Source organism: Haematobia irritans, chromosome 2 (assembly GCF_050003625.1).
Source record: "Haematobia irritans isolate KBUSLIRL chromosome 2, ASM5000362v1, whole genome shotgun sequence".
NCBI classification, from domain to species: domain Eukaryota; kingdom Metazoa; phylum Arthropoda; class Insecta; order Diptera; family Muscidae; genus Haematobia; species Haematobia irritans.
The window spans coordinates 229,815,745-230,059,855 of record NC_134398.1 but is presented as its reverse complement, the minus strand read 5'-3'; the positions used below and the strand labels follow the sequence as shown (position 1 = coordinate 230,059,855).

Here is a 244,111-nt window from a genome sequence, read left to right as displayed (position 1 = left end):
TCTGGGTCATGGTGGAATTCGGAGACGATCTAGCGATGGCCGTCCATCTGTCTGTGGAAATCACGCCAACATCCGAACGAAACAAACAATCGACGGTAAAAGTGATCGGACCACTGTTAGGTATAGGCCCCAGGGAGCCACCGTGGTGCAATGATTAGCATGTCCGCCTTGCATACACAAGGTCGTGGGTTCGATTCCTGCTTCGACTGAACACCAAAAAGTTTTTCAGCGGTGGATTATCCACCTCAGTAATGCTGGTGACATTTCTGAGGGTTTCAAAGCTTTTCTAAGTGGTTTTACTGCAATGTGGAACGCCGTTCGGACTCGGCTATAAAAAGGAGGTCCCTTGTCATTGATCTTAACATGGAATCGGGCAGCACTCAGTGATAAGAGAGAAGTTCACCAATGTGGTATCACAATGGACTGAATAGTCTAAGTGAGCCGGATACATCGGGCTGCCACCTAACCTAACCTAACCTAGGCCCCACATAAACTTACCCCAGGTTTGTCTTGCGGAGCCTCTTGGAAGAGCAAATTTCGTCCAATCCGCTTGAAATTTGGTGCGTGATATCAGTATATGCCAGTCATGCAAAAATTAGTCCATATATAGCCCTCATATAAACCGATACCCAGATTTGATACCGGAGCTTCCAGGAGGTGAAAACAAAATTGTCCATATCGGTTAATAATTATATGTAGCCCTCATATCGATGCCCTCATTCCAGAGTACGCTAAGTCGACTTAGCATGTTTTGATGGAGTTCGCTGTTTTTTATTCGGATTGATTTGAATTGCATCCTGTCTACAGTGGTGTAAGTCATTTTTAGCAATGTTCTGTTATCACTATTTTGAGTTCGTAAATACTAAAAAAAATTATAAAAAATATGATTTGAAGACCGAAAATAAGGGAATTTCTATCTTCTATGGGTTTTGAGAAATTTCAAAAAACAAAACTTGTTTCTTGTTTCCTGTAAAATTAACTTTTTAGACTTAGCGCATTTTGGAATGTAGACATCGATATGTACCGAGTCCAAATTTGACTTCTGGAGCTTCATGGAGGAACAATTTGCATACGATCTGGTTGAAATTTAACTGTTGAATTACCCTTGGTTCATATCGATTCAGAAGTATTTATAGTTTTGTGTATATAATAACTGAATAGTTTCATATAGCTGTTTTGTCTAAAGGGTGATACGGTAAAAATTTGGTCAATATAAACTTGACTTATTTCTTTCAATTTAGCATTTAAAAAACCTGAACACCCCTCATTTTGAAGGTGTGTGTGTGTAGAATGTTACTCCTATTTTGATTTTGGAATTCACTCTTCAGTTGTTAAAATGCCGTCCAAGCAAGAAGAGCAGCGTATCAAAATTTTGCTCGCGCATCGCGAAAATCCGAGCTACTCGCACGCAAAGCTGGCAAAATCGCTAAAAGTTGCCAAATCAACCGTTACAAATGTAAATAAAGTGTTTGGGGAACGTTTGTCGACAGCCAGGAAGTCTGGATCGGGGGGAAATCGAAAACCGATTTCCGCCCGAAACCCTAACCTCTCCGAGATGCCGCAAATTAGCTGGGTGTTAGAGGTGTGCACGTGAGTAATAGTTTACTCAAGCTCACGGACACTCACGACGGAAAAATCTTACTCACGCACACTCACGCACGATATTGTTTGGTATGACTCACGCTCACGCACACTCACGAAAAGAAAATTTGTACTCACGCACGATAATGATGCCGGAGGTTGTACACGACGATGCTGACGAAGTTTGACTGCGTGGTAATGGACGACGAAACCTACGTCAAAGCCGACTACAAGCAGCTTCCGGGACAGGAGTTTTATACGGCAAAAGGAAGGGGAAAGGTAGCAGATATTTCAAGCACATAAAACTGTCAAAGTTCGCAAAGAAATATCTGGTTTGGCAAGCCATCTGTACCTGTGGCTTGAAAAGCAGCATTTTCATAGCTTACGGGACTGTCAACCAAGAAATTTACGTGAAAGAGTGTTTGAATAAACTGCTGCCTTTCCTGAAGAAACACGGTTGTTCCGTACTGTTTTGGCCGGATTTGGCATCCTGCCATTACGGTAAAAAGGCCATGGAGTGGTACGCCGCCAACAACGTGCAGGTGGTTCCCAAGGACAAGAACCCTCCCAACACACCAGAGCTCCGCCCATTGAGAAATACTGGGCTATTGTCAAGCGGAACCTAAAGAAGACCAAAAAAAAAAAACTGCTAAGGACGAGCAGCAGTTCAAGGCAAACTGGATTTCTGCGGCGAAGAAGGTGGACAAGGTGGCTGTACAAAATCTGATGGCAGGTGTCAAGCGTGAGGATCGGCAATTCGGATTTGGAAAAGCGAAAGCCTAACTGAATATTTTTCCTGAATTTTATACTAATTGAACTAAAAAAAGAAATTTAATTTGATTTTTTAAATAAACGATTTCACCGATTTACACGCGTTTTCCCTTGACCAAATTTTGACCGTATCACCCTTTAACATAGACGTAGAAGACAATGTCAAGAAGTTTTAAGATACCTTGCCATCGGCAAGTGTTACTACTACCCAATTTATTCGATTGTGTATTGCAGTCTTCAGCAGAATATTCTACGCAATCCATGGCGGAGGGTACATAAGTTTCGGCCTGCCTGAACTTACGTATATACTTGTTTTTCTCTGTGTATGCAAGCATTCATATATTGGTGGTGCAAGTCAATCAGCAAATGCATATCAAGATAACAATTATGAGTAAATAAACTCAAAAGAACATTGCTATTGTTGCATTCCATTTATCGTTACCATAATATTCAATTAGACTTATTATCATACACCACACAATGGAAGTAGGCAAACAAATAAATGCATTTGTATCGAAAAATTAGAAAAACAATCAAATCCAATGGATAACAAAAATCGTTGACATCAAAGTATTCAGCTGGTGTTGCAAAAATATAATAAATCTACAATATATTTTCTCGATTAAAAAACAATGTGGCAGTTACTACAGTGAATTGCATGCACCCTTCTTTAAAAATTTATTGAAAGTTCACCAAGTAGGTGAAATCAATTCACATTAAAGGTGGGTATTAAATTCGAGTTTAGCCGCTAAAATCGCTAGAGTGAAAACTAAATCAGTAAAAACAAGCAAGGAAAGTCGGGCGGGGCCGACTATATTATACCCTGCACCACTTTGTCGATCTAAATTTTCGATACCATATCACATCCGTCAAATGTGTTGGGGGATATATATAAAGGTTTGTCCCAAATACATACATTTAAATATCACTCGATCTGGACAGAATTTTATAGACTTCTACAAAATCTATAGGCTCAAAATTTAAGTCGGCTAATGCACTAGGGTGGAACACAATTTTAGTAAAAAACATGTAAGGAAAGTCTAAAGTCGGGCGGGGCCGACTACATTATACCCTGCACCACTTTGTAGATCTAAATTTTCGATACCATATCATATCCGTCAAATGTGTTGGGTGTTATATATAAAGGTTTGTCCCAAATACATACATTTAAATATGATTCGATTTGGACAGAATTTGATAGACTTTTACAAAATCTATAGTCTCAAATTTTAAGTTGTCTAATGCACTAGGGTGGAACGCAATTTTAGTAAAAAAAATATGCGAAACATTTAAATCTGAAGCAAGTTTAAGGAAACTTCACAAAAGTTTATTTATGATTTATCGCTCGATATATATGTATTAGAAGTTTAGGAAAATTAGTGTCATTTTTAAAACTTTTCGACTAAGCAGTGGCGATTTAACAAGGAAAATGTTGGTATTTTGACCATTTTTGTCGAAATCAGAAAAACATATATATGGGAGCTATATCTAAATCTGAACCGATTTCAACCAAATTTGGCACGCATAGCTAATTCTACTCCCTGTGCATAATTTCAACTAAATCGGAGCAAAAAATTGGCCTCTGTGGTCATATGAGTGTAAATCAGGCGAAAGCTATATATGGGAGCTATATCTAAATCTGAACCGATTTCAACCAAATTTGGTACGCATAGCTACAATGCTAAATCTACTCCCTGGGCAAAATTTCAACTAAATCGGAGTAAAAAATTGGCCTCTGTGGTCATATGAGTGTAAATCGGGCGAAAGCTATATATGGGAGCTATATCTAAATCTGAACCGATTTCAACCAAATTTGGCACGCATAGTTACAATGCTAATTCTACCCCCTCTGCAAAATTTCAATTAAATCGGAGTAAAAGATTGGCCACTGTGGTCATATGAGTGTAAATCGGGCGAACGATATATATGGGAGTTATATCTAAATCTGAACCGATTTCAACCAAATTTGGCACACTTGACTACACTATTAATTGTACTCCTAGTGCAAATTTTCAACCAAATTGGGGTAAAACTCTGGCTTCTGGGACCGTATTAGTCCATTTCGTGCGAAAGATATATATGGGAGCTATATCTAAATCTGAACCGATTGCAGTAAAATTTGGCACACTTGACTATAGTACTAATTGTTCTTCTTGTGCAAAATTTTAAGCAAATTAGGGTAAAACTCTGGTTTCTGGGCCCATATAAGTCCATATGAGTCGAAATATATATATGGCAGCTATATCTAAATCTGAACGGATTTCTTCCACAATCAATAGGGTTTTATTCTGAGCCAAAACACATACTTGTGCCAAATTTGAAGTCGATTGGACTAAAACTGCGACCTAGACTTTGATTACAAAAATGTGTTCACGGACAGACGGACATGGCTATATCGACTCAGGAGCCCACCCTGAGCATTTTTGCCAAAGACACCATGTGTCTATCTCGTCTCCTTCTGGGTGTTGCAAACATATGCACTAACTTATAATACCCGGTTCCACAGTGTGGCGCAGGGTGTAAAAAGGCATAAAATTATACATATTTGTTGCAAATTTTATTAGAACTTGATGGGGAATAGCACAAAGCAAATTTTCACAAAATTTGTATTCCTTAAAGTGGATTAATTAAGAAAAGTAATCGTGAAAAATGGCGATTTTAGCGGCTAAATTCGAACTTAGTACTCACCTTAAAGGTGGGTATTAAGTTCCAGTTTGGCCGCTAAAATCTCCATTTTTTACTTTTCTTTAATAATCCATTTTAAAGAATATAAACTTCCAATTAAACGTCAAATCCCATCTCTGGTCGGTGCACATTCGTCAGATATATACCAGTATTGCGACTGTTCCTTAATTTCCTGTATATACTAATAGATGTTGTGTAATGTGCTTAAACTGCGTTAAACACTTTTATTATATGGCCTAACCTTTGGTTTTCATTATATTCAAGTCGCTTTTAGATAGTCTTTTTAGTTTCTTTCAATCAAACTAAAGGTCATTCAGAAGAAATTGGGTTAGAAAAATAACCGACAAAGTGACTGATTCCAAGCTAAGCAAATTTATCTTAAGATTTTAATTCCGCTTTATGTACACGTAATTACGACCTTACATAATAGAATTTTTGTGAACTTCGTTAAGATTTCATAGCAGAGATGTTTTGGTAATTTAGCCAAAAATCATGTCTTTGAGATAAAAATGCATACATGTGGTTTATACCAAAATATACTATACATTCACGCGGGTCGGTTTGTATAGGGAAATATTTTTTCAAAATTTAGTGTGTAAGCTAAGGTATCCAAAACTGACACCGATTAATCGTTTTGACTTATACAAACCGAAAATGGATAGTGAAAGAATTGGCATTTTCGGTTAATCGCGAAAACCGGGTTTTAGCCATCGGCTAACCGATTTTCTGTATTTCAATGCAATTTTCATCTACTCGCAAAAAATTAATTCTTTCCTCCCAAACGAAATTTTAGACAAACAAAGTTTGTTTCTCATTTGCTTTTCGTTGAAACGAAGTGTATTTGGAAGAAAAGTATATACTTTTTGTGATAAACGTTTATTATTTTCCAGGATGTAAAAAACAATTTCACAAAGACTAACTCAAAAAAATTTTTTTTTTGGCTAATTGCATTTTCCCTCATATCTTTCTCACTTCCACGAAGTTTTTTAGTTCTTAGCACCTTTTTCTGTAATACAAACAATGTAGAAGAAATTATACGATTTTATAAATTTTAATTTTTTTTTTACCTTTCGCTGGATGGAGAATCGAAATTTGTAAGTCAACACACTATCCACTGAGCTATGTAGCCGTTATTGTCATCAATAGACAATTACCCATATAAGTTATATTTATATAGCATAGCTTGCGGCGCCCACGAGCCGATTAAAAAAATTTTGTAACAAACGAATTTTTTGGTGATAAAAGTGTATACTTTTCGAAGCAATTCAAAAAACTCTAACAAAAGAAATACGTTTTCGGTACACGTTTTCCAAACGTTATTTTTTTTCTTTGCGTGTACTTTGTCATATGTTTCATGTTTCGAATGTCGAACTTTACGTAAAGATGTACTGAAGATGAGAAACAACTGACAACTTACAACATTATTTTACTAAGTAGCACATAATAATCTATTACTACTCCACTCTTTCTATAACATTTTCATACAAAATATCATAGAAAATATCACTTGGATAGGGAGCACCTTTAAGGTATATAGATTTTCTATCACACTGGAAATACAGCAAGAAGTCATCCTTAGTTTGTTCGGTTTATTACAATGTTTTTTAGAACAAAATGGGCGTTTATAACTCATTTTCACTAATTTCTATTTTTTCGGTTTACACCGGTTTTGAGAAAAATGAACCCAGTATAAAAAATGGGATTTTCGGATAAACCAAATCCGACTTAAAAAAAAAACGGTTTTTTTTTGACACCCAACCCTGTCTAGTGACGATAAGTGAACCATTTTTTCGGGACGATCTAATACAATAACCTTACTTTTTTCTAATCCATAGGAAAAATTCTGCTAAAACACAGTACTCGATGTCTGTTGTTATATATTTGGTCTAGGAAATAACAATCCGTATATTTTTTAGGTTTTAAAAAGATACCCAAAAAGATGTTCAAGGACCAAAAATATTTTTATACCCTAAACAACATAGTGGCCAGGGTATAATAACTTCGATCTGCCAAAAATGTACCTACCAGAAATATTGATTTTAGATCAAATAAAAAATATATCAATCGACTCAGAATTACCTCCTGAGTCGATCTAGCCCTTGGTGTCCGTCCGTTCGTCTATCCATGTGTTTGTTGTTCGCAGGATTCCGGTCGCAATTATTAACCGATTTTGATGAAATTTGGTATGTAGCGCTTTTTTGGCACAAGGACGAACGTTATTGAGTTTGGAAAAAAATCGGATCCAATTTAGATATAGCTCCCATATATATGTATTGCCCGATTTCGATAAATGGAGTCAGATTGCGCTCATTTACTAACCGAACGGCGTTAAAATCGTCACAAAGTAATCGAATTGACTACCCTTTCAGTGTGCCAAATTTCATCGAAATCGGTTCAGATTTAAATATATCTCCCATATAACAGGTGGGCTCATAAGTCCCCGGTCTGACACATAGATGGCGTCACTAGTATTAAATGCATATTATTTTTATACAGTATTAATCTTCAAATGATTCGTGTCAAAATTTGACGTCTGTAAGTCAATTAGTTTGTGAGATAGAGCGTCTTTTGTGAAGCAACTTTTGTTATTGTGAAAAAATGGAAAAAAGGAATTTCGTGCTTTGATAAAATACTGTTTTCTGAAGGGAAACAATACGGTGGAAGCAAAAACTTGGCTTGATAATGAGTTTCCGGACTCTGCCCCAGGGAAACCAACAATAATTGATTGGTATGCAAAATTCAAGCGTGGTGAAATGAGCACGGAGGACGGTGAACGCAGTGGACGCCCGAAAGAGGTGGTTACCGACGAAAACATAAAAAAAATCCACAAAATGATTTTGAATGACCGTAAAATGAAGTTGATCGAAATAGCAGAGGCCTTAAAGAAATCAAAGGAACGTGTTGCTCATATCATTCATCACTATTTGGATATACGGAAGCTCTGTGCAAAATGGGTGCCGCGTGAGCTCACATTTGACCAAAAACAACAACGTGTTGATGATTCTGAGCGGTGTTTGCAGCTGTTAACTCGTAATACACCCGAGTTTTTCCGTCGATATGTGACAATGGATGAAACATGGCTCCATCACTACACTCCTGAGTCCAATCGACAGTCGGCTGAGTGGACAGCGACCGACGAACCGTCTACGAAGCGTGGAAAGACTCAAAAGTCCGCTGGCAAAGTAATAGCCTCTGTTTTTTGGGATGCGCATGGAATAATTTTTATCGATTATCTCGATAAAAATTATTCCATGCGTTTTTCTTTGTTAGATCGGGGACTTATCAGCCAACCTGTTATGTATCGCCCGATTTTTCCAAATTTGACCACAAGTCCCTTATTTATCAACCGATCTGACTCAAAGTTGGCCAAATCAAATTTTTTATAGCACATATTTAGATATAGCTCTCATATATATGTATTAACCGAGTTTGCCAAATTCTATAGTATAGTATATATTCTATAGTACTAACTATATGTGCCAAAAATCATGGAAATCGGTTCAGATTTAGATTCCAAATATATGCATCGCCCGATTTTCCTAAACGTGGTCATAATTTATTAACCGATCTTACTGAAATTTAGCACAAAGTAACTTTCTGTGCAAAATATCATCCGAATCGGTTAAGATCTAGATGTACCTCTCATATATATTGAATTTATTAATTTTTTGAATTTATTAATTTTCGACTTTATTTATTAATCGATCATACTCAAATTTAGCATAAGGTAACCTTCTGTGGTATCAACCACACCTGGAAAATTTCATCCAAATCGGTTCAGATGTAGATATAGCTCCTATATATGTGCACCGCTCGATTTTCTCAAATTTTGGCCATAAGACACTTATTTATTAACTAATGTTACTCCTAATATCAGACATTTCTGTTCAGATTGTGATACAACTCCCTTGAACATGTACCCCTTAATGTTCTTAAATGTGGAAATGTGGTTTACACTCCAAACCTATACCAATAATACCCCACAAATGGTAATGTTTACTAATTCAGTAGGGGTGGTTTAGGGTATGATATAGTCGGCCCCGTCCGACTTTCTACTTTACTCACTTGTTTTTTTTTTTTTTTTTGTAAATTCGAGACCTAAAAGTTCCTTATTGCGATCAAAATACATTTTTTCTGTTATGCTTTAATTTGAGAAATATTCAGATTCATATATTAGCTGTTTAATGTAGTCGAGTATAAAAATAGCAGACAATGTTTACTATTTCAGAAAACAGCGACTGCATTCTCGCTTTCTGCAGACATTTTACTGTTCTAGCAGATTTTTCTGCAGTTTCTACTAAAAAATTTCTTTGGGTGTTGTTTTCGTTTTTTTTTTTTGTTTGATATCAATATAGTGTTAATTTTTATTCTACCCCGTCACAATTGAATAAGGGCGTATACTCGTATTTGCAAAACTGCACTATACCTATCTTAAGGTAACTATGGATCAGGAGTTGAACTTGTACTTGATTTTCCGTAGTTTACATAGTTTAAAAGTCGTTGAACATCAAAAACACACTAGGATATTTTCGATAATATGAAATAGGTGAAAGACGAAGTTATTTTTAAACTTTGTTCACTTGGTTGGTGTATCCACCTTTCAGAAACTGGCACATTAATCACAAGAACCCAAACACTATCGACAAAGCGACAGCTTTACTACATCATACGTTCAATGCCATTTGCTAAATGAAATTAAAAAATTGTAGTTTTGCTTTTGCAATTTGAAACGTCACTTTAAGAATTCGTTGTTGTTTTTATTATTTTTACATCTAAATAAAATCTGTAAAAATAATTTCTTAAACAATATAGATACATAATTTTACATACAGATACACAAAATACAATAGATAGATTTAACATTTAGATATGTGGATTCATTAAAAAAAAAAAACATAATCTTAAAGCAGAAGGGTTTCTCTAGAGATTATAAACTCTAATTTCGAAAAAGCCATGGTAAACTTCTAATGTGTATGCGTATACACAATAGAGAATAGAAGTAGTAATAGATAGGTTTCCTTTAGACACTTAATGGGTGGGGTGGGGATGCATATGATTTTTTTCTATAGAAAATTGACTGATTTCTTTATTTTATTTGAATAAGGTAAAGTAACTTAGATGTTGTTTTTTAAAGCTAAAATTATAATTATATATTTATCTCACTTTTTTTTAGGTTTTTCCTTTTTTGCCAATAACTTAATTAGATCAAAACCAAATCTTTGTATTGTAGTATAGAACTAAATTCCTCATTGATTTTTTTTTGTTCTTTTCAAATGTTAACAATAACAAAATATATAGATATTTAATTAAATAAACAATTGTTATTAGATGTAATTATGTATGTATATATATGCATTAAAGGGTTAGATTTTTTTATCACTAATAGTTTGTTTTTATTGCATCCTTCCAGTTTTTTTTTAGCAAGAAAAAATGATGGAAGACATTTCTTTCTTTTCTTCTTTTTGTGTGGTTCTTTTGTTTTTGCCACATTACAAAAATTACAGCTTAATTAAATATGGCTTTAGAAAAATATAAATCCGTTTTTTGCTTATACGATGTTTTCCTCTGACTGTATTTTTTTGTTTGTATAATTTTCTAAAATTTAAAAATCTTTATCCCATCCGGTGATATCATCTGGTGGTGGGCCCTCTGGATCGGGTGGATAGTCATCGAAATTGGTTGTGTCCGTTACACTTCGTACAGTGGGTTTAATGGGCGGCTCAAGAGTACGATTTTGTAAGCCCCACCAATAGAAACCATCGAACCATCTGAAAAGAAAAAATAAATAAGTAATTTTCGTAAATATTGAGCAATTAAATAATTAAAATTCGTAATAATTTGAAAATAATATTAAATTGAGTAATAATAATTAAAAAACCTACGCTACTGGTTTAGAGTATTTAAGATTTTTTTTTAACGAATGAGCTTATTTTGGCCAGAGTTAGTTGTTACATAGATATATAAATATGGATATATCTAAATCTGAACCGATATGACCAACATTTTAATTAAATTTAATACGACATCTATTAAGTTTTTGTATAGATGCGATGCTCATTTATAGTTTTAGTAGTTTTTTCACAATGTTTGGCATTACACCAAAATATATGTGCGCCTAAAAGTATGCACATATTTCAAAAGATTTTTTTTTTATCTGTACGTTACAAAGAGTAACTTTTGTGGAAATCGAGGGAAAGTAGACACGCATTATAAAAGATCCGAGGGAGTTTCAGCGATATTTCCTGTCAGTCAACGAAACATAGATCCCTTGATACACAGAGGAAACAAAAAAAATCGGTAGATGAGCTTCAGAGAGGTGAAGACGGTTTTAAAAAAGGTGATGGACACCTTTTCTGTGTTGTTGTTGTAACAGTTTTTTACGGGAAGTCTCTATCCCCTGATGCTATGGGCGGTAGTCGAGCTCCGAGAACAGGATTAACTTTGTTTCCTTTCACCGCTTCAGCTACACTATCCTCATGTATCCTGTTCAGACCTTTCTGCCTGATCTAGAGGATCTCTTTTGTAACGCTGGATCTCGTAATCTAGAAGTTGATCAATCCTGGGTAGCGGTTGACTATCCACATGATGGTGACTTGGATGGCTATTGCGATAGCAACCCAGGAGACTCGCTTTCACAACATGTAATTGTGTCTATGCCCAGGGATGGTCTTGAAATCCGCATAAAGGTGATCCAAGTGCTGCCGGCAAGAGACTTAAAGACCTTGTTTCTACCGCGGAGCTTATCACAAATTGCAGTGGTATGGACAGACGACTTGAATAGCCCAATTCTGAATATTCCCTAGGGAATGTGTTCCCTGGGAATTCATTTTCCCCGGGAATAAAAGCCTCCTATTCTAAACAGTAGGGGAAGGGAATAACATGGGAGAAATAATTCAGAGTATTTCGAAGTCATCTGTTTTACTTCAACTGTTTCATTTTAATAAATTTTTAATATTAAAATTTTGAATTGAAATTGTATTAAATTGATGTAAAAGTTGAGTTAAACGCGAAAAACGCCAAAAATGTTTAGTGCCGTGTTTATGGTAGTAGCTGAGGAGAGGCGTATCAACGTAACAAGGTCTAAAGGATAAAAAGGAGAAAGCTACGCGATGCCATTAACCCATTTGGGTTGCCTGAAACGTTGTAACTACATACTTGTAAATGAAGAGGTTGTTACTTAGTTCATGGGATTTATGGACTGAATGGTCTAGTCTCACTTAGACCATTCAGTCCATTGTGATAATATTGTGACACAATATTATAGGGTAAATAATCCAGCCTTCAAATACCTGTTGGATGTATTAGCAGCCCACATTCCACCTCAACGCAAGTCTTTTGGATTATCTCCACTAGTAAGATTAGGTGCTACGCTTCTTTGTAGAAGGTGGCTACCAAAAAGGGCATAGGAAAAGATCGAGACATATCTGTGGCCCAGAGTAGCCTGAGCAAAGTTCATAAAGAAGTCATAAATATATTTAAAGAACACCTATGCCCGAATTGGATATATTTCATCAAAACGGAAGAAGAAAACTAGTAAATTTCTTCAGCTTTTTACGCCACGCGGGACACATGTTCGCATTATTGATCCTTTAAGAAACAAGTTTAAATGTAAAACCTTTATTTTCTACATAAAAAAATTTTAAATATGTACAGATCTGTGACCATGAGATGAGCATTCGGCAGTTGGATGCATCCCATCATCATTTTTAATTTAAGGTTTTACCGGAAATTACAGAAAAATGATGCATTTTGGTTACAACTCCTTTGATTTTTTTGGGGGAATTATTCCCAAAAAATGTAATCGTTTTTCCCTTTTTATTGTCATTTGTAATACCAATTTTTCCCCAAGGGAAAAATTTCCCATTTTCGAAGTTGGTTTAGAATAAGGGAAAAGGGAATAAAGAAAAATTCCACAGGGAGATTTTGTTTAGAATGGGGGAACAGGGAATAGGGAAAAATTCCCAGGGAGTTGTTATTGAGAATTGGGCTAGAAAAGGCTGTCGAAAGTGACCCTTAGAATCTTGGGGTAATTTATAGTGGGAATTATTTCGCCATCGACTCAGACATTCAACTGTCTGTGTACTTCTGTCGTCCATGAAGTGAAAAATGTGGTATCCAATGCTTGGTTCCTGCTCGTTGGGACGTATTTCCGATGGCCTGGAAGATCCTGGCATGGTTGACCGTACCGAATGCCTTCGATAGGTCTAGCGCCACGAGGACCGTCCTAAGACATGGCTTGGGTTGATTAAGTCCTCTATTAATCTATGTTGTCATCCACATCGTTCTACTACGATAACGTTGATAGCTCTAATCACAATACAAATAAGATTTGGCAGCATAATTTGCAATTCGTTTATGAAAATTTTAATTCTATTAGGTATTGCGATTTATCCTAGTATCTCATCTAGAACCTTTCATCAAATCTGTAAACCTTAACTCATACTTACTTATGCTTTTGTATTTCGCTAATACCACCACGTTGATAGCCCAAACGTTCAGCAGGATTATCACGACACAGCTTCTTGATTAAATTGCGGGCATTGCTTGTAATATTGCGGGGGAATTCTATGGCATCAATGCCTTTTAGAATAATGTTATAGGTACGCATAGGATCTGATCCAGTAAATGGTGGAGTGCCTGAAATTATTTGAAAAACAAAAACATTAATTAACAGCCCCAAAAATATGAATCGCCGCATACATACCTGTCAGCAGTTCAAACATCAAAACACCTAAAGACCAATAATCTGCACTAATGTCGTGGCCACGATTCAATATAACTTCAGGCGCCACATATTCCGGAGTGCCACAGAAGGTCCATGTCTTACGACCTGATTGTAATTTTTTGGCAAATCCAAAATCGACCAGTTTCACATAACCTTTTTCATCCAAAAGAAGATTTTCCGGTTTCAAATCTCGATAGATAATATTTCGCGAGTGCAGATAATCAAAGGCCTCCACAACACAGGCGGTATAAAAACGTGTGGTTGAATCATCAAAATTGCCTTTATCACGCAAAATAGTCCATAACTCTCCACCGAGACAAGATTCCATGAGCATATACAAATATTTCTTATCCTTAAATGTTTTGAAGAGCTTAACGATAAATTGACAATTAGCTTCGCCCATGATTTCCTTTTCGGACATAATGTGCTGTTGTTGGCGTGTTTCCACAATTTGAGCCTTTTTCATTTGTTTCAAGGCGAAAGAGCGACCAGATTCACCATTGATTTGTACCAATTCAACGCGACCAAAACCTCCCACACCCAACGTGGCAATGACTCGTAGGTCGGTGAGATTGATATCACGGAACTCTTCGTTGATCCTGGAAATGGAGTAGGAGTGAAAGAAGGACTTAATAACAAAGTACTCTTAAATGAAAAGTTACGCGATACTTACTTTCTCCTTTCCAGAGTTCCTTCATCATCGTAACGATGTTTAATTTCGTCTAAATTCGATATCAATTGGTTGAATGTTTCACGGTCAATAACCAAACAGGTCACACCATCGGGAGAATCACAAATGATATTGGCTGTGCGCAAATCATCTCTGTAATTAAAAAGAAAAATTGTAATGTTAATTAAGTTGTTCAGGGGAAACCAAGCGTGAAATCTATATGCAAGGCAAAAATTTTGAAAAATTCTTGATTTTTTTGGGGATGAAGTTTGCAAGTAATCTATGATATTTACTCATTGGAAAAGACTCCACATGTTTTACATTTAAGCACACTAATGGTGGCACATATGTTGCACGTTTTACCTGATGCAGTGAATAACTTCACCTGGGATTTAGTACTATGGATGTAACCATCACCCTCTAATATTTCCTTTCTCAGGGGACTTAACTACCCAGTTATGGTTTTCACTAAGTGTCTTCTCGATTCCTACAAATGTTATAGTGATTGATCCGAACATGTGACGAATGGTTTCAACCGAGAAATTACCAAACATTCCGAGTTTACAGGGGAAAAACAATATCGAGTCAATGCATGCGTGTTCCTTTTAACTCAATATAACATTTTAGTTGAGGCCGAGGTTCGGGTGTAATTTATAGCGGCTTTATAGGCGCTGGTCGCCAAAGATGAAACTCCGTTCGATAAGGGATCAACCTACTCTGATATATGAGCAGAGTGATTTTTGCAGGCAAATAATTGAGTAAGGGTGAATCATAGTGAACTTCTCTCTTCTGTTCTTATATGTTCAGTTCGATGACAAGGAACCTCCTTTTTAGTGTCGAATTCGAACGGCGTTTTACATTACAGTGAAACCACTTAGAGAAGCTTCCTCAGAACTGTTATCGACATTGTCTGGAGGGAAAATCTCTGAAAAACTTTGTGTTCGATCGAAACTGTTATTGGACCCATGACCCTTTGTATTTAAGACGGCCCCCAATAACATAGAGACATTCTTTGGCTTCAGAACTGCAACAGAAACTTCCCCTATATTTTTCTGGATACTGTCTATGAAAAGACTTAACCACATGTTTTGGAAGCAGTAAGGATCAAAGAGAATTCAGTGGTGCAGAAGGGCCTGTGTTACAAGCCACGGTTGCCACCGTTCGTAGAATTCAACAAAAAATGATAGATTTTTTACTGTTTGGTAGATTGGTAGAATTCCTGATGATTTGGTAAATTTTACAAACTATCCCTCTCCCACTAAACTTTCTACAAAATTTTCTTTCCAAAAAAATTTTCTATAGAAATAAAATTTTAAAAAATTTTTAAAGAAATAAAATTCTGACAAAATTTTCCAAGAAATAAAATTTTGACAAAATTTTCTATAGAAATAAAACTCTGACAAATTTTTGTATAGAAATAAAATTTTGCAAAACAAGACTTTTTGGTTTGGTAAAATTTTCTTGAAAATTTGGTAGATTATTTTTGACCCGAGTGGCGACCGTGGTTACAATCCACAGATATGCCTTCGGCGAGCCACAGCAAAATGAGCCCCAAAACCCAAATGAAACATGAATATAAGCTCCATGAAAATGAACTCCAACTAAATGTAACTACGGGCATTTTCGATATGCAAAAAATATGCTGATTTTTCCCTCGTTGTATTTTCGCCCAAATTATAGTCCAAAGTTAATGTTAATTCATAATATTGTGAGGGATACAGGATACAAAACCTATGACAGTGACCTTCATATTTTGCAATCAATTTCGAGGATGTTGCACTTTTTTCCCAACCAAATCGCCATAAAGCATGAAAATCGACCCAAAATAAAATTAGGGCTCATTTTCTCTTTTGATTAAAAAGCCTGTGTGAAAATGAACCCTAGGTTAGGTTAGGTGGCAGCCCGATGTATCAGGCTCACTTAGACTATTCAGTCCATTGTGATACCACATTGGTGAACCTCTCTCTTATCACTGAGTGCTGCCCGATTCCATGTTAAGCTCAATGACAAGGGACCTCCTATTTATAGCCGAGTCCGAACGGCGTTCCACATTGCAGTGAAACCACTTAGAGAAGTTTTGAAACCCTCAGAAATGTCACCAGCATTTCTGAGGTGGGATAATCCGCCGCTGAAAAACTTTTTGGGGCTCGGTCGAAGCAGGAATCGAACCCACGACTTTGTGTATACAAGGCAGGCATGCTAACCATTGCACCACGGTGGCTCCCAAATGAACCCTAACTGCAACTGAGTACGAATCCCTATGGAATCACGTTAGCACACATTGGAATCTGTCCATAGGAGAAAGTCTTAAACCAAACCATGCAAAAACCAAATCAGCTATTCAGTTGCCACCATTGTCAAATTTCAGATATAGGCCCCAATTGCAAACGAATCACAATCTCAAAAAGGAAATTTGGGGTTAATTTTCATTTTAAAAGTTATTCATAGTGAAAACAGACCCCAGAATTAAAATGAAGTTACTCCCCAAAGATCATACACAATTGGTGATGTTGTTTTACGCATACTTTCGTTCTTCATTTAGGTTTTGGGGCAAACTTTGATGGGGCCTACGCCAAGATCGGTCAATAACCCATAGCGATCTGCTTGTTTTTCTGCCGTTTTGACATCATTTTGACAATTCTCTATACACTCAAGTCCTTTGGCTTTGTCTTTTTATTCTCTATAGGAACGTTACATGTACCAAGGTTTTCGTCTCCACGGGAAAATTTTCTGTATCAAGGACTTCGGTTTGAAGACTAACTCATTTGTAAAATTGCCGGAATGAAGACCGTGCTAACCTAACCTAACCTAACGTAAGACCGTGATATGTAGGTTAGGTTAAAGTGGTAGCCCGATTAAGTTTCAGGCTCACTTAGACTATTCAGTTCATTGTGATACCACATTTAACTAAAAGTACCTATTACATATAGGCACTTCTAGTTTAAGTTAACGTTTTCCAGGTCCGCCAGTAATCTAAAGCTATATGCCCCTAAAATTCGCTTACGCCTTACACAAAATCAACTCACACAAGAGGTGTTTAATTGATTCCTTTTCCTCCGCATCAAGACAGCTCATACAGTAGTCATTATACTTCGCGCCTATAGTTTTTGCAAAATCGCCTATCAGGCAGCGACCCGTTATAGCAGATATCATATGTGATATCTGACGTCTTGAGAACACTAGCATATCTAGTGTACGGTTCAAGTTTAAATGGGACCATATTTGCTTGGTGTCGTTACAAACCTTGCAATTCTCCCATCGAACATTTGTAATCATGACAGCCATCTTACGCAGTAAGAGCTTGCAGGTAGCCAAAGACATACCAACAGAGTATCACGGACTCGAATTCCCACTTTTTACATTTCCCTCTTTAATTTATCTCCTACTTTCTCCCGATATTCCTTCGTCTCGTACCATTGGGAAAGAATTTCCACCTCTCTCTGAGAGTGAAATGAAAGAGCATGAATCTATACGATGGTTTCACCCATGTCGTTATAGCAAAAAAGGCGATAGCTCTAAAGATCTTGGTGACTTCTGAGGTATGCCTTAAAGGACCATATTGAGGATACCAACAGTCTAAAAGTATATTTTATTTTATCACTCCAATTACTATCTTTTTTATTGCCAATTATTTCCAAGGAATTTCTTATCACTTGGCTTAACTGTGAGTTTTTTGATAGATTATTGCCTCGAATTTCAATCATCTACTTACCCTTGCAAAGCCTTCTCACCGAAAAAGTCTCCCTTGGTGAGGATACGTATGAACTTCTCTTCCTGGGTATCGGGTTGTTTGATTGTGACTCTAACCTGTCCCTTGGAGATTATGAAGAATGTATCACCACGAGCTCCTTGGCGTACAATATAGTCACCCTGTTGATAATGTGTTTCCTCCAAGACATCGGAAATTTTAATAAGAGTGTCTTCCTGTAGATTTTTAAATATGGGCACACTGGAATGATAATGTAAACAACAACAAAAATTAGTATACAGGAAATTATATAATGCTCTGTTACAGGAACTTTCAATAATAAATAAATATGAAGTGATAAAAAAAAAAAAAAACACAACAAAACTGAATGTAATTGGCCCCTAGCGTAGTTTGGGGCTCAAACATGTCTTCCATCGAAAAAGACAGATTTTAGGTCTACACAAAAAAAAACTAACCAGATGCCGCCAAAAAAGAAAAATTATCTCATCAGACTGGTGGTTAGTGTTGTCTATTGGAAATTCACAATTCGTGAAAATACATCCTTCAACAGTCAACGAACTTTTGTTTGCTGATGATTTCTGGATTTCAAGACCAAACAGTATCGCGGCAACCACTCTGTTATTTGTCTGTCTGTCTGTCTGTCTGCCCATTTGTCTACTTATGATGACGATCAAAGTCTCATCGCAAACTCTGTCCCGGCAAACATCAACATAAGTAGGAAGTCAGTCAGTCAGTCATCCACATCGCCATCATCTCTGTTATCACCTTCGTAGTAATGACGGTGATGGAGATTCACGTCATCATCATGATTTCTGTCATCACTGTGCTGTGCTGGCGGCTGCACAGTTTTATTTGCCATTAGGTCTAATGCGGTTTTTCTATAGCAGTCAATGATGTTGTGGCTGGGCATTCAAACACATCAAGCATGCGCGACTTTTATGTGTGTGCAGAAATGAAATGAGAGAAAGTTTTATTTGTAAAATAAAATTAAAAAACATTTTTCAACAACACGAAGCTCTATATATATGAGTGATATGACTGTTTGTTAGAGATCTCTTACCATCGTCCTACAATTCATCAAAACAAACATGCTCATGGCAAGACCGCAACCACCAACACCATTGTCTGGCCACCACCTTCAGTTTGGTACTCTATGACTGTGCCGAAATCACGAAACTATCAGACCATCAATTTATGTACTATACCACTACTCGTTCATCATCATTGAAATTATTACAAATCATTCAATCGAATTATACGAATTCGTGGCGTTTTTCCAGCAATTGTTATGCTTTATCAGTAAACATTTGGACGTACATTATTTGCACTATTTATTGACCGTATGGCACAGTGGCTTCAAACCATTATACTCTAAGGCCTATTGCCGTAATAGTCTCAACAGAAAAAAATCATAGCTTGCAAATTGTTACGAATTAAATTAATTAAATAATAATAAACTTAAGACGAATATTATTTAAATTAGCACACTGAAAAAAAAGCATACCCAAAGATTTTGTCTTTACTTTAAAAAATTTGGTATTGATTCCGAGCCAAAGAAGCGGAGAATACAAGTAAGGACACTTTTAAGACACAATTTTCTTTTAAAATTGGCTTTTGTGTACTTGCTTCTAGAAAGCAAATTTTAATTTTTCGCTTTTTCAGCTTTTTTTCTTCATATGCTATCAAAGTCCTTTAAAACCAAGTTAACGACGACTTTATTTTCCAAATTAAGACTCGACTTCTAGTAGAAATTATGCTGTGTTTCAAGTAAAAAACGTCCTTAAAAAAAAAGTGTTGAAAAACATGTCCTATATTTGAACGATTTTTTGTTTTGTAGTCAAGATGCACAAAGACAACAAATTTAAAGACAATTTCATTAAATTTAAAGATTTTTTCTAAATTATTAAAGTCAAGTTGACCTTAGCCCAAACATTTTTTCTTTCATGTTATGATATCCATTTTTAAATCAAACCAATTAATTATAAGGACAATACGACTTCATTGAAAAGTTTATCGACCTTTGGTCAAGGAAAAAAACTTTATACTAGAGAAATGTGTCTTCTATGCTAAGCAAAATTTGCATTCGTATTTTAAAGACATGAAATCTTTGACCTCACGACAATATTTTTGTCAGTGCACTATCCGGAAGGCATATGCTTTATCATAATTCAATTGTCGCTTCTATTGACTTCTTCAGCCTCTATAAAATTAAGATTACAGATTTCATTTATCGAATTTTCATTCTCCTTTTTACGATATGTTAAAAAATAAAAAAAAAATATTTTCTAAATTTCAAAAAAAAAAAAACTTTAAAAAAAAGATGCACAATTCTCAAAATAAGTCTTAGCCTATATTTTCAATCATTTTTATCTTTAATCCAAAGATTCAATATCTTAATTAATTTAAAAATTTAATGAACTAAAATTTTTTTTTTGTTATTCGTCCAAAATTTAAAAGGAAAAATATTTTTAAATTTAATATAAGGTCATACGGTTTCGATATATCGAAGAATGGTGAAAATTTCTAACCAACTATGTGCGCTACTCCTGGACTGACCCTTTTGTTTATGTTATGATATTCGGTCATTCCCAAAACAAAAACAAAAATATTTACTTAATATCATTTATCTACAAATATCATTGATTTTTAGAGAGGTAGTTCGAAAAATACTCAGTCCACAAAATAGAGCAAGCCCTTTGAAAAAACAGACGTTTTAGTTTTGTCATCATCTTGTTCCATTAATTGCACTGTGAAAAAATATTGATTTAATTCAAAAAATTATGCATGACAAATTTCTTTATAATATGAAATTTTAATTAAAAGAAAGTTTATGGTCTTTGCTTCAAAAATTTGTTTCACTAAATTTCGGGACACGAATCTTGAAAATTTGCATCCCTCCGTTAAAGTCGTCCTAAGGAAAAATTTCCTTAAAATAACGAAAAACATTTTTAAATTAAATAATTTAGATTTAAGATAAATTTTAAATTAAAATTTTTAATTTAAATTTAAGATAAAAACCCTTCAAATATAGGCTAAGACTTCCCAGAAAAAAAATTGGAAGTTCTTCTATAGGCACAACTTTAAAAGCACTTACAAAAATGTCCTCCCAAAGATGTTCTTTATTTTTACTGCACAGGAAGTTCATTTGAGTCAATTTTTTATAACTCGCTTTTTTCATATTTTTAATGGGAAATTTAAAATTTTATTGTTTCAAATCAGATTAAAAATTAATAAAATAGTGCAAATTATTTAAATTTTGCCGAAAAATGCTAAATCCTTTCTAGAAAAATTGCGAATTTTTTGGAAATATTTGATGTCAAACGTTCCAGACAAGCATTGTAATGCATTGAAAATTATAAAAAAAAGTAATTATTTATTCATCAAAATATCACAAAATTTCTTTATTTACATCCAAATCACTGGATTCGCATCACACCTTAAAAAGTGATGCAAATTCAGTGCAACGGCTGTTGAAATGGTGGACATCCGTTCTATGACAAGCCATGTTAAAGGGTGATACGGTCAAAATTTGGTCAATATAAACTTGACGTATTTCTTTCAATTTTGCATTTAAAAAACCTGAACATTTTGAAGGTGTGTGTGTGTAGAATGTTGCTCCTATTTTGATTTTGGAATTCACTCTTCAGTTGTCAAAATGCCGTCCAAGCAAGAAGAGCAGCGTATCAAAATTTTGCTCGCGCATCGCGAAAATTCGAGCTACTCGCACGCAAAGCTGGCAAAATCGCTAAAAGTTGTCAAATCAACCGTTACAAATGTAATTAAAGTGTTTGGGGAACGTTTGTCGACAGCCAGGAAGTCTGGATCGGGGGGAAATCGAAAACCGGAAGCCGCTGAGACGACAAAGAGAGTTGGCGGTAGTTTCAAGCGAAACCCTAGCCTCTCTCTCCGAGATGCCGCAAATAAGCTGGGTATATCGTCTACAACCGTGCATCGAGCCAAAAAAACGAGCCGGACTATCGACTTACAAGAAGGTAGTGACTTCAAATCGCGATGATAAACAAAATACGACGGCCAAAGCGCGATCCCGGAAGCTGTACACGACGATGCTGACGAAGTTTGACTGCGTGGTAATGGACGACGAAATCTACGTCAAAGCCGACTACAAGCAGCTTCCGCGACAGGAGTTTTATACGGCAAAAGGAAGGGGAAAGGTAGCAGATATTTTCAAGCTCATAAAACTGTCAAAGTTCGCAAAGAAATATCTGGTTTGGCAAGCCATCTGTACCGGTGGCTTGAAAAGCAGCATTTTCATAGCTTCCGGGACTGTTACGTGAAAGAGTGTTTGAATAAACGTCTGCTGCCTTTCCTGAAGAAACACGGTTGTTCCGTACTGTTTTGGCCGGATTTGGCATTTTGCCATTACGGTAAAAAGGCCATGGAGTGGTACGCCGCCAACATCGTGCAGGTGGTTCCCAAGGACAAGAACCCTCCCAACACGCCAGAACTCCGCCCAATTGAGAAATACTGGGCTATTGTCAAGCGGAACCTAAAGAAGACCAAAAAAACTACTAAGGACGAGCAGCAGTTCAAGGCAAACAGGCTTTCTGCGGTGGACAAGGTGGCTGTACAAAACCTGATGGCAGGTGTCAAGCGTGAGGCCCGGCAATTCGGATTTGGAAAAGCGAAAGCCTAACTGAATATTTTTCCTGAATTTTATACTAATTGAACTTGAAAAAGAAATTTAATTTGATTTTTTAAATAAACGATTTCACCGATTTGCACGCGTTTTCCCTTGACCAAATTTTGACCGTATCACCCTTTAAAAGCATCGCTTCGCGCCAATTTTGCACATCTTCCGGATCCAAAAAGAAAATTTTCACTGCTGGGTAATTTTGAGGATTTTGAACCTTTGGTTTAAAGTTTTTTTTTTTTTTTTGGAATTAAGAAAACATTTTTTTTAATTTGAAGTATCTGTTATAAATTGCATTCACATTATCCCAGCAAAAAACAACTTTTAAAAGCACTTCCAGAAGAGGTACTCCAAGTGATGTTCTTTATTTTAACTACACAGTAAGTTCTTTTCATTCAATTTTTTATAACATTCTTTTTTCACATTTTTAATGGGTAATTTTAACTTTTTTGTTTCAAATTGGTTGAAAACAGTTTAAGAATTCATAAAATGGTACAAATTATTTAAATTTTGTCGAAAAAAAATGCTAAATCCAATTTGAAAAAATTTTGAATTTTTGAAAATATTTGAGGTCAAATGTTTCAGACAAGCGTTTTAATGGATTCTAAATCCATTAAAAATTATAAAAATTATTTATTTGACAAAATATCACAGAATTTTTTAATTTACTTCCAAAACATAGAATTCGGATCACACCTAAAGAAGTGATGCAAATTCAGTGCACCGGCTGTTGAAATGGAGGACTTCCGTCCTATGACAAGTCCATGTTAAATTCATGGCTTCTGCCTCTTCCGGATCCAAAAAGAACATTTTCATTACTTTTTTGGCGACGTTTTTTTGCTGGGATGTGATAGCTTTATTAATATATCGCAAAAAGAGAATGAAATATCGATAAACCTATCTCATTTTCATTTTATTCATCTTAGAGTTAAAGTTAGATAAGTCCCGAAAAATGTCTTTATTTTAAAGCAGCCGCATCTTTGGAACGGACAATACCAAATTCCTTAAAGAAAGGTCAAAATCTTTGGATCCATGTAAACTTTTTCGAGTGTGGATACACTTGCCCCAATGATGCTCCAACTAGCCAACTATGCTTTTTCGATGCCAAAAAATTGACAGCGTTGGCCTCTTTAGTCGACGGATATATGGTCCCGTCGAATAAGTTTGGAAACAAATCGATATTGCACGAGGTCAATTTAGGACAATACGTTGCATTGGACCGCATTGACATTGGGCGGGAGGTGTGAGCCAGTGAACTAGTATATCCTCGAACACTGGCCTTTTCACCTTATTTATTATTATATATAGACCTGACCCTCCTTAAGGTATGACATTGTTGTCTGGCTTCATAACTTCATCATGTTTTAATAAAGAAAAAAAAAATGATTCAATTCTCACTTTTTATTTGTCTCGCTTCCTTGGAACAAAAAACCCAACCGGCAAAACAAACATTTTTTCTATTTGTGATGCAAAATGCAAACGCATGCTCAGCGGACAAATTATTAAAGCCTCAAGGCATGCGTCGCCAAAGACGATGGAAACGATGTGGTAGTACCACCACCAGCTCCATCGCCATCTCCAGTTATGTTTTTATGGCCATGCGTAATTTATATAAACATTGATTTCACTTTTGTAGGCTATTTCCAGTTCCATAACCCTCCTACCATCTGAATACCATTGCCATCTTTTAAGCCAAGAGTGGTTTGTCTCCAACGAAATTGAAATGCGGATAAAGCTAAAGAGTCATGTCTAACTCTTTACCACTTTGGTGCTGGTGGAGGTGCCATTTGAGGAGATATTAGGTAGCGTGTTAATGTCCACCATTTATGGTTTTTAAGGGGGTTTTGATGTGGTTCAAAGCAAACAACGACCGGCTGAAAATTTTGCAAAAAACAACAGTGCGTTTTGGATGCGTATTTTTGAGGGGTGGGGAAGAGTTAGGCGGGGCAATATTTACTAGCAAATTGCAGCAGCAGAGACCAGAAAAGTTAATGTGACTACTTAAAAGTACATTGTACTGGTCTGGCCCCCACTCAGTAATTGGCCATTTGCGGTGGTGTCGATGTGGTGATGGCAATGGAGGTTTTATTATGCTTCTTTTGGTATTGGTGGTCGTTGAGGTCATTTCGTTGGTTTTCCAAAGTCTCAGTAAAATTAAAAATTCATTTTTTTTTGTATATATATAAAAGAAAACGAATTTATGATTAGGTTTACAAAACCCAAGAGGGAGTCGTTATGCGTTTATATGGATGGCAAGAAATTCCGCAATTACCCTCAACAATGGTGTGAATGGTCTCCGGAAATCGAAAGTGCTGAGAATTGTGATTTGGGTTTTCTTTGTACTAAGGTGTCGTGAAGTTTCTCTGGCAATTATTTCAAAAAAATATATAAATTAAATTAAAACTGGTCAGGGAGGAAGGAAAATGCAATTCCATAACCAGTTAATCTGCATTACTGACTTTAATTCCATTAGATAGCAAGTATAATTTGTATGGGATAATCGAGAAGAATTAAGTCGTGGTGGTTATTTGTTCCCAAAAATTGTGTTGTAATCGTTAGGGACCTGACGATTGAGAAAAAGTGATTCCATATTAAATCCCATCGTCGCCAAAAAAGTAATGAAAATGTTCTTTTTGAATCCGGAAGTGGTGCAAAATTGACGCAGAAGCGATGAATTTAACATGGGCTTGTCATAAGACGGAAGTCCTCCATTTCAACAGCCGTTGCAATGAATGTGCATCACTTCTTTAGGTGTGATCCGAATTCAATGTTTTGGATGTAAATTAAAAAAAATCTGTGATATTTTGTCAAATAAATAGTTTTTATAATTTTTTATAATTTTTAATGGATTCTAACGCTTGTCGGAAACGTTTGACTTCAACTATTTTCAAAAATTCACAATTTTTTCAGTTTATATTTAGCATTTTTTTCGACAAAATTAAAATGATTTGTACCATTTTATGAATTCTTACTCCGTTTTAACGTATTTGAAAGAAAAAAAGTTAAAATTTCTTATTAAAAGTATGAAAAACCCAAGTTATAAAAAATTGAATTAAAAGAACTTCCTGGGTAGTTAAAATAAAGAACATCATTGGGAGTGCATCTTCTGGAAGTGCTTTTAAAGTTGTGCCTTTGGAAGAACTTCCAATTTTTTTTGCTGGGATATAATAGGTGTGTTTTTGTGTACTGAATAAAACATTTACGATAACGTTGCTATCCTGAAACAGATCATTGCAGCAGTGCAAAACTCGTCCTTATTGCCTTCATGGCACAAGGTAGAGGTACACTTGTTGTAATGCGTCCATTTCCTCTCCTATTATTTGCTTGGCTTGATTATGTGTCTTGTTAGGTATGAGACCGCCCAGCTTTTATTCCCTAAATCACATTAATATCGGAGACGAAATAAACGACCTTTTAGCATTCGACTGGAACTGGGATAGAATCCAGGATCCACTGTCATGTACATTTATATAATTCCCGTAGCCCAAAAATGTTCCAATACTACATTAGCGCATCTACTAACCATATTTTTTCTTTAGCAGTTTTGGTTATAAATTAGAAAACCTGGAGCATCAAGCTGCGCTGTTTAACAGCTTATTTTCTGGATGTGGTGGAATCAGGCAGATGACAAACCATAGGGAGTCGAGTAGATGTGTGTATGATCCTCCTCCCTTTTGGACGTTATAGGATTATGTGAAAGCTGCGATGTAACGTACTTCAGGCGAAAACGCTGCAGATTCCTGAGATTCAAGCGTTAGGAAACAGTCTGCCATATTCTGCCAGCCTGCCGGATAAGCAGTCATAACTATGTGCAGGCTGTACATCTCCCCGCAAAGGATGGGACGTCTCCATCGAAAATTACGTCTACTGCCCTGATCATCTGAGAAAACCTGACCTAATATGGTGACGGTGGTGAATTTCAATAACCAAATACCTCATCTAAATTGACGAGATTCCTACTGTTCCTATCTACAATGTAGCGAAATTACAGCCAGGGGAAGGGGTTTGGAACAATTTAGTGGGGAAAGAAGACCCTGTTGATTTGTCAATGGAGAGTGTCTGAGAAAACTTGACCTCATATTCTCCAAAGGCCCCAGAGTAGTCGTCTTGGACGTAGCGGTTCATTGGGAGACTGACGAGCCGCTTGGGGTGTGATACGAGGTAAAGATAGCGTATTACTCAATGTCTGGTTTTGTGACAAAGGTGCTTGGAAAGGGGAACGGTGGTGAATTTCAATAACCACATACCTCATCATCTAAATTAGTGATTCACAAGAATGGATTGGCGAGATTCCTACTGTTCCTATCTACAATTTTGCGAAACGACAGTCATGGGAACGGGCTTGGAACAATTTAGTGGGGAAAGAAGACCCTGTTGAGCTTTGACTCTTCGATTTGTCCATGGAATCTATCATCTATTCATCGGGTATAATGAATGATTTTAGGTGAATCGATAATAGTTCATGCAGGTGAGGCGCTATTCTGGGTCTCAGAACTGCGATAGGGCGTCTCCACAATACACCCTGAATATTGTCTCCACGTGTAGACAACATCCTTCCTGTGCAAATACATAATTTCATTTTGTCATAACAGAGCCTCATTAGTTGATCTTGCAATAACCATCCGAATTAGACAGGATCAATATTCACAGGCTAGAGCGCGAGGTCCATCGTTATAAGGGAATCTCTGGGTTAAGCAACATATCAAATATGTCTTATCAGGGTTCAAGAGGATCAGATTCAAGGTTTATGCTGTTGTTGGAATCTAATCCTGCTCAAAAGTACTAAATGAACGTAACCTGTTTTGTGTCCAACTTGAGACTAACGTGCAAAACCTACTGCACTCTAGACACAGGCCCAGCAGAATTTTGCCCAAACAAGAGGGAGCGCCAAGCTAAATCAAAATGGTCACAAATTGGCGCCTTCATCCTCTTTCTCACATACGTGAAGAGAACAACCTCTTGAAAGTCCCACGAAACCTCCATCGATACGCACTCTCAATGGTGGTAGCAATGGTGGAAGTTTCCTCAAGGAAGGGATTTCCAATCTCAATAAATACCAAATGAATTTGGAGCAAATACGAGCCATTGAAAGGGAAACGGCGGATAGAAATATTCTGAAGACCATCAAGAATTTGAATGGCTATAAACATTCAAATAGCCATTCAAATTCTATCAGACCCACCAGAGGGAGCGAGCGCCAAGCTAAATCAATATGGTCACAAATTGGCGCCTTCATCCTCTTTCTTCCTAGTCGCAGAGTTCCTCAGCACACTAACCACTGAGATGTAATACTGAGAATATGTTCAACAGGCTCTAGGGACCCATCTCATTTCGTTTTTACCAAAAAGCGGTGTAGGGTAGCAATAACATTTCCTAGCACTTACCTTTTCAAGAAGTCCGTGTATTCTGCTTGGCGTATAAGACCAGTACGCATCATAATAGTCTGGAAACATTGACGCTCAATGGCCCAAAGTTTACATTCTGTGATGGCGGTTATGGTGGCTGTCCGTTGACAGTTGTATAAAATGGCCAATTCACCCAAGACTTTGGCACCCGACAAAGTCGATAAGTATTTGCCTTCACGTGAGACTTCCACGCGTCCATCTGAAAAGAAATGGGGAAAATGCAACACACATGAGAAATCGATCGGAATAGAAGGAGAGAAACCAAAAAACGTCTTCAATTAAAACATATCGAAAAACCACAAAGGCATTGTAATCTTACCCTCATCATTGTTAGTATCTTTGGCTGTATCTATGGTCTCGATATCCTGATCTCTAAGATTACCTGTCCGCCGTTTTCGAGCGTAGGTATGTATGGGAACTATCAATCTAGGCCTTGGAATGGCGAATTGATCATGGAATTTTTGAGAATTTCGACTACTATTGGAATTGCTGGTATTTGATGAATGACCTGACGACGTTGATGAGTCACTCGCTTGACGAATATGCTGATTGGTGGTTTTTGGTGGAGATCCCTCCACACTAAGCTCATCGAATTGTTGTGACATCAATTCGAGGCTTTTGCGATTTTGAAGATCTGATTTAATATCCAAAGATATTTTACGACTTCTGGGTATTGTGGGTGGTGGTATGGGTTTGATAGTGGCTTTAGCCTTAGTGGCATAGCTGTGATGCGATTGTTGCATACCCTGAGTCTGGTAAAGGTTTGACGAAGGGAACCTTACCGATTTGGAACGATTTATTGTAGCTAAAGATTTTGATTTCATTACCGGTGTTGCTATAGGTGTACAAGCAGGAGGCGAAGGAGTTTTGGAAGCCTTTCCTGGAGTTGCATAAAATCTTAATGTACTACTATCACAGTTGTTTTTATTAGGTTTGCTGCTGCTGTTATCTACCCCATTGGGAGTGGGTGGCTGTAGTGTAGTGGGCAGTGCGGAGTTAGCTTCTAGGTCCATTGTTGGTAGTAACTTCTCCCTTACAGGTTGTGGCTGTTTTGATATCACAGTTTGTAATTCTTCGTTACCATGTTTCAGGTTTGGTTTAACCCAGGACTTATTCATTTCGGGTCGACTACTACATACCATAGTTTGAGATCTTTTCAAGGACGGAGGTTTTATGGAAATCTGTTGGCGAGGTCTGGTTTGTCGCTTAGCAACATTCAATTCTGAAACTTTTTCATTATCACCTTCTTGTTCTTCTTCAGGATCGACCCAATCATTCCAACTTGGGGTAATTCTTGCAGGTTTAGGCCTTAAAGCTACAGTTTTATAGCCATTCAAATTCTTGATGGTCTTCACAATATTTCTATCCGCCGTTTCCCTTTCAATGGCTCGTATTTGCTCCAAATTCATTTGGTATTTATTGAGATTGGAAATGCCTTCCTTGAGGAAACTTCCACCATTGCTACCACCATTGAGAGTGCGTATCGATGGTGTTAGAGGTTTCGTGGGACCTTCAAGAGGTCGTTCTCTTCTCGTATGTGAGAAAGAGGATGAAGGCGCCAATTTGTGACCATTTTGATTTAGCTTGGCGCTCCCTCTGGTTTGGGCAAAATTCTGCTGGGCCTGATACCAATTGGCCTCATACAACTCAACCATGGCATTATTGCGATCCAGTGATAGACTGGCATCCACTGCCTTGCCTGGATAACGTTCAATTTTCATTGTGTCTGGGTTTTTTCTTCTTTCTTCGTGCTGATGGGCTAGGCTCCTCAAGTTTTAGTGATCATCATCAATGTAGATTTCTGCAATTGATGGCTACTATTACGAAATTCCACAATCGCACATAGAAAGGAGTCTCTCTCGCACTCTTGCTGAATTGCGCCTGCCGACACTTTTGTTATTAATTTGGAATCGTTTGTTTATGTTTTCGTAATATTCAACCATTTATTGGTGCATTCTTCATATAGCCAGAGGTAGTGGAGGGGTTTTGGCGATGAGGTTTCTTCACATCAGCTTACACAAAAGACACATTTGGAGGTGGCAGTATGCCGACTGGCTAACTGATGGACTGCTGATTATTCACTCATTCAATTACTTCACTTCTTCGGTTCACAATACAATTCAATTCCACATTTGATTTTGTTTTATTGTGGAAAGAGGCGGCAAAGTAAAAAAAGACAACCTAGACAAAAAAGCTTCCATATGTTAGATAGCTGACTGGCTATGGTGATGGGTTTGCGTAATCGTAGAGAAGAAAACATTCGTTTGCTGCATACCAAAAGGCCAATTATATTTTATCGAACAACTAGAGTTGGTGTTGGGGTGCAGGTGGTAGGTATGCCATAGGAAAATTGTAAATTGTAACTCCTAACTAACTTGAATAAGGTTTGAAAATAAAAACAATTTCAAATAGCCACCTAGGTGTAATCGACCGAATATCGAAAAGTTTTTCAGCGGTGTTTTATTCCCTCTTAGTAATGCTGGTGACATTTCGGAGTGAACCATTTACTAAGAAGAATCAGGCACCATTCATGAATAAGAGAGAAGTTCTCCACTTGTTCTATCACAATGAAGTGATACTGAATGTAACTTAACCTAAATATCCTTTACGCAGGAACATTTCATAATAATTAGACTTGTAACTAAAGGTCTTGACATGATTTAAAAAATTTGATATTGGTCCTAAGCCCAATACAAAGGAGATACTTAGAAAAAACAATTCAACTTTAAACCTTTCATGTCATCTCTCTGATCGAGCGTTAACCTCAAGGCTGAGGAAGGGGAGAGGTACAACTGCAAAAAGGGGTGAGCAGAAGTTCAGTATAAGTGAAATGGACGACTCTCTAAAATTGAAAAAATTCCAACAAATGACGTTTTTTATATTTTAGCTCAAGTTAGTAAATTAAGTGCAGATTCCCTTAATGCCATGTTGCATCTACTGTTTCTATTAAAATATATGGCCTCAACTGATTCAAATCAGATATTGACCCAAATCACCAGAATATTTATTATTTGAACTCGTTGTTTTCAAATAGAAGACGGCTTTATATAACAGCAATTCTCTTAAGGAGATGTATATGAACTACAAGCAGATGAGTTAAAAAGCAAAAAACTACACCCAGAGAAGGAATATGATCACCTCAAACATGTTTCAAGAGCACCATGTTACTTTTTCACAGCGACCATGTAGCATTTTTGTCGCAAACATATTTTTTTCTCGTCAAACATAACATGCTTTCCGAAATCAGATACATAATTTCCAAGAAAAGGATATGGTTTCGACAAACATGCTACATGTTTTCCGTGAAAAAGTAACATTTTGATTCTGTAACATTGTTGCGGTGATCATATTCCTTCTCTGCGTGTATCTTGGTATGTCTCATGAACTCTATAAGGATGGTGACCGTTAGATTTCCTCGAATGCCTGGCAACTTTTTTTAGGTGATCATATTCCTTCCCTGCACAGAAAAAAATGCTTTTCATATTGAATTACAAAAGTAATTGATCCAACTAATTTTTTTTATTGAAATGTCTTCAATCACGAAAATGATATTAAGATTCAATAATTGAGCATAAAAACAAGTAAGGAAAGTCTAAAGTCGGGCGGTGCCGACTATATTATACCCTGCACCACTTTGTAGATCTAAATTTTCGATACCATATCACATCCGTCAAATGTGTTGGGTGCTATAAGGTTTGTCCCAAATACATACATTTAAATATCACTCGATCTGGAAGAATTTGATAGACTTCTACAAAATCTATAGACAGGCGGACATCGCTAAATCGACTCAAGAGCCCACCCTGAGCATTTTTGCCAAAGACACCATGTGTCTATCTCGTCTCCTTCTGGGTGTTGCAAACATATGCACTAACTTATAATACCCTGTTCCACAGTGTGGAGCAGGGTATAAATACTTGAATAAAAAATTATTTGATTTTATTAGCAAATTTCAATTAGTTTTTTATACCCTGCGCCACACTGTGGAACAGAGTTCACCAATGTGGTATCACAATGGACTGAATAGTCTAAGTGAGCCTGATACATCGGGCTGCCACCTAACCTAACCTAACCTAACCTAACCTACTCTAATTTTCCTAAACTTCTAATACATATATATCGAGCGATAAATCATAAATAAACTTTTGCGAAGTTTCCTTAAAATTGCTTCAGATTTAAATGTTTCCCATATTTTTTTACTAACATTGTGTTCAACCCTAGCGACTTAAATTTTGAGTCTATAGATTTGTAGAAGTCTATCAAATTCTGTCCAGATCGAGTGATATTTAAATGTATGTATTTGGGACAAACCTTTATATATAGTCCACATTTGACGGATGTGATATGGTATAAAATTTAGATCTGCAAAGTGGTGCAGGGTATAATATAGTCGGCCCCGCCCGATTTTAGACTTTCCTTACTTGTTTTAACTGACTTAGTCTTTTGATTTTGATTACAAAATTAATTGTATCAATTAATTTTTTAATTAAAAATTTTCAACATTTCATCATTGGGTTAATTGACTTAATGTTTTTAGTTTGTTTAAAAATTTTATTGGCTCGTAATTGAGAAAAAATTTCAGCTTCAACCAATTTTGTTATTGGAATTATTGTGGTGATAATTTTTTCCTGTGTGGGCATACAATGGTAATGTCGTGCAATCTTCTATGGCATCCCTAAATACTTTTGGTTTGGTATTAAGTGCTGATTGCACTGTCTATCTTTCTTTGGAACTTTTAATGTTGTTTCTGTTTCATGGTAATTATTATTACAACATTTAATGGCAACAACGCATCATCAGTATTGAATAAAATGCAAAACTACGAAAAAAAAACAAAAACCAAACAGAAAACTATAGAAATAATAACAAATAAATTTAAACGACTATAGAAGTTGGGTGTGTTCCACTAAGAGGTGCTGCTGATTTTGGAATTCTCAATGACTTAGGCCCCATTGCAAAGATATGCGAAAGTAATGACATGACAATGACGTCTTTATGGTGAGAATGTAAATCCCACACGTCCAACAATGATATGGACGGACAAATAGACTCTGTTATGGTAGTTGGTGGTGGGTGCTATATAAAATTTTTGGTTGTTTAAATTCACAACGCTTCAACGCTCTAAATCATTTGAAATCTATGAAAAATTTATGAACTGTTCATATCTACGTATGAATGCCTTAAGTACGTAACACTTGTTACGTTATCGCAATTTTTTTATTTTGAATTTTTTACGGACTACTTTTGAATGTTCGTTTTTTATTTTTAATGATTATGTTCAATATGTGATGATAAAAAAAAAGATACATAGGCGGACAGACGGACGCACCTACAGAGATATTGAAGTTTGTTTTTTTTTTTTGCGAAGTTAATATCTCTATTGAATGCTTCCTGAAATCAAAACTCAATAAAGTGGTAAGTAATTGAAATGATGGTATGTATGTATTTGCCTGTATGTGTTTTGTAAACGGCATACTTAAGCAAAATTAAAAATAAATAAATTATGAAGAGAGCTTGAAAATTCAGTATCAATTAGAGTTGTAATTGTTGTTGCAAAGTGTGAATTTGATTGTTAATTAAATGAAGTAGCTATTGAGGAGTGATTGCAAGATGTATGGCCAAAACATTAGGTGTGTTTTAGTCTTTTTCTTAATATACAAAAAAATGGGCGACACGTATAAATCAAGTACACCCGGCAATGAAAGAAGAGCTTTCTTTGGAAACGATTAGAGTTAGTCGTTCCATTACTTATCTTAAATTCGATTTTATTTACTATTTAAGAGAATGACACTTTATGGCAAGGTGGAATTTAGTTTGTCTGGAACTTCATTTCAGAGGTAATTATTTTTTCTTTGGATATAAAATCCAAATTCTGATATAGCAGCATAAAGGACATTGTCATAAGAGATGACTGTTTGCCCTTCTTTTGCATCGTGACAGCTGGTTTACTAATCATTGTATTTCAACTTAAGCTTGTTTTCAAACTCCCATGTCAGACAATGGCCTACTATTGAAGATATTAGGAGTGAAACTGATGTCTTGAGATCAATTTTAAATCAAGTACACCCGGCAAATTTATGTAAAAAAAAGGTTTTTGGTGACCAAATCGCCTTCTCTGGCATTACGAGGGTGTCCTTTTATTTGGCAGGATTGACAACGAGGTTATATGTACGTGGCCAGAACGTTTTGACATCAGAGAATGAAGCCGACGCATTTTTGTCGGCGGCGGCTGACATTAATTGTTTGCCTCCGGCGTCGGCGGCTTGACGGCTAAGCCGATATATATTTGTCTATTCGGCGGCGGACAATTATCCATTATAAAATCATTTTGAAGTTATCCGAATGGTAATGAGATTAATTGTACAACCAATCTTACAATTACATTTCATTCAAATTTTCTGAGCTAAATTTTTGCAAAATTATTATAGCAACTTGATACTGACTGATTTTGGGTGGAAAGTTAAACGCTTTGACAAAATATATACAAACATTATTAACATTTTTTCTGATTTAAGTTAATATTTTTATTTTTTTTTTTAGATTTTTACTCTCTTTTTGTATTTTCCTGGTTGTTATCGTTTAAAATAGAAAACATTTCTTTTTATCAAATTAAAAAGATTTACATCTAGGCGGTTAATGATGATTTACACAATCACCACTTCCATTGATTTATTGGGGACGACCACGACCGAATCCACCACGGAATTCAACTTCACCAGCGCCAGGGCCAACATCACCCTTCTTGTCAGCACCACCAGGAGGAGCACGTCTGTAAGCAGAACGATCTTCACCAGTTTTGCTGGCACCAGCCGAACGCTGTCCAGAAGCAGCTGGGCGGGGACGTACTGTCTCGGGTCTGGTGGGGCGTTTCAATATGGCAGGAACAATTTCGGGTGGCAAATGCAAGTAACTGCGCAAGAATTCAATGCCCTCATTGGTCAAGTACACTCAAAAAAAAGTTTACTTGGATCCAAAGAGTTTGACCTTCCATTGAGGATTTTGGTATTGATTCCGAGCCAAAGATGTGGCTTCTTTAAAATAAAGACATTTTTTAGGGACCTCCCTGACTTGAAATCTAGGATCGATAAAATTAAAATTGGATATAGATCTCATTCATCGAATTTTTATTCTCTGTTTGCGATATATTAATAAAGGTATTCATTTACAAACAAATTCCAGTTTCAAAATCCAAATTATGCCAAGTACTTCAAAGTAAAAACTGTTTTCTTAATGCTAAAAAAAAACTTTAAACCAAAGATGCAAATCCTTAAAATAAGTCTTAGCCTATATTTGAAGCATTTTGATCTTAAATTTAAAAATGCAATATGTCAGTTGAGTTAAAGACGATGTCTTTAAATTAAAAATGTTTTTCTTTATTTTAAGGAACATTTGCCTTACTTCAAAAATCTACAACTTCAACAAAGGGACGAAAAATTTCAAGATTTGTGTCCTAAATTTAATGAAAAAAAATTTTTGAAGCAAGGCTTATAAACTTTCTTTTAATCGAATTGTTCCTTGACCAACCCACGGGAATGAAGGGACTGCAATGTTTTGATGACATGCAAGTTGGGGATGCTCTCGAGTTCAGGATGCTTGGGAGCATGGGTATCCTTTTTGGCTACGATAACACCCTCTTTGAAGAGGTATTCGTAAATAGCGACACGATGAGCCTTTGGCATAAACATCTTAGCGTCTTCTGTGGAGCAGTCACCGGAAAGGTGTTGTAAGCCAGGACGTTTTTCTCGAATTTGTACATTTAATTGATCCAAAAGGTTGCAATAGTACTCTGAATTTATTGTTTTACCCTTTTGCAGATAGTCACTCAATAAAATACTTTTGAAGTCCCAAAAACCCGTTGCCATAACCTTACCAGCCGATTGAATTGTTTTTGCCTTTTTTGGGGCACTTCCTCCAGCTTCAGTCCATTGTTTGGATTGTTCTTTTGTCTCTGGAGTATAGTGGTGGATCCATGTCTCATCAACAGTTATGAAACGACGCTTAAAATACATTTTATTTCGCTTAAAACGATCCAAACAAGATTGAGAAATGTTCATTCTTATGCGTTTTTGATCGACTGTTAACAAATGCGGCACCCATCTTGCAGAAAGCTTTTTCATCTGTAGTTCTTTATGCAAAATAATGGACTCGATCATTTGAGATGCCCATGATATTAGCAATTTCACGCAATTTTATTCGTCGATCATTTAATACCATATCATGCACTTTGGCTACAATTTCTGTTGTTGTTGCTGTTTTTGGACGTCCAGTAAGTGGTTCATCTTCAATGCTTGTACGACCACGTTTAAATTCAGCAACCCAATTTTTTACTGTTGCATATGAAGGAGCACTTTCACCTAACACATTCACCATATCATTATGAATTTCTTGTCCCGATAAACCTTTTTCATGTAAATATTTAATGACAGCACGCACTTCTAATTTTGCGTATGCGTGTTTTTTGAACACCTGTTTCTATATGAAGGAGTTGTCAGATCGAAACAAAATTTAACATGTGTTTATAACAGAGATGGAAGTTTCCAAAATACTTAAATGTTTTCTGTTTATACCGCGCTTTTTGTGCTAGGCTAAGAAGTTTCCGAACTGCCCTCGTACTTCTAGCTAAAAAACGTTACGTTTAGAACTATACAGTTCCATGTCGTTTAGAGACATCAAAATTTTACTCTGCCTGTGAACTCCATGTTTCACTATTGGGAAAAAGTAGTTGAAATTTCGTTCCAATAAATAGTTTCGCCAGATTATAGTCTACTTCTATAATATGCCCGTAAAGTTTATCATTTATATAGACTAAGAATAAGATGATCTCCTATGAACTCTATATGTATGACCCGATTTTGGTAAATGTATAAATAATAAGTGACTAAGTGCATAAATCTGTGGGCGTTATTGAGAGCATCATATAGTAGACTACATCGCCCAACTTGTAAAGACTAAATGATGAGTTCAAAAAAAAAATCGACATCTGTTTCGTATAATAAGGACAGATACGTAAGTAATTCCGGAATATGAATGTGTTAAAAGGTTATTTGAAAGTTTTACATATTTTAGGTGATTTTTAATTAATTTATTTCAAAATGAGTTTTATTTTCAGTTTTAATATTGAGAGATATTTAAATCCATACGAATAATGTTAACTGTAATATATTAAGAACCTACTTTTAAATTGTTTGCAATTAAAAAAAAAATTGTGTCCAGTTGACTTTTATTTTCAGTTTTTGCGTTTTTGAAAATGGATTAATTGATATAACCATAATTGAAAGTTTACTTCAACCTCAAAAAAAGAAAATCTGTAGTCTTTATTAATATAAACTGCTATAATTGTAATTTGATAGTGGTATAATTGTGGTATCACAATGGACTGAATAGTCTAAGTGAGCCTGAAATATCGGGCTGCCACTATACCTAACCTTTCCTGAAGATCATGCAACAAAAATACTTATATTGAAATTTATCCATGTATGACATGATGATTCCGGAATGTTTAATAATAATTTTTGACAAAATTCTATTCTTTGCTTCTGCATCCGTTTTTGTATTACCAGTCTGTATTTGTGTATTTGAAACCTGTTTAATTTAATACACAAAGTTTCTACAACAAAATTAGTCATAATTTCGATTGTATTGCAAATCTCCTAATCTGCCCCCAAAGGAATGTGCATAGATTTGACCACAACGCAAATACAAGTTTCACAATTCATGAAATGTTTGTTTTTTATTTTTTATTTTTTAGCAATGGCATCAAAAAAATTTATATTCTCATATTGTAATAAAAGCCATGTTATAGGATAACTACTTGATTTGAATAAATCAAAAACCGCAATCAAAACACAAACACAAATAACTTGGTTTTCTTTTTTGGAAACACTCATGACTAATTCATTTTGATTTAATTATTAAGACAAGAAAATAAAATGCACACTCTTTACGCTTGAATGATATACATTTGTGTTGTCAAACACGATCCTCCGGTAATGTGTGCGAAATGGGTTCTGTCAATTGGGTAATCGACTTTCGATATTGTTTCTAATCGACCATTCCTGATGTATAAAATCGACTTTTGATATTGGGCAAAATCGATTAATGGGCATTAAACTTAAAAGTCAACTGTAATATAAAATCCAGTTCTACATATTATTACAATTATCTTCGTGCTTTCTTGGTCAATAAGCCGATGGAATTGGTATTATTAAGTTATTGAAAAGAAAACGCAAACCTAGCTATAAATATTTCATGGCCAGCTAGGGCTAATTTCCATAGCCTTCGACATAGATCTAGCGGGGGAAATGACTCGTGGTTCTATACGTTAATTTCTAATGGAAATAATATACGAGAATTAATTTTTGCGAATTGAATCATTTCTACCATCATATTGTCAGCTTAACTTGTTAGATATCCAAACAACGATTTATTGGCTAGAAGGTGTCTTGCACTCTGCAGTCTGAGAGTGTTTGAATTTATTCGATTTTTAATTTAATTAGATTGCAATAATAAAATGGAAAAGGAAGCGCTATCACTAATGACTCTCAACTGTAATCGGATTGTGGTAACAGTTTGCGATGGCAAGTTATCGTAGAAATTCTTAACATTGTATTCTAAATTGCATGTTAGTTTGGTTCTCAAGTCGTCTTCGAGGAAAAAGAAGGAAAATGAGAGCTAAGTGGCGTAAGAAGCGTATGCGTAGGTTGAAGCGTAAGCGCAGAAAGATGCGTGCAAGGTCTAAATAAGATGTGACTCTGGAAATGACTATACCACCTTCCTTGTATGAGGTACAACAACCTTTTTTAGCAGCTTCAAGCCATCAATTTTTTTGGGATCTATTCCTTTCACGCTTTTTGGTGTGTTGGTCTATGCCAAAGTTTAGCAACAACTTGGCAAAATTTTCTATGAAAATTTGTGAAAATGTTTGAAGAATAAAGATTTGAAATCTTTGGATTCCTTACTTGAAGTGAAAAAAAGAAGAAGTCAAATCGAAAGTCTGGCTTATAGGGGGGCTACATGGACCGATATGAACAAATTTTTGAATGGTTATAAGAGCACATATACTGCATGGTAGTATCAAGGTATATACTTGCATCGTACACCTGATCGGTGGCTATATGTAGGTTAGGTTAGGTGGCAGCCCGATGTATCAGGCTCACTTAGACTATTCAGTCCATTGTGATGCCACATTGGTGAACTTCTCTCTTATCACTGAGTGCTGGCTATATGTAATTTGCGTGATTTCAAAAGACTGACGGAGGAAGGATGTAACTGGGTTGACTCACCATTGGATTTCACCACGGGATCTGAGACACGGTTGCCACACTTGGTAGAATTCTAATGGAAGTTTTTTACTGTTTGGTAGATTGGTAGAATTTCTGATCATTTGGTATATTCTGAAAAATATTACTCTCCAAGGTACTTCACAAATTTTTTATATTTTTATTTTTCTATAGAAATTAAATTTTGTATAGAAATAAAATTTGTAAAAAATGTCTATATAAATAAAATTATGACAAAATTTTCAATGAAAATAAAGTTTTGACACAATTTTCTATAGAAATAAAATTTTGACAAAATTTTTGATTGAAATAAAATTGTTACAAAATTTTTGATTGATATAAAATTTTTTTTCTATAGAAATAAAATTTTGACAAAATTTTCTATAGAAATAAAATTTTAGCAATAAAATTTTGACAAAATTTTCTATAGAAATAAAATTTTGACAAAATTTTCTATAGAAATAAAATTTTGACAAAATTTTCTATAGAAATAAAATTTTGATAAATTTTTCTATACAAATAAAATTAAAAAAAAAAATTTTTCTATAGAAATAAAATTTTGACAAAAATTTCTAAAGAAAGAAGATTTTGACAAAGTTTTCTATAGAAATAAAACGTTGACAAATTTGTTTATAGAAATAAAATTTTGACAAAATTTTCTATAGAAATACAATTTTTACAAAATTTTCTATATAAATAAAATTTTGACAAAGTTTTCTATAGAAATAAAATTTTGACAAAATTTTCTATAGAAATAAAAGTTTGACAAAGTTTTCTATAGAAATAAAATGTTGACAAATTTCTTTATAGAAATAAAATTTTGACAAAATTTTCTATAGAAATAAAATGTTGACAAAATTTCCTATAGAAATAAAATTTTTACAAAATTTTCTATAGAAATAAAATTCTGATAAATTTTTCTATACAAATAAAATTTTGACAAAATTTTCTATAGAAATAAAATTTTGACAAAAATTTCTATAGAAAGAAGATTTTGACAAAGTTTTCTATAGAAATAAAACGTTGACAAATTTCTTAATAGAAATAAAATTTTTACAAAATTTTCTATAGAAATAAAATTTTTACAAAATTTTCTATAGAAATAAAATTTTTACAAAAATTTCTATAGAAATAAAATTTTGACAAAGTTTTCTATAGAAATAAAAGTTTGACAAAGTTTTCTATAGAAATAAAACGTTGACAAATTTGTTTATAGAAATAAAATTTTGACAAAATTTTCTATAGAAATAAAATTTTGACAAAATTTTCTATAGAAATAAAATGTTGACAAAATTGCCTATAGAAATAAAATTTTTACAAAATTTTCTATAGAAATAAAATAGAAAAAAAAATTTCTATAGAAAGAAGATTTTGACAAAGTTTTCTATAGAAATAAAACGTTGACAAATTTCTTAATAGAAATAAAATTTTGACAAAATTTTCTATAGAAATAAAATATTTACAAAATTTTCGATAGAAATAAAATTTTTACAAAAATTTCTATAGAAATAAAATTTTGACAAAGTTTTCTATAGAAATAATATGACAAAGTTTTCTATAGAAATAAGACGTTGACAAATTTCTTTATAGAAATAAAATGTTGACAAAATTTTCTATAGAAATAAAATTTTGACAAAATTTTCTATAGAAATAAAATTTTGACAAAAATTTCTATAGAAAGAAGATTTTGACAAAGTTTTCTATAGAAATAAAACGTTGACAAATTTCTTAGTAGAAATAAAATTTTGACAAAATTTTCTATAGAAATAAAATTTTTACAAAATTTTCTATAGAAATAAAATTTTTACAAAAATTTCTATAGAAATAAAATTTTGACAAAGTTTTCTATAGAAATAAAAGTTTGACAAAGTTTTCTATAGAAATAAGACGTTGAAAAATTTCTTTACAGAAATAAAATTTTGACAAAATTTTCTATAGAAATAAAATTTTGACAAAATTTTCTATAGAAATAAAATTTTGACAAAATTTTCAATGGAAATAAAATTTTGACAAAATTTGTTATAGAAATAAAATTTGAATAAAATTTCCTTTGGAAATAAAATCTTGATACAATTTTTTATAGATATAAAATTTGGATAACATTTTGTATAGAAATAAAATTAGGATAAAATTTCCTTTAGAAATAAAATTGTGACAAAATTTTCTATAGAAATAAAATTTTGATAAAATTTTTTATAGATACATATAAAATTTGGATAATATTTTCTGTAGAAATAAACATTTGACAAAAATACAATTTTGACAAATTTTTTTAAGAAGTAAAAGTTTGCAAAAACAAGACTTTTTTATTTTGTAGTTTTTTGGTAAAATTTTCTTCAAAATTTGGTAGATTGTTGTTGACTCGAGTGGCAATTGAGTCAACAATAATCTGAGACCAATATTTCGATGCGTACAAACGGAATGACATAACTAGTAAATCCCCCATCCTATGGTGGTGGATGTAAAAATATTTTAGCATGGAAGGATGTACGGGAATGGACCGAAATATCAGAAGATTATTTTCGTAAGGTCGTTCGCATCAGTAATACTTCATCTCAGGTATCCTGTACATGGTTAAATATATTATAGAAAAAATATGGTTCCACACTGAAAAAATATTGTCGTGAAGCTAAATATTTAATGTCCTTAAAATACGAATGCAAATTTTGCTTAGAAGACGCATTCACTGTTCATATGTCAAAAAACTTTACAATGAAGTCGTTTGTCCTTTACGTAAAAGAAAATTTTGTTGAGCTAAGAAAATTTTCAGAATTATTAAAGTTATGTTAATAATTTTGAAAATTTTCTTAAAATTAATGCAATCGTATTTAAATTTGTTGAATTTTTGTATCTTGACTACAAAGTAAAAAGCGTTCAAAAATAAGAGATTGGTTAAAAGGCCACTTTATTTTAAAGATATTTTTTATTTGAAACAACTCAAACTCAAACTTAAAAGGGAATTGTGTCTTAAAGGTATCCTTACTTCAATTATTCGCTTCTTTGGTTCGGAATCAATACCAAAATCATTAGTGTACAGAAAAAATTTTTGGAACCGGACATGTTTTTTTTTTCAGTGCATATATGAGCAAATAATATTATAAATAAGTGAGTGTTAGACAATAGAATTATTTGTGACTGTTATAAATTTTCAATTTAAAAAAACAAAAAAATTACTTCTAATTTAATAACCCTTTCAAGAAAAATTAAAAAAAGAACAACAGCTGTGTTGAAATAATTGATAACCTATGGACAGACAAACTGATTGGGAGAACCGGCCAACAAAATAAAGAGACCAACAGAATAGAGTTGAACTGACAAGGTCAACCAGTCTATAAAGACAAATGATTGGCAGACCAAAGTGGAAGGGAGGAGAACCAAAGTAGATTTTACACTAAATACAATTCAAGCGGACATTAATGGAATTAAAGCATTGACATACACATACTTAAATTAAATACCCCCCAACTGCCATAACAATTAAATACAAAGTACATCTCTCTCTCTCTTATTCGGATCGTTCGTTCCGTAAGTATTAAGCAAATGGATCTTGGCAAGAATTATCAGCATGTATCATGATAGTATGTTCCATTGGTGGTGGAGTATTGTACAAGTATGTGATCTTTAGTATTTCGCATGTATTTGAAAGGGAAATGTGCAAAATGGAAACCTGTTCAAGTGGTCCAACATTTGCACCACACTGCTTACTGAGTTGGAAAGATCATTTGCGGTGATCAGTGCCCCCGCATTGAGGTAGCCAAAGTATGGTAATTTTCATGCTGTTGTTAACGGTTCTTTATTTTCAGGTATTTCTCTTTAGTTTTGTTTTTTTTTTGTTATAGCCAATAACCCATACGATTTGTAATAGAATGCTAAGGAGAGGCAAGAGGATCCATATTACATTATTCTTGCATAAATTAGTTCGCAAAGTTTAAAAGACCATTTGCTTCTATTGCATAAGCATTTAGTAGTCTTCCGGGGCAAGTTTACATAACGAGAGGTTATTGAAATCTCTTAGAGAATACAATGTTGAATATGAAAGTTTAGATGAGTTTGGTAGTTGGGATATGTTTTATTATTAACGGGAAGAGAGCTAGGCGATACATTTCGAGCATTTTTTTAGAAGGCCAAACACCCATAGAAATAATCATGAACGGCGTGCACGTTTCAAAACAATCCGTTCATGAAAGTGAATTAGCACACATGTGGTGTCAAACAGAGGACAGACGGTGTTAATCTGACAACGATAAAATAACATCATGCATTGTCAAAACGGCAATCAGCGTCCAAGATCAGAAAACGCAATTGTTACGAATTTAAAAAAAAAAAATCCGTGACACGAACCTGGATTGTCTGCTCCATACGCGTTAACATTCAGCTTAGCACATTGCACCACCGACCGAGTTACCATAAGAATGTCTGACGAATATTTCAAGACTTTTCATGGCAAATGAAAAAACGAAAACCATTCATGAAATTTCCAACACACGTTACGTTACGATTTTCGTGATCATTTCCGTTTAATCTTGTTGCCGTCTGTTCACGATTTTCGATTTTGTCCCATCAGTCTTGAAGATTTAGAACTTATGTTAGGTTAGGTTAGGTGGCAGCCCTATGTATCAGGCTCACTTAGACTATTCAGCCCATTGTGATACCACATTGTTGTACTTCTCTCGTATCACTGAGTGCTGCCCGATTCCATGTTAAGCTCAATGACAAGGAACCTCCTTTTTATAACCGAGTCCGAACGGCGTTCCACATTGCAGTGAAACCACCCTCAGAAATGTCACCAGCATTACTGAGATGGGATAATCCACCGCTGAAAAACTTTTTGGTGTTCGGTCGAAGCAGGAGTCGAACCCACGACCTTGTGTATGCAAGGCGGGCATGCTAACCATTGCACCACGGTGGCTCCCAAGATTTAGAACTTAAGCGAATCATTTTAATTTCCCTCAACGATGGTCGGATTATACTTCAGTTGGTTCTGATAATCTCAATATCCTCATGGAGGGTCGAAACATACGAAATTCGTTTATAGAAATTCTTTGGGACGAATGGAGAGCGGAAAACTAGAGTAACTTGTGTTGGAGAGCGTAAGATAAAATGCTGGACTGAAATTATGATTATTTCAAACAAACAAAAAATGAAGTACAGCTTAGTTCAATTTTGCCAGAAGTTGGTGCGCAACATTGTGTTTCCAAACAAAATCTATAGTACACAGACAAAAAAAAAAAACAGTTGTAAAATTGACTTATATTTATTCCAAAACAAAATTATTTTCTTTTATTTTATTTTTAAAATGTTTGTAAGGAATTTTTCCCAGTCCAACGAATTTTTCTTTTTCCCAGAAATTGGTGCGCAATATTGTGTTTCCAAACGAACTCTATAGTACACAGACAAAAAAGAAAAACAGTTGTAAAATTGACTTATATTTATTCAAAAAAAAAAAAAATATTTTCTTTTAGTTTATTTACTTATTTAAATATATTTATTTAAATCTTGTAAGTAATTTTTCCCAGTCCAATGAATTTTTCTTTATTCCAAAACTATGTCTCAAATAACTAAATGCAGTAAAATTTCAATGACATACAAATAACTTCAATGCTAACTAAATTTTTAGTTAAGGAAGAATTTTGTTAATGGTAGTTGAAAATATAAAAAATTAATTTTTCCCATAACACAGTTTACTTTTTTCTATGTAAGTGTAGGCAAACACTAAAAACTAGGACGCTAAAGCCAATTTAACTTTATTTGAGTTTATATAAATTATTATGTTTTGTTAAAATTTTCCTTTATTTCAATAAATTTTTTTGTTTAAGTTAGTTAAATAAACTAAAATAGTGGGAAAAATTGTACACAAATTAAGTATAAAGATTTAGTAAATTCGTATTTCCCAATTTTTTAACACAAATGCTCTCATATTGAACTTCTTATGCACGCAAAGAAAAACAACGTTTGGAAAACGTGTACCGAAAACGTTTTTCTTTTGCTAGAGTTTTTTGAATTGCTTCGAAAATTTTAAACTTTTATCGCCACAAAAATTCGTTTGTTACAAAGTTTTTATTTTTTCAATAAAAAAAGTTATTTTTGAAACAACAACACAGTCCATTTCGTTTATATCAAACACTGTTCTTTTCTCACTTTAGGTCTTTAATAAGACACATTTTACAGTTCAAAATTTAATATACTACAATGTAATGTTGAACATTTTTTTGGAATCTTCCAAACATATCTGGAATATATGTAAAAAACAAACTTTGGTCGAAGCAGGGATCGAACCCACGACCCTTGGCATGCAAGTCGGACGTAGCAACCACTGCTCCACGGTGCCAAACTAAATGTTTGTTTCTGTTAAATAAACTTTGTTTATTCGGTTCGTGGGCGCCGCAAGCTATGCTATATAAATTTAACTTATATGGATATTTATCTATTGATGATCATAACAGGTACATAGCTCAATGGTTAGTGTGTTGGCTTACAAAGTGCATGGTCCGCGGTTCGATTCTCCGTCCAGGCGAAAGGTAAAAGAATTTTAAAAATTTATAAAATCGTATAATTTCTTCTACATTGTTGGTATTACAGGAAAAGGTGTTAAGAACTAAAAAACCTTGTGGATGTGAGAAAGATGTGAGGGAAAATGCAATTAGCAAGAAAACAATGTTTTTTTTTGAGTTTGTCTTTATGAAATTGTTTTTACATCCTGGAAAAGAATAAACGTTTATCACAAAAAGTATATACTTTTCTTCACTTCCTTACAGCGAAAAGCAAATGAAAAACGAACTTTGTTTGTCTAAAATTTCGTTTGGGAGGAAAGAATTATTTTTTTGCGTGTGGTACTGAAGACATTTTTGGAATTTCGGACTCCTATTTTCTCCTTCAAACTGCTAAAATATTCTTTAACAGTTCTGTAATATCGGAGTTTGTAATACATTTTAGTTAAAATTTCTAAAATAAACCTACATTATTCTTATTCTTTTTTTGAGTGTAGTGATTAGCTTGTTTGGTATAATATATCATTTCGTCTACGACTTATTCAGTTTTTATTATTTTATTTTCTATCATTCTTTGCACATCAATTCAGATTTTTCTCACAATCTATAATTTCATAATTAATAAAAAGAAATCGAATAGAATTCGGAACAAAAATACAATGCCAACTAATAAGCCTCTAAGCATGAAAGTATTTCTTTCAATTCATTAGAAAATCAGAGAAATTTAATGCTATGATTAAATTGGCATTTTTGAAGAAACAAAAATCTCATATGACTGACCGGGGCGTATAGATTTCATTCGTTTGGCTGATGCCCATAATCAAAATCGATAAAATTTTGAATGAAATCAATTTTGATTTCATTGTAGCCGTTTGTGTTTTTTGTGTATGGAAATTTGTATGCAAATGTCACTTGGCCTAAAGTTGTTTTAATGAAATCAAAAGCGATGGACGGATGGATGGTTCAGGTTTGCCACCGAAGAGTTACACCATGCCGGTTAAAACCTGACGCCACCAGCATGGTTCATGGTAAACTTGGTTTGATACAAGTAGGTAGTGCGTGTTTTTTTGGGGGATTTCCGAATGCATTAAAAAAAAAACATTGGAGAAATGATGATCAAACAAGTGGTTTGGACGGTTTTTGGATTTTATGTTAAGAAGTTTTGATTTATATATCTTAATAGAGAAGATATTTATCATCGAATATTTGCTGAGATTTACTTGGTGTAGGATATTCAATTGAATGGCTAATGTTTTAGTCATATTGATTTAATGGATATTTAGACATTGAATTGAAGTCAAAAACATTTTATGATTAGACATAAATAATGTAAGGATAACCACAAAATCCAAGTATACACTTAAAAATTTTGTACTTTCAAATAGAGAATTAAATAATTATAAAATAGATGAAGAGAGAATAAACTAAATGAAAGCTTGGATTAAATTTGTATCAAATTGAAATATAATTTAATTAAATTATTTTAGATGTAGTAAAAAGAAATTCATCATATTTTCGAAACATGCCGTTGTATAAGTCTGAACGGGCCCCGCTAGGAGACGCTAGAAAGGTGTTATTTTGTATTAAATAAACTTTCCTGAAACTTAATTTGTTAATTCAGAAAAGAAAAAATTCGCTTTATTATTAGTTGTATTAAAGTTTTTCTCGGGCTCCTCGTTTCGCCAATGACTGTCGTTATTTGACTTTGTTGTAAGTGATTCACTTTGATAGTCGACAACCGATTCAGAAATGGCTCAATTTTGTTGTGAACAATGATTCTCAGATGGGAATTTGGTTCATGAGGTTACATTTTGCTTCCCTTCCTATTCAGACTTATTCAAATGGTTCTAAATAGTTTTTGTGCAATCGATGCAGTTCTTATAGAATAGTCGGACTCGACTATATCCACAATTTGACATTTTCGTCAATAGGCCTCCCAGTGCGCAGTCCACCTTGACGTCGAAATTACCGGAACGGGGTCGACGAAAGCAAAATTGCACGGGATTGAACGTTAAAACTCTCAGAATCATAAACGCATTTTTTTCACTTTTAGCCTCCTGACATATCGAAGAAAATTGTAAAATAAAAAAATAAATCTTAGGTTATGTTTGAAGTTATTTTCTATATAATCTAAAGACTCTATTAAATTAATAATTATTTCTTTAAATAAAACATGATTTGCTGTATTTCCAAGACATATATCTTCAACGGATGGACGTTATTTCCAAAGATTAGTATACTGAATTTACCCTACGGGAAATGGTTCAATCCTAGCACTGGTATAGGACTAGTCCATGGTGTGTATGGACCAGTTCCAGTTCTGGTCAAAACCTATAGAAGGGACGGGCCTCTTTAACATGGGTTTGTTGTTGACGGGTTAAGTTTTTTCAGCTTAGGACACCACTTGGGCTCATTCCAGAGGACCCGTCCTGCACGCTCACAAAAAATCGCTTCTGTAACAAATACTCCCAAACATATTTTGCTTCAAGCATATACATTTTTGGGTATTGCCCAAACATTTATATGTTTGATCTCTTCCAATATATAATATGTTTGAAAGCATATTGGTCTAAACAATATATGTTTGGGTAGTCTAAGTTCCAAACATTTTTTATTTTTGCATCCAAATTCAATAATGTTGTCTTCCAAAAACAATATGTTATTATGTGAACATATAATATGTTTGGAAGCATTTTGCACCCAAAAATATTATATGCTTAACAAAAATTCTCCCAAACAATATTGTGCTCAAAATTTTATTTATTTATTTATATATTTACAATCATAATGAATTAAGAAAATAAACAGGTAATATAGGTGCTAACAACATAGGTTTTCGACCTGATTGCTCAAAATTTTGTTTCTGACCAATTGTATATTCCCCCACATCTTTTTCACTTCCACGAGATTTTTTAGTTCTTAGCACCTTTTTCTGTAATACAAACATTGTAGAAGAAATTATCCAATTGTATGATTTATTTTAATTTTACCTTTTGCCGGACGGGGATTCGAACAGCGGACCACACAGTTTGTAAGGATCAAAGAAGTAGCTGATCAATTGCCCAAGGAAAAATAAAATGTTAATTTTGTAATAACAAGCAACAACCACCAACTTAATTCAATATCGCTCCCTGTTAAATAGCGCTCCAAGCTACTAAACACATATATGTTTATAGGCTATTTCTAAATTAATATATGTTTGCATCCAAGCATATTATATTTAAAAACATTTTATGTCCCAAACATAATATGTTCTAACATATTAACATATATGTCCCAAACATGTTATGCTAGTTTATGAACATTATATGCTTGCACTCAAAAATATTGTGTTTAAAAATTTGTGTTCCAAACATATAATGTTTATAGCCAAACATATGAAAAACGGTCTTTTTCATCCGTGTGGCACAGTTTAGTTTAGTTTATTTATTTATTATAATAAACTTTTTTATACGGACACTAGCAGCTAGAGGCTAGGGGCCTAAATTATATTTTGTATTAACGTATTTTCTTTACGAGTAAATAAACCTTTGTGAAGAACGATGAAACGAGTGTCTCCAATCTGATTTATATGATTTTAAAGAAAATTTAACGTCAAGAGAGAACTACGTTTGTCTACATTTTCATTCCTCAGAAAAAAAAAACTCTTCTTTCAGTGTAATCTTTCATATAACAGTTTTTCCAGTGTACTTGTCGGTATATTGCAACTAGCTATAAATAGTACAACGTTCAGTTGTACGAATATACACAATTTTACTTATTTGCAATGCAGGTCATAATACTTTATTGACATACGAAGTTCAGCAGACATTCACACGGAGCACTACCCTAAATTAGTGGATAGATTAAAATTTAATGATTTTGGTTTTATGATATCATGCTGGGAAAAATAATGATCCAAGGTTTTGCTTGGTTAACCTTAAGTCATTTGGAGGGATTTCTTCTTGAGAATGACTAATAAGATGGAGGAGAAGGAGAAGAAGACAATAAATAAATTGAATATCTCAGTTACTGTAAAAACGAACACGGTGTGTAAACCCTCATCATCACCAACTTTATTGGGGATGCCCTTCAAATACCTCAATTTATGCACTAGAAGACCAACAACTCCACCATATGAAGTACAACTGACATCGAGTCAAATGTCTGTCCAACTAATCTATCTGTGGCTTTGAGAGACTTAATTAAGGAGTTATTTCACACCGCACTCGCTGACGGCTGACTTTAATGGCCCCATAGACCTTCGGCTATGTTTTATCATTTTTAACTGGGCAAAATACAAAATGAAGAAGCAAAAATGTATTGACAAAATGTAAACTAAATAATAGTAAAAAAAAATAGTGGCTAAAATGTCTTCATTTAACCTTTTCATAAACTATTTGTGAACTTAAAACAAACATTCGACAAACTCACACATGAACACAAATTCATACATCCCCACACTCATGTCGATCGATGTTTGTTTTGTATGGAAATATCAAAGTTTAAACGAAACAGATTAACAACAAAAGCAACAACTAAAACAAGATAGATAGACATACAGTGGAGAGTTAAAAAAAAAAACAAACTCTAGCATAAACCCCAAATACACGTGCTCTGATTACGAAGGCCTCCGCCCCCTCCTTACTCTATGGAGTATTAGTTCTTTCTCATTATATACTTCATTTCAGGTTTTGTTTTGACAATCAGTTTTAATTTGTTGCTTGACAGTGTTGCCAATCACATGAGAAAAGATAATAAATGATCAATAAGAGAAGAAGAAATAAAAAGCCGGTTTGGTATTGTCCGAAACGTGTTAAGTACTAATTATTGCAATAATTTAAACACAATTCTAACTAACTGGTTTTATTCAATCCAATACATTTCAGTTGATTTAAATATTGGTAATACTTCAAATTATTTAATTATTGCGTATAGATACACTAACACGATTGAAGACTTTTGTTTAAAAACCCGATTATTTATGATAAAGATAAAGTTAGAAATTGGTGATGGAAGTTCAAGTGTTATTTGATGTCTTCAGAATTTGGGGTTATAAATAAAATTAGCAAAATGAAAATAATTAAAAAAATAAGTTTTGGGGGATGGTTGAAGACTGGATTAAGTGTTTTGTTGGAATTTGCAATTTAAAATGTATCTTCACGCGTATATATTTGGCGTTTTATGTAAACAAATTTTTTTGCTGTTGAAATAAATCGAAACCGGTTCCAAAGATATTGTTTTTCCACTAATGATTTTAGTATTGATTCCGAACCAAATAAGATGAAGCAAATAAAGGTACATCTTGGAACCTAAGTTTTAATTTATTCGTTTTATAAACAAATTCATAAACGTGTTAACTGACAATTAAAATTCCAAATTCAAACTCGACATCAAGCACAAAAATTATGCAATGTCTCAAGAAAAGAGCGTTCTTAAAATAAAGTCTTAAACGACATTTCCCATTACTGAATCCGTTTTAGCTTTATTTAAGTCACTAGAGTAGGCTCACTTAGACTATTCAGTCCATTCTGATACCGCATTGGTGAACTTCTCACTTATCACTGAGTGCTGCCCGATTCCATGTTAAGCTCAATGACAAGGGACCTCCTTTTTATAGCCGAATCCGAACGGCGTTCCACATTGCAGTGAAACCACTTAGAGAAGCTTTGAAACCCTCAGAAATGTCACCAGCATTACTGAGGTGGGACAAACCACCGCTGAAAAACTTTTTTGTGTTCGGTCGAAGTAGGAATCGATGGCGGGCATGCTAACCACGGTGGCTTCCTACTATATCACTAATTTATTTCCAATTTTTAAGGATAAATTGATCACAATTTTACAGCATTTTCTTTTCTATATTGAAAAGTTTATCGACTTCGGATCAAGGAGAAAAACTTGGTATCGCAGAATTGCGTTATCAACAACTATAACCAAAATATGTCCATTAGTACACCCAGAAAAAAGGGGCTCTAATGCCAACTGAACTTTATTTTAGTTTATGAAGATTACTTGATTTTAGTTAAATTTTGCACAATATGAGTAAATGTTCCTTATTTGAATAATTTTTTGCTAACTTTAATATAAATAAAAGTTCTTACTAGTCAGCGCATAAATTGTTGACATGTACTGAATTCTTGCTGAGTAGTAAGAACTTTTATTTATATTCCAACAGTAAGAAATACGCTGATGAAAAATACGATGTGGGTCATTAAATGACCCCAAAATAATATAAGGGTTAATAAATTGAGTGAAAATGGTTACATTTTTAATTTAAAACACCAATTAGCAGTTTATTGAAATAAAAAAATGTTTCCAATTAAAAATATAATTGCAAATTTAGTTCGAAAATAATTAGTTTCATACTAATTATCATTCGTTGGTTCATTAAATGTTGACTCAAATCTAAAGAAAAATCCAACTATAATTATAATCGGATAATTCATAAGAAATCATAAATAAATACACAATAATACAATAAATCATTAAAAGCCTCAATTAAAAAAATTAATTAAGTTTTTCGGCCAATACCAATTAAACTTTTAATTGAACCAAAATAGAATATTAATTGAAAATGCCGGTAGAAATCGATTAATTTGCATATTTTTTTATTTCTAATTAATTTTGTGATTGATATTATCGTCTTCGTGATGGAAGAAATTTCAATTAAAATTTTGCTTGGATCGATTAATTTCTGTGCATGCAAAGCAAAAGTCGCATTCGTACTTTAAGGGCAAGAGATATTTATCATTTATTTATTTTTCTCAGTGCTAGAAGAAACAATAATAGTTTAGGTATCGCCAATGTTTAAATATCAAGTGATTGTCATTTACTAATGATATATCAGCTTGGATAAGCTTCAGAACAAGATAATACACGTTTTCTATAATCCAAAAATATTAAGGAAATCTGATTAGTATTGTAAAAATTGTACTATTATTTGAAATATAATCTAGCCGAGTGCAAACATATCATTATGGACATGTTTTACTGTGATTTACATTACAAGTTGATAAATTACTACTTCCTAAACCCTTAACAATATTTTATTGAATTTCCTACATTTAATTTCGCACGTTTAGTTTACTAGCTGATAAGGAATATACAAACTCAAATTATTGTTACACTTGTCTTGTATACTCCAGATTTATTTGAAAATTGTAAAATGTAGTAAAAATAAAAAATGCTTTGTTTTTTTTTTCTCTATCAATTTATAGTTAAATGACTCTAGCTGATAAATGATATATATTCCAATATCCAATTTGTTCTTTTGTTATTAGTACAAATTTATAATTTTATAATGTTTATTGTCTTTCTGTTGAATGGTTTTTACTAATGACGCGTGTCAATATGACCAATAACGACGAGCATAGCCTCTTATCACATAACGTGAAAGCGTGAATATTTTTTTGTATTTTTTATTTTCAAAATTCTTTTGTTACATAAACAAAGAATTTAAAATAATTATAACGTGTAACTTTATTGCTTGTTTGGGTGCTCTTTGTGATTATGGTGTGTTAAAGACACCCATATAGTAGGCAATAAATGTTTGACAATAATATCACATCATCATTTTTGCACATATATACAAAATCAAGTTATTTTTTACAAAACCATTATAAAAGAAGAAATAAAAAACACAATAACATACTCTGTAAAATCCATCCGTCCCTCACCTTTTCTAGCTGGTTGGTTTTCACGACAATTCTCATACGAAATAATTTGGCGTAGCATGAATTTTTGTCTTTTAACGGACTTATGCTTCTATGTCAATATATTTTTTGGATTTTTATTCCAATGACCCATGATATATAATATAACCGGTCATTGAATGTGCAAAAATAAACTCATTGGAAGATAATTGTATGTACTTTAGGGTATATGCAACCATAAAACCATAAATATTAAATACTATATGCAATGTAGTTTCAAAATCTCCAATATTACTACACCTCTCACAAAATTGTATGACACTTATTCACCCCCACCTCAACCTAAGATAACAAACATCGATTTTTTTGTTGTACCAAAAACACTCCCAAAAATCATTCGAAATGTTTGAAAGGTTTTTCTTGCAATCGTGCCTAGCGTGGTATTTTTCAGAGACTATACAAAGAGTTTTTTTTGGCATAATGTCGCTTGTTTGTCTGTCAGATGACAACGATTAATGCAATTTTCGACCAACGACCTAAAGACAAAAACCGGAATTCAAAATAAAAACAAAAAAAGTATACAGAATTTTTAAATTTTCCTCATGCTCATTATCGGCATCCAAAAAATTAAAGAGAGTGAGAGCTGATGAGCAGATTTTTAACAACAAAATTAAATTTCCTTCATGCACATTATCAGCATTCAAAGAATTAAAGAGAGTGAGAGCTGACGAGGAGACAAAATAACAACATTAGATGGGAAAATAATCGATAAATCTGTGTGATTGTTCTTAGTATTGTTGCTGTTATTGATTGTGGCTATAGTGCTTATAGACAATAACAACAACAAAGCCAATCATCGGAATACAGTTTTAATTGAGAGAAAATCCATAGGAGTTTACAGCCATAATTGTGTTTATGAGTATGGCTTACGAAAGCAGGCATGTAAGTGTAATCTGATATCCATTGTTTCGATGAACTGCTGCAACATAGGTGGCTTAAATGAAATCGGAGAATGTTTGAAAAAAAAATTAAACATGTAACGAGAACAAGGTTTAGAAACACAGATTGCTTAGACCCTACGTGCATTAAAATTGTTGGCCAAATGCAATGGAACGCTTGTCATAAACATGAGCTCACTTTCACTTTTTTTCTTTGCATATTAAGCTAATCCGTTTCTGCTATGAGCCCTGTTCCGTTTCGTTTCTTTTTGTATGCGGTTTTGCACAAGAATCAATTTCCATACATGCGCTGGAAACGATCAACAATGGTTTAAATACATTGGAAATGAAAATAACAAAACCAGAATGTAGGCAAGAATAGTTTTGTAACCAAAATGTACATATGAAGTACATGAACAGTATTTGGGAAGAGAATTGTGACGAGATACAGATTGAAAACAACAACAAAAGAAATATTGAATTTTTTTCTTTAAAACCAATTTCCCATCGAAGTTTTGATAATGATTTTTAAAATTTTCCTAGATATGATATATTGAAGTTTATTGCCAAAATTTTGTTATATTTATTAATATTATTCTATCTAATTGACCTAAATTTTTTAGCTATGGCCGTTTATATTTTGATATAAAATGTCTGAAGTAGCATTACATATGCACTTTTTAAGAACATTGAAAAATACACGAGTCTTTTAAAAATTCCTCAAATATTTGTCAATATTTGTTCACTCTGGCTATTTTTCGTTCGTGCTTTCTGGCCAAAAAATTACTCCAGTGAAATATTCTAGCAAACGTTTTAAGGTAATTAGATAATGGGTTAAATTTGTTATTCATATTCGTAAATGTAAATAAATACATATAATATTCATTCAACCATTTTACAAAAAACAAAAAAAAAATAGAAATTCCGCAATAGAAATACGTTTACAAATGGCTTGTAGAAATTAAATAAAAGATATTCCGTGTACAAATACCTCAAACTGAAAATACTTCAAACCAAAAATAATAATATGCTCTTGAAACATGTTTGGGCTGATCATATTCCTTCTCTGAATAGCTTCATTTCACGGAACAGATAACTTCTGTAATATTGTTGACAATTTGAAAACAAAGTTTGTCAAAGAAACAGCGCTGAGATGGAGGTGGGAACCACTTTGGACAAGGTTTTGAGTTTTCCATGACATCAAAATCAACACTAACATTGGGAGGTTAATTTCGAGGGTGGTCGAATAACAACTTATTCTACCACAGTGATGAAATATCACCAGCATTACTGAGGGGGGATAACCCATCGCCAAAAATTTTACGGCGAAACTGGGGTTGAACCCACGACCCTATGTATGCAAGGCGGGCTTGCTAACCATTGCACCACTGTGACTAAGATATGTTGCACCGACCTTTATATTCTTTTGATCGCCTGTACAACTTTTATTTTGAAATACAAGTCAAAGCAATTTGTACACTATGAATATTTCACTAAAGCCAATTTAACTCATTGAATTAATATATTTTGAGAAATTTTCGTTTACTCTAATATTTTTTGCGAACGTTAGTTAAATGAACTAAAAAATTCGTACTAAATTCGTACTTCTCATTTTTTTTTTGAATTTGTAAATTTTACTGCATATTTGCCCATCTTGAAGTTCGTATGGTACACCGAAAAAAAGTGAACTGTTTTATAGGAAGAATGAACTACCACGCAAGAAAATTGAACTAAATTTTACCCCACATTTTGAGATTTCCACAAAGCGTTGTTAAAACCAGGAAATTTTAATGCCCTGTTGTACTTTTTAACTGCAGTTCACGAAATTACATCATCTCATAGAAGAAAAAATTAACTAAAAGTAAAGAAGAAAATCATTGGCGCCAAATGATGATCATTTTAACTATTTTTGGGAATCGTACGATATTGATTGATATTGAACTTATGTGTACGGTCATTGAACTTTATACTCACATTTAGTTCATAAAATTTTTGAGACACACTTAAAAAAAAGTAAGATTGAAAATTTGACACCATGTCTGAAATCACGTGGGATTTCAGACATGGTGTCAAAGAGAAAGATGCTCAGTATGCTTTGACATTTCATCATGAATAGACTTACGATCTGCCACAACGTCGAATTTTCAGTGAATGGGCCCTAGAAAAGTTGGCAGAAAATCCGCTTTTTTATCGACAAATTTTGTTCAGCGATGAGGCTCATTTCTGGTTGAATGGCTACGTAAATAAGCAAAATTGCCGCATTTGGAGTGAAGAGCAACCAGAAGCCGTTCAAGAACTGCCCATGCATCCCGAAAAATGCACTGTTTGGTGTGGTTTGTACGCTGGTGGAATCATTGGACCGTATTTTTTCAAAGATGCTGTTGGACGCAACGTTACGGTGAATGGCGATCGCTATCGTTCGATGCTAACAAACTTTTTGTTGCCAAAAGTGGAAGAACTGAACTTGGTTGACATGTGGTTTCAACAAGATGGCGCTACATGCCACACAGCTCGCGATTCTATGGCCATTTTGAGGGAAAACTTCGGAGAACAATTCATCTCAAGAAATGGACCGGTAAGTTGGCCACCAAGATCATGCGATTTGACGCCTTTAGACTATTTTTTGTGGGGCTACGTCAAGTCTAAAGTCTACAGAAATAAGCCAGCAACTATTCCAGCTTTGGAAGACAACATTTCCGAAGAAATTCGGGCTATTCCGGCCGAAATGCTCGAAAAAGTTGCCCAAAATTGGACTTTCCGAATGGACCACCTAAGACGCAGCCGCGGTCAACATTTAAATGAAATTATCTTCAAAAAATAAATGTCATGGACCAATCTAACGTTTCAAATAAAGAACCGATGAGATTTTGCAAATTTTATGCGTTTTTTTTTTTAAAAAGTTATCAAGCTCTTAACAAATCACCCTTTAGAAGCAAATAATTTTTTTCCAATAAAAATAAGTTAAATTTTGCGTTAGTTTAACCACGGAATTTTTTTCTGTGTACATTCTTGCTATTTTGAACTGTAATCTTTTCCTTCAAACTATACAATTTTCTTTAACAAGTGGACAAAACTCTGTGTATTAAATTGTCTTGAATTTGTCGAAAAATATTTACTTATATTTGTGATACCGGCGTGATGTCAGCGGTTGTAATACTGTTTAGTTAAAATTTTCTAAAAATAATCTAAATTTTCTAAAATTAACCAACAGTTTTCTTCCTAGTGGGTTTACTGTTTTTTTCAGTGTATTTACTTCTACGGAGGCCTATTTTGAACCAATCCTTGGACTGGTACGGGTATAGATCCTGGAGTATAAACACACTGAAAAAGATATTTATGTAATATTAAAGATTTCACAACCTAAATTTTAGGATGCGCAATTTACAAAATTTCTTTAAAATCATGAAATTTTAATGGAACAAATTTCTATAAAATAATGAAATTTTAATTAAACTAAAGTTTATAATCTTTACTTCAAAGATTTTTTTCATTAAATTTAGGGCACAAATTTTGGAATATTGCGAACCACACCATTAAAATTAAAAACTAAGGCAAATTTTCTTTAAAGCAAATACATCCATTTTTGATTTAAAAAATTGTCTTCAAATTAACTGAAATATTGAATCTTTGGATTTAAGATAAAAACGCTTCAAATATAAGCTAAGACTTATTTTGAGGATTTAGCTTTTTTGGTTTAAAGTTTCTATGGAATTAAGAAAACATCTTTTACTTTGAAGTATCCGTTACAATTTGGATTTTTAAACTGGCATTTTTTTGTAAGTGAATAACTTTATTAATATACCGCGAAAAGAGAAAGAAAATTCGATAAAAGAGATCTGTATCGTAATTTTAATTTTATTGATACTAGATTTAAAGCCGAAGAGGTCGCTAAAAAATGTCTTTATTTTAAAGAAGCCGCATCTTTGGCTCTGTATCAAAAACCAAAATCTTTAAAAGAAGGTCAAAATTTTTGGATCCGAGAAAATTTTTTTGTTGAGTGCACTTGTCCCAGTTCCAGTGCCAGTATAAACCTACAGAAGCTCCAGTCGCTTTACAAGAAAGGAAAAAGTTTTGCAATATATAGAATGAAATGTAAACTCAATCAAAAGTTTGATCAAAGATGATGACCTTAAGAGTTTGATATTGATTCCAAGTCTAATTGGTTTTCTTTGGAAGGTTTAACACTAATTGTATTTTAGTAAATATGTAATTCCAATAAGAGTTTTATATGAAGATTTTTATATTGAGATTAACTGGATCGTCGCTTACAATCTTGTGTTAGATCTGTCAGTGGCAAAATGTTTACATTTTAATTTAAATTTTGGTCCCATAAACTTCATCATGCTTGTTATGGTAATGACAAATTCACAATTTCAGTGTCATTTGATGGCATTGCCAATAGTTCTTCATGGCCATTATTAAAATTAGGTGACCCTATTATTATTACGATAATATCATAATTTAATAACCGAGTGCTGTGTTTGCGAACCCTGAGTGTTGTAGTGAACGATGTGCGTGTTTGTTGAGTTCCTACTTTACATCGGCGTGTTGTGATGTGATTATGCATAACGATGAACAAAGGAAGAAGAGAAGACATAATATACACCTCTATAACAGCAACAACAACAAGGCAAGTAACAGCTGTTGCATGATCCAAACTCATAATGCATAAAGTCAACATGGAGTATCACAATAAGACTGCAAATAACAACACAACACCACCAGCACAAACCGACCAACAAACGAATGACGATGGCTGATTGGGTGCAGAATTACAGAATTTTGAAATCAGGAAATTTTATACTAAAAAAAATTATATGTATAGTGAATCAGCTGCTGTAGCAGCAGACAAATAGGTAGGCAGACAGGCTGCTTGGGACAGGTACACAATCTACGAATGCATTTCTTCTTCACAAAAATAGAGCACATAATTATACAAACATACTTTGAAGTAGCATGCAAACGATAACAAAAGATTATGTGTCGTGACGCTTGTTTTCCCAAAGGAAGCTAGCACACGAATCCCAAGATAGCAGGAAGAGATACAATCACCACCAACCTCATAGCCATAATAACAATTGTATCACTCTTCTATTTTTGTTCTATTCACTTTTCTTGGTTTGTTGTTTTTTTGTTGTTGTTGTTCAAACGAGTACTAGTCTTTATGAACTGACATTTGTTATCATTAAAACAAATTTGTTTTTTTTTTCTTTAAATTATTTTCAATGAGAATCGCACATTTAATTCAATAATTTTTCTTTATTGTTGTTTAGTTTTTGTTTTATTGTTGTAATGAAAGCAAATAAAAACTGGCACACGCGAGTCGTCGTCGCGGAGATATTAAAACACAATCACACACAATTTTATTTTTTTATTTTTATTAAGAAGAGGGACCATAAACAACAATACTTTGATTTTCATATGAACACTAATTTGTTGTTGTTGTTGCTGTGGTTAATGATTTTGTTTTTTTCTGTTTCTTCATTTATTTACTTATGATTGATTCTCTTCTTTTGTTTTTTCTTTCTTCCACAACATTTTCAAAGAGCTATTGCATGTGTGTGTGTGTTTTGTTGCTATTATAGTTATTTCAGCTATTGTTTCGGATGAAGAACACAAAGCAAGAGAGGCACAAAGACAAGATCGAAAATTAAAAGGGAATATTATTGCCATAAATATAAAGGCCGTTCTTCGTCTTAAACTCCTCACACAAAACGCGAAGCCATACACTTTTGTTTTTTAAAACTCGTCGAAAACTCACTGTCCATCGATTTTGTGGGGGACAGCTCGCGCTAAAACGTTGCTCTCCGCGTAATGATCAAAACACGACTGAACGAACCAACAATGGCTGATCACAGCAAACTCATCTGGAAGTGGTAAAGCAACATACACTCTTTTTCAAATTTCATATGGGCAACACACACAAACACAAACGCATGTCCATTATTGTTGGATATCGAAGACCCAAGACATGATCTAAAATAATAACAACAATAATAGTAGCAAGAAAATACAATAGCAACAATGCAAAAACTCAATGTTTGGCGCTTGATGTTTTGTTGGGGGAACAACACATAAAGAGAAGAGAGTGAAAGAGAATATATACTCTCACAAATACCTTTGAATGGAAATAGTGTTGCCAATCGTATAGTAGATTTAATTTCCGGTACTTGAGCATATGTACTTGTAGTGGTAATGAATTTGAATTGTGATTTCAATTGAATTAGAGGCATTACTAAAATTCAAATAGAATAAACACACAGGAAAAAAGGTAAACATTTTTAAATTAATTGTGTTAATACAAATAATATTTGGAAATAAATATATTCGAATATTTAACGCATTTTAATATGACAATAGAACTCATTGAAATTAAAATCGATGTTTGTACAATTTAAATTAAAATTCCATACAAATTGGTTTTCAGCATAAAAATGACTCTTCTTATGGGTACTATTAACAACTTGAAAAGGCCCAAGAAAAACAAATTAAGAATAATAAATTAAAATATATTTATTTATTAGCAATTTTAAAGGCAAGGAATACAGATTTTTTTTGTGATTCAATCACGAAATTAATTTGTGCAATTAGATTTTTAATTGACATACTATCAATCAATCAAAATGATACTATCAATCACAGTTTTCATTGGGCATAAAAAAACTTTATTAAAAAAATTAATTGGTTTCATTAGAAAATTTCAATTCATTTTTCAATTGATTCAATTAAAAATGTAATTGATGTTGCTTGCAAAACTCACTAATTATTTACAGGTCTCTATTGGCTTTGTATTACAGAATTTTTGAATAATAAATAATAATTAAAAAATAGAAAGGTCAAATAAAAAGTTGTGAATTGTTTGCCAAATGTGACTATATATTTCATGGCAGACTGGGAGTTTAAGGTGGAATATGTGTCAGTATAGATCAACGCTTCTTTGCGTATTTTGTTTTTTTTTTATTTTGTTTTTCACATGAAATCGGAAATAGCGAATTATGAAGAGCTGTGCTAAATTAATCTACTTAGTGCTTTAATGAATGGCTTCTAGCCTATGTAAAGGCCGTGTAATAAATTGTTGATTTATTTTTCAACAAAGTCTTCTATTAACTCGATCTACTTGGCTAAACGAAGCTTTTATTTTTTAACGGATTGGATGTCTTGCAAAATATTACTCAAACATTTGTTGTTGACCTTTTCATTGGACTGCATGAGACTAATCAAGAAGAATATGGAGGATGGGTTAACAGTTTGAAGACGAATTCGATTAGTCTAACTGCGGTGAGGCTCTGGACCTCATCAGGTTTTATAAAACCTAAGAGAATTGCCAGTGTCATTAAGCGGAAGCGAGCTAAGAGGTCATCAGAAATCAATGAAATCCCAGATGTCATCCTGAAAAAGACTGGAAAGGAAACGCACGAATTCCTGACCACCCTATATAATCATTGCATCAACAATGCCTATTTATCCTTGGCTTGGAAGAAAGCCATGGTTATACCTATAAGGAAACCAGGATCCGACGCCCAACAAGTATCCAGCTACATGCCCATCTCGCTGCTGCCCTCTTTTGGCAAGCTCTTCGAGCATTTTATACATGGAATGATCCAAGATGCTGCCGGGGAGCCACCGTGTTGCAACGGTTAGCATGCCCGCCTTGCATACACAAGGTCGTGGGTTCGATTCCTGCTTCGACCGAACAGCGGTGGATTATCCCACCTCAGTAATGCTGGTGACATTTCAGAGGGTTTCAAAGCTTCTCTAAGTGGTTTCACTGCAATGTGGAACGCCGTTCGGACTCGGCTATATAAAGGAGGTCCCTTGTCATTGAGCTTAACATGGAATCGGGCAGCACTCAGTGATAAGAGAGAAGTTCACCAATGTGGTATCACAATGGACTGAATAGTCTAAGTAAGCCTGATAAATCGGGCTGCCACCTAACCTAACCTAACCTAAGATGCTGCCGAGAACCGAAATTTGCTAAGGTTTGCCAATTTAGATTCAGACCCAGCCTATCCACCGATCATGCCTTGGTGACGTTTTCGGATTATATCGTAAACGCCTTCAACCAAAGACATGGGGCCATTGCTGTTGCCTTAGATTTCTCTAAGGCATTTGATTCAGTATGGCAAAACGGAATCATCTTCAAAATGAGATCCCTCGGATATGGTGATGGCATTTGCAGCATTGTGGCAAGTTTCCTGGCCAACAGGACGTTTGCTGTCAACGTGGGCGACAGTACTTCCAGCTGGAGAATAATAGTAGCCGGTGTACCTCAAGGATCTATCCTAGGACCTATGCTTTACAATATTTTCATGTCAGACATTCCTGAACCACCGCACCCTCAAAAAAAATCGCTTCTTTAACATATGTTCCAAACATATTTTGCAGGAAGCACATATATTATTGCATACTGCCGAAACATTAATATGTTTGTTTTATGTGAACATATTATATGTTTGGAAGCATTTTGAACCAAAAATATTATATGCTTGGAAGAATTTTTCCCAAACACGATTGTGCTCATTCCCTAACATACTCGTAATTTTCACTTCCACGAAATTTTTTAGTTATTGGCACCTTTCTCTGTAATACAAATAATGTTGAAGAAATTATTCACTTTTATAATTTTTTTAAATTTTACCTTTCGCCTGCACGGAGAATCGAACCGAGGACCATACAGTTTGTAAGCCAACACACTATCCACTGGGCTACGTAGCTGTTATAGTCACCAGTAGATAATTATCGTTTTAAGTTACATTTATATAGCATAGTTTGCAGCGCCCACGAGCCCATGCAAACATAACATTATTTAACAGAAACATACATTTGTTTGCCACGTGGAGCAGTGGTTAACATGTCTGCCTTGCATGCAAAGGGTCGTGGGTTCAATCCCTGCTCCGACCGAACATTTTTTTTTTTTTTTTTTTTTTTAATTTACACATTTATATTTATACTATATTAATTTTTTTAAATGAAACATCGAAATGTGCGTTATTAAAGATTTATAGTCAGTAACAGTGCTTGATATAAACGAAATTGAATGATTTTTGGATAAAATATTATTTTTTATTTCAAAAATAACAATCTTGTAATAAAAAACTGTTTTTGTACAAAACTTTAAAATTTGGAAGGAATTCAAAAACTAACAAAAGAAGAACGTGGAGTCGAGTATAAACATACATACATAATTTTATAATATAAACATAAATTTATTTAGGAGTGAACAGTTTTTTACTAGCATTTAACACCATCGCTCTAAAATTCCTTTTATTTTTCTTTAATAATTCATTTTAAAGAAAATAAACTTTTTAAATTGTTTTAGCTGTAAAAGTCGAACTTAATGCCCCCTTTTATATTTGATGGTGTCCGTCAACTCCTCGTGGACTACTTTTTAATAAAGAGAAACTAAACTTTGTTTTTTTACATTTTACTGTGTAATTTTTCACTATTTCCTCCTTATTTCATTTTACCGTCCTAACTCTAAAAAGAGTATAGTGCCCTTTCGTTATTTTTATGAAGACCCCTGATTTATTTTAACGAACCAAGAAAAAAATAATGCCAAAATGATAAACAAACCACATGTCCACACATACATAAAATGCTGCTCTCAAGGCGAAAACATAAGCTGTTTGTTTTTCAAATGTCTATTCTCTTGGTTCAGAATGTATATTCTCTTTATTCAAATTAAATAATATTTAGACTTAAACATATCAAATTTTTGGCCTTATCATAAAACAGTTTTCCGAAACAACATACAAGCGGTTTCACAGAAATTGTTCTCTTTTGACTCTTTTGCTGTGTTATATTGATATCTTTCGTCAACTCTCCCGGTTTCCATCTCTATTTCTCTCTATACTCTCTCTGTCGCTTTGAATAAAATATCACAGCATATGTATGTTTAGTTGAAATTTGTAAATTTATATATGTTTGTATTCACACATATGATTTTTATGAAACATTCATGCCCCAAACATAATATATTCTAACATATTAACATAGATGTCTCAAACATTTAGTGTTAGTTTAGGAAAATTACATGTTCGCACTTAAATATATTGTGGTTTAAAATCGTGCCCGAAACACATTTTGTTTATATCGGAACATATGAAAAACATATTTTTCTAACAGTGCGCCTGGTGACCTCCTCCTTGTCTATGCTGACGATGTATTAACAAAATTTTCCGGAAAAAAGGTCGTAGATACTGAAAGAAGACTCAACGAGTACTTGGGTACTCTGGAAAACTTCTTCAGCAAATGGGGCTTAAAACTCAATGTGAACAAATGTACTTCAGTCGTCTTTGTTGGCAAAGTTACTCATCCATCTTACCGGCGATTCACCCCTTCCCTATCAATGAGCGGAGAGGCCATTCAGCAGAAGCGGGAGATGAAATATCTGGGTGTCTTATTTGACAGCGGATTAACATTTGCCAAACACGTGGACTATATTATACAGAAAGCCAAAAGGATCTTTTACGGCTACCATGGCATTCCGAAGATACTTGGAGGATTCCCTACAGAAGTAAAATTGCTTCTGTTCAATCAGATCATTAGGCCTATTCTTGGTTATGCATTCCCTTCGTGGTTCTTCATAACCTCTTCCAGAATGGAGAAGATCCGTATCTGGGAAAGGAAAATTTTATCATCCTGCCTTGGCCTCTACTACAGAAGAAGACCGGATGGTACAAATAGAAATCCCAGCAACGCCCTTATTTACGAGAAAGCCAACACATTGAAAATTGATGCTCTTCTCATGGAAAAAGAGTTGCAATAACTTAAGGAATCGCCTAGTACTCGATACCCTTTCAACTTAAACGTCTAGGAACATCATTCCCAACACGTACTTCTCAGCAGCATATCTACCCCTCCTCAAAGACGGTGGATATCTCTATGACAATGACGGCAAGATGTTATTCTACCACAGAAGACTCAATTCCCTAAACTTAGAAGACACAGTCTACAACACTGCCCAGTAAAGTGGACTCAAGAAATTTGTAAATATTTATGTATATATTCTAGTTCTTTAAGTATTTAGATTTTATTTTTTTTAACATTTGAGTTTAGCCCTTTTTAGCTTGTCAATCTTTTTGGGGCATTTTTGCCTTAACTTTTATATTTATATTGTGATTCACTCGCTCATAGTCTAACTATGGCGACTTTCTATGCTTTAAATCTTTGTGTGCTTTTGACAATTATTCGAAAGTAAGTTTATTTACAGTTTAGCCTTTAGAGTAGACCGTCTCTAGTAGTGAAGTATAGATTGTTTAATGACATTATAATGGTCAATAAAAGACAAATAAGACTGTGGTGAGGGGGGATATTTGAGCCGATGCGTTATTATTGTGAAATAGCGCCCTTTTCTTTGTCACGTGGTCCGTGTTTTCTTCAATTAGACGTGCATTTTGGCATAGAACAGTTCGATATCCTTTTACCGTTCTCCATGCACTCGATATGGATTACATTTTGTGAAATGGCGAAAATTGTGGTCAACACCTTCATGACCAGCGGCGCCGAGTCGTGCCGCCGATTTCAGTCGCCGACCATCCATCTTTTGCCAGTCGACGCCTCCGCCGAATATGTCGACTCAAATTTAGCCGCCAATTAAACAAAAATATTGATTACAATCAGAAAAATGTGTCAATAATTGCTGTATTGTGAAACTTCCACTCACAATAAATCAATATCAAGCTGCTTAATCATTTTGCAAAAATATAGCTCAGAAAATTTGATTAAAATTTAAATTTGGTTGTAAGATTGGTTGTACAAGTAATCTCATTACCATTCGAATAACTTCAAATTGATTTTATAATGGATAATTGTCCGCCGCCGAATGGACAAATTTAGCCGTCAAGCCGCCGCCGGCACAAAAATTTTGTGTTAGCTTCCGCCGACAAAAATGGATCGGCTTCATTCTCTGTTCATGACCGATGACAGTTTTTGCCTTTTCATTACTCGTTTTATGTCACCGTTTATTCTGATGGGAATTTAAAATTCTACAAAAATATTAGCATACTTTTAGGCTCTACAAAAAACCATAGACCAATTCAAATGCTTAACACGAGAAACCCTATCTTGTGATTTGTAATATTAATGTAGACATTTTTTAAGGGCAACTCTCTTATATGTCAATAATGCAGTTTCGCCATGTGTTGCTTATAAGGAGAAAATGGTAATAATCGATAATACCGTCGAGAAATTCACATAATCTAAAGTTTTGACATGGTTACCAATAATTTCACTATACTAGACTTAAATTGTAAATATTTCACTTACCTTCCATAACATAGACAATGCTGCCAACATCGCCTTCCTTAATGATAAGACTCTTGGCGGCATATTTCACCGGATACATGCAGTCGACAATCTCACGAATTTGAGTAATGTCGAGATTCTTCATAAAGTCATTATCCAAAATGGCAGATTTGATAAGTTCACGGGATCTGAAACCAATGCAATACAAAATTTTTTATTAATAAACAGAATATGATAATAAAATCCAGAAACTTTTTTTCAGAAATAAGTAAAATATATTAAATGGCTCAATTACTTGGCTGATTTGGGTATTTTCATGAGCTTATCTTCAGCCTCCACTAAATCGACAAGCGGCTCAGCACTACAACCTTGACGTTTAATCCTTTTATACTCGGAAGGCAATACCCTGGTGGATTCCATGCCTATATAGCAATTAAGGTCATCACATTCGGTTTTATGATGCTGTAAAAAGACCTGTGTCAAAGGTCTAACCACTTGGCGGAATTTATCGATTTCGTTTTGTAGCTCAACAATGAGGTCATCTTTGGTATGGCACTCCTGCTGGAGGCGAGCAATGCTTTGGCAAAAGAAACGATTGCGTTCCTGACACTCGCTCAAGGCGGTTTCTTTTTCACGCAATGCCAATTGCAAATGTTCAATCAGTTCTATTAACTCTTGTAACTGCGAGGCAGTCGATTGATGTGGGTGATGGGAGGATGGATGTGGAAGATTTCCTACTTCTTCTGTCACAACTCCTCCCACGCCATCACAGCGTTCCAAATGTCTGTGGCCAGCTGTTCCAACCAAGGATGGCGGCTCATGATGATGATGTGTAGCACATTTGTGAGATTCTCTTAGGACTTTCTTAAGTGATTGCACCTCATTGTCTTTGTCATCCAAGGCCAAGCGGGTATAGTGCAATTCATGACGTAAATTATCCACCACCTCCTCTAGTCGATGGCATTCCTTGGAATAATTGATGTGGCGTTTTTGACTCATAATGAATGTCAATTTGTCCTTGTTGGCTTTGGCTATAACGCTTGAGATAGCTCTTCGGTTATGGCCAACTTGTGACTAAAGGTGGTCGCTCATATCAAACAAAATCGAAAGTCAGACACTAGCACCATACAATTGAGTGGTTGCATGTACGTGTTATGATGTTGGACACGATCGATGATGACACTATTCGCACGTCCAATGTTTTGACATTATTTCGTTTTTTTTTTGTTGCCGCTTCTTTTATTTTGATTTGCAAGTCTTTTGCTGTGTGTGACACACTTGAGTGGAGGGTCTTGTCACCTATATAGGGGTCTCTCACCACCTCTCTTTCTATACCCCAAAGTCCCCTAAGCACTATTCAAAATACTGTAGAAAATATTTTTGTGATTTTAGTTTCTGTTTCTTATCTTTCATCTCTCTCCTTCAGAGAATGATCGCATAATGCTTTATTCGACGAAAATTGTCAGCACCGAGGGCAATGCCATCGCTCGCATAAAGTGTAACAAACAAATTGTAAACAATTGCCGAGTTCACTTTGCCAATTAATGACAATCAACTTCAATAAACAACAAAACGTCAACAATAGCAGCAAAGCAACACTTTAGCGTCGTAAATGTCAGACATCTGCTAGTGTGCTGTGCGCATGTGCTCTCTATTCGGTATAACCGGCCAGTCATACGGTCGATTAAAGAATCGTGAATGTTGAACCTAACCTATTTCAGTTGAAGAAATTGATTATTTCGGGTGAAAATTTCTGATCTAGCTAGCAAAACCGGTGAACCGGTTATCTGGTTTTCGGGAAAATCCCATTTTCGAAGGACCGTTAGAACCGTTTTTTTAAGGCCACAACAACCGGCTTTCGTTATTTATATTTTCATTGCAAAATTGTCAATTTAATAACAAATTTAGGCAAATATATTTGGGTATTTGAATAAACTGCAATGAAAAAACCTCTTAGTAGGTGCAACGAAAATTGTGGTTTGTGAAAAAAATTATGGCCAACTTTTTATTAAATTATTATTATAGAATTATATAGAATTATAGAATTATTTTGACAATAAAAAGTTTGTGATAATAAAAGTAGATTTTCCTTTCAATATGAAGTGTTTTAATGAAAACCACCGCCATAAATGGTTCAACATCCCACCGGTTTTAGACAAAATCTGCTTTTATAAACCGAGAAAACCCGATATTCGAAAAAAACGGTTTTTGATCACTCAGGCATATATATTGATAAATGAAGTCAATTGCCTCCATACATAGCTTCAAAACACATTCGAAATATATGAAAAATATCTCTTACGAGGGTGGTCCATCAAATTGAATTGTTCATGCAACAATCCTGTATCAAAAGATTGTTGCATGAACAATTTATTACTACGTTCTATATCTTCAGGTTCAACTAAGTTCGGTGGGGAAAAACGTGGCAAGTTCGTGGGTCTATTTCGTAGGAACATTTCAATGCACTGGAAATTAGAAAGGAAATCAAGGCTACTTAACCTATGACGAATAATTGACCCACTTAGAAGCTTATTGTAGAAAATTAGATTTCTTTTGGATAGGTTAAGTTAGGTTAGGTGGCAGCCCGATGTGTCAGGCTCACTTAGACTATTCAGTCCATTGTGATACCACATTGGTTAACTTCTCTGGGAGCCACCGTGGTGCAATGGTTAGCATGCCCGCCTTGCATGGACAAGGTCGTGGGTTCGATTCCTGCTTCGACCGAACACCAAAAAGTTTTTCAGCGGTGGATTATCCCACCTCAGTAATGCTGGTGTCATTTCTGAGGGTTTCAAAGCTTCTCTAAGTGGTTTCACTGCAATGTGGAACGTCGAACTCGGCTATAAAATGGAGGTTCCTTGTCATTGATCTAACATGGAATCGGGCAGCACTCAGTGATAAGAGAGAAGTTCCTTTTGGGTAAAAAAGTGATCTTTCAAATTGGAAACGCAACGGCTCATATACTGAAAGAAGATTTTTCTTTTGTCAGGAACGACATTTTAGACCAGCAAAGATTTCTTTTGACGCTAAGTTTTTTTTAATTTAGGAGCAAATAAAATTTTTTAAGACAATGGTAGAATCGTTTGTTATCAATTCGGATATATTTGCTCTTAAAGAAAATACTTGACATTAAAGGGGAGTTTCGTTTGTCTAAAATTTCGTTCCGGAAGAAAGTATTTTTTTTGGGTGTAGCTCACTCCTCTTCTACCAAATTTAATAAGTCACTCACTGAATACTAATATCGCACAAATGAGGTAGATATCACCTTCACAGAGGCCTATTTTTAAAGCACCGAGATAATTTTCAGAAAGAAGGGGAGAATTTGCTGGGAAACTACACAAAAAAAAAATAAATCTTTTCTACGAAACAAAAGATTATTTCAACGAAGTTTATTCGTAAAATTGTCTTTTTAGAGATAAATAAATCTTACTTTAAGGTACACAAAAGAAAAAAAAAACATGAGGCTTAACATAACATCATTTGGAAGAAATGCCGAATCCTTAGTTCCTACACCCAGAGAAGGAATATGATCACCTCAAACATGTTTTAAGAGCAAAATGTTATTTTTGGGTGGTGACCATGTAACATGGTTTTCGCAACCATATTATTTTCTCGGAAATCATGTATCTGATTTCGGCAAGCAGGTTATATTAGACGAGAAAATAACATTTTAGTGACAAACATGTAACATGGTCACCCTACAAAAGTAACATTTTGCTCTTGAAACATGTTTGAGGTGATCATATTCCTTCTCTGCGTGTAAATTGGGCAAAAGAGCAAATATGGAAGAGAGTATTGGATCCAATCCCATTTTTCAAACTAGCCCAAATTTTTGGAGCAAAGAAATTTGCCTCGTTTTAATGGATGCAGAATTCGAGAATAGACTAAAAATAGAAAGTCGACTTTTTGTAATTGACTTTGAGGTATAACATAGAATTTTCGCCATCTATAACGATTTGACGAGCATTAAAAATGAATCTTTTTATGTGCTTTCATTGAAAATAGCATACGTTATCTGCCCAATAATCATATAAATCGATAAAGTGATACAAAAAAATCGAAAAAGTCAAAAATTAAAAAAAAAAAACATTCTAACGTAAAGAAAGTAAAGGATCCCAGGACGGAATTATATCAATGACCAAAAATGGATTCCATATTTAATTCAATAGCAGTGATCTTCTGCTTGTAGCCAAGTCGGAACCGAGAGAGAGTGTGATAGAAAAGTTTCAAAAGCTGGGCAATTTTTTGTAAAGTGATTAGGCCTTTAAACTTTATTTGTTTTGGATTATCCTAGAATTATTTCTCAATCACGTGATGCTATACGAAAATTCCACAGTACACAGAAATATATAAATGTTTTCTTCAAACATGAAATTAATTGATCCAATTAAATGAAGTTTTTTTAATCTAAAAAATGATAGTAACAGGTTGGCTGATAAGTCTCCGGTCTGACTCATAGATGGCGTCGCTAGCATTAAATGCATATTATTTTTATATAGTACCAACCTTCAAATGATTCGCGTCAAAATTTGACGTCTGTAAGTCAATTAGTTTGTGAGATAGAGCGTCTTTTGTGAAGCAACTTTTGTTATTGTGAAAAAAATGGAAAAAAGGAATTTCGTGTTTTGATAAAATACTGTTTTCTGAAGGGAAAAAATACGGTGGAAGCAAAAACTTGGCTTGATAATGAGTTTCCGGACTTTGCCCCAGGGAAATCAACAATAATTGATTTATTATGCAAAATTCAAGCATGGTGAAATGATCACGGAGGACGGTGAACGCAGTGGACGCCCGAAAGAGGTGGTTACCGACGAAAACATCAAAAAAAATCCACAAAATGATTTTGAATGACCGAGATAGCAGAGGCCTTAAAGATATCAAAGGAACGTGTTGGTCATATCATTCATCAATATTTGGATATGCGGTAGCTCTTTGCAAAATGGGTGCCGCGCGAGCTCACATTTGACAAAAAACAACAACGTGTTGATGATTCTGAGTGGTGTTTGCAGCTGTTAACTCGTAATACACCCGAGTTTTTCCGTCGATATGTGACAATGGATGAAACATGGCTCCATCGCTACACTCCTGAGTCCAATCGACAGTCGGTTGAGTGGACAGCGACCCGTGAACCGTCTCCAAAGCGTGGAAAGACTCAAAAGTCCGCTGGCAAAGTAATGGCCTCTGTTTTTTGGGATGCGCATGGATTTATTTTTATCGATTATCTTGAGAAGGGAAAAACATCAACAGTGACTATTATATGGCGTTATTGGAGCGTTTGAAATCGCGGCAAAACGTCCCCATATGAAGAAGAAAAAAGTGTTGTTCCACCAAGACAACGCACCGTGCCACGAGTCATTGAGAACGTATTCTCCAGATCTGGCCCCCAGCGACTTTTTCTTGTTCTCAGACCTCAAAAGGATGCTCGCATGGAAAAAATTTGGCTGCAATGAAGAGGTGATCGCCGAAACTGAGGCCTATTTTGAGGCAAAACCGAAGGAGTACTACCAAAATGGTCTCAAAAAATTGGAAGGTCGTTATAATCGTTGTATCGCTCTTGAAGGGAACTATGTTGAATAATAAAAACGAATTTTGACAAAAAAATGTGTTTTTCTTTGTTAGACCGGGGACTTATCAGCCAACCTGTTATCAACAACGTCAACTTCAAAATTAATTGATGCAATTAAATAATTAATTGATAAATTAATGTTTGTATTAACTAAGAATTTATTTGAATCAAGTACAATTTAAATAGAGAATTTTCAAAATTCAATTTAAATTTTAATTGCAAATATTTAGATAATAATTTTTTTGTGTATGGTTACAAAATTCTATGGTTTTCTTATGCTGCCTCAATTCCTAAAATCTCATTGCTATCAATGGAGACATATTGGTCCCAATTGATCTTTTTCGTTTACTCGGATCATAACTACAAGTTTTAGTAGCTACTCTAATTCGAATGGACATAGATTACTACCATAAATGGATATTAATAACAAACAATGACGCCACAATAATTATATCCCTTTGGATATATGTCCAGGTCAATATATTTATGCAGTGTCGCCCAAGGCATGGAATCATTCCGCAAAACCAGTCGTCAACAAATTTTGAATAGAGCTAAAGCAAAAAACTACGCCAAGCTGCTGTAGCTGTGAAATAGACTGACTTGGAGAGCACATTTCAGTGCATTGCATCGCATCAGTTATTCACAGATCAGTGAATTCAATCAACGCAAGCCATACAGCGGCAACAGCAGCAGCGCTAACAGCCCCCTCAATGTCACTGGCGACGCGTCAGTGCCTGAGGAGGTCTCGCATGTCCATAGTACGATGTACGAGCTAATCTCGTGTATTGTAATTAAAAAGCTTCATTTACGCCTATCACAATTACAATCAAGCTGACTACAGACAGATGGAGCAGAGCTAATCCGCACTGCACCAAGAGCTACACAGCTGATCGATCGATCGATCGATCAATGGATGTTCAATACTAAAGATGTTGTCTACTTGTTTTTTTTATAATTATTAGTTTTTGGACTTGCAAATTAATTCACAACACCTGTCTGTAGAGCAATTTGTATGTCCGTCTGTCGGTTTGCATTTAGCTTTTGGCAAATTGAAGAACTCAATTTGTTTAACAATTTTTTTTTTTGCTGCATATTCTACTTTTCCGATGGGAAATTTTTCATATCTGCATTGCGTTTAGTTTTTCGTTTTGTTATTTTGGTGAAATTATTAACAAACTGCCAACATTAGTTGAAATTTTCATTAATCGCATGCATTCAACTGCCACAAAATCACATCACATTGCATTTGTATCAGCGGGTGGTTAAGGCGGTAACGGCGCTGTATGGCGGGCGGCCATTGGACGCGCTTTACTCTCACTGGGAATGGAACGTATAGCGAGCGAATATATTTGTGCGTCACCACATTCACAAGCTAGCCCAAAAACACCATTTCAACATTTGCGTATTTTGAAATGCAAAAATGAAAAGGCCTTGATTGAATTGATGAGACGCTTATATGGCGGTTTAAGGGCGCATTCGTTAATTGAATGCAGGTAGAATCAAATAACCGATAGTATCCCCCTCTTCACAATGCATGAGTTGGAGAGTGCGAGAATATACTATAAAGAAGCAAATACCGATCGAGCGATTTGGATAAAACGAGGTACCGCGTCCGTCAAATTTTATTCGATAAGTGTAAGCAACGAATGCGAACGCTCAACTGGTGCACTGTTGACTTCCAACACGGCCAGCTACATAGCACAAACAAACATTCATTGAGAAACATAGGTGGTGGTGGTGGTGGTGGTAGCAAGCATTACCAGCCCCACATCACCCACCGCACCCTATCACCACCGAGTAAACATTTAACAGGAGGAACGTGAGCAGAAAACATCATAAAAATTTGTTTGTTTAAAATATCAATTGCGTGTTGTACTCACCATAGTGGCTCATGATCACCAACAATGGATGGCTACACATACTTGGAACAGTGTCTTAAATCCACTTGATCCCAAGAAATAAGTCTTTAGAATTGAGTATTTAAGACAAGGGAAGTAATTTTGATGTTATGGTTAACTAGCCCGAATTGTTTACCGATAATCAAATTAAACGTTTTTCAGTGTATATTGTACTACGATTTTTATTTTTGCCTTGCACAGAAAAAATATATTTTTTTTTGTCTTCAATCACGAAATTAATAGATCCAATTAATTTTTAATTGGAATTTCTTTAATCACTGGTATGCTGGTATCAATAACCAACGTCAAATAAAAAATTAATTGATACATGTAATTTTTATGAATGATTTTTGTTTTAATTTAAAAAAAAAAAATTGTGAATTAATTAAATAATCTAATATTTTTTAAAATTCAATAATAATTTTGAATTAAATTTGTTGCTATGTAGATTTTGCACAGAATGATACATGATTAGCGAAGAGCCATAGGAAGTTTTCGTTGATATAACGAAGCAGAATAACACCTTCAATAATGAGTTAACGAATCTTTTCGATTACACAACAAAACATTTGCAATAAAAAATTACAATTTTCTTTAATATTAGGAACTAATTCGTTATTTTAACGAAAATTAATTTCTGTAATGAAAACTTTTTTAAATTTTATTGTCCAAAAGCAAAAACAAGTAAGGAAAAACAAGTAAGGAAAGTCTAAAGTCGGGCGGGACCGACTATATTATACCCTGCACCACTTTGTAGATCAAAATTTTCGATACCATATCACATCCGTCAAATGTGTTGGGTGCTATATATAAAGGTTTGTCCCAAATACATACAATTTAAATATCACTCGATTTGGACAGAATTGGATAGACTTTTACAAAATCTATAGACTCAAAATTTAAGTCGGCTAATGCACTAGGGTGGAACACAATTTTAGTAAAAATATATGGGAAACATTTAAATCTGAAGCAATTTTAAGGAAACTTCGCAAAAGTTTATTTATGATTTATCGCTCGATATATATGTATTGGAAGTTTAGAAAAATTAGAGTCATTCTTACAACTTTTCGACTAAGCAGTGGCGATTTAACAAGGAAAATGTTGGTATTTTGACCATTTTTGTCGAAATCAGAAAAACATATATATAGGAGCTATATCTAAATCTGAATCGATTTCAACCAAATTTGGCACACATAGCTACAATGCTAAATCTACTCCCTGTGCAAAATTTCAACCAAATTGGGCCAAAACTCTGGCTTTTAGGACCATATTAGTCCATATCGGGCGAAAGATATATATGGGAGCTATATCTAAATCTCAAACGATTTCAATCAAATTTTGCACACTTGACTATCCAAGTGCAAAATTTCAACCAAATTCGGCCAAAAATGTGGCTTCTGGGACCATATAAGTCCATATCGGGCGAAAGATATTTATGGGAGCTATATCTAAATCTGAACCGATTTCAATCAAATTTTGCACACTTGACTATGCGACTAAGTGTTATGTTTGTACAAAGTTTCAAGCAAATCGGTATAAAACTCTGGCTGCTGGGTCCATATTAGTCCATATCGGGCGAAAGATATATATGGGAGCCATATCTAAATCTGAACCGATTTCTTCCAAAATCAATAGGATTCTATTCTGACCCAAATTAGGAACATGTGCCAAATTTGAAGGCGATTGGACTTAAATTGCGAACTAGACTTTGATCACAAAAATGTGTTCACAGACAGGCGGACGGACGGACGGACGGACGGACGGACAGACGGACGGACGGACAGACGGACGTGGTTATATCGACTCAGGGACCCACCCTGAGCATTATTGCCAAAGACACCATGTGTCTATCTCGTCTCCTTCTGGGTGTTACAAACATATGCACTAACTTATAATACCCTGTTCCACAGTGTGGCGCAGGGTATAAATATGGGAAACATTTTAATCTGAACCAATTTTGAGGCAACTACGCAAAAGTGTATTTATGATTTATCGGTCGATAGATATGTATTAGAAATAAAGGACAATTTGAGTCACTTTAACAAGTTTTCGACTTAGCGGTGGCGATTTTATAAGGAAAATGTGGGTATTTCGGTCATTTTTGCCCAAATCGGAAAAGCATATATATGGAAGCTATATAGAAATCGGAACAGATTTCAACCAAATTTGACATGCGTACTTAGTATTTTAATTCTACTCCTTGTGCAAAATTTTACGTAAATCGGACTACAACTTTGAACTCTGTGGTCATATGACGGAAAATCGGGCGAAAGATATATATGGGAGCTATATCTAAATCTGAAACGATTTCAATAAAATTTAACACACTTGACTACACTACTAATTGTACTCCTAGTGCAAAATTTCAACCAAATTTGGATAAAACTCTGGCTTCTGGGGCCATATAAGTCTATATCGGGCGAAAGATGTAAAGGGTGATTTGTTAAGAGCTTGATAACTTTTTTTAAAAAAAAACGCATAAAATTTGCAAAATCTCATCGGTTCTTTATTTGAAACGTTAGATTGGTCCATGACATTTACTTTTTGAAGATAATTTCATTTAAATGTTGACCGCGGCTGCGTCTTAGGTGGTCCATTCGGAAAGTCCAATTTTGGGCAACTTTTTCGAGCATTTCGGCCGGAATAGCCCGAATTTCTTCGGAAATGTTGTCTTCCAAAGCTGGAATAGTTGCTGGCTTATTTCTGTAGACTTTAGACTTGACGTAGCCCCACAAAAAATAGTCTAAAGGCGTCAAATCGCATGATCTTGGTGGCCAACTTACCGGTCCATTTCTTGAGATGAATTGTTCTCCGAAGTTTTCCCTCAAAATGGCCATAGAATCGCGAGCTGTGTGGCATGTAGCGCCATCTTGTTGAAACCACATGTCAACCAAGTTCAGTTCTTCCATTTTTGGCAACAAAAAGTTTGTTAGCATCGAACGATAGCGATCGCCATTCACCGTAACGTTGCGTCCAACAGCATCTTTGAAAAAATACGGTCCAATGATTCCACCAGCGTACAAACCATACCAAACAGTGCATTTTTCGGGATGCATGGGCAGTTCTTGAACGGCTTCTGGTTGCTCTTCACTCCAAATGCGGCAATTTTGCTTATTTACGTAGCCATTCAACCAGAAATGAGCCTCATCGCTGAACAAAATTTGTCGATAAAAAAGCGGATTTTCTGCCAACTTTTCTAGGGCCCATTCACTGAAAATTCGACGTTGTGGCTCGTTAGTAAGTCTATTCATGATGAAATGTCAAAGCATACTGAGCATCTTTCTCTTTGACACCATGTCTGAAATCCCACGTGATCTGTCAAATACTAATGCATGAAAATCCTCTTCTCAAAAGAATCACCCTTTATATGAGAGCTATATCTCAATCAGAACCGATTTCAATCAAATTTGGCACACCTGACTATAGTACTTATTGTTCTACTGGTGCAAAATTTCAAGCAAATTAGGGTAAAACTCTGGCTTCTGGGGCCATATAAGTCCATATCGGGCGAAATATATCTAAATCTGAACCGATTTCAATCAAATTTTGCACACTTGACTATACGACCAAGTGTTATGTTTGTGCAAAATTTCAAGCAAATCAGGGTAAAACTCTGGCTTCTGGGTCCATATAAGTGCATATCGGGCGAAAGATATATATGGGAGTTATATCTAAATCTGAACCGATTTCTTCCAAAATCAATAGGGTTATATTCTGACCCAAAACAGGAACTTGTGCCAAATTTGAAGGCGATTGGACTTAAACTGCGATCTAGACTTTGATAACAAAAAATGTGTTCACAGACAGACGGACGGACATGGCTAGATCGACTCAGGGACCCACCCTGAGCATTATTGCCAAATACACCATGTGTCTATCTCGTCTCCTTCTGGGTGTTACAAACATATGCACTAACTTATAATACCCTGTTCCACAGTGTGGCGTAGGGTATAAAAAATGTCGGTAATCATCAAATTTTAGAATCAGTTTAGATTTGTTCGAATTGGCTATCTTTGGCTCGAATTATGACCTCGAAATGAACAACGAAGCCATCACACGCTGGACGAAAGTGGCTCTGCGGAATTTTAGTCAAGCGTCGTTTTGAGATAACCGCCCATTTGGTAATTTTTAGTGCTAATCTTATTCTCCAAAATGGTCCAATGGCCTGGACCATTTTGGAGAATAATACGGTAGAAATGATGCGAGGAACCTGAATTTTAAGCCATTCTTACTTGACACGTGCTGAATTCAAAGGTGCCTATGTCCTCTTGGAACATAGGCAGTGGCCGAAATTTTTGTACGCTTAGGGCTTCAATAAAAGTTTCCCGATAATACTCGGCATTTTTTACCCCTCTCGAGATGAATAGGAGGGGGAAGTGACTATCGGTCGTTACGGCGGCCCACACCATAAACAACGGCGGCACTTGAGTTCTGGTGGCCAAACGAAGGTGTAAATTTTCAGCTGACCTCTTTGACAAGTAAACCCGATTATTTTATTTATTAAAAAGCTACACAATTTGGAATGGCTTCCCATCGGAGTATCGGCAATTGGACACTTTCGTGCAAGAGAATCAACTTTTGGCTCTTTCCGGCCAATCTCACCAAACATTTTTTCTGCAGTGGATTATCTCAGTAACCGCTATCTTTAATGCCGTTCGGATTCAGTTATAACAATATCATTGAGCTAAACTTAGAATCGGGCAGCACTCAGTGATAAGAGAGAAGTTCATCAGTGTGAAAGATCGCCCTGCCAGTATCACAATAACGAGCAATGGTACGAGAAACGAAAAATTTATTCACATTTAAATGCCTGAGGATTCTAACGATTAGCACTTGTGGTTTCCGTACAAATCTAAAGCAATAATAATATCACATCTGAATTCCATCATAAGGCCGGTACTCTGTTCGGTTTTCGCGTTGAAACTCCATACAAAAAAATGCGAAAAACTAGCGAAATTTTTTTTTCGAGTTGAAAAACTGACGTTTATAGCAAGGCGTCATTTGCAATGTGAATTAAAAAATAATTTACTTATTAAAAGTATATGTGTGGGTTTATAACGCAAAAACGGATCATATTTTTGTTCCGAAAATATACAAAAGGATCAAAGCAGTAGCAGATTAATTGCCCAAGGAAAAATAAAATGTTAATTTTGGAATATCACTTAATTCAATATCGCTCCCTGTTAAATAGCGCTCCCTGTTACCTAAATAAACACCGCTTTCTATCTGCGAAATAATGGTTTCTATAAATTATTTTTTCGCAAGAATGAACATAGTACCGGCTTATAAATAACTTTAGACCATTATGCGATGGATCAAATCAAGTTGATCATCTATAAACAAATTTGCGGATCTGGTGAGATGCGGTCAAATCAAATTATATTCTCCAAGTTTTGGATTAAACATCCAAAGTAAACCTCCTATACAAAAAAGTAAACTTTACGTATACATTTACTATATAAATGATTTACATAAAATATGTACAATACGGGCTCGTTTATTTAAACTGCAATTGCATTTCTTTTTATTGTTTTCACGGACTTTATTTAATTAATAGAGTTCTTTTTTGTTTTTTTTCAGTAATTTGTTTTAAATTTGTTTTTTTTGTTCTATGATCACCATTTTATGATGACCTTAGTGCATGTAATGACATAATGACTTATTTATTAGCCTATCATTACAAATTTGTATGTATTTATTGTATTTTAATGCAATATATAATAATATTTTTTTTAAGTTATGCATGAAACAACTTAAAAAAATTATTCCCACTTAAAGCACCGTGCAACATAATGTGTTTGCATTTATTTGTCAGTGGTTGTTAGCACGAAAGAGGTCTGTGAAAAACAATCGAGATATAAATAAAAAAGCTAAAAAATTGAATAATTTAGTTTGAATTGCTCATTTTGTTTTGGAGAAAGATAAACAAGTAAATTGGCAACTTAGTTGCCAGTTTCTTTCAGCTACCTGTCAACTTCAAGTCAAGTTGCTCTTTCTCCCCATGAAATTGTGTTGCTGCAAAATTCTCAATTTCGAATAAAGTCAAGCTTTTCCGAAAACAAATTTTGAAAGCTTTTGTCTTATGGGTAAAAAGCTTTTAGTGAATTGATGGAGTTTTAAAATATTGAAAAAAAAAAACAAACGTACGCTGTAAGCTATAAACTTAGCCAAGATACAAACCATCAAAATGTCAGGTAAGGTAAATACTTCAATTTCAATAAGTTAAGTTTTTATAAAGTTGTTGACAAAAGTAATACAAATACAATCTTATGTATTTGTATTTGTAGTAATACAAATACAATATTATGTATTTGTATTACATGTATCCACAAACAATTTCCATTGAGGATTCAACTTTTCCAATATTTATTTACATATTTTTAAGGTTTATCGATGGACTTCAATAAAATCGTTGGCCTCCCAGCAAAAAATTTATAATTTTTAATGAACATTCAAAAGTTCTCTTCTAGAAATGGACTTAAGTCACTTTGCAAGAAGTTTTTTGAGGTGATTTATAAAAATCCTTCGTTTTATGCAATTTTCGCAATAAATTAAAATTTTCTCAATTTCACTGTATATAAAATACAGTAATGGAAATTTCTAAAAATAAAATTTAAATGTGTACCGATAATTTTCTTGACAGACGTGGAATTACAACGTCTTTACGTAGAGATAAAAGTCGAACAAATTAAGAAACAAACATTTTTTTTAAGTTTTTCCTTATTTTTTAAAAATGAAATCCGAAATACTGAAATAGCATCACATTCGCAGAATTAATGCAAAATCAATACAAAGGTAGCTTAAAAGGATAGCTTCCTTCCTATGATAAGAATATGCAAAATTCATTGCTTCTGAGGTAATTTAATACCACTTCCGGATCCAAAAAGAATATTTTCATTACTTTTTGGCTGCACTCTTATTTGTTGGGCTATTCAATTGAAAGTTGTATTTAAATCCCTTAGAATATTTTTTTCTCATCGAAAAGAAAGGCATGTGATAATTTCCTTAATTTGTATCCACGTTCTGTCGGTAGTCAAGCGTTTTATTTAATTTCACAGCCATGTGATATGATGACGCGATAATTGCATTTTAATGTGCGAAATTGTAATGCAAGACACATGTTTTTTTTTTTGTTATTTGTATTCCATGATTTACCTGGATTGAATGTAAATTTATGACGAGTGCTTAACTAATTTTCTAATTAGTTGTAACTTTAGCCCTTATGTTAAATGTGTTAACACATTTAGAACTATTTTGCCGTAGAGACGTTGTTTCACTGAGTTTTCCAAAATGTCAGCTAATCATAAAAAGATCTTGTCTTTTTGACGATTTTTGGTTAATAGTCGATCAGTCGATTTTGAATAGCATCAAAGTTCGATTAGTAGATTTCACTCGGTTTTCTACATGTAATTACATCGGACATCGGTTTCTACTGTAATTATTTTATTTTGCCAAAAAGGCTTAGAATGAATAACAAGTATATACGGCCGTAAGTTCGGCCAAGCGGAATCTTATGTACCCTCCACCATGGATTGCGTAGAAACTTCTAGGAAAGACTGTCATCCACAACCGAATTAGTTACTTGGGTTGTGGTAATACTAACCGATGGCAAGGTATCTTAAAACTTCTTAACATCGCCTTCTAAACTGTAAATTGGTCCGATAATAAATACCCAGCAAAAAAAACGTAGCCAAAAAAGTAGTGAAAATGTTCTTTTTGGATCCGGAAGTGGTGTAAAATTGACGCAGAAGCGATGAATTTAACATGGGGTTGTCATAGGACAGATGTCCACCATTTCAACAGCCGTTGCCCTGAAGTTGCATCACTTCTTAAGGCTTGTTGCGAATCCAGTGTTTTTGATGTGAATTAAGCAATTTTTTGATATTTTGACGAATAAATAATTTTTAAAATTTTTTTATGATTTTTAACTTTTATGATTTGTTTGGAACGTTTGACATCAAATATTTAAAAATAAAATCGAAATTTTTCTAGAAAGGATTTAGCATTTTTTTCGGCAAAATTTAAATAATGTGCACTATTTTATTAATTCTTAATCTGTTTTTAACCTATTTGAAACAATAAAATTTTAAATTTCCCATTAAAAATATGAAAAAAGCGAGTTATATAAAAATTGACTTAAATGAAATTCCTGTTCAGTTAAAATAAAGAACATCTTTGGGAGGACATTTTTGGAAGTGCTTCTAAAGTTGTGCCTTTAGAAGAACTTCCAAATTTGTTTGCTGGGTATGTATATAATTCAGTTCTTGATCGGTATATATAGGGGAGTCTATAAATAATTACGAACCGATATAAACTGTTGCGTGGCAATTAGAGAGCCTGAAGTGAAATAAGGGGGTCAATTTATATGGGGGCTGTATAAAATTATGAACCGATTTGGGCCAACTTTTGCAGGGTATTAGAATCCATATGATAACACAACATACAAAATTTCAACCCGATCGGATGAAATTTGCTCCTCCAAGAGGCTCCCGAGGGGATCCGTTTATATGGGGGCTATATATAATTATGAACCTATTTGGACCAATTTTTGTATGGGTATTAGATCCTATATATCAACACCAAATTTCAACCGGATCGGATGAAATTTGCTTCTCTAATAGGCTCCGCAAGCCAAATCTGGGGGTCCGTTTATATGGGAGCTATACGTAAAAGGGGTCCGATATGGCCCATTTGCAATACCATCCGACCTACATCAATAATAACTACTTATGCCAAGTTTAAAGTCGATAGCTTGTTTCGTTCGGAAGTTAGCGTGATTTCCACAGACGAACGGACAGCCGGACAGACGGACGGACATATCGATTCAGAGTTTCACCAAGATCCAGAATAGATACATTTTATGGGATCTTAGACCAATATTTCGATGTGTTCCAAACGGAATGACAAACATTTGTTTTTATACCCTCCACCATCCTATGGTTAGGTTAGGTTAGGTGGCAGCCCGATGTATTAGGCTCACTTAGACTATTCAGTCCATTGTGATACCACATTGGTGAACTTCTCTCTTATCACTGAGTGCTGCCCGATTCCATGTTAAGCTCAATGACAAGGGACCTCCTTTTTATAGCCGAGTCCGAACGGCGTTCCACATTGCAGTGAAACCACTTAGAGAAGCTTTGAAACCCTCAGAAATGTCACCAGCATTACTGAGGTGGGATAATCCACCGCTGAAAAACTTTTTGGTGTTCGGTCGAAGCAGGAATCGAACCCACGACCTTGTGTATGCATGGCGGGTATGCTAACCATTGCACCACGGTGGCTCGCACCATCCTATGGTGGAGGGTATAAAAACAAATGGATTAAAAAATTTGGTTTTTTTAGCAACTGGCCACTTAGGCGAAAAGTCGATGTGGGGTCAGCGACAACCACGAGAAAATTCTGTCAGTCCCCGCCTACATATCCGCTAGTCTTGTATTGTTCCAGGACGAACTAATTCCAATGAACGATTCACCAAACGAACACAGTTTATCTTGCTATTTAATATCTCATTCCATTATTGTCTGCAGATTATCTCGATCATCGTTACCGTTAAGAATTTCCACAAAGTGGCACAATTATTAAAAAAAAAGTGTCACACTTATTAATAAAGAAAAAACTACAAATTAAATGCATTTAATGCATTCAGTTTTTCTAAAATGAATTGTGAAATTACTTGTTTCAAATGAGATGTCAATTATCCTTTTTTATTTTATTTTATTTTATTATTTATTTTTTTTTATTTTATCTCGATTTAATCGAAAGTTACAATTACACTTGACAATTCATGGCAGTGTGCCGTTTACCTACTATAACAAATTTCGTTGCATTGTTTTGGGCGGTACATGTATCCGCTTGAGATAGGAAATATAGTATTTTCATAGTAAACTCGATTATTTCCTTATCATATCCGTAGTTTTCCAAATATTTTACAATACACAAACGAATTAAAACGTGGCACAAGGTGACAAAAAGGTGGCATATATAAATGAAAAAGGAAAGTGGCACAAAAGTATAAACGCTTGAAAAGGGTGGCAAATTTGCCATTAAAGTGGGACATTGCTAACACAACAAAATCAGGGACAAAGATCTGGTTAGATAGAAAACAAATGTAAATTTTTTTGAATTTCGTAGACGGTAATAAATTGGACGATTTATTAAAAAATTAAAAAAAAAGTAATTCGGTTTAAAATGCATCGAATGCAAAATATTTTTTGTAAAATTTTATATTTCTTCAACAACAGTTGACTTTGTCTAAAGGAACTAAATTGAAAGAAGGAACGATATAAAGACCCTAGTTCTTCTGTTAGAATGGAATGAAAAATATCGAATAGTTTGGCATACGAACGAACGATAAATCCAAATCACTACGGTGAACGAATTTTGTCTACGCCTAATTTCCACTAGAGTAATTCAATAAGGATCAACTAAACCTCTCTAATTGATTGTCATTGGACAACTAGGAACTTTAATTGTCATGCCACAACTTTCTTATTTCATAACGTTAATAGGAATTTGGCAAGTTTTATTAGATGAAAATGAGGTTACCAATATTGTCCATGCCTTGGTGGACTCCACAATTCATCTTCCAATTGGTATTGGTTCATTATATACTGTTTGCAGACCTTGTTACCACCATGTAATGCACTATGTTCATGCACTGCACGCATGTGCTGTATCTGTCAGATATTTAAATATGTATATCGTAGCATGTCATATGGAACAAGTCGATATGCAACTGTTTTGCAATAGTGGAAAATTACTATTGCTATGCCTAAGCCAAATGGCCAAGAGTTTCCTGGAAAAATCACTCATATTAAAAACGTAAAGTCTAAATATATATTTAACTAATAAAAAATTGTATAGAAAAAATCGAAGCTTTTCAAGGAGTTTTATACACAGAAAGACTTCAGATATTGAGGAAGACAATTGTTGTACGATCCTCTTTGAAATCTAAAAATACTTATATGAAAACTTTTGTTCCATACTGTACGAAATTCCATAGGATTGAATTTCCTTCACACATTTATTGTAATGACTTGAAAAATAAAATGATTTTTTCAAATTCGGAAGCAAGTTTTGATATTCAGAGGCTGTCTGCCAACATACACGATCATACATGGCATTTCCAAATGTTCGCAACATACATATCTCAATATGCAAAGCCAAAAGATTCGACAGAAGAGATATGATAACTAAAGTGCCATAAGATGTTTTTTTTTTTGGGGCCAAATTGCCTAGTTGGCTGCCGCTAACAGCCACATTGGCAATGGGAGGAAACTTACTTTGCAAAACTGCCAATGGTGCCGTGATTCCTTTTGGATTGATGGGTTTACATGTGCTCGTTCGTATGAGTCATGTAAGAGAATGTAAACGGACGTTGTTGCATTCACTCAAAAAACGAAACCATGGATAAATTTGTGAGTAATCTAGTTTATTTAACTCTGGAAAAGCTGGAAAACCATTTGTGGTAAACAAATAACAAATGGAGATGTTAATGGAAATGAAGTATTTATCATTAGACTTGTTATTTTAAATAGAAAACATCAGTTAAATGAAATTATTGGAGCAATCGTTTGACATCAAATATTTAAAAATAAAATCGAAATTTTTCTAGAAAGGATTTAGCATTTTTTTCGGCAAAATTTAAATAATGTGCACTATTTTATTAATTCTTAATCTGTTTTTAACCTATTTGAAACAATAAAATTTTAAATTTCCCATTAAAAATATGAAAAAAGCGAGTTATATAAAAATTGACTTAAATGAAATTCCTGTTCAGTTAAAATAAAGAACATCTTTGGGAGGACATTTTTGGAAGTGCTTCTAAAGTTGTGCCTTTAGAAGAACTTCCAAATTTGTTTGCTGGGTATGTATATAATTCAGTTCTTGATCGGTATATATAGGGGAGTCTATAAATAATTACGAACCGATATAAACTGTTGCGTGGCAATTAGAGAGCCTGAAGTGAAATAAGGGGGTCAATTTATATGGGGGCTGTATAAAATTATGAACCGATTTGGGCCAACTTTTGCAGGGTATTAGAATCCATATGATAACACAACATACAAAATTTCAACCCGATCGGATGAAATTTGCTCCTCCAAGAGGCTCCCGAGGGGATCCGTTTATATGGGGGCTATATATAATTATGAACCTATTTGGACCAATTTTTGTATGGGTATTAGATCCTATATATCAACACCAAATTTCAACCGGATCGGATGAAATTTGCTTCTCTAATAGGCTCCGCAAGCCAAATCTGGGGGTCCGTTTATATGGGAGCTATACGTAAAAGGGGTCCGATATGGCCCATTTGCAATACCATCCGACCTACATCAATAATAACTACTTATGCCAAGTTTAAAGTCGATAGCTTGTTTCGTTCGGAAGTTAGCGTGATTTCCACAGACGAACGGACAGCCGGACAGACGGACGGACATATCGATTCAGAGTTTCACCAAGATCCAGAATAGATACATTTTATGGGATCTTAGACCAATATTTCGATGTGTTCCAAACGGAATGACAAACATTTGTTTTTATACCCTCCACCATCCTATGGTTAGGTTAGGTTGATGTATTAGGCTCACTTAGACTATTCAGTCCATTGTGATACCACATTGGTGAACTTCTCTCTTATCACTGAGTGCTGCCCGATTCCATGTTAAGCTCAATGACAAGGGACCTCCTTTTTATAGCCGAGTCCGAACGGCGTTCCACATTGCAGTGAAACCACTTAGAGAAGCTTTGAAACCCTCAGAAATGTCACCAGCATTACTGAGGTGGGATAATCCACCGCTGAAAAACTTTTTGGTGTTCGGTCGAAGCAGGAATCGAACCCACGACCTTGTGTATGCATGGCGGGTATGCTAACCATTGCACCACGGTGGCTCGCACCATCCTATGGTGGAGGGTATAAAAACAAATGGATTAAAAAATTTGGTTTTTTTAGCAACTGGCCACTTAGGCGAAAAGTCGATGTGGGGTCAGCGACAACCACGAGAAAATTCTGTCAGTCCCCGCCTACATATCCGCTAGTCTTGTATTGTTCCAGGACGAACTAATTCCAATGAACGATTCACCAAACGAACACAGTTTATCTTGCTATTTAATATCTCATTCCATTATTGTCTGCAGATTATCTCGATCATCGTTACCGTTAAGAATTTCCACAAAGTGGCACAATTATTAAAAAAAAAGTGTCACACTTATTAATAAAGAAAAAACTACAAATTAAATGCATTTAATGCATTCAGTTTTTCTAAAATGAATTGTGAAATTACTTGTTTCAAATGAGATGTCAATTATCCTTTTTTATTTTATTTTATTTTATTTTATTATTTATTTTTTTTATTTTATCTCGATTTAATCGAAAGTTACAATTACACTTGACAATTCATGGCAGTGTGCCGTTTACCTACTATAACAAATTTCGTTGCATTGTTTTGGGCGGTACATGTATCCGCTTGAGATAGGAAATATAGTATTTTCATAGTAAACTCGATTATTTCCTTATCATATCCGTAGTTTTCCAAATATTTTACAATACACAAACGAATTAAAACGTGGCACAAGGTGACAAAAAGGTGGCATATATAAATGAAAAAGGAAAGTGGCACAAAAGTATAAACGCTTGAAAAGGGTGGCAAATTTGCCATTAAAGTGGGACATTGCTAACACAACAAAATCAGGGACAAAGATCTGGTTAGATAGAAAACAAATGTAAATTTTTTTGAATTTCGTAGACGGTAATAAATTGGACGATTTATTAAAAAATTAAAAAAAAAAGTAATTCGGTTTAAAATGCATCGAATGCAAAATATTTTTTGTAAAATTTTATATTTCTTCAACAACAGTTGACTTTGTCTAAAGGAACTAAATTGAAAGAAGGAACGATATAAAGACCCTAGTTCTTCTGTTAGAATGGAATGAAAAATATCGAATAGTTTGGCATACGAACGAACGATAAATCCAAATCACTACGGTGAACGAATTTTGTCTACGCCTAATTTCCACTAGAGTAATTCAATAAGGATCAACTAAACCTCTCTAATTGATTGTCATTGGACAACTAGGAACTTTAATTGTCATGCCACAACTTTCTTATTTCATAACGTTAATAGGAATTTGGCAAGTTTTATTAGATGAAAATGAGGTTACCAATATTGTCCATGCCTTGGTGGACTCCACAATTCATCTTCCAATTGGTATTGGTTCATTATATACTGTTTGCAGACCTTGTTACCACCATGTAATGCACTATGTTCATGCACTGCACGCATGTGCTGTATCTGTCAGATATTTAAATATGTATATCGTAGCATGTCATATGGAACAAGTCGATATGCAACTGTTTTGCAATAGTGGAAAATTACTATTGCTATGCCTAAGCCAAATGGCCAAGAGTTTCCTGGAAAAATCACTCATATTAAAAACGTAAAGTCTAAATATATATTTAACTAATAAAAAATTGTATAGAAAAAATCGAAGCTTTTCAAGGAGTTTTATACACAGAAAGACTTCAGATATTGAGGAAGACAATTGTTGTACGATCCTCTTTGAAATCTAAAAATACTTATATGAAAACTTTTGTTCCATACTGTACGAAATTCCATAGGATTGAATTTCCTTCACACATTTATTGTAATGACTTGAAAAATAAAATGATTTTTTCAAATTCGGAAGCAAGTTTTGATATTCAGAGGCTGTCTGCCAACATACACGATCATACATGGCATTTCCAAATGTTCGCAACATACATATCTCAATATGCAAAGCCAAAAGATTCGACAGAAGAGATATGATAACTAAAGTGCCATAAGATGTTTTTTTTTTTGGGGCCAAATTGCCTAGTTGGCTGCCGCTAACAGCCACATTGGCAATGGGAGGAAACTTACTTTGCAAAACTGCCAATGGTGCCGTGATTCCTTTTGGATTGATGGGTTTACATGTGCTCGTTCGTATGAGTCATGTAAGAGAATGTAAACGGACGTTGTTGCATTCACTCAAAAAACGAAACCATGGATAAATTTGTGAGTAATCTAGTTTATTTAACTCTGGAAAAGCTGGAAAACCATTTGTGGTAAACAAATAACAAATGGAGATGTTAATGGAAATGAAGTATTTATCATTAGACTTGTTATTTTAAATAGAAAACATCAGTTAAATGAAATTATTGGAGCAATCGATCACTCGGTGTGATTAAAGTCTACGTCAATTGTTTATTTAGTTTTTGATTTGAATGACAGACTGGAAGTTGTATATTTAGAGATTGTGATGTCAAGGCTCATGTCCTACACAAGCTACAGTTCATATTGTTAATGGTCACTATCGATCATAACGGTAATGATCTTTTACTTTTTCTGCATGTTTTTGAAATTCGGGATAGTTACATATATGTGAAAGCGGTATAACAGTGTAAATAGATCCTCCGATTCGGTTAAGCAATACAGGTTATGATACAAGATGATTGCTTTGTATTTGGCTGTGAATCATAACCGTCCAATGTTGGCGAGCACAAACACCTTAAAATTAATAAAATGTTTGTGTATCACACCATACATCGTTATAATGATACTGGTAGTGTTACCAAACGCCATTGCAATGCCAATGCAAAAGTTTTTCATATCGTGCAAAAATTGATGTTCACATTTAGTATGAGTGAGTGAAATTATATTCACGCTCACATTTATTGGAACAAAAATGTTTACCCACGCACGAATAACTTTTATAGACGCACGGCAGTTTGAAATGACAAAATATCAAAAATAGAATATGCTTCGTCAGCCAAGGTTAGGTTAGATGTAACATAGTGTTATTTTTTAAGGTTCACTTAGTCTATTCAATCACGGTTGCCAGATTTTTTTCGAGAGAGATCCGCAAAATTTCGAAAGTATATTCCCAAAAACTCCAACTCAAATATTTTTCCCCATAAAAATCCCCCAAAAAATTTCATATAATTGCTTTATGTATATAAATTTAATTCTATAAAATACAATCTCATATTATCTTCTTCAATAGGTAAGGACTTCAACAAGTCTGTCAGGTGAAATCGATAGGTGTTTTTCAATTAAACTTTGCCGAGTTATCTTTTTTTTCAGAAAATGTATACAAAGTTATACTTTATTTTATTGAAAACATTTGGAACAAAATTGGCATAGTTTTATATATAAACAAGCAAGGTTTTAGTTTTCAGTGTACATTATTTGGAGAAAAATGGCCTACCACTTCGGCACAAAGTAATACTATGTTAACAAACTATTAATAGTCAGACATTGTGATTGAAGGTGGAAATTTACCCAGAAAAACCCTCAAACTACGACTTTATCCCCATCCAATTCTAGATCCCCAAAGTGAACAAAAATACCCCCAACTACGAGGGAAAATCCTAATCTGACAACACTGTATAGCGAAAAGATTACCTAATCACTGTAGTGTTTTTCAGGCTTAAATATTAGCAATATAGAGGTGGCGAATTGGCTGAGAAGTAATGTTCCACAAATTGTTGGCATTAATATATACTCAGACAGTCAACCTGCAATAAAATCCTTGGAATCTGTGTTCCTTTACTCGAAAACGGCCATCGAGTGCCTCAACTCTCTCAACGAGATGGCTGAGCAGTACAATATTCACCCAATATGGGTGCCTGGCTATAGGAACATACACGCAAAGAAAAAAAACGTTTGGAAAACGTGTACCGAAAACTTTTATCACCAAAAAAATTCGTTTGTTACAAAATTTTTATTTTTTCAATAAAAAAAGTTATTTTTGAAACAACAACACAGTCCATTTCGTTTATATTAAACACTGTTCTTTTCTGACTTTAGGTCTTTAATAAGACACATTTTACAGTTCAACATTTAATATACTACAATGTAATGGTGAAATTTTTTTCGGAATCTTCCGAACATATCTGGAATATATGTAAAAAAAAACTTTGGTCGAAGCAGGGTTCGAACCCACGACCCTTGGCATGCAAGTCGGACGTAGCAACCACTGCTCCACGGTGACAAACTAAATGTTTGTTTAATAAACTTTGTTTATTCGGTTCGTGGGCGCCGCAAGCTATGCTATATAAATATAACTTATATGGATATTTATCTATTGATGACCATAACAGGTACATAGCCCAGTGGTTAGTGTGTTGGCTTACAAAGTGCATGGTCCGCGGTTCGATTCTCCGTCCAGTCGAAAGGTAAAAAAATTTAAAAATTTATAAAATCGTATAATTTCTTCTACATTGTTGGTATTAGAGGAAAAGGTGTTAAGAACTAAAAAACCTCGTGGATGTGAGAAAGATGTGAGGGAAAATGCAATTAGCAAGAAAACAATGTTTTTTTTTTAAGTTTATGAAATTGTTTTTACATCCTGGAAAAGAATAAACGTTTATCACAAAAAGTATATACTTTTCTTCCAAATACACTTCCTTAAAGCGAAAAGCAAATGAGAAACGAACTTTGTTTGTCTAAAATTTCGTTTGGGAGGATTATTTTTTTGCGTGTACCGTGGAACTGTCAAGCATATGAGTTAGCAAGGCTAGGAACTACCTTACATATTCCAGGGGAACTAGAATCTGTTGGTATGCCCCTGGCTACCTGCAAGTTCATGCTGCGAGAAGGCCGTTATGATGGCAAATGTTCGATGGGAGAATTGCAAGGGTTGTAACGACACCAAGCAAATATGGCCCCATTTAAACTTGAACCGCACACTAGATATCCTAGTGTTCTCAAGACGTCGGATATCACTTATGATATCTGCTATAACGGGTCGCTGCCTGATAGGCGAATTTGCAAAAACTATTGGTGCGAAGTATAATGATTATTGTATGAGCTGTCATGATACGGAGGAAAAGGAATCAATTAAACAACTCTTGTGTGAGTGTCCCGCATTTTGTGTAAGGCGTAAGCAAATTTTTAGGGCATATAGCTTTAGATTACTGGCGGACCTGGAAAACGTTAACTTAAGCAGTCTGTTAATGTTTTTGGAACAATCTGGTTGGTTCAACAAAGGAAAATAAGGAAGGAAGGTTCAGTGGTTAAAACTAGAAGTGCCCATATGTAATAGGTACTTTTAGTTAAATGTGGTATCACAATGGACTGAATAGTCTAAGTGAGCCTGAAACTTAATCGGGCTGCCACTTTAACCTAACCTAACACTGTATTCAGTCCATTATGGTATTTCTAACCTGTGTTGTCTGCACCAGAGACAACGCTCGGTAAACAAAAAACAAGTTTGGCATTTAAGTGTGATTGCACTCAACAAAAAAGTATTGAAAAAAGTACTATAGTACTGAATTTTAACCAATTTGTGTGATTGCTTTACTATGTTACGGTGTTTTCGAGAGACCAACACTCATACTAACAAACACCGACTGTTGTCGGTTGCATTGGATATTGGTGGTTGAAATTGTTTACCAATTGGTGTTTTAAGATTGCAAATATTGGTGTTTACTAATTACACTGGTCGGTTGCGGTAGATCGCAGCCGTTCACTGGTCTGCACTATACTCGATAACAGTCGCCTTAGCACATTGCACTACCGGCGAAGTTTCCATAACAACGTCCAACGATTATTTTAAGACTTTTCTTGGCCAAATCATGAAGGCCCGTGGACGACATCGTGTACGCCTATGGATGAAATCGTGAACATTCCGTTTTGATTTTTTTGTGAAAATTTCCGTTTCATTTTGTCACCCTCTGTTCATGATTGTGGAACGCAATTTTTTCTATTAGTTTTTTTTTTACAACCAAGTCCGAACACAATTATGTTAGAGAAAATTAAAAAAAAAAAAAAAAACAGAAATGGCACCAGCATTACTGAGAGGGATTAATCCACCCTGAACAAATGCTTAATGTTCGATCGAAACTAGGATTAAACCCACGACCCCTTGTAAGTAACCTAACATAAATCCAAAAAAAGCATGATTAGTATAAGAGCAAAAATTAAATCATGATTTTTTCGTGAGAAAATTTTATTCGCACACATTCACGAACGGATTTAATTTTGCACTACATCTCACGCACGTTCAATAGAGTTGCGTTGAATTCTGTGTTACGATTCACGCGTGTTACGCACACACACATCTATTCTGAAGTTTAGATTACTCTTATTGAATAAATAAAAAATATCTTTGCACCGAAAAAATACGCTAGTTTGAATTTGTAACATTTCGCGTCAGCTTCTTTGCATTTTATAACATTTTAGACCGATTTTTTTGCTTATTAAAGATTTTCTACAGCAGTGTCTATGAATTCAAATCCCTGGTGGAGGGTATTCGAACTTCGATCTGGTGTCATTTGCACTTTTTTCTACGAATTTTGCAACTTTATGTCCATGTGATAATTTTTGCAAGCTGATCTTGTCTTGTGATTGTTACCCATTTGGGAAGCTTGACTATTTTTATCGGCTACAAATAAATTGACATCTTGCACACTTGCGATTAATTACCAATGAATCCAAAACAAGTGAAACAAGCCCAATTGGGGTTTCGGGTGTTACGCAGACTTTTATGTTGAGCTCACGCAGAAAATCTTTAATTTGGTCTAAGCATGTCTATGGGAGAAATAGCCACTCAAGACATGTAGAAATGCGTGCACATGTTTTAGACCTCCCCATGGGCCAAAAGCGTAAGCAATTTGTCCACTAAGGTGTCTAGAGGCTGCGATGGTGGGAATTACCAGTATTAGTAGTTTTTACACCAAGTTAATTTCCAAGAAAAACACCTGTAATTCGGTACAACAACAACCACAACAATGGAAAAGGAAAATTTCACATCTATTTTAAGCCATTTACTTCAAAGAAAGAGATTATCACCATTATATCCCAATGTCTTGATAATAGCGATTAAGCATTGCAACAGTGTACGATTTATGCTCCTGGGCCCCCTTTGACCACATGAATGGTCAGATATCACGTAACTACACACAAAAAAATTTTTTTCTGATTCAATCACGAAATTAATTGATCCAATTAATTTTTTAATTGAAATGTCTTCAATCACGAAAATGATAGTATCAATCAGAGTTTTAATTGGGCATAGAAAAAATTCTTGATTAAAAAATTAATTGATTTCATTACCAAATTTCAATTAATTTTTTAATTGATTCAATTAAAAATTTAATTGATGTTGATTGCAAAACTCAATTAATTTAGTAATTAAAAGAGGTAACTATTTTCAATTACATTTTGAATTGGCTTAGAATTTTTATACGGATTAACAATTGATTGTTTGAAAAAAAAAAATTTAATTAAAAATTTAAAAAAAATGTTCATCACTTTTTTAACTGACTTAGTCTTCCGAATTTGATTAAAAAGTTACTTGTATCAATTAATTTTTTAATTAAAAATTTTAAAATTTTCAATCATTGACTTAATTAACTTAATGTTTCTATCATTATTAAAAAGTTAATTGTATCAATTAATTTATTAATTGAAAAAATTTTCAACTTCAATTAACTTTTTAATTGGAAATATTTTGGTGATATTTTTTTCTGTGTAAATTGGTAAGACATGCCATTCCATTAGCCGGAAAATATGCCGGTGACTACTTAGAATTTTTCTCCATGGCTTTAGTGTGCCTATGCTGGAAGTAAATGGCTTAGCCATTAGAAGACCATCTACAAACCTGCCGTTGATCATGCGCCGTAACAACAAAAAAAAAAATGCGGAAATTTGCTATGCATGGACTGCCGTTTAGTTGTAAAGTTGTTACTGTTTTTTTATTATGTTCGCGTTTTGAGGTTCCGTTCTATTCCATTTTACAATTTTGTTACAATTTTGCCCATAACCCCTTAGGGGAACTCCAATACTAGTTTTCAAGGCGTTAGGAATATTATTTTTTGTTTTGTTTAAGAATAAAAACTTCCATTATGGCTGCATTGGAAAGACTGCCGGTGTATATCGTATATATGCAGTAAAACGTAACAACAATTAATTAACATTTTCTTTATGATACCTGGACATGGTGCATGATATGGCACTTACAAGATATAATATATCGACGATATGCATTTATTTAATAATAGGTGTGTTTTTGTAAAAACGCATACATTTCGTAGCGGAAATTTAGTGGAAAATGCATCTGACGGACAGATGCTCCACTTAATCATAAGTTTTAAATTCTTTACTCTCTTGTCTCTTACTGAAAAATAAGCTGGAAGTGTTCCAAAGATTTTGCCTTTACACTGATGATTTTGGTTGTATTTAATTCGATTTGACACAAAAAAAAATATCACCAAAATATTTCCAACAAAAAAGTTGATTGAAGTTGAATAATTTTTCAATTAATAAGTTAATTGATACAATTAACCTTTTAATCAAGATAGAAACATTAAGTTAATGAAGTCAATAATTTATAATTTTTAATTAAAAAATTTATTGATAAATTAATTTTTTAATCGGGAGACTATGTCAGTTAAAACAAGTAAGGAACGTCTAAAGTCGGGCGGGGCCGACTATATTATACCCTGCACCACTTTGTGGATCTAAATTTTCGATATCATATCATATCCGTCAAATGTGTTGGGGGTTACATATAAAGGTTTGTCCTAAATACATACATTTAGATATCACTCGATCTGGACAGAATTTGATAGACTTCTACAAAATCTATAGACTCAAAATTTAAGTCAGCTAATGCACTAGGTTAGGTTAGGTGGCAGCCCGATGTATCAGGCTCACTTACACTATTCAGTCCATTGTGATACCACATTGGTGAACTTCTCTCTTATCACTGAGTGCTGCCCGATTCCATGTTAAGCTCAATGACAAGGGACCTCCTTTTATAGCCGAGTCCGAACGGCGTTCCACATTGCAGTGAAACCACTTAGAGAAGCTTTGAAACCCTCAGAAATGTCACCAGCATTACTGAGGTGGGACAATCCACCGCTGAAAAATTTTTTGGTGTTCGGTCGAAGCAGGAATCGAAACCACGACCTCGTGTATGCAAGGCGGGCATGCTAACCATTGCACCACGGTGTCTCCCGGTGCACTAGGGTGGAACACAATGTTAGTAAAAAACAAGTAAGGAAAGTCTAAAGTCGGGCGGGGCCGACTATATTATACCCTGCACCACTTTGTAGATCTAAATTTTCGATACCATATCACATCCGTCAAATGTGTTGGGTGCTGAATATATAGGGGTTTGTCCCAAATACATACATTTAAATATCACTGAATCTGGACAGAATTTGATAGACTTCTACAAAATCTATAGACTCAAAATTTAAGTCGGCTAATGCACTAGGGTGGAACACAATGTTAGTAAACAAATATGGGAAACATTTAAGTCTGTAGCAATTTTAAGGAAACTTCGCAAAAGTTTATTTATGATTTATCGCTCGATATATATGTATCAGAAGTTCAGGAAAATTAGAGTCATTTTTACAACTTTTCGACTAAGCAGTGGCGATTTTACATGGAAAATGTTGGTATTTTGACCATTTTTGTCGAAATCAGAAAAACATATATATGGCAGCTATATCTAAATCTGAACCGATTTCAACCAAATTTGGCACGCATAGCTACAATGCTAAGTCTACTCCCTGTGCAAAATGTCAACTAAATCGGAGTTAAAAATTGGCCTCTGTGGTCATATGAGTGTAAATCGGGCGAAAGCTATATATGGGAGATATATCTAAATCTGAACCGATTTCAACCAAATTTGGCACGCATAGCTACAATGCTAATTCTACCCCTGTGCAAAATTTCAACTAAATCGGAGTTAAAAATTGGCCTCTGTGGTCATATGAGTGTAAATCGGGCGAACGATATATATGGGAGCTATATCTAAATCTGAAACGATTTCAAACAAATTTGGTACGCATAGCTACAATGCTAATTCTACTTCCTGTGCAAAATTTCAACTAAATCGGAGCAAAAAATTGGCCTCTGTGGTCATATGAGTGTAAATCGGGCGAAAGCTATATATGGAAGCTGTATCTAAATCTGAACCGATTTCAAACAAATTTGGCACGCATAGCTACAATGCTAATTCTACCCCTGTGCAAAATTCCAACTAAATCGGTGTTAAAAATTGACCTCTGTGGTCATATGAGTGTAAATCGGGCGAAAGCTATATATGGAAGCTGTATCTAAATCTGAACCGATTTCAAACAAATTTGGCACGCATAGCTACAATGCTAATTCTACCCCTGTGCAAAATTTCAACTAAATCGGTGTTAAAAATTGGCCTCTGTGGTCATATGACTGTAAATCGGGCGAAAGCTATATATGGAAGCTGTATCTAAATCTGAACCGATTTCAAACAAATTTGGCACGCAAAGCTACAATGCTAATTCTACTTCCTGTGCAAAATTTCAATTAAATCGGAGTAAAAGATTGACCACTGTGGTCATATGAGTGTAAATCGGGCTAACGATATATATGGGAGTTATATCTAAATCTGAACCGATTTCATTAAAATTTGGCACACTTGACTACACCACTAATTGTTCTTCTTGTGCAAAATGTTAAGCAAATTAGGGTAAAATTCTGGCTTCTGGGCCCATATCAGTCCATATATGGGAGCTATATCTAAATCTGAACCGATTTCTTCCAAAATCAATAGGGTTCTATTCTGAGCCAAAACACATACATGTGCCAAATTTGAAGTCGATTGGACTAAAACTGCGACCTAGACTTTGATTACAAAAATGTGTTCACGGACAGACGGACATGGCTAGATCGACTCAGGGACCCACCCTGAGCATTTTTGCCAAATACACCATGTGTCTATCTCGTCTCCTTCTGGGTGTTGCAAACATATGCACTAACTTATAATACCCTGTTCCACAGTTTTTAATCAAGTATTTTTTTATGCCCAATTAAAACTGTTATTGATACTATCATTTTCGTGATTGAAGTGTTCAATTAAAAACTTAATTTGATCAATTAATTTCGTCATTAAATCAGAAAAATTTTTATTGTAAGTACTTAATGGAATTATTATGTTTTGAGAAAGCTTAAAAAATTCATGTCTCCCACAAAATAGTTGGGAATTTCTAAGAATTTGTAAATTTTACCAATAATGCGCTCATCGTATGGTACTGAAGACATTTTTACAATTTTTTTTTCAAACTCTTTGAGTGCAGTGAGACAAATTTGACCCTTCGGTTTATGAAAAAGAAAGCGACCTACATTTTAGCACACGAAATTTGTACAATATCAAGGAAGAAAATATAAAGAAAGTTCATAGCTTAAAACATTTTTTTTTAAATTTTTTGACTCGAATCTTTGCATACCCTCCGTTAAAGTTGTATGGTGTGAGAAAAATTTAGTAGACAAAATCATAATTTTTTAGAAAAAATTTAGATTCTTTTCCGAGAATTTCATAGAATGTTCAAATTGATTGACCTCGCCGTGCAAAATGACTTGAATACCCCAAAAATATCCCAGTTTCAATTTCATTCTGATATATTTTTTTTCGTTACATGTGCTCTCAACAAATTTGAAGGACTTCAGATGGTAACAAAAATGTTGGTCGACATAATGGTGCAGGACAGGGATGGAAAATACAATTTTTAAGAAAGTACAAAAAAGGTATTTTTTGAGCGGAAAGGTACTTTTTACAAAAATTTCACTGGAAAATTATTGTCAAGAGACTAAAATTTAAAGAAAATAAAATTTTGACAAAATTTTCTATATAAATAAAATTTTGACAAAATTTTCTATAGAAATAAAATTTTGCAAAAAAATTCTGTAGAAAAAAAAAATGTTGCAAAATTTTTTCTATAGAAATAAAATTTTGCAAAAATTTCCTATAGAAATAAAATTTTTACAAAATTTTCAATTGAAATAAAATTTTGACAACATTTTCTACCGAAATAAAAAATCGATAATATAGAATCGCATTCTTTTTTCGACTAAAACATTCTTGAAGATCAATAAAATCCTGTTTTTGACTATGTCTTTACAAAATCGAGATTTTCTTCCCACATGAACATGTCTGTTTTGCCATATTTGTAAAAGACTATTAGCAAATAAGGTTGATAAAGACTTTCTCAAAATATTTTGTCAAAGATATTTTACACAAAAGGTACTAAATCATTCGCGGGGGTACTACGGTACTGACCGGGATGAAAAAGTATTGAAAAAAGTACTATAGTACTGCATTTTCCATCCCTGGTGCAGGACCGCCCGACTTTAGTCTTTCATTACTGATAGAACTTACCCACTAAAAAATACTAACTAAATTAGTCGACATTTAAATTTCTTGGAATATGTTGTCAATATTGTATTTTCTGACAAACTAATTCGATTGAAATGACCATTTTTTTAATTTAATTTTTTTTTTATTTCAGTGTAGAAAAAACGCATCCAATATAGCATTGATTGCAATAGAATCAGAAAAAGATAAATTTAACCCATTCTGTTATTCTAATGTATTGAACATTTCGTATTAAGAAAAAATAGCTAAATATGTCAACTCTAGACTGGTCGATATCTTTCAGTCTAAAGGCCTTTGCCCAAATAAATTTGACAAATATAATTTTTCTCTGTTTGCTGTGAGCTACTCTTGTAGTTTAGTCAATGCATGGTTTTAAGCTGAAACCAGAATAATAATAATTGTCCATTTTGCAATAATTTCAAACGAACAATAGAAGAATGAATGGAAGATAAAATTCATTAGAATGATAAACCTCATTTTCATTTTCTAATTTAAAATCTATGTGACGTTGCAATCAATTTCATCAATATGCTCAGCAGTTTGCTAAACCAGTTTCGGGATGTATACATGATCTCCTTTATCTCACTATGTCATTTTCAACTTCCTGGTTGTATAATATTAAAACATTTGTTTAAATTTCCAAAAAAAATGTAAACTATTTTGCTCACAAATTATAGTTGTAAAATGTCGCTACTTCCAAAATCACGACATAGCCCAGTCGGTGGCTAAAATGTAAATCTCAATTCATTAGAATTTTACAAATGCATGCATCCGAATATGGTATTGCATCACTGTATGATTGTGATATTGGTATCCAAAATAATTCAGGGGTTACTTACCCGCAAGGAAACATGGTCCTTATATGAATACAATACAGAAGCCCTACCAAATATGGAGCAATGCATTCGAAATCTGGTAATCTGAATTCTTGTCACGTTCACACGCATTGCAGAAAAACGGAGACAAATTGAAATATTTGTAAGATATAATTAGAGCTCCTAAGGAGGAAATTTAAGTGTTCCAATTTGTATTTTGTTAACAAACGAAAATTATTTATGAAAAGAAAAATAAAATTGTGAAAAGAGAAAACTATTTTTTATTTAATTAAAAAAAAAATTAATAAAGTCCCCTCATAAAGATTGCACATGAGTGTGAGATATATGATCAACCACATTATTTTTCTTTAGGATTTATGCCTCCTAATGGTCGTTGTTATTTATATGCTATAATTTATGTTTGCTTCGAAACGGGTTAATAAATGTAAAAAAACATAATTTTCAAATAAAACTTTGTATATTGTTGTTTGGTCCATACCATACCATAATGCAGTCATAAAATTGCTAACCGCCTATAGGTGGACAGTGGGATTGTCTGATATCAAAAATTAGATAAGAGCTTTTTTAAAATTTTACTCATGTGCGAGACTCTTAAAGTTAAAAAAAAAAAAACACAATAAAACAAATTGTTACGACTTAATTAAATATCCATATGCAATTAATTGCAATTACAGGTAAGTAGCAGACATGCAATTTCCGCTTTCATTTTGTGATAGAACCAAACGATTATATGTTAAACGAATTTCGATTTAATTTGACGAATTATACTGGTCGGTACTTAAGTATTTAAATGTTTTATATTTTTAGAAAATTAATTGTAGTATTTATACTGAAAAAAATATTGTCGTGAATTTTTGTTTCAATTAAAAAATTTGTTGATTCAATAAAATTTTTAATTGAAAATTTTTTCAAACTCAATTAAAATTTTAATTGGAAAATTTTTCGTGAAATTTTTTTCTGTGTACTTAAAAGTAATTGGAAAACCAAAAACATTTAATCAAAAATGAAAAATCCTCAAACTAAGTCTTAGCCTATATTTGAAGCGTTTTTATATCAATCTAAAGTTTCAATATACACTGAAAAAACAGTGAACCCACCAGGAAGAAAAATTTTGGTTAATTTTAGAAAATTTTGAATATTTTTAGAAAATTTTAACTAAACAGTATAACAAACGCTGGCATCACGCCGATGTCATAAAAATAAGTAAATATTTTTCGACAAATTCAAGAAAATTTATTAGACATAATTAAGTTTTTTCACTTGTTAAAGAAAATTTTGTAGTTTGAAGGAAAAAATTGGAGTTCAAAATTGCAAGAATGTCTTTAGTGACATATGAAGTTCATAATGAACGCATTTGTAGTAAAATTTACAAATTTAAAGAAATATTGAACTATTTTGTAGAAGACACGAATTTAGTTAATCTTTATCCTTCATTTGTGTATATTTTTTTCCTCGGTTTTAGTTAATTTAACTAACGTACACAAAAAATTATTAGAGTAGAGGAAACTTTCTCCAAACATAATAATTCCATGAACTAAAATAAAGTTAAATTGGCTTTAGTGAAATAGAGAGTTCACTTTTTTTTTGAGTGTATCAGTTAATTTAACGACTTCTTTAAATCTTTCTTTAAATCAAAAATGATTTTATTTACTGTAAGGAAATTTTGTCTTAGTTCGAAGACATTCGACTTTAACGGAGGGACGCCAATTCCCAATTATCGTGTCCCAAATTTAATGAAAACAAATTTCGAAACAGCGATTATAAACTTTCTTTTATATAAAATTTCTTTATATTGAAAGAAATTTGTACTTAATATTGTGTAATTGCGTGTGCTAAGATTTAGGTTGCATAATCTTTCATATTAGGTCAATATATTTTTTTATTGTACAATTACCATTTTACAATTTAATTAAACAATTTTCAACGATAAATTTTTTGAATGTTAAAAAAATAGATTAATGGTGTATAAAAGTCGATGTTTTTTGGATTATGAAATCACAAAAATTGGATACCAAAAAATCGTTCATCGCAATTTGTTACAAACGCTTTCCTCTTATTTGTATTCGTTTAGCTGTTTTTTTTTGTCCCACTGTTTAAAGTTAGTCTGCCGATATTTACGATAACTCAAATTATATTTTACGTAAATAGGCAAAAACACTAATAATTATAATCGTAATACACAAATAAATAGGCTGAGCGAACAAGCAAAGGCGTTCACTTCGACTATTCTAATAAAACACAAAATAATCTGAATTAAAATTAAAAACAAAAAACGGCTTGGCAATACCAATACTAAAACTACATTAAAACCTTCAATATAAATATTAATAAATTACTTCCTAAACTATCTTTAGTTGCAAATAAATTATGATAAAAAAATGCGTGCGTGGACATATGCAAAAAATTGAATTAATTTTTTTATCAACTTTTTGAATGACTCATTTAATAGTGTTTAATGAGGAATGCATAAATATTTATAACAATTAATTAAAATTATATCTTAATCATAATATTTCATAAATGTTGATATACCATTGGGAGTATATGGATTTGGGTTAAGAAGAAACCTAAAGGAAAAACGTATATACACTTAAAAATGTGAATCTTCCAGGTCCCAGAATCCAATTTAAGTTTACATATTTTAGTTCATGGTAATTATTATGTATTAGTTAAAATTTCCCAATTAAAAATGGATTCTTCAATTTTATATCTTTTTTGAATGTTAGTTAAATGTACTAAAAAATATAAAGAAATTTATACACTAAAAAAAGTTTACTTGGATGCAAAGATTTTGACTTTCCCTTAAGGATTTTATTGTTGATTCCGAGCCAAAGATGCGACTCCCCCGACATCTCCCGTACAACAATATACCGCCGCAGCATCTCACACCCAATATTGTTGTTCCAGTTCCGGATAGTGCATCGTTTTTACAATTTAATTGCAACGGGCCCCGGGGTAAGATTAGCGAGATCGTGGACTTTATGTATCGGAAAAGGATAAGTGTCGTGGCGATCCAGGAAACTAAGCTGAATTCCACCTGCAGCCTACGCCATTGTGATGGATACAATGTGCTTCGAAAGGATCGCACGAGAAGTGGAGGTGGTGGCCTGGCTTTCATATTACACCGTTCCGTGCAGTATAGACCTATCCCGCTTGTGCCAGACACTAGTGACCCGTATATGGAATGTATGGGGGTAGCAGTCAAGTCTGGGGCTGCCGACATAGAGCTATACAATGTGTATATACCGCCGGTTGGTAGCTGTGCTCCAGGTTATAGTCCAAACATTGAGTGGCTGTTGTGCGGGCATAACCGATTGGTTCTAGGAGACTTTAATGCCCACCATGAACTTTGGCATTCTCCCCTAGGTAATGACCAGAGAGGCATAGCTTTGGCAGAGCAGATAGATGACTCCACATTTTGCACGGTGAACGAAGAGGCCTCCACGAGGATTATGGGTGGCAGTTCGCCAGATTTATCTTTAGCGTCGCCTGGTCTGATAAATGACCTCTCCTGGCAACCCGTCACCATCAACCGACCCTCCGATTTCATAACCTCTGAACGCCGGACGTTTATTAATCAAAAGAAAGCCAACTGGGAAGGCTTCAGAGAATACACCGATCGCCGCTTCAGTGAGTTCCCGTCCCCCTCTCATGTTTATGTTACCCAGAGGGCGTTCCGGGACATCATCAACGCAGCAGCCGCTCGTTCATACCCGCTGGTCGAATTGCCCAAGTGAGGCCCAACTGTGACTGATCCGAAGAGATGCGCCAAATACTTCAACCGACAGTTTGTCGAGCATCCCGAGAGCGATAGAGCGAAAAGGAGAGCCACACGTCGCATACGTGGTCTCCGAGCCGACGACACACCACAATTTACTGCAGCCGAAGTTACCAGTATCATCAACAGCGCGAAACCATCTGAGGCGCTCGGCTCCGACGGAATTTCAATGCTAATGTTGAAGCATCTGGGAATACTGGGAGTTGAGTACCTGACCAGACTCCTCAATTTGTCCTTAGAATCACTCATTATACCCGATGTCTGGAAGATGGGAAGGGTGATTCCACTACTGAAACCAGGCAAAGATTCGAGTAAAGGTGAATCGTACAGACCGATATCCCTTCTTTCGCCAGTAGCCAAGACACTTGAGGCACTACTCCTCCCTAGTCTTGTGGAGAATTTTCCAGCTGCCCACCATCAACAGGGATTCCGTAAGGTACACAGTACGACGACAACCTTACATGCCATTTCGACACATATCAATAAGGGACTTAATCAGTCCAGGCCGTGTCATAGGACGGTCCTCGTGGCGCTTGACCTATCGAAAGCATTCGATACGGTCAACCATGCCACATTATTTGAGGACATCGAGAATACGTCCCTACCGGCAGGAGTGAAATGTTGGGTGCTGAATTATATGTGTGGAAGACAGTCGTACGTGGAATTCAGGTAGAAAAAGTCAAAACCCCGTAGAGTTAAACAGGGAGTTCCCCAGGGTGGGTTGATATCTCCGGCACTGTTTAACCTCTACCTGTCCTCGATTCCACGCCCACCTGACGGCGTTGAGATTGTATTATATGCAGATGACTGTACAATCTTGGCATCTGGGCCCAATGCTGATGACATGTGCGATCGTTTAAATGTCTACTTAGTTAATCTTACCAGTTATTTCACTGCGAGAAACTTGAGGATATCCCCCACCGGGCGAAAGATATATATGGGAGCTATATCTAAATCTGAACCGATTCCAAAATCAATAGGGTTCTATTCTGACCCAAAGCAGGAACTTGTGCGAAATTTGAAGGCGATTGGACTTAAACTGCGACCTAGACTTTGATAACAAAAATGTGTTCACAGACAGACGAACGGACATGGCTAGATAGACTCAGGGACCCACCCTGAGCATTATTGCCAAAGACACCATGTGTCTATCTCGTCTGCTTCTGGGTGTTGCAAACATATGCACTAACGTATAATACCCTGTTCCACAGTGTGGCGCAGGGTATAAAAATCCAAACTATAACGGATGCTTCAAAGTACAAAATGTTTTCTTAACGGAGGGACGCAAATTTCCAATATTTGTGTTTTAAATTTAATAAAAAAAATTGTTGAAGCAAAGATTTTAGCAGAAAATGATTAAAGTCAAGACGCCTTCTTAAAACATAATAATTCGACGCAATTCACAATTAAATTTAGGATTTCCGTACTTGTATCATAGTGCAAAAGTAAACGCATTAACCACAACTTAAAATTCGTCTTCAAGTATAAATTATGCAATTTTTCAAGTGTAATGAAACAAATTTTGAAGTCGAATCACTTAACTCTAACGACAAACTGCCATCGGTGAAAAGTTTATTTACCTTGAGGTCAGCAAAAAAAATCGTTGTATCCGAGAAATGTGTCCCTTATACTACACAAAAAATGACATTCCTGTTTTTGGGGCATAAAGTGCTTTGTGCTTATCATAATATTTTTTACAGTGTACATTTCATGTCCTATAAAAATGTAACAATTACCCTAGCTTAGTAAAAATCAACTTAATCTTGATTCAAATTTTAGAAAAATAGACGTAAATTTGTGAAAATGTTGGCGATCGTTGTTGGCCATCTTGGGAAAAGAAAAATGTAGCACATAGCCCCCAAGTGACAAGGAAAATCTTTGTCCAATTGGCTTAAACCAATTGCTATGCAATAGAAGGCAGCATTCACCTCATTGTAGCAACGTAGCAAGCCTTTAATAAATTTACGTTGTCTGTAGCTTCGCTAATCCCCAATGATTTACGCGAGATCATAAACACTTTACTTGGACAACGAAATTAATCTTAAGACAATATAAACTCCTCAACCAAAAAAATAGGCACACCATGGATCCAATCCATGGGATACCGGCAGAATACGCAACACCAGTTAATGGCTAAGTCAGTTTCCAGTAAAAATTTGGTCTAATCCTGGGATGGCGTTTAGGATTTTCAATTCGTATTTTATGTATCTTGATCTGGTTAAATATTTATGAAAAATCTATTCATTTGGTTATACATTATTCATATTTTTGTATCCGTAGATTGAATTAGAAAATCTGGTTGCAAGTGTTATACGAAAATACTTGAGGGTAAATACAAAATGGACTAAGTGCATATTTTTATAATGCTCACGAGAAATACATCAAGAAATTAAATAGACCACCATACAGGGAATAGACGGTGCATTCTGTTTTTATGTTAAAGATCATTTGTCAATATTTTAAAGGAAATCATATAGAATTCGTTCATTCCACATCAGATTTAGGAAGTCTGATAGACTTCCTGAATTCGCTAATCCACTAATTCAACAATGACTAATTCAACAATGACTTCAAATGAACATTGATCAAGGCAATAGAGAGGTCATATCCCAATCTTAGTTCATATGGCGGATTATGGCGCACAAAATGAATTCACCTACCAAGTTTCATCATTTTATATTACTTAGTGTCTTTTGCTTTTCATCTCTTGGAGTTATTTATATCATAGATTTACAGATATAGTGCATATGTGTCCACATATTTTATTGCATTGCCAATATGTTGTTTCTTGATGGAAGTGATATATGAATGTATATCGATACTCGAGGGAAACTCCTGTGGAGGTGTGGTTTTGTTGAATGGACTTTTAGTGACCAAATGTAATATAAAATTATAATTTGTAGCAATATATCGTTAGATTTTGTTGTTAACCTTTTCTGTGGAAATTTATTGATGAAATAAAAAAAAAACTAACATGCTGAGTTGTTGGTCATTGTGCGTTGGTAATATTTCTTCTTATTCTAGAAAACTATGTGAAATGAGGAAAGAATTATGCCAAGGGAACTTCGTAAGGTAAACAATTAAAAATTTAATTTTTGGAAAAATTAATTAATGGAATAAAATTTCCAAATATTGAAGACGCATTTTCGCAGATTGATATGTGAATTTTTTATATTTTTATACCCTCCACCATAGGATGGGAGGTATATTAACTTTGTCATTCCGTTTGTAACACATCGAAATATTGCTCTAAGACCCCATAAAGTATATATATATTCTTGGTCGTGGTGAAATTCTGAGTCGATCTAAGCATGTCCGTCCGTCCGTCTGTTGAAATCACGCTAACTTTCGAACGAAACAAGCTATCGACCATATCGGTCCACTTTTACGTATAGCCCCTATATAAACGGACCCTCAGATTTGGCTTGCAGAGCCTCTAAGAGAAGCATATTTCATACGATCCGGCTGAAATTTGGTGTTGGTATATAGTCTCTAACAACCATGCAAAAATTTGTCCACGTCGGTTCATAATTATATATATAGCCCCATATAAACCGATCCCCAGATTTGGCTGCCGGAGCCTCAAAAAGAAGCAAATTTCATTCGATCCGGCTGAAATTTCGTACATGATGTTGGTATATGGTCTCTAACAACCACGCAAAAATTGGTCCACATCGGTTCATAATTATATGTAGCCCCCATATAAACCGATCCCCAGATTTGGCTTGCGGAGCCTATAAGAGAAGAAAATTTCATCCGATCCGGCTGAAATTTGGAACATGGTGTTAGTATATGGTCTGTAACAACTTTGCCAGAATTGGTCCATATCGGTCCATAATTATATATAGCCCCCATATAAACCGTTCTCCAGATTTGAGCTACGGAGCCTCTTGGAGGAGCAAAATTCATCCGATCCGGTTCAAATTTGGAACGTGGTGTTAGTATATGGCCGCTAACAACCATACCAAATTTGGTCCATATTGGTCTATAGTTATATATAGCCGATCTCCAATCACACAAAAATTGGTTCATATGGGGTCATAATCATGGTTGCCACTCGAGCCAAAAATAATCTACCAAAATTTTTATTTCTATACACTCTTAGAAAAATATGTTTTTCATATGTTCCGATATAAACAAAATGTGTTTCGGGCACAATTTTTAAACACAATTTATTTAAGTGCAACCATGTAATGTTCCTAAACTAACACTAAATGTTTGGGACATCTATGTTAATATGTTAGAATATATTATGTTTGGGGCATGAATGTTTCATAAAAATCATATGTGTGAATGCAAACATATATGAATTTACAAATTTCAACTAAACATACATATGTTGTGATATTTTATTCAAAGCGACAGAGAGAGAGAGTATAGACAAAGAAATAGAGATGGAAACCGGGAGAGTTGACGAAAGATATCAACATAACACACCGAAAGAATCAAAAGAGAACGATTTCTGTGAAACCGCTTGCATGTTGTTTCGGAAAACTGTTTTATGATAAGGCCAAAAATTTGATATGCTTAAGTCTAAATATTATTTAATTTGAATAAAGAGAATGGACATTCGGAACCAAGAGAATAGACATTTGAAAAACAAACAGCATACGTTTTCGCCTTGAGAGCAGCATTTTATGTATGTGTGGACATGTGTTTTGTTTATCATTTTGGCATTATGGGCACAATTTTTTTCTTGGTTCGTTAAAAGAAATCAGTGGTCTTCATAAAAATAACAAAAAGGGCACTATACTCTTTTTAGAGTTGGGACAGTAAAATGAAATAAGGAGGAAATAGTGAAAAATTACGCAGTAAAATGTATAAAAACAAAGTTTAGTTCCTCTTTATTAATAAGTAGTCCACGAGGAGTTGACGGACACCTTCAAATATAAAAGCGGGCATTATATCAAGCACTGTTACTGACTATAAATCTTTAATAACCCACATTTCGAAGTTTCATAATAAAAATTTAATATAGTATAAATATAAATGTGTAAATTAAAAAAAAAAAACAAAAAAAAAATGTTCGGTCGGACCAGGGATTGAACCCACGACCCTTGGCATGCAAGGCAGACATGCTAACCACTGCTCCACGTGGCAAACAAATGTATGTTTCTGTTAAATAATGTTATGTTTGCATGGCCTCGTGGGCGCTGCAAACTATGCTATATAAATGTAACTTATAACGATAATTATCTGCTGGTGACCATAACAGCTACGTAGCCCAGTGGATAGTGTGTTGGTTTACAAACAGTATGGTCCTCGGTTCGATTCTCCGTGCAGGCGAAAGGTAAAATTTAAAAAATTTATAAAAGTGAATAATTTCTTCAACATTATTTGTATTACAGAAAAAGGTGCCAAGAACTAAAAATTTCGTGGAAGTGAAAATTACGATAATGTTAGGGAATGAGCACAATCGTCTTTGGGAAAAATTCTTCCAAGCATATAATATTTTTGGGCTCAAAATGCTTCCAAACATATAATATGTTCACATAAAACAAACATATTAATGTTTCGGAAGTATCCAATAATATATGTTCTTCCTGCAAAATATGTTTGGAACATATGTTAAAGAAGCGATTTTTTTTGAGGGTGTAGAAAATTTTGTAAAAATTTTATTTCTATAGAAAATTTTGTTAAAATTTTATTTCTATAGAAAAGTTTGTTAAAATTTCATTTCTATAGAACATTTTGTCAAAATTTTATTTCTATAGAAAATGTTGTCAAAATTGTATTTCTACACTGTTAGAAAAATATGTTTTTCATATGTTCCGATATAAACAAAATGTGTTTCGGGCACAATTTTAAAACACAATATATTTAAGTGCAAACATGTAATGTTCCCAAACTAACACTAAATGTTTGGGACATCTATGTTAATATGTTAGAATATATTATGTTTGGGGCATGAATGTTTCATAAAAATCATATGTGTGAATGCAAACATATATAAATTTACAAATTTCGACTAAACATACATATGTTGTGATATTTTATTCAAAGCGACAGAGAGAGTATAGAGAAAGAAATAGAGATGGAAACCGGGAGAGTTGACGAAAGATATCAACATAACACAGCGAAAGAATAAAAAGAGAACAATTTTTGTGAAACCGCTTGTATGTTGTTTCGGAAAACTATTTTATGATAAGGCCAAAAAGTCTAAATATTATTTAATTTGAATAAAGAGAATGGACATTCGGAACCAAGAGAATAGACATTTGAAAAACAAACAGCATATGTTTTAGTCTTGAGAGCAGCATTTTATGTATGTGTCGACATGTGTTTTGTTTATCATTTTGGCATTATGGGCACAATTTTTTTCTTGATTCGTTAAAAGAAATCAGGGGTCTTCATAAAAATAAGGAAAGGGCACTATACTCTTTTTAGAGTTGGGACACTAAAATGAAATAAGGAGGAAATAGTGAAAAATTACACATTAAAATGTATAAAAACAAAGTTTAGTTCCTCATTACTAATAAGTAGTCCACGAGGAATTGACGGACACCTTCAAATATAAAAGCGGGCATTAAGTTCGAGTTTTGCAGCTAAAACAATTTAAAAATTTTATTTTCTTTAAAATGAATTATTAAAGAAAAATAAAAGGCATTTTAGAGCGATGGTGTTAAATGCTAGTAAAAAACTGTTCACGCTTAAATAAATTTATGTTTATATTATAAAATTATTTATGTATGTTTATACTCGACTCCACGTTCTTCCTTTGTTAGAGTTTTTTAATTCCTTCCAAATTTTAAAGTTTTGTACCAAAAACAGTTTTTTGTTACAAAATTGTTATTTTTGCAATAAAAAAATAATATTTTATCCAAAAACCAGTCAATTTCGTTTATATCAAGCACTGTTACTGACTATAAATCTTTAATAACCCACATTTCGAAGTTTCATTATAAAAATTTAATATAGTATAAATATAAATGTGTAAATTAAAAATAAAAAAAAGTGTTCGGTCGGAGCAGGGATTGAACCCACGACCCTTTGCATGCAAGGCACACATGCTAACCACTGCTCCACGTGGCAAACAAATTTATGTTTCTGTTAAATAATGTTATGTTTGCATGGGCTCGTGGGCGCTGCAAACTATGCTATATAAATGTAACTTATAACGATAATTATCTACTGGTGACTCTAACAGCTACGTAGCCCAGTGGATAGTGTGTTGGCTTACAAACTGTATGGTCCTCGGTTCGATTCTCCGTGCAGGCGAAAGGTAAAATTTAAAAAATTTATAAAAGTGAATTATTTCTTCATCATTATTTGTATTACAGAAAAAGGTGCCAAGACCTAAAATATTTCGTTGAAGTGAAAATTACGAGTATGTTAGGGAATGAGCACAATCGTCTTTGCGAAAAATTCTTCCAAGCATATAATATTTTTGGGCTCAAAATGCTTCCAAACATATAATATGTTCACATAAAACAAACATATTAATGTTTCGGCAGTATCCAATAATATATGTGCTTCCTGCAAAATATGTTTGGAACATATGTTAAAGAAGCGATTTTTTTTGAGGGTGTATAGAAAATGTTGTCAGAACTTTATTTCTATAGAAAATTTTGTCAAAATTTTATTTCTATAGAAAATTTTATCAACATTTTATTTCTATAAAAAATTTTGTCAAAATTTTATTTCTATAGAAAATTTTCTCAAACTGAATTATATACATATTTAATCGGTCTTTTTTAATTTAATATATATCACGTATGGACTCACTTACAATTTAGAAGACGGTGTTAGGAGGTTACCGCAACCCAAGTAATTCGATTGTGAATGACAGTGTTAAGAAGAAGTTTCTACGCAATCCATGGTGGAGGGTACATAAGCTTCGGCCTGGCCGAATTTACGGCCGTATATGCTTGTTATATTTTAAAAATCGGATAGTCGATTATGAAAATTTGGACATGACCCGATATTAGTTGATTTCGAAAAATATCAAAAGTTGATATTGATTCTCGTTTTTTACATCTCGAACATAATACATCTTGACATAAAAAGTTAATTAGGCGGGCTCGCCCAATAGATTTCGAAAAATACCTAAAGTTAATTAGTCAGATTTTAAAATTACTAAACAAGTAATAGTGGTTAAAAAGTCACTCGAATTTTCACGACGAATTTTCTTAACTCAAATTTCTAAACTAAAAATTCTTGCGATTCTTAGAGTCTTAGAGTTATTTAACTAAAATTTCGTTATTTTTCCATTAATTTGTTCTTAACATTGTGTAAATTGCGTGTCCTAAAATTTAGGTAGCAAAATCTTTCATATTAGGTTGGGCATAGTGGCAGCCCGATATATCAGGCTCGCTTACACTAATAGAAAAAATTGCGTTTCACAATCGCGAACGGACGTTGTCAAAATGAAACGGACACGTTCACAAAAAATCAAAACGGAATGTTCACGATTTCGTCCACGGGCGTTCATGATTTCATGAATGGCCATCGTTTTTCTTTGGCCATGAAAAGTCTTCAAATAACCATTAGCCGTTGTTATGGCAACTCTGCTGTTGGGGCAACTGTTAACGCGTATCGTGCAGGCAATACAGGTTCGAGACACGGTAGCGGAAGTCTTTTTTTAATTTTGTTTATAAATTCGTAACCACTACGTTTTCAGATCATTAATGCTGGTTGTTGTTTTGACAACGTATGGTGTCATTTTTACGTTGTCAAATTGACCCTATCTGTTCTCAGTTCGACAACACATTAACTTTCATGAACGAATCGTTTAGAAATGACCACGCCGTTCATGATTTTTTCTATAGGTGTAGACTATTCAGTCCATTGTGATACCACAATGGTGAACTTGTCTCTTATCACTGAGTGCTCGATTTTATATTAAACTCAGTGTAACCAGATCTCAAAAATTGTTGCTGCTAAATCAGCATTGAAGCCTTCGTTCATCAAAATGTGATAATAAATGAGAATATCGCCATTTTATGAAGAATATGGTAATACATATATATGAGATCTAAATCTGGAAAAATTTTGCAAACTTTTTGAAGTTGTAGTAGGTTTACAAAATTGAATGAGAATCGATTAAAAAATACGCCAATTGTCGGGCAGATTTAAGTAAGAAATTTTGCCATATCCCAGGACCATTGGATTTGAATTACGGCCTATATTTTCAACACAAAAATACATGGACAGATATACAGACGGACATCGCTATTTTTCTTCTCAGTTGATTGATATACTAAATTGTCGGTGTCAAGCTGATCCTCTCTGAATTAAGGACCTTATTACTCTAACAAGTACTAACATATTTGTAATTTTGTGGATCGAATAATGCTAAAAAAGCTAAATTTATAATTGAAAAAAAAGCTAAAAAATGCAAAAAATAAATGCTAAATTTAGCTGCAAAAATGTAAAAATGGCCACACTGGTAAAGCTCAATGACAAGGCACCTCCTTTTTATAGCCGGATCGGAACGGCGTTCCACATTGCGGTGAAACCACTTGGGATAATTTTTTAAACCCATGAACTTAAATGGGGTCATAACAGGTTGGCTGATAAGTCCCCGGTCTGACACATAGATGGCGTCGTTAGTATTAAATGCATATTATTTTTATATAGTACCAACCTTCAAATAATTCGTGTCAAAATTTGACGTCTGTAAGTCAATTAGTTTGTGAGATAGAGCGTCTTTTGTGAAGCAACTTTTGTTATTGTGAAAAAATGGAAAAAAAGCAATTTCGTGTTTTGATAAAATACTGTTTTCTGAAGGAAAAAATACAGCGGAAGCAAAAACTTGGCTTGATAATGAGTTTCCGGACTGTGCCCCAGGGAAATCAACAATAATTGATTCGTATGCAAAATTCAAGCCTGGTGAAATGAGCACGGGGGACGGTGAACGCAGTGGACGCCCGAAAGAGGTGGTTACCGACGAAAACATCAAAAAAATCCATAAAATGATTTTGAATGACCGTAAAATGAAGTTGATCGAGATAGCAGAGGCCTTAAAGATATCAAAGGAACGTGTCGGTCATATTATTCATCAATATTTGGATATGCGGAAGCTCTGTGCAAAATGGGTGCCGCGCGAGCTCACATTTGACCAAAAACAACAACGTGTTGATGATTCTGAGCGGTGTTTGCAACTGTTAACTCGTAATACACCCGAGTTTTTCCGTCGATATGTGACAATTCACTACACTCCTGAGTCCAATCGACAGTCGGCTGAGTGGACAGCGACCGGTGAACCGTCTCCGAAGCGTGGAAAGACTCAAAAGTCCGCTGGCAAAGTAATTGCCTCTGTTTTTTGGGATGCGTATGGAATAATTTTTATCGATTATCTCGAGAAGGGAAAACCCATCAACAGTGACTATTATATGGCGTTATTGGAGCGTTTGAAGGTCGAAACCGCGGCAAAACGGCCCCATATGAAGAAGAAAAAAGTGTTGTTCCACCAAGACAACGCACCGTGCCACAATTCATTGAGAACGATGGCAAAAATTCATGATTTGGGCTTCGAATTGCTTCCCCACCCACCGTATTAGCCAGATCTGGCCCCCAGCGACTTTTTCTTGTTCTCAGACCTCAAAAGGATGCTCGCAGGGAAAAAATTTGGCTGCAATGGAGAGGCGATCGCTGAAACTGAGGCCTATTTTGAGGCAAAACCGAAGGAGTACTGCCAAAATGGTATCAAAAAATTGGAAGGTCGTTATAATCATTGTATCGCTCTTGAAGGGAACTATGTTAAATAATAAAAACGAATTTTCACAAAAAAATGTGTTTTTCTTTGTTAGACCGGGGACTTATCAGCCAACCTGTTATGTGTATTTAAACTAATTAAATTAAATATTGAGCCTTTTTTCAATTTTAACATTGATAAACCATGTTTTGAAATTCCTAAAGAAAAAAAAGAACAACTTGAAGAAAATTTTGCCAATATTAAAAAAATCTTTGCGATATAATAAAAATTTATCTTCTTGGAAAATAAAACCAACTTGTTTTCTGAAAACTATTTAAGAAAATCTGTCTTACCATATGGCTTTGAACTTGCATTAGCCCACTTTGTCATTCTATTGTATTGAGGTATCCATATCTTTTCTATATATTTTTTTCGTATTGCTTCACAATCTAAGATTACCCATGATCGTTGTCGACATGACAGCTAGCCTATTATGGGAGATAGGGGTTTCTCAGGGATTAATTATATGTGCAACTTTCAACAAACACTATAAAAAAATATTTTATTTTTGGTTTCCTCACAAACAAACAAAAAACATGAGCCTCATTTAACTCACTTAGTTTTGGTTTTAGAGTTTTGCCAATATTAATGTATGCCCGTCAATCAAATGGTAATTGAGCAGTTTTTTCTTGTTATATTTGGCTACTTGTCGTCGTTCATAATTCATTTTGTGAAGTTAATTTGTCATTTTGTGCAGAGTTATTTGTATTGAAGTACGCGACGGGAAAGTGACAAACAGTTGACAGAAATGTATTATTAAATTCTTTATACGAAAACATTTAAATCTAAATTACCGTCAGTTATTTGAACAAAGCAGAAGTTTTAACTGAAGTTGGGCAAACGAAAAATGGTAAAAAAATCTTTATCGGGATCGAAATCAATACCACACTGAAAACAAAAGCATGCCCGTTTCCAAAGATTTTGTCTTTACTTTAAAAATTTTGGTATTGATTCCGAGCCAAAAAACGGAGAATACAAGTAAGTATACTTTTAAGACACAATTCTCTTTTAAATTTGGGTTTTGTGTACTTGCTTGACCAAATTTTGACCGTATCACCCTGTAAAGGGTGATACGCAGAAAGCCAGTTTGCCTTGAACTGCTGCTCGTCCTTAGCAGTTTTTTGGTCTTCTTTAGGTTCCGCTTGACAATAGCCCAGTATTTCTCAATTGGGCGGAGCTCTGGCGTGTTGGGAGGGTTCTTGTCCTTGGGAACCACCTGCACGTTGTTGGCGGCGTACCACTCCATGGCCTTTTTACAGTAATGGCAAGATTCCAAATCCGACCAAAACAGTACGGAACAACCGTGTTTCTTCAGGAAAGGCAGCAGACGTTTATTCGAACACTCTTTCACGTAAATTTCTTGGTTGACAGTCCCGGAAGCTATGAAAATGCTGCTTTCCAAGCCGCAGGTACAGATGGCTTGCCAAACCAGATATTTCTTTGCGAACTTTGACAGTTTTATGTGCTTGAAAATATCTGCTACCTTTCCCCTTCCTTTTGCCGTATAAAACTCCTGTCCCGGAAGCTGCTTGTAGTCGGCTTTGACGTAGGTTTCGTCGTCCATTACCACACAGTCAAACTTCGTCAGCATCGTCGGGGATCGCGCTTTGGCCGTCGTATTTTGTTTATCGCGATTTGGAGTCACTACCTTCGATAGTGCAAGTCGATAGTCCGGCTCGTTTTTTGGCTCGATGTACGGTTGTAGACGATACACCCAGCTTATTTGCGGCATCTCGGAGAGAGAGGTTAGGGTTTCGCTTGAAACTACCAGCAACTCTCTTTGTCGTCTCAGCGGCTTCCGGTTTTCGATTTCCCCCCGATCCAGACTTCCTGGCTGTCGACAAACGTGATTTGGCAACTTTTAGCGATTTTGCCAGCTTTGCCTGCGAGTATTGTCGGATTGTCGCGATGCACGAGCAAAATTTTGATACGCTGCTCTTCTTGCTTGGACGGCATTTTGACAACTGAAGAGTGAATTCCAAAATCAAAATAGGAGCAACATTCTACACACATACACCTTCAAAATGAGGGGTGTTCAGGTTTCTTAAATGCAAAATTGAAAGAAATACGTCAAGTTTATATTGACCAAATTTTGACCGTATCACCCTTAATGTTTCAAGTAAAAAACATCTTTAAAATAAAGTGTTGAAAAAACATGTCCTATATTTGAATGATTTGTTGCTTTGTAGTCCAGATGCAAAAAGACAACAAATTTAAAGACAATTTCATTAATTTTAAAGAATTTTTCTGAATTATTAAAGTCAAGTTGACCTTAGCCCAAACATTTTTTCTTTCATATTATGATACCCATTTTTAAGTGAAATCACTTAATTATAAGGATAATACGACTTCATTGAAAAGTTTATCGACTTTTGGACAAGGAAAAAAGCTTTATGCGTCTTCTATGCAAAGCAAAATTTGCATTCGTATTTTAAAGACATGAAATCTTTGACCTCATGAAAATATTTTTTTAAGTGCAAAATCCATAAGAGAAGGTCTTTGGATTCAAGTAAACCTTTTTTGACTGTAAATATTGTATAAAATTATACATTTGCGAAGTGGTTCTTCACGTTCCTGTTTCCAAGCTGGGTCCGGCTTTGAATCCCCTCTTCACCGATATGGTCAAATCTTTGCCTAGTATAGGCAGGGCAGTGACAAAGAAAGGGTGTCAAGGTATCATAATCCTCTAAACTCGCCCCACATGCACCATCCTCTGCGGCTGTTATTCAGCACAGATGAGCTCTCAATTTTAGGTTCTCAATCATTATTCCGATCAGTGTTGACAGGTTAGGGGGTTTTTCCCTTAATTTAGGGACTCTTTCACGTTTAAGACGATTTTTAGCGGTAAAAAATATCTTAGACCTTATAAAGTGGAGCAAAATTTTGAACAATTCTGGCATGAATTTGGAGAAAAAAAACCATGCGGCAAGTCAACCCAAGTTCTTATATATAAGCAAGTATGCATTATTTTCATTTCCCTATCCTTCCTGCCTGTTGTCCCACGGTCCTCCTGCCTGTTGTCCCATTCTCTGTTGTCTGGGTCACCTAGTAATATTTTCATCGTCCTTCCTATCTTTACATTGGTCCACATCGCTTTATGTGTCTCCCTTGCCCATTCATTCGTTGCCTTTATGGGCTTTGCGTTCTCTACGTTCACTTCCCTGTGTGTCCTAGCTCTTATCGGTAGATCGTTTACCTTTACGTTTCCTCTTATTCAAGCGTGTCCCATCACACATATACGCTATATGTATCCTTTGATCATTCTTTTGTATTTTAATACGCGCTCGAACCATAAGGTCTGCTATTGCCTTCAGTGTCCTCCGGCAATCAGTGAAAATGTTCACGTTTCGTAGCCTCGTGTTATTTCCGATGCAATTAACACATTCCGTTCTACTTGCAGGATTGTTTTGTGGTCCAGTAATCGGAATAGTATTTTGGTGTCTGGGTCTTCCAAATATACGCCCAGTCCCGTCCTCTCGCCCATCTTCGATACGTCGGTGCATCAGTTATTTACCTTTGGTATGTGTTGTGGGGTCCCATTCTCCCATGACCATCTTATTGGCGTCAGAATGCCACACTCGGCAACTATGGCCACTTTAGGTATACGATCATGGATTGTTACGGCATCCGCCATTAAACCCACCGTACTTGGTTCTAACATTTTTTAGTTCTTATCAAATGAATGACACGCAACCTTCTATAAGAGAATAAGGGCCAGTTTCTCAATGTCTTGTTATTATTTATCGTGTCGATAAAACAGCTGATCCCATACAAAAATTTTACTAACCGGAGGTCTATCCTCCGCTTAAAATTAATCGGAAGATGAGAAACTGGCCATAACTATTTTAGACCCCTTTCAACTTTTCATACACATGAAAAATTTTATAAATTTTGAAACTACTATGCAATAATGCCCCATTTTTTTCTTCTGAATGTTGTATTTAATTTATTTACACCAAGTGTAAAATATATCCTTAGGTTATGTCTCGGCATATACTCCTTAGATATAGAAAAACAAAACATGATTAAATAACTTGTAGAAATGCAGAAAAAACTATATTTCTATTAAGGATCAGCAACTCGAAAAGTGTCAATAGAAACGCACTTTTCAATTTTCCCAAACCCATTTATGCAAATCCATTAAACAGTTGGCGTTCTTTTGAAATGGCAATTTTCTCCCTAAAGCAAAATAAATCGCAATAGACTGCATGCAATTTATTTATCCACGTGTTGGAGACAAGTATATGGGCATTAAATCATTTTATTTTCTGGGTTTTTATTTACAAACGGCATCCAATTATTGTGATTATTACTGAACTTTTTTGTGGTATTTTGAATTCATCTGTCAATCGATCTGTCTTGGGAGCTATATATCCGCCATACGTCTTTTGGCTGGACCATTTGTCTGCCAATCTATTATAAATAAAAATATTGATTTTTCAAAAACCAAAAAAAAAAACTGAAATTGCTTAGCAATCGCTTTTCCGCAAATGTCGCACACAATCACGACGCTGACTGTTCTGTCACTAAGCTCAGTATTTTTAATTGCTGTGATTTTTTTTCCAACGTATGTCTGGCCTGTTCAACGCCTTCTGTCTGGCTGCGATGACGACGCGTCGTTGCAACCGAAAAGAAATCTCAATTTGCAAAGTGTCATAGTTGTGACAAACATGTAAATCAGACAAACGTTCGCAATCAAATGGGATTGAGTTGATTTGAGAGGCGACATAGTTTACCCAATGGGCAGTAAAGCAGATATTGACTGCAACACTGCCATCTGTCGTCTTGAACACACAATGTGTGATAACTAAACATGGAAATTTTGACAGATCGAAATTATGTCGCATACAAAAAATGACAATCGACAGACTTAAAACATCGAATATGACCAAATAATGTCTGACATTAAATGCTTTGTTTTTTAGGCAAAACCACACACCAAACGGTTATTAGGGATGCCATTGGGGAAAGTATGGTTACCTATTCGAACCAAAATCTTAATTCCTAGAGAAAAACTCATTTAATATGGAAAAAGAATCGATTTTACAAATAACGCTACTTCGACTAATTATGAAAATGCATTGATGTCTCAATACTCCCGACTAAGTAGTTTTGAAATATTTATGCTAAAAACTCGAATACTACACAGAAAAAAATATCGCCAAAATTTTTCTAATTAAAATTTTAATTGAATTTTAAAAAATATTCAATTAAAAGTTTGATTCGACAATTTTTTTTAATTGAAACAAACATCAATCACAAAATTAATTGTATCAATTAATTTTTTAATTGGATCAATTATATTTTATAATTGACTTTGGTGATTGATACTACCATTTCCGTGATAAAAGAGTTGAGTTTTAAAAAATATTCACAAACTGTTTCTGTATGTCGAACGAGCTATCGATCGACTGAAATGCACAGAAACAGCTGATGTTTCATTATAAATTCAGCTGTTTGTCTCCATTTCAATCGATCGATAGAGCTCGTTCGACATACAGAAACAGGCTGTCAATTAGAAATTTAATTGATTCAACAAATTCTTTAATTGAAACAAAAATTAGTAGCATCAATTATTTTTTTTAATTGATACTATCATTTCTGTGATTGAAGAAATTTCAATTAAAAAATAATTGATTCAATTAATTTCGTGATTGAAAACAAAAAATATTCTTTTCTGTATAAGACCCTATTTGAAGTCGGTCATAAGGATAGGTGTCATATCATTGAGATTAAGATAAAGTCTAGATTCACAAAACTTGAAAACTAAGACCCTTAAACAAGGGGGTGAAATGGTAGTTTGGACCAAACTCTACCCTAAGTAGTTTCAGCGTATTGTGAAAAGCCGTTCGGACTTGGCTATCAAAAGGAGGTCATTGAGCTAAATATAGAATCGGGCAGTTCTCATTGATAGACAGAAGTTCACCACTTTTGGTTTCACAACGGAGTGAATAGTCTAAGTGAACCTAAACAACTAGGACCCTACTTAACCTTAGACCCTACTTTGAACTCGTCCATAAGGATAGGTGTCATATCATTGAGGTTAAGATAAAGTTCGAATGCACACATTTTTGTAATTAAAAAAAATAATTTAGTTTAAAAATTAGTAATTGACAACAAAAAAAAACTAAATCCCTATGAAGAGGACGTGAAACTAGAGTACATTTGTCCTATAATGATCTAAACTATTTCCTAACTATTTCCGCGTTTAAAGTTTGGGATCCCAACCACTATCGTTTTTTATTGGGACCCATTAAAATTTTCGATATGACATTCCTACCCATTATGCCTTTTTATAAAGGGAGGTGGAACCCATTACGCACCTTCTTATTGACAGCTGTGTTAATAAAGCTATAGGGGGCATTAGAATTTTCTAATGAACCACACTTCCAGACAGTGTTACGATTGGAGTGTGGCTGATTTGACATGACACACCATCTGGATAGGACGATAAGTCGCACGCTTTTGCACTTTTGCGGAATTTGAGACTTTTCCAAGTAAATCATTTGCTGACAGACAGGGTGTGTGAACGCCTACGCCAAAAATGTTGCCAACTCTTTTTTTTTGTGGTGAATTTTATATAAATATTTTCCTAATCGTTGCAGAGAAACTCAGACAGACATACAGGCAGACAGACAGACAGAATATAGATAGGCATATATTTGGATGGGCCTTTTTTCTGATGTTGGTGCTATGGCTCGGTTGGCAATTTGGCCTGGGGCAAAACAATTAATGGCGTCAATTAAAAATCGATCATTTACGTTTTGCTATGTGGTTGCCTAATTTTATGTACATATGGTCGGGCTTCAATGGTTTCTTCTTGTCATTGACATTAGGAGGTATTGACTTTTTTATTGGTTGAATTATAATTCAGAGATATGTTTAACCCTGGAAAGTCATCCTTATTTTTTGTACACTAACGTCATCCTTCGTCATTTTGACTACGGCCTATTTCAAGACGCTATATTTTACATCATGAGCAAAAATGAGAACCAAAATTGATTTTATTTTCTTATTGAATTAGTTTTCAATTAGTATAAAACAAAAATGCATAAAATAGTTGAATTAATATAACTTAAATTTATAATTTTCCAATCGACTAAAATGCATTTCAAATGGAAAAATTAAATTAGCGTCGTCATTTTGACGAAGGATGACTGTCTAGGGTTAACAGAAGCATAAGCGTAAAGGGAATTTGTTATCTAATTGAATTGTCATCAATTATGGTTGGAAATAGTATGGATACAGATTTGTATTGAAACATCACAGATATTCAACATTTTGCGAAGGATTATGAAGCAGACGAACTTTTGAAATGCCTATTGCCTCAGCTGCATAGCTTACAAATAAGAGATCGTGGATATTGTATCACTTTATCCCTTATCGAAACCTCATCCTTTATCAATGTGGAACCACATAGAAACTGGTTAGCCATCTAAGGAAGGGAATTTGGGGCGTCTTCGGATGCCATTTCGATTCGTCTTTGTCTCTGGTACACAGCAAGATCCGGCTACTTTTAGGAAGCATCTTAGAAACTCCGATAAATTCCGAAACAGTGTCAAACACTGCTCTGAAATTGTCTCACTTTTGCATTTATAGTACGGAGTGAGGAAACGAGAAACCCATCGAGCCGACAACTTCCTCATGGCCATGCTTATCATCTCAACTGAAATTTTCAGTCAAATCAGCTGTGTGTGCAAATGACAGTCTAGATGAAGTATTTATCGAGTCATTCCCGTCTACTTGTAGTACCAGATCAACGATGATTTATAGGATGATTTACCAATGTCCGTCTGTCTGTAGTTAATAATAGTGCGACCCGATCAAAGTTTGATACAGATATTCTTGCTTTCTGTAGAAAATTTGTTGAAACTAGATTTCTGAGTTAATCGAGTCCTTACTTCTTCCTTCTTGTCCGTCCATCTGTCTATTTGGGACAATTTTTATTCGATGAAATTTGGATATGGAGAGCTTACTCGCCTCACCCGATATCTAGAAAAATGATTCTATTGACCCTATTGAAAATATCACCCATATCAGATTTAGATACAGTTCTCTTGTCTCTATGTACTTAATCCTATTTTTATAAACAATGCCCTTTCACTGTATCCTTTTATTTGTAGTTTTTATACCCTGCTCCACACTGTGGAACAGGGTATTATAAGTTAGTGCATATGTTTGCAACACCCAGAAGGAGACGAGATAGACACATGGTGTCTTTGGCAAAAATGCTCAGGGTAGGCTCCTGAGTCGATATAGCGATGTCCGTCTGTCCGTGAACACATTTTTGTAATCAAAGTCTAGGTCGCAGTTTTAGTCCAATCGACTTCAAATTTGGCACAAGTATGTGTTTTGGCTCAGAATAGATCCCTATTGATTTTGGAAGAAATCGGTTAAGATTTAGATATAGCTCCCATATATATCTTTCGCCCGATATGGACTAATACGGTCCCAAAAGCCAGAGTTTTACCCCAATTTGGTTTTGCACAGAGAGTAGAATTAGCATTGTAGGTTAGGTTAGGTTAGGTTATGTGGCAGCCCGATGTATTAGGCTCACTTAGACTATTCAGTCCATTGTGATACCACAGTGGTGAACTTCTCTCTAGCATTGTAGCTATACGTGCCAAATTTGGTTGAAATCGGTTCAGATTTAGATATAGCTCCCATATATTGCATTCGCCCGATTTACACTCATATGACCACAGAGGCCAATTTTTTGCTCCGATTTAGTTGAAATTTTGCACAGGGAGTAGAATTAGCATTGTAACTATGCGTGCTAAATTTGGTTGAAATCGGTTCAGATTTAGATATAGCTCCCATATATAGCTTTCGGCCGATATGGACTAATACGGTCCCAGAAGCCAGAGTTTTATCCCAATTTGGTTGAAATTTTGCACAGGGAGTAGAATTAGCATTGTAGCTATGCGTGCCAAATTTGGTTGAAATCGGTTCAGATTTAGATATAGCTCCCATATATAGCTTCCGCCCCATTTACACTCATATGACCACAGAGGCCAATTTTTTGCTCCAATTTAGTTGAAATTTTGCACAGACAGTAGAATTAGCATTGTAGCTATGCGTGCCAAATTTGGTTGAAATCGGTTCAGATTTAGATATATCTCCCATATATAGCTTTCGTCCGATTTACACTCATATGACCACAGAGGCCAATTTTTAACTCCGATTTAGTTGAAATTTTGCACAGGGAGTAGAATTAGCATTGGTGCTATGCGTGCCAAATTTGGTTGTAATCGGTTGAGATTTAGATATAGCTCCCATACATATGTTTTTCTGATTTCGACAAAAATGGTCAAAATACCAACATTTTCCTTGTAAAATCGCCACTGCTTAGTCGAAAAGTTGTAAAAATGACTCTAATTTTCCTAAACTTCTAATACATATATATCGAGCGATAAATCATAAATAAACTTTTGCGAAGTTTCCTTAAACTTGCTTCAGATTTAAATGTTTCCAATATTTTTTACTAACATTGTGTTCCACACTAGTGCATTAGCCGACTTAAATTTTGAGTCTAAAGATTTTGTAGAAGTCTATCATATTCTGTCCAGATCGAGTGATATTTAAATGTATGTATTTGGGACAAACCTTTATATATAGCCCCCAACACGTTTGACGAATGTGATATTGTATCGAAAATTTAGATCTACTAAGTGGTGCAGGGTATAATATAGTCGGCCCCGCCCGACTTTAGACTTTCCTTACTTGTTTTTTTTTTTAAATATATTATCGGAATTCCATAAAAATTTCCCATTTTTATACCCTCCACCATAGGATGGGGGGTATATTAGCTTTGTCATTCCGTTTGTAACACATCGAAATATTGATCTAAGACCCCATGAAGTATATATATTCTGGGTCGTGGTGAAAATCTGAGTCGATCTGAGCATGTCCGTCCGTCCGTCCGTTTGTTGAAATCACGCTAACTTCCGAACGAAATAAGATATCGACTTGAAACTTGGCACAAGTAGTTGTTATTGATGTAGGTCGGATGGTATTGTAAATGGGCCATATCGGTCCACTTTTACGTATAGCCCTCATATAAACAAATTTGGCTTGCGAGGCCTCTAAGAGAAGCAAATTTCATCCGATCCGGCTGAAATGTGGTACATGGTGTTAGTATATGGTCTCTAACAACCATGCAAAAATTGGTTCACATCGGTCGATAATTATATATAGCCCCCATATAAACCGATCCCCTGATTTGGCTTGCGGAGCCTCTAAGAGAAGCAAATTTCATCCGATCCGGCTGAAATTTGGTACATGGTGTTAGTATATGGTTTCTAAAACCATGCAAAAATTGGTACACATCGGTTCATAATTATATATAGCCCCCATATAAACCGATCCCCCGATTTGGCTTGCAGAGCCTCTAAGAGCAACAAATTTCATCCGATCCGGCTGAAATTTTGTACATGATGTTAATATATGGTCTCTAATGACCATGCAAAAATTGGTCCATAAATATATATAGCCCCCTTATAAACCGATCACCAGATTTGACCTCCGGAGCACCTTGGCAGAGCAAAATTCTTCCCATTCGGTTGAAATTGGTACGAGATGTTAGTATATGGTATCCAACAACCATGCAGAAATTGTTTCCTATCAGTCCATAATTATATATAGCTCCCATATAAACCGATCGCCAGATTTGACCTCCAGTGCCTTTTGGAAAAGCAAAATTCATCCGATCTGGTTGAAATTTGGTACATGGTGGTAGTATATGATATTTAACAACCATAACCATATCAGTCCATAATCATTCATAGCCCCCATATAAACCGATACTGAGATTTGGTTTAGGAGCCTCTTGGAGGAGCAAATTTCATCCGAGTGAGTTCAAATTTGTGGATGACAGTCTTTCGTAGAAGTTTCTAGGCAATCCATGGTGGAGGGTACATAAGATTCGGCCTTGCGAACTTACGGCCGTATATACTTGTTTCAACCTGTGATACTGTTGTGCCACATATTTGTAATAGATATTGTACACTTTGATTCTGGCAAAAATTTTGTTCAAAAACGTTTTTTTCCAAATATCTCGGCTATTTGATAAAATTTTAAAAAACAAATTGCAGCAAAAAATCGGCACAAACCTAGCACAATTCAGCACAACTTTCAAATTTTCGAAATTCGAAAATGGCAATTCTACTTTCTTGGACATTCATTTTATTCAAAATCACTTCTTTTATAACTGGATTTACCAATTTTCTTTGCATACTTTCAGGGGACATTCGTTTTCGCTTGAGAACATTATCAGAATTAGGAAAAGACCTCATAGATATTGTTTGGGATGCGATTTCTAGTTTATATGTTAAGACATCGAAAACATACGTAGTCTTAAGGTAATTTGAAATTACAAATTAAAAAATATATTCGCTTCGAAAGAGTTTTACAAAAAATGTGACACAAAACTGTACAAAATATGGCATTTAGTTCCACAAAAATGTCATTGCTGGAAAAGAGTAATACATTTTCCACTAAAGGCCGGTATTATGTTCATATTTCGAGTTGAAAATCACATTATTTTCGCGATTACTTTTTCTGAAATAATTAAAATTATTCATGAAAAGAAAAATATTCCTATTAAATCTTGACGAAATCTCGACAAAGAAAAAGGTGTTAATCAATTGTCTGCTTTAAATTATGCTATTTTAATAAAATAACTGCGAAATTTTCAAAGCGAAAAGGGAACATAGTACCTGCTTTAAAGTGACACCAAGGTAACATTAGGAAGAAGTTTTCACAAAAAAATGGTATTAGACTAATAAACATGATTATTTATCATGGCATATATCACACATCCTGGATCAGAACGAATTTCGACTTCAAAATAAAAATAAATAAAATAATACGAAAAATGTGACACAACGGCAACACTGATTGCACATAATGTTCAAATTTCAAAGTTTTCAGAAAGAAAATACTACACATGTATTTTCCACTTTCAGATTTCGGATTATATCCAAAATAGATGACCTTGAACTCTTTTCGCAACAATGAATAGAAATGAACGAAGAGAAGAATGACAGCACAGCTGGCTATAGCCACTTATTAAGAAATTTGGGTCGATATAAAAACAAGGCCCCCGCATTTAAAGGCTCTAAGGGCCCTATCTCTTGTTGTGTAAATCAAACACACAAAAATACATAAAATGGACTTTCTACTCACTTGTCATCTTTATCGTATTTCGGGAACGTTACATTATTCAGCAACACCGATGATTCACTTTGCGGTTCTGCTGATATACCCTGAGCACGTTGTCGCTGAAACGATTGACCAGACTTGCGAATACTACCCCCAGCAGCTGCTGTTGCACCACCACCACTTCCACTACCACTACTTGAGACTCCACCGCAGGGTGTTGTGGCTCCACTACGTGAAAAGGGAAAAACACTCTGAAATTTATCCAGATGGGATTTGAGTTCGGCAATTTCATTGTCCTTGTATTGGAGGGCCCTTTGCATTTCCTGAATTTTCAAATCCTTGGCCTGTATGCATTGTATCAGACGCTCCTCTTGAGCTGTGGCCGGCACATAGGCTGTGTTATTGTTGCTGTTGTGTACATTGAAACCACCGCCTGCGGTAGGATCCATGACACCGCCCGACGCATTAACGGGGCTCGATGTGGCATTAGGCGTTGAGATACACAGACCCTGCATTTGGGCAGCCAAAAGTTTCTGTTGCGTACAATAGTCTGGTTGTGTGGTGGTGGTATATACCGCTCCCACGGGAGTACCACCGGCGGTGGGCTGTAGTATTATGGGTCCTCCTGATGGACTGGTCGCGTAGAGTCCTTGTGTTTGGGCATTAAACTGTTGCAGATGCTGATAGCGTTGCTGTAGATTCAGCTCCTGTTGATGCAAATAATTGCGGGTTTGTAAATTGGGATCAGCGTTGAGTTGTGGCGCCCCCGCGGGCACTGTACCGTAGATGAGGGTATGCGTTAGTACGTCTGCGGTATTGAGAGGCAATGATAGACGTATGGCACCGGTGCTATTATCGATTAGAGTACCGCCAAGCGCTTGCAAATTATTGTTGTTCACGAGACCCAAATCGGGTTGGAACTGGATGTTGGCATTCGGTTCTTGCTGCATTTTAGCTGATATTGATGATGCTGCTGATGACGATTCTGCTGCCTCGGTTGAGTTGACGACTATGCCGTTGGCAATGACTATGTTGGCGTTGTCGGTGTGCTCGCTGCTCGATGTTGCAGCGTCACTCTGTGGTTGATGATCTAGACGATCTTTGTTGCTAACGTCGTTGCTTTGACGCAATTCAATGTTTTCTCCTACTGCTGTCGCTGTCGCAGCTGATCTAGCGTCTGAACTGAAGTCTTCTTTTTGTTTATTTTTTGCAGCGTCTTCGTTGGCTGCCTTTGGTGGGAAAATTTCCGCTTTGCTCAAAGAGGTGGTAGCCAAAGAAGATTGTTTTTCCAAAATATTTATGTTGGACGACGACGACGTGGGTGTTGTTTGATTTCCTTCGGATTTTCCCTCTATTCGTGATATTGCTGCCGTTGAATTTGTTGTTGTTGTTGCTGCTACCGTTTGTTGTTGGGCATTCGACAATAACAATAATGACTTTGATGAATTGTCGATGTGCGATGGACTGATTCTTTGATCTCCTCCTAATTCTAAATTATATGCGTTATTTCTATGGACGAAATGATCGCCACTTATGGCTGCTAATGCTTCCTTGGGCCCAGAGCCTAATTGAGGAACATTGAGGTGGGGAGGAGGAGGATCCAAGGCATTAATTGAGGCACCATCCGTTGGTCCAAATGTGGCAACAGATCTGTACGTGGATATTGAAAACTTGGATGATGGCTGTTTGGATGAGCGGAAGCTTTTTTGGTTTTGTTGTTCGTATTGCTGTTGTTGTTGTGCTAGTGTTGCTATTGTTGTTGTTGTAGTTTGGGTACTAGGACTTTGGGTAATGACACTACTGGCATTTGAATTTGGACTAGGTTTATTAACATCATATGGGGTATAAAGTGAATGCTGCTGCGTTTGCGGGGAAGTAGCATTATTCGCTCTATGGTTGTTATCTGTTGAGGCTGGCCTCTCTCTGGCGAAGCACAGCCGATCAAAACAAATGCGCATGCAAGCGATTTTGACGATTAACCGCAAAAACGTTTATCGCCAATACTTCCACAAAAGCCCTGAAACGAAAAAAAGAAATAGAAGTTGCAAAGTTAGAGTTTAGAATTTTATGAGATTTGTTCTATTCAAAGTAGTTAATTGAAAAATAACATAGATATAGCGATTGCTGTGGGCAACCAGAAGCAATCAAATAATTCGTTTCCCCCAAATGAAATTTTCTTTAAAGGTTATAACGTGGTTTTGTCGTAGGCGGTGATAGACCAGTAGTTGTCCAGGATTACCTTTAAGGACCCACAAACCCTAAAATTAAAACAAACGATTTATGCCTTAATAGGTTGAACAGTACCGGTTTTATTGATGGTTGTTTTATCGTATATACGTACAATAGTAATTCGTTTTATAAGCTTAGAATTCAAGGTTGTCGTGGATATTCGTTGCTGAGGCTCATTGTTGATTTGACGACCGTGAAGACGAGCTATGTTCGTTGATTTTGGTTTTATCGTTGTCGATTCGTTTAGGTTGTTAGACGTTGTCGGCCACCGTCCGGTGATTCGGGTTTGTTGTTAACGATCTGTTCGGTTGTCGTTAACGATCTTTTGAATCAGCGTTCTTGGACGATGCTTCGGTCCTGGTAAGTCGGGATTGTCGTAGATGATTCGGAGTCGATGACTATTCGGTTGTTGATTAGGTTTTTGATGGTTCGTGATGGTCGATGACGATTCGCTGTCGTTGACTGTTTGGTTTGTCGGGGTTTCATCACGTTTCAGAAGTTCAAAATCGTCGATTAACCCGATTAATTCGTCGAGCGTTTGGAAGTCGCCTCTTCTTATGTTATGGCGATGCTTCAGCCTTAAAAGCCGAAGCAATTAGTGCGGAAGCAAGCGAATGCGTATGGGAGTGAACTCCTTTTGATTAGACGGATCTATGCCAAATGACTTGTCCGTCTATTGGAATTCTGCCTACTCACTAAAAGGGCTGCCCTTATAAGTGGGGGTAACAATGAAGTGAATGAGAATTATGTCCATATCGACCACAAAATAATAAAAAAATATTGGAGCCAGAAATCACATAGCCATGTAACTGGCATAATGGGCTAAAGTAGTAGGCACAGTGACTCACAGCAAGTATACGTAGAGGTGTAAAACGATTATTACACTGATCGCAATAAGTAATAGTACGTATATTTGAGTATCATGTGGTAGGTAGTGGGAAATAGTATGTACGGGCGAATATATTTCGAACCGTTACAAGGTTTCCTTTTTGTCCTAAATGAAAACCGTTTGATATATCAAGAGGGAATCTTTTATTTTAAACGGATGACTTTTAGCAAAACTGGAAACAGTATAGCGTAGAAAAATATATATTTGTTTGCCTCTAAACATATTTTTTTGGGGGGAATAGAAGATAAATTTTCATAGGAAGCAAACAACATTTTCAACAAAGCCGAAATTTCTGTGGGCGAAAGACTTCTTCTCGGTTTCCAGATCAAGGGGTATTCATTTCATTTGAAATATCTTTTTCATCGTGGCTTGTGGGATTTTTTGCCTAAAAATACGTAAAATATTCACAGACATTTCACCCAATATTTGATAATTTTCATTTTAGGGTTAAAATCGTCAAGTGGATATTTTCACATTTTGCATTCAATACTTTTAACTGACGATGAGACGTCATTTCTGCACCCAAAGAAAAAATACTTTCCTCCGGAATGAAATTTTAGACAAACGAAATTCCCCTTTCTTATAAAGTATTTTCTTTTAGGGCAAATAGACCCGAATGTGTGATAAGCGATTCAATCATTGTCTCTGATATTCTTTATTTGCTGTGAAAGAAAACATTTTAACGTAAAAAGCAAACTATGCTTGTCCAAAATTTCGTTCCTGAGAAAAGAAAACTCTTTTTTCTGTAAGGTAATATTGTCTATATATTGTTTATAATGGTAATAATTGTAATATTGTCTACACGCAAAGAAAAAAAAACGTTTGGAAAACGTGTACCGAAAACGTTTTTCTTTTGTTAGGGTTTTTTGAATTGCTTCGAAAATTTTAAACTTTTATCACAAAAAAAAAATCGTTTGTTACAAAATTTTTATTTTTTCAATAAAAAAAGTTATTTTGGAAACAACAACACAGTCCATTTCGTTTATATCAAACACTGTTCTTTTCTGACTTTAGGTCTTTAATAAGACACATTTTACAGTTCAAAATTTAATATACTACAATGTAATGTTGAACATTTCGGAATCTTCAGAACATATCTGGAATATATGTTAAAAAAAAAAAAAACAAAAATAAAAAAACTTTGGTCGAAGCAGGGATCGAACCCACGACCCTTGGCATGCAAGTCGGACGTAGCAACCACTGCTCCACGGTGTCAAACAAAATGTTTGTTTCTGTTAAATAAACTTTGTTTATTTGGTTCGTGGGCGCCGCAAGCTATGCTATATAAATATAACTTATATGGATATTTATAAACGTTTATCACAAAAAGCATATACTTTTCTTCCAAATACACTTCCTTACAGCGAAAAGCAAATGAGAAACGAACTTTATTTGTCTAAAATTTCGTTTGGGAGGAAAGAATTATTTTTTTGCCTGTATATTTTTAGTTGGAATGTAGCTTTGCAAAAAGAAAGAATAAAAATGGAAATTTTCCATATACCTTGAGAAATGTCATGGAGAGATCCCTCCACATGATTTGGAAATGGACGAGGAAGAATGATGAAGGCGTAAATACTGCAAGGGATGTAATTAAGTTGGATTTTAGGCTCAATATTAAAAGTGGAAGCTAATGGCCTTCTACTCATCCTAGAGAAAAGTTTAAGGCCGACACACATGCTACTTTTCTTTGTGACTCCATCTTATGCGGCATTCACATTATAAGTTTATCTGGACGGAATGGAATATCGATTATGCCGTCGAACATAACTTATAGTGTGACCAACACCTGGGATATAGACTGAACCATAGATTACTTGAAATACGTCACTTCTTTATTGCCTGAATCCCATGATCATTATTTACTATTGCTAATGTCAGTATTAATAAAATCGGATTAGCATTTGTTTTATAGTCAAAAATTATAATTCTCAACCAAATTTCCTTATTGCCACTAAATTCCTAAAACCAAATAAAAATTATCTCATAATCTCCACAAAAATATCATGTGAAAAAAAGTGTGCAGTATAATCCTTAATTATTCGTGTTCGACATTTTAAATGACTCTAAATGTGTCAAAATGTGCAGTCATAAATTGACTTGCTTTATTCAGCGGCACTGAGTGTAATGACTCTTTCCAATGAACTTGATGTAATTTCTGGCCCAGACAAGTGTGATTGGAATTAAAAATTCAAAGGCGGTATAATCAAATGAAATGAAAACGTGGATATAAAATTTATTGAGCGAAAAACGACCAAGTAATAAAAATGTCAATATTTTTTTTTTGGTTTATTATATGATAATATATGTTACATAATTCCCACGAATACCCCAGAGAGAAAGAACAAGGACGCCATCTCTAATGTCAATGAATTCGGCCCGATTATATCTATGGGACTTCCTTCTTATACACCCTCAAAAAAATCGCTTCTGTAACATATACTCCAAACACATTTTGTTTCAAGCATATATATTTTCAGGATTGGTCCAAACAAAATATTGTTTGTATTGTTCAAACATATTATGTTTCACCTTAAGGTGAGTACTATGTTCGGGGTTTTCACCAAAACACTAAAAGAACAAATATATTTATGAAGACGATTATATTTTGATCAAGTCTTTTCAAATAATGGATTGAAAAGATCCAAGGAATTGGTTGCATATAATTTTATATTTCTAAACAAATTAATAAAAAAAAAACAAGTAAGGAAAGTCTAAAGTCGGGCGAGGCCGACTATATTATACCCTGCACCACTTTGTAGATCTAAATTTTCGATACCATATCACATCCGTCAAATGTGTTGGGGCTATATATAAAGGTTTGTCCCAAATACATAAATTTAAATATCACTCGATCTGGACAGAATTTGATAGACTTCTACAAAATCTATAGACTCAAAATTTAAGTCGGCTAATGCACTAGAGCGGAACACAATGTTAGTAAAAAAATATGAGAAACATTTAAATCTGAAGCAATTTTAAGGAAAATTCGCAAACGTTTATTTATGATTTATCGCTCGATATATATGCATAAAAAGTTTAGGAAAATTAGAGTCATTTTTACAACTTTTCGACTAAGCAGTGGCGATTTTACAAGGAAAATGTTGGTATTTTGACCATTTTTGTCGAAATCAGAAAAACATATATATGGGAGCTATATCTAAATCTGAACCGATTTCATTCAAATTTGGCACACATGACTATATTACTAATTGTACTCCTAGTGCAAAATTTCAACCAAATTGGACCAAAACTCTGGCTTCTGGGGCCATATAAGTCCCTATCGGGCGAAAAATATATATGGAAGCTATATCTAAATCTGAACCGATTTCAATCAAATTTGGCACACATGCCTATACTACCAATTGTACTCCTTGTGCAAAATTTCAAGCTAATCGGGATAAAACTCTGGTTTCTGGGTCCATATAAGTGCATATCGGGCGAAAGATATATATGGGAGCTATATCTAAATCTGAATCGATTTCAACCAAATTTGGCACGCATAGCTACAATGCTAAATCTACTCCCTGTGCAAAATGTCAACCACATTGGGCCAAAACTCTGGCTTTTAGGACCATATTAGTCCATATCGAGCGAAAGATATATATGGGAGCTATATCTAAATCTGAACCGATTTCAATCAAATTTTGCACCCTTGACTATACTACTAATTGTACACCTAGTGCAAAATTTCAACCAAATTCGGCCAAAAATCTTGCTTCTGGGGCCATATATGTCCATATCGGGCGAAAGATATATATGGGAGCTATATCTAAATCTGAACCGATTTCAATCAAATTTTGCACACTTGACTATACGACTAAGTGTTATGTTTGTGCAAAATTTCAAGCAAATCGGTATAAAACTCTGGCTGCTGGATCCATATTAGTGCATATCGGGCGAAAGATATATAATATAATATAATATATAAAAAGAACATGTGCCAAATTTGAAGGCGATTGGACTTAAATTGCGACCTAGACTTTGATCACAAAAATGTGTTCACAGACAGACGGACGGACGGACATGGTCATATCGACTCAGGGACCCACCCTGAGCATTATTGCCAAAGACACCATGTGACTATCTCGTCTCCTTCTGGGTGTTACAAACATATGCACTAACTTATAATACCCTGTTCCACAGTGTGGCGCAGGGTATAAAAACTAACCGTGAAAATAAGCTGGTTTTCAGCTTGAAAACTGAACATAGTACTCAGCTTTAGGGCTTACACTGGTAGTAAAAAAATTTAATGAAATTTTCTTGGTGTGGATATATTTTTATTGGTTACTTCAATTATTTTACTTGCAGCATACTCTCTAGGTCTCTCTTTCTAAACACATATATGTTTATAGGCTATTTCCAAATTAATATATGTTTACATCTAAGCACATTATATTTACAAACATTTTATATCCCAAAAATAATATATTCTAACATATTAACATATGTATATGTTCCAAACATGTTATGCTAGTTTATGAACATTATATGCTTGCACTTACAAATATTGTGTTAAAAAATTTGAGTTCCAAACATATAATTTTTACACCCAAACATATGAAAAACAGTCTCCTTCGTCCGTGTAGGCGAGTGGGAACGAAATTTTCTTTTGACGCTAAAAATTAAAAAAAAAGCGGAATTTCGTTTGTCAACAAATTTGTTTCTTTGGGTGTACTAGGCTAAAATAAAATCAAATTCAGGAGAACTATTAAGGGTTCTGCTTAACGTTAAGAATGTTTTGGTCGTAGTTGGAAGTTAAATCCATGATCAAATGTACCTGAAGAAATTGTGATATTTATTATATGGACACAAAAATATTGACTTAATAATAATGATATTGATAATGATACAAGGGTATGATATTCTTTATTTAATATGATATATAAATATCATAGCCTTTGCAATTTCTTACGAATTTTAGAACTTTTATTTATATTATAGAAAGCTATTTAATATCCAATCAAAACTTTTATATGGGTTCATACAAACACAATTAATACATGTCGATTTTTTCAATGGAATTTATTATAGGCTGATACCAGCATTTGTTTAAAAATAGAACAATTTTTGTTTATTACACTTTAATTGACAGTAAACAAAAACATCTAACAAACCAACACATCCCATCAAAAGTTAATTAATCAATTAATTAATCACAAGTGACAATCAGTCTTCCCAAAACACAATTCAATATAAACAACAACAAAAAAAACTAAAATAAAAAAAACATTGCCCTCACAATTTGTAATAGAGATCGCACAGTAATCGGAAGTAGCATATATTTAAAAATACTATTAAAGCTTTATATACATAAAGCGATATTGAAGACGCACTATCTGGAGAAGAGAGAATTCAAACGTGGGTAAATAGGGATGAACTCCACAATTCATATTTTGGAATGTTGCTTTGAACAGTGTGGAAATTTCTCATAAGCCAAATTAGCAAATGGCCGAGGAAGGATGATGTACACTCAAAAAAAGTTTACTTTGATCCAAGGATTTAAGGATTTTGGTATTAATTCCGAGCCAAAGATACGGCTTCTTTAAAAAAAAGTGTCGACCTATCTGGCTTTAAATCTAGGACCAATAAAATTAAAATTAGGATAAAAATTTCATTTATCAAATTTTCATTCTCTTTTCGCGGTTTATTAATAAAGGTACTCACGTACAAACACATGACAGTTTAAAATCCAACGGATACTTCAAAGTAAATAATGTTTTCTTAATTCCAAAGAAACGTTAAACCAAAGACGCTAAATCCTCAAAATAAGTCTTAGCCTATATTTGAAAGGTTTTTATCTTAAATCTAAAGTTTCAATATTTCATTTAATTTAAGGACACTTTAAATCAAAAATGTGTTTCTTTACTTTAAGGAAAATTAGCCTTAGTTCAAAGACATGCAACTTTAACGGAGGGACGCAAATTTACAAAATTTGTGTTTTAAATTTAATGAAAAAAATGTTTATGTTAATGGCAAAGATTATAAACTTTATTTTTATTTCATAATCTTAAAGAAATTTGTCTTGAATATTTTGTAAATTGTGCATCCTAAAATTTAGGTTGCCTAATCTTTAATATCACGTAAATATTTTTTTCAGTGTAGAAATAAATCTAGTTCGACTAGTTCCATAAGAGTCGCAAAATTCCAACCGTTAAGCTCCTTAGCTCCCTTAGACGGGAAGTTGGACTTTAAGCTCAATAAACTAGGGATCTATAAATCGAAAATAGTTTATTCGAATTTTGGAAGCAAAATCTAGGAAAATCGAAATTAATTATTAACCTAAAAATAATCGCAAAATCGATTTTAGATTTTTGATTTTCAACTATCGATTATTGGTTTGCAGTATAGATCTCTATAATAAAATTGTTTTCTTTTAGTACTGGACAGGGATGGAAAATGCAGTACTATAGTACTTTTTTCAATACTTTTTCACCCCGGCCAGTACCGTAGTACCCCCGCGAATGATTTAGAACCTTTTGTGTAGACATTTTTGAGTCGATATCAGATTTATGGTACAATAGCTTTGACAAAATATTTTAATATTTTGAGAAAGTCTTTATCAACCTTATTAATAGTCTTTTACAAATATGGCAAAACAGATAAGTTCATGCGGGAAGAAAATCTCAATTTTGTAAAAGCCATAGTCAAAAGAATTTTATTGAATTTCAAGAATGTTTTAGTCGAAAAAGAATGCGATTCTATATTATCGATTTTTTATTTCGGTAGAAAATTTTGGCAAAATTTTATTTCCATAGAAAATTTTGTCACAATTTTATTTCAATTGAAAATGTTGTAAATGTTATTTATTTCTATAGAAAAATTTTTGCAAAATTTATTTCTATAGAAAAAATTTAGCAAAATTTTATTTCTATAAAAAATGTTTGAAAAATTTTATTTCTATAGAAAATGTTTGAAAAATTTTATTTCTATAGAAAATTTTTGCAAAATTTTATTTGTATAGAATATTTTGTCAAAATTTTATTTGTATAGAATATTTTGTCAAAATTTTATTTATATAGGAAATTTTGTCAAAATTTTATTTTTATAGAAATGTTTTTCAAAAATTTATTTCTATAGAAAATTTTGTCAAAATTTTATTTTCTTTAAAATTCAGTCTCTTGACAATAATCTTCCAGTGAAATTTTTGTTGAAATTTAGTAAAAAGTACCTTTTCGCTCAAAAAATACTTTTTTTGTACTTTCCTAAAAATTGTATTTTCCATCCCTGCCCAGCAAAAAAGGCGTCGCCAAAAAAGTAATGAAAATGTTCTTTTTGGATCTGGAAGTGGTGCAAAATTGGCGCAGAAGCGATGAATTTAACATGGGCTTGTCATAGGACGGATGTTCACCATTTCCACAGCCGTTGCACTCAATATGCGCCCTCTTCTTTAGATGTGATCCGAATTCCGTGTTTTGGATGTGAATTAAAAAATTTTGTGGTATTTTACCAAATAATTACTTTTTATCATTTTTTATGATTTTTAATGCAATTTAATGCTTGTCTGAAACCCTTGACCTCAAATATTTTAAAAATTTCACAATTTTTCTAGAATGAAATTAGAATTTTTTTTCGACAAAATTTAAATAATTTATACCATTTTATTAATCCTTACCCTGTTTTTAACATATTTGAAACAAAAAATTTTAAAATTGCCCTTTAAAAGTATGAAAACAGCGAGTTATAAAAAATTGAATTAAAAGAACTTCCTGAGTAGTTAAAATAAAGAACATCTCTGGAAGGACATTTTTGGAAGTACTTTTAAAGTTGTGCCTTTAGAAGTACTTCCAAATTTTTTTGCTGGGTGGTACTGGATACCTAAGCCATGACGGACTAAAGGAAAACAGAGTACTCGTTTATACAGGACATGTGCAACACTGGCATCAGCTGTTTAAAAACAATCACAGAAAATAAGTGAAATCTTACTTATTTTCACTTATGAAGTGCTCAAATAGTATTAAATATTCTCTGCTATGATTATTTATGAGACTTTACAATTTTCAATTTCATATTATTCGTCATTCATTAATCGCAATAAATTGCTATTGTGAATTGACGAAACGACTTATACCAGTCCCAAACAGTAGCGAAGAAGTAGGGTCATTAAAATCAATAATTGCTAAAAATTTATTTAATTCCTTAGTGTAGTTTGGAGATTTTTGTTTTTTGCTGGGCCATTGTATACTGAACTTAATATTTTTCTCTTCAAACCGTATTTTTACAAATACTGCATACTGTGATTTGAATGGACGATTACTAACAGCAGTAAAATCGTAATTGACGTAACGAAGTTAATTAGCAGTTCAACTATAGAGGGCGTTCATTCAACTGTCACAGTACTCATGATGTGATAGTTATTATTTAAATGGTTTTGTTTATTTTTTGAATTTTTATTTTTATCTGAATTCATTGGTTGAACGGCACAACACTTCCGTTCCGTTGATATTGCCCAATATCTTAGGAATAAAATAATGGAAATAAAATTCATACAATGTATGGATAATGTGACATCTTTAGATGATAGCCTCACAGAGGAAGAATTGGATTGTTCTTTTGCCCACCGATTACATTGTATGGCAGCAAGTTTTTGTTTTCTATATTCTTGATCACTATTATCATAAATATTTTCGTTAATGTTTTTTTTTTTGTAAATATTTAATGGGAAATATGTGCATGCAATACAAAAATGCGAGTAAATATTTTTAATTATAGACATTGTGTATTAAGTACATGTTCATTGGCATTAAATAATTTTGTTAATTTTTGTTTATCACGAGAGAGTGCTAATTTGAACATGACTTAAATGGTTTAATGTGTACTATTACAAAAGCAAAATATACATTACAAAAATATTAAAAAATAATTAAAGTTAGGCGAAATCGTCTATATGGAATCTAAACTGGCACTACTGAAATGAGAGTACACGGTTAAAAACGTAAGGGTTTAGTATAGAGTGGGGTAGAAAACTATGCCCTTTGAACTCCAGTATTTAATAAAAACCTTTACAAAATGTTTAATATTCATAAATCAATTAACTAATTTTGGGGGACATATAAATTTTTCTGAACTTTGGGAAAAACGACAGAATTAAATCAGAATATAATGGGGAAGTAGCGCAAACTCTGTGAAACAGCGACCGAGTGAAATCAAAACAAATTATACGTAGCCTGAAATCGCTTTCAGGACATCCGAGAAGGATGAATATATGAAAGCAAATGCAAAACTACAAGGGAGAATAAAATTTAAAAAAAAGAGAGCACTCTTTAAAACACATGTTCTATTTTTTAACGCTTTTTTCTTTATACACACAAAAAATTTTTTTTCTGATTCAATCACGAAATTAATTGATCCAATTAATATTTAATTGATCAATTAATTGAAATGTCTTCAATCACGAAAATGATAGTATCAATCATTGTTTTAATTGAAAATTAAAAAATATTTGATTAAAAAATTAATTGATTTAATTTGAAAATTTTAATTAATTTTTTGATTGATTCAATTAAAAATTTAATTGATGTTGATTGCAAAACTCAATTAATTTTTTTAATTAAAATGGTAACTATTTTCAATTACTTTTTAATCTGACTTTGTGTTCTTAGTTTCATTTAAAAAAATGTATTTTGAAATAATTTTCTATTTAAAAAATTTTTAAATCCATCACTTTTTTTTACTGACTTAGTCTTCCGAGTTGATTAAAATGTTAATTGAATCAATTAATTTTTTAATTAAACATTTAAAAATGTTCAATCATTGACTTAGTTAACTTAAGGTTTCTATCTTCATTAAAAAGTTAATTGTATCAATTAAATTATTAATTGAAAAAAATTTCAACTTCAATCAACTTTTTAATTGGAAATATTTTGGTGATATATTTTTCTGTGTAGTCAAAAAATTTAAGGACGACTTAATTAATTTTCAAGAAGTTTTCAGAATTATTAAAGTCAAATTGAATTTGGTCAAACACAATTTTCTTTCATGTAGAGATACTACTTTAAGTAGAGTCAAGTAAGGACAAAACGACTTCATTGGAAAGTTTGTCAACTTTGGAACAAGGAAAAAACTGTATATTAGAGAAATGAGTCGTCTTCTATGGTAAGCAAAACTCGCATTCATATTTTCAAGACATTAAATCTTTGGCTTCGCGACAATATTTTTGTCAGTGCATGGGAAAGCAATTTTGAGTATGTTTATGTTGAAGCTATTATTTTCGCAATTCAAAGCTATTATTGTACACAGAGAACATTTTTTTTCTGATTCAATCACGAATTAAGTTGATCCAATTAATGTTTTAATTGAAATGTCTCCAATCACGAACTTAGCGTTTTAGTTTCATTAAAAATTTATTGTTTCAAATAAATTTTTATTTAAAAATTTAGATTTTTCTTCAAAGTTTGATTAAATTGTTAATTGTATCAATAATTATTTTTGTTATTAAAAATTTAAAAATGTTTAATCAATGACTTAATTGACTTACCCCCATTTTCATGAAGCTTCGTTAGTGCTACATTAGCTAACGAACTTTTAAACCATACTATGGACATTTCTGTCACCTTGCCTATATATTCTATATGTCAGTTAGGAACTTAACTGCTGAAAACTTTTCTGTTAAATTTATCGGGAGAGAAGATATTTGCAATTTACTTTCTGTTAACTGGCAGTTAAAGCCTAACGGAGATACATGAAAATGGCCGTTAATGTTTCTAGTTTGAGTAAAAAGTATATTTGGGTGATACTTTTTTTGTGTAGTTGTCATATAAATAAAAAATAGAATGGGGTTGGCCTCATTGATAAGCAGTGTTGGCAGTATTGGGGATTTTTCCCCAAATTGGGGATATTTTTTCGTGAATGGGACGAAATTTCTGAGTTGGTGGCTTGGGGGTTTGTGGAGAATTTTGTTAAAATTTTATTGCTATAATTTTTTTTGTCAAAATTTTATTTCTATAGAAAATTTTGTCAAAATTTTATTTCCATATAAAATTTTGTCAAAAGTTTATTTCCATATAAAATTTTGTGAAAATTTTATTTCCATATAAAATTTTGTCAAAATTTTATGTTTAAATTGTTAATTGCATCAATTATTTTTTGTATTAAAAATTTAAAAATATTCACTTAATTGACTTACTGTTTCTAGTTTAAGTAAAAAGTCTATTTTGGTTATACTTTTTCGTGTAGTTGTCATATAAATACCAATAGAATCGGGTTAGCCTCATTGATAAGCAGTGTTGGCAGTATTGGGGATTTTCCCCCAAATTGGGGATATTTTTTCGTGAATGGGGACGAAAATTCTGAGTTGGGAGTGTGGGGGTTTGTGGAGAATTTTGTTAAAATTTTATTGCTATATATTTTTTTTCAAATATTTATTTCTATCGAAAATATTGTCAAACAAATTTTAGCAAAATTTTATTTCTATAGAAAATTTTGTCAAAATTTTATTTCCATATAAAATTTTGTCAAAATTTTATTTCCATATAAAATTTTGTCAAAATTTTATTTCCATATAAAATTTTGTCAAAATTTCTAATTCCATAGAAAATTTTGTCAAAATTTTATTTTTAAATTGTTAATTGCATCAATTATTTTTTTTTTTTTATTAAAAATTTAAAAATGTTCAATCATTGACTTAATGTTTCTAGTTTCAGTAAAAAGTCTATTTTGGTGATACTTTTTTCGTGTAGTTGTCATATAAATAGAAATAGAATGGGGGTAGTCTCATTGATAAGCAGTGTTGCCAGTATTGGGGATTTTTCCCCAAATTTGAGATATTTGTTCGATAATGGTGACGAAATTTCTGAGTTGGGTGCTTGGGGGCTTGGTGGAGAATTTTGTTAAAATTTTATTGCTATAATTTTTTTTCAAAATTTTATTTCTATCGAAAATATTGTCAAACAAATTTTAGCAAAATTTTATTTCTATAGAAAATTTGTCAAAATTTTTTTTTTATAGAAAATTTTGTCAAAATTTTATTTTTATAGAAAATTTTGTCAAAATTTCATTTCCATATAAAAACTTGTCAAAATTTTATTTCCATATAAAATTTTGTCAAAATTTTTATTTCTATAGAAAATTGTGTCAAAATTTTATTTTTAAATTGTTAATTGCATCAATTATTTTTTTTTATTAAAAATTTAAAAATGTTCAATCATTGACTTAATTGACTTAATGTTTCTAGTTTCAGTAAAAAGTCTATTTTGGTGATACTTTTTTCGTGTAGTTGTCATAGAAATAGAATGGGGGTAGTCTCATTGATAAGCAGTGTTGCCAGCATTAGGAATTTTTCCCCAAATTGGGGATATTTTTTCGTGAATGGGGACGAAATTTCTGAGTTGGGGGCTTGGTGGAGAATTTTGTTAAAATTTTATTGCTATAATTTTTTTCTTCAACATTTTATTTCTATCGAAAATATTGTCAAAATTTTATTTCTATAGAAAATTTTTTTTCAAAATTTTATTTCTATAGAAAATGTTGTCAAAATTTTATTTTTATAGAAAATTTTGTCAACATTTTATTATTTCTACACATTTTGTCAAAATTTTATTTCTATGTAAAAAATTTCTCAAAATTTCATTTTTTTGCCATATAGAAAATTTTCTCAATTTTTTTTTCTATATAGAAAAATTTCTCAAAATTCTATTTCTATATATAAATTCTATGTCTATATAGACAATTTTGTACACATTTTATTTCTATACATTTTGTCAAAATTTAATTTCTATGTAAAAAATTTCTCAAAATTTTATTTCTATGTAAAAAATTTCTCAAATTTTTTTTCCACACGCAGAGAAGAAACATGATTGCCACAATCATATTCGAAGAGCAAAATAATATGATAGCAGCTATTTTTGCGGCGACCATGTAACATTTTAACCTGCAACCATGTTGGCTCAGTGAACATGGTTCTAAGAAAAATACAATTGTCCTCATCTAAAATGTTATTATATTGATAAAAAGAATTTTGTTTCCATTAAAAGACAATGGTCACGATCTAAAATGTTATGTTATTCGTCAAAAATGTTTTTCTTCTAGTTAAAAGAACATGGTCACAACCTAAAATGTTTTGATTTTTATGAAAAAACTTTTTTCGTCGTCGAAAAAAGGACGCCACTTGAGAAAAGAAAACACAAAATCAACTTTATTTATTTGTTTTTATTTATTTATAAACTAATTCATTGTTTATTTGTATTTATAATGTCGTGCAAGCAAACTTCACATATTTTTACACACTCTAGTTTGGTTCAATTTCAACAATAAGTAATCATTCCATATTTACTTCGTGCCCATCAAATGTACAAACGCAGACATCATGTAACTGCAAATAAAAATAAATTATACCATATATCAAAATGCAGAACAAAAACCAGGTATATTTTTTTCAATTACACTTTCCTTTTTTGTATTCACATAAAACCACGTGCCATTTCTGAATAAATAAATTAACACAAAACACAATAATTCCGTATTCTCCGTCCATTCCAAGAAACAATCAACACACGACTGACGCGCAAAATGAAAATCGTGTGTACCTGCTCAATGTTTTTATAAAATTCTTGTCGCTGCAAAAAAATTAAAAAATTAAATGATCACGAAAACAATGTACATGGTCTTTATGGCCATGTAATGGTTGTAGACATGTCTATACGTAAACTATAAAAATATTTTTTTCTCTGCAAAAAAGTCAAAAAATTGAATGGTCAGATACATGATTTTCCTGACCATATAATGGTCTCACATTCTATCATTTAAATAATAGAACATGTTTGCGGCATTTGAGAACCATTTAAATGCTTATTACCAACATATATTTTTCTCCGCTCGAAAATTATTTTTACAAAGACAAAATACATGGTTTTCGCGACAATTACATACTCTAAATAAGCATTAAATGGATGCGGCAACCATGTCCAAACATGTTTTTTCTGTGCGTGCATATAGCAAATTTTCTCAATTTTTTTCTATATAGAAAATTTTCTAAAACTTTTATTTCTATATAGAAAGTTTTGTCAGAAGTTTATTTCTATAGAAATGTTATGAAGTACCTCTTTGCAAAATCTACCAAAATATCAAAAATTCTACCAATGTACCAAACAATAAAAAAATCTACCATTTGTTGAATATTTAGAAGTAAATTTTCGTTCATAAATACAAGGTGATCGAACTCCCAGTTTCATATCTGCAGTATTTGGAAGACGAGCAACAGTCTCTGGGTGTTGTGGTTCGAAATCTTGATCTTATTGCAGGTTGCTGGATTTGACAAAATTTTAATTTTTCAATTATTACTGATTTTCTACAACAGAGCCTTTTGCTTTATTTTTTTTTATTTTTATTTTTTTTTTTTTTGTTAAAACATGTAAAACATGTATTAGGGATTTTTTGGCACGAGAACATCATAATTTGGGGACAAGAGTCTGATATGAGGAATGTTTCTTCTGCAATATCTTGCTTGTATTAAAAGCAACATTACATTAATAAATGTTTACAAAATAATGTATTTATTTTATTATTATTTTTTTTTTAAGTGTAAAGTAATAACCGTACTATTATTGTATAGCGCAATATATAAAGTATTATTATTTATATACAAAAAATCTAGAGGCCTTTTATTATTTTCATAATACGATAACTGTGTAATATTAAAAACGTTTTACTGCCTTATTCTTGGTTGTGGTTAAAGACAATAACTCGTTTAACCGTATAATCGTGTAGGCCAGGCCAAGCTACTAAATCACAATACATTGTATTCCAATGGCTAGGGGTATTGGGTTTGTTAAATTTGTCTTCTTGGAATACGATGGCTTGGTCCATTACAATAATTAGTGGATGTAGTTATTTGTAGTGAATTGACGCGTAGCACAATGTTGAGATAATCATTTTTGCCGATCGTTGTTTTTCTGAAGAATTTTTATTTGAATACCATGGGAGAGGGGGTTCAAATCTCATCCCAGGTATCTGAATGTCTTTACTCAAATGAAATATTCAAACAAATTCGGAATTGTATGTAAATTTCAAAAAAAAAAAGTTAAATATCTACCTGGTCATATCAAGTCCAAATAGACATTCAAACAATGCTTGACATTGTCGTAAATTTTACATAGATGTCTTACAAATCTAACTACATAGCGTTTTACCTTCCGTCCTATTACTACAATAGGCTTAACGGCAACCTAATAGGCTTAACGGCGGATATGTCTATAGAAAATGTGTATGTACATGCGATTAACATGCTTTGCAAATGGCAAAAAAAACTTTTAAAATGTTTCAATATAAGAAAAATAAACTTGCTCATACAATGGCGTGAGCTTTTGCAGAAGTCCAATTTTTTTTTTTAATTTTACAAAAATTGTGAATTTTCTCTAAAATTTGTCTATTTTGTATTGTACATGTATGCATAATTTTCAATTATTCTGTACGCAGTAACCTCTCCAAATTAGTGATGAGAACTTGTGCAGAAGTCCAAAATATTGCGCTAGAAATTGTGATTTCCCTTAACCCTCTAATGCCCAATCTCGCCTTTAGACTGGCTTCGAATAAATCATGAAGCTTTTAGTAAAACACATCTTAAGACAACATAATTGGGTAAAATAAAAAGAAAACTTAGTTAAAACTGTTCAAGAGGCTTGGCAGCATATACTGGATTTTACCGTATACATTTTTCTTGTTTCGTTTTCTTGCTCTTGTGTCGTTGGCAAAAAAAAAAATTGGTGCATTAGAGGGTTAAAGTGACCAATTTTGGATGAGCTTGTCTATACACACAATCAGTTTTAATTGGGCATAAAAAAATAATTGATTAAAAAATTAATAGATTTGAAAATTTCAATTAAATTTTTAATTGATTCAATTGAAAATTTAATTGATGTTAATTTGCAGAACTCAATGAATTTTTTAATTGCTTCTATTAATAATTTATTTAAACTTCAGTTCAAATTTCAATTAACCTTTTAATTACATCAGTTAATTAATAATTCTTAATTGGAACAATTAATTGTTTAAGAAAAACCCCGAAAATGTTCACTCATTTTCTTAGCTAACTTTGTGTACTTAGTTTGATAAAAAAAAATATTGTATCAATTATTTTTTTTTAATTACAGACGTAACTATTTTTCATTGACTTTGGGCTTTTATTTTGATTAAAAAATGAATTTATCATATTTTTCATTAACAATTAAAAAATTAAAGAAATCAATCATTTTTATACCCTCCACCATAGGATGGGGGTATATTAACTTTGTCATTCCGTTTGTAACACATCGAAATATTGCTCTAAGACCCCATAAAGTATATATATTCTGTGTCGTGGTGAAATTCGGAGTCGATCTGAGCATGTCCGTCCGTGCGTCCGTCCGTCTGTTGAAATCACGCTAACTTCCGAACGAAACAAGCTATCGACTTGAAACTTGGCACAAGTAGTTGTTATTGATGTAGGTCGGATGGTAGTGCCATATCGGTCCACTTTTACGTATAGCCCCCATATAAACGAACCTCCAAATTTGGCTTGCGATTCCTCTAAGAGAAGCAAATTTCATCCGATCCGCCTGAAATTTGATACATGGTGTTAGTATATGGTCCCTAACAACCACGCAAAAATTGGTCCACATCGGTCCATAATTATATATAGCCCCCATATAAACCGATCCCCCGATTTGGCTTGCGGCGCCTCTAAGACAAGCAAATTTCTTCCGATCCGGCTGAAATTTGGTACATGGTGTTAGTATATAGTCTCTAACAACCATGCAAAAATTGGTCCACATCGGTCCATAATTATATATAGCCCCCATATAAATCGATCACCAGATTTCACCTCCGGAGCCTCTTGGAAGACCAAAATTCATCTGATTCAGTTGAAATTTGGTACGTGATGTTAATATATGGCCTCAAACACCCATGTAAAAATTGGTCGAAATCGGTCCATAATTATATATAGCCCCCACATAAACCGATCCCAAGATTTGACCTCCGGTGCCTTTTGGAGAAGCAAAATTCATCCGATCTGGTTGAAATTTGGTACGTGGTGGTAGTACATGATATATAACAACCATGCCAAAAGTGGTACATATCAGTCCATAATCATATATAGCCCCCATATAAACCGATCCCGTGATTTGGTTTTGGAACCAAATTTCATCCGAGTCAGTTAAAATTTGGTACATTGTGCTAGTATATGGCCGTTAACAACCATGCCTAACTAGGTCCATATCGGTCTATAGTTATATATAGCCGTCAGATAAATCGATCCCCAATCACACAAAAACTGGTCCATATCAAGTTCATAATTGTATATAGCCCCCATATAAGCAACCCCCATATTTCAATTCTGGCTCTCTACGTACCGTGCAAAAGTCCATATCGATTCGTAATTATTTGTAGACTTACCTATACATAATTTTTTTGGCTAATATATACCACGTATGGACTAACTCACAATTTAGAAAACGATGTTAAGAAGTTTTAAGACACCACAACCCAAGTAATTCGATTGTGGATGACAGTCTTTCGTAGAAGTTCCTACGCAATCCATGGTGGAGGGTACATAAGATTCGGCCTGGCCTAACTTACAGCCGTATATACTTGTTTTGTACTGACTTAATCCTCCGAGTTTGATTAAGAAGATAATTATATTAATTAATTTTTTTTTAATTACAGATTAAAAAATTCCAATCATTGGCCTAATTGACTTCATGTTTCTAGTTTGATTGAAAAGTTAATTGTTATTGTATTTTTATACCCTGCGCCACACTGTGGAACAGGGTATTATAAGTTAGTGCATACACTCAAAAAAAAGTGAACTCTCTATTTCACTAAAGCCAATTTAACTTTATTTTAGTTCATGGAATTATTATGTTTGGAGAAAGTTTCCTTTACTCTAATAATTTTTTGTGTACGTTGGTTAAATTAACTAAAACCGAGGAAAAAAATATACTCAAATGAAGCATAAAGATTAACTAAATTCGTGTATTCCACAAAATAGTTCAGAATTTCTTTAAATTAGTAAATTTTACCAAAAAGGCGTCCATCATGAACTTCGTATGTCACTAAAGACATTCTTGCAATTTTGAACTCCAAATTTTTCCTTCAAACTACAAAATTTTCTTTAACAAGTGAAAAAACTTAGTTATGTCTAATAAATTTTCTTGAATTTGTCGAAAAATATTTACTTATTTTTATAACATCGGCGTGATGCCAACGTTTGTAATACTGTTTAGTTAAAATTTTCTACAAATATTCAAAATTTTCTAAAATTAACCGAAAGTTTTCTTCCTGGTGGGTTCACTGTTTTTTCAGTGTATGTTTGCAACACCCAGAAGGAGACGAGATAGACACATGGTGTCTTTGGCAAAAATGCTCAGGGTGGGCTCCTGAGTCGAGAAGCCAGAGTTTTACCCCAATTTGGTTGAAAATTTGCACATGGAGTAGAATCAGCATTGTAGCTATGCGTGCCAAATTTGGTTAAAATCGGTTCAGATTTGGATATAGCTCCCATATATAGCTTTCGCCCGATTTACACTCATATGACCACAGAGGCCAATTTTTTGCTCCGATTTGGTTGAAATTTTGCACAGGGAGTAAAATTAGCATTGTTGCTATGCGTGCCAAATTTGGTTGAAATCGGTTCAGATTTAGATATATCTCCCTTATATAGCTTTCGCCCGATTTACACTCATATGATCACAGAGGCCAATTTTTAACTCCGATTTAGTTGAAATTTTGCACAGGGAGTAGAATTAGCATTGTAGCTATGCGTGCCAAATTTGGTTGAAATCGGTTCAGATTTAGATATAGCTCCCATGTATATGTTTTTCTGATTTCGAGAAAAATGGTCAATGTTGGTACCATTTTCCATGCAAAATCGCCACTGCTTAGTCAAAAAGTTGTAAAAATGACTCTAATTTTCCTAAACTTCTAATACATATATATCGAGCGATAAATCATAAATAAACTTTTGCGAAGTTTCCTTAAAATTGCTTCAGATTTAAATGTTTCCCTTTTTTTACTAACATTGTGTTCCACCCTAGTGCATTAGCCGACTTAAATTTTGAGTCTATAGATTTTGTAGAAGTCTATCAAATTCTGTCCAGATCGAGTGATATTTAAATTTATGTATTTGGGACAAACCTTTATATATAGCCCCCAACACATTTGACGGATGTGATATGGTATCGAAAATTTAGATCTACAAAGTGGTGCAGGGTATAATATAGTCGGCCCCGCCCGACTTAAGACTTTCCTTACTTGTTTTAATTGAAAAAGTTTTTAGATTCAATTAACTTTTTAATTAGAAATGTTTTGGTGATATTATTTTTTTTCTGTGTAGGCAAATATTTGCCTAAAATGAGTGTCAAACTTTTTTCCAGTGGCCGTTAGTTAGTTTACATAGGAATCGTGACTATATACTAGTTTTTGTTCTGATATATACATTGGAGTGTCACAACATTCAAAGTATTTTGTTTTTTTATTTTGAACTAGCTTTTGAAAAGTACACAGAAAAAAATAACATTTTCTTTCAAAACGAAACCTAAAAATTTTCTTTTTAATTTTGTCTCCTTAAAGTCAAATACATCTTTGTAAATAAAGATGCCCATTGCTCGGTTGGCCCAAAGATCTTTGCTTGGCCTAAAAGAAGAACCCTAAAGATGGCTCTAGGTTAGGTAACCTAACCTAACACTCGTGTTTATTCTCCATGAGAAGTTGGATAAAACCTCCAGAGGCAAGTTCCATCAAAAGAAATTGTGATCGGATTTACCAATTCGCCTTTAACTTAAGATGATCACAATAACCATGTGTTGTACGCATACGACAAACATACCTTTTGTACATGAATAGGCATCTTTATCAATCTATCATTACTGTAGTTTTTTTTTGTGTTATGGAAAAAATTGAAAAATTGTCCAGAATTATGAGAAGACTGCTGCCTTTGCAGGAATTCCTTTTTATTGGAATTGACTCCAATTATTAGACAAAGACTCAACTTGTCACAAAAAAAAGGATAAATTCGAAACATTTTGATCCTCCAAGTACACAACTCCGGTAATTTATTCTCCGTGAACATCTCATTAGGGACATCATCTATCAAAAAGCACAACTTAAAACAGGGGATATAAAATTTGGAGTCAAACGTTTTTTGTTTTTTGGCTCGAAAAACTGAATTCGACTGTTGTTATTTTCATATTAGACTGGCTATAGACTTGGCGAACGTTCAACTTAAAATAGGACTCTGTGGATGCGACCCTTTAATTCGATACAACTGGGGAATTTTTTTTGACATGCCTGAATAATACGTTATTTGGATGTCTATAAAATATGACTGTGGCTGCAATCACTGATATTTGTGCCCTTCGAGTGACTTGTTGGAAAAAAACATTAACCGTTATAAAATTTGGCCAGGCTACACCGAAAGAAGAATTCTTCATTAACTATTCTTCGCGAATTCTGCATTAAAACAACGCAATTTTCATACATTTTCGTAAATATTACCAAGAACATTTTACGAATATACGAAACGTCTACTACGAAATATTCTACATTTTTCTTCGTAAAAGTTTTGTACTTTCTTCGTAAAAGTTTCGTACTTTTACCGAACCTTTCTTCAAATTGCATGATTTTTGTGAAGACGTTTTTACGAATTTATGAATATATGAATATATTATATTAAGGTTTCTTCATACAAAGTACGAAACATTTTCTTCCAAATAACGAAGAAGTTTCATTGAAGTTGTAAAATTTCCGTTCGAGACATAAAATTGCCTCTGATAATATGCTTGAGTGTATTCCTCTATTCTATTTTTTTATGCATGTCTATGCCACTTCTCATTTGGGTGATAGCACGCTATGAACAAAAGTGAAGCAATAAAACGAAAAATTATTCAAAAACTTAAGATGTAAAGTACTGATGATATTTTTCGCACTTGTTACTACAACCAAATGCACTTTCGACTATAAATGTTTTTTCTACAAGTTAGAACATTTTTGAAAAAAAAGTACGAAAGTTTTTCATAAAAAGTACGAAATATTTTCATAAAAGGAACGAAATTGTTTCATAAAAAGTAGGGAACCACCATGGTGCAATGGTTAGCATGCCCGCCTTGCATACACAAGGTCGTGGGTTCGATTCCTGCTTCGACCGAACACCAAAAAATTTTTCAGCGGTGGATTATCCCACCTCAGTAATGCTGGTGACATTTCTGAGGGTTTCAAAGCTTCTCTAAGTGGTTTCACTGCAATGTGGAACGCCGTTCAGACTCGGCTATAAAAAGGAGGTCCCTTGTCATTGAGCTTAACATGGAATCGGGCAGCACTCAGTGATAAGAGAGAAGTTCACCAATGTGGTATCACAATGGACTGAATAGTCTAAATGAGCCTGAAATATCAGGCTGCCACTATACCTAACCTAACCTAACCTTCATAAAAAGTACGAAAAATTTTCATAAAAACTACGAAAGTTTTTCATAAAAAGTACGAAACATTTTCAAAAAAATAACGAAATTGTTTCATAAAAAGTACGAAGATTCATCATAAAAAGTACGAATTTTTTCTTACATACTAAGAAAAATTTGGAAGAACTTTTTTCGTAAAAAGTACGAAATATTTCGTACTTTTAATGAAAAATTATTCAAAAACTTAAGATATAAAGTAGTGATGACATTTTTCGCACTTGTTACTACAACCAAATGCACTTTCGACTATAATTTTTTTTCTAAAAGTTCGAACATTTTTGAAAAAAAAAAACGTACGAAAGTTTTTCATAAAAAGTACGAAACATTTTCATAAAAGGAACGAAATTGTTTCATACAAAGTACGAAAAAATTTCATAAAAACTAGGAAAGTTTTTTCATAAAAAGTACGAAACATTTTCATAAAAAGAACGAAATTGTTTCATAAAAGGTACGAAGTTTTTTCATAAAAAGTACGAAGATTCTTCATAAAAATTATAAATTTTTTTCTTACAAACTACGACAAAAATTTGGAAGAACTTTTCTTCGTAAAAAGTATGAAATATTTCGTACTTTTAATGAAAAGTTTCTTTGGTTGTAAAACAATGACAAATTTCGTATTTTTAACGAAATTTTTCGTTCTTTTTTACGAAGAGAATTCTTTGGGTGAAGGTTCCATTCCAAGCGGATAAGAGGAGTGGCGATTTGAAGGCTACTCTCCCATGTTCCGATATTTTAAATCGCAGATACTTTCGTTCTTAAATCCAAATTCAATTTGAACGTCTCACTAATGAGAGCCAATTTTGATGTTTATATGTTTTCGGATTAAGAAGATATTATAATATTCGGAAACGGATTTTGCCCAAAAATACTTAGAGACTTCGACCTTCTTTAAGGGATTTACACTTTTTGTTCGTAAGATATGAAATATACACCCAACCCTCCATGGGGTTTTACTATTAATTCCATAGATTTTGCAACGTTAAGAAAAATTTTATTCGACCTGCAAGTTTTTCTGGTGCATTTCCACCGCATGCTAATATCGTTGCATACACTGACAAATTCTCTTTCTATTCATATCGTCCACTCTAATATAGTGCTGTGGCTTCTGGCTGTATAAATAGTTTTCAAGGCAAGAGCAAATGTTTTTTTTGTTGCTTTTTGTCATATTTTTTTAAATATATCTAAATAGTGAAAAAAGAATAATAAAAAAATAATTGAAAAAAGGCACATACTTTCACTAAACGAAAACAAAACAAAAAACAAAAACTAAATAACACATGAAATTGTCAACGTAACTTTGTCATAGTCGGGCTGCAGTGTCCAAACGATAATTTACGGAAGAATTGACGTAGCGGCATAGTTGTTTTTTTTTCTTCATTATACGCTGTTCTATTCATAACGCAAAACGCAGTTATTGTAACCTGTCAACAAATGCCGCCCATTTGATATACCGTTACAGGAATTCAAACGCCGCAGCCATTGCAGTGAATGACTGACTTTACAATGAGGCGGTATCGATTTCATTGTCAAGTGCACTATCAAAAACCAAAAAAAAACGCAACTATTACTTACTAGTTAGCGTTTATTGGCGATATTGTGACACAATATCTTAAGGCCGTTTAGATTTTTTATGGTTATATAGATTGAAAATAGAAAAAAAACACACGCAAATATTTCCTCTTATTTCCCTAAATGAAACGGTGGCGCCACCTATAGAATGTTGCATTTGCTTATGTACAGTAGCGACAATATAATTAGGGACATTAATTAAATATTCAGTTTTATGCTCTAAGTTAGGACATTATTTAGTAACCGCAAAGATAAATTTAAGCATATACACTGAAAGAAGAGCTTTCTTTGTCGAGAAAGGATATTGACGACACATTTTGAAGTTTCATAGTAAAAATTTTATATATACCGAACATCTATTCGAAATCTTGGGAATATTTTTGGAACAAATGTAAAATAACATAATTTCCATTTGTAAAAGTGGTATTTAACAAAAACATACCTTTCGTGGAAAACTAAAGGTATGTGTTTCTGTTACATAAAGTTTCTTTACATCAACTTGTGGGCGCCCAAAACTATGCTCTACAAATATAACTGCTTGACTATCCAGCAAAAAGAGCGTCACCAAAAAAGTAATGAAAATGTTATTTTTGGATCCGGAAGTGGTGCAAAATTGACGCAGAAGCGATGAATTTAACATGGGCTTGTCATAGGACGGAAGTCCTTCTTTTCAACAGCCGTTGCACTGAATTTGCAGCACTTCTTTAGGTGTGATCCGAATTCAATGTTTTGGATGTAAATTAAAAAAATCTGTGATATTTTGTCAAATAAATAATTTTTATAATTTTTAATGGATTCTAACGCATATCGGAAACGTTTGAACTCAAAAATTTTCAAAAATTCAAAATTTTTTAAGATTGGATTTAGAATTATTTTCAACAAGATTTAAATGATTTGTACCATTTTATGAATTCTTACTCTTTTTTTAACCTATTTGAAACAAAAAGAGTTAAAATTACCCATTAAAAATATGAAAAAATCATGTTATAAAAAAATGTAATGAAAAGAATCCTGGGTAGTTAAAATAAAGAACATCATTGAGAGTACAACCTGTGGAAGTGCTTTTAAAGTTGTGCCTACGGAAGAACTTCCAAAAATTTTTGCTGGGTATATGTGTTGCTTGTGCGTTGATGGCTATAGCGATAATTGTCTGTTGATGACAATAACAGCTACGTAGTTCAGTGGATAGTGTGTTGGCAAACTGTACGGTCCGCTATTCGATTCTTCTTTCGGGCGAAATGGTAAAATTTAAAAAATTTATAAAATCAAATAATTTTTTTCTAGATTGTTTGGAACATATGTAAAGTAATATAATTTCCGTTTGTAAAAGTGGTATTTAACAGAAACATACCTTTAGTGGAAAACTAAAGGTATGTGTTTCTGTTACATAAAGCTTCTTTACATCAACTCGTGGGTGCCCAAAACTATGGTCTACAAATATAACTGCTTGACTATATGCGTTGATGGCTACAGCGATAATTGGCTGTAGATGACAATAGCAGCTACGTAGTCCAGTGGATAGTGTGTTGGCAAACTGTACGGTCCGCTATTCGATTCTCCTTCCGGGCGAAAGGTAAAATTTTAAAAATTTATAAAATCAAATAATTTCTTCTAAATAAAATTCGTGGAAGTGAGAAATATGTGAGGAAGATGCCAGAAAAATTTTTTTGAGTTAGTCTTTATGAATTTTATTTATTGCAAAAAGTATATACTTTTCTTTCAAACGAACTTTCTTACAGCGAAAAGCAAATGGGGACGGATATTTGTTTGTCTAAAATTTCGTTTGGGAGGAAAGAATTATTTTTTTGCGTGTGCTCAACCGATAAGTATTCGTAATGAGGGACAATACCATAATCAGCCGTAACAAGTCTTCCATGCGTTTCGCTTATGTGGTTTGAATACAGGGTCATATTTCCCCAAGTCTCGAATTTCAAAAGTGTTAAGGAAGACTTTGATGATGTGAGCCAGGAATCTGGAGCCAACGTTCATCTAGACTAATTGTTTTGGAGCTTTTGTCCCGTCTATAGGAATTGAGGCTCTGTTTATGGTCTTTTGGGGATGGTCGAAAAATTGTGTGCACAAGTCATTCATTGTCCCGATGTCCCAAGCAAAATGCATATGTAGTGAAAACTTTTAGAATTGAATACTTTGAAAACAATTTTTCTGGGAAGTTTTATATATTATAGCTTTAAAATTATCTTTTCATAAGTGGACACTTCCCAAATATAAACGTAAAATGTAGGGGACCGTGGGTGTCCACTTCCAAGAGGTTTGGTGTTTGGACGGACTTTGGATCATCTGCCACATCAAGCTGAATCCACTGTAGGGGTTTTCAGATGTTTGTACAATTTTTCTCCCATATCTAATAACCTTCCCGTTTGCGATCGTTTAAACAACGTGGTCATAACTGACCATTGTGGCATCCGGGGAGCTTCGGCAAGGTATCGTTATGAGGCCCCAATCATGGCTTGTATCCTACACAGAAAAACATTTCACGTAAATATTTCCAATTAAAGTCTTAATTGAGTTTTAAAAAATATTCAATTAAAAATTTACTTCATTCAACTAATTTTTTAATTGAAATAAAAATCAATCATAAATATTAATTGTATCAATTATTTTTTTAATTGGATCAATTAAAGTTTTTAATTGACTTTCAATAAAATTTTTAATTGATCATTTCAGTGATTGACGACATTTTAATTAAAAAACTAATTGGATCAATTAATATCGTCCCAATATAATCAGGAGAGATATGAGCAAAATCTCCATTCTTTAGTGATTCCCTAGATTTCCCAAGAGGAAGAAAATCAAGCAAATCTTTATCAAGTGCTATCCAGAGCTCGACAGAACAATCGGCTTCGGTCAGAAATAAATAATGGGCCACCATTCGGTTTTCAGCATGATGAACCGAAGCCGAGCTGAAGCTATTTCTTAGCAGATTTTTAGGCATCGGCCTAAAAAAAATCCGCTTCGGTCGAGATCTAGTGCCGTCAAAAAATATTTGATAATATTTATAATAAAAATTAAATAAAATCGATATACATATTAGTGAATTTGCCTATTTTGTAACATATACAAAAATTAAGTTCACGCTAGGATTGGAGACATACATTTGCCTTTGCTCAAAACATAAATAAAAAATTAAACAACCACAGTCATATGAAATTCATTGATAAACATTTTGGGGGCTTAATACCAGATACAGGTTAGAGATGTGCACGTGACACGAAATTGTCGTGACTCACGAAAATTTTCGTGATTCGTGCGTGAGTCGTGAGTCACGCTCATGACAACAGCGTGAGTGTGCGTGAGCGTGATTAACAAACCAACATGTCGTGCGTGAGCGTGAGTCACGAAAATAATATCTTCGTGAGTGTGCGTGAGTAACGAATTACACTCACGAAAATATTTCTGCTCAACAACATAAAACGCTTAAGAGTTAAATTCAATAACAATTTTAGTGACACCTGGGATGTTAAGAGTTTAATAACACTCTCGATTTTAATAATGCTCATGTTTTCAGACACTTCGGTAAGGTAAATTAATCATAAAATTATTCGTGAGTCACGATATTTTTCGTGAATCACGATATTTTTCGTGAGTCACGATATTTTTCGTGAGTCACGGTATTTTTCGACGTTTTCGTGCGTGAGTGTGCGTGAGTACAAATTTTCTTTTCGTGAGTGTGCGTGAGCGTGAGTCCTACCAAAAAAGTTCGTGCGTGAGTGTGCGTGAGTATGATTTTTCAGTCGTGAGTGTGCGTGAGCGTGAGTAAAATATTACTCACGTACACACCTCTAATACAGGTTAACGATGCCCATGGAAAAGTAACAAAAACCAAACAAACGAAATTCTTTACTTGAAGGCAAAAAAAAACGCGAAAAAAGATAATGACCATAATGCGTTTAGTATGCCCCTGCATGTATGTGCAACAAGAATGCCAACCCCATGTGGAGTTCGCTGACAAATGCACCGACGATCAACTTCAAGACATCTTTCTTGTCTAGCATTTGAGATCTTTGTGTGATGGGCCTGGCAGCCAGCCTTCCAGCCACACATTTAGTTGCTAATTTTATGTGGTGCAAAGGAGGTTTTTATTACTCGATATTTGATACCGAGGCGGTTTTGGAACCGGTGCAAAAGAGCAAACTCAACCAACGCCGCCAACGACTGCAACACCATAAGCATCTCCAGTCGAAGCGGTACGCTGCCCTGGTGACAGCCATGATCGTCTGTCTAGCCATTCGATACCCCATAATTGTTGCAACATTCTCATGTGATTATCTTTAGAGTTGGCTTTAGTTTAGCGGAGGCTTGTTTTTATTTCTTACGGGGACGCAATGTATTTTGCTAAGAATATACGATCGCATTATTCCTCCTACTGGCACAGTTTTAAACAAAGGTGTTTCACCTAAAATAAAGGCGGAATAAAAAAAGACCAAATATTTAAAGCACCTAATAAGTTTCAATTAAACCCAAGACCCAGATAACACCTTAGTTGCAACGTGGACACAGCAGTCATAATTTTTGTAAAATTTAATTTAATTTGATTGAATATGAATTGAATGGATTTAATCAAAGCAGCTCAATTTAATTCATCTCAATTTTAATTCCATGTATCTACCGTCATAAGTTTTAGATCGTAGATGATTCCCTCTATTTCTCCCACGATCCAATCGATTTGTTCACACAAGGTGCACCACATTGTAAAGTGACGACCATTGAAAACTCCATCGTTCACCATGATAGACGCTACATTGATTAGGCAGCGTGTGAGCGTGTGCTCATGGTTTTCTTGCGAATAATGGGGTATGTAATTGCATTCAGCTCCACATCCAATCAGCTCCAAGTGTCAGTTATCGGACTGTCGCACGATTGGTTGAAATGCACAAAATTACATTGTAATCATTAGCAAACATCAATTGAGAGTACATTTAAATAATTTCAAGTGAATTTTGGAATGCCCAAACGGGAATTGTAATGTCACTGCTAGACGATTAGCCTTAGATTGGAAATGAAATGAAAATTGGCGATAATTGCTAACACTATCTACAGTATTTCTTTAGAAACAAAATTTAAAAGTTTTTATTATGATTCCGAGAGGCCGAATTTGTCTTTTTTTTATAAAATCTTCACAGTAAAAATATAAATAAAATAATTTCAATTAAAGAGGTTGAATTTGGGAGAAATAATTCTCGTATGTAATTTCCATTAGAAGTTAATATTTTCAAAAATTTCGACATAATTTTAATAATTTTATTAATTGAAACAAAAAAAATACCCATTAAAAATATGAAACAAGTGAGTTATAAAAAATTGAATTAAAATAACTTCCTGTGTACTTAAAATGAAGAACATCTTTGGGAAAACTTTTTTGGATGTGCTTTTAAAGTTGTGACTTTGGAAAACTTCTCAATTTTTTTGTTGAGTACACTGTAAAAAATATTTACCTGATTTTAAAGATTATGCAACCTAAATATTAGGATGCGCAATTTACACAATATTAAGGACAAATTTCTTTAAAATAATGAAATTTTAATTAAAATAAAGTTTATAATCTTTACTTCAAAAATTTTTCCATTAAATTTAGGATTCAAATTTTATAAATTTGCATCTCTCCGTGAAAGTCGCATGTCTAAGGAAAATTCTCTTTAAAATAAAGAAACACATTTTTGATTTAAAGAAATCGTCCTTAAATTAACTGAAACATTGAATCTTTAGATTTAAGATAAGAAAGCTTCAAATATAGACTAAGACTTATTTTGAGGATTTAGTATCTTTGGTTTAAAGTGTTTTTGGATTTAAAGTTTTTTTTGGAATTAAGAAAACATTTTTACTTTGAGGCAGGAATCCGGAGCGGTCCATTTTTTTCGCTCCGCTCCGCTCCCGCTCCGGAGAAAAGAAAAAAGCTCCGCTCCACGCTCCGCTCCGAGAAAAAAAAATCGCTCCGCTCCTCTTCGAGAAAATTATATTATATTATATAATTATATAATCTGAACCAATTTTCATAATATTTTGCGGGTTTAATTAATACCACAAAAGGTTACCTTGTGCAAAATATGAGAAAGATCAGTAAAGAAATGAGGCCTCTACGGTAAAAAATAAGGTTATTAGGGGCGAATTTTTCAAAATCGGGCGATACATACATGGGAGCTATATCTACATCTGAACCGATTTCGATGAAATTTTGCACATACCGTTAGTACTATAGTGGACTGGATCTAGCCAACTTTGAGTAAGATCGGTAAATAAGGGTTTAATGGCCAAATTTAGAAAAATCGGGCGGTACATATATATGAGAGCTATATCTAAATCTGAACCGATTTGGATGAAATTTTGCAGACTTGAAGGGCGATGAAAAAGATTACCTTTTGCCAAATTTGGCGACGATCCTTTTGAAAAAAGCACAGCGTGACCCCATTTGCCGAAATCGGGCGATACATATATATGGGAGCTATATCTAAATTTGATCCGATTTCTTGCAAATTCAATAGCGTTCGTCCTTGTGCCCAAAAAACTCCCTGTACCAAATTTCATCATAATCGGTTGATAATTGCGACCGGAATCCTGTGAACAACAAATACATGGACAGACGGACGGACACCAAGCGCTAGATCGACTCAGGAGGTGATTCTGAGTCGATCGGTATATATTTTATGGGGTCTAAAATCAATATTTCTGGTACACACAAAAAATTTTTTTCAGATTCAATCACCAAATTAATTGATCCAATTAATTTTTTAATTGAAATGTCTTCAATCACGAAAATGATAGTATCAATCACAGTTTCAATTGGGCATAGAAAAAATTCTTGATTAAAAAATTAATTGATTTTTTTCAGCAAATTTCAATTAATTTTTTAATTGATTCAATTAAAAATTTAATTGATGTTGATTGCAAAACTCAATTAATTTATTAATTAAAAAAGGAAACTATTTTTAATTACTTTCTGAACTGGCTTAGAGTTTTTATTTGGATTAACAAATGATTGTTTGAAATACATTTTTAATTAAAAACTAAAAAAAAAAATCAACACTTTTTTTAACTGAATTAGACTTCCGAATTTGATTAAAAATTTAATTGTATCAATTAATTTTTTAATTAAAAATTTAAAAATTTTCTATCATTGACTTAATTAACTTAATGTTTCTATCATGATTACAAAGTTAATTGTATCAAAGAATTTATTAATTGAAAACATTTCCAACTTCAATTAACTTTTTAATTGGAAATATTTTGGTGATATTTTTTTCTGTGTAGGCACATTTTTTGACAGATCAAACTTATTATACCCTAACCACTATGTGGTTTAGGGTATAATGACTTTAAAACAATGTGTTGAAACATTTTATTAATTTTGAAGATTTTTTCAGAAATATTAAATCCATTTTGACTTCATTAAAACGAAATTTTCATTCATGTTAGGATACACATTTTAGCTATAAGGACAAAAAGACTTCATTGAAAAGTTTAGAGACTTTTAGACAAGGAAAAAACTTTATTTCAAAGAAATACGTCTTCTATTCTAAGCAAAATTGGTACTTGTATTTTAAGCATGTGAAATATTTGGCCTCCCGACAATATTCTTTGCGGTGCACCATCTACTATTTAATATGTGATAGAAACCAAATTTATGAAAATGGACCAAAATCACCAAATTCTGTTTGGTCCGCCCATCGGACCAAATTTAAAAATTAGAAATCTTTTGGACCAATTTTGGTCCGATCGGACGAAAACGGCAACGCTGATTGGAATTGAAAGTCTATACACAGAGTAGAAGTAACTACTCTCCGAAAGTTTTTTTTTTTGTTTTGCAACAGACGTAGAGAAGAGGTTTTGTTATATTATATTTGTAATGTGTGTGGGTATGTTTATGTTTGCAACAACCTCCATCGAAATCAGCCCGTGGTATACCTACGAATATTCTTACTCAGATCTAGTGTTACCTAATTTCGCTTTTTTCCCTTTATTGTAAAAATACATTTTCGAACAGCGTTTTTAAGAAATGTTCGTTCTCAAAACAAAGTAGATAACATGCAATAATACTAATCAAGTCATTAGTTTTCAATGTGAGAAAAAATTAAAATAAATATATATGCGCACATTTTTCAACCAAAATTGAAACTATCCATAATTTTAATTAAATTTTCGAGAACTAATATCAGAAATAAGAGAATGCTAGACTATAGTACAATAGTAAAGCAAATATGAATGTCCTTACACTGAAAAAAAGCATGCCCGGTTCCAAAGATTTTGTCTTTACTTTAACAGTTTGGGTATTAATTCCGAGCCAAAGAAGCGGAGAATACAAGTAAGGATACTTTAATGGCGCAATTCTCTTTTAAATTTGGGGGTTATGTACTTGCTTCTAGGAAGCAAATGTTAATTTTTCATTTTTTTAGATTTTTTTCGTCAGTTGTTATCAAAATCCTTTAAAAACGAGTTAACGACAATTTTATTTTCCATATTAAGACTCGACTTCCAGTAGAAATTATGCTATGTTTCAAGTAAAAAGCGTCTTTAAAATAAAGTGTTGAAAAACATGTCTTATTTTTTAACGATTTTTTGCTTTGTAGGCAAGATGCAAAAAGGAAACAAATTTAAAGACAATTTTATTAATTTTAAAGAATTTTTCTTAATCATTAAAGTCACGTTGACCTTACCTCAAAAATTTTATCTTTCATGTTATGATACACATTTTTAAGTAAAATCACTTAATTATAAGGACATTACAACTTCATTCAAAAGTTTATTGACATTTGGACAAGGAAAAAACTTTATTTTAGAGAAATGCGTCTTCCATGTTAAGCAAAATTTGCATTCTTATTCTAAGGACATGAAATCTTTGACTTCACGACAATATTTTTTTCAGAAAACTAAAAAATTAAATATAAATAAGATCGTTTAATTGCATTTATTTGACGTTCATTACAAACATCTTTGTAGTAATACGGGATTAGGTTAGGTTAGGTTAGGTGGCAGCCCGATGTATCAGGCTCACTTAGACTATTCAGTCCATTGTGATACCACATTGGTGAACTTCTCTCTTATCACTGAGTGCTGCCCGATTCCCTGTTAAGCTCAATGACAAGGGACCTCCTTTTTATAGCCGAGTCCGAACGGCGTTCCACATTGCAGTGAAACCACTTAGAGAAGTTTTGAAACCCTCAGAAATGTCACCAACATTACTGAGGTGGGATAATCCACCGCTGAAAAACTTTTTGGTGTTCGGTCGAAGCAGGAATCGAACCCACGACCTTGTGTATGCAAGGCGGGCATGCTAACCATTGCACCACGGTGGCTCCCTTAATACGGGATTAAATTGTTGTTACTTTTACTGTTGTTACTTTTACAACACATACTAGAGATATATTTTGACATTTGCCGTTTTTGAAAACAATTACTAAAAAAACACGTTGTGTTTTCCCCAATGTACGTACGTACAAAAATACATATCGCACATTGTAAACGTTTACTCACACTACGCTAAGTACTAGCTATATTTGAAATTACCTACACAGTGTAATTTCAAAGTTACACATTTCATTCAAGTAATATTTTATTCGGAGCGGAGCGGTTTTTCATTTGGAAACCGCTCCGCTCCGGATTTTAGAAATGCCGCTCCCGCTCCGCTCCCGCTCCGACATAAAAAAGGGCTTGCTCCGCTCCGGATCCCTGCTTTGAGGTATTCACTATAATTTGGATTTTTAAACTGGCATTTGTAGGTACGTGAATGGGAGCCACCGTGATGCAATGGTTTGCATGCCCGCCTTGCATACACAAGGTCGTGGGTTCGATTCCTGCTTGGACTGAACACCAAAAAGTTTTTCAGCGGTGGATTATCCCACCTCAGTAATGCTGGTGACATTTCTGAGGGTTTCAAAGCTTCTCTAAGTGGTTTTACTGCAATGTGGAACGCCGTTCGGACTTGGCTATAAAAAGGAGGTCCCTTGTCATTGAGCTTAACATGGAATCGGGCAGCACTCAGTGATAAGAGAGAAGTTCACCAATGGGGTATCACAATGGACTGAATAGTCTATGTGAGCCTGATGCATCGGGCTGCCACATAACCTAACCTAACCTAATATACCGCGAAAAGTAAATGAAAATTCGAAAAATTGAGATCTGAATCCTAATTTTAATTTTATTGATCCTAGATTTAAGTCCAGATAGGTCGCTAAAAAATGTCCGTATGTTCGGCCAGGCCGAATCTTATGTACCCTCCACCATGGATTGCGTAGAAACTTCTACGAAAGACTGCCATCCACAATCGAATTACTTGGGTTGTGGTATATTAAAACTTCTTAACATCGTTTTCTAAATTGTGAGTTAGTCCATACGTGGTAGAGAGCCAGAATTGAAATATGGGGGTCGCTTATATGGGGGCTTTATACAATTATGAACTTGATATGGACGAATTTTTGTGTGATTGGGGATCGATTTATCTGAGGGTCTGCATGGATACCATATACTAACATCACGTACCAAATTTCAACCGAATCGGATGAATTTTGCTGTTCCAAGGGGCTCCGGAGGTCAAATCTGGGGATCGGTTTATATGGGGGCTATATATAATTCGACCAATTTTTGCAAGGGTGTTTGAGGCCATATATTAACACCACGTACCAAATTTCAACTGAATCAGATGAATTTAGGTCTTCCAAGAGGCTCCGGAGGTCAAATCTGGTGATCGGTTTATATGGGGGCTATATATAATTCGACCAATTTTTGCATTGGTGTTTGAGACCATATATTAACACCATGTTCCAAATTTCAGCCGGATCGGATGAAATTTGCTTCTCTTAGAGGCTCCGCAAGCCAAATCGGGGGATCGGTTTATATGGGGGCTATATATAATTATTGACCGATGTGGACCAATTTTTGCATGGTTATTAGAGATCATATGTTGACACCATGTGCCAAATTTCAGCTGGATCGGATGAAATTTTCTTCTCTTAGAGTCCCCGCAAGCAAAATTTGGGGGTCCGTTCATATGGGGGCTATACGTAAAAGTGGACCGATATGGCCCATTTGCAATACCATCTGACCTACATCAATAACAACTACTTGTGCCAAGTTTCAAGTCGATAGCTTGTTTCATTCGGAAGTTTGCGTGATTTCAACAGACGGACGGACGGACATGCTCAGATCGACTCAGAATTTCACCACGACCCAGAATATATATACTTTATGGGGTCTTAGAGCAATATTTCGATGTGTTACAAACGAAATGACAAAGTTAATATACCCCCATCCTATGGTGGAGGGTATAAAAATAACTGACAATTAACTTATGAATCAAATTAAAAAATTAAGTCAGTTAAGAAAATGAAAGCAAATTTTCACTTTGCTAATTAAAATATTTTTAAATATTAAATGGGCCAATTAACATTTACCCAGCAAAAAAAAAATCGGCAGTTCTTTTTGGATCCAGAAGTAGGGCAAATCGTCTCAGAAGCGATAGGCTTGTCAAAGGACTGATGTTCAAAAGCGGTTGCACTGAATTTGCATAACTTTTTAAGGTGTGATCCGAATTCATTGTTTTGGATGTGAATTAAAAAATTGTGTGATATATTGACAAATAAATAATTTTTATAATTTTTTTAATAGTCTAACGCTTGTCTGAAACGTTTGACTTCAATTATTTCCAAAAAATCCCAATTTTTCTAGAGTAGATTTAGCAATTTTTTTTTTGGAAAATTTTTAATCAATTTGTACCATTTTATTAATTCTTACTATGTTTCTAAACTAATTGAAACAAAAAAAGTTAAAATTACCCATTAAAAATATGAAAAAAGTAAGTTGAATTAAGATGAAAAATTTAATTAAAATAACTTTCTGTGTAGTTAAAATAAAGAGCATCTTTGGCAGGATATTTTTGGAAGTGCTTTTGAAATTGTGTCTTTAGAACAACTTCCAAATTTTTTTTCTGCTGGGCAATTAAATAAAAACATATAAATATATAATTGCAAATTTTGGCCCATTAAATCTTTACTCGGACCCCATGGAAAAATTATAATTATATTCGAAAAATACTAAGAAAAATAAACTAAATAAATAAAAGAAAGTATTCATATGAATTTTTTATTTAAATCAATAAAAAAATTAATTGTAAAAGGCGGTGATAACAGAATTTGCTGTCTCAATTATAAATTAATTGAATGTATTACTAAAATTTATTAATTTTTTGTTAGAATCAATTAAAAACAATTAATTAAACATGTCGAAGAAATCAATTAAAATTGTAATCAAGCATTATTATGTATAATTAATTTTTGTCTTTAATACTATTATTTTCGTCTTTGAAGCAATTTCAATTAAAAAATAATTAGATCAGTTAATTTCTTAATTAAATCAGAAAAAATGTATATGTTTCTATATATTCCTTTCAGAAATATATGTATATCCATTGCTTGAACACTTCCCAGAAAAAATATCACCAAAATATTTTCAATTAAAAAGTTGATTGAAGTTGAAAATGTAATCGATTAAAAAAATAACTGATACAATTAACTTTTTAAACAAATTAAAAAATAAAGTCAGGTAAGAAAATGATTAACCATTTTTATATGTTTAATTAAAATACTAATTGTCTAAATTAACATTTTATTTAATAAAAAAAAAATTAAAATAATAAAAAAAATTATTTGGAAATAATTGACTCAAACCTAAAGGAATATCCATCCGGAAAACTAATAAGAAACTCTTGTAAAATTACAAGAAAATTATTGCAACTAAATAAATAAATAATTGTTTGCTTCAATCAAACAATTTATTGAGCTTTTCGATAAAATTGAATTACATTTTTAATTGAACCAATTAAAAATGAATTGAAAGAAATCAATTAAATTTTGAATCCAGTATATTTTTTTTCTATGATTAATTCTGTGATTGATATTGAAGAAATTTCAATTAACAAATTAATTGTATTAATTAATTGCGTGATTGGTATTGAATCAGGAAAAAAATCTTTGTTAGTGATCCAATATGAAGAAGATTGAAAAAAAAGAAAATTGAATAAATTTCAATTAAAAACTTAATTGCATCAATTAATTGTGTGATTGATTATTGAATCAGGAAAATAATTTCTTTGTTATTGATCCAATATTTTTCGAATAGATGTCGCAATTTATCTCCGATATATGTATGATCGGGTTTTGCTGCATGACGCTACAGAGATGACAAATCGTAGTAAATACAAGTAAGAAATCTGAAGTCTGGTGGGCCTGCACTATTTTGTAGACCAACGTTTTCGTTATCAAGTTTTTCAAATATATTCCTACTTATCAGTAGCGATTTAATGAGGGTTGCCTTTTATTTTTTGGGATTAGAGAATAAAAACAAAAGCAGAAATAGCGTGTTTTTTTCTTTTCTAATGCCATCTAGCGGTATCAGGATTTTTAACAATATCAGATTCAGAAAAATAATGCCATCTATCGGGTAAATTATAATGGATTTCTACATCTCTTGCAATATTATCACTGAATTTTTTGTTTTTTGATATGACACTTAACTAATTGTGGCGAGAAAAAATATTTCGTATACGATTTCATAGACATAGAACATTTAAAATGTTTTATATTTAATTGTTTTTTTTTGTTTTTTACTTTCACCCAATTTATATTACTTATGGATGTAAACGAGTTTTTACACTATCGATATACCAAATATGTACACATTGTTGTGTCAATTAATGGCGCCAGATGAATAAACGAAAAAAAAAATCGATTTAATCTGAAAATCAATTTAGCCATGGTCTTGAAAATATTTTAAACGCCCCAGTCATCATCTCCAGTTATTAACTTTGTCACTTCCGTATCAGGGAATTCATAACGAATGACAATGTGCCTTTACAAAACAGAAAATAACAATGCAAGGTCAGGGAAACTGCCAGGCAGGGAGACAGACATTCCTAAACTCATTCCATTGTCATTTGTTTCAGTTTTTTTTTGCTTTCGAATATTTATAGAAATTTTCCTAGAATATTTTGTTATAATTGTTGAAGTTACTTGCTTTATTTTTTTGTTTTTGCCACTGTTTAAATTGGAAATTGCAAATGCAAACAATTTAAACCAATCAAAATTGGCAAATATTACACTAAATCAATTGCATGACAACCAGTCATAGAGAGTCAAGTCAGAGCCGCGGCTACCAGGTTGTATATAGTGGCATTTCTTTAAGTTTTTTCATACCCGGTTACATTCACTAGTTCCAATTGAATACAAAACCCACCAAGTGATGAAACACTCATGTAAGAGTGAATACGACCAGCTGTGAATGAATGAGTAATCGGTTATTCGTATCGTAGTTGCTACTCGCACTCACTATCTATTGAATGGGTGTATGGCCTAAACAAGGAATAAATAAGCAATTAATTGTGTTATTTATTATTAATAAACAATTCGTAAACGGCTGTGAAAAAAACATCAACGTTTTGTTATTATAGAATTAAATTAAAAAAAAAAACAAATACATACACTCTACACAATTCAAAAACTTGCAATAACAACAATAAGATGGATAATTGTGAACAATGCACAGTGGTTATAGACTGAAAAAATACTGAATACCTTACCGATCTAAAATTTTTTCACGAATACTTTTCTTTAATAATCCATTTAAAGGAATACAAACTTTGTGAAAATTTGCTTTTGGCTATTCCCCATCAAGTTATAATGAAATCTGAAACAAAACTGTATAATTTTAAGCCATTTTTTGCAGATTTAGCTTTAACTTTAGTGAAAAATGGCGATTTTAGCGGCTAAACTCGAATTTAATACCCACCTTTAGATATGAATTTATATTAACAAGCAAACAAAAAATGAAATGATTTCGTGAGGACGCGGGCCTAAATGTTGCCCTCTACTCACTGATTAAGACAATAAGACATCCAATAAATATAGAAATGATGCAGATGGTTCCCCTTTTACTTGAGTATTTAGAAGTAAAGTTTCATTCATAAATACATGATGATCGAACTCCCATTTTCATTTCAAGATCATTTGGATGACAATCGCCGCTCTCTTGGTTTTGTATTTCAAAATCTTGATCTTATTGCATCCCGCAAGCTGGTATGACCAACATTTTAGGTTTTTTTTTATTTTTTTATTTATTACTTTTATTTATTATTATTTTTCTTTCTTTGTTCTTATTTCTATATTCTTTTTAATTTTGTTGGGAATTTTTGTGAGGAATTTTACTTTAAACTGCGGATTTTTGGGGATGAATGCGTTCCAATTTGGGGACAAGAGCCAGGAAAATATTGGCAACACTGGTCATACATTTTCAGTTGAGTCTACAATTTAACCATGGTTAAGTTAGGTTATGTTAAGCTCAATGACAAAGGACCTCCTTTCTACACACAAAAAAGTTTTTCTGATTCAATCACGAAATTAATTGTACCAATTAATTTTTAATTGAAATGTCTTCAATCACAGAAATGATAGTATCAATTAAAAAATTAATTGAAGGTCAATTAAAAAGTTAATTGATCCAATTAAAAAATTAATTGATACTATTATTTTTGTGATTGATTTTTGTTTCAATTAAAAAATTAGTTGAATCAATTAAATTTTTAATTGAATATTTTTTAAAACTCAATTAATATTTTAATTGGAAAATTTTTCGTGAAATTTTTTGTGTGTATAGCCGAGTCCGAAGGGCGTTCCACATTGCATTGAAACCACTTCGAGAATTTTTGAAACACTCAGAAATGTCACCAACATTACTGAGGTGGGATAATCCACCACTGAAAAACTTTTTGGTGTTCGGTCGAAGCAGGAATCGAACCCACGACCTTGTGTATGCAAGGAGGGCATGCTAACCAGTGCACCACGGTGGCTCCCACAATTTAACCATGAACCATCCTAAAAACGAATGATGTTTGTTGAATTTTATTTTATTGAATTTTATCAAAATGTGCGCTCCGAGCGCTTCTTATCGAATGTAAGCCGAATTGTCGATGTTGTAGTGAAGATCAACGAGAAGCACTGCAAAAGTTTCAAATCAAAGTCACAGTTTGGTACGGTTTATGGGCTGGTGGCATTATTGGACCGTACTTCTTCAAAGATGATGCGTATCGCAACGTAACGGCGAGTGGTTATCGCTATCGTGAGATGATGTCCAACTTTTTCTACTCAAAATACATGAGCTTGACTTGCATGACATGAAAGGGCGAGTTTGGTGACCGGTCATTTGACTGCCTAGATCGTGCGATTTAACGCCTTTGATGTATTGTAAGATAACACTAAAGCATTTATTCGTAACATACCGGTCGAAATTAGAGGTGTGCACGTGACACGAAATTGTCGTGACTCACGAAAATTTTCGTGACCCACGCTCATGGCAACGGCGTGAGTGTGCGTGAGCGTGATTAACAAACCAAATTGTCATGCGTGAGCGTGAGTCACGAAAATATTATCTTCGTGAGTGTGCGTGAGTAAAAATCTACGCTCACGAAAATAATCCCCCTCACCAATATAAAACGCTTAAGAGTTAAATTCATTTACAATTTTGTTAAGAGTGTAATAGCGCTCTCGATTTTAATAATGATAATCTTTTCAGACACGTCGCTAAGGTAAATTACTCAAAAAATTGTTCCTGAGTCACGACGTTTTTCGTGAGTCACGATATTTTTCGTGAGTCAGGGTGTTTTTCGTGAGTCACGACATTTTCGTGCGTGAGTCTTACCAAAACAATATCGTGTGTGAGTGTGCGTTAGTAAGATTTTTCCGTCGTGAGTGTGCGTGAGCGTGAGTAAAATATTACTCACGTGCACACATCTAGTCGAAATATGCCAAAATTGAATTAAGGGGATGGACCATTTAAGGCGAAGTCGCAGTCAACATGTGCATGAAATAATATTCAAACATTAAATTTATACACCGTATTATCGATTCAAATAAAGATTGTATATATTTTTCAATTTTTTTTTTAATTTTTCCTATAGCTCTAAAAAATCACCCTTTATCTCTCACTGCCACTTCATGTATTTAGCTCTTACCAATTTCTTCTCAGCAATACAAAGAATGTAGTAACAATTATAAAATTTAATAAATTATTTTTAAATTGTAACTTTTGCCTGTACAGAGAATCGAACTACATACATCCGTTTTGTAAGCCAACAAAATTGCATTGGACACATATACACGCAAAAAATAATTCTTTCCTCCCAAACGAAATTTTAGACAAACAAAGTTCGTTTCTCATTTGCTTTTCGCTGTAAGGAAGTGTATTTGGAAGAAAAGTTTATACTTTTTGTGATAAACGTTTATTCTTTTCCAGGATGTAAAAACGATTTCATAAAGACAAACTCAAAAATAAAAACATTATTTTCTCGCTAATTGCATTTTCCCTCACATCCTTCTCACACCCACGAGGTTTTTTAGTTCTCAACACCTTTTGCTGTAATACCAATAATGTAGAAGAAATTATACGATTTTATACATTTTAAAAATTTGTTTACCTTTCGCCTGGACGGAGAATCGAACCGCGGACCATGCACTTTGTAAGCAAACACACTAACCACTGAGCTATGTACCTGTTATGGTCATCAATAGATAAATATCCATATAAGTTATATTTATATAGCATAGCTTGTGGCGCCCACGAACCGAATAAACAAAGTTTATTTAACAGAAATAAACATTTAGTTTGGCACCGTGGAGCAGTGGTTGCTACGTCCGTTGATAGAAACGAAATGGACTGTGTTGTTGTTTCAAAAATAACTTTTTTTATTGAACAAATAAAAATTTTGTAACAAACGAATTTTTTTTTGGTGATAAAAGTTTAGAATTTTCGAAGCAATTCAAAAGAAACTCTAACAAAAGAAAAACGTTTTCGGTACACGTTTTCCAAACGTTTTTTTTCTTTGCGTGTAGGTTAGGTTAGGTTAAATTGGCAGCCCGATTTATTTTCAGACTCACTTAGACTATTCAGTCCATTGTGATTACTGGACCATATAGCTTTTTATAATCCTCATCACACACATATCGCTATAGTCATCAGCACATAAGTAACGCATACAGTCAAGCAGTTCTATTTATGTATAATAATGCACACAAAAAAGGTATTTAATTAAACTTCGCTTTATGAAAACAAACAACTTTAGTCTGATTTTCCGTTTCTTACAAACAATATAACATTGCGATTGAACACTTTTCGTTCGATTTAGAAAGGCTAAATTAAGGATATATGGCATTTCATAATAATATATTAAACTATTACTACGAAACAGATTCCTCAGAATAGAACAGCGCTTGTTATATACGAAATTGGTTGTGGTTTCAGAATAAAAATGTGACAAGAGTTTGAACATTTCGGAGAGTTACAAAAAAAAAATTGAATTAAATGAACAACGTTTACTATACCAGGTTTCCAAGTGTTTAATTTTTTGCGTGTATCATACCCACATTTAATATATCATTTATTATGGTTTTAATTTTTTTAATACAATTAAATAAAATAACACTTCTTTCAACATGGAAAGGGTAATAACAAATTATTAACTTTTCAGATTCCTAAATTTTTCCGACTGGCTTCACAGTGCTGTATAAAAATATGTGTATAGATCTCAATCGTAACAAAAAAAAACTACAAAAATAAAAGCCAATCAACATTAAATCCAATACTTGATCGGTCAGCCAAATCGACCAATGGCAATTGTCAGCTAAGCACGCTTTTTTTATTGGAAATCAACGCAATTATTAAAAATATCTTAAGAAAACACTTGTTTCGATCTTAAATAAGAATTTAAAAATAGCTGTGCAACAAAAAAGTGTTAAACGTTTATCAACCCAAAACAAAAAACACTGAGAATCAAGTGAACATGTAGACACTCCAATGGAGGTAATGGGTAAGCACCTACTATCTTAGCTCTGGACGACCAGACTAATAGTTTTTAACACAAAACAAAAAGAACCACAATCAAATTGAATAACATAGGCCATAAAAAAAATATGCGGGAGGAGAACGGACGAATGGGAAAACTGTCGGACAGAAACTATGACAAATGACCGTGCTTGAAAACCGTGCTATTTTAGAACAACACCACATCCAATAACCGATGCATGAAAGTAAGAGGAGTACACGAGTTCGGTGCTTATATGGGGGAATATGACAAACATGACGCCTTCCAAAAACAAAAATTGTCAAAAATCTCAACAATGATACCAACCAACTACTACACCAAGCACAGAGATATAGGCGAAAAATATTATCACGCCAAGAAGCAAGTAGCTCGATCACCTACAAGTTGATTATTAAATTGGAATGCGCCGAGATACCATAATACCAAAGTTAACCATCGATATCAGACACCATAGACTTCATTAAGAACGTCATGACGCTGGAGTGGAGTAATAAAAATCGAATGAAAACACGCGTTGACAAGATGACAATGAAACATCCAATCCAGCCAACCAACCAATGAGTTAACCATACAGCAATTGCCGAATTTTTCCAAAGCATCGAGGGGCTGGTAAATCAGTGACGGCCCGAAAATATAGGATAATAATTTCAAATCTTAAATAACTTTCATTTAGACAATGGTATATCCGATAGGAATCTGTATGGATTCCAAAGACAAATCTCTCTTCCAAGGATGGTTCAAATCAAATCTTTAGACTTAGAAGAAATTCCTTTCGACTCAAAAGAAGTTCTTATGTAAAAAATTACACATACATGGCCTGTAAAGGATGTTTGTGACATGTTTCGGTGTAAAAAATATGTGTCAATTTTTAACATAATTATTTTTAAGGGCAAGTATAAAATATTTATAAACAAGTATAAAATATTTGGGGCAAATATGTTAATATGTTAGAATTTTCTTAAATAAAATATGTGTGTATACAACCACATGTTAATTTAGAAATTTCTTGTAATAATATATATGCTTAGAGATATCACAGAGAGATAGAGAAAGTGAGCGCAAATGGTTATTGCTCTGAAACCACTTGAAAGACATGTCTTGTGGATAACTGCACTTTTTATGTGCTATAATTTTGACTCTATATCTGGAATGAAGCTCATCACAAATAGTTGATATGCTTAAAGGTGGGTATTAGGTTCGAGTTTAGCCGCTAAAGTGAAAACTAAATTAGTAAAAAAGGCATAAAATTATACATATTTGTTGCAAATTTTATTATAACTTGATGGGGAATTGCCCAAAGCAAATTTTCACAAAATTTTTATTCCTTAAAATGGATTATTAATGAAAAGTAATCGTGAAAAAATTGCGATTTTAGTGGCTAAACTCGAACTTAATACCCACTTTAAGACTGAACATTTTTGGTTGGTGGCATACTAAAGAGTCTTAACATTTATAAGGGAGGATGACCTTCATCTTCCAATACTTTTAAGTATATCCAAAAGCTTAGCTTCTCTTATTTACTTGACATGTAAAGCTATCGTAAGGAGGAGATAGGCGAAGTAGATAAGACTCCCCATTTTTCGATATTGTCGGGGACAAAGATCTCTCATTTTAAAATCAACGTAACTTACCCTAATTACTTAGGAAAGTTCAGTCACACAACATAAATTTAGAACTTCATATTTCGACATTTAGAAGAGGAGAATTGCACAGGCTCCAAAAAAATATGTTCTCCGCGTTCACATTCAAGCGTTTTAATCCTCTGTGGTGGCACAATAGACTATATAATATACTCGTAGGTGCTTCTGTTTCAGAAAAAACTTGTGAAAGATCGTACTGTAGAATTATGGAAATTTATCAAATCTATAAAGGTTAGCAGGTTTCTAAAATTAGTACCAAAAGGCTACCACACTAATAAAGGGTGATACGGTCAAAATTTGGTCAAGGGAAAACGCGTGTAAATCGGTGAAATCGTTTATTTAAAAAATCAAATTAAATTTCTTTTCCAAGTTCAATTAGTATAAAATTCAGGAAAAATATTCAGTTAGGCTTTCGCTTTTCCAAATCCGAATTGCCGGGCCTCACACTTGACAACTGCCATCAGATTTTGTACAGCCACCTTGTCCACCTTCTTCGCCGCAGAAAGCCAGTTTGCCTTGAACTGCTGCTCGTCCTTAGCAGTTTTTTTGGTCTTCTTTAGGTTCTGCTTGACAATAGCCCAGTATTTCTCAATTGGGCGGAGCTCTGGTGTATTGGGAGGGTTCTTGTCCTTGGGAACCACCTGCACGTTGTTGGCGGCGTACCACTCCATGGCCTTTTTACCGTAATGGCAAGATGCCAAATCCGGCCAAAACAGTACGGAACAACCGTGTTTCTTCAGGAAAGGAAGCAGACGTTTATTCAAACACTATTTCACGTAAATTTCTTAGTTGAAAGTCCCGGAAGCTATGAAAATGCTGCTTTTCAAGCCACAGGTACAGATGGCTTGCCAAACCAGATATTTCTTTGCGAACTTTGACAGTTTTATGTGCTTGAAAATATCTGCTACCTTTCCCCTTCCTTTTGCCGTATAAAACTCCTGTCCCGGAAGCTGCTTGTAGTCGGCTTTGACGTAGGTTTCGTCGTCCTTTACCACGCAGTCAAACTTCGCCAGCATCGTCGTGTACAGCCTCCGGGATCGCGCTTTGGCCGTCGTATTTTGTTAATCATCGCGATTTGGAGTCACTACCTTCTTGTAAGTCGATAGTCCGGCTCGTTTTTTGGCTCGATGCACGGTTGTAGACGATACACCCAGCTTATTTGCGGCATCTCGGAGAGAGAGGTTAGGGTTTCGCTTGAAACTACCGGCAACTCTCTTTGCCGTCTCAGCGGCTTCCAGTTTTCGATTTCCCCCCGATCCAGACTTCCTGGCTGTCGACAAACGTTCCCCAAACACTTTAATTACATTTGTAACGGTTGATTTGGTAACTTTTAGCGATTTTGCCAGCTTTGCTTGCGTGCGAGTAGCTCGGATTTTCGCAATGCGCGAGCAAAATTTTGATACGCTGCTCTTCTTGCTTGGATGGCATTTTGACAACTGAAGAGTGAATTCCAAAATCAAAATAGGAGCAACATTCTACACACACACACCTTCAAAATGAGGGGTGTTCAGGTTTTTTAAATGCAAAATTGAAAGAAATAGTCAAGTTTATATTGACCAAATTTTTACCGTATCACCCTTTAGCAAAAATACGCTGCAAAATCGTGAACGGACGGTAACAAAATGAAACGGAAACGTTCACGAAAAATCACAAAGGAATGTTCGTGGTTTCGTCCACAGGCGTCATGAACGGCTTTCGTTTTTCTTTGGCCATGAAAAGTCTTAAAATATTCGTTAGACCTTCTTATTGCAACTCCGTCGGTGGTGCAATATCCCAGCAAAAAATACTTTAACAGTAAGAGTTTAGTTGCGCTTTTTGGTATACAATAAAGTAGGCAGTGCATCCACACTGCAGGAATCGGTGGCAATAACGTAAACGAGTAATCAAACTAGTTTATGATCATTCGTTTACGTTATTGCAACCAATTCATACAGTATAGATGCATGAAAGGTAGTGCTGTTTTCCTTCACGCCAATAATGCTATACTAAAAATTATATATCACTTCTGAGCAATATTTCTATTAAAATGAGCAATTATATCAGCGCTATGTAGAAGCTGCTCTAAATCGGGACATCGCCCACACAAATCAGGCAGTACCAACTGTTTTTTAAGCAGTTGGTACTGCCACTCTCCCTTACAATCCTGCTGAAATAGTGCTCCATTTTTTGCTGGGTGCTAAGGCGATTGTTAACGCGTATGAAGCAGACAATCCAGGTTCGAGTCGTGGTAGCGGATTTATAAATTCTTAATCATTACGTTTTCAGATCATGAACGCTGGATGTCGTTTTGACAACAAATGATGTAATTTTATCGTTGTCATTTTGACACCGTCTGTTCTCCGTTTGTGTTGAATCACTTTCATGAACGGATCGTTTTGAAATGTGCACACCGTTCATGATTTTTTTTTTCTAGGGGACTGACAAACATTCCAACATCAATTATTTCTAGCCATTTCAAATCTACCATTACCACATTAAAAATTCTCAAAAATTCCATACAGACCTCGTGTAGTTAGGTCATAAACTAACTAAAGGCACCCATTCCAAGTCTAGTCAATGAACATAAAATGATGTTAATATGCGAGCCAATCACATGTTTTTAATCGCTTCTGGTTTTCTGTCAATTACATTGAGATGTGAGAAGGATACAACCAACATCCCAGCTCATACTATGAAGCATAAGATGGGGTAGCAAGCCAACATTTTTCTGTTATGTTTTTATGGATTTTTGTACACCTGCCACATACCGCTGGATATGTAGTTGGTAGCTGAATATTGCATATCTCGTTAAGATAGCAAGAGAATATAGTTCGCTACATAATCGTCCAACCAATGGACCTATTGCTATTTTAAGCACTTCCATTCATACATAGAAAAAATAATTGAAATATGAAACGTTTGTAAGGTATAAAGTTTATGTCGTTCTGTTAGTTCCAAATGCGATATAATTCGACAAAATCTCCATTTGTTAGCAATTACCATGTTTGGTAAGCAGCTTTATAGAAACCTCACAAAAAAAAAAGCAGAAATGATGGATCGTTTCATAAAACGATCAATGTATGGTGATAAGATGTTGAAAATTTCTACGTCAAGGGCGAGGGTCGTTTGAAAAGGTTTTGTTCAATTAAGTATTGGAGGGGGAATAGGAGGATTTGAAATGAAGTGAAAAAAAATTAAGCGCCTTCCTCTCAAATTAAATTTATATCAAGTTTAAATTTGATATCACATTCCAAACCTGTCTGAAAAGCTTTCCGGTAACACTGATCAATTTTTGAAGGCCCTTAGCGTGATCCAAAGAAAGTTCCGCTTGAGGCATTGCCAAACCATGCACAAATTAACATTGGAGATTCGTTTTATTTTGTTATTTTTAGAATCACATTTACCCTTCCAATCAGCCATTAACAAGCGGCTATAGCATTTCATGACAATAACAAACATTCATAAATAACAGTATTCTACAATATATTAAACAAGACCAACATCTGTATATATCAATTTCATATAGTATGTAGTATATTGTCACCTGGATTGTGAATGCAAAAGAAAAAAATATCGAAAATCGAGTTTGTTAATTGTTTGCAATTTATTTGACACGCCTTGGCAATATAATATTGAATATGATAATATTCAATAAAATACAATTTTCGATATTTTTTGTGATGGTTGATAATTGTGCGTCCACCGGAATGAGTACTTTTCTCCGAAACTAAATAAAACCATGCGTTGAATTAACTACAAGAGTAGGCTAACCAACAGAGGAAAAGTATGCTTGTCAAATTTATTTGGACAAAGCCCTTTAGACTGCAAGATGGTTGGATGGACGGCCGTTTCGGAAGTACCACATTCCCCATCAGCATCCTCCACCTGCTGGATAACTATCAAGCCATTATCAGAATAAATTCGGATAATTCACTAAACCCGAAGTGAATTGCACTTGAAGCTCCCAAAAAATGTTTTTTTTTTTTGGTGATAGTTGATCTTTGTTGATTGATTTATTGAGCAGCATTACTGAGAGGAGATAAAAATCACCGCAAATTTTTTTGGTGTTCGGTTCAGTGTCCCCAATTTAAATTAAAATTCCTCTCACAAATTCCCAATTAATTTTTGACAAATTTTTATGTTTCTTCATAAGTCGAGAATTTACAAAATCGGTAGTAATTAAAAAAATTGAAAAAAAAAGAAAAATTGTCAAATCAGATTGCGAAATGCGATAAGATCAAAATTTCTAAACACACCACCAGGAGACCGGGGATCGTCTTCTAAATGTTCCAGATATCAAAATGGAAGTTCTCGGTCAGCAATAAAAATTTACTTCTAAATACTCAAGTAGTAAAATTGAATGGTAGATCAATATAAAGGTGAACCATCTTCACCATTTCTGTATTTATGGGATATATTGTCAAACTCAATGATGAACACTGATTAGGTGGAAAATTTTAGGCGCTCTGGCGTGTTGGGAGGGTTCTTGTCCTTGGGAACCACCTGCACGTTGTTGGCGGCGTACCACTCCATGGCCTTTTTACCGTAATGGCAAGATGCCAAATCTGGCCAAAACAGTACGGAACAACCGTGTTTCTTCAGGAAAGGCAGCAGACGTTTATTCAAACACTCTTTCACGTAAATTTCTTGGTTGACAGTCCCGGAAGCTATGAAAATGCTGCTTTTCAAGCCACAGGTACAGATGGCTTGCCAAACCAGATATTTCTTTGCGAACTTTGACAGTTTTATGTGCTTGAAAATATCTGCTACCATCGTCGTGTACAGCCTCCGGGATCGCACTTTGGACGTCGTATTTTGTTTATCATCGCGATTTGGAGTCACTACCTTCTTGTAAGTCGATAGTCCGGCTTGTTTCTTGGCTCGATGCACGGTTGTAGACGATACACCCAGCTTATTTGCGGCATCTCGGAGAGAGAGGTTAGGGTTTCGCTTGAAACTACCGGCAACTCTCTTTGTCGTCTCAGCGGCTTCCGGTTTTCGATTTCTCCCCGATCCAGACTTCCTGGCTGTCGACAAACGTTCTCCAAACACTTTAATTACATTTGTAACGGTTGATTTGGCAACTTTTAGCGATTTTGCCAGCTTTGTGTGCGAGTAGCTCGGATTTTCGCGATGCGCGAGCAAAATTTTGATACGCTGCTCTTCTTGCTTGGACGGCATTTTGACAACTGAAGGGTGAATTCCAAAATCAAAATAGGAGCAACATTCTACACACACACACCTTCAAAGTGAGGGGTGTTCAGGTTTTTAAATGCAAAATTGAAAGAAATACGTCAAGTTTATTTTTTTCTTGCATTAAAATTTCTTCGAGTGTAAGTATAGTTAATCAATTTTATTTCCTGCGTTCTGTGAACCATTGCATATTAGCAAGATCCAATATTAATTCCTAAGTGAATTTATATTCACAATAGGAATATTTAATTAAGAAGCTTTAGAAACAGGTTTCTTTTATTTTAAGATATGAAGAATACTAAAATCTGATGAAGCACATTTATCTCCAAGTCATTGATGATGGATATTTGGTAGACTAATTTTTGCGATCATCCTCGAAGGAGGTTCATTTATAATCTAAATCAAAAATGTTCCTTCATATTGTATATCATTATAGGTAATTATTTTTGGACAAGAACAAAAACAAAAACTTTTATAAAAATCAGGTTGTACAAAAAAAGTTGGTTCTTCTCTTTACACTGAAAAAAGTATTGTCGTGAGGCTAAAGATTTCATGTCCTTAAAATACGAATGCAAATTTAGCTTAGCATAAAAGACGCATTTCTCTAATATAAAGTTTTTTTTTCTTTGTATTATGAATGTTTTTATTATTGTCGACCTGTATATAGACTTTTCCAATTGATAATTGTTGATAAAAACGAGCTCGAGGTCTGTATATTTAATTTTTATTTATTCAATATTTCATCTTTTCATTGAAACTTCATCGGGAAAATTTTTCTGCGTATAGAAATATAATATAATTGTATATATATATATTTTCTTTTCTATCCTTACTTGTATTCTCCGCTTCTTTGGCTCGGAATCAATACCAAAATTGTTAAAGTAAAGACAAAATCTTTGGAACCGGGCATGTTTTTTTTCAGTTTATTATGAAATTTGGTTAGCGGAATTTGAAACTTGATCCCCAAAAGATCTTTGTGAATGATTTTGGCTAAATCATAGACAATTGATAGCTCTTTGGTCATACACATTAAACCCATGGACCCTCCATATTTCGCTTTCATATTTCGTGAATTCATCTTGCACATTTTGTTGGTAATTTAAACAAGGTAGTCGTCATATCTGTTTGAGTAATGTGGGATTTATTTGTATGACTGATAACAATTTTCAAGGACCTTCAAAACTTCCGTTTATATAACTCTGTTTCTAATAACTCGTTGGATAATGAGCAACATTTTTTATTTCGCTTTGATTATATATAAATTGGTCAAAATCAAAAACATCTAATTGCTTATTTATTCTTATCAACAAATCTAGAAGTTGTGTTATTTGCACCTGGAATTGTAGGTCATGTTTGGTTTCTTGAAAACAATTCCCTGAAATACAATAAAAATCCAAAATATTGATTGCTCGACGGCAGCTATGGAAATAAATGATTTTATACGATAAGAAATTTATTGTTAATCATTTATGAGTATGAAATGAAATTTAAAAGTCATTAGTCGTCTAAGTGCAATAATGCGAATAAATAATGATCCCTTGACCCTATATTGCGAAAAAAATTGGTTAATTACTTGTAGGAAGGCTTCTTAAAGAAATTTCAGAGAGTCTCAAAATAATGTCACATGTGACAATCGAGATGGATCATACATTAAAAACAAGCAGGTCCGGTTCCAAAGATTTTATATTTAGACTAATGTTTTTGGTTAGGTTCTGAGCCCAAGAAGCGGAGAATTGAGGTAAGGACACATTTAACAAATTTTAGTTTATTCGTTTTCCTTTTTCAACTTTCAATGTCCTTTAAAAACATCGTAACGACACCTTAAATATTTCTAATTAAAAAGTTGAAATTTTTTTAATTAATAAAATAATTGATACAATTAACATTTTAATCAAGATTAAAACATTAAGTTAATTAAGTCAATGATTGAAAATTTTTTGTTAAAAAATTAATTGATACAATTAACTTTTTATTCAAACTCGGACGACTAGGTCAATTAAAAAAAGTGAAAAAGTGGAATGAAAGTGAAGTGAAAGTGAACATTTTTTTAATTTTTAACTAAAAATTTATTTCAAACAATCAATTTTTTGATCAAACTAAAAACACTAAGTCAGTTAAGAAAGTAATTGAAAATAGTTACATTTTTAATGAAAAAATTAACTGAGTTTTGCAATAAACATCAATTAAATCAATTAAAAATTTAATTGAAATTTGCCAATGAAATCAACTACTTTTTTTAATGTCCAATTGTGATTGATACTATCATTTTCGTGATTGAAGACATTTCAATTGAAATATCAATTGGATGGTTGAATCAAAAAAAAAAAAATTGTTTGTGTGCAACTGCACCCAAAGAGAAAATACTCTTCTCCGGAACAAAATTTTAGACAAACTAATTCCCCTCACTCAAAAAAATGTGAACCCTATATGGCACTAAAACTAATTTAATTCTATTTTAGTTCTGAGAATTATTAGACACAAACAAGTATATACGGCCGTAAGTTCGGCCAGGCCGAATCTTATGTACCCTCCACCATGGATTACATAGAAACTTCTACTAAAGACTGTCATCCACAATCGAATTACTTGGGTTGCGGTAACACTTGTCGATGGCAAGGTATCTTAAAAACACTTAACACCGTCTTCTAAATTGTAAGTTAGTCCATATTAAACAAAAAAAGGCAGATTTAAGACGTATATAATTCAGTTCGACAAAATTTTCTATAGAACTAAAATTTTGACAAAATTTTCTATAGAAATAAAATTTTGACAAAATTTTCTATAGAAATAAAATTTTAACAAAATTTTCTATAGAAATAAAATGTTGACAAAATTTTCTATAGAAAAAAATTTGACAAAATTATCTATAGAAATAAAATTTTGACTAAATTTTCTATAGTAATAAAATTTCGACAAAATTATCTATAGAAATACAATTTTGACAAAATTTTCTATAGAAATAAAATTTTGACAAAATTTTCTATAGAAATAAAATTTTGACAAAATTTTCTATAGAAATAGAATTTTAACAAAATTTTCCATAGAAATAAAATTTTGACAAAATTTTCTATAGAAATAAAATTTTAACAAAATTTTCTATAGAAATAAAATGTTGACATAATTTTCTATAAAAATAAAATTTTGACTAAATTTTCTATAGAAATAAAATTATAACAAAATTTTCTATAGAAATAAAATTTTGACAAAATTTCCTATAGAAATAAAATTTTGACAAAATTTTCTATAAAAATAAAATTTTGACAAAATTTTCTATAGAAGTAAAATTTTAACAAAATTTTCTATAGAAATAAATTTTTGACAAAATTTTCTATAGAAATAAAAGTTTAAAAAAATTTTCTATAGAAATAAAATTTTAACAAAATTTTCTATAGAAATAAAATTTTGACAAAATTTTCTATAGAAATAAAATTTTAACAAAATTTTCTATAGAAATTAAATGTTGACATAATTTTCTATAGAAATAAAATTTTGACAAAATTTTCTATAGAAATAAAATTTTGGTAGATTATTTTTGGCGATATGTGATTGGCCATTGGCTATATATAACTATAGACCGATATGGACCAATTTTTGCATGGCTGTTAGCGGATGAATTTTGCTCCTCTAAGAGGCTCCGGAGGTCAAATCTGCGGATCGGTTTATATGGGGCTATATATAATTATGGACCGATATGGACCAATTTTTGCATGGTTGTTATAGACCATATACTGACACCACGTACCAAATTTCAACCGAATCGGATGAATTTTGCTCCTCTAAGAGGCTCCGGAGGTCAAATCTGGGGATCGGTTTATATGGGGCTATATATAATTATGGACCGATATGGACCAATTTTTGCATGGTTGTTATAGACCATATACTTACACCACGTACCAAATTTCAACTCGATCGGATGAATTTTGCTCCTCTAAGAGGCTCCGGAGGTCAAATCTGGGAATCGGTTTATATGGGGGCTATATATAATTATTGACCGATATGGACCAATTTTTGCATGGATGTTATAGACCATAAACTGACACGGCGTACCAAATTTCAATTGGATCGGATGAATTTTGCTCCTCCAAGAGGCTCCGGAGGTCAAATCTGGGAATCGGTTTATATGGGGGCTATATATAATTATGGACCAATTTTTGCTTGGTTGTTAGATATCATATACTGACACCACGCACCAAATTTAAACTGGATCGGATGAATTTTGCACCTCTAAGAGGCTCCGGAGTTCAAATCTGGGAATCGGTTTATATGGGGGCTATATATAATTATGGACCGATATGGACCAATTTTTGCATGGATGTTATAGTCCATATACTGACACGGCGTACCAAATTTCAACTTGATCGGATGAATTTTGCTCCTCCAAAAGGCTCCGGAGGTCAAATCTGGGGATCGGTTTATATGGGGGCTATATATAATTATGGACCTATATGGACCAATTTTTGCTTGGTTGTTAGATATCATATACTGACACCACGTACCAAATTTCAACTGGATCGGATGAATTTTGCTCCTCTAAGAGGCTCCTGAGGTCAAATCTGGGAATCGGTTTATATGAGGGCTATATATAATTATGGACCGATATGGACCAATTTTTGCTTGGTTGTTAGATATCATATACTGACACCACGTACCAAATTTCAACTGGATCGGATGAATTTTGCTCCTCTAAGAGGCTCCTGAGGTCAAATCTGGGAATCGGTTTATATGAGGGCTATATATAATTATGGACCGATATGGACCAATTTTTGCATGGATGTTATAGACCATATGCTAACAGCACATACCAATTTCAAGCGAATCGGATGAAAGCCAAATCTGTGGGCCGGTTTATATGGGGGCTATACGTAAAAGTGGTCCAATATGGCCCATTTGCAATACCATCTGACCTACATCAATAACAACTACTTGTGGCAAGTTTCAAGTCGATAGCTTGTTTCGTTCGGAAGTTAGCGTGATTTGAATAGACGGACGGATGGACATGCTCAAATCGACTCAGAATTTCACCACGACCCAGAATATATATACTTTATGGGGTCTTAGAGCAATATTTCGATGTGTTACAAACGGAATGACAAAGTTAATATACCCCCCATCCTATGGTGGAGGGTATAGAAAAGTGAAAGCTATGTTTTCTCTTGAAATATATTTGAGGTTATCATATTCCGTCTCTGCGTATAGTATATACAATTTCCAGATTTTCCCTCCAATCCTCGTTTTATAAATAGGAATTTTTTTTGTTATTTTTTTTTTTTTGCAAATATAAATAAAAACGAAAAACCGCCAAGTAAATAAATGAACTGCTCATAGAAACATTTTTCATAATTAAGATTTTAATACCACAACTGGAAATCTTCATGTCAAATCTATGTTTTTGGAAAACTTAATTAAAGGTTTTATTAGTGGTGTGTAATTGTGCTACGGGTGGACCTCGTGGGAGCTGTTTGGCCCGCTATAGACTCTACCTGTACTCGCAAATGGCACATGACAAAAAACGATTTCATATGGACGGACAGACTGAAAGATTTAAACCACAAAAAGTGTGAACGGCTACTAGTGTCACGCAAAAGAAGCAAAAAAAACGGAAAAATGATCGATAGAGATTACTTGGCAAATATTTTGTTTTTTTTTTTTTTATGGAGAAAAGTACTAAGTAAACAGCCAATAATAGAGGTATGCCGGGTAGTGTGAATGGTAACTGTATGTATTTCACATCGTCATATCATTTACTCGCCATCTAGCCAATAATGAATCAGTCGACCCGGTATGAGTCCGTCCATAAATTGCACGATCTTTTTGTTCAAGCACCAATCACCTTTATGAAGATATGACAAATCATTAATGAAGTCAATGAATGAATCGCATGTCTTCCATACACTGTTGATGTTCCATGTCATTGTTTTCTGTATCATCGTTCGTACACGAGATCTAATAGCATTTTCCACTCCGGACATAAATAATGATTAGACACTGGTTTACCAATACCTAAGTGTTCGAGTAGTTTTAAGTTTACAGCTGAGAATATTTTGTCTTTTAAAATAATAAGTTGTTAATCACGACAAATAAAAACGATATATTGTCAACAATAACATACTCCCTTTCCGCAGTAAAACTTTCGAATAATTAACTTAAAGTAAATACTGTCTTGTAGATATGAGATAAGCTAAATACGCTATTTATAAAATAGACAAAATTAACTTTTCTCGAAAATTTAAAAATAAATCTTTAAATAACTAAAGGAAGGTTTTCTTGGGAATTCTTTTTATGATTCAGAAAATATTTTGTCCAACTTTAGTAATTTTTTTTTATTACAATATTTATTCGAGCTTATTGGACAAGAAGATCAAGGGAATTGATACTATTAAGTTTTTGAAAAGTAAATGCCAGATACCAATCTCACCAGCCTGACTATACATATGTTTCAGTGTTGGCCAATACACATTTCCATAGTCTTTAGTAAGATCTGGATGATTCAATTCGGATCTAATACGTTAATTTCTTATGAAAATTAAATACGAGAATTATTCTTCTCAAATTGAACTATTTTTCACCATCACTGTTCATTATCTTTTCATATAAATTCAAATAAAAATTGGTTTCATTTGGGAAGAATAATTCTTCTATGTAATTTTCATAAGAAATTTGCATATAAAAGCTAAATTGAATCATTTTACCCGGCCAGATTTAGGGCTTCTTTTTTTGACAAATTTGTCATTTTTCAATCTTTTTTTTTTGCAACCTTATGTGTTGTGCTACTAAATGTGATACTTTTTACTATTTTGCGGGACGTTTTTTTTCATACTGTGCCACTTTACATTAATTTATATTGTATGATAGTTTACACATTTCAATCGCAAATAGCTTTAAGATTTTAGATATAATTGGTTTCTTAACAAATAATCGAGTTCACGAGTCGAATATTATATTTGAGAACAATTTTTCTTTTTTACCATAATATTATCAGTACCCATGTTCTGAACTTCTCACATCGAAAAAGCATGAAACAAAAAATTGCATTGTTCCTCGTTTTGTGAGTAAAAACTGTGTCTCCAAGAATATTCGAAAACAACTAAATGAGTTTTTGGAATATTCCAGTCAACTGTCAAAAAATGTACACCCAAAAAAAGTGAACCCACCCTGAAAGAAAATGTAGGTTTATTTCAGAACATTTTAACTAAAATAGTTTTCAATTTGCAACATTTTACAAATAAGTTAAGATAGTTCTCTCACATTGAAGAAAATTTATAAAAAATAAAAGTTTTTTCTTCTCTTTAAGGAAATTTCATATGTTGAAGGAAAAAATTGGATTCAAAATTATTGTATTAAAAATCATTATAATGACGAAAAAGTCGCTATATTCATGAAAATGTTTCGTTTGATTAATTTTAATGACACATATCGTTATTATAATTAAGTCTATCAGTGTAGCATTACAGCAACACTTTTTTCACACAATTTTTCCAATAAAACGAAAAATGTTTGACACATGACAGCCTTTTTTGGAATCACAAAGTTCAATGGGAGAAACACAACTTTGTTTAAATTCCTCTTGTTTCGGTTCCATTTTTGTTCCATATACCATGTGAGGAAAATATTAAACACAGGGTTAATTTTCTGAATATTAAATTACAAAGATATTCAACTAAGTGAAGTTAAACTTGATGTTAGACATGTTAAAATCAAAAAAAGTATTTCCCTACACTGTATATTACACCGATATAAATGCGTTTACTTTTTGAATTTTCTTTTTGCAAAATTGCGCCACGGTTTTAAAATGAGTTTGCCACCTTTTGTGGAGTGTGACACTTTTTGTTCCACTTTCTAGAAATTCTGAACGGTAACACTGCTTGGAGGTAACTTAAGTCAAAATTGATAACCAATTAAGGGTGATTTTTTTTAGCTATTATCTTTTTGTAAATAAGCATAATTGTCTATTTTGGTATGAAGATCAGATTGCAAAAGCTACTAATACCACCAGAAACATTCACCGTTTGCTGCGAATTATGGACTGGTGACATCCTTCTTCTGCCACCCAGCACGCGTAACAATGGAATTATGGAGAGGCGAGTTCAATGAACAGTTTATTACACATTCGGGATCTGCCAATTGGCCGCCTAGATCGTGTGACTTAACGCCTTTAGACTATTTTTCGTGGTTAAAGCTCATGTCTTTAGAAACAAGCCCGCACCAATTGACGTGTTGGAAGACAACATTGAAGAATTTATTCGTGTTGCAAAGAGTATGACAAAATTGGCTTAAGCGTATGGACTAATTAAGGTGCAGCCACGGTCCACATTTACATGAAATAATCCTCAAACAATTCGCTATCGATTCAAATAAAGATGTCATATCTTTGTTTAATTTTACTATTAAATGGATGTCTTGTTTATTTCCCTAATGTCATGTCCTAAATTGTATATGTGTTTGAAAGAAAATAAAAACGGAAAAATCTGTTTGCTACATTGTAGTACTCATGAAATTCTGATATATGGTATACGGTATTTCTGGCGGAAATTTACAAATGCTCTTGGTAAGCTGTCTTTGACCTCAACTACTTACCCAGGATTTGCAGCCAGCTGTCTCTCAGACTATGAGAGCACCACAGAAAAAAAGAGGGAAAAAACAAAAATTTTACCTATACTGGTTGTCAGCTCATTGAATTCTTTATTTCTCAAAAGACGTCATTCCAAGAAAGTACGACCTCTAGGAGAATCTTCAGAAAGACAAGTTTGGAACACATACATAAATCAAATTGGAAGGATCCTTGTTCATGGAGAACATATAACATTTTCATCGTGGTCTTGTTTTGACTAGTAGGTACCGATAAAAACTAAATGGTCATAAAGGCCGGTATGCACCTCTAGCGAAATTTTCGGTAGCAACAATTTATTTAAGTCTACAACAAAAACAGGGCTGTGTACACAAATTTTAAACCAGCTAATCGCTTTTAAAAATTGTTAATATATGTTCCAAATATTCCTCAAATAAATTGTTTATTATTTACAGACCTTTTAAAACTTTTACGCACACAATGATGTTTGCTGCAAAAATATGCTTTTGACAACCCTGTTATTTTCATTAGAGGTGCATACCAGCTTACGAAATTGAACGCTACCGAAAATTTCATTAGCATAAATAGCAATGCATTTCTTATGGGAATGAAAATTTTCGCTAGAGGTGCATACCGGCCTTAATCGAAAATTTTATGGTCTCAAAAAAAAAAATAGTTTAGTCACTGTTTGTCACTGTTATCGTCCAATAATTATAAGTTTGAAGAAAATAGTTTTTTTTGTTTACAAGATACGATGCCGGGGAAAAACTATTCTCTCCAATTAAAGAATAGGACCACAGCATCATTGTGGACTAAATTCTCAATTGTTAATAGTAGATGGTCACGATTGAACATTTTATGATTTAAATTTTATTTTTTATTTTTTTTATTTAAGAATAATAAGAAGCGTAATTCCACATCCGCGGTCAAATTTAATCAACGGTTTTTATTCGACTGACGTGCAAAAATTTTTTGTTTATATATTATATTAAAAAACTGAAAAAAGTACATAGTCTTTGCTTATTCACAAAAAAAGTTAAATAAAATTAAATGATCAATCAAAATGAAAATCCCGACTACAAAAAATATTTTCACTTAGTGAAATACGTACTATTTACGATCATTAAGTCCTCTAAATAAGCTGAAAATAGCTGGGGTAATCGTATTCAAACATATTTTCTCTATGCGTTTTTCAGTTCGCATGTTCTTCTAAGATTGCAACAGACTTAAATTAGGAGGTAGAAAATGAATCCATTTTCATATAGAAATGAATAATTTTTGACATATAATTTGTATATTTTCAACAAGCTACCTATTTCTTATCACCTTTCTATAGAGTGACCAAGTACACACAAAAAAATTCTGATTCAATCACCAAATTTATTGATCCAATTAATTTTTTAATTGAAACGTCTTCAATCACAGAATGATAGTATCAATTAAAAAATTAGTTGACAGTCAATTAACAAATTAATTGGTCCAATTAAAAAATTAATTGATACTATTAATTTGTGTGATTGAGTTTTGTTTCAATTAAAAAATTTGTTGAATCAATTACATTTTTATATGACTATTTTTTAAAACTCAATTGAGATTTTAATTGGAAAAATTTTCGTGAAATTTTTTCTGTATAGAGAACTAATGTCTTATCAATCGGGCTATTTTCTTTTAGTACTGGATACAACATTTATATGGGCTATCCAGAATATCGTTGCACTGGTGTTCTATGCAGAACATATTATCAGTGCAAGTCGCGCCGATGTTGCCAGATTGTATTTTGATAAAGTGACGCTTCTTCGATTCACAATAGCAATTTATTGTGACTACTTTATCGAAAAACATGAAAATCAAAGTGGTACAGGGTCATAAATAATCGGAAATGGAACAATCACAGGACCGGTACAGGACTAGTCCCTGGTGTGTATGGACCAGTCCCAGTTCTGGTCAAAATGTATGGAAGGTACCGGTCACTTTAACATGGGTTTGTCATTAACGGGGTAAATTTACACTTTAGGACACGTCTTGGACTCATTCCAAAGGACAGGTCCTCAGGACCCACACTCGGACAAACTCTTAGAGAACTGTTTCAGTTTGAGCATCCGAATCGCATTCGAACAGTTGAAAACATTTGAAATATGTCGAACAATAGGTTATTCTGATAATTTTATTTCACCAAATGTCTAGATCCAAAAAGATTTTAATATCAAGCGAGTACGGAAATCAATAAATTACGACTATTTAAAAATTGCAACTAGAGGTGAGTACTAAAGGGTGATTCTTTTGAGGTTAGGATTTTCATGCATTAGTATTTGACAGATCACGTGGGATTTCAGACATGGTGTCAAAGAGAAAGATGCTCAGTATGCTTTGACATTTCATCATGAATAGACTTACTAACGAGCAACGCTTGCAAATCATTGAATTTTATTACCAAAATCAGTGGCAGAAAATCCGCTTTTTTATCGACAAATTTTGTTCAGCGATGAGGCTCATTTCTGGTTGAATGGCTACGTAAATAAGCAAAATTGCCGCATTTGGAGTGAAGAGCAACCAGAAGCCGTTCAAGAACTGCCCATGCATCCCGAAAAATGCACTGTTTGGTGTGGTTTGTACGCTGGTGGAATCATTGGACCGTATTTTTTCAAAGATGCTGTTGGACGCAACGTTACGGTGAATGGCGATCGCTATCGTTCGATGCTAACAAACTTTTTGTTGCCAAAAATGGAAGAACTGAACTTGGTTGACATGTGGTTTCAACAAGATGGCGCTACATGCCACACAGCTCGCGATTCTATGGCCATTTTGAGGGAAAACTTCGGAGAACAATTCATCTCAAGAAATGGACCGGTAAGTTGGCCACCAAGATCATGCGATTTGACGCCTTTAGACTATTTTTTGTGGGGCTACGTCAAGTCTAAAGTCTACAGAAATAAGCCAGCAACTATTCCAGCTTTGGAAGACAACATTTCCGAAGAAATTCGGGCTATTCCGGCCGAAATGCTCGAAAAAGTTGCCCAAAATTGGACTTTCCGAATGGACCACCTAAGACGCAGCCGCGGTCAACATTTAAATGAAATTATCTTCAAAAAGTAAATGTCATGGACCAATCTAACGTTTCAAATAAGGAACCGATGAGATTTTGCAAATTTTATGCGTTTTTTTTAAAAAAAAAGTTATCAAGCTCTTAACAAATCACCCTTTATGTTCGTATTTTTCACCAAAGCGCTAAATTAAAAGTACAAAAATCTATATGAAGACGATTATATTTTTATAAAGTCTTGTGAAATAATGAAAGGAAAAGATCTAAGGAATTGATTGTGAACCATTTTATTTTTATAGTTTAATTAATCTAAAAAAGTAACCGTGAAAACAAGCTGATTTCCAGCTTGAAAACTTAACATAATACTCAGCTTAACTGGAGCATCGGTGCCAGTTCTGTGATGGGTCCGTCAGTGGCAATAATGTACCAATTTCCCGTAGGGTATTTATTAATAATTGCAGCACTTCATACATTAAAAATGCAAGATTTCGATTCTTTTCTGTGATTGTTTTTAAACAGCTGATGTTGCATATTTTTCGAGATGTCCTGGATAAACGAGTACTCTGTTTTCTTTTAGTCCTTCACGGCTTAGGGTATACAGTGTTAAAAGAAAACATCCCTAACGAGTGCATCCATATTCTATTTTTATCTTAATAAAGAAACACATATTTTTTAAAGCATATCCATGTCGTTTTAACCACCACTTGTAGGGATGACACTTGACGTAATCAATCCTAAACTGAGGAAATATATTTGGTATTCTCATTTTCACGTAGATCAAAGTTAATATGAAATGCAATTGTAGACATTTTAAAAAATATCATTCGGAAATTCACTAGGATTCCTGTCGATTAGACTTCGCAAAAAATTTTGGAATCATGTTTTCCCACTGTCCTATATCGACTCTAAAATTGATTTTCTTGGAACAGTGTTTTAGTGATAATTTAAACATGTGAATATCAACACCCGATTCTTTTTTAATAACAAATGTTGTTTCACTAAAATTTCATAAATTTATGATCCGACGGATTAATCTTTATGAGTACAAGTAATTCACAATAACGAGCTATGGTGAATCGAGAAAACGTCAGTTTACAAAAAATCAATCTGGCAATACCAGCGAGATTTCTACCAGAGAGAATGAAAACACAAGAGAACGAAACGGTGAAGCGAAACTGCGTTAGTAGGTGGCAGTCATAAGGGAAATTTCTCTAATATCATGCAGTTTGTTGTCGGCGTTTCTCTCAAATATCATACAGTTTGCGTCGGCGTCACCCAGTTCAGTTCTCTGCCCGCTTTACGAAACGTAAGAAAAATAGGATTTAGAACCAACTTTGTAGTAACAAATGTTCTTTTTATACCCTTCAGCACTACTGTGGTACAGGGTATAATAATCGTTTAGTATACCGATCGTCTTAGAATTAAATTCTGAGTCTATTTAGCGATGTCCGTCTGTCTGTTTGTCTGTCTGTCTGTCTGTCTGTCCGTCTGTCTGTCTGTTGGTGTTTTTTTGTGTGCAAAGTACAGCTCGCAGTTTTAGTCCGATTGTCCTAAAATTTGGTATAAGGTCCTGTTTCAGCTCAAAGACAATCCCTATTGATTATGGAAAAAATCGGTTCAGATTTAGATATATCTGCCATATATATTTTTCACCGATCTGGTCATAATTGGCTTGTATATCAACCGATCTTCCTCAAATTCCGTACATCCGAATATTTTATGAGTCTCGAAAAACTTGCAAAATATCAGCCAAATCGGTTCAGATTTAGATATAGCTCCCATATATATCGTTCGCCCGATCTACACTCATATGACCACAGTGGCCAATCTTTTACTCCGATTTAACTGAAATTTTGCACAGGGAGTAGAATTAGCATTGTAGCTATGCGTGCCAAATTTGGTTGAAATCGGTTCAGATTTAGATATAGCTCCCATATAAATCTTTCGCCCGATTTACACTCATATGACCACAGAGGCCAAAAGTATGTATTTGGGGTATAATATAGTCGGCCCGCCCGACTTTAGACTTTTCTTACTTGTTTATAAATGGTTTCATTCTATTAAATTTTTTTGACAGACAATTTGAAATTATAACAGCCAATGCCTTTATAGCCAATTTATCAAACAGCGCTTCGACCGCAATGTCGGTAATACCAAAGCTGCAGGCATTGTGCGACATCTATACGGTTGACATTTGTTTTCTTCGCAGAAGAGAACTTTTCGTCCTCTTGTATTTTCATTCTCTCTGTTTCTACTGATGAGGTGGTTCATGTAAACACTTTCGATGATCCACGTGTACTGGATAACCAAACTGTACGATGTTCAGTCGAACTTATTATCCTGATTTAAAAAAAAATATCTTACTACACGCAGAAAAGAATTAGAATCTAGAGCTCCTAGAGTATTTTTGGACGTGGAACATGGAACATTTTCCCCGCAAAAATTTAGTTCTCTCGCCAAAATGGTTGTCGGAATGCCATATCGACATCCCAGCAAAAAAAAAATGGATGTTGTTCTAAAGGCACAACTTTAAAAATACTTCAAAAAATGTCCTCCCAAAGATGTTCTTTATTTTAACTACACAGGAAGTTCCTTTAATTCAATTTTTTTATAGCTCGCATTTTTCATATTTTAATGAGCAAATTTTTTTCGAGAAAAATTTAAAATTTTTTGAAAATATTTAATGTCAAACATTTCAGACAAGTGGTAGAATGCACTAAAAATCGTAAAAATTATAAAAACAATATTTATTTGACAAAATATCACAAAATTTTTTAATTCACAGCCTATACAATGAATTCGGATTACATGACAGCCTATGTTAAATTCATCACTTCTACACCACTTTCGGATCCAAAAAGGCCATTTTCACTATTTTCTTTTTTTGGCAACGCTTTTTTTTTTGCTGGGATGTTTATCGTTTAAAAATCACATTTTGATCGAGGAGATGGTCATATTTGTTCTCTAGGTGTATTATTTATTGCGCACTATTCCTGTCTCATCTCATAATAGTGTTATTTAATTTTTTTTAGTGTTTTTTATGATGATCTGAACAGATTATTAATAGCTGTAAGCCACTGTTCATAATATATCGACTTATAATGAAGCACCCTATTAAGGGAAGCTTAATAAAATAAATTACTTATCAAATCATTTATTTTTATTTAATGGAATGCAATGCAAAAAAAAACAAAACAAAACAATACCAAATGGAAAACTACAGAGAACACTCAACACAACACTAGAACCATACAAAAAAGCCCAAGAGGTATAGTCAGGCACTTGGGAATTAAAAACACAAAACCCACTGCTGCTAAAGATATAGATGTGACCATTGAATATTATGTTGATATATAGAATTTTTATTTGTTTTATTGATAGTATCTTTCAAGTGGAGGATAATGGCCTGTTATTATATTTTAAACACAATGTTGTTAGTCGATATTCAAAAATATTATTGTAATATACCTTTGAGCTTTGCTCCCAGGACTTTCAATTCAATAATAATGCTCTTTAAGCCTTTATCGTATGAGTGACTTGGTTTTGTAAAACTGGCAATATCCCTTTTTAAGGATTTTTATAATGATTTTCTCCAGCCTTTTTTCTTTGTATTTTTTCACCTCGAAACGATCACGACTTCAAAAAACAAAAAAAAAACTTAAACGCCACGATAATCAGGATTAACAAAATTAACACCAACAACAATTTAGAACCCAATAGAATACTTCCGCAAAATTATTTCCCATTTAGCACGTAAGTGACTTTAGATGCAATTTCTATATATTTATTTAAACATTTGCGTGTTTTCTTTTTATTTTTTTTAAATATTTTCGTGCTTGTTGCTGTTTTCTTTTCGAATTAAAAAGGCACGGTTATTTATTTACTTATTTATTTTTTGTTTCTTCTCTGTAACGGAAAAAGCGGTTATGATCGCGGCGTTTTATATTCGTTTTCTATAACGACGACGTTGTTTTCATGAGGACGGCTAAATCTATACTGCGTTTATACCCCATATTGACTGCTGGAGAGTCGAAACAACGAAGTTATCGATCGGCTTGTATGGCTGACTGGTTCGCTTGGCTTGCTGCTGGCTGTTTGTTGGTTGGCTCACTGAAAAATGCCCCCGAGAAGTGCTTTTGGTGGGTATGACTGGCATTTGCTTGAGTGTAGCAGGGCTTTGTGTGTGTGTGTGTTTGTGGGTATAGCAATTGACGCTTAATTGTAGTGGTTAGTCAAGCTACGTTTTTTTACCCCCAAAAATTAAATATCCCCAATGTGGAGAAGAATTTTATTTCAGTATGTGTGTGCTCCGCTACAGTATATTGCTTTTGAATTATGACGGTGTAAAGCGAAAGAATAATTTCTTTACAAAACATTTAATAAAGTTTATTTAAAAGTAATTTCATCACCATTAGCTGTTATTTAAAGATTTAAAAGTCAATTAGTTTTTATTTTTCATCAAAAAAAAGATGGCTTTTTGAGTCCACAACCTAGAGATATAAGTTAGGTCTGTAAGGGGTATACCAAAATATATGGATGTCAACCGCAATCGTCTTGAGCGTATTCATTAAACCCTGCACTGCAAAAAATATTTACGTGATATTAAAGATTACGCAACCTAAATTTAAGGATGCGAAATTTACAAAATATTAAAGACAAATAATAAAATTATTAATAAATAATAATAAAATAATGAAATTTTAATTAAAATAAAGTTTATAATCTTTGCTTTCAAAAAATTTCATTAAATTTAGGACACAAATGTTGTAAATTTGCCTCCCTCCGTTAAAGTCGCATGTCCTTCAACTAAGGCTAATTTTCTTTAAAGAAAAGAAACACATTTTTGAAGAAATTGTCCTTAAATTAACTTAAATATTGAAACGCTTTAAATATAGGCTAAGACTTTTGAGGATTGAGCGTCTTTGGTTTAAAGTTTTTTTTTTTTTTTGGAAATTAAGAAAACATTTTTCAATTTGAAGTATCCGTTATAATTTGGATTTTTACACACAAAGAAAAAAAACGTTTGGAAAACGTATACCGAAAACGTTTTTCTTTTGTTAGAGTATTTTGAATTGCTTCGAAAAGTATACACTTTTATCACCAATAAAATTCGTTTGTTACAAAATTTTTATTTTTTCAATAAAAAAAGTTATTTTTGAACCAACAATACAGTCCATTTCATTTATATCAAACACTGTTCTTTTCTAAATTAAGGTCTTTAATAAGACACATTTTACAGTTCATAGTAAAAATTTAATATAGTAGAATGTAATGTTGAACATTTTTTCGGAATCTTCCGACCATATCTGCTATATATTGGTAAAAAAAACTTTGGTCGAAGCAGGGATCAAACCCACGACCCTTGGCATGCAAGTCGGACGTAGCAACCACTGCTCCACGGTGCCCAAGTAAATGTATTTTTCTGTTAAATAAACTTTGTTTAATCGGCTCGTGGGCGCCACAAGCTATGCTATATAAATATAATTTATATGGGTAATTGTCTATTGATGACAATAACGGCTATATAGCTCAGTGGATAGTGTTTTGGCTTACAAATTGCATGGTCCGCGGTTCGATTCTCCGTCCAGGCGAAAGGTTAAAAAAAATTAAAATTTATAAAATCGTATAATTTCTTCTACATTGTTTGTGTTACAGAAAAAGGTGCTAAGAACTAAAAAACTGGTGGAAGTGAGAAAGATGTGAGGGAAAATGCAATTAGCCAGAAACAATTTTTTTGAGGTAGTCTTTATGAAATTGTTTTTACATCCTGGAAAAGAATAAACGTTTATCACAAAAAGTATATACTTTTCTTCCAAATACACTTCCTTTCAACGAAAAGCAAATGAGAAACGAACTTTGTTTGTCTAAAATTTCGTTTGTGAGGAAAGAATTATTTTTTTGCGTGTAAACTGGCATTTGTTTCAACATGAGTACCTTTATTAATAAACGCGAAAAGTGAATGAAAATTTGATAAATGAGATTTTTATCGTAATGTTAATTTTATTGGTCCTAGATTTAAAGCCAGATAATTTTTTTTATCGGTCTATATCGAGCCCTAACCAAATGGATCGATAAAAACTAAATCATATACACTTTTTTATGGGTCTAAAATGCCAGTATATTTTCAATTTGTGGCAAATCGGATAAAAACTACAGAAATTAAACCGGGAGATCGGTCTAATGGGGGCTATGCCAAAAACATTGAGGTATATACACAATATTCAGCACATCTAATTGTAGTTCTAGAATCTAGACCCCAAATCGGAGGGCCGGTTTATAAGGTGGCACCATTTTCGGCACACCTCTTTATGGTACTACAATACCTCCAGATTTCCATTTTCAGGCAAATTGAATGAAAACTACGGTTTATATAAGCCCCAGACCCCAAATCGGGGGATCGGTTTATATGGGAGCTATATCAAAACCTGGACCGATATACCCCATCTTCGAATTTGGTCTGCGTGCAGACAAAAGACGATTCTGTGCCAAATTTCAGGACGATAGCTCCATTATTGAAGACTGTAGCGTGATTACAACAGACAGACAGATGGACATGCTTATATCGTCTTAGAATTTCTCTCTGATCAAGAATATATACTTCATATAGTCGGAAATCGATATTTCGATGTGTTCCAAACGGAATGACAAACTTATTATACCTCCGTCACCATTCTATGGTGGTGGGTATAAAAACAGTGAACCCACCATGAACAAAAATTTTGGTTAATTTTAGAAAATTTAGATTATTTTTTAACAGATTTTAACAGATCTATAAACGCTGCCATCACGTCGATATCACAAAAATAAGTAAGTATTTTTCGACAAATTGAAGAAAATTTATTAGACGTAATTAATTTTTTTTATTTTTAAAATAATTTTGAAGGAAAAAATTGGAGTTCAAAATTGCAAGAAAGCCTTTAGTGTCTTTCTGGGTATTGAACCCACGAATTTTTCTACACGCAAAGAAGGAATATGACCACCCAAAACATGTTTCATGAGCAAAATGTTTTTTTTTTGGTCAGTGAGTATGGAGCATTTTTCTCGCAAAAATGTTCTTTTTCAGCAAACATATACATGATTGCCGAAATCAGATACATAATTATCGAGAAAATAATAGTTTTGCGACAAACAAGTTAAATGTTCTCCGTCCAAAAATAACATTTTGCTCTTGAAACATGTATGAGGTGATCGTATTCCTTCTGTGGAACATGCATACAACAATATCTTTCACAATTCAATGACCCAATGCTTTATAGCGCCATAAATAACACACAACTTTATGAAGATCATGGACTTCTATACGTGCTTTGCGTGTAAGAATGTATGCGTAAGCCTAGCAAGGAAATATTCAATATGTAACATGAGCAGCGGCATGTTGAGCAGACCAGTCAATCAATATGGAAGGTTTTAATTCCATTTCAAATGGAGAAGGAGATCGAGAATGAAATTTTTGAAATAGTTTTCAGAATCGCCCAAATCGCAAAATAACAAAACCATAGCGTTTACATACATACATACGAGTATTTCCTTACAATACGACTTGGTTTTGTGTTTTTTTTTTGTTTTATTTCCTCTTCGATCTCTCGATATTGATGGTCATGGTGATGGAAGTGATGCTTATGGGGCATTGGAAGATGGTGGCGGGGGACAATGGGCATTTAGTTTTTGTACACCAGCCTATGGGTTTCGATAGTTGCATCGCTTTGGACTTTCAGACACACCATGCGATCGATTCGTTGTAATTGTTTTGTTCTTTTCGAATATAAATTTTAATTTTTATTTATTGCCATATTTTTCGTTTCTGTATTTTCCAGTTTTGTTTATAATAATAAATTTATAGTTGTTGGTCGTTGTGTTTTAATTGAATAAATGAGAACCGAATGAAACATGAGGTTTCCTATTGTAAAAGTTTTGCCACTGTCACACAGACACACACAGTGGGTATAAAAAAAAGCTAAGCGGAAAATGTTTCCTGGATATTTGCTTATTGAAAGAGGTTCTGGTGTGCAAGAGACACTCAAGGCATTTGCCTATTAGTCGAATGGAAATCTCAAAAGACCATCAGAAGATATATGTTTAAGAAAGATAAAGGATGATACGGTCAAAATTTGGTCAATATAAACTTGACGTATTTCTTTCAATTTTGCATTTAAAAAACCTTAACACCCCTCATTTTGAAGGTGTGTGTGTGTTGAATTTTGCTCCTATTTTGATTTTGGAATTCACTCTTCAGTTGTCAAAATGCCGTCCAAGCAAGAAGAGCAGCGTATCAAAATTTTGCTCGCGCATCGCGAAAATCCGAGCTACTCGCACGCAAAGCTGGCAAAATCGCTAAAAGTTGCCAAATCAACCGTTACAAATGTAATTAAAGTGTTTGGGGAACGTTTGTCGACAGCCAGGAAGTCTGGATCGGGGAGAAATCGAAAACCGGAAGCCGCTGAGACGACAAAGAGAGTTGTCGGTAGTTTCAAGCGAAACCCTAACCTCTCCGAGATACCGCAAATAAGCTGGGTGTATCGTCTACAACCGTGTATCGAGCCAAAAAACGAGCCGGACCATCGACTTACAAGAAGGTAGTGACTCCAAATCGCGATGCTAAACAAAATACGACGGCCAAAGCGCAATCCCTGAGGCTGTAAACGACGATGCTGACGAAGTTTGACTGCGTGGTAATGGACGACGAAACCTACGTCAAAGCCGACTACAAGCAGCTTCCGGGACAGGAGTTTTATACGGCAAAAGGAAGGGGAAAGGTGGCAGATATTTTCAAGCACATAAAACTGTCAAAGTTCGCAAAGAAATATCTGGTTTGGCAAGCCATCTGTACCTGTGGCTTGAAAAGCAGCATTTTCATAGCTTCCGGGACTGTCAACCAAGAAATTTACGTGAAAGAGTATTTGAATAAACGTCTGCTGCCTTTCCTGAAGAAACACGGTTGTTCCGTACTGTTTTGGCCGGATTTGGCATCTTGCCATTACTGTAAAAAGGCCATGGAGTGGTACGCCGTCAACAACGTCAGGTGGTTCCCAAGGACAAGAACCCTCCCAACACGCCAGAGCTCCGCTCAATTGAGAAATACTGGGCTATTGTCAAGCGGAACCTAAAGAAGACCAAAGAAACTGCTAAGGACGAGCAGCAGTCCAAGGCAAACTGGCTTTCTGCGGCGAAGAAGGTGGACAAGGTGGCTGTACACAATCTGATGGCAGGTGTCAAGCGTGAGGCCCGGCAATTCGGATTTGGAAAAGCGAAAGCCTAACTGAATATTTTTCCTGAATTTTGTACTAATTGAACTTGAAAAAGAAATTTAATTTGATTTTTTAAATAAACGATTTCACCGATTTACACGCGTTTTCCCTTGACCAAAGTTTGACCGTATCACCCTTTAGATTGTAGTTGCCACATTATGATACTTCCGGCTGACTTAAATAAAAAGGCCACTTTCAACCAACTTGGCTGGAACATGCAACAACCGTTGTCATAGATATAGGGAGTAATAAGAAATTTATTTGAAACGCTACTAGACTAATGTACGTATTTCAGGTCTTTGGATCATTGTTTGTCTGAATCCTACCAACAGATTCCAGATAGTTCCCTGGAAAAGCCAACCGTCAGTCAACCATATTAGGTAAATATTTTCGGAGCCACCGTGTGCAATGGTTAGCATGCCTGTTTTGCTCGCCAAGAGTCATGGGTTAAATCCCAATTTCTACCGAACACAAAGAAGTCATAAGGTTGGATTACATATCATACCTTGATCCGTGCGTTGATGGAAGGGTTGATTTTTTTCAGTTTGAAGCACTCTAACAAAACTGTTGCTTTCAAAGAGAAAATGCAACTCTTCAATCAACTGACGCATTAACGCATGGTACGAGTATGTAACTCAACCTTTACAGAGTTCATCCGACAGCACTCATTATAAGAGGGAAGTTAACCACTTGGATAGTCTATATGAGCTGTGAACAGAGAGATTGCCACTATACCTAACCTGACCTAAATTAGTTCAAGTGTTCAGCCATCTGGTTGAAAGATGTGCGGCAGTCTATGAGCGTTTATGACTTGAAGATTTGATTGAATCTTGACTTCTTTTATGGTAATATTTTAACCTGAAAAACGCTGCATTTTCCAGTGTAAAATACTCAATGGGTGCTCACAAAGCCTTACAGACTATTTGGCCAATATATTAATGCCAATAGATGCAACATGACATTAGGGAAATTGGCGACCATTGTACTAAATGCGACCAACATATACAAACAATTTTCTAAACTTTTACCATAATTAATCGTTTATTCGATTAATGAAGTTGCAGCCAAAAAACAATAAATTCCCATATTTTCGATATTGAAAGTCTTCATAACCCCAAGCAGATTGGTTTATGTTGGGCGCCTTTAGTATCTTGACAACTTTCAATCATTCTTTCCTTCCATTTTTTTGGAATATATCATAAGATGATCCAGTCTTAATTTACCGCCAACAATAACGGGATAAAACTTTTGGTTATTTATTGTGCATTTATTTATGTATTGTGTATTTGGTTATTTATTTATTGTGTATTCGTCGAAGTAATTTCATACGAAGACTTCATACGAACAAAGTTACTGTAAGCCTACATTCTTCATGTGTCTAATATACATTCCCAAGTACTATGTTAAATGAACACTGAACTTTAGAGGTTGTGTCACACAAGCGTTAGGCCTGATTTCCAGAAACATGCTTCAAGATTATCTGCTCTGCCTAAAAATTTCACCAACACTATGACTAGACTTCAGGACTATATATAAGTAAACAGGAAAAAAATTGATGACCAAATTTTTCCAATTCAAATTTTAATTACATTTTAAAAACTAACCAATTAAACATTTAATTGGTTCAACATTTTTTTTAATTGAAACAAAACTCAATCACTCAATTTTTTAATTGGATCAATTAATTTTTTAATTGGATCAATTAATTTTTTTTAAATTGATTTAAATTGATCAATTTTTTTAAATTGGATCAATTAATTTTTTTTTAAATTGACTTTTTTTTAAATTAATTTTTTTTAATTGACTTTGGTGATTGATACTATCATTTCTGTGATTGCAGACATTTCAATTAAAAACTAATTGGATCAATTAATTTCGTGATTGTAGAGAAAATATATTTTCTTCTGTGTTCCTATACTTAAACAATATTTCTGCATAAGTAGAATGAGTTACCGTCTTGTAGCATTAAAAATTGATTTTGAACAAATATATTCAGAAACCCCATCACCACGTAACCTGGTTTTTCGCTTTGAAGTAAAATGTTCAATTTGTACAAAAGCATTCACACTCTATCCCATTTCCCCCACAGTTCACCACAGTATTGTGTAAAACAGGCACATTTCGTTTATGACGTCTTAAAAATGCCAAAAAATCTTGTTTGTGTAATCGGCTATTCCTTATTTTCGTAGCAACATGGTGTGGGAAAATTTTTATTGTTTTGATAAGGCCATTAATTAAAATCCTAATAAGATGAGGTAAAGAAAGATGAGAGACGAAGCCTGTTGATGAAATTTTAACAAATTACCACAATAAATCCATGCTGATCAAAATCAAGCGATATTATAGCCCAGCAAAAAAAGCGTCGCCAAAAATGCAATGGAAATGTTCTTTTTGGATCCGGAAGTGGTGCAAAATTGACGCAGAAGCGATGAATTTAACAAGGGCTTGTCATAAGACGGAAGTCCTCCATTTTAACAGCCGGTGCATTGAATTTGCATAACCTCTTTAGGTGTCATTTTTTTTGCATGGTCTTTAGAAACCATGTACTAACACCATGTACCAAATTTCAGCCGGATCGGATGAAATTTACTTCTCTTAGAGCAATCGCAAACCAAATTTGGGGGTCCGTTTATATGGGGGCTATACGTAAAAGTGGACCGGTATGGACCAATTTTTGCGTGGTTGTTAAAGACCATATACTAACACCATGTACCAAATCGGATAAAATTTGCTTCTCTTAGAGCAATCGCAAGCCAAATTTGAGGGTCCGTTTATTTTTTATTTTTTTCCGTTTATTATTGATTTCAACAGACGGACGGACATGCTCAGATCGGATCAGAATTTCACCACGACGCAGAATATATATACTTTACGGGGTCTTAGAGCAATATTTCGATGTGTTACAAACGGAATGACAAAGTTAATATACCCCCATCCTATGGTGGAGGGTATAAAAATATATAAAGGAGACTACATATACATGTTCCTTACGAACTAACCATTATAAAATTTCAGTAAAACTGTAGAATTTAATTCAATGAAGAGAAACAAGGAGTAAATCACATATTCCCTGTGGTTTTTTTCGTCTCGGACACATTAACATATTTTAGCTCCACGTTCCCAATAAATCCAAATAGATTAGATAGTACAAACTAGCCAATACCATGATATCGGATATACTCGTAAAACAGCTTTAGAAATGGGCCAAACTACTTTTATAGTTTTGTTTTTCCAAACATCTTGTACACAATTTGTATGGCTTATTTGTACAGATGTCATGCGTAAAATGTTTCTACATACGTTTCTTCAGTTGACTTTATATGACCATGTTGTTATGGTAGAAATATGCTCAGTATTGCATTATAGTTTGTTAATGAATGATCGATGCCGAACATGTTGCAGAAAATTGCTATGATGCATTAATTTGACACTCCAGTAATTTGGGGCTACTAGTGGCAAAACAGCGATCTTATCGTATCATCCTCATTAGCACAAAGAATTAGTCGGGCCGGCATGTCCAAGAGATTGATCGATTTACATTTGAACTTTTTTTTAGTGCTGGCAATGCTGTTATTCGTTTCTCTTTATTCAGCATTTGATAAGGGTATATGCAGGGTTGCCAAATATTTTTAATTGATTTTAAAAAAGTTACCAAACAATTTGGAAATTTCTTTTTAGAATAAAATGTAATTAAATTGAAATTAACTTTCACATGGATACTATCGGTCACAGAAATATGGTCGTATACTAAATATGGACGCTGTGAAGGATATAAGCTTATGTTATGTCTGTACAGCTGCAAAAGTCGAAAATTGCTTTTCCTCTAATCAAATATTTAAAACCAATAGTTGAAATTTTCATTTTATAATATTCAATTTTGACATACCTACCTTTTTATTTAATAATACTTCCCTGTAACTTCTTGGTTTTCAAAGATTTTTCTTATTCTTCTTGAGCTATCCCACCCATAATAAATTAATTATTATTCTGGTTTAATATATGTCCATCCTATATGGAAAGGATACGAGTTTTCGAAAGAAAATGTCTAAGAGCTTGCACTTCTTTATTTAGGTCAGCACAAAGCGACTACACAAAATACATATCAAATAAAAAGCTTTATGATGAAGCGAATGTAGTAAGGATAGACAATTTTATTATTCATCTGATCAGAAATTACATTGTAAGATGCACTTCATGTACTACGAATAATTTGATATTGGCGCCATATTATGCGGATGAAAGATATATTGTAGACACGTCAAGTAAAGGATGGGTCCCGCCTGAGGCTTTTTTATACCTCGATAAAAAAAAGATCATTCAGAAAGAAAGTGCCTTTCCTGTGTTTTATCACCGTTATAGAAGGGCCAATATCAAAGCTATTGATTGTACAAACTATTCAGACAATAACTTAAGATTCAGCACTAGCATATCAAATAGAGACCTACTTTCCTCTAATAAACCTGTACCAAAACAGTACTGGTGGCTAATGAATTAAAATTTATATTTTAAATCCTTTGCTTTTAAACTTCTGACTTAACCTTTAAAAATAAATCTAAACGTGATGTTTTTTGCAATTACTTTTCATTACAAAAAATTTGCAATAGATTTACTAACATGAAAGAATAAAACTAATATCATAAATTTTCAAATAAAAAGTTCAACAATAATTATTGTACTCGAGAGCCCGACTAGGGGACTAAGTATTAAGAGACTAAATATTATATACTATTGTTTATTGTAGTTATATATTATATAGTTAATTTTGAATAAATAAACACGACAAAAAAAAAATAAATTAATTATTTCTTAACGAAAATGTAAACCATTGAATTTTCCTCCGGAATGAAATTTCACACAAACAAAATTCTCTTGTAATTATTACTTTACAGTACATTTATACTAAAGTTAAAAGAACTTCTTTATTTACTTCTATTTTAATAATTTTGGTATTGATTTCTGCCAAAATATTGGAGAAAATTTATAACATTTAAGATATTCCATTGATCAAGTGAGAAAATGATCATATCAAAATCTTTTAGTTGTAAAATCCTTGAATTCCCAAAACGACATGAAACATATTGCTGGCAACCCTGTTTATAAGCTCTCATTTATTCAGCGGAGATAAGAGAACATGTTTAAATTGTAAGAGAAACCAACAGTCCATATGTTGTTTAGCTATTGAATAGCTAAATAAATTAAAATAGATTCAAAGCATGTGTGAACGATTAAAAAACCACAATAAAAAAAATAAACAATTGCACTTTGTTTTTTTTTTCCTTCGAACTATAGCTCGTATGAGTAGACAGTTTTCGATACAACATTGTCAAATGAAATGCGCCAACCCAAGCAATGACTCTTCTTTGTATTCTCGCTGATTGAGGTAATTCAAAACAAATTTGAACAATTTGAGCACAACGACATGACAGCCGCCATAAGAATGTCAGGAATGCAATGCAACTGCCATACACATAGAGATATCTACTAGAGATACTACTGGGTGCAACTACAACGTCATTATTGGATGTTTAGAGCTTTTAATTAGTCAATTACAACAAAAGTGCATGTCTCTCTCTCCCCATTTGTGATCCCGATTTGGTTGAGTTTTTTTCAAAAATGGGAAGACAGATAAACAGGTGGCGAATATATTCCTGCTGGTAATAGAGGAATATATATTGGAATGTGCCATTTTAGCATTTTTCTTTACACTCTGCATAGAGAATAATATGCACAAAACAGAGACTATGTGAATGGTTCTCTCTTTGTATAAAAATTGGGAGCTTAGGATGGAGGTGTGTGTTTTTCAGCATTCTCTTCAAAAATTTGTTCGTCTTGTTGTAGTGCTAGGAAACTGCATAGAAAAATTTGTGTTTATTTTTTTTCTCCATGCTAAAGTTGCTTGTCATTTAAACAAATAAATATTCATGCAAATTAGGGGTATTCACTGATGGTTTCAATTTGAGAGAAATCAAAACATACTTGTTCAAAATTTCTTTTCAATATTTGTATTCAATCTTCCAGAGAAAGAAATGTTGGCACAGCGAAGAAAAGTAAATTGTTTTATAGGAAGAATAAACTAACTCATACGAAAAGTGAACTAAATTGTATCCCACATTTTGGAATTTCCACAAAACGTTGTTACAACCAGGAAAATTTAATGTCCTGTGCTACTTTCTAACTGCAGTTCACGAAATTACACCCTCTCATAGAAGAAAAAATTAGCTAAAAGTAAAGAAGAAAATTATTGGCGCCAAATTATGACCTGTAGTTCATTCTTGCTATTTTTGTGAGTCGTATGAAAATATCCATTTGCTTTAGTTCATATTGAACTTATCTTTACGGTCATTGAACTTAATACTCACGTTTAGTTCATAAAATGTTTGAGACATACTTAAAAAAACGAAAAATTCATTGGGTTGTAGAAAATTTCGCAAAAAATAATACAATTTAACTACACACAAACAATTTTTTTGCAATAAAAATAAGTTAAATTTACTTTAGTTTAACTACGGAATTTTTTTTTCTGTGTATTGACTTTCGCAAGTTATCGCTTATTTTAAGAGTTCCATTTCTCATCTTTAGAAATATTTAGAGGACTAGAGGAAGGGGATTTCTACCCTCTCAAGAAATGTCGCCGGCGTTTATATTTCCAGAATGAGTAAACCTAGTGTTGCAATCTGCTAACTGCCAGCTCTATCGTAAAGCTTGACATTTTTGAGGTTCTACATACTCAGAACGAGAGTTGTTTGTTTACAGAAACTTAAAAGATTCACCTCGACAAAAAGATGGAATTAAATCGTGAACTATTTTGTGCGATAATTTTTTCGTGCATCGATGAACTTAATTCAATTTTTAGGCGATAAAGCTGCGTCAAGGATCGATGCTTATCGATGGTGAATTCATCCCAGGTCGTAGTCCACACCAAGACGAATTTCGTGAAGTTGATCCAAGTTCTTGTTCAGGAAACCATTGATGCTGTGTGCAAACTGATATTGCATGATCGTTATGTTACCTATCGTGAGATTGAGGCTTTAGTGGGACCAGCATACATTCAATAGTACATGAACATTTGACCGTCATATGTTCGTTGGAGGAAACAGGTTCGTGTCGATTGGTCGAAAGAAATACTCCAAAAATATGATTGCTGTGTTTCGAAACACTTCTATGATATATAAGTAGAGAAAGTAGAGTGAAGTCAATTTCACGAAAATTTTTCCAATTAAAGTCTTAATTGAGTTTTAAGAAATATTCAATTAAACGTTTAATTGATTCAACAAATTTTTTAATTGTAACAAAAATCAATCGCAAAAATTTATATTATCAATTAATTTTTTAATTGATACTATCATTTCTGTGATTGAAGACATTTCATTTAAAAAATTCATTGGATCAAATGTATAACAAAACAAGTAAGGAAAGTCTAAAGTCGGGCGGGGCCGACTATGTGTGTAAATATAACCATAGCGATAGGCGGTAGGCGAACACTTATTTACGTGTATTTCTTATGGGAAGTCCAAAATCCGCGACGGAATACCGTGACGGCTAGCGGCGTGTCGCTAAATTAAAACTTATTCTAACTCCTTGGCGAAAACTGGTATAGTGTTGCCATCGCTTATCAATTTTTTTAACTCACCACTAGGAATTGCTGTTGCCTGGGCACGTGTAGATTATTTTTTCTTGAAATAACTCAACAAATAACAAGCCATTGTATGTTTTTATTCAACTTCATTGTTTAATATTGTCAAAGCATGCTGTATTGACAACAAAAACGCTAGGAAACGTGAAAAAGGGAATTATACGCCGTCAAGCTTATTGTATTTGCCGTTGCGGCAAAAATGTTTCGCCTACCGCCTATCGGTATGGTTATATTTACACACTATATTATACCCTGCACCACTTTGTAGATCTAAATTTTCGATACCATATCACATCCGTCAAATGTGTTGGGGGCTATATATAAAGGTTTGTCCCAAATACATACAATATCACTCGATCTGGACAGAATTTGATAGACTTCTACAAAATCTATAGACTAAAAAATTTAAGTCGTAAAAAAATAGTAAAAAAATACGGGAAACATTTAAATCTGAAGCAATTTTAAGGAAACTTCGCAAAAGTATATTTATGATTTATCGCTCGATATATATGTATTAGAAGTTTAGGAAAATTAGAGTCATTTTTACAAATTTTCGATTAAGCAGAGGCGATTTTACAAGGAAAATGTTGGTATTTTGACCATTTTTGTCGAAATCGGAACAACATATATAGGAGCTATATCTAAATCTGAACCGATTTCAATCAAATTTGGCACGCATAGCTACAATGCCAATTCTACTCCCTACATCGGAGTTAAAAATTGGCCCCTGTGGTCATATTAGTGTAAAACGGGCGAAAGCTATATATGGGAGATATATCTAAATCTGAACCGATTTCAACCAAATTTGGCACGCATACCTACAATGCCAATTCTACTCCCTGTGCAAAATTTCAATTAAATCGGAGTAAAAGATTGGCCACTGTGGTCATATGAGTGTAAATCGGGCGACCAATATATATGGGAGCTATATCTAAATTTGAACCGATTTCAATAAAATTTGGCAGAAATGACTACACTACTAATTGTACTCCTAGTGCAAAATTTCAACCAAATTGGGGAAAAACTCTGGCTTCTGGGACCGTATTAGTCCATATCGGGCGAAAGATATATATGAGAGCTATATCTAAATCTGAACCGATTTTTTCCAAAATCAATAGGGATCTATTCTGAGCCAAAACACATACTTGTGCCAAATTTGAGGTCGTTTGGACTAAAACTGCGACCTAGACTTTGATTACAAAAATGTGTTCACGGACAGACGGACATGGCTATATCGACTCAGGAGCCCACCCTGAGCATTTTTGCCAAAGACACCATGTGTCTATTTCGTCTCCTTCTGGGTGTTGCAAACATATGCACTAACTTATAATACCCAGTTCCACAGTGTGGCGCAGGGTATAAACAGCAGGGGCGTTTTAGGGCCCCTGCTATTTTTGTTATACATAAACGATATCTCAAAGCTTAAGTTATATGGACATGATGCTGGAATTATTAAGGAATATATCAGAGTAAATAACATAAACTGGTTTTGAAAGTACACCCACAGAAGGAATATGATCACCCCAAACAAATTTCAAGAGCACCACGTTACGTTTTCACAGCGACCATGTAGCATGTTTGTCGCAAAAATATTCTTTTCTCGTCAAACATAATATGCTTTCCGAAATCAGATACATAATTTTCGAGAAAAGAATATGATTTCGACAAACATGCTACATGTTTTCCGTGAAAAAGTAACATTTTGCTCTTGGAACATGGTTGGCGTGATCATATTCCTTCTGTGCGTTCAGATAAAACCAAATTAGTACGATTTCGACCATATACAACTGGATCTGGTTTTAATGTTCAGATTGAATATAAATGTGTACGAGATGATGAGGATGCAAAATAGAAGGATATCATGAAAAAAGTCATTATAAAGCGTAACACGCAAGTCTCGCAAACATTTCAAAGGCAATGCCAACCCTATAGGAGTTTTTGCTAGCATAAATACCAATAAGTTTCACATTGCTTGTAAAATTCGTACAGGATCAGTTCCTTACACTGAAAAAAATATTGTCGTGAGGCCAAAGATTTCATACCCTTAAAATACGGATGCAAATTTTGCTTACACTCAAAAAAAGTGAACTCTCTATTTCACTAAATTTAACTTTATTTTAATTCGTGGTATTCTTGTGTTTGGAGAAAGTTTCCTTTACTCTAATAACTTTTTGCGTACGTTAGTTAAATTAACTAAAACCGAGGAAAAAATATACACAAATGAAGTATAAAGATTAACTAAATTCGTGTCTTCCACAAAATAGTTCAGTATTTCTTTAAATTTGCAAATTTTACTACAAATGCATTCATCATGAACTTCGTATGTCACTAAAGACATTCTTGCAATATTGAACTCCATTTTTCCCTTCCAACTACAAATTTTTCTTAAACAAGTGAAAAAACTTAATTATGTCTAATAATTTTTCTTGAATTTGTCGAAAAATATTGAAATGACATCGGCGTGATGCCAGCGTTTGTAATACTGTTTAGTTAAAATTTTCAACAAATATTTAAAATTTTCTAAAATTAACCTGAAGTTTTCTTCCTGGTGGGTTCACTGTCAGTGTAGCATAGAAGACGCATTTTTCTAACATAAAGTTTTTTTTCTTGTTCAAAACTCGATAAACTTTTCAATGAAGTCGTATTGTCCTTATAATTAAGCGATTTTACTTAAAAATGGGTATCATAACATGAAAGAAACATTTTTTGGATTAAGGTCAACTTGACTTTAATAATTCAGAAAAAATCTTTAAAAATAATGAAATTGTCTTTAAATTTGTTGTCTTTTTGCAAAAAAATTCGTTAAAAAATAGAACATGTTTTTCATCACCTTATTTTAAAGATGTTTTTTTACTTGAAAAATAGCATACTTTCTACTGGAGCCAGAATTTGGAAAATAAAGTTGTCATTAACTCGTTTTTAAAGGACTTGATAGCATATTAAGATAAAAATTTGAAAAAAAAACAAAAAATCAAAATTTACTTCCTAGAAGCAAGTACACAATTTAAAAGAGAATTGTGTCCTTAAAGTATCCTTACTTGTATTCTCCGCTTCTTTGGCTCGGAATCAATACCAAAATTTTAAAGTAAAGACAAAATCTTTGGAACCGGAACTACTTGGTTCCAATCCGGAACTACTAAGGGGTGTTCGGCAGAAACTGGTTTACAATTCATAGGTTGGGTTAGATATCGTGACAGCTCTTTACTTTTAGGCTCACTTAAACTATTCAGTCTATTCTGATACCACATATGGTGAACTCTCTATTCACCGTTCTAAACTAACAAATTTATTTTATTTAATATTTTGGCTAAGCATTTTTCAATGAGTACCCCTAACGACCAATTTGGCTCTTGTTGATGGCGCAGATATAAGCTGATTTACTAGCGACAAATGTCTGTCGATGCAATGCATGAGATGTTCGATTTATTTTCCCCCCACTTCTACTTAATAAAAATGCAATAAAGTAACCGATTAAACGACCCAATGGCCAAACAGGCCACTAAACAATCGCTGAGCAAGTGTGAGCTATGATCTGATTGAATTTAAACAAGCAAAAAAAAAATGTTCACATCGTTTTATGGGGATAGGAGCTGTTTGGTTCAAAAGTTGATAGAGACGAGAAGGCAATAGGTAGTAGCAGTCATTCTGAATGTGAGGTCCATAATTAAAAAAAAAAAACAGCTACAGCTCATTTAGATGGTTGCAGATGAATGCAAATTTTATGTGCCAGAGAGCTATTACCAATATAAGAGCTGCCAGTCATAGCTGCCCCAGGCAAGAAAAAAAAAAAAACAACGTTGCAAAAATAGAAACAGTTAAATGGCAATGCGATGTGCAAATCAATTTATGGCATATCTTGATCTTGGCTTGTTGGGTTGGTTTGACTTGGCAGCGAGCATTGAGTGAATTGCTAACAAGCAAAATTATTTGCTATTCATCTATTTGGCCCATTATACGCCTTCTTAACTCACGGCTGGCGCTGGCATCATCAGTGATCTTGATGATCACCAACGCCATCACATTTGCTGATCTTAATGAAATAAAAAAATATTGGATTGGATGCCAAATGTTATATTCTTAATTTCTCTTTCGTTTTAGGTTTTTTTATTTTTAAATCGACAACGAAATTGAAAATTCGTCTTTGTTAGGATTGATCGTTTGGCTTGGTCAACACAAATTTTGACAAAGTGATAATAGCTTCAAATGAATTGTTTGGCTGTCAATTGTCACCAGCATTGTTTGACAATTGTTGGTTGCTTCCACAAATAAACAGTTTGAAAAGAAAAATGTTATAATTAATGTGGTTACTTATTTGTTATTAGCATATACCATAAGTAATAAAAATGTTTATCCTCACCATTTGAGTGATTATATTAGAATTGTTGGAATCTTTAGAAATCATGGACTAGTCAAACAAAGGCATATATAGCTGAACAGTTTCTAATTGAAAAAATAAATAAAATGCTATTATGAGATTTAAAGAATTCCCTTTTATACCTTGGATCATATGAAGCGCGTGTTATATGTATGTCATCCCATTGGCAACTCAAGGAAATCTTGGTCTTCTACCACACCGAACAAAACCGTAGTTAAACTACGGACGCTTTGTGAAATTCTCAAAATGTGGAGTATACTTTTTTTCAATTTTCGCACGAGGAAGTTCATTCTTCCTATAAAACAGTTTATTTTTTTTTCTGTGCATATGAAGCAAATACTTCTTATCGATCGGGTTGGTATTTTTACCATTTTTGTCGAAATCAGAAAAACATATATATGGGAGCTATATCTAAATCTCAACCGTTTTCAACCAAATTTGGCACGCATAGCTACAATGCTAATTCTACTCCCTGTGCAAATTTTCAAATAAATCGGAGCAAAAAATTGGCCTCTGTAGTCATATGAGTGTAAATCGGGTGAAAGCTATATCTAAATATGAACCGATTTCAACCAAATTTGGCACGCATTACTTCAATGCTAATTCTACTCCCTGTGCAAAATTTCAACTAAATCGGAGTTAAAAATTCATAATTTAATGGTTAAAAATTGTCATAATTTCCTATCTTACTCTGAATTTAACTTTGTAATCACTTTGGACCTGTAGGGCTTTTCGATTACTAATGAAATAAATGAAATGAAAAAAAATTAAAATTGGACTCTGTGGTCATATGAGTGTAAATCGGGCGAAAGCTATATATATTTCAACCAAATTTGGCATGCATAGCTGCAATGCTAATTCTACTCCCTGTGCAAAATTTCAACTAAATCGGACCAAAAAATTGGCCTCTGTAGTTATATGAGTGTAAATCGGCCGAAAGCTATATATTGGAGCTATATCTAAATCTGAACCGATTTCAACCAAATTTTGCACGCATAGCTACAATGCTAATTCTACTCCCTGTGCAAAATTTCAACTAAATCGGAGCAACAAATTAGCCTCTGTGGTCATATGAGTGTAAATCGACCGAAAGATATATATGGGAGCTATATCTAAATTTGAACCGATTTCAATAAAATTTGGCACACTTGACTATAGTACTAATTGTTCTTTTTGGGCAAAATTTTAAGTAAATTAGGGTAAAACTCTGGCTTCTGGGGCCATATAAGTCCATATCGGGCGAAATGTATATATGGGAGCTATATCTAAATCTGAACCGATTTCTTCCAAAATCAATAGGGTTATATTCCGATCCCCCGATTTGACCTCCGGAGCCTCTAAGAGCAGCAAATTTCATCCGATGCGGCTGAAATTTGGTACATGATGTTAGTATATGGTCTCTAATGACCATGCAAAAATTGGTCGAAATCGGCCCATAATTATATATAGGCCCCATATAAACCGATCCCCAAATTTGACCTCCGGAGCCCCTTGAAAGAGCAAAATTCATCCGATTTGGTTGAAATTTGGTACGTGATGTTAGTATATGGTATCCAACAACCATGCAAGAATTGGTTTATATCAGTCCATAATTATATATAGCCCCCATATAAACCGATCCCCATATTTGACCTCCGGAGCCCCTCGGAAGAGCAAAATTCATCCGATTCGGTTGAAATTTGGTACGTGGTAGTAGTATATGATATTTAACAACCATGTCAAAAGTTGTCCATATCTGTCCATAATCATATATAGCCCCCATATAAACTGATCCCGAAATTTGGTTTTGGAGCCTCTTGGAGGAGCAAATATTCATCCGAGTCAGTTGAAATTTGGTACATTGTTCTAGTATATAGCTGTTAACAACCATGTCTAACTAGGTCCATATCGGTCTATAGTTATATATAGCCTTCAGATAAATCGATCACCAATCACACAAAAATTGGTTCATATCAAGTTCATAATTGTATATAGCCCCCATATAAGCGACCCCCATATTTCAACTCTGGCTCTCTACGTATCGTGCAAAAAGTCCATATCGATTCGTAATTATTTGTAGACTTACCTCCACTCAAATAAAAGTGAACTCTCTATTTCACTAAAGCCAATTTAACTTTATTTTAGTTCATGGAATTATTATGTTTAGAGAAAGTTTTCTCTACTGTAATAATTTTTTGTGTACGTTAGTTAAATTAACTAAACCCGAGGAAAAAAATATACTCCAATGAAGCATAAAGATGAACTAAATTCGTGTCTTCCACAAAATAGTTCAGAATTTTTTTAAATTTGTAAATTTTTCCAAAAATGCGTCCATCATGAACTTCGTATGTCACTAAAGACATTCTTGCAATTTTGAACTCCAAGTTTTTCCTTCAAACTACAAAATTTTCTTTAACAAGTGAAAAAACTTAGTTATGTCTAATAAATTTTCTTGAATTTGTCGAAAAATATGTACTTATTTTTATGACATCGGCGTGATGCCAACGTTTGTAATACTGTTTAGTTAAAATTTTCTACAAATATTCAAATTTTTCTAAAATTAACCGAAAGTTTTCTTCCTGGTGCGTTCACTTTTTTTTTGAGTGTATACATAACTTTTTTGTCTAATATATACCACACTGAAAAAAAAGCATGCCCGGTTCAAAAGATTTTGTCTTTACTTTAAAAATTTTGGTATTGATTCCGAGCCAAAGAAGCGGAGAATACAAGTAAGGATACTTTTAAGACACAATTCTCTTTTAAATTCGGGTTTTGTGTACTTGCTTCTAGAAAGCAAATTTTAATTTTTCGCTTTTTTAGCTTTTTTTCTTCATATGCTATCAAAGTCCTTTAAAAACGAAATAACGACAACTTTATTTTCCAAATTCATACTCGACTTCCAGTAGAAACATGCTATGTTTCAAGTACAAAACGTCTTTAAAATAAAGTGTTGAAAAACGTGTCCTATATTTGAACGATTTTTTGCTTTGTAGTGAAGATGCATAAAGACAACAAATTTAAAGACAATTTCATTAAATTTAAAGATTTTTTCTGAATTATTAAAGACAAGTTGAGCTTAGCCCAAACATTTTTTCTTTAATGTTATGATATCCATTTTTAAATCAAATCACTTAATTATAAGGACAATACGACTTCGTTGAAAAGTTTATCGACTTTTGGTCAAGGAAAAAACTTTAACTAGAGAAATGCGTCTTCTATGCTAAGCAAAATTTGCATTCGTATTTTAAAGACATGAAATCGTTGACCTCACGACAATATTTTTTTCAGTACACGTATGGACTAACTCACAATTTAAAAAACGATGTTAAGAAGTTTTAAGATACCACAACCCAAGTAATTCGATTGTGGATGACAGTCTTTCGCAGAAGTTTCTACACAATCCATGGTGGAGGGTACATAAGATTCGGCCTGGCCGAACTTACGGCCGTATATACTTGTTGTTGTTTTTTTTTTTTTTTGCAGCACAAATAAATTAAATTTAGCATCAGTTTAAGTTTTTTCCTGTGTATACAAGAAATATTGCGAAGATAGAAATTTGTTTGAAATGTCGACTGCCAATTTCTAAATAAAAGCACGTTCAGCAATAATTGATTTGTTCAACGATCCATTTTGGCCTCTTTCCATTATTTTCTTAGCACAAAAGTTTAATTTTTTTTTTCATTTTATGTATTTAGATTTCATGCATTGACATGAAGAAAAGTCAATGGCCTCAATTGTCAAGAGTTTTATAACAAAACAAATGGTCAAATTTGTCACAGAAAATTTCTCGGGAAAATATGGTAAAAAAATTAAAGAACATTTGTGGGTTATTCTAACTCACATTTTTCATGATACGTATGTACACAAACAATAATTCTTTGCTCCGAAATGAAATTTTAGATCAACGAAGTTTTCTTTTATTGTAACTCTTTAAAAGCAAATAAGCCACTTTTTAATTTCATTCTGTTTTTGCAAATTATTTTTGATTAAGATCGAGTTTAGCCACTAAAACTCGATCTTAGCAAACACACCCTCAAAAAAATCGCTTCCGTAATATATATCCCAAACACATTTTGCTTCAAGCATACATATTTTCAGTATTGGTCCAAACAAAATATTGTTTGTATTGTTCAAACATATTATGTTTCACCTTAGGCTTACACTGGTAGTAAAAAATATTAATAAAATTTTCTTTGTGTGTATATATATTTTTAAGGCGCCAATTGGTTACTTACATTATTTTACTTGCAGCATACTCTCTAGGTCTCTCTTTCTAAACACATATATGTTTATAGCCTGTTTCTAAATTGATGTATATTTGCATCCAAGCATACTATATTTACAAACATTTTATGTCCCAACATATTAACAAATATGTCCCAAACATGTTATGCTAGTTTATGAACATTGTATGCTTGCACTTAAAAATATTGTGTTAAAAAATTTGAGTTCCAAATATATTATTTTTACACCCCAACCATATGAAAAACAGTCTTTTTCGTGCGTGCACATTAATGGAGAAGAATTTCGTTTCTCTAAATTTTCGTTTCTATATGAAAACTCTTTTGAGAATTTGTGCAATAAGCACATAGTAGTAACAATTGATTGCTTCATCATGATAAGTTGGCTTCTATTAATTAAAAAAAAAAAAAAATTTAGTTCATTGTGTTCTTTCAAGTAAGAGAAAACTTTTATTAAACTTCAACATTGAAATACAACAGAAAAGTTAACTTTTTCAATCATATTGTTAATTTTTCCCTTAGAATAGTTTAGCCTTTTCGACTCATATGCCTGTTCAAAGTCTATTTGGCAATCTATTCCGGAAATATCGAATGACATTTCAGAATTTCTCAATCGTCGACTTAACGACTATTGGATTGAATTTGTGTATGTGTTAAGAGGTGTGTGAGGAAGCCTGTCAGCCAGTCGAGTGAGTTGGTTTGATTGACTATGCATTTACGATTAAAATCTATTTTTACTTTGTAACAAAAGCATTTTCTACATATAAATAATCAATTTTTTGCATACTCGATACGAATCAAATTCGATTACAAAATTCCTGTTTGAATACGGCAAAGTGATTCATTCTTTATGGCTATAGTTGTTTTCTATGCAAATTGCAAACCCCAGAAAATTAATAGAAACGATCATGGATAATTTATTAAAAAACCACATTATACACAGTGAAAAATTGATGACATACACTTAAAAAGAAAAAGAGAACCCTCTATTTCACTAAAACAGTTTAACTTTATTTTAGTTCATTTAATTATTATGTTTGGAGAAGGTTAGGATAGGTTAGGTTAGGTGGCAGCCCGATGTATCAGGCTCACTTAGACTATTCAGTCGATTGTGATACCATATTGGTGAACTTCTCTCTTATCACTGAGTGCTGCCCGATTCCACGTTAAGCTCAATGATAAGGGACCTCCTTTTTATAGCCGACTCCGAACGGCGTTCCACATTGCAGTGAAACCACTTAGAGAAGTTTTCAAACCCTCAAAAATCTCACCAGCATAACTGAGGTGGGATAATCCACCGCTGAAAAACTTTTTGGTGTTCGGTCGAAGCAGGAATCGAACCCACGACCTTGTGTATGCAAGGCGGGCATACTAACCATTGCACCACGGTGGCTCCCATGTTTGGAGAAAGTTTCCTTTATTCTAATCTTTTTTGCGTACTTTAGTTAAATGAACTAAAAAAAGTTATACACAAATGAAGCATAAAGATTTACTAAATTCGTACTTCTCATAAAATAGTTCATTACTTCTTTAAATTGGTAAATTTTACTACAAAATGTGCCCATTTTGAACTTCGTATAGCACTAAAGACATTCTTGCAATTTTTAACTCCAATTTTTCCCTTCAGACTACAAAATTTTCTTTAACAAGTGCAAAAAAAAAAATAAGTATGTCTAATAAATTTTCTTGAATTATTCGCAAAAAATACTTATTTTTGTAAAATCGATGTTTTTACTACAGTTTAGTTAAAATTTTCTAAAAATAATCTAAATTTTCTAAAATTAGGCAAAAATTTTCTTCCGGGTGGGTTCACTATTTTTTTCAGTGTAACAGAACAACTCCATATGCTATTAGATTGATACCATTGAGTTTCGTATTTATTAGATTTTTGAAAGAAAAGTCACAGTAAATGTACCGTAAAACTTTAATTGAGGTTATATGCCTTATCGAAGTCCAATTGACTTCGCCACCACTTGAGAAAACACATTTGCAAGTTAGGGCTAAGCATGGCTGAATAAAGAGGTTGAATCACGATTACAAAAACAAAAATTTCAATATGTTGTTTACAATTTTAACAAGTCAAAATCAGCTGATAAAAGAATCGTATGCCATTGGTAAAAATGAAAAAAGTAATTCAAATCCAGAGAAAAGTGAAGGTTCAAATTTAAATGCATCACCTATGAGTGATTGTGAAGTGGATAATTTATCCGAGGAACGCCGATATGAGACAAATAGGACTATAATACCCACCAAAGTTAAGAATGGAAGTCGGTCAAATGGCTCTTCGCCAGCTATTAACAAAAACAGTTAATGATTCAGTATAAAAACTGATGTGCGTGGTATTTTGGGACAAAACGAACAATTCTCCAGCTATGAATGCCTGAGTTGGTTTTAGATGCATTTGCTATACAGTGTCATTTGGAGAGCTGCAACCACCATAAACATATGATTTTGACATCTTAATATTTTGTCGAAATAAAAATATTTTAATCATATGTTAACCTTCTTGTTCAACCATGGGGCTAAGCAATTTCAGAGATTCCTTCATCGCTATGTATGCCATTCTCTTGTAATTAACACCTGTTATGGCTACACTCATGTGCTAGACTCAAATTGAGCAATGTCAAATGTCACATTTTGACAATTGAAGGTAAGTCATCTCTCATCACATTAAATTCAATCAACGGTGTGGCATCAACGAATTCCCAAAACTAATTGACAAATTGAAAGCAACAATGAAATCCGCAAATGAAAAGTAAAATTATCGTCATTCTCATATTTGCTGTCATTTTTACTCTTTCCCATTTAAGAGAGTGCAGAAACACGTTTTGTTTATGTTGACATTCGTTCGTAAATGTTATTTTTATTATTGTTGCTTCAGAATTCTCTTCGATTTCACGTAGCGCGAAAAAAAGATATGCGTCAGCAGACTGACAATACAAGAAGACTAAATCGGAGACACAAATAACTCAATGCTCTCGATCATCGTCATCATTATAACATGTCCGATAGTCTGTGACGGCGACGACTACACACAATCAATCTATAACAATTTGGAATGGTATATAAGCGACCCAAATGAGGAGCACGAACCTCCGTCGCTGACTACCACACTCTTCTGCTGTTTTGTTTTTTGCTTAATCGTAATCAGCATTAAAATTAAAAATAGAATATTCTGAAGAGACCCATTAAACAAGCAACTTGCTCGTCTACTCTCCAGTCCGTTGGTCTGTGGTTTTTGTTTCTGAGAGTGGAAAAGGGCATAAGGCATGCAGGCCTTACTTCACTAGTCAGTCAGAATAAAAAAAGTGCCGATCTAAAAATAGAAACAAGTGGTTGTCGGCTGGGTCTGTTGGTTGGTTGATTGGCTGGCGGTGTGGTGGTGATCGCTGGAATGGAATACCGCTTTAACACAAAACTCAACAGCAGAAACTGAAAGAAGGGGCAAAAACAAAACTAAAACGTCAACAAAAACTTATTGGAACTCAGAGTTGCCATGGTGAAATGTGACATTTTTATTCTCTTATCGAATCAACCCTATAATTGGGCGTAGTACAACCCTGTGATCGTTTTTGAGTTATGCGCCTTGCAGACTATGAGTTTATCCGGACGACAGTGGTCGTGTCGAGCATATCCCATATATTGGCCACATTATAAGTTAAGTCTGACGGCATAATCGATACTGCTGCATGTTTATGGGATCGATAACACATTTACCGATTATTGTGTCAACGAATTGTCGTATCGATTGGACACACTGTAAGATTCTTTACAAACACAAACATTCCGTCCGGAAAAACTTATAGTCTGTAAGACGCATGAATCATTCATTGGTGATTGGTTTGCATCAGTGGATCTCTCGGATCGCCCTTAAACCTAGTACTAAGATCACGTTTTCGGACGAAAAACTGTTATACTCCATTTAAAAAACGTTAGCGCGGAATAAATGCGAAATCTTTGTTTTGAACATTTTTAAACACATATTTATACAACCCTGGACTTTTCGCACGAAAAAATAGGCAGGCATATTATTTCGCATAAATAAGTTAACATCCCTACGTTTGAGACCCTATTTACGGAGATAGATGAAGATATTCGTTTTTCGCAGAAACGAACTTAGTACTAAGCATTAAACAGCATGAATACTGCTGTTAAATGGTCATACTGTTACGAATGTGGTCTTGAGTTTTGTCATATTTGCAGCAACTGGACGCGGCTCATAAAAGAAACCATATGCGCGAGAAGAGTGTACACAGAAAAAATTCGTTAAACTAGTAATAAAATAATTTGTTGTTTCCCTGCCAGCAGTTCAAAGTTCCATTTCATCCTCATCGCTACCACCGACTCGTAGGTGACACTGCAACAATCGCCAACTGTGATAGTATTTTGCCATCACTATTCGCATGAAAGTATTTTGCCATCACTATTGTTACAAGAGCCATTTTATATTTTGTGAAACACCAAGCACAACTAGCTTCATATAATTTATTTAAATAAAAACGATAAAGAAGTGCTGAAAACATAGTTATTTCGCTTAAAATTGTGAAAGGTATATTGGTGAACAATTTTTTATTTTCCAAATGGTATAAAGTGATAGTTTTTCAAATATTTTTTTTCAGATAAGCTGCCTCCATTGGGAATAAAAGCACTGGCTGATAGACGCTACAACATGTAACTTGCAACTTGTAACTCAACATCAATCTTTTATTAATGCACAAAAATATGTTGACTGTGATGTGATAGTCGTATAAATGTTCTATTTATGAGAATTTATAAATGTTTAAGAAAATTAATAAACATTTAAACAATCGTGTTTTACTTGACCACAATGATTCTTTTACAACTATCTTAAAATGCACTTTTTCTGATTGTTTGAAGGGGCTCTAATTGGCGTCGTTCTAAATGTATCCAGAAGGGCACCTAATAATTGCATTAATGCGATGCTTTTTTGTACTAACTTGGCGTGGTACAACTTCTCAATAGTGACGGCGTTTTTCCGAGGAGTTTTGGATATCGTATACGACTGTTTTCGACGTAGTGGGGATTCTCAGAAGTGCCCCCCAAATTCAAAAAATGTTGGCAGGGTTTAGACTATTTTTATAACTTATTTTTTATAAGAAAAAAATTCTTTTAAGCATAAGAAAATTCTTTATTATAGATACACCCAGAAAAATTGGAGTTGAAAATTTTTAAAATGTCTTTAGCGTTTGCTTGGCCAATGTTCCTTTATGTTTTATTTAGATAATTGGACGTAAATTCATTGATGTAAATCGTTAGTATTATATGAAGTTCAAGACAGACACAATTTTAGGGGAATTTATTCATTTCAAAAAATGTATGAACGTAATTTCATGGTGTTTTCTTTTCTTAAAAAAATGTTAAGCCTGCATTTTGTCAAATTTTTGTTGTTGTTCGACCTTTTTGTTTAATACCTTATGTTTTCTTTCGTATAATCCAGCTCGAGGTCAATGTTTAATTCATTGATTTTGTCTTTGCAGAGTGTACCTTATTAAAATGCTGCCAGCAAAAAAAATGCTATCATTTTAACGGACAGAAAAGAATTCAAAGGAAAAAACAGGGTTAACGTAAAATTAGCACAAACAAATAATAAAATATAAACAACATTCTCGCGTTCCTTATTCTTGTACAATATATTTCATTGGTACAAAATGGGGACATTGAAATTATTCAATTTTCATTAATTCAAGTCACCATCAATAGCATATACAACTCTGCTTTTAAGGGCAATCGCAGCACTCTCGTTTTCACAACAGAATTCGAATCCTTTTCGAAATGCTGACTGTTTTTTTTTACAAAAGAACCTAACAAGGTCATATACCGGGCAAAATCCAAAAAAGCGCATATTTACATATAAAAAAAAAGAAAACGTCACAAGTAAATGTCACCCATTTTATTAAAATGTGAACTATTTTCAAAGTTAGTAAAATTGTGTACTTCATTTGCATACAACTTTTTTTATTATTTTTAGATCACGTCATTAAAGTAAGCAATAAGTAATTAATATAAAGGGTTATACGGTCAAAATTTGGTCAATATAAACTTGACGTATTTCTTTCAATTTTGCATTTAAAAAACCTGAACACCCCTCATTTTGAAGGTGTGTGTGTGTAGAATGTTGCTCCTATTTTGATTTTGGAATTCACTCTTCAGTTGTCAAAATGCCGTCCAAGCAAGAAGAGCAGCGTATCAAAATTTTGCTCGCGCATCGCGAAAATCCGAGCTACTCGCACGCAATTAAAATTTAACTGAAATCAACTAATTTTATATTGGGTTAATTAGTATAACTTAAATTTATAATTTTCCAAACGTCCAAACCACACTTTACGTTGAAAATAAAATGGATCGTCGTCATTTTGACGAAGGATGACTGTCTAGGGTTAAGTTAATATTTGCTTTTATGAGAGGGACAAATTTCAAAAATGGTAGTTAAAAATCGAAAAAAATGTCACCACTTTTTTTGGTTAACTTAAAAACGCATTTTGAAGTCTCGTTGTTTTCCATAGAGTAATTTACTTTTGTCCGTGCACAGCATCCAAATGCTATTTTATTAGACTGCGCGATTTTTTTTTTTGTATATATCATTCTGATGTATTTTTAACAATCAGCTGTAGTCGCCAGTGATTACAATGCAAAGAGTATAAATAACTAAAGAGGGTCGAAATCGCTCACTTACGATATGCCCAAATGCCATAGATTAGGGTCAAACATGCAACATGTTTTATTTACGTTTAATAACATGGAAAAATTATAAGGTGTGTTCTGCAATGTGTGTTAGATTTTCATTATGTTCAAATTATTTTTTCATTAAAAAAAAAAAACGAAAAACGCAAAAAAGGACCAAAAGAATACTTCTGTTTGCTAAATCTATGAATTCTATGTCCCAAAACATTCATTCGATAAGTTGTCGTGTTTTAGACAATTTATTAAAGATCGATAAACAATAAATTTACTGACAATATGACTTTAACATACTTAAGCAAACATTTCAAGGAACATCTGAACTGGTACCTACATGAAATTTCGGCTAAAGCTGAATACTAGGCTTAACGTAAAATACTCCAGAAAACTTTCACTTTTTCACTAGATTTTCGCGTGAAGTTTTTTTTTTAACATTTATAAAAATTATAAGAATTCACTTCTTATTATAAATTTAAAAAAATTTGATTACAAAAAGAATAATTTGATTTTTCAAAATCGAATCGCAAGTTACCGAATCAAAACCATGTGAAAAGCCGTAGATAACAAAAGGGAATACGAAGAAAATGTTGGTACCGTTTTGCAACATGTTCGACCCTAATCTATGGCATTTATACGATATTACAAAAATGAGACGTTTCGACCCTCTTGTTTATTTATACTCTTTGATGGCAACTCTAAACATTTTAATATGAGAGAAATATAGAACCAAGAGAAAGATGTCATTGAATGAGAGAACACGAATTCACCAGCAGCAATCAATGAAAACAAAAAGAAAATAATAACAAATCAAGCAGGAACTCAAAATGTAGTGATTAAGTGACACAAAATTTATAGGTCTATTTAGGTGGAGGGGGCTTTTCCCCATTATATTCTCGTTGTTCGTTTTTGGCAACAAGCTAAGGAAAATTTTTGCAAATTAAAGAAAACGCACATATGAATGTAGAAAAACATATGAATAAGTGTATATGTAAAATAACAATTTAGTTTGGGAAATTTATGAGGAAAACAAAATAATAAAATTAATATGGCAAAATATTTTTAAATAAAATATTAAACTTACATGTTGATAGAGATGATGACAAATTAATAGAAACAAATGAGAGATAAAACGAGTGCTGAACCAGCCAATATTAGAAACCAATATTGTATATTAATCTGGGTGGGGGAGGAAGGATCACAGCGTCAGCAACATCAGCAGCAGTTGGGTAGGCGGTTGATTGTGTTTTTATTTCGCTGGTTAAATAGTAAAGGTGAAGGTGACGACGGTGATGATAATGTAGGAAGAACAACAATTGCACTTGCTTTTTTTTGATTTACTTGTTATCTTTTAGTTTTATGGGTAGTAATGATAATGCAAAAGATAATTAAATATTCAGAAATAACTGTATGCACTTGCAATTTCAAACAACCCTTTTTTACTCTTACTCTTTTTCGCTTTTGATTTTTGCTTTTGTGTTTTTGTTTAATGCGATCACCTTTTTTTCTTGTTACCCGATTGATAAGCAGCTCACACAAGGAATAACAATAAATTAATAGTTGGGAACGAACCGTATGAACAAATATATAATTGCGTCTCAATGAAGACACTTGCCGTCGTTGATTATTATCGTATTATTACTGTTATTTGTTGCTGTTTTTGTTGTTGGTGTTGTTTTAATACCCGGTAAGTGCATGTGTAAGTGGTAGTAGTAACAAAGGCGCGGTAGCGGTATTCAATGAGCTCTCGTTTTCTTCTTTTTGTTGTAGCTATTTGTATCAATGCACTTGTATTGTAAGCTCCCCATGGGTGAGGGGAGAGTGCGGCAGAATTATGAGGATTATAGTTTTTGTTGTGAATATCAGCAGTAGCAGCAGCAGCAGATTTGTTAAAATATTATTGAGCAATGCAGAACACACACAGGAAATGCAATCTTTCTATTTAGGTATAGAACATGGCGCGTGTTTGGTGGTATGTGCATTCACTCTTTCACGTGTGTGCGCGTGTGTGTTTATTTGATTATTCGTTAAATGAGAGTAGAATGAGAATGCTGCTTGCTCTCTTGTATTCTTTGTAAGAATTAAACTTGTGTGTGCATGTGTCTGTATTACCATACACTATGTTTGTTCACTTGTTGTTGTTTTGTTTTTATTAGTTTTGTTGTTGCTGTTATTCTTTCTCAAGAAGAATGCAGGCGGAAGACAAAATTATGCTTAATAAATAAATTCCTCTTAATAAGATTTACAAAAAAAAAAACAAACACGCCAAGAATCAAGAAATGGGTACCCATCATCATACACAAAAACCGCACAATGTATTATAATGGGCCACCAAGGCCTACCCGACCCCCACCGACCGATGCGACACCATTGAAGATGACTTCTTCAAGGAATCTTAAGCTCAAGCCTCAATTATGAGAATTCTTTGTACATCAAGAGAGGATAACAATGGCTGTGGTTGAGTTTCCATGAAAACCCATTGAAATTTCATGAAATTCTTAAAGTAGCCATTAAAAATATGCGTTCTCTTGTTGCCCTGGCGTAGTGGGATATTGTTGCTCCTAAAGTTATTGTTTTTTTGTTTGTTTTTCTTTTAGCAGAGGATGCCAAGATCACTAGTAACATAGGAGACCGGCTGATTGGTCAGTTTATTTATTAATTTTGTGTTTTATTTACCAAGAACAAAACTGAACACTCATTGTATTGCCCATGCCATTAGCCAGTCTGTTTAGTTACAAGTGGGTGTTGCATTTACTTCACATGATTATTGAAACGAGGGGGAACAGAACAATGTCATATAAGCAATCTAAAACCACCGTGGCAAAGAAGAGATTAACAACACCATACTCATTGAAATCATCCAGTTTGTAGAGGTAGGGTTGCCATATACGCGATAGCGATTATAATCAGAAGCACGTTTAACAATGGGAAAAGGAAGTATTTTGCAATTATTAAAAAGTCGAATTTCAATGTGTGTGCCTGAAAAGTCTTGGTAAAAATTTTGTACTACAATATTTCTTTCGCCAAAATAACAACATTTTATTTTCGATCTATTATTGATTGTCAAATGATAAATTTAAGTTATACTAATTAAATAGATTTAACAAAATGGTAATTCTAATCTTAGCTCACAATACAATTTATATATATTTCTTTTTTGAAAAAAATAATTTCAAGTAAAATCGGCTAAAAGTATTTGATATCAAGAATTCTTACGTTATCCTCATGACAAAATTTTTTCAATTGATCGTATTTAAAATTGTAAGAAACTCTTGTTTTAGATTTAAGATCACTACAATTTCGTACTATTTTGATTGATCGAATTTTACAGTGAAAATTTTATATTTTTGCCGTGAAAATCATAATTATTAACTGAATGTAATCAAGAGGATCACGTTTGTATTTAAAATTGAAAGAAACTCTTATTTTGATTTGAGATTACTACAATTGCGATGTGTTTCGTTTTATTTTGTTTGATCGAAGTTTATCGCAGTGAAAATGTTATATTTTTGCCGTGAAAATATCAATCATATTTATTAACACATTGAATATAAGCGTTCATGTTTCTTCCCTCTTAAGTCAATTGTAGAATCTGGCAACCCTAGCCTCTTGAAAGCCAGCAACAAGAACCACGAGAATACCACCACAGCAGAGAGAAACAAGAATAACAAACATCCAACCCACCATCGCCACCACCAGTTGACAGTTGTTTTGTCAAATGTTGTTGTTGTATGTGTGTGTGTGTGGGGCTGTTATTGTTAAAAAGATAAGATACTATGGGCAAGGTGAGGTGTGCGCGCAGTGTTATTTTCATGGTGTATTCATGAAATTTACGTTCAGTAGACAGGCGGGGTGGGCCTCATTATCTTTTGTTTTGGTGGTCACTTGAAAATTTTCCTCCGATTTTATTACGGTCATTTTTATATTTTATTGCGATAAAGATTGATATGTTAATTCAGACTTTTATTTTATTAAGGGCCCATCACCACTACATATTCAACCGAAAAAGATGAAGGGGCTGCCACGGAATTCGAATCGATGGAGGGGGATATCTTTCTAATTCTTTTGCGCGTTGCTTGTGTAATCCAGAAATGAGAGCAGAAAACACAATCTCTCTATTTATTTATTTTTTTTTTATCAAAGTGGTTTTATTTATTTTTTTCTACCATACTTCACTTCTAAACTCACTTTTAAACTCATCTAAATGCGAGAATGTAGTGACTGGCGTTTTATTAGAATTGAACTTTGCCTTAGAATAGTTTTAGTTAGTTATTTTGCTCTATGCTGTGGTTGTTTTTTTTCACTATTCTCATTACTACAAACACTTCTTTGTTTTATTTATTTTTACAGCAATTCTTTGCGTTCTATTTTCCGTCTTGTTGTAAATTTCCTTTAGTTTCTTGTATTTAATTTCATTTTCAGTATTAAATTCTATTTCACATAGATTTTGTTGTTGTTGTTTTTTTGTCATTAAAAAGAATTTTCCACACCTCACAGAGCGCTATGTACTTAAAAGGTGAACCCGGTTGTCTTCGTGTACTGAAAACTGAACACGACGCGCGTTGTTCTGTTAAAGAGTCGTTGACTACTGAACTCAGAAATTCTCTGATGGGTCTGCTCGGTGTTGGGGCCATCAAAGTTAAACGTTGGTGCTGCTTTGTTGTGTGTGCATGTGTGTATGTGTTGTTGGTATTTTCTTTGTTTAGGCTCCCACATTTAACCATAATGCTCTCAGTTTTTCTCTCTCTTTCTACGTATGGTTCTCTTACAATAACTCTCATAATTTTGTTGGTACATAAAAAGAGGATCACTGTTAGCATTGATTAAAATTTGTTGGGGGTATTTATGTAGACAAACACAAGAGTATAAGAATTCATGCTAAAAGAGTATGTTTGAAATTTGTTTAACATGTTATTTTAGGGTTGCCATTTGAAAAAGTAGTTTCCAATATTTGTTCAAACTCCACTCCATAACCAATATTATTTAAAAAAATTGGGATATATCTTTATATATTTCTTACTATAACACAAACCGAAACCTTACTTAAAATCAAGAGTATTATGTCATTTATGATAAAACTTTCGGTTAAAAACGCAAACTGATGTTTTTCGAATTTTAGTTACTGTAGGTATAAAGCTAAGTACTATCGTCTGATTTTTTGCCAAAACGCAAAATTAAATGTTTGTACAAAAAATTATTTAGGCAAAAGCCGACTATCAAAAAAATCTTTTGTTCTGAAGGTTCATATGTAATTCACTTTGGGTTTAGTGAATTATCCGAATTTATTCGGATTATTGGGTTGATAGTTTTGATGCAAGTAGAGGATGCTGATGAGGAATGTGGTAATTACGAAACGACCGTCCATTCAACCAGCTTGCAGTCTATATGGCTTTGCCCAAATAAATTTGACAAACATACTTTTTCTCTGTTGGTTAAGCTACTCTTGTAGTTTAGTCAACGCTTGGTTTTAAGCTAAAATCAAAAACAAAAATAATAGTGCAAAAGTATATACGAGTATATAACGACAAGTATGTTTTTATAAAATTTTAATCAAAATTTAAATGGAAATGTTTTAAAGCATTGCTTGCGTATAATTTCATCCTTTTTAAATTAATTGAATTCCAAGAAGAATGCTTTTCGGGTGATACCTCGCATAAAGAATCAACTCTAGGGTATCAAAATAATAGTTTTTTTTAATGTTTTCTGTTTATCCGAAAATACCATGTTTTGAAAACACGGTTTTCGAGCTTTTATTTTGCTCAAAGCCGGTTAAAACTAAATTAGTGAAATGAGTTTTAAACACTAATTTTCTTCAAAAAAAAAAAAAAAAAAAAAAAAAAAACAAAGAATTAACTATTCATTGTAATAAAATGAACATTTCAAAACAAACTAAATATTAATTCTTGCTGTACTACCATACGTTTTCCGTGTTCTGAAAGAAAAGTTTTCTTTTTCGAGGAGCGAAATATTTTGAAAAGATTCTACACGAACAAAAAATAATTCTTTTCTATCAAACCAAATTTTAGACAAAACAAATATCGTTTCTTATTTGCTTTTCAGTAAGAAAGTTTGTTTGGAATAAAAATATAAACTTTTTGTGATAAACGTTGGTTCTTTTACAGGATGTAAAAACAATTTCATGCGTCGCTAGTATTAAATGCATATTATATATATTATATAGTACCAACCTTCAAATGATTCGTGTCAAAATTTGATGTCTGTAAGTCAATTAGTTTGTGAGATAGAGCGTCTTTTGTGAAGCAACTTTTGTTATTGTGAAAAAAATGGAAAAAAGGAATTTCGTGTTTTGATAAAATACTTCAGAAGAAGGGAAAAATACGGTGGAAGCAAAAACTTGGCTTGATAATGAGTTTCCGGACTCTGTCCCAGGGAAATCAACAATAATTGATTGGTATGCCAAATTCAAGCGTGGTGAAATGAGCACGGAGGACGGTGAACGCAGTGGACGCCCGAAAGAGGTGGTTACCGACGAAAACATCAAAAAAATCCACAAAATGATTTTGAATGACCGTAAAATTAAGTTGATCGAGATAGCAGAGGCCTTAAAGATATCAAAGGAACGTGTTGGTCATATCATTCATCAATATTTGGATATGCGGAAGCTCTGTGCAAAATGGGTGCCGCGCGAGCTCACATTTGACCAAAAACAACAACGTTGTTTTTGGTTTGCAGCTGTTAACTCGTAATACACCCGAGTTTTTCCGTCGATATGTGACAATGGATGAAACATGGCTCCATCACTACACTCCTGAGTACAATCGACAGTCGGCTGAGTGGACAGCGACCGGTGAACCGTCTCCGAAGCGTGGAAAGACTCAAAAGTCCGCTGACAAAGTAACGGCCTCTGTTTTTTGGGATGCGCATGGATTTATTTTTATCGATTATCTTGAGAAGGGAAAAACCATCAACAGTGACTATTATATGGCGTTATTGGAGCGTTTGAAGGTGGAAATCGCGGCAAAACGGCCCCATAGGAAGAAGAAAAAAGTGTTGTTCCACCACGACAACGCACCGTGCCACAAGTCATTGAGAACGATGGCAAAAATTCATGAATTGGGCTTCCAATTGCTTCCCCACCCACGGTATTCTCCAGATCTGGCCCCAGCGACTTTTTCTTGTTCTCAGACCTCAAAAGCATGCTCGCAGGGAAAAAATTTGGCTGCAATGAAGAGGTGATTGCCGAAACTGAGGCCTATTTTGAGGCAAAACCGAGGGAGTACTACCAAATTGGTATCAAAAAATTGGAAGGTCGTTATAATCGTTGTATTGCTCCTGAAGGGAACTATGTTGAATAATAAAAACGAATTTTGACAAAAAAATATGTGTTTTTCTTTGTTAGACCGGGGATTAATCAGCCAACATGTTAACTATTTACTGCTGCGATTATTTATGACACTGTACCACATCGAATTTCATGTTTTTCGATAAATTAGTTACAATAAATTGCTATTGTGAATCGAAGAAGCGTCACTTTATCAAAATACAATCTGGCAACATCGGCGTAACTTGCACTGATGAGATGTTCTGGATAGAACATCAGTGCAACGATGTTCTGGATAGCCCATACAAATGTTGCATCCAGTGTTAAAAGAAAACAGCCCTGTAGAAGAAATTGTTCGATTTTCTACTTTTTTAAAATTTTACCTTTCGCCTGGACGGAGATTCGAACCACGGTCCATATAGTTTGGAAGCCAACACATTATCCACTTGGCTACGTAGCTGTCATGAACAGACAGATGTCGCTATAGCCATCATCGCACAATCAACACGAACAGTCAAGCAGTTATATTTATAAAGCATAGTTTTCGGCGTCCACAAGCGGATGTAACGAAACTTTATTTGACAGAAACATACCTTTAGTTGGCCACCGTGGAGCAATGGTTAATGGGTACATATATTTTTACATATATTCCAAAAATTTTCAGAAGTTTCCGAAAAGATGTTTGACATTACATACCACTACATTAAATTTTGCGCTGTGAAACTACAAAATGTGTTTTGTTTTTTGGCGTGTAAAATTTTGATTCTATAATTTTTTTTTTAAAGCAAATCAAACAGGTTTGAGACAATCGTCACAGCGCGTTTTATTCGGGTTTATTTTCTCTCAAAGAAAGAATTTTACAACAAAGCGGAATTTCGTTGGAGAAAAGTTTAGTTCTGAAGGACAAAGACGAAATTTCATTGAATTAGAAATGCCAACTTCAGCAGGAGCATGATGTACATTAGTTTCATATTCAATATTCTAAATGGAAATACTGGCTCCGAATTTATTGTAAATCGACTTAATTTTAATGTAATGCTAATAGTAACTCACTAACACGCATTGCCTAATTTGTATCAGCTGATAGATCTCTCTGAAAATAGTTATTCACTAAAGCGCAAACACATCTGCCAAAACTTAGCTAGAACTTTTTACTTCTTATATGTGAGGCTGCATTTTATTTTCACCTAATAAAAACTCGGGCCTACGACATCTAATGTATAATTACCAAAATCTGTGAGCTTTGTATGTCCTCTTTTTTGATAAATTTAATGCAATATTTCTAGTTATTTCCGTTTCCACAAAATGTACTGTATAAAATATTTTTACTACATTTCGTTTTTCTCCAATATGTTCTTTTTTCAGTCCAGACACAAACCCCAAACTTATTCTAAAAATGTCTTGGCTAAACTATACCCCCTATAAATAGTCGGTCTCAAAAATTCTCTTACAAAGTCCCTATATTTAGTATTCCCTCTATTTTCATTACTCTCGTTCTTAAGCTCCACCCATTTAAGATTATTTTGCTCTCTCTCTTTTGGGTAAGGGCACATGTAGTGGTGAACAAAACCATTTTATTTCCCCTTTTATTTCAATGTATGAGTGCATATGTGTGTGCATGTATGTTTGGGATTATTCAGCTTCCTATTATTTTGTTGTTTTTTCTATCCACAAGAAAGCCACCCAATTGAGACGCCATATCCTCTGACAGCATTGAATATGAATTGTTCTCCTTCTTAGCACGTGACGTTGAGCGGAGTATCTCGAAATAAATGGCTACTGTTTCCGGTTATTTTGTTGTTACACTGAGTGTTGAATACACTGCTATAGACAATACCATGTGGTGGTGGTGGGTGGCTGATTTTTGTAGTTGGTTTATTTGGGTAGGTGGGTGGATTTTGCTGATATTGTACATTTGGGGAGCCACGATGTTGCTGTTGTTATTGTTGTATGAGAGAGGCCAAGAGATTTCAAACAAATTGAATGAGTGCTGCTGCTATTTGGCTACTGCTGCCATTGTTGGAGCTAACTGCAATTTATTTTAATGCTTATATCTGCTGCGACTGCTTCGTCGGTTGACTCCCAGCAGTAGTCGGCCAGCCAGCCAGCCATTTGTTTTGGTTGGAGTTGTTGTAGTGGGAGAAGAAAAGTTGATTAGATGGATTTCGTTTGGTTTTTGTGTTTTTAATCACACACCAATTTCATTTATTAAATCTTAGCATCATCATCAGCACAACAACACAAACAAGCAAACATCCTGAATGCGAAATGCATTGCTGACTTGAGTGAATGAATGGCTTGTGCCCTCATTGTTCTTGTTCTTGTTGGTGTTGTTTTGGGGGTTTTTCTTTGGCTGTGACAGAGTAGTTGGTTGTGGTTGACATGATGCGTGGGTGAGTTAGTCGGATGTCACAACAGATGATAACATCAGCATTTTCATTTGTTTTAATTTTTTTTTTCGCTTTTATTGCATTTTCGTTTATTTGCTTTTAGTTTTTTTAGGCTTTTTAGATTCATTTTCCGATTTTAGGCAGAGTGAGCTCTCAGCCGTGTTTTATGCAGCCTGGGTGACTTACTTCTAAAGTAATATTTTGGAAAATATAATGAAAGTATCTATATTAAAAAAAACGCATATAAGCTACAATACATAATGGAATCGTCAGTAATAATAAAACTGTAAGAGGTCGATTTTTCATGTCTTCAAGAGTTATTTTTTGTCGAAATAAAGGGTGGTTAAAATTTCAAGGGCCGATGTTGATTTTGAATAAAACACAAACTATTTAGGAAATTATTGTAATTTTATTTTATTATGATATATTGGTATTACTCAATATATGTATGGAACAAAATATCGACCAAATGGGCGCCGCGACCTCGGTGGCACACCTTCATCCGATGGTCCAAATTTTCGATGACGCTGAGGCATAAGGGAGGTTCTATGCCGTTAATGTGCCGAATTATCTCATCCTTTGGCTCTTGAATTGTTGCTGGCTTATCGACGAACACCTTTTCTTTCAAATAACCCCAAAGAAAAAAGTCCAACGGTGTCAAATCACATGATCTTGGTGGCCAATTGACATCGCCATTACGTGGGATAACATGGCCATTGAATTTGTTGCGCAAAAGAGCTATTGTTTCGTTAGCTGTGTGGCAAGTGGCACCGTCCTGCTGAAACTACATATCGTCCACATCCATATCTTCCAATTCGGGCCATAAAAAGTTCGTTATCATCTCACGATAGTGAACATCATTCACAGTAACTGCCTGACCGGCCTCATTTTGGAAAAAAAAATACGGCCCGATGATGCCGCCAGCCCATAAACCGCACCAAACAGTCACTCTTTGTGGGTGCATTGGTTTTTCGACAATCACTCTTGGATTCTCATTTGCCCAAATGCGGCAATTCTGTTTTTTGACGAATCCACTGAGGTGAAAATGTGCCTCATCACTGAAGATGATTTTCTTCGAAAATTGATCATCCACTGTTGCCATTTCTTGGAACCGTTCTGCCCATTCACGACGTCCATGGTTCAAATTGAGTAAGTCTTAAATAGAGAAATGTCAAATAAAATTCGGAAAAAAACTTGGCATTTAGGTGTGGTTCACATTCAACATCGGCCCTTACAATTCAACCACTCTTTATATGCAGTCCCACACATCACCCTAAACCACATAGTGGTAAGGGTATTTGCGAAAAAATGTGCCTACCAGAAATATAGAATTTAAGCTCCATAAAATATATACCGACCGACTCAGAACCACCACCTGAGTCGGTTTAGCCTTTGGTATCCGTCCGTTTTACCATGTTTTTGTTATTCGCAGTATTCGGATCACTATTATTAACTGATTTTGATGAAATTTTGTACAATGTTGATGGAAGAATGAGGGAATATTTTTACAAATACTGCAAAAAATTAGTCCATTCATTGTCTAGACTGCGTGCTGCTGTTATCAAATAAAAAGGAATGACCAACAAGTACTAAATGTACCAATTAGGTAATTAGAACGACCTGTGTCAATACTTTTGTTCCTCAAAAAATGTGCCTTTTTAATTTTTTTATAATTTAAATATTTAATTTTTTTTTCTAAAATAAAAAAATTATCTTTAATGCAGTTACAATCCAAATTAAAATATTTTTTTTATTTTCAAATACCTTCATATCACTTTTAACGGGTAGTTTTAAAAAAATATTTGGTGTGTCAATATTTATGTGCGTCGCTGTATATTTTTTTAATTTGAAAAATTAACAAATCGACTTTGGAAATTCGAAACTAGATTTGTTCAAAATTTTGCAAACCGGAATGTCGACTTCGAAAATTGATATAGTGTTAGAGTCGATTGCTCATAGGTTAGGTTAGGTTAGGTGGTAGCCCGATGTAGCAGGCTCACTTAGACTATTCAGTCCATTGTGATACCACATCGGTGAACTTCTCTCTTATTACCGAGTGCTGCCCGATTCCACGTTAAGTTCAATGACAAGGGACCTTCTTTTTATAGCCGAGACCGAACGGCGTTCCACATTGAAGTGAAACCAATTAGAGAAGTTTTGAAACCCTCAGAAATGCCACCAGCATTACTGAGGTGGGATAATCCACCGCTGAAAAACTTTTTGGTGTTCGGTCGAAGCAGGAATCGAACCCACGACCTTGTGTATGCAAGGCGGGCATGCTAACCATTGCACCTCGGTGGCTCCCTAGATTGCTCATAGATGACATCGTACACAAAAAAACATCCCTAGTTAAACTAACGCTAAATTTAACTTATTTTTATTGGAAACAAATTATTTGTTTGTAGTTAAATTTTATTATTCTTATCGAAATTTTCCATTGCATAATAAAATCTTACTTTTTTAAGTATGTATCAAACAATTTATGAACAATTACCGTACAAAAAAAAATCAATATGAACTGAAGCAAGGGAATATTTTCGTATGTTTCCCAAAAATAGTAAGAATGCTTCAAATGGTCATGATTTGGCGACAATGATTTTTTTTACTTTTAGTTTATTTTTTACTTACCCAGCAAAAAAAGCGTCGCCGAAAAAGTAACGAAAATGTTCTTTTTGGATCAGGAAGCGGTGCAAAATTTAAGCAGAAGCGATGAATTTAGCATGGGCTTGTCATAGGACGGAAGTCCTCCATTTCAACAGCCATTGCACTAAATTTGCATCACTTCTTTAGGTGTGATCCGAATTCAATGTTTAAATTAAAAATTGTCAAATAAATAATTTTTATAATTTTTAATGGATTTTAACGCTTGTCGGTAACGTTTGACCTCAAATATTTTCACAAATTCACAATTTTTTCAGATTGGATTTAGCATTTTTTTTGACAAAATTTAAATGATTTGTACCATTTTATGAATTCTTACTCTGTTTTGAAGCTATTTGAAGCAAAAAAGTTAAAATTACCCATTAAAAGTGTAAAAAACCAAGTTATAAAAAATTGAATTAAAAGAACTTCTTGGGTAGTTAAAATAAAGAACATCATTGGGAGTGCATCTTCTGGAAGTGCTTTCAAAGTTGTGCCTTTGGAAGAACTTCCAATTTTTTTCTTGCTGGGGAGAGGATGTAATTTCGTGAACTGCAGTTAAAAGGTACAACAGGGCATAAAATTTAATGCCTCGTTTTGATGACGCTTTTTAGAAATCTCAAAATGTGGAGAACAATTTAGTGCAATTTTCGCACGAGTTAGGTCATTCGTCCCACAAAACGGTTTTGTTTTTTCATACCCATTTCGCTCTTTTGTCATACAATATTAGATTTTGGTACATTATATTTCTGTGAACGGATATACAAAAATCGCGAACATTTATAATGTATACATGTGATCAGAAAGGGGTTCTAATTATCAGACATAAAGTCAATTTATCTGTTAATGAATTTATAGAGTAAATTGATTAAGCTATGCGTTCTTCAGATTTTTATAAAACACAAGCAAACCTCATTCGATTTTTAAATGACTTCAATAGCACACACATAAGGTTTGCCTTTTTTGGAAATTAATCTCTAAAAATGTTCTTGTAAACGAAGTGGCACAGCTATACCACATTTTTGTTTTTTATAAATTTTTTGTTTTTTGCTATTATTATTGTAGCCAGTGTATCACTTTTACTCCCAATGAAACTCATAACGATAGCGGCATTGACAATGATTATTATGATTATTATTATGGTGTTGTTGTACAAGTGGGCGATTCGATTATAACAACATTTATTGGATGATTTAATTTTATTTATTTATCATAAAACAAACGAAATTTATTTCATTTCATATATGCCGTTGCAGGGCGACGGAGGGTTTTACACAGTCAAACAATACAAATGATAGACACAGAATTTCGCATACATATGTGCCCAGATAATTTAATTGAATTCTTAATTGAAATTGTCAATTTTTATTAATAAAATTCGTTTCGTTTCATCTTTTTGGAAGAAATCAACTTAAATTTTATTTTGTCCAAAAGCATATGCAATAAATACGCCAAAATGTATTATTGTGTCTGTGTGTGTTTTTTTATTTGATTATTGAATATGTTTATTAAAACAATATATTGCTTATACATAAACCATTAGCTGAGTATGTTTGTTAAATTATTGTGAGCATTTTGATAACTAGAAGAGGATTGACTTCCAGAATTCCACAAGGATTATGTATCTAGTACGAATATCAGTGGGTTATATATTTTGATTAAAATAATATGACTGTTAGTTTTCCCATCAATAATTTAATATAAAAAAGTATGTTCCTTGTTGTACATATTATTAAGACCAGTTGTGATAATATCCACAGCAAAAAAAGAGCTTCCAAAAAAGTAGTTTGGAACCCCAATTTGTGATCCGGAAGTAGTGCAAACTTGGATGATCTCCAATGAATTTTACATGGACTTGTCATAGGACGGAAGTACTCCATTTTTGGATCCTTTGCATTGCTTTAGAAGTTGTGCCTTGGTAGTTCATTTGGATGAAGAAATTTAAAAAAACTAAAATTTTTCCAATTCCACTTTTTATTTTTAACAGTATTTTTTGTTACACTTTTATTTTCTTATTATCCAATTTTTTACAAATTTAAAAACTTTTTCGGTTTCACCGGAGTTGAAGTTGGGTCTGTTAACACCATAACTGAACGCCTTAGCACACACAGCTACACCCTCACAAAAAATCGCTTCTGTAACATATACTCCCAAACATATTTTGCTTCAAGCATATACATTTTTGGGTATTGCCCAAACATTTTTTTTATCTCTACCAATATATAATATGTTTGAAAGCATATTGGTCTAAACAATATATGTTTGGGTAGTCTAAGTTCCAAACATTTTGTATTTTTGCATCCAAATTCAATAATGTTGTCTTCCAAAAAACAATATGTTATTATGTGAACATATAATATGTTTGGAAGCATTTTGCACCCAAAAATATTATATGCTTAAAAAAAATTCTCCCAAACAATATTGTGCTCAAAATTTTATTTATTTATTTATATATTTACAATCATAATGAATTACGAAAATAAACAGGTAATATAAGTGCTAACAACATAGGTTTTCGACCTGAATGCTCAAAATTTTGTTTCTGCCCAATTGTATATTCCCCGACATCTTTCTCACTTCCACGAGATTTTTTAGTTCTTAGCACCTTTCTCTGTAATACAAACATTGTAGAAGAAATTATTCAATTTTATGATTTTTTTATTTTAATTTTACCTTTTGCCGGACGGGGATTCGAACAGCGGACCACACAGTTTGTAATGATCAAAGAAGTAGCTGATCAATTGCCCAAGGAAAAATAAAATGTTAATTTTGTAATAACAAGCAACAACCACCAACTTAATTCAATATCGCTCCCTGTTAAATAGCGCTCCAAGCTACTAAACACATATATGTTTATAGGCTATTTCTAAATTAATATATGTTTGCATCCAAGCATATTATATTTACAAACATTTTATGTCCCAAACATAATATGTTCTAACATATTAACATATATGTCCCAAACATGTTATGCTAGTTTATGAACATTATATGCTTGCACTCAAAAATATTGTGTTTAAAAATTTGTATTCCAAACATATAATGTTTATAGCCAAACATATGAAAAACAGTCTTTTTCATCCGTGTACAAACGCCATTGAACACGATGTATCAAAACGTCTATTCAAATGTTTGTTATATGAACCTAATATGACACGACGGCATGACATTCTAACTACTTCCTGAGATGTTCTTTATTATTATGAATGAAAACGCTGGTTCAAATCTCACCAGCGGATATTTTTTTATTTTTTTTTTTTTTTTGTTTTTAAATTATTTTTTTACGTTATACATCGTTTGTATTTTGTTTTTTCGTCATATATTTTTTATAAATATTTTTTTCCATTAAAAATCAACAAAAAAAAATAAAAATTATCGTAATTTTCAATACCTTCTCGAAAGAATTTCCATGGAAGTGAAAAGAGAAACGGCACAGGTTCAAATCCCAGCGGGGATAATTTTTTTATTTATTTATTTTTTTTTAATATGTTTACTTTTTATTGATTTTCTATTCTTTTTTGCGAAATTTAATCGTCCAAAACTTAAATTTTCACTTAAAACGGCCTAATTCCATACTTTCTAAGACTTGTCCAAAAGGACTTTATCGGAAATGGAAGAAAATAGATGGAGGATTCCGGGATGCGCTTTAAACGAAATGTTTGTGGAACAACTTCCAATTTTTTTTTTGCTGCGACGATCACTAGTTCAAACATTTTTTTTTTCGATAAACTTTTCAATGAAGTAGTTTTGTCCTTAGAACCAAGTGAGTTCAATTAAAAATGGGTATCTTCACAAGAAAGAAAAATTTGTCTTTAAATTTCTTGACTTTTTGAATTTTGACAATAAAACAAAAAAGGGTTCAAAATAAGACATGTTTTCCAACCATTTTATTTTGAAACATATGTTATAATTTCTACTTGAAGTCAATTCTGAATTTTGAAATTTACTTTGACATTAACATGTTTTTAAAGGATTTTGATAGTATATGAAGAAACCAGCGTATAAATCAAAATTTGTTTCCTAAAATCAAGTGCGCAAAACTTAAATTTAAAAGAGGATTATGTCTTACAGGTGTCTTTACTTCAATCCTCAGCTTCTTTGACTTGGAATCAATACCAAAATCGTTAGGTTAGGTTAGGTTCGGTGGCAGCCCGATGTATCAGGCTCACTTAGACTATTCAGTCCATTGCGATACCACATTGGTGAACTTCTCTCTTATCACTGAGTGCTGCCCGATTCCATGTTAAGCTCAATGACAAGGGACCTCCTTTTTATAGCCGAGTCCGAACGGCGTTTCACATTACAGTGAAATCACTTAGAGAAGCTTTGAAAACCTCAGAAATGTCACCAGCATTACTGAGGTGGGATAATCCACCGCTGAAAAACTTTTTGGTGTTCGGTCGAAGCAGGAATCGAACCCACGACCTTGGCATGCTAACCATTGCACCACGGTGGCTCCCTACCAAAATCGTTAGTGTAAAGGTAAAATCTGGTACTTTTTAATTTTATTGATCCTAGATTTAAAGCTAGATAGATCGCAGAAAATGTATTTATTTTAAAGAAGCCACATCTTTGGCTTGGAATACCAAAAACACCAAAATCCTTAAGGGAAGATCAAAATCTTTGGATCCAAGTAAACTTTTTTTGAGTGTATGATGATTTAGTATTCAACTTAGTTTGTCGGCAGCGTGTTACTTTTTCTAAGGAAACAAATCGCATCAGGATAATACAATTGAAGCAGAAGATTGTGATAGTCCAATTCCACCATGTTTATAGATATTGAACTATAGTCCAATTACAAGGAACCTCCAATTAAAAAAAAAGAATTTGTTTAAATATCGTTTTCTACACAGAAACAAATATCACAAAAAATTTTTCCAATTTAAGTTTTAACTGAACTTTAAAAAATATTAAATTAAAATTTTAATTGGTTCAAAAATCTTTTAATTGAAGCATAAATCAAGCGCAAAAATTAATAGTATCAATAATTTTTTTAATTGGAACAATTAATTTTTCAATTGGAACAATTAATTTTTTAATTTACTTTGGTGCTTGATACTATCATTTCTGTATTTAAAAATTAATTGGATCAATTAATATCGTGATTGAAGACAAAAAATATATTTTTCGGTGTAGCTAAAGCTCATGACTCTTGAGTCTGACCGGCGTTTTGACATTGCGGTGAAATCACTTAGAGAAGCATTGATACACTCAGGAAAGTCACCTATACCATTAGAAAATTTCTTGGTGTTCGAAAATGGACCCATGTCCTGTTTTATGAGAGCATGTTAATTACGCCACGATTGCTCACCGGTAGGTTGGAGCCGATGAGCTACCATAGTGAAAAATCTTTACCACGAGGAACATTTTCAAACTATGAATGGATTAAAGTAACGAAAAGAACTACTAAGGTTCGCCAGCGAATTTAAAGTATGTCGTAAGTATGAACATTGTGACCTCTATATTGGATCAGCATGTTTTTTTCTTAAACTGAGTTTCTTCAGGACACGGAATTTACAAAATATTAAGGATAAATGTCTTTAAAATAATGACATTTTAAATAAAAGAAAAATTATAATATTAATTTTCGTTCATTAAATCCTGGAAATGTGCGTCACTCCGTTAAAGTTGTAGATCTTTTAAGTAAGACAATTTTTGCTTAAAGCAAAAAAAAACTATTTTTAATTAAAAGAAATCGTATTTAAATTAACTGATATATTAAATTTTTAAACTTAAAATAAATACACTTCAAACATAGACAAAGACTTAATCTAAAGATTTTGGTTCTTTGGTTTAAAGTTTTTTCTTGTCCATTTTTTGGAATTAAGAAAACATTTGGTACTTTTAAGTATCCACTATAATTTGCAATTTTAATTGGCATAGCTTTAATTATTTAAACATCGCAAAAAGAGAATGAAAATTCGATAGATGTGATTTGTATCTTAATTTTAATTTTATTGATCGTAGATCCCCACACTGAAAAAAATATTGTCGTGAGGTCAAAGATTTCATGTCTTTAAACTACGAATGCAAATTTTGCTTAGAATAGAAGACGCATTTCTCTAATATAACGTTTTTTTCCTTGCCAAAAAGTCGATAAACTTTTCAATGAAGTCATATTATCCTTATAATTAAGCGATTTCACTTAAAAATGGGTATCATAACATGAAAGAAAAAATGTTTGGCCTAAGGTCAACTTGACTTTAATAATTCAGAAAAATTCTTTAAATTTAGTGAAATTGTCTTTAAATTTGTTGTCTTTTTGCATCTTGACTACAAAGAAAAAATTCGTTCAAATATAGGACATGTTTTTCAACACTTTATTTTAAAGAGGTTTTTTACTTGAAACATAGCATAATGTCTACTGGAAGTCGATTCTTAATTTGGAAAATAAAGTTGTCGTTAACTCGTTTTCGAAGGACTTTGATAGCATATGAAGGAAAAAGCTGAAAAAGCGAAAAATTAAAATTTACTTCCTAGAAGCAAGTACACAAAACCGAAATTTAAAAGAGAATTGTGTCTTAAAAGTATCCTTACTTGTATTCTCCGCTTCTTTGGCTCGGAATCAATACCAAATTTTTTAAAGTAAAGACAAAATCTTTGGAGCCGGGCATGCTTTTTTTTCAGTGCAAATAGGTCCCCAGCAAATAAGAGCATCAATGAAAGTAGTTGGGATCCCCAATTTGTGATCCGAAAGAAGTGCAAACATGGATCATCTCCAGTGAATTTGTCATATGGTGGTACTACGTTTTAGGATCCTTTGCATTGCTTTAGAAAATGTGCCTTGGAAGTTCATTTGAATGAAGAAATTTAAAACAAAATTTAAATTAAAATTTCACATTCTAGTTTTATACCCTGCGCCACACTGTGGAACAGAGTATTATAAGTTAGTGCATATGTTTGCAACACCCAGAAGGAGACGAGATAGACATATGGTGTCTTTGGAAAAAATGCTCAGGATGGGCTCCTGAGTCGATATAGCCATGTCCGTCTGTCCGTGAACACATTTTTGTAATCAAAGTCTAGGTCGCAGTTTTTGTCCAATCGACTTCAAATTTGGCACAAGTATGTGTTTTGGCTCAGAGTAGAACCCTATTGATTTTGGAAAGAAATCGGTTCAAATTTAGATATAGCTCCCATATATATATTTCGCCCGATATGGACTTATATGGCCCAGAAGCCAGAGTTTTACCTTAATTTGCTTAAAATTTTGCAAAAGAAGAACAATTAGTACTATAGTCAAGTGTGCCAAATTTTATTGAAATCGGTTCAGATTTAGATATAGCTCCCATATATATCTTTCGCCCGATATGGACTAATACAGTCCCAGAAGCCAGAGTTTTAGCCCAATTTGCTTGAAATTTTCCACTATGAGTACAATTACTAGTGTAGTCAAGTGTGCCAAATTTTATTGAAATCGTTTCAGATTTAGATATATCTCCCATATATATCGTTCGCCCGAATTACACTCATATGACCACAGAGGCCAATTTTTAACTCCAATTTAGTAGAAATTTTGCACAAGGAGTAGAATTAGTATTGTAGCTATGCGTGCCAAATTTGGTTCAGATTTAGATATAGCTCCCATATATATGTTTTTCTGATTTCGACAAAAATGGCCAAAATACCAACATTTTCCTTGTAAAATCGCCACTGCTTAGTCGAAAATTTGTAAAAATGACTCTAATTTTCCTAAACTTCTGATAAATATATATCAAGCGATAAATCATAAATAAACTTTTGCGAAGTTTCCTTAACATTGCTTCAGATTTAAATGTTTCCCATATTTTTTTTACATTATGTTCCACCCTAGTGCATTAGCCGACTTAAATTTTGAGTCTATAGATTTTGTAGAAGTCTATAAAATTCTGTCCAGATCGATTGATATTTAAATGTATGTATTTGGGACAGACCTTTATATATAGCCCCCCAACACAATTGACGGATGTGATATGGATCGAAAATTTAGATCTACAAGGTGGTGCAGGGTATAATATAGTTTAGCCCGCCCGGCTTTAGACTTTCCTTACTTGTTATAAATATTTTTTATTACACTTTTATTTTGTGATATGATCGTAATATGACACCAATGCATCCCACCAGCTGTGAATATTTTTTCTGAAATATTCTTTTTTTATGTTAAACATCTTTTTTATTTTGTTGGTTTCGGCTTATATATAAATATATTTTTTTCCATTTAAACGCAACAAAAAAATTTAAAATTCTCATAATTTGCAAAACCTTCGCAAAAGAACTTCCTTGTATGTGAAAAAGTCATCTGACACATGTTCAAATCCCCGTAAGGGTGAAATTTTGAATTTTATTTTTTTAATTTTCCATCCTTTGTTGCGACATTTAGTTTTTCAAAATTTTAATTTTTACTTTACACGGCCAAATAGCTTATTTTCTAAGACTGACCCAAAATAACTTCATCGGTAGTGGAACAAATTGTTGGAGGATCCCGGGATGTTCTTAAAACATGTTTGTGGAACAACTTCCATTTTTTGCTGGCTGCCTAAAAACGTCCTTATTTTAAAGAAGCCGTATCTTTACTTCGGAATCTATACCAAAATCCTTAAGACAAGGTCAAAATCTTTGGATCCAAGTAAACTTTTTTTAGTGCAGTTACAATGCTATAGTTTATCTAAGCATAGATATATTTTTTTTCATAGAAACAAATACCATTCCATTTCAAAAATTCATATCCATTTGAAAGAAAAATAATTTCATAATTTTTTCTAACCAAAAAAAAACTAAAACTCACTCTTTTGTCTCCATCAAATGAAAAGAAAAAAAATAAGCGTGGTTCATAAAACCTTCAATTTATATAATTGAGTGTCTTGATAAAATATTCATTTATTTAATCCTGTTTTGTGAGTGTATTAAGATGTAGGGGCATTTATCCGCGTGTGTGCGTGTGCGGGTGGATGGTTGCCTTTGTGTGGGTGCAAGATAAATTGATAAACGTTACTGCTAACAAAGATTCCTTTGTGGTTGACAGTTGGGTGTCCTTTTGCCAGACCACTACATGCATAGCCATATGCCACTACCACTTAACTTAAGACACACTCATTGGCCCCATCATCCCCACCCCAACCCACGTCAGCATTAAGAATGAAGCCAAATGGACTCGTTTTCCAAAATTTTCTTCGGCCATTCAGCCATAATCTTTGATTACTCCACATTGGTATGAACATCATTATGCTGGGATATTATCTTGTGGCAGGATATGAATAGGAGTCTTTAACTTGGTTTACATGCCAGGCATAACCATCGATTTTAATATGCCACTCCAGTAGCATATGAATATGAACTAGGATACCCCACACTCCCTCCACCCCCCCCACAAATAG

At 33.8% G+C, this 244,111-nt stretch overlaps 1 protein-coding gene and 1 pseudogene across 6 annotated transcripts; both read right to left on the bottom strand.

Moving 5' to 3' along the window:
• Positions 1–9,746: 9,746 nt before the first annotated feature.
• for (cGMP-dependent protein kinase for) lies at positions 9,747–227,031 on the bottom strand. 6 transcript variants are annotated; one of them, XM_075297789.1, is made up of 10 exons: positions 226,635–227,031; positions 223,531–224,659; positions 126,904–128,896; positions 66,801–66,967; positions 28,177–28,396; positions 18,145–18,381; positions 14,436–14,585; positions 13,742–14,361; positions 13,485–13,674; positions 9,747–10,805 (listed from the first exon to the last, which is right to left on the bottom strand). In XM_075297789.1, the coding sequence occupies exons 3-10, from the start codon at positions 128,835–128,837 to the stop codon at positions 10,640–10,642; spliced, it is 3,684 nt and encodes a 1,227-aa protein (XP_075153904.1). In that variant the 5' UTR covers positions 128,838–128,896; positions 223,531–224,659; positions 226,635–227,031; the 3' UTR covers positions 9,747–10,639. The 6 variants fall into 6 exon arrangements, with proteins under 6 accessions (XP_075153904.1, XP_075153906.1, XP_075153905.1 ...); XM_075297791.1 differs by having other exon boundaries at positions 223,531–224,625; XM_075297790.1 differs by having other exon boundaries at positions 223,531–224,621.
• LOC142227325 (small ribosomal subunit protein eS10B-like) lies at positions 34,719–35,916 on the bottom strand (annotated as a pseudogene).
• Positions 227,032–244,111: the final 17,080 nt, after the last annotated feature.

Coding starts and splice junctions, on each gene's coding strand:
- for (XM_075297789.1), bottom strand. CDS start 128,837: ATGCGCATTTGTTTTGATCGGCTGTGCTTCGCCAGAGAGAGGCCAGCC. Junction 18,382..28,176: donor TACACGGACTTCTTGAAAAG/GTAAGTGCTAGG, acceptor TTATCATTCCAG/TGTGCCCATATTTAAAAATC. Junction 13,675..13,741: donor GATGTTTGAACTGCTGACAG/GTATGTATGCGG, acceptor AAATAATTTCAG/GCACTCCACCATTTACTGGA.